We start from the raw sequence: 243,793 nt of genomic DNA, 5'->3' as shown, positions 1-243,793 counted from the left end.
TTCATCCCTAACTTCGAATGGAGTCTGAATTGAAATGAAAATGACTTCCTGATGTATAATAATAAAATAGCGAAAGACAAACACTCCTAAAAAATTTTACGATTGATTTCTATGGTTCTGTGAGTGGACAAATCAAAAAATTAGGTGGACAAAAGTGGACTCTAACGTTGGACAAAAGATATTTACCATCGTTTTCGCAATTTGAGTGACCTGCTCAGAAAATGCACTGAAATAACTTATTTTTCCATATCTCTCAAACGTTGCTTGGACAAATGAAAAAAAAGGTGGACAAACATGGACCTTCCATGGACAAACGATCCTTAAATTTTGGTTTAAAAATTTTCATTTGGTGGTGCCAGTTTCACATAACTGAAAAATTGATATATACTTTTTATATACGCGCTTCTAAAGCCTTGTTCAGACTAGTCTAGTAATTTAGTCGAGTACCGAGTAATTTAATCTCTAAAACAGCCGCTACTGTCCTACTCGACTAAATTCTTGGTGCTCACAATCTAAATTACTCGCTACTCGATTATACTACTAGCTTAGTTTGAACAAGGGTTAACGAAGTCTGTGAATTAAGCCCTTATAGTTTCGACAAGTCCTGTCCTGCTGGTTTCGTCTCACTCCTGCGTCAAAGCGTCTACTGATATGTTTGTATAAAGAATTGCAGGCAATTTCGCCACGGTTTGCCTGAAGGACCCTTCACCAAACTTCCTCTATTAGAAGCACTCATCCAAACAATACCACTCTGCATTCCTGCTGACTACATCTTTTTCTCATTCCCAAGTCTGTCGTTTACTTCGTAGACAGTGAAATGTCGAGTGAAGACGAAAAAATAGTAGAGCACTATTTCGCAAATAGAAACTTTCCATATCATGAAATTCTCCATCAACGTTTCATGTGTTTAAGAAATATGGGAATATGAACATTTCAATCACAAAATGTAAAGTCTCCTTAAAAACTTTTCGGTTGAAACAATACGCTTTTCTTTTCCATTTCATTTTTTGAAATATATCTGAAAGCCTCCTCCATTGAGAAGGAGATATCTTTCATTGGATGTTGCATTTCAGTGAAGAAAGGCTTTTTCTAATTTTTGGGAATATTTTTGAAATTATCAGTAGTAGGTATAGGAAAGAAAAGAATGGGAGACCGATTTTAGGTTTCAGGTAAAATGAAAAGTCATTTATTTTCATTACTAATAGAAGGTTTCCTAAAACTTTCATTGCGCGATCAACGATTTGACAGTAACTCGATTTCCAAAATGAAATCTCTCAAACCTTTTAATTTCTGAATATATTAAAGAAGTCGCAATTGAGAATCATTGAATGAATGTAGAATGTATATGGATCATAATTTGATGCTATAATGCTATTCTGATTGCTCATGACTGAATTATCGATTGAAAACAAATTGACGTTTATCCTTGAATCAAGCGTTGATTCCCCAATCAAGCTTTATGAAACCCGGGGTTAATGTGACAATTTTTGAATGTCAACATAATTTTTATGGAATATAAAAATATGTTGCATGTTATTGCAACATATTTCGGGAATCTTTTTCGCTAAATATACAAAAATATGTTTCAATGACATAAATGTTCCATTCAAATTTCAAGGTTGAAAAGAATTTATATTTTTTCAGCCGGTGTTTCATTCGAAAAATAATTCCTCTAGTTTCGTTCGACATCGATCTTCATTTTGTCAGATCGTTCATGGGAAATCAGAGTATTTCAGCTCGCTTTCCCTTTCAAAATTATCACTGCGAGGGTCTCACAGTTGCTGGAAGAATTTTTCAATGGATCAAATCAGGGAGCGTGCTCCAGTTTAGACTGACTCCACTAGATGAAAGGAAAGAGGTGGATCGGTATAGGAGTTGACTTCTAACAGAAGGAAATCATTGTTTTAGTCTTGTTTCTACATCCGTTCGGATCACGTGCCATTTGACGGAATAATTGCGGCTCAACAATTGGAATAACGCATTCACGCTGCAGGAGACCCCTAATGGTCCTACGCATTGTTAGTATAATGCACCCTAACAGAGAGAATTCCCCCAAACTTGTAATCAAGTAAACTAAACCAATTAAGTGGGAACCTCATTATGGTCGATATCATTATTGGCTGTGATTTTTTCGGTGTTGTGCTTTCCGATGCAAGAGCGGCACTTTGACTTTGTGAATTGTAGTTAAAAGCATTCTGGAACAATTCACACCAAAGGAATTATTGAAAATTTAATGAAAACTTTACTGTTATAGTTTCCAGAGGATCTCTTATCTTCCAGGGTTATTTTAATGAGTTACGTCTCGGCTGATGCGGCTTATATGGATATAAACAAATGTTACGATATGAATCGAACTAGCCAATTCGTTATCGTCAGGACCCAAAGAAGAGTATATCATGACCATGCTTTCGGTCTCGTTTAACTTCCTCAAAGCAACATCACTCCTTCAACGATGGGAAACGCTTGGAATTGATGGACCCTAATTAAATACTAGTAGTAGCTTCTGAGTATTATTAAGGACTCGAGCGCCATCTAGTATGCAACGATATCCGCGTTCGGGTTCACGGCATAATATCTGAATAAATTCTTATTATTGTATCCATTGCCGATTAAGGCATTACCTTTCCGTTAATGATAATATAATTCAATAAGTTCGGGTCTTACCAATTTTTGCAGCGAAACTCTCTGTCGGCTTTCAATAAATTATATATATATATATATAATATGAATGATATATGGCATATATGGGCCTATTCTGTACTTGTTGGAAAAAACCGCCTGATATGAAGCAAAAGGTTCATTTCCTACTTCAGTGGCCTGAAACTGTTTCCATAATAGTTGTAGGAGAAGGCTCATGCATAAATGAAAGATAGTATGGTAACAAAAATTTTTATTAATTTCTTTTTTCTTATTCAAAATTAATTTTCTCAAGTATGACATTTTTATACATATCAATATATTTACATTTTCCTATATTCACAGTCTTATATTATTGTCCGATCTATATAAAAATTCACACATTTGTATTCAAAATATGACTATTTACAATCTATGCAATCAAAAGTCTTCGTCTCACAAAAACTCTTGGGGAACTATATATTTCAATAATTATTTACAAAATCTTCAACTGGGTCACTGCACAAACAGCACACCTTCCCTTTTTTGAAATATAAATGATGAAAAAATATACAATATAACTGAAAAATATATACAACCTCATTCATGAAGATATACAATACATACATGTATGGAAAAGCCATCTATCGACAGTGGAATTAAAATTTAAATGGTGATGTAATTAAAAACGTTAAATAGAATTTAATGACTGATTCGTCTAGCGAAAAAAATCACCTCAGCAAGTGATGTCAAGTTTTCAATTTCGTGAAAAATATGCTTATCCTAATGTGTTCGATGTAGCGATTTTTTTTAACTACTAGTTTTTTCTGTTCCGCATATTAAAGATAATATTTTATGAGGTTGTTTCTTTCAATTCAAGTTTTCTAACTGCGGTATGACAATACAAAATTTTGCTATATGATTTTTTCACAATGATCCGGTGATGTCGTAGAAAAGGCTTTGAGGCAACAATCCTTGATTTCAGAATAATAATCATTTGGACAACTAATGTTACAGAATCAAATGATTCGTACCAGAAGCCAGTCATGTTCTGGTACTTTTTAAATACATAAAATTAATGTACATATTCGTTCGTCATTTGGTACTGCTGATTATCCACAATAACACTAGTATAACCAGCAGGACCTGAAGGATGATGGGTGCTCAGTTGTCCATAGCTCGGTGTAGGCATCTGGTTGTTGTTGAAGCAGTTCAAGTTGAAGTGACTCATGTGCTGAGTCTCTGTACTGCAGTAAGGGTTACTCAAGTTTTGAATGGTCAAATGTTCACTTTCTGAAGAACTACAACTCGAGGACGAGGCACTGAAAGGTCTTTGTTGCTGAGGAATGTGTGGAGATGAGGAACTGTATATCCTTTGGTGTGCCATGGGCGCACTCAAGAACGGATGTTGACTAGTTTCCGGGTCGGAGTATTGATGGCAGAATAATTCTTGCGGCTGATGGTAGTAGCTCGATTCATCACCTGTGTAGTTTGGCACAAAAAGGGGATACTCGGATGGAATATACGCGGGATTGGCGTTTGCTCCATTAGAATCGCTGAATTCCTCATCTGGTATCGAAGTGTGGGGGGAAATTATTGTTGATGTTATGGCCGGCGTTCTTGGGAACTTCTGAGGTGACGGTAGGGCCCTCGGTGGGGCCTGGAGAGGTGAATGAGGTTGGTGTGGCGAGGTCGATATTTCCTCTCGAGGAGGTCCTTGAGCTATATTGAGTATGAGATCCTTTGCTTCGAGCTCACTGAAAAAAAAAATAATTTTCAACATCTTGTACCTATTCTACCCATGTGCTGCAGATCTAAATCACGTGTATAATATTCTGTGTGTGGACAACTATATAGCTCGTAATCATTACGTATATTGTGGCGCAGTTGGCTGAGAACGCTGTAAACCGATTCGTTGTTCAATACGATGGTAAATTTACTTATCGTCGACTTATTTGAGTTACATAATACTTCATCTCTTCGCCTAAAAGTTAAATATACGGTGTTTTATAGAAGATTTGTCGGCGCCTGCGTTGTATGTTGTGAGTTCCGTTTATAAACGATTTGACCTGCCCATTAAGAGCGCAAGACAAGATTAGGTTTATTCGTAAAGTGGTTTGCAACGTTTGTGAACTGTACAGAGCAAGCGCAATTCCATTTTAGGGTAGCGAAATCCATTTGCGCTTGCTCTGTACAGTTCACAACAATCACAACCGTTGTGAACCACTCTACGAAGTACGAACAAGCCTATTATGAAGATTACAGCATCATGATCGTGAAGAGCTATGAGTAAACAAACGAAAATGAATCGAAAAGAACTAAAACAAAACAAATGTAACGAGTGAATACGTAGTGCATGCATCGGCAACACAAGCTGTGATGGTGAATCCAGACAGACACACGCACCGTACCAACACTGCACCCTATATAGTAAACCTGTGTTGTTCAATGTTTTTATGGCTGTAGTAATGATATTCTCAAAGAGCTGACACGGTACGTTGACAAGGTGTTGGTGTTGGTGTACATACGTTTGGATCCGGCTCAAGAAATGTTGGTTCTTCACAAATTTTTGCCACGGTACTCTGTCATCTGATACACAAGGCGAGTCTTTGACTCGAACAAATATTTTATCAGTGGCCTCTTGAGGTCAAAATAATAACTTTTTTCCTTGACCAATTTTTTCGAATCGGCATTGTTTAAAAGATACAGGCTGTTGAAAAACCATAAAAAATATAATTTTCAGTTCTACCTCACAAACTCTTTTATCGCATAAAATGAATTTCGGAATATTTTTCATTTATTTGATGCATCTTTTTCGAAAACAAGATATCACCCACGTCTTCCAATTTTCTCATTATGACCATTACGTACCATGAAGATACCAAAAATTTAAAGAATCCAACTTTTGAAACGAAGTTGGACGCTATCTAATGAATATTTGAACGTTTTGTAAATTAAAAGTATTCTTTATATTTTCTCGAATAATGCGCCGTTTTCGAGTAATTTGATGTTCACAAATTAAAAAGTATCTGTGAAATTTGAAAAATTGGGTACTTTGGCTGAATACAACTCTATTTAAAAGATCTACAGATGTGAAGTGTCACAGAATAAGCTAGTTACTCTGAAGACAATTTCAATTTTTCCAGGGGTGGCTCAGCTCATTAAGAAAATTTAAAATGGCTATATCTTTTTATCAGGGCCGAATCAGAAAAAATGGTATAGAAAAAAAGTGTTTCTTTGGACCTCAAGAATCTACTGTTGAAATATTGTACAAGTCAAAGACTCGCCCTGTGTATGTCATGCATCTGCCTATACTTTACCTACTTGTTGGAAAAAACCGCCTTCATATATGAAGCGGAATTTCTCCTAGATTAAATGTATTTTCCACCTACCTAAGTACGTAGTTCACTGAAACGATGCAATGAGGCCTTGAAGATCTGGTATTGTGGACAATAGTAGCGTAGCTTTGCATCCACACCCATCCTCCACCCTTACTCAAGAATCTGTAGTATTTGGTTGTCACCTGTCCTTTGAATAACACTGGAATGAAAAATTTCGTATAAATTCATCAGGAAATTTCATTTGCTAAAAATGCATAATGCATTGGTTTCTGCATGGTATGAGTGTGATAAAGATGTGAATGCCTCCAGCCGGAGTGGATGTGAAATCCATGACCAAAGTCGTAAAAGGAACAGTTTTAGCAGCGGTAGCAATAAACGGAAAACCGGTATCATGCAGCAATCAATCAAGCGACTTCAGCCATAGGGAGTGGCCGTAAAACCAGGCGAAAAGAGGCGTAACAGTGGCTGTGCAGCAACGATGCGCCCGTTTTGTTATCCGTGTTTGTTCAGTCGTGTCCATGTTGACTCTATTCAATCTGAGCCACCGTACCTGCATCAGGAATTGATTCATCTGTATGGCGAAGAAGTCACCATTACCTCTTCGCTGCCTACCGAGACTCTCGAAGAAATATTTTCTAGATTATTCGCGACAGAAATCAATTTTACAAACTGATTAAAATTATGATTTTTATGTGGGCACTTTATTTCCAATATGCGTGAAATGTTGTGCTTGACATTACCCTTGATGCCCTGATAAGCACAAAGGGGCAAAAGAACATTAACAATATAAAAATGAATAGTCTACGAGCTAGCAGTATTTACGAGGAAGAATTTTAGGAAGACTTATGCTCAATATATGATTCCCTGTGTCTGTGGCCGGCTCATTCGAACAGAAAACGATACCTCTGCCAGCTGGCACACGTTGCGTTCTCTAGTGCACAGCGCTCCTTTATGGGTAAAAAGATTAAATTGCAGTCAATTGAGAAAATGAATTTTTTGGGCAGATGTTTTGGTCATTGCTGAATTCCTGGCAGACGCCATTTTTTATGAAGAAGAAGAAGGCAGACGCCCTTCAAGATTCAAAAACTACGTTATCGGACAGGGCACAGCGAAAACCAATTCGGTTATTAAAAGGTGGCAGATGCCCTCAAAGTTTCAAAATACTACGTTAATGGTAAGGGTACTTGAGAAATGAATGATCGCAAAACAAACGAGAAACCATTCTCATGTTCTAATCTCATGGTAGACTGTCGAATATCTAAATATTAAAATAGCAAAATTTCAGCCTTCACGAAATGATCTCTTGCTTGACTCTTTTGCGATTATTCACTTAGAAAGTGCCCTGTCCGATAACGTAATATTTTGAATCTTGGAGGGCGTCTGCCTTCTTATTCTTCGTCAAAAATGGCGTCTGCCAGGAATTCAGCAAAGACCAAAACGTCTGCCCAAAATATTCATTGTCTCAATTGTGTTCCGAAATAGATTCAACAAAAATAAATCTTCCTAAAATTAATGCAATTTCATCTTCTTTACCTTATAAAAGAGCGCTGCGCACTAGAGAACGTCTCTTAGCTGGCAGAGGTTTCGTTTTCAGTTGGAGCGAGTCTAAGGAATCATATATGTATTAAAAAATCAGCCTTCTTGTTCTTTCGACGTTGCCAGCTCTAGTATTTACTAGAAATATTCGTAAGCATATTGAATGAAATCAGGAAGATTTCTGCATATTGGACTAATTTTCAAAATTAAATGATATATATATATATAATAGATAAACGATTTCTGACCATTTCTTTCGAATAGGGAATACTCCATACTCCTTCTGGCAAGAATAATGTCTTTTTCATGAAATATCTTTGAAACGTCATATTTTGAAATAACCATTTCAACAGTTTCCCAGAAAAATTATTTTAAGTAATTAAAAATGAAAAATAAAAATAGGTATTTGAAATTTAAAGCGTTTCGTTTGTATTGCACGAGTTGGCAACATCGACTGAAATATGCGTTGATAATAAAGGACAACAAATACACTATCTTGATGAGATAGACAAAGATGGCTGTCTATGAAGTCTGCGACAAACGAGGAAGGTCGTGAAATTTTATGGGATTTTTATAGCCGGTTGCTGTTGAGGCTGACCAGTGAGTACGCGCCTTATGATGACTGCAAGTCAACAGTTGTTATTTTATAAACAAGCCATTGTTCTTTTTAGTTTCTAGTAGGCGCTGTTGTCAAATCGTAAACTAGCAACGAAGCGATTTGAATTTTAAAACCTCATATTTGAAGAAAGATTTTGAATAGTTTCCGCGGTGCATTTGAAAAATTCATGAATGGAACTCATAATTATTCAGATTAAACTTGCATATGCTGTGATAACCCAAATTGAGGAGAATTCTACATTTTAACTCGAAAAGGACGAACTTGTATTTTAGTGCTACTAAGAATTAAAAAAAAATTGTACTCACGTTGGTGATGTGCGTATTTCATGGCTAAAATATCACTCCCATGAATATAATGATATAAAGTCTTTTCGATGAGGTCCTGTGGTTCATAGCCTGTCAATTGAGCAACTCTGAAACAAACGAAATTCCAATTTAGAGGAGAAAGCGAAATCTTTCATAACGAAGGGTGGCTTCCTCTTTCTTCTTCCATCATTCCACCATATTGAAAAAGTAGCAAGTCAAATGACACTTTTCTGATCAACATTCGTAGGCAATTGTGAATTTTATTTATTATGAAATTAAATTATTATTTATTGAACGATTAATACAAAGAGCTGGCGTTTGATATATGGTTTATAATTTATAGTTTTGTGAGGGGGTCACATTTCACTGCAACCTTAAGGTCTATTGTCACCCCCATCAAAGCTGCTCTCACAACTGCGGCATCTACAGCTCACCCTCCAGCTCCAAAGCTCCCATAAACTCCAGAAGGTATCTGAGAGGGCTTCAAGAATGCTCATTCCACCTATGATAGGTAGACGATGATAGGTAGGTTCGAAAAAAATACAATCAGTTTTTTGGGTGATTGACATTGAAAGTTATTGGATTCACAGAATGACGTCAAAAGTTGCAAGGGAATAACTATATTGCACTTATCTTTATTTGTAAAAAATACCTCCTCCACTAAAAAACTATGGGGTCGACGTGGAAATCCAAATAGCAATCTTATGAACTTTTGTTAAATTTTTTTCAACAATAATTTTTAGGAAGAAGCACTTCAGCTTCATCGTACAACACCTAATCAATAGTAACAGATTCGGGCCTGCTCTCGCTTGTATATTAAGTCAGGTGTTTACTCTCATTATCATCCCATACCGCAACCCGACACTAACAGCCTATTGTTTTTTAGTAACACGAGAAGCGATACTGAACAAACGCGGGCAACTGCTCCTTCTTAGAAAATGAATACGCTCTGCACCCGTTGTTTCTCAGCAATATAAAGCAATGTTAACGGACAATAAATTTTTTGCCCTCTAATTCATTTAGGAGAACCTGTTTGCATTATATTTCACCTCTCTGAAGAGAGTACAGATGACCAAAATGCGAATGTGTAAGGTAATTTTCCTGTAGGAAAATCCACTTAATTCGATGTGCTTCAGCTATAGTTTTTTCTTCGAGTCGAGAAAAACTTTCCAGTAGTCCATATACCTAATGAATTCAATTAAGGTAATCCAGGAACTGATGTAACTCGTCCATCAATGTCTTTTATACAAGTAATACAATAAACCGTCGTCAAATATAGATAAAATGTTACTTACCTGGCATCTAAGAATATCAGTTTCAAATCCAAACTTGCCCTGAACATAAACATATTTGTGTGGAGCTTTATCTCAGTCATTGGACTTGGAAGAAGGGAATGTCCTACTGCAACCAATCCCATATTTTGGTAGCAAGCTTCGTAAGGTGATGATGATGATGTGTTGAACTGTTTCACTTTCAAATAACCCGAGCAGTGGATAACCTGAAACAAAGAGAATAAGTTTGAATTGAAATATATTTCGACAGCACAATCATCAAATCAAACCACTCATGTTCAAAATTATTGGTTATATTAGACAACTCTTACCCACAACAACAATAAATCTATTACAATTTACACACATTACAGTTATATACTAGATTATTCTCTTCGAAAATATTTCTGTCGATGGCTTTGAACAATTTGGCAGCATATATTTTGTCCACCGATGAATTCACCTTCACAAGAAAGTAAATAATTTTCATTTTACCAGATTATCCCTACAATCATTGTCAACCAAACAAACAAAACAATATGCAATCTGCATCATTGATACCATATACATATACTATATATACAGACTGTCTGAAAGAAATGGGAGATGATTACTCGATGAAAATAAGCAGGAGTAGTTCCTAAAAATTTTTTTCGAAATCGACCTTCCTTCCAAGATACAGCCTTTGAAAGGCGATGACGGGTTGACAGTTTTTAATATTTTTACGGGTTCTAAAAAAAAATTGTTTTCGTAGAATATTTTCGAAAAATAAAATTTTCTGATGGTTTCATTTCAATTCTGGAGAAAAAACTTTCAGGTATGTAGTTCTGATCACTGTTCATTCCATTTCATCGTATAAGTGTTCCATAGAAAGACTATCACCCGCTAAAATAAATGCATCAACACTCTGCCTTGTAGACCTCTCTGCCTTGAAGTCCTTCGTATACTGCTTGTAAATTTTTATTTATTCCGAAAAAAATATCGACTATATCGAAGTTTTGCAAGAGACTTTTTTTTCCAGAATTGAATGCGAAACCATAGGGAAGAATTTTATTTTTCGGAAATCTATCATACGAAAACAATTTTTGAAAGAAAATCACAAGGGGTTGTTATTTTCTACGCCTAATAATAAAGTTATGACATCTAAAAAAATTGTGTGAGTAACATCTACTTAGTGCTTCATATTATGTATATATAGTTGTATAACTCACTGTTTGTTAGAACCTGTAATAAAATTTAAATACTGTCAACTCGTCATCGCCTTCCAAAGGCTGTATCTTGGAAGGGAGGTCGATTCCGAAAAAAATTTGTAGGAACTACCCCTGCTTATTTTCATCGAGGAATCATCTCCCTCAGTCCTTCGCATTTGTTTACAGACCCTGTATATCTCATTTTAGCGTCGGGCAAGATAGTGCAGACAACAAACTAGTGAGTGACAAGAATTTTTGTGGAATTTATCATCAATTCTCATTTTCAGTTAAAAATCGAACAGGTTAATATTTTAACGGTAATTTGTGATGTAGTGGTGATTTAATTCTCAACTGAATATTTCTTTTGGTTTCACGATTTTGTCGTGGCTCTTCAATAATGCAGATCGCACAAGATCTAGGGTCGTATCAAAGTCGTAGGCAAGCAGACATGTAGGTAGAATATGTAGAATTATCGGTGCCCCTTACAACAGATTCTGAAACCGACGAAATTGTCCATCAATCAAGCATAAAACGAAGTGGGCTTCCCAAGACCTCCTTAAAAAAAAACTAGCTACGCCAGTTGGTGATAGTTGGTGATACTTTTCATTTGGCCCAGTCTCAGGCACCTTCTGTAGAGAAGAATACTAATTAAGCCACCTTTATACTGACCAAGCTACTTAATTTCTTTATTCTTAATCAGTGTTATAATTTCGCTTTCGGTCATTAAGTGGAAGCATAATGATACTACCGCTATTTTCCTGGAACATTTTCCTCACCAATACAAATTGTAAATTTCTAACAAAATGCCAGTTGCTAGAAAAATGCCGCTCTTAAACAATAAATGAAACCGTAATAAATCAAAAGTTTTGTCCGTATAGTATTATCACTACCGGTTGCAATATTCCCTAATCCGTTAAATGTATGCCAGCGAGCGAACAGAAAGATCGTGACCGAACAAACGACTCCATACGTCATATCAGGACCTAGACCAATATCTCATGTTAACAGAAGTTTCAACAGGCCTGAATTCGCTGAATTGCCGATAAGGCCTTTCACCGAGTAGCGGCACATATAATCAACTCAGCTGTTATGTGTCCAGAATACAAGATTAGATCTCCATCCATACTCAGTGTTTCACACTGAAAACTGAAAGAGTAATTTCTCTATCTTGTTTTTTGGCATTGTGGCAGAGTTATATGAGGAATGAATCGATAACTTTTGAAGGAATTTTCATAATAATGTATAACCAAAAAAAGAAGAATAACTCGTTTGGCCGTTGGTGACTACTCCTGGCGATGATGTCTTCTTGTAGCACTTCCTTCCAACTGCCTTGAGCCTTGGACTTCATTGGTCAATTACATCAGTATGTAGAGGATGAATGTGGAGTTTCATCCTCTTTATATCCCACTATCGTTTGAAGCAACTCAAATCCGGATATTAGCTGGGGCATGCCAAAATATTAATGCCAGTTTCTTGGAGAAAGTCCATAGTTTGATCAACAATATTAGGGCGTGCTTTGCTTTGCTTGAAAAGGGCGTCTAGACGGACATCTACGATCTACATAAGTCAGTAATGTGGTTAGGTCATCAATATAAAGCACAATGGTAATCAGGTACCTCTAACCTTCAAACCATTACTACAATAGTTCTGTGTACTAGTGTGTACATACTTCACAACAGCATATCCAATATAAAGTTGCTCTCCACGGCACTGGCATATTTGGCGTACGCCTATTGGAAGTCTAAGGGTCAGTTCACGCAGCGTTACTTAGAACTAATAGCTAAAAAACGGAATATGCCAATTGGCAGATGGCGCCATCTGCCCAATCTAATTTCTGGTCCCTTTCTAAGCTATTAATTCTGAGTAACTCTGCATGAACTGTCCCTTGGACCCTCACTTCTTCTGCAAACCGTTGTTTAGCGATTTGCAGCGTAGTAGCATAACGTTCTTGTACAGCTAGTTGTCAGAAGGCGCTTGAGACGTAAATGCGTGTGTATCGTATGTGCCAAATCAACAACTTCAAGAGCCATATATAATTCGCTATCTATACCCTACATATTATACGGTGAATAATTCCACAACAAGGATTTTGTGGGGAAGTGTAGACACTAATTTGCTTACATTCCCAACGCTTGAGGAGAAAGACCGACAATTACATCAATTGATCATGATTTTGTTGATACTCTACTATAATACTATTCATCTCAAGGAAGTCACATTTTGGTTATGATGACGGCAAAACTGATTTTCCGTTATTTTTTTTCGGAACGACCTAAGATTTGATAATTGTCAACTTTAAACTGTATCCACATCAAAATCCTTGACCACTGAACATCTTATTGTAAGAGAGCGACTACCATCCAATATACAGCATACATCGGTCGCCAAGTAGTAACTACAGTTTGATTTTTCAATATTTCTAGTATAATAAAAGCATTTTTTTGCCGACAATATTGCGTTCCTATATACTAATTTCCTACTTAACGTCCGCATACACATTTCGTCCTCAAACTCTTTTCGTCACATAAGCCCGTTTGCAACAGCCGAGAATTCTCTAGAGAGTTTACTCGAAAATTCATGCGCCGTGAATTATTCACCGTTACATACGCACTTTCGGTAGAATTCTCTGTCCAGTTGCATACAAAATAATCTCTGCCGTTTTCTTGCGAGAATTTTGTAGAGAATTCTCCAGATAATTCTCGGCTGTTGCAAACGGGCTTAAAACACAAATAATAGAAAGAGAGCAGCTTGAATCAATTTTGTGAATCCAGAATTTGATAAAAACATATGTGCCCCTGAAATTAACTGTCACTTGTTGTCAAATTAATTCTTCACAAAATTTGCTAGATTTTACGAGTGAATTAGGTACGTGGTTTGAATGTTAGTGTCCATTATAATCAAGAATGGATAGTGATAGCGATATGGATATCAGTAACAGTACTCCAGAGCTGAAGGAATTTGAAACTACGACCACCTAGATGAGGCCCATCAACCGGATAACTATTCACTTTCATAAAGGTATGAGAGGTCGACAAAAAAATGTATGTGCACCTCGGCAAAAAGCTGTCTATATTGCCTCGCCTGCTTGCTAGCCTCGGCTGCGCCTCGTTCATCATTTCACAGGTTCGACTATAATACAGTTTTTCGTCCTTGGTACATAAATAACTATTCAAGCTCTTTTGGAAAATGTGCAATGTCAAAATCCCAGTTCTTCATGACAAAAAAAAAACAACTCACTTTGTATCCACCATTGGTGAGACCCGCATTCCTTTTTGCTAGAACGCACTTCATCCGCAAAAAAAACACGCGATCAGTTTCGTAATCCTGCAGGGGCGGCGTACCAGGGGGCGGCATACTTGGCGTTAAAACAGCTGTCATTTCATCGTGATCGGCTGGATGAAGGTATTCGTATATGCTGTTGCCTGTTAGTTCTACCTGAAAGAAATAACATTTTGAATTCGAATCATTTCATGTTCTACCCAGAGTAAATGAATGAATTTTATATCTGTAATATCGAATATAGATATTGGATTGTTTGAATTTGCTTTAAAAATTTTCCAGCAAAATCTCGTAAAGAAAAAAGATGAGATTTCTGATTATTGCGTTCAAGCATTCGAAATTCTGGACTGATTCTTACCTGTGAAAGTCCTAAATGACCGGATGCAGTCTCTGATATATACATAATTTTTCCATCTGGAGCTACTACGAAAATGAACCCATCTAACGTGTGCAGAAGATAGTAAGCGAGTTCTTTGATCAGTGAATCTCGTGGATTCGGTACCGCTGGTGTTGCTCCCCAAGCATCGCCAAGACCTGCAACAAAATTAATCCAAATAAATTAAGCTGCAACGTCTTTATCACCTATCAAGAATAAAAAAACAGAGCATTTATGAGCAGAAACAAATTTCACTATTTCTGTAGCCCTATCAATCAATACCTTTACCTTGGGTAGGTTTTGAACAAATTACGATGTTACAATTGTTTATGAAGACCCTGTACCATATCAAAACCTATTGATTTTATTGATTGATTTGAGTTGTTACAGATATTCAGTGTCATCTATTTTTTTTTTATGTTAGCACCGATACTTCGAAGTAATTTAACAGGGCAAATATTCTTTGGAAACTATTGGGTTAAGTTTCTTGAATTGATTACTTGTCAAGAAATAGTGTGGGTCTTTCAAATGAAGGTTTTTTTAAGCAGCCCTGCTCCGATACAGATTTTTTCTTAGAAACCAGAAAAATGGAAGAAATAGAACTCAGCCTACATTCTATGGAAGCTAGAAGGCAATCAAAAAAATGTTGGTGGTTTTTCCCAAGGGGTAGAAAAAGCCACCCCTAAAAATTGTTCCCATTATGGCATTGAAAAATTAATTTTTGATATCTTGATTTCTTTTCATCAAATAAGGTTTTATTCAATGTTTTACTGAAAGTAACGGAATTTTGATGAAAAAACTATAATAAAAAATAAATAATTTTAAAAATTAGATATAATATATTGTGTTTATGGTTTCTGATCACCAGAAAATCAAATAGGTATGCAGTGCAATATCTTTTCATTCATGAGTCCCCCAGGACAGATATAATGCAGCTCAGTTGTATAAATTTGGATTAAAAGATACAGATAACTCCTGAACGTGACTAAACATGAATTTTGATCAATCCTCTAGGTAATCTCCGAGATATGTCCCACGAAGTTGTACATGAGCTCATAAATGTTTCAATAAATAAAACAGATGTTTATTCACTTTTTTTAATGATAATTTTGTGAGTTCGAACATACTTTAGGTTTAATATGACAATATGACAAGATAGCAGTATGGGTTCTTTTCCCTGAAAGAAATGATTGTATGGTTTTCGTCCATAATAAGGGAATATTATCCTATTCTTATAGTTATAGATAAGGAGAGAAGAGAGAATTAGTGCAGTTTGTTCAGGATTTACATTTTTTTAAATACAATTTCTTGATAAAGTACTTAATCTTCAAATAATATTCTCTGTGTAGCGCAGTATATCACAAATGATTTAACTTGTCTTCTATGAAACTAAGGGAGAAAAACTTTCAAACCTTTTCTATCAAACTTTTTCTATTTAATGGTAATATCTAATTTCCATTGCTGACTGTTAGTTGTTACACCGTTCTTCATCAGGTGGTATTTGACCGCACAAATGCATCAAATTCTTTCGTGAATTTTGAACAACCCTCTATCCATATCTCATATATTTTGAAATGTGCCCAACTTTTCTAAGTACTAATACACTTAATGAAAATGAATGGGTATCAGGAAAAAGTTTCGCTTTAAAACCCTTATTAATAAGTGAGAAAATCCCCTATATCAAATTATACGAAACAAATCTATTTTATGTTCAACATATAAAAGATGCTACAAAGAAAAAGTCTTCCTTTGATCAGATCTCAAATAATACCTTCGGTTATCAATAATTACACAGTCGTAATAAAAAACAATAGCATAATAGAATTTCAATGGCCATAATTCAACGGATAAATTTGAAAAAATGAGACACGTACGTGTTCGAAAATAATAACCAAATATATTATTTGTTAATATGCATCATCGCGACACGTATTGATATGTAAATGAGTGTACTGATAAAATCGTGATTTATTCAAAACCCAATACGTTTCATAGATTTCTTTCGACAGCGGTATTGTGCGAAAATTTTTGTCGATTCTTATCGGTACAATCTGAAGATTGCCAACATCCCAATGTATATGTCTTCGACAATTAGTTTTGTCATTGTAGGAAGTGATTTGGGGTAGATCTTGTTGATATAATTTGAGTTTCTTTCTTGCTGAAAGACCTCATGATAACATCTCTTCTTAGGAATATAGAGATGAAGAATACTGAATATTCATACCTTTGTTATTTATCAAAGACATTTTGTTCGCGCATAAATATACTCGAACACCTGATATTACATTATTTTCGGTCCAGGACTCAAATCTGATTCCAATTAGTATCTTTAATCATCCAACCATCGCCCTATCGAAGCAAAATTCCCTTCTGTGTGTTATTATGATGAAAAGCACTGTGAGGCAAATGGCTTCCATGGTATTATGCTCCTTTTATGAAAGATCGATATACGTAGAAGCTAGAAGCTTATACGCTTCTCAAAATTCTCAGTAGATTAAATGAAATAACTTTTTAATTTTTTCAAATTGAATTCAGGAAAATGTAGAGGTATACAATCAATTTTTTGAATAAATAACTCAGCTTGTTCTTGCTCAAAAAAACCTAGTTTAGGAAATCGGGAAAAATCAACGAAAAATTAGTTAACTTTTACTCACCATCGGGAAAAACTTGTCTCATTTTCAGATAAGATGTCGTAAGTCGTATAACTGAAGCTTTATCTAACTGTGACGTAATGGCAGCTGGGAGTGGCAAAAGTTTCCCTAGTTCTAAGAATTCGGCATTTTCTTTTTCCCTTCTTGATCTGGCAGCGTTTTTGCTCTTCTCCTTCATGGCACCACGCGCCAAGGTAGTTTTGGCTGAAAAAAAAATTCTTACTTAGTATCGCATATTCAATTTCATCATTGGAAATTTGTTGTTCGAACTGTGAGCTATTGAGGTGTATAGGACCAGCATAAACGAATCTGAATCTATCCATTGATTGACATTTTCGAAAGAATTCTTTCATCTGCAGTGCAACTGGACAATAATTTTTCAGAAATAATTCTTGAAAACTGTGTAATAAATAGTATATATAATTATTATTTCTTATTTGTCTTGAAACTTTGATTGCCCAATCAACCATTTGACAGTCGATTTCCAAAACGAAACCACTGAAACTTTTTTATTCCTGAATATATTCAAGAAGTAGCAATTGACAATCATTGGACGTATAGATCATAATTTGATGCGAGAATGATATTCTGAATGCTCATGATCGAATAAAGGATTGAAAACGAATTGATGTTTATCTATCAATCAACAGTTGATTCCAAGCTCAAGCTTTGTGTAACCGGGGGTAAATCTTCTTTTTTGAAGAATCCTCAACATCTAAATATGGTGACCATCTGACTGAGGGTGCCGTTTTATAACTCTAATCCACCGTAGAAAAGGTTGAAAAGTACATGATGTACAGATGTTATCACCAAGGACATGAAGAATTTAAAAAAATGAGCTTCGGTAGTTGACTTCATGACTTCAGTGAATTCACCTCATTCAGGATGATTTTGTTCTGACTGATTTTTCCTTTCTCAAATGTAATGTAAAATGTGATTCATTTCATTTTCCGAAGTTGCACTTGTGTGTTGAATATAATTTTCTTAGTTCGAAATGGATGTTACCTCATATGAAAGATGGAACCTATCAGGTAAACATTTCTTAGTATTTAGGTTTCGTATAGATTTAGTTATTAAGAGTATTGCATTAAGACACAAGAGATAGATTCAATCGAAAATGAAAACAAAATTCCAATAACACTTGAACAGACAAACATTTACCTAATTCATCTTTCATCAACTTTTATTTCATGCACTCTTTATTTTCATGCACTCTTATATTGAAAAAAATGCTCTGTCTAAATATAAACAGCATTATCCAATTATAACCTAGTTGCAGGAAAGTCCGTTAAAATTTGATAGTCCATCAAAATGTTAATCCTACATTTTCCCCCTCAAAAATAACAGTTTTAAATCTTGATGGGGCATCACATCTTAATAGATTAATAATTAATATTAGAAATTTTCATTATTTTACTTCAGAAGAAAAATATTCCTCAACTTCGAACTCTTTCATCGCCCAAGTTGTTATAAAAAAAAACATACAGTATTATTGAAACTTCTTGTGAACGAATTAATGGCATTTGCGAACCAGTTGGACCCTCCAATTTAATTGATGTATTTCCATTTTGTGGAGAAATGTTCGTATAATGATTATATTCCGAATTCAAGTGCGTCAAATCGCCGACGAGGACTCTCGAAATATTCATGGATGTCATTTCATCGCTCTTTCGAAGCGTATTCAAATTAGAAACAACTACTCGAAAAACAGAGCAATGCGACTGCTAATGAACCTCGACAACCTGGCTGCCATTTTCATTAGAGGGAATTTCGAGTGATACTGAAAGAAGTATTATTTTATACAGGGAAAATATTTGGCTTTCCAACAATATACCGTTCTGTAGCTGAAATAAAAGTATTTTAGCTATGTAACTTATACCATAAGCCACTGTTCCTGTTCTTTCTTTGATTTTTATTTATATCTTCTGTTCCATTCAGAAGAAAAATTAGCTCTTTCTTTTTTTGTAGGGTACGTTATTTTCAAGAAAAAGAAATTGAATATTCATTACGTTATATGATTATACAATCAAAATTTCAATTTTATTTTGAGCAGGATTTAAAAGCCCTATGCCCTATGAAATTTTCAACTTGGGGCTGTCGGCAAATAGTCAGAAATCACTATAAAAATGTTGATGGGACAGAAATATTGCCTAGACACAGGTGTACACCTCATGGTTGCAAAATTTGACGTCTGGAATTCCCAAGTACTCGGTTGACAGTTTTGGATTTGCCAGCATGCAGTTTAGGTGAGTGCTCTTGGTCACAAAATTCTGATTTATTAACATTTTGCGGATTTCATCATTATGCCCATAGATTCTCGTGAGTCATTCACTAATTAATTTTCATGATTCACGCAAATTATAATGAAACAATAATTGTAGATTTCATTTTTATTTCTTCTTATAAAAATTGTTTGCAAGCAAACTCTCATCGTTTACATTTGAAAATTCGTATTTTCTGAAAAACGAATTGATTATTTCCTCGAGAACCGATTGTACAGGGTGGACAAAATTCGATGGGATTTAATGGCAGCTCTGTAACCATAAGAGCTAGGGAAAAATGGATAGCATCTTCTTTTGTTGTCAACTTATCAGTGAAAACTCATTTTTCGTACAGATATAACATTCTAAACACACTTTGTCATCTGGAATGCATTGGCGTAGTCAAAGATTCTTTTCAGTCTGCCACTTTTTTTTCAATTTTTCAAATATAAACCCTATGTTTTTTAAAAATATTTTAGTCCCATATTTTTTTGATTCAGAATATATAATATACGTCTTGTCCCTGATTGTGTTTTCAATAAATAAAACTCAAAAACTAGTTCGGTCAAGTTGGCAGGTTATTTTAATTGATATAATGAACGAACTTTATGCTTTTATGTTGTGTCAGGTTATGAGAGACTTTCCATTCCGGATATTTGAGAACATGTTATGAAAATGGGGAAATAACGAGAATTTGCATGACTATTTCATATATACTAGTACAAGCGCAACAATCTTTATGTATAAAGGTGTTTACAAAGGCTGGGATACAAGCATATAGATTATCTACTAGTTACTAGTTGAAACTAAAGATATTACATGGTGTAATATCTTTGGTTCAAAAAGTTTCCAAACATATTCATTTGAATTCAGAGTTACAAAATTTCCTGAATGTGATTAATTCCATATTGGAAAATTTTTCATCCTTTGAAATATGTATCTGCAAAGTCTCTCATGAATGGACACCATACATTAAAGCACAAAGTTCTATACGCATTAAGTATATACCATATTATCAATGCCAATAACTTGACCGAACAAGTTTTTGATTTTTTTTATTGGAAGAACAATAAGAAACACGACGTAAATTATAAATTCTGAATCAGGAAGAAATATTGGACTGAAATCTGTAAAAAACACTTAGGATTTATATGTAGAAAAATTAAAGTTACTACTGAGGTGACGGACTGAACGAAATCTATGACTACGCCACTGCATTCCACATAAAAATGTGTCTGTAGAATGTTGCATTTTTTTCCGATATTACCATTGAGTTTAATACTCAATGATATTACTGAAACTTTACGGAATAGAAGCACCAATTCAAAGGTCCGAAAAATTAATTTTCACTGTTTTCACTTAAAAACAAAAGAAGAGGGATGCGGTTTTTGCCATCACCCATCTTTCGAAATTCGAGATCGGAAACGTGCCATCCATATTTCTCTAGCTCTCATGGTTAAAGAACTGCCATTCAATCACATGGACCTTTGCCCACCTGTACTTATTTGTGAAAAAAAAATCGAGTAGGTACCATCTGAGAGCGATTGTCTCAGTCTCAACCCGGCGTGGATTTTAGATACTTATCACCTGGATGTGTATAATTATTTAAAATTAATGAATTATCGCTATTCGATTCACCTGGGAAGAAAAAACTAAGAAATTAAGAGGATTAAAAAACACACATTCTTCTTAATAACTATTTCATATATACACTTTCACATAATTTTTATAAACTCATCCTCACATTTTTTTTTTTACTTCAACCGATTTTGAGGCAGAAAATAACGAAAGAAAATGGAAATAAATGGCTAGATACAACCAAGTTATATTTCTTTTAGGCATAGCTTGTTGTTATTGTTATAAATTAAATTTATTGAAACTAACAGACTTTCATTCGAATCAAGTCATGTTCGGAGAAACTGGAATATACTGAATTACTTCCCCGTTTTGAATTTTGACTAACTCATACTTAAATACAATTTTTGTAACGATTAAAAATATTTTCTTCACTAAAATATTTATTGCTCTCGTAGACCTCATACCTACTCATTTTTCAGTATTATTTTACAATTTTATGTTTTGTGCCTACAACATAAAAGTTGTCTATAAATTTAAATCATTCAGTCTATTCGTTTATATAAACAAATTATTGAGTTAAAAGCATTATAATTTATAAGTTTAGATTTCGACGATTTCGTGCAATTTTGATAATAGAACTGAACGTCTCTACACGGTCACTAGTATTCGCCAATTTTTATTGTGGTTTATGGGGAATTCTGACTATGTTTATAAAGGTATGAAGAAAATTAAAAATATTTTTAACTTGGTATAGTACAGAACGGGTAGAGCAAATGAATTCGGGAGATTGTTTTAAAAGGAAATCAGATGACTATGAATTTTGAGTATTATCAATTATAGCTACAAATATTGCAATACATCAAATTATGAACTTTGGTTTACTGATATCTGTGAAACGTTGTGAATTTGATCGTTACCTATGTTACGTATATCGCGTTAATTTTTGTATGGCCAAATTTGACATCCTCGCAAATCTCCGGCTGAGTTGAAAAATTTATCCTAAACTATATCACAGGCTCTATATATGTATCTTCGTTTTATCAGTGATAACACCTACCTAATTTATTCCACAGCACGGGTTTTTCGGGTTGCGCAAAAAACTTCATTTTTCTCAATTCGTGCACAACACAATTATAACACGTCCACTGAAATGACACGTCCGACACGTTTTGGCAGCCATACTGCATCCAGGTGAAAATAAGTAGTGCAACACCCCCGTACATCCTCAGGTAAGGGAAACAAAAAAAACCGAAGGGGATAATAGAAAGATCGGTTAGTCAGGTTTTGGTAAAACCAAGATGCTGGAGTGTTCCCTACAACAGGTGTTGGTAAAACCAAGCCTTATTGGCTCACTTCCAGAATAAAAGAATGACACCGCCCCTATATTATTTTGGAATTCTCAACAATCCAGCGTAGTTTACACTTGTTGCCCTTAACAGTGGAGAGCTAATAAAGTATTGACGGAGCAAAGAAGATCTGCTGTCAAGTCAGGAAGTCATAAATGACTTCTACCAGCAATTGCCGCTTGGAAGTTTGCATAATTTGGGATATTCCTAGACTGTTCGGCAGCAAAAAGGTTTTTCTTTCATACTTTGAATTTTTAGATATTTTTCAGTGGTTTGTTCAAAGTAGAATTTTGGACAAATTAATTTTAGTAGATCACAGTCAATTCAATTGTAATCGAAATTGAACATCATCTATTATTGCAATATCATCAATGTTCTTTTATGAGGTAAATCTTGTACAATATTTGAAACTGGTGATAAACCAGTTTAGACTGTTCCAAATAGATATGAGAAGTTCATCTCACTAAAAATTTTTCTGTTTATGCTATTATTCCCGGATTTCATGGAGCTTGATCGGGGAATCAACGCTTGATGGACGAATAAACTTCAACTGATTTTCAATCGATGATTCAGTGAAGATTATTCAGAATATCATTCACACATCAAATTATGATGTTCATTCCACCATTGAATTATTCTTGATTGCTACTTCTTCAATATATTCAGAAATGAAAAGGTTTCAGTGATTTCGTTTTAGAGAGCGAGTGACTGGACTGTCAAATCGTTGATCGGACAATCAAAGTTTTATGAAACCCGCTGTAAGAGTATTATGCCCACAAATTAATAATAATTCCAATATCTGCTGAAGGTTACACATGAAATTTATAAAAATTTTCGAGAAATTGTTGTAGAATGTCAAATTTGATTGCCACCAATTTCAAGTTAACAACTTCGATATTAATGTCTGTGGAAACTATAAACATATGAGGATGGAAATGCATCAAAAAGAAATAAGCATCTACTCCAGACTCTAAAACATTATACATGCTGCTCTAAAAAAGTCAAGGAAGTTCAGAAATTGTGTAACTTTTTTGATTCACCAATTTTTTTAATAAGAGATATCCAAATGTTTCATCACTTATCTTACTTAATAAGTCTCACAGTATTTGTTGTATAAAATCAGTTCGCTCAAAAAATTGAAGAAATCAAGTTAATTAAAAAGTTTGGACTCCTCGAAGATCAGCCACAGCCTGAGAACGCATTTGGATATATTCGATCAGGTTGTTGAAGTAGCCTTGAACAATTTCTCTCCAGAGTTGTGGTAAAAGTGGAGTGAAGTGAAGTGTATGTGGAGGTGATTGATGTGAACCCAAAACTCTTTGTAAGCGTGTTCAATGGCGACCGAGTAGGAAGGGTTGAATGTGGAATATCATTAATTTTCAGAGCTCCATCGACATAATTTGACCCAATAGTAGCATGAAATAAGAATAATATTGTCAATGACTTGCTCTACGTAAATCTGCTCATTTCATAATTTCATTTCATTTCATCAAAAGCATACACGAGGAATGCTCAACTGCAGTATATCTGGTGGCAGGACTATGTCATTATTCATATCCATGATATACCAAAGAATTTACAATATGCTTGCATTATACGAAGATGAATAGCAATCTGACATAAAAGATATTTAGAAGATTAAAAGAAGCTGCCGATTAAATAAACAGCAGGACTAGCAGGAGATAACCAACATTAACTCTTCTCAAGTAACTTCATATTAATAATAATAATAACTGTTCTTTGAGTCTTTAATCACCATCGACCGAAGTCCTGTAGCCTCTGCATATTATGCGGCAATAATTTGATTTTCTTCCGTAGGAAAAATACTTGTACAGGGTGTATTTGTAGGTAGAACTGGTCAAAATGAAGAGTTTCACCACAAATCACCTATGTATACAAAACTTTCAAAATAACAAATTTGAAAACAAAATTGAAAATGATTACTGAAATGATTTTATGAAATGGCTCATTTAGATACCAATTGACAGAAGAGACTTAGGACACAAGTGTAAAAAATAGATTAATACTTCAAAATCTCACCAATAAAATTCGTCTAAATTATTCACGAATTTTTTCACAATGGGCATCACAATCTTCTTGTTCGGACATTTCAACAATCGCCGTAAGAATGGGATGAAATGGGGAAACATCATAGCTCTTTTTCAACATTACTAACAGAATCACTTTCGAGAAACTGCCTCGATTTTCTACATTTTTTTTCAAACTAAATTGAACGATTCAACAATTATGATTCTCTCAAAAGTGTCCTGATGCATCTAATCCGATGAACTTGGTACTGAACTATTCATTCTCCAGCCACATGTTTATGTTTTGTGTTTCGTTTTTGCGATGCCGGAGTCACGTTTCAATGAAATTTTGTGGAAATTCTAGGGGTTGTGTCTCAGCCATCTTGGATATTTTAAATAGACAATTTTTGGTTAAACGGCTTATCTTGATGAGTTCTACCTTCTGGCAAAAAAAGGCTCACCTTTGAAAACACCTGTAGGTATTTAAAAACTGATCTCTTGTCCTTTCCATGCAAATCTCTGGATTAGGAATCAGTTCAATCAGTTTTGTATAAACGTTAACTATGCTCATCACAGATGAATTAATATATTTTCGGAAGTAAATTAACATTGTGAGAAATACGTAATTACTGAGAATTTTACGTGAAACGTACAACATTTTGTTACATAATTTCTAATTTGTAAATGAGGGTCATAGGTGTTTACCCTCCCCTCTTCTCTTTTGTATAATAATAATAATAATAATAATAATAACAATAACATAACGCTGATTTAAAACCAGAAAATGTTTTGACAAGTGTCATAACACTCATAACCTCACATTTTCATATTAAACAGTGTGGCATTGGCCAAATTTCCATGGCCAACCGAGCGTTTTTATAAAAGTGAATGGAGTAGGTGAACGGCAGTTTGAGTCAAGTTGGCACCGATCATAGAGCGGGGTGTTTTACACCGATCGGACCATAGAATATGGTTTTCGGCATCGGTATTTATGAATTTCATTTTATTATGACTGTTAGGTGAGTCGGCCAGTAAGGGTGGATCTACATCCAGTCTCCAAGGTGATCTTCTGATGCTCAGTACAAAGTTAACCGGACACCCTGTATATCGAGTTTTTTTTAACGATGTTCGCATCCCTAATTCCGCGCCGTTCTGAGCAGCCTTCGGCGGAGAACACCCACGTGTTCGTCAAAAGCTCGACAGAGGAGTTAACGTTATCGACATTGTATTCGACGGCGTTCGTAATTTCTTTTACTGCAATGTTGAATTTAGCGAAACAAAATGCCATCTACCCGTCGTCGTGCGGATTCCGAGAAACACGTCGCGGCTGGAAATATGAACTCGAGGCGAAAACGAAAAAACGCCCGTCTCGACTTATCCAGGTCTGAATAAATTGCCGATCACAAAAGGCTTTACGAGCTGTCGCGAATCGTTGAAGTAGAAGGATGCCGGGACAAAAGTCCGATTTACCGATTCTAATTGCTCGGGTAATGTCTCTCTCCATATTTCACTAATTTCTGTTCGGTCATTATGGCTTGGCCGGCTTTCTGTAGCGAGTTTCAACGTGGGTCGAAAGTGTGTTATGTCAAGAACGTACCCGGAATTTATCATTACAAAGTCCGCTCTAACGAATTCTAGAAATTTTTCTTGTCGCAAGTGATAATAATATTTATTTATTTATTTATTTATTTATTTATTTATTCAAAAGAAGAATACTCCATTCACTTTTATTTTAGCAATCGGTTGACCATAAAATAACTTTCTCAAGTTTTTGTAACTAGAACGGATTAAGGTTGGCACTCATGAAATGTCATTAATGTCATAACGCCGTTGCCACAACTAATAACAATTAGTAACTAATAACAATATTACAAAAATGCCGAAAGTGATTGAAAACGAGAAAAGACAGTGCTACTTAGAATTCAGGTCCGCTCATTCAAATTGTAGGTAACCCTGATATCCTAATATCTACAATATATGTTTAAGAATGTATATAATGTTTCATCTGAATTTAAACGACTTATATTTTAGCTGAATGTTTCCACAATCAGAAAGATTGTGAATGAAGAGGATGACAAAGAATTTCCTTCTATTGGGAGACCCAAAAAAGTGGTGGCGTTTGAGAATTTTATTTTGGGGTGAACGAATGCGAAAAGGTACTACAGGATTTTCGATTAATGTTATCGAAGAATAAGTTTCATCAAATTAATTTTTCTATTTTTCATTTGACTTGTACTACTTATACATTGTAAATGTCGTAAGGGATCAATAAATATATAATTACTATTATTATATCAAAGTACTAAAAATAAACAGCCATAAATACGAGAAAGTTGAGCTGTCAATTGTTAATTCATGTGAAATTTTTGTCTAAAGGTTGAGTTTCTCTTGCCTTAGAACTCGCTTTAATTATTTTGACTTCTATTGTTGCGAGATGATTTTTGTTGAAGAATGTAACATTCTTGTAATTATTCGCCAATTCCTTAGAGGGATACCCACTCCCTACCACTGCATCAGATGCATTTCATCTTCGGGTTGATTTTTTTGAAATCTAGAACTGATGTAACGTCGTCAGCTTTTAGCCAGAGAAGATAACAAACATTAACTCTCCTCAAGCTTCTGCATATTATGTGTCAATAATTCAAGTTTCTTCCATAGCAAAAATAAATATATTTAAAAATTGATTTATTGTATTTTTCATGCAAATAACTAGATTTGATATGCCCTCAATCAGTTTGTATAAACGTCAATTATGTTCGTCACATATTTTCGACTTCATATTTCCCGAAGTGATTCGACATTTTCATAAAATACGTAATTACTGAGACTTTATTGTAGAACGGACAACATAGCGCTGATTTAAAACCCAAAAATGTTTTGACAAGCGTTATAACCCCACATATTCGTACTATTCAGAGTGGAATGTGTCAAATTTCCATGGCCAACCGAGTGCTAAAATAAAAGTGAATGGAGTATACACTCACCGGAAATTTGTTATTCATCATTTAGTTTGTTTAAAATACTCGTTTTGGTCAATTAATTCTTCTCGGTTGTTTATCATCGAAACAAATTTTTTGATAGTAACCTGGATGAAGATAAACTTCAAATTGAATCAAATCCATCAAGTTATTACATCACACAATTTAAATGATACTATGATGAAACGTGGACATTTTTCGTTCATGTCGGTCAGAAATGCATATCTTAATGATTTTCTCCCCAGTCTGTATTTTGTCTTAGATAAGATCAAACATTTTCAAACAAATTAATAATAATGCGATGACAATGCCCTTGGGAAGTGGCCAATGCATTAAAATATTAAATGAATATCGAAATTTCATACACCTCGGTATAACCATTTGTCTTGAGAAATTTTTAAGTGACCACTTTTTTTTTAGGATTTTTTAGAGGTCGAATTTCGACATACTTATTTGCCAGAAGAATCATCTTAGATCTCAATGTGATACATATTCTGAAAGAACAGCTCTTTTAGTAATAAATCTCGAAATTTCATCGACCTAGTGCAACCGTTTGGTCTTGGCAAATATTGATTGATTGATTGATCCCATCTTTTTCGGAATTTTTCGAAGGTCAACTTTTGACACGCGTATCTTCCAGAAAAAGTCTAGACAGTCAATTTGAAGTTGAGACAAAAATTATTATTGAGAAAATCGTGGAAAATAATTAAAAAAGCACAACGGATTCTACAAATTTATGATTATTTCTGTCATTCGCAATTCCTGTAGGTATTAATGTTTACTCCGAATACGTTTTGAAGGGGGTTAAGTGAAAGCTGACATTAATATACATTTTTAATTTCATTCAGAATTTTTTGTAGAAACTGTTTTTTAACCGATTTATTTAAATCCGTCTTGAAAGGTCTTTTTCCGCATTGTTTTGTGAAGATTATTTTTATACAAAATGTTACATCTAAATTCTAAAACCTATTGTTATGAAATTCATGTGAAAATAAAGTGAAGAATTCTTTTGATACAATGGTGTAAACACTGTAAACTATTGTTACACGCCTTCGTTGAGTAAAATAAAAATTGTGATAGGGGTAAAAAAAGGGTTGTTTTCATCATCAATAACCAGAAGCCAGAAGGATTTCAATCCGAACTAATAATTCAGTGTTGAAAGCTGTCAAAACTGATTTTGTTATTTTGAGTGGCAGACTTTGAATCATATTCTCTTTCGCAATGGAAAGAAATTGTATAAAATCTTTCTACCCTGAGCTATCATATAATCGAAAGTTGATCTACTCAAAATGAAGAATACAATACAAAACAATTCTTTTGGTAATTTCAAAGTGTTTCTCAAAAGAAATAAACAAGAATGCGACTTTGAAACCCTGGAAATTCCAAAGTTTTTACCAACAATTTCAATTCCAGAAATTTTACCTCCGCACATCTGGAAGAGATTGCAGCAAGTGTCAACCCTCCTACCTCATTTGAATTTTATCATTTGGGAAACTTCTTGAAGCTAAGTTCTCACACCTTTACGACTCTTTTCAATTGTTCAACTGAACCGAATCATTACAATATTGCCGTAAGTGAAGTAAACAGCAGGTACTCTTTTCAACATTTTACAAGTTAACAACGTTGACAACGATGAAGGGTCCCACCTTAATCCCTCACGAAGTAGGCATTTCCGATGTTGATGGATTGCGGATCGGAAGTGGAAGTGGAAGATGGAATACAAAAAATTAAATTTGATCTTCTACAAGCACAATAATTATTCCTTATTCAATTGGAACAAGAAAATCTATATTAATAAAAGAGGATCTATGGTTTACTTCAAAATGCTTTATTGTTCAAACGATCGCACCAAATTGGACAATTCTTTTTTTGTTGTGTTTATTATTGTTAGGGCAAGGTTCATATAACAAAATATTCCCAAAAAAAATTGTACAGAACAGAAAAAAAGGTATTCCTTTTTCTTACGACCAATCGAGCAATAACGATGAGTTAGTTATTATTTACCCTAGAAATAATTTAAATGGCAAAACTAGGTTTGCCGGGTCAGCTTGTCATGAATAAACCATAATTATTATATTGTGAAAAAAACAAATGTAATGTATATAATAGTAAAAAAAATCAAAGTTTGGTGGTGGTATGCCTTCAAATTTCGATAAATTATTCCATAAAATTACCGAAAGTGTTGAATCACCTACGTTTTCTTTCGAAATAATTCAGGAAATACGCTTTAATCATATCCAAGTGATAAGGGGAGTAATAATCTGAGAAACTGACTGTTGAGAATCGTAAATCGAATAGTCTACGACCTTTCCGACCCGTTAAAATAAACTAGTCTATAAAATTATGCTCAGAAAGCACGTTTAGCAGATTACAATCCGTTAAATCACCATCAGCTGTTAACAGTTCTAAATAAATTATTTTTGTCTACCTTTTATGTACATTGTTTCTTGTGTTTATGATCACTTAAATACACATGACGAATGTTGTTCACTATCGTGAAACATCTGAGCTTTCTAGCCAGGATCAGGTCTTGCTGCTTTTAATTAGATGAAAGCAAATAATCAACATAACCAATAATTTATTATGAATTAGAAAATAATTGTAATCATATATAGAATTTTCAAGTTTTTTTATACGAATTTTTTTCTGAGCAGACCTTGCTGAGATATAGCCTCATAAAGATGGCACCTGAAAAGCAATTTTTAATAATTTCCTCAGAAACCATTATTTTTAGCAAGAAACTACAACATACATTATTTGTTTAAAATAGATGAAGTTATCAAAAATAAATTTTTCAATACTCTGATATGAATAAGGAAAAATGTTTCTTGCGATACAAATTTTAGGGGTGGATTTTTCCATCCCTTGCACTTATGACATTTCTGTCAGTTTTCTGGTTCTTAAAAAAACAGCAGGGGCTTTTGGAATTTTTTTTGTGAAAGACCCATTTTTTTTCGGAATCACCTGCTTCAATTTTTTGGCAACTACATATTCATTTACACCCCGTATAGGGTTCAATTGTTTTTTTGGAAATCTTGAATAGTGGATTTATTTCAAATTGAGAATAGTCTGCAAAAAATCCGGATAAATAAAATAATTATCTGAATTTCATTATTTATTTCAAATTATGTTCTAAAGAAGAGTTAAAATATTCATATATTATTATAAAAAAAGAAACGAGCCTCTTTATTCTGCCAGAGGACGCCTTGTGACAGAAAAAACTTTCTTCACGATGACTAAGGCCAACTTTTTTATTTATAATCAATAAGTTTCATCTCCAGTGAAAGCGTCAAAGAACAAGTTATCGAAATAAAACAAAGTGACCACCCAATAACAAAGTGCAGTTTCCCACGGTCGGTGTACTGAGTGACCAAATAAAATTCGCATTTTTTCCCACGCAACTAGGTTTATTACCGTGTAATATAGTCCTTACAGGTGCCAAGGCCTACCTAGACAATTCGGACGGTGTCACTTACAAACACTGAATGTAATGCCCAAGGGGTAAAAAGGAATGTTTGTTATTCCTTGTGATGTCACGTAAAAGTAATAGCTGAACGACATGCGTATTGCGGGTGCGTGAAAGAAGACGGAAGCTGAGTTTTTTTTTTGCTTTTCTAGTCGGAACGTGAGGAAATGAATGGAGAGGAAAGGATACACTACGTGTGTGTCGAGGCAAAACTTCCAAGGATTAAACCGATTGGGGTGTTTATTAAAACGAATGTCGACTTGGGGTAATTTATCATTCGATATTGGCAAAGAAATGTAACTTGAATGGATTCCTGATTTCTCAATGGTTTCTTGTGTAAAATACTTTTTTCCACAAATTTTAGAAGACTCTGATTCTTCACAAAGAAATGAATGAATTTAGCTTTATTTCTACCACTTTAGGCATGACCGGATGACTACCAAGGCATATAGAAGGGCCACGAACTTATTTCATTTCAAATCTAGACTTCAATAGGTTCATTTATTGATGTTTTTTTTTGAAGATGGAAAGAAGTCTCCAGTATTCCAGGAATAGAATTTCTAACCCACAATGTCGGAAAAAAGGAGCATATTATGAATATGGAAGTATTGATCATTAAAAATTCATAAATCAAAGTAGCTACAGAAATTTTCCGCCAAAGAGGCCGTTCTAACGAATTATCATAGATACAATTTAAATATGGTGGCCAGAATTAGGTAAAATGTATATTCCATTCACATTTATTTTAGCAGTCGGTTGGACATGCCACAACTAATGTCAATTAATATTACAAAAATGCCGAAAGTGATTGAAAAAGGGAAAAGACAGGGTTTCAGGAAGGGCTATATATTCAGGTCAGCTCATTCAAATAGTAGGTAATCCTGATATTCTAATAGCTGCAATATATATCAGACGGTAGCGAACATATTCAATGTAAGTGAATTTAAATAATGTTTTATCTGAATATAAACGACTTATATTCTAGCTGAATGTTTCCACAATCAGAAAGATTGTGAATGAAGAGGATGCCATGTGGTGGCATTTGAGAATTTTACTTAAGGGTGAACGAATGCAAAAAACTACTACAGGATTTTCGATTAATGCCATCGTAGAATAAGTTCCAGAAAATTAATTTTTCTCTATTTCATTTGGCTTGTCCTATACATTGTAAATGTCTTAAGGGATCAATGAATATATAATTATTATTATTATATCAAAGTTTTAGAAATAAACAGCCATAAATACGAGCCAGTTGTCCTGTTGATTGTTAATTCATGTGAAATTTTTGTTTGTGAAAATCCTCTTGCCTTGAAACTTCTTTCAATTATTCTGACTTCCATTGATGCAAGATGATTGTTGTTGAAGAATTTAACATTCTTGTAATTATCCGTTAACTCCTTCGAGAGATAACCATTCTCAACCACAGCACCATATGCATTTCATCTTGGGGTTGATTTTTTTGAAATTTACAACTTCAACCTTCAGCCGAAGAAGATATCTAACATTAACTCTCCTCAAAAGCTATTGCATATTATGTGTCAATAGTTCAATTTTCTTCCATAGCAAAAATAAATATATTCAAAAACTGATCTCTTGTATTTTCCATACAAATAACTAAATTTAGCATGCCTTTAATCAGTTCGTTTACACGCCAATTATGTTCGTCACATATTTTCGACTTCATATTTTCCGAAGTGATTCGACAATGTGATAAAATACGTAATTACTGAGACTTTTACCTACAACGGACAACATAGCGCTGATTTAAAATACAAAAATGTTTTTACAATCGGCATAACCCCACATTTTCGTTCTATACAGAGTGGAATGTGTCAAATTTCAATGGCCAACCGAGTGCTAAACTAAAAGTGAATGGACTATAGATACGAGCTTTCAAAGATTTGAAGGAATGAATATGCGATTTAGACCGTTGTGAAGTATTATTTTGTCTACTAATTAAGTACCTACCTAACATCAGTATTACTTGAGTTTTTTTTTAATTCGTCTTAGTATTGTTGACAGCGGTATCAGTTCCACTGTCTACTTGATGTATATAAAAATCTAATTAGTGTTCCACAAAAATTAAGGAATAATAACTTTTTCAGTTTCAGGCTAGTTGTTGTCGTTTGAGTTTCTAAGAATTCTAGATTATTGGTTGTTTCACGTTCTACCAATCAATTTTGATTCGAAATCTGAAAATTTGTTTTGCAATGATGTCTCTACTTAAACTCGGTGCGAATAAAGCCCATAGAGTATATGATCGAAGCGTGACTAAATCTGAGAGATGTTGCGAATTTCTCTCAAGTTAGTGAAAGCATAGTTTCCGGGCTCGTGCATGGATGTCGATAAACTGGAAACCTGACCGAAAGACCTAGAAGTGGACGCCCAACAATTCACAAGATCGGTTTCTGACTATATCTACCCATAGCTAGGCTTTGAGTACTTTCGAATCATTCAACGTTTCAACAGCAGCTTTTGAACTCTTCTGGTGTTTAGATTTCGATTGAAACAGCTCGCTAAAGACTTCCAGACATTAATCTACATTCTCGACGACTTTTGAGAATGAAAGAATCATATGCGACGGCTATTGGAATGGGCAATGTGCACTTTGAATTGGAGCGATCTGTATTGTTCACAGAAGAGTCGATATACATATGTATACGGATGGTTTTCGGATAGTTAGCGTTGTCGGATATGGGCCCATCATCTTCTGGTGTCCAGAAATCGCAAATCGGTTCAAAAGATTCCGAAAAAAAAAATATGGAAGACGATTCTTCATCAAATATTTATTCGGCAATTATTTACTACTTATTCATTATGTAGGGGAGAGTTCCTTTGAATCGGACGGCCCATGAACCGGACGCTACAGTTTTCTACTACACTCGATGGTAATTTAGCACCCTTTACATAAATCCCATTTTTGCAACAAGGCGCGAGCCACAGGGTTGGCCATTTTCCAAGAGATATCGATCGATGTTGCAAAAATAAGATTTACGTAAAGGATGCTAAATTACTATCGAGTGTAGTAGAAAACTGTAGCGTCCGGTTCATGGGCCGTCCGATTCAAAGGAACTCTCCCCTACAAACAAACGAAGTGAGCTTCTAGAATAAAACCGACGCTAGTGTAACAGAAGTGTTCGAAATGTCCTCCTTCCAAGCAGGGGTGACACCTTTGTCACACACTGCCTCGAATTTGTTGTCATTTTTTGTTAGTTCTTTCGCTGCAGCTATTCGAAGCTATTAGGAGGAGTAGGTACCAGAGATTAATGTTCTCAATAATTATTATATCCTCGAAAAAATAATTCTAGAGGGTATAAATCATGCGATCTTAAGGTAAGACAGGTATGCCTTTTCCTACTCATTTTCGTGAAACATTTAGGTATAAATTCTCTGATGAAAGAATAAGCAAAAAGGGAAATAAAGAAAGGCTAGAGAAAAGAAATAAAATTCCGCATTTCGAAAACAATGCTTTGCGAATCAATGTTTATAAAGACTTATTTGTTTATTTTATTCAATATTATTAGGTCTAAATGTTTCATTTTATTACGCTCTTTTTTCAATCCCCTTTGTGTATTAGAATCTCCCCACTTCATTCTTCAATTCTCCTCTCAGCGCTTATTTCCCTTCATCGATTTTTTAGTTTATCTGCGTTTTCAATTGATTATTTTTTATGTAAATTGTATTTATTGTTCTTCTTGCAAGTTATTGTAACTATTTTTTTTTGAAGATTGAATGCTTTCCGACTATTTCTTTCAGTTCGTGACTTCAATCGTCTGAAATTGCAAGAAATCAAAGAAAATATATCTATTTTCGGATACTCTGTATTTTCAAATGCCATTGATAGTATTGTTGTATGAATCAAAATGAAAGTACGTCATTCTCTTTAGTGCCAGTTTTGTTGGAGAAAATTATGTGAATCTCAATATAGTGCACTTTATGCTAGTTTGAATGTTATGATTCCGAAATAGTCGATTGTCGAATTTTGATTGGGAATCAATTCTTAAGAATAAGTTGGCTTTCGAAAGATCAATAAAATAGATGTACGTCTACCTTCAAGCCTCTGTTTGATCTGAATCCTCACGCGCTTCATCGTTACTTCTTCGGCAAGAACTGATCGCCAAAATCAACAGAGAACTACGGAAAAACCGTCCAAATGTTCACGAAAAACATGCACTCAAAATTTTCGATATAACACTCGCACAACTTAGCCTACTCTGGCGAAATGTAAACTTTTACTACATCAAGAATACGAATAATGTTGAAGAAGTTCTCATGGCTACCAAAACTGCTGACTCTACTGTTTTGCAGAAGGCCTTGCCTTTGTTTTAACATTGTGGACAGTGTTTATAAAATAATTAGCTAGACAGGCGTGCTGTACAACTCGTATGACTAATGAAGAATATTATGTTTTTGTTTTGGGATCGATGTTTTGGTACTGAGGGTTTAAGATCTCTCCAACATGGCCCTGGAGTTTTAGCTTCTATGGGGAGAGGAATTCCATATGTAAATATTCGAGAATCTATCGTTAACATTATAAGAAGAAAGGATTCCAAAAAAGATCATGTTTGCCATATATTTTCCAAATTGTGAGAGGAAATCATTTTCAGGAATGCTCGACAGAGAGTAATGATGAAATGTCTTGAAAATGCTAGATCTTATAAAGGATTTTTGATGTTTATCATCATAACGAATGTCGATAGAAAATTCAATTTGGCACATCTTTATATGAAAGTTATCTGTCCAGAGATATTAGGGATTTGAGATTTTCACATATTGTTTTAGAGTTATTTATTATTCGATATTTGAAATCTTGTTATTATATATCATATTATATATTGTATTTTGGCAGGAGAATAGATAATGACATATACCAGAAATTTAAATTTCGAATGAAAAGTCTACAAACTAAAAGAAGGTTAACCATGTCAAAATATTCAGAAGTATTCTAAAAACAAATAGGAATTAAAATAAGAAAAATGTTTTCCTCGGAGAGCTCAGATCAGCTTTTTCCCAATCTTCAACACTGAGAAAAGAAATAAAATTTCAACAGAAAATATTTAAGGGATGATTTCTTGACAAAAAAAATGAAAATATATAATATTAAGGACCTACGCCATTTTTTGACAAAGAAAGACCCTTAAATTTTTTTGCAACTAATAATTGACACCCAGTATACACATTATCTGAATTTCACTTGCTACATAACTAGTTCATAACTGCAATACTCAGTAAAAAGCAGTGGGTATTTCAAATATCCAATGTATGATTATGGCAATACATTGTGTCTTCAATATTTTTTTAATATTTTTTGCAATTTCATTACATTCTCTAATATCTAATCCTTCTTATATTGTTCATTCAACATTGATAAGGGAATGGAGTTTTTTTTTCTGGTGGGAAAAAATAAAATTCTCGGGAATCGATAGTTCTTCATTACTCAAAATAAAAACTTTGTTTGATTTGGATATTTTGAAGTACTTCGATGGCAATTCTATTTTTTCTACTTTTTTTTGCTACAGTCAATCCAAACAAAAGCTTTGAAATACCTAAATGGATCATTATACCATAGCATTCAAATTTTATAAGTCGAAATTTTTAATCGAAACGAAAAAAATTGCATCTTCGATAAAAGCGGAAATGATTGTCTTCGAACGAAAGATTTAGTCATCATTTATATGAGTCATGACCTAGATTCTCATCTTCAGTCTAATGTGGCTTGTTATATGTATATGCATCTGATATAAGCACATTGTAAGCGAAAAGTTCAATACTATCACCGTGGGAATCATACATAGTCGTTACGTTAGACAGGTTGACTTAATGAAACTGCTGAATATTGAAAATAGACTGCAGGTCATTAACTCAGTTTGTGCGTATAGATCAAACTTGTAAACAGGGAGTTGTGTTCATTTTCAGTCACAGCAAACACAAAATACAAATATCTAAGTAAAAATATCAGACTTCGTTCGGATTACTTAAAAATAAATTAGCAATTCAGTATATTTCTGATTTTTGGCAAATAATGAACAACAAGTTGAATTATTGAAAATATTAGTTATTAATCTGATCTATTAAAATATTTTTTTAGAATTTAGAGCAGAGTTTTTATGGTGTTCCATGAATATTTTTATTTTCTTGATGAAAACTTAGTATTTTTAAGCCAATTTCCAAATGAATGAAACGATGTTTGAAAAAATAATCATGTGAGTGTTATCAGAATCAGAAATATAAAAATAATTCAAAATAAAAAAAATGCTTATGAATAAAAGTTCCACTAGGGAAAGCAAAATGCTCTCTTAAAATGAAATTTAGGGTAAAACCACTTTTGATACTATACTATACATTATATTTACATATTAAATTTCTTATTAACGCTGTTTCTTCTTCCGCTAATCTTCGCTTGATACTATGCTACTCTCTTTACTTGAATTTGTTTAATTTTTTTGTTTGACAAAAAATGATAACTTAACAAATAACTTGTGAGTTTGAGTGTTTAAGCTGCAAGAATTATTTCAATAAATTCAGATTGTCTAATTATTTGATGCTTGTTAAATATCTTTTGAATGACAAGAAATAAAGCTTTAGTTAACTTGATATAGGTACCCCTCAAGAATAGTCATAAAAAATTACGATCCCCATTCGAAAAAAATTTCGATGACGTCATAACTCAAACTTGGGACACGCAGAACACAAAATTCTAATATATGTAGGTACTTCGAGAATAACCTGTTCCACCCCAAAACATTACTTACTACCTTATGTTACTATTTGGATAGTTTTCAGTCTATATGAGTGTCGACAGTATTAGTATATTGGGTCGGGAAAACAAAATTAATGATTTTGTGTGTGATATATTGGAGAAGAATCCGAATTAACGTTAACCAAACACGGGGTTCTACATCTGAATTTCGCCGTAAGTGTCATAAATCCAAAGCAAACAGCTGCGACTGTGCCAATATGGACGCCCATTCAGAACATGCCAAATCACAATGAAAGCAATAATTATGAGTGGATTTCGTGCGTGCGCCAGTCACCAGATGTACGCGGGCAAAATAAGAAAGAACAACTAACTTAATCTGCTCGAAATGCCATAGAAGCGAAGGGGATGATTCTCAGGTTGACAAAATTCGAATTCATCTTCGAGGTATTGCTTTGTAGGAGAACATTTCAGAATTTTTCAGGTCCTTCCAACAGGCTTAGAAATACCTATTATATATCTGACTTAGAACTTCGAGCCATTTTTTTCAAAGAGTGAATTAATTATCGTCTTCTTTATAAATTTTGTTTCTCCTCAATTTTTCTTTCATTTCAGATATAGATAGGGAATAGAATAAAAATATATTTCAGGCTATTACTGCTAGGGATGCAAACGATATTTCAGAAAAATCTATGATCCGCTTTCATAATTGATGTTTTTTCTAAACCATGTTTTTAGTTTCTATACCGGAGTTCCAAGGTTTAGAAATTCTGAGGGTATCATATAAAAGGGTCAGTAAAATCATAGCCCTAGTGAGCTGTCTCTATGAACTTCTGAACAAAGCTGTTCTAAAAGAATTTCCCGGCCAGGGAGTGGAATTATTAGAGTTATTTCGTTGAATATTGAAGGAATCTCTAAAGACAAAAGTGATTATAATCGTTCAGATAAAATACAGGTGTACCCTTACATAACTCAGAAACGAAGATTTTTCGAAGATTCCTAAAACAAAGGTTAACAGGGTAAACTTCTTTTTTGAGGGAGAATCATGAGTTTCTTCCGACAAAACACCTTCATGATGGTGGCATCAACACCTAACATTTTTTGAATAGGGAAGAGAAGTCGAATGTTGGTTAGTTTGAAAGTTAGGTATTTATTTTATGTACACTACAACTACCCAGTTGAAATTTTCAAAATCTGTTCTTTTTTCACCAATTTAAAAAATTAAAAGGTTAAATTATTATATAATAGTTCTTTTTATACCAGAAAAAACATTGCTGTTACCACGCATCTATATTTTTCAGACTAGACGATGTTTTTATACATCCTTGCTTTTTTTGTGTACCAATGTATCAACATCGACAAAATAGATTTTCCTCTTCATCCTCCAAATTGAAGAGTGAAATTTTTAGTGAAGGCGAAACATGGTTTATCTCTTTGTGACTATTTTAAAACCCCGGTTTTAATGGTGATATTCTGTTCTGTATACCATGTGAAACTGTTCAGAGTTGTATTCAATTTTCTATTCTTTCCTATCGATCAAGAAAGCTGATTTGAAAAATGTGAGAACTAGACATTGGAATGTCTTTTTGATGGCCCTTGTGGTTGGAAACCTCATAAGTATTTTTATTTGTTTAACTAATTTTCCTACACTATTTTCCACTGGAAAGAAAATTCAGTCAAAATCTAACGATTTGTGCTTCTGCCTGACAGCTTTTATAAAAAAATGTAAACAACATCTTAGAAATGTTATAGATTCTCCGACGATTGTTGATTACCAGCGCATTCGGCAGTTTGCATAATTGATAACTAAATTTCACTTTGAACTTTGGAATACCCTGAAAAATTCAATGAAATTTCATTAATAATAATGCATTTTCTCAGGAAATTGAATCTGTTCATCAGAACTTCATCGAGTAATTTGTAATGCTGATAGTTCTACTCCGTTAAAGCTGTAACAGGATCACTTAGAAACCGTCGAACACTGCAGAAATCATCATGCAGAAACTGATTGGCTAACCTTTGCATGGAAGACATCTGAACGAGGTCAAACATGATAACGTCGACAATTGGCGAATCCAAAAATCTAGACGCCCTCTGCCGACTGAATTACGAAACTACTTTGTCAGTACTGCAAAGTCAAAACAAGTTTAGTTCCTTATGTTTTTTCTTATCTCACGTTGTCCAACAAAGTATTATAATTATTATTTGGAGAAGTTATATCGGGATTATTGTCTGGGTTTCTGAATAGAAATATTGATTCCGAAAAAAAATTGGAAAAGGTATTTATACCAGTCCTTTCAACTGGCAGGAGTTAGGTTAAACGATTTTTCTTTCCGAGAGTTTTCTGCTAAAAGTGCTAAATTCAATTGATGATTTAGAAATACAATTTCATAATTTTCATACTTCCAAATGAATGCTTTTTCTCATCTGTAGAACTTGTTCCATGAGCTGAATCATATTTATGTCTCTTGAGATTTCAGTATGAGAAATACCTATATCATAACATGGAATTAAAATACTTTAAATAGAAACTTCACAAACTCAGAATATGCTGCCTCAACATTATTAGCTAGGTTTAATTCAAGAGAGAATCTGTGAAATAATAGGATTTTCCAGGTACAGTGGATCACCAATATCATCGCTCGATTTTATTCCACAATTCATCCTTTTCAAATGAAATATTTCCAAAGAATGTTGATCTTTCTTTACGAAACTAAATCAATCAATTCGCTTCCGATAATTCCGATAAATATCTTGATTTTCTAGAAAAACTCTGTTAGTCCGTACAAATCTCGAAAAGAGTACTGACAAACGTCAAAGTTTGTTTTCATTTCGCAGCGCCCTCAACGGTAATTGGATTCGCGAATATGCGCACATGCTAAGAAGGGGACACATTCTTGCCAAGCACCTATAGAGCCTTCAGTTACTTTGGTCTGCTTGTCTATGAGTCTGCTGCTGTGCCATGGTTATGACGACGAGGAGATTTTTAAAAATTCTTAGCCTACTATAGAACCAAACAAAATTTCAATGTCAAAATATTTTATTTCTCCACATATTCTCCTCTTAATTGGATACATTTATTACAGCGAACCTGCAACGTCTCTAGACCTCTTCTTGCTCTGCAAACCAGACCTCCACAGCTTTTATTACCTGCTCATTGGAAGAAGAAGAAGAATTTACGACCTCTTAAACTTTTTTTCAGTTGAGGAAAGAGATGATAGTCGGATGGAGCCAAATCTGGTGAATAAGGGGAGTTCTCTAGTAATTCAAACCCTAAATCATGAAATTTTTGCATGGCCACATGAGATTTGTGTGCAGGGGCATTGTCCTGCAAAAACAAAACACCTTTGTATAGGTTTCCGCGTCTTTTCTTTTCTTCACTTGCACGCTTCTGGTCAACATTCAAACATTTGGGGATCCATTTTGCAGAAATTTTTTTCTCATGTCCAAATTGACGTGAACTATATGATGAACACGTCTAATAAAATCATGTCATGAATCGCATCGATATTTTCGGGGAGTGACACAGAAACTGGCCGATCGGTCATCATCTTCAATGGAAAATTTACCTCTTTTGAAGCTTGCAGTTCAATTTTTCATGATCTCATACGAAGGACATTGATCACCATGGGTATTGAGCATATCTTCGTAAATCTGTTTACCTCTTAACCTTTCTAAATACAGGTAGGTACTTGATGATGGCTCGATACTCCAATTTTTCGATTTTCACAATTTCGGTGGACATCTTTTTTCTTTTAATTTATTCCGTTACTCTGGTTTACTTTTTTGACCTCAAACTTCACACTGACACTTCTAATGAGTTATTGTTCGTTGCTATGGTAACGCAATATTTTTATGCATGGAACTGGTCTAGGCTAACGAGATATCAATACATCCTCGTATAGGTAAAGTATACTACATATTCCCATGTTGAATGGCTTGGAAAAGCTTTGAATAATGACGATCAGACCTAAGACTTAATAATCTATCAATTATGAAGAATCACACTTCAAACAAACGCACTGTCCCCTCCTCCTAATTCCTCCATGAGAATAATTCATATTAAAGTCCCCTTCACACGAGAAATCTGAACGACAAAGCGGCTACCAGGGAAGAAATAAAAGCTGGCGGAAGTTGAGATTAGCTAATCCGCACACTCCACTCTTGTTTTACCGAACGATGCTCCCCTATGTTTTTCTTAAACGTCCGCCAATGTAGTTTTAAGGCGTGCTTAATGAGAAATCCGTCCATATAGTTAGCTTCACCGCGTGTGATCCTGGAACGATCACCGCTTGTTTTTCAACAAGACCTTTGTCGCAAGAAAAATACTTGTAGTTCATTTGGGATGTAGTTCGAATTTTGACCAAAAAAGCACTGAAAACAAGGCGGATCTGAAATTCCAGGAACGTTTATTGATTATGTGGCGAAATTTCCAAGATTCAGTTACTGATTTCATACTTGAAAGAGCTGGAACTACCTAGGTCTAATCCTGGGACACCGTGTATAGAAGGAAAATATTTAGACAGGCAATTGGTAACTAAACTTTATAATTATGCTGGTGATTGGCATCAAAATATCGAATGGTGCAGAACCAGTTTCCTCTGCGTCCGTTAAATATGTAGACAAAACATAACAATAATTCAGGTTTCTTGAAGTCATTACTGTATAATATGCCCTGAGGTTATTTGACAATGAAGTCATAAATTCGGAGTCAAACCATATAGGTAAACATACTCACATACTACCAAGGAAATCCTTGCCGATCAGTTTTCATGCTAATAGTGAATAATTTGTTATCAATCCACCTATAGTATATCCATTCATAATGGTAGATCAAACAGAGTTTTTCTTTATAGTACTCTACTTCTTCTGAATACTGACGATCATGTCATTTTAATTCTCTTTAGTGATCATTTTTTTGAAATAAACAAAACATTCGTTATTCTGAAAAGAAGTTCTTCATTTATTATGGCTTAAAGAAAATTATTTTGTCGTCATTATTCCAGTACCATACATTACTAACGAACATGATAGTATAACACCAAATTTTGAAAAAGTGATGATACTAGAGCTCAATCAAGGATAAATTAATCGGGTCCCATTTCGTAAAAAACGTGGGAAAAATTTTAATTCTTCATTCATTCTGTTAATTTTTTGTTCTGCAGTGTAAAGATACCTATACTAATGCACGAGTATTCATGATGTCCCATGTTATGTTTAGTTCGGAAGATATATTTTATATTGTTTGGAATATTTAAGTTTTTGCATGTTAAATTTTCTCAAAAAGATTTTTTTTCTTTTTATATTGATTTGGAGCTTGACGTTTTTTGTATAATGTTTTTACTTTATATATACATATAAGCATGTTAGTTTGTATTATCGGCCTTCAAATTATTATTATAATTTTTTATTACTGTTGGTTGCATTGTTCTTCAGTATTATCACATTTTTTCCTTTTTTTTTGTTGAACTGTATGTAAGTAGATTTTATATGGTTTGTAGATGCAATTTATGGTCACTTTCGTAAAGGTTTACCATTGTTGAATTGCGATCATATTTTTTGGGTATGTGATTACCTGTTTGTGCTCAAACTGAATAAATAAATACAGAAATTTCTTCTGATAGGGAAACTCTAGATTTTCTCAATGAATGATTTCATTTTAATAACCCTTATAGGATATAGTTGGTACCAGATTATTTATGTCGATCCTAAAAAACTGGCAATAAAAATGGGATGTAGGTGAAAATTTCTAAGGTTGATGAAAATAAAGACAAAAAATGGACTAAACTGATTTATTTTTTAAAATAAGTGTAATTATCTCAAATTTCCATTTTTAATTTCAAATCAATCTATAAATCACAACTTTCTCAATTGCCTTCAAAATTTTGAAATGATTCAAAATATCGATTAATATTTTGTCGCCAATATAGTTTGATTCTTTGATCATGTTGATGGCAATGTTAAAAAAATCAGCCAGGGCCTCTCTGACCAAGTTTTCCCATCAGCGAATCATAGTCACAGTCACAGAAAACATTCACTACTATGCTTAATAGAAAAGAAGATTTGAAACCCCCTAAAATATCTTCCAAGAAAACACCATTAAATATGTATCATAATGACACCCATTAATATTATAATAAAACAGAAACTTGATCGTCAATAAAGTAAAGATATCGGAAACTGCGGCTAGACTGCCAGACATACATAATTCATTATCAAGCTCTTGAGCAAACGACGGTAATGTCGACAGCTGTCACGAACTGCCCTCTAATTCTTTCGACAAATCAAACAGTAACTTCTGCAATTATTGTTGTTCCTATAAATAGCATATCCTTTCAGTGGAAAGAAGGATACAATGTCGCTTTGAAATATCTCAGTTACAATGTAATAAAGGACTGACCTCACAGCAACGATAGTAGGAAATGAACTGAACTCGGCTTGGGTACCTTTTGGAACATTCAGACCTAGGTACGAATTAATAGGAACAATTCAATAATTGCATTTTTGTAGGATAAACAAATCAATTAATATAATGAAGAAATAATTAAAAGAATCTCAAAATTCTGATTGATTTTTTGTTGAATATTCTCTTTCTAATCATTGTTTTTCGTTTTTTTCTATTTGTAGTTTTAGGTACCTTTGAATATTTCCCCAGGAGACCATTTTATTTCATTGTATTTTTTTAGTTCCCTACAGGAAAATGAGTACTTATATGTTTATGTTAGTTTACCTGTCACACTATTCCTTAAAAATTGTCAACTCCCCTACTAACTATATATTTTTTGATCAATAAAGAAATAGAATAAAATTGTGTTTTGATGTCATAAAACAACTTCAAGCAACCCTTGACATAGTTGAAACTGATTGGTTAGAGACAAATTAATCCTACCCCTAACATTAGAAGAGTGATGAATAATTCATTTTGTGAATGTTTCAGTGCAAGTGGTGAAAAAAAATTGAAATTTTATCACTTCCCATATTTTTTTCTTTTAAATTAATTGTGTGTTATAATGGACGTTTCATGAAATCCACCGCTTAACTACTAGATATTTTTGAATTTCGTGATGCTTCCATCATTTCACTAGATGACTGTAGGGTTCATCAACCGAAAAAAATAAATATATGAATTACGAAGTATCCAAAAAAAAAAGGATCATCCATATACAAGTTCCAACAACACACAATTCTCAGAATGATCATCCCCATCAAACAAGAAGGGGTTTCTAGTGTTAATGATGCAAGGGGTGCATAATAGGTGAGCGTGAAAGAATGCAGGAGTTTCGAAAAATAAAACCAAATGAGCTGACAGAGCAAGCGAACAAGATGGATCGTCAGTTCCCTACTCAAATATTTATTCAGATATCCAGTCTGTTGACTCGAAAATGGAGTGTCTTGAAATGAAGAATAATTATGAACGATTCATAGATTACCGTTGAGCGTAAGTTCAATTCATTGATTGAATTTTTAGGTTTATTTTCATCTCCTAGAACTTATCCATAATAAACCTTGTTTCATTTTTCCAAATATTTTCTCAAAATTGAGTTATTCGTGAGGAGAAAATATAAATATTGTTATACCATCTGTTTTATATCAAATAGTCGATCTCATCCAATAAATGTATATAGGTTTTATTACTATAGTATTCTTTTGATCACCTTGTATAATTCATTTTGAATCTTTATATTGTCCCTTGAACTATGTTTTCTTGAGTAACTGCCTCAAAATTATGTCAGATCTCAAAAAAAGTGTGAACTGGTTTCATAATTTCTCCAGTAATATACACTTGATATTCTTCTGTAGATGGTTTCTCCACAAACAACTGACAGATGAAATCTGTTTGCGCCAAAAAAACCAGAGGTTAAAGTAGATGATTCAAAATTATTTGAATAGGTATATCTATTCATGTTGTTTGCCAGAAACAGAAGTTGAACAAATTCCACTAAAAACATATCTCAAAAAACGATGCTTTCGATTCAGTTTATTATAATTGGATTAAACGATTAAACCCAATTATACCTACAACTACATTTATGTAGATATATAATTCACACATAGGTATACAATAAGCTTTGTTATGCGTGGAAAATCAGTATTTTTAAACTTATGACATTTTTCATGTGATAGACCAGAATGATAAATTACAAATGAAATAGTAGTAAACTAACTGAAGAAGTTTGTACATACGAATTTTATTAAATAAGTTTTGAGTATTGAACACTGCTCCAATCAGTATAAATAGGTAAGTGTTTTAGGATTTCTGGAACCTCGTACTCATAAATACCTACAATCGTTTTGAAAGTTATAACTTCATTCAAAAACAGCCTATAAAACTCTAAGAATAAGATTTTCGATCATTATCAAGAGAAATATTCAGAAAATAGCGAAATTCATGCAAATGTTGATTAAATATTCGAGAAGGATTAAAATCTGGACACTTTCATATATTCTAAAATAAGTGATATTCCGAAAATAAGTATGAAAATAGATCTTTTTGGTCATTTGGTAAGTTTTCTCGAATTTTTTATTGTTGGTTTGAGCTGAATTGAATGTTTGTCTAATTTCTCGAATTAATAGTAATAAATTGATTTAAAAATAGCCTATAAAACTCTAAGAATAAGATTTTTGATGATTATCAAGAAAAATATTTAGAAAATAGTGAAAATTTTGTTGTTGATTGAATATTCGAGAAGGATTAAAAAAGGACACTTTCATATATTCTAAAATAGGTATGTGATATTCCAAAAATATGAAAATATCATCTTTTTGGTGATTTGGTTAGTTTACTCGAATTTTTTATTTTTGGTTTGAGCTGCCTACTATGTATTTTGATTGAAAAATATTGATAAGTCTACTATGATTCCATTGAATGGTATGAATAATATCTTAGATATATTTATGTTTTTTAATGAAATTTCAACGATGCCGAATCTGATAAAAATAATTAATGTCTATGGTTTTCCTTGATTCTGTTACAGTTACCTATTGTTGAAATGTATGAACAATATTTAGACTAATAATAGGAGGTTGTCAAAAAAAAACATCCAGAGCTGCAAATAATATAATAATGACTTCAAATAAATATGTGTTGTATATTAAAATACCAATATTGACCCAGCAACACCAAATAACAAGTGTCAAGTTTCGAAAAAAAGACTGGTTCGACTAGACGTTCTAGCGACATCATAAAATCCACAACTTTAATTGGCGTTAAAGAGTTCTATCTCGAAATACAAATACGGTCTCGGTCGTACTGGAATCGATTTAGTGACGGTCGATGCTCGACATCAAAGTCTGAGATTCGGATAACAATTTGCGACGTCTTTGTGTGTTAACGGCCGGCAAGTTTCAAAAGAACGGACACAGGAACGCATCTAGAAGAAAGTTGGTCCTGTTGACTATTATTAGCAGCATAGGGGATTTACTTGTTTTCATTTTTCACTTACATGAGTTTCAGTCGAGAACTACTTTTCCAACAATGACAACAGCTTCTTCTACGCTTCGATGAAAATCTAGGGGTATAAGCCATGAAGAGTAAGTATTATACCATCAGGAACCGTGGTAAATACAAGCACAAAATATTTTCACAGAAATCGTTATTTTAAAAAAGAGATTGTCTAAGAGAAATATTCTCTTCATTTTATTCAGAGCGCCTACAATAGCTTTCGTTCAAGTATTTCAGGTGTTTTGGGATATCCTGTATGTTTCTTGTCCCATTGATTCGAAATGTTTGTTGACTTTTTCTGAGGCTTCTACTTTCTTGATTATATAGGAATATGTCGTTCAATTCAAAGAATTATTAATATTAATTGTAGTAAAATCAAACTAATAAGGTGTTATTAATTTATTATTTTATTTTTATTATACACTAGCTCATAGCCATACGTTCCCGCTTCGCAGGACGATTTCTTTTTAGAGAAATTCATCCTTGAACACTAAAGAGAATACATACTTCCTAATAAGTCTAAATATGTAAAGCGTCCCTCTAAATAATCCAAGGACTCAAGGACCTATTGCATTGCTACTTCGTTGTGTTATTTGCAATAATTCAATTTGAAATATTATTTAGGACTATTGATCACAATATGTATGTGTTAAAAAGGGGTACGCTTAATAAATCAATCAAATTAACAGTATTAGAATAATTTGAGTTTGTTCCTCTTTCAAGAGCACCTACAACAAACAGTAAAGTGAAGTGTGAACAAAAAATCTTGAACAGAATCAGAGATACCTACTGGTCGATAATTTGGTTGACCATACTGATTATATTCCCTCAAATGACGAACGGAACTCAACCAAAATACTTAACCAATTCCAGTTATAATTCAGAAATGATCATTTGAAATTCAGGTTAGTCAAGTTTATTTCAGAAATGGTCATTTGAAATTAAGTTTCGCCACATGTATTATATTTCAGAAAACATCAAATGTAATTCAGGTAAGTCAATTTAATTTCAGGAAACACATTTATTTCAGAAAACGGTCAATTGTAATTCAGATCAGTCTGATTCATTTCATAAACCGTCAATTGAAATTCAGATTAGTCAAATTTATTTCAGAAATGGTAATTTGAAATTCAGTTTAGTCACGTGTATTTCAGAAAACATCAAATGTAATTCAGGTTAGTCAATTTAGTTTCAGAAATGATCATTTGAAATTCATTTTAGTCACATTTATTTCACAAATCGTCAGTTGTAATTTAGATCAGTCAGAATCATTTCATAAACCGTCAATTGTATTTCAGATTAGTCAATTCAATTTGAGAAATGGTCATTTGATGTTCAGTTTAGTTACATTTATTTCAGAAAACATCAAATGTAATTCAGACTTAATATCAGAAACCATCAATTGTAAATCAGATTAATCATTTAATTCAGAAAGTACGAAAGATATTCAAGGTTATGTAGGTGTTTCATACAAAAGTTTTATGAGTCATATTTATGTAAAATATTGCAGAAAGCCTGGTCGTGATCCTATTGCCTTATTTTTCATCCAATTTTCTCATACCCCTGAAAACTCTGAAACTTTTTATCCTCAGTAGTATCTGTTAACGCCTACTTAATTCAATTTATTTCTTTCTGTTTCTGAAGTACCATTGATATATTCTGAATTTAAAATGATCTTTTCCGAAATACAATTGACGATTTCTGAAATGAATCTGACTGATCTGAATTACATTGACGATTCCTGAAATAAATGTGACTAAACTGAATTTCAAATGACCATTTCTGAAATTGAATTGACTAATCTGTATTAAATTTGGTGTTTTCTGAAATAAATTTGACTAACCTGAAACACAGGTGATGTTTTCTGGATTTCAATTGATTATTTCTGGATTACAACTGAAATCGGTGTAGAAAATTGCTTTTATTTTCCATTCTGGAAGATTTTAGGAAAACCCGATTACCGTAGGCTCAGTAAAACTGCACCCAATTCAAGATTCTGAGGTAATTTTGTTAGAGTTGTAGTACTCTTAATGAGTGGTTTCAGACATGAGCTCATTAGACAAAGAGCGCTTATCTGTGGGTGTCCTATCACTCCTAAAAATATTGCACGAGATTTACGATTTACCTTGTATAAAATACTTAAATGACGTTTTCGAAAAATAGAAAAAGTGCCTTGAAATTTTCTAGATTTCTCAACACTTTTCTCTCAAATAACTCGGTTAGGTATTTTCTCATGCATAATTCCATTCGAAGGTGGATCACCATCATCATCTCAAAATCGAAGATACTTAAATATCTTGTTAAATATTGTATTCGAAGCTCTTTAAGCTCCTGTTCCTCCCATCCCCAAGATAATGTATATCCAGCACGTTCGGATACTTCGTTTAGCCCGTAGGATGGTCTTGATCCAGAAGGGAACAATCATCCGGTGGGTTGTTTCAACACCGGTGGTCCCTCTTATGTCTTTCCAGCCGCTGCAACATGATATCCATGCGGGATTAAGTTATTAGAGTGAAAAGGACACCCGGACATCTATAGATTATCCCACTGAAGTTCGTCAACACTAGAAATCTTTTGAATCGAAGGAAATGAGAGAGATGATGACCTAGAGGGATGTATCTAGTAGAGTTTTTTAAATGGCAATCTTAACATTTTGTGACAGCAATAGAAATACCTTTTTTTATCGAAGATTATTAATGGGGCATCTTGACATACACTTAAGGAGTAATTGAGGAGGAAGAAAGAAGGTATCTATAACATGTTTCCGATAACACTTCGAAAAAAATCCACTACTCCCAAAACATATGTCATTGACCACGAAATATCTACATAAAGAAAGTAAAAATTCGAATTCAGTAAGTTTCACCATTCCTATATATGAAGAAAAGGTTGATAAAAAATCCTCCACAGCAACAAAATGTCTATTTATTTATGGCACAAAAATTTAGTGTTACTAATTGAGAAACTTCAACGACCAGCCATGACAAACTCCCCAATTATATACATGAAAAGTTGCTCAATTCGAAGTAACACTGGAATATCTCGAGCATTTTTCTACAAGAAATAACTATTTTGGCTTCTATATATTTTCCCTCACGCTGTATCATTATGTGAATGAATAATAAAATAATTAGGTATTTCAATATGGAAAAATATGTTCATTCACATGCTTGAGGTTCACAAATCCTGTCTTTAGTCTGTCAATATTTTAAGTAAAAATGGGGTACCTTCAGCTTCAAAGAGTCCCAAAAAGCTGTCTTATATTTATTCATATAGGTATACATACCTATATTCATATAGGTATACATACCTATATTCATATAGATATGTCAAATCTGTTGCAATAACTCAACCAAATATTAGGATAAAATCAAACACATAAACGAATAATGCCCAGTTTATCAAAGATTGATAGAAGAATCAACGCTTGATTGACAGATCCATATGGATTTATTTTTAATCGATAATTCAGCTATGAGCATGGCCCTTCCATAATTCTTTCACTAAATGTAAAAATATGTGAATAAGTAACTCTCTTCTTATAAAACGAACTACCTGGACGTATAAACAATTTTCATACCATATTCGGCCATATTTTAGTACCTGTATGCCTATGTACTTCAATGACAATAAATGTGAAAAACAGGAACGAGAAGAAAAACTGAAAACCATTAACAGCTCACGATTTTTGAAAATTGTTTGAATAAGTGCTGCTGTTTTCGTGTTCCCGCATTATTTCCAGATACGCTGGCTACACATCTGCTGTATTACGTATTCCGAAAAAATTTAATTGTGCGTTCCCAAGCAAGAATAGGCGAATTTTCATCTAAGAAAAAAATTTAAGACAGATAAGTTATGAGAACCTATAACAAAAATGGTATGGGAAAGATCTAATAGATATAAGCATCCAATTGTCTCATTTGAATAAATTATATTTAACCCTCATCTCTAAGTTATTTCTTTCGAATTATACATATAGATTAGCAAAACAGCTCATTTTATATGCACGATCAAAATCATATCATTGTGCAACATCATTACCTACTATATATCTACTATTGAATCTAGGTAAGATTTATAATATCAAATCGGCGGTCGATTAAAATAGAATGAAATATTATTCAGTTTAATTTAACACATTCCTACTTATAAAACTGTCAAATAAATAAAGGAGAAAATAATGAAATCCAAGATTTCTGAGGCGATTGAAAACATTTTTGATAAAAATTTTAACTAAAGTTCAACACATTAATACTTCTCAGACATGAATTTTGAATGAATCAATTGTGTAGAATGGCTTCACTTATTTCAAATTTCAATACCTAATATGAATAAATTACAGTAAAAATCTGAGTATGTTTAATTTGCTACAAATATTGAATTTCCGATGGCCAATTACTTGATGAAAATCCATAATTGAACTAGATGCTGAAAACGTCAACCTCTCTGATGTAAACACTTCAAACATCGTCTTCTGTCATATTCAATAATGGCATTTAAAATGAAAGGATCATTGTTGATTTGATGAAATTTTTCAATTACTCTAAATCAGAAGGTGTGAGATCACACGATCTTGAGGGAAATTCATTTTAGGTATTGCGGCCAATGAGCCTAGAGAACCTACGGTTTCTGGAGACATGTGTGCCTGACTACTCTTTGTTGGAAATAAATAATATGGATCGTAATTTCATTCAAAGCCAAAATTATTTCTTCTTTATTATGTTCTGCTGTCCTAGTTCCGACAAGGAAAATAGTTCCCACAAAACCCAATTTTCATGGGAGATACTCTTCGAGTTGCTTTCGAAAAATTCCCAAAACGATGTCAGTTAAAAATCCTCAAGAACGAACGGTTGCACCAAGCTCGATGAATTTCGAGGTTTATTACTGAAATAGATTTTCTTCTAGAATATGATGTATCACATTCAGATCTACGATGATTTTTTCTGGGAGTTACGAGTGTCGAAAGTTGAAAAAATCGTCAAGACCAAACATTTGCACCAAGATCGATGAAATTTCGAGATTAACGTCGTTTCATAATCAAATTTAAAGTCACTTTAAGCTGGAAGCTTCCTAGTACGGTTAAAGGAAGCTTTAAAATTAAAGCGACTTTAGGTTTGGTTATGAAACCGGCCGTTATTACTAGAAGAATTGCTTTTTCAGAATATGTATCACATTTATATCTATATATGGGGATATTTCTGGATGATGTCGAAAGTTGACCTTCAAAAAATTCCCAAAAGGTGGGGTCAGTTAAAAATCGTCAACAACGAACATTTGCACCGAGATAAATGAAATTTCGATATTTATTAGTAGAAGAATTGCTTTTTTAGAATCTGTATCACATTTAGATCTATAGATACGGAAATATTTCTGGGAGATACACGTGTCGAAAGTTAACCTTAAAATTCGAAATATTCCAAAAAAGATGCTTGAAAATTCTCCAAGATTTATCTCTAGAAGAGTTGCTTTCGAGAACTTGAGAGAAAAATTCAAAGTAAGTTTTCTTTGAAACATATAGCATAAGTTTTAAAAAGATATACTCCAAAATCACACCTGGAAATAATATTATATACCGGGTGACCCATCCCAGACGCGGCGCTCATTTTGAGGGAGTAAATAAAGATATTGTATTTTATATTTTTGTTGTGTATGTAGATCACAATTTAAAATTATTGTCATATATACAGGGTCAAAATATAGACCAAAGTAACACTTTTTTAAATATAACTCTCTGTATTTGAACTCAAAAATGGAATGGCAAGCTCAAATTAAGATGATTTTCTTCAAATCACTTTATACCTTAGAAGGACCATTTACGAGATAATGGCGAAAATGGTTTACTAGTTTTGAATTAAAAATCGAAAATTGCTCAGAAACTATCAGGTTTAGATGTAGGAAAATTTTATGAAGATAGTTTCGAAATTAATTTTTACGTTCAACGAGATATAGAAATACCGGGTGTGCCATTTGAAATAAGAAAGTTTTCGACTATTATTTGTAGTTGATGTTTGAGAATTAATTATGATCACTCTGTATATTCCAGAGTTGAAATTGTCTTTTATATGTAGGAGTAGCCAACTTATTTACGCGAAAAAATTCTGTCTGTATCGCTGGGGTAACTAGTTTCTTCATTAATTGCTATTTAAAAAAACGGCGTATTTTCGATTTTTCGCCATTATCTCGTAAAGGGTGCTTGTAAGGTATAAAGTGATCTGAAGAAACTCATCACTCAAACTCAACTTGAGCTTGCCATTGCATTTTTGGGGTCAAATATAGGGTGTTAAATTCAAAAAAGTGTATAACTTTGGTCTATATCTTTGTTTTCGTATATATATGACAATCATTTTAGATTGTGCTTTGGGACATCCTACACACACCACAAGAAAAGATTTTCAAAATATCTTTACTCCCTCAAAATGAGCGCCGCGACTGGGGTGGGCCACCCCATATAAAAGTTGCCTGATTTTCTCCTAAACCGTTTTTATATCATTTTCTCCTGTGGTGGATTATGGAGAAAAAAGTAATGAATCACTTAGGCTTTGGAGCCAAAGCGATATGCAGATGATTTTCAAAATGGCAAATTTCCACCCAATTGTCAAACTGGAAAACGGGTCAAATTATCCGCATGGCTATATACTGATCACCAACTGGGCTTTGGGCGTTCACTTCAGTAAACCGGCATATGGCATGAATTCTTTTTCGAATGGTTTGAGAATCACTCACAATCCAAACTTCATTACTTAACCCGCATCATCTATCCAAGACCCTCGATTTCCCGGATACCCGGAAAAACAGACCGAACCTCGCGACAGGCCATCGGGCTTCCAAGCCTCGCCGAAGCTTAGAACAAACTACATCAGATTCCAAAGGACCTAGAGCTCACAACGGCCAGAACGTGATCGTGCCAAATCACACATATTTAACGAAGTCCCAAGCGTGCAAACGGGCATAAGGCCGGAAAACGCTGACTTACCTCAGACTGGCCAAGACGGCAGGAAGGATAAGTAGCCCAATTAGGCGAAACTCACGCGAACACAGAAAAAGCGCGGCACCACAGAGAGCGCGATCGGCGGGGCAAGGATAATAACCGAACGTGTCTAGGAATCCGGTAATGGGACTTGGCGACCGATGGACAGGCACTGGGACGTTTTCAGGAGATCGCGCGAAAAGCTCGCCGGATGTGAACAACGGTGACGCGGGATGCGTGATAGAGAGGCGGTCCTTTCGCTTCCTCCTGCATCCACCGTGAAATGTTAAAGTCGACCCCTATTCGTTTCATTCGTGCGTTATTCGGGCACCCTGCCTGTTTACTTTCTACGGTTGGATTACGTAACTAATGGAGCTGCTAATGAGTCGGGGTCTTCAACTTCGAATATCTCAATATTCATCGCTCTACTTGGATGGCAGTTCGGTCCAATGTTTGTCGTGTTGGGCAAGTGCTTATTCTTTCATTCATGGTGCACAAGATAGCATAGGTTTTTTGACATTTCGAAAGGAATTGATTGAAGGCGAATCGTGAGGGCCGTAAGCCCGAGCTACAATCGAAATGCGAATCGCGAGGGCCGTAGGCCCGAACTAAGGAGTAAAGACGAAAGGCGAATCAGTCCGTTAAGAATTTATTACAAATTTATTACAACTATTATCAATTGAAATACCAATTTTGATATTTTTAAGCACGTCCCACCCTCGATTTCAAATATTCTGACATCGTGTTTTTCAAGACGTACCATTATCCTAGGCCATTATTTTATTACAACATGCACAGATCACAATGGTCACAGCACTATGAATTATGTAATATTTGTGATGACAAAATAGATTCGGTTGAAAGACAAATGTGAAATTTTGACCGGACGGGGTGCCTTTTAAATCGATCGGACTCTTAGAATAACGTTTTTGGCCTAAATATTTTATATTTATAAAAGGGCGAATCATGAGGGCCGAAGGCCCGAGCTATAGATTGAAGGTGAATCGTGAGGGCCGTAGGCCCGAGCTCAGGACGAAAGTCGAATCAGCCCGTTAAGAATTTATCACAAATTTATTACAACTATTATCAGTTCAAATACCAATTGTGATATTTCTAAGCACGTCCCACCCTCGATATTCTGAAATCGCGTTTTCCAAAAGATAGCATTATCCTTGGGAAATATTTTATTACAACATGCACAGATCACAATGGTCACAACACCATTTATTATGTCATATTTGTGATGACAATCGATTCGGTTGAAAGAAAGATGTGAAATTTTGACCAAACAGGGTGCCTTGAATCGATCGGACTCTTAAAACAACATTTTTGGTCTAGATATTTAATGTTTATTAAAGGGCAAATCGCGAGGGCCGAAGGGCCGAGCTACTTATTAAAGGCTAATCGTGAGGGCCGTAAGCCCGAGCTACGGACGAAAGGCGAATTACGAGAGCCATAGGCCCGAACTAAGGACGAAAGGAGAATCAGCTCGTTAAGAATTTATTACAAATTTATTACAACTATTAACAATTCACCCTCGATCTCACGCGAATCAGCCCGTTGGGAATTTATTACAAATTTATTACAACTATTATCAAATCAAATACCACTTGCGATATTTCTAAGCACGTCCCACCCTTCATATCAAAAATTGTGAAATCGTGTTTTCCAGAATGTTTCATTATCCTAGGGAAATATTTTATTACAACATCAATGTTCACAGCACCATGAATTATGTAACATTTGTGACGACCTTCGATTCGGTTGAAGGAAAAATGTGAAATTTTGACCGAACGAGGTGCCTTGAATCGATCGGACTCTTAAAACAACGTTTTTGCTTAGTTATTTAATATTTATAAAAGGGCGAATTGCGAAGGCCCGAGCTACGGATTGAAGGCGAATCGTGAGGGCCGTAAGCCGGAGTTACGGACGAAAGGCATATAGCGAGGGCCTACGGCTAAGAACGAAATGCGAATGAGCCCGTTAAGAATTTATTACAAATTTATCACAACCATTATCAATTCAAATATGTACCAATTTTGATATTCCTAAGCACGTCCCACCCTCGATATCAAATATTCTGAAATCGCGTTTTCCCAAAGGTACTATTATCCTAGGGAAATATTTCATTAGAACATGCACAGGTCACAATATAGTCACAGCACTATGAATTATGTAATATTTGTGATGACAATCGATTCGGTCGAAAGAAAAATGTGAAATTTTGACCTAACCTTAAATCAATCGGACTCTTAAAATAACGTTTTGGGCCTAAATATTTTATATTTATAAAAGGTCAAATCGTGAGGGCCGAAGGCCCGAGCTACGGATTGAAGACGAATCGTGAGGGCCGTAAGCACGAGCTTAGGACGAAAGTCGAATCAGCCCGTTAAGAATTTATTACAAATTTATTACAACTATTATCAATTAAAATACCAATTGCGATATTTCTAAGCACGTCCCACCCTCGATATTCCGAAATCGCGTTTTCCAAAAGATACCATTATCCTTGAGAAATATTTTATTACAACATGCACATATCACAATGGTTACAACACCATTTATTATGTGATATTTGTGATGACAATCGATTCGGTTAAAAGAAAAATGTGGAATTTTGACCTTAAATCGATCGAACTCTTAAAATAATGCTTTTGGCCTAAATATTTTATATTTATAAAAGGGCAAATCATGAGGGCCGAAGGCCCGAGCTACAGCTACAGATTGTAGAGGAATCGTGAAGGCCGTAAAAGCACGAGCTACGGATTGAAGGTGAATCGTGAGGGCCGTAGGCCCGAGCTCAGGACGAAAGTCGAATCAGCCCGTTAAGAATTTATTACAAATTTATTACAACTTACAACTATTATCAATTCAAAGACCAATTTTGATATTTCTAAGCACGTCCCACCATCGATATCAAATAGTCTGACCGTGTTTTCCAAGAGGTACCATCATCCTATAGGGAAATATTTTGATACAACATGCACAGATCACAATGGTCACATCACCATTTATTATGTGATATTTGTGATGACAATCGATTCGGTTGAAAGAAAAATGTGAAATTTTGGCCGAACGGGGTGCCTTAAATCGATCGGACTCTTAAAACAACGTTTTTTGCCTAGATATTTTATATTTATAAAAGGGCAAATCATGAGGGCCGAAGGCCCGAGCTACAGATTGAAGACGAATCGTGAGGGCCGTAAGCACGAGCTACGGATTGAAGGTGAATCGTGAGGGCCGTAGGCCCGAGCTAAGGACGAAAGTCGAATCAGCCGGTTAAGAATTTGTTACAAAATTACAACTATATACTATCAATTCAAATACCAATATTTCCAAGCACGTCCCACCCTCGATATCAAATATTCTGAAATCGCGTTTTCCAAAAGGTACTATTATCCTAGGGAAATATTTCATTAGAACATGAACATGCACAGGTCACAATATAGTCACAGCACTATGAATTATGTAATATTTGTGATGACAATCGATTCGGTTGAAAGAAAAATGTGAAATTTTGACCGAATGGACCTTAAATCGATCGGACTCTTAAAACAACCTTTTTTGCCTAGATATTTAATATTTATAAAAGGGGGAAGCGCGAGGGCCGAAGTCCCGAGCTACGGATTGAAGGTGAATCGTGAGGGCCGTAGGCCCGAGCTAAGGACGAAAGTCGAATCAGCCCTTTAAGAACTTACAACTAATATCAATTCAAATATTCTCCAGCAAAAATATTCAGAAAAGTGTGACCTCCCCAGCTATCTAACGGTGCAGAGACATATTGAGTGTGCCATTTGAAATAAGAAAGTGGAAGGCTGTTTCCGGTACATTCAAAAGCGGCAGAGGTCTATAAATATTTTAGGCAAAAAGCTCACAGTCAGAAATCTCTACACGCAAATATTCAGCACAAGGTTGTAGGTGATAAGTTCTCTATAAACGTCTAATAGGCAATCCGCAACGTGGGAGAACCTATATATTTTACCTTTGAAGAGGGATAGAAGGATTGTAATTTTTGAAACGGAAGCGGAAATTATTCAAACAAATGACGTTTAGCTAGGCAAATAGAGGACACTATCTGTAGCAAGACACAAGCCTGCGAAGGTTTGGAACATTCCGATAACAGAAGCTTACGCTAACCCTACTTGCAGCATTTGGATCACATTCCAAACAAAGAGAACGATCCTTGAAATGGTGGGGGCTACTATTGCCCGGAAATAGAGAGAGAGGGATCAAATTTTTAGGTAGGGACGCAGAATAGGTGATAGGTTCATTCGGCGCGGCGTTGCCAAAACCAATTGGATTTCCGTTACAATGGACCGTGTTTCGCGCCAATCCTGAGAGAAATTCCGGATTCATGGGCGGAGTTGAGGATGAGGGGTGACATACAGCTGACAGATATGGGCAACGAACGGTGGGTGTTTTGTGGAGTGGAAAAAGGGGTGACAGAAATAACTGTTGCTGATCATAGCAGAAAAATATGCATAGATATAATTTTTTTATTATCCGGATAACCCTTCACCACAATTCAGCTGTATGATACGCCCAGCTACACAGTTAACAGTTTGAGTTTGTAAGGAAATCTCAAAATTCTAGGATCTTTATTCTGGTACATATGCTCCATTCACTTTTATAAAAGCACTCGGTTGGCCATGAAATAAATCAGTTAAATTTTTGTAACTAGAACGGGGTAAGGTTGGCACTCATGAAATGTCGTTAATGTCAACAGGATATTGCCACAGCTAATAAATTGATACCTATAACAAAAATGCCGAGTAATTGAAAAAGAGAGATATTGTTTAGAATTGAGGGCTGCTCATTCACGTATAGTAGGTAACCCTAATATTCTAAATACCAAAATATATCGACGTTATCGAACATGAAGGTATATTCAATGTACCTACAGTGTGGGCAAAATTCGTTGTCCATTGAGGGGATCTCGAGAGCTATAAGAGCTAGAACAAAACACAGATGACACATTTCCGAGCTCTTTTTCAGAGAAACAAAGAATGGTGAAAAGCGTAGCCTCCTAGGATCATTCATTTTTGAGTTATTAGCAGAAAATGAGTAGGTATTTGACGATTTCGAAAAGTTCTCATAACTTTTTTGTCTTTGAAATTTACAGATCTGAAACTTGAACCTACAGGCACTTTTTTTCTTAGAATCCACTGACGAGCTCGAAATATTTTTTCATTTCGAATCATTAGGAAACTGGTTTTTTAAAATGCAAACTTTAATGAATTAATTATTTCTGAATTGAAAAAAAATCTTTTGTCAGTAGATTCTACGTTTAAATGGGCCTAAGAAGATTCAAGTTTCAGATATGTGACTTCAAAAACAAAAAAGTTATAAGAACTTTTCGAAATTGTCAAAATCTCATTTTTTGCTAATAACTCAAAATCGAAGAATCATAGGAGGCTACGGTTTTCGCCATTCTTTGTTTCTCTGAAAAAGAGCTCGGAAATGTGTCATCCGCTTTCTTTCTAGCTTTTTCTTAGTGCTAGCGCCCACCAAAGTAGCGTAGCACTGACATGGCACATACATGACAAAGGCGATACATAATTTTCAGATTTGAACTGAGAATGAAATATTTCAGGAACTGACACTTCACTCAGATGTGCGATATCTGAAAATTATGCATCGCCTTTGTCATGTTTGTGCCATGTCAGTGCTACGCTACTTTGGTGGGCGCCCTTTCTCGAGATACCATCAGTGGACAACCTGATGTATATATAGGTAAGTAAGTCAATTTATATTGTGGTTCATCCTTAATCTGAAAGACTTATATTTTAGCTGAATGTTTCCCCAATAAGATGGATCGTGAGGATAACAAAGAATTTCCTTTCATTGGAATATACCCAAAAATGTGACTTTACTTTCAGAAGAGATCTGCAACGGCAAATTTTTAAAATTGGTACTTTAGTATTGACTTACCTCTTACCTACTACGTAGGGGAAGTCCGGGAGACTTGGTCAGGTTGGAGACTTGAACCACCTCAAATATTTTAATTCAAATTTCGCGCTACCGGTATCGTAAATAGCTTTCAACATACTCGTAACAAGGCACAACTAGTGGCTGCTCCATTTTGGCCGCCATCAGAACAGTTCGGGAGTGAGAGGGTTGAACGTGATTTTGTTGTTAGGAAGTAAGAAATTGAATTGTTTTTGTTTGTTACACTGTCTGAAAATTTTAATAGGTGCGTGGTGTTATTTAGTTGTATTGCTTTCATCGATTAATATTTGTTTTATAAACGATGAGCTTTTTTGATAATAGTTGTGAATTTTCAAGAAAACATCTGTTGAATTTGAATAAACTGAAAGGGAGTGCTTTAGACTTGACCCATGCTATGGTAAGGCGACATAATCATAGAGGTCCAATTTTCCCGCACTGAGCTTAGATAATAGTTTTCTTCAAAAAAAAAAATTGAATACCTAATAGAAATAAATTAACAAAAATATACAAAGGTTCAAAAAAGTTGAAAACATCTCGGAAATAAGTGAGAGTGACTCTGAAATGCAAAATATGTATTTTATACGCTGATACATCTGATGATGAAAACTTTGTCATAGACAACCGTTGGTCATTGGAAATTGTTTCCTTTCAATGTTTTTCCTGATGAATAAACTTGATCAAGTCTCTCTCGTTCAACTCTCCCATGGTTTAGGGAGACATGAGCCTATTGCTGCATTTTTTTATACGTCTTTTACTTTTAGCTTCAGAGAGATGCCACACACAGTGGCAAGTTCTGAAAATCCCCCCTGTGTGAGAGTGTGTGCATTTGTCAGAAGCGGTTTTTTAAAACATGCAATTTCGAATTATGACGGTACCTACCTAATATTGAAACTATATGAAATGATGAAAGAACATAACTATTTGTTTGAGAAAATATTTTTTAGCCAATTCACTCAGTTCCATTAAGTTAAGAAAATCAATAGGTTCCAATTAATCAAATTCAAAAATATTTTATCAGTCGAGAACCCTCTAGAATGGAAATAGGGTTTAGGGCTAATCCAGATCTCAAATTCAAAGAATTTTTTCAATGAAAATCGTCGATTCGTTTTGTCTCACATATCTACTCATTTGATATAAATAAAAAATAATCAGAGATTTAACACACCAGGACTTGTCTATCACAGCATTTGAATTTGCTTGGGATCAGGTAAATCAATAAAGAATTTTTAATTGGGTAACACTACTTGCGTTGTGATAAACCTCAGATATATAGTCCTTATTTCTTGAATAACTTTCAACTCTGAGAAGCTTGTAGTAGTGCTGGCCCCTCAGGGCCCTTATTCTGCAGCGAAACCCAAAGGAAGATTTAAAAAAATAATAAGGAAACGAAACGTATTTTACGGTAACAGAAAAATAAAAAATTAAAGTAAGATACACTAATATTTCATAAAGCATAGTAAAAAATTAGTAACTCTATAAAAAATATATAATTAAGATTGATCTCTAAGTAAGTATACGGGTGTTTTCAAAGGTGAGGCGTTTTTTGACAGAAGGTAGAAGTCATTAAAATAAGTTATTTCAACAAAATTGTCTATATAAAATATTCAAGATGGCTGAGCCCCTAGAAGTTCGACAAAATTTCATTAAATTTCAAGTACGGGATAGTGGAAGGTGAGTCCGTCATCGGAGAAACGAAACAAATGGAAATTAAAATTAAAATTCAGTACTTCCGAGTCTATCTGATTAGTTGCATGTTGCATCAGGTCACTTGAAAAATTTTTTGTATCGTGTGATTTAGGGCGAAAAAAGTGTAGAAAATGGACACAATTTATTGAAAGTGCCATTATTGGTACACTATTTCATTCCATTTTTACAGCGATTTTTGAACGGTTCGAACAAGAAGAAGATTGTGTCATCACGAGAGATAAGTTTTTTCCATTGCTTTGGGACAATTCAGATAACAAAGTATCATGGTCATATTTTGATCATTTTCAATTTTTTTGGTTCAACTTTGTCCTTTCGAAAGTTTTGTACTTATTACCTAAGTTGGTGATTTTTGGTGAAACGCTTTATTTTGACCAGTTCTTATAGCTATTGATTTTCGAGGTTAATTTTGATTATTTACGAAACGCCAAAAAGCCCTTTTATCATAGGAGTGGGGATAGCCAAAATAAAGAAACTGGGGAGAAATGGAGCATCAAATCAGGAGAATTCAATCAAATAAATCAACCGATTCGAACTCCAGCGATCAATTGTCAGATTGTGCTAGGCCTTTTTATTATTTTTTCATATTCAGAAACAATAAATTGCATGGAATTTGGAAAAAGATTTGAATATTTCTCGTTAATAGGTAAGGTATAAATAGGTAGATACCTACCTACATAAAAACGAACCTATGAAGGAAAATGAATCCAAGGACGCCTCGCATTTTTTTTAACTCAATGGATTGGATTTACCTACCTAAACCTAAGTATATCTTCTATTAAGAAATTAGGATACTTGAAAACTTGAAATTCTAATAGGACACATGATATTGATATATAAGAACATATATTATTCTTATATCATGATAGGACAGAAAATAGCGCTTTAAAAAAATCATGAATGATTTCAAGCGCTTTTCGGTTGTTAAAACTTTTTCTGTAAAATGACCAAAAATGAGCAAAAATATTAAAGATAAAGATATGAAGTTTTTTTTATAAATTATTTCTTTTTAGAGATCTTCGCGATATTAACGAATAACTCAAAATCTTTCATCAGAAAATTTATAAAAAGGTGCGGCCGGTGAGTCTTTGACTTGTACATATATGTATTTCAACAAAAGATTCCAGATGTAAAAAAACCCTTCACCATTTTTTCGGCTTAATTGCAAAGATATAGGCTGTTGAAAATGCATAAAAAATGTTGCGCAGTGCCGTAGATTGAGCTTGTTATTCTGAAGGGAATGATGTTTATCCAGGGGTTGCATAGCATACGTTGAACTCTAAAAGAACTTCTTTTAGAGTTCAATGATAGCTTAGCTCATTATGAAATCTCAAAAACTCAAAATGGCTATACTTAGGATCCTTTTATCTAGGCCGAATCGGAAAAAATGGTAAGAGAAAAAAGTGTTTCTTTTGACCACAAGAAACTACTGTTGGCATCACTACCGGAAATTAGTTTACTCAGCCAACTTCGATTTGAATAGAAAAGTCGTTATTTAGCGAACGCCAGCGCATCCATTGGCAAAAACATGAACTGGTATATATTTATTATTTTAGGACGAATTGTCTGTGGTTCTCAAGCAGCGATCTTCTCTACTCTCGACAGATAGTGTTCCGTGGTCGACAGCTTTTGGCCAAAGATTCCTCTTTGCTGTGGCCAAAGATAACAGAATAGATAAAATCTATCTATGGCTTTGGCTGACAGTCTTTTCTGTGGTCGTGGATGACAGCAAATATTTTGCTGGTTATGTATAATTTATGAATTTTAGAAAGTAAGCAAGATTGTATTTCGAAAATAAAATCTAAATCATAAGCAATGTCTTTGAGAAGCTTCTTCAAAGGTGGTTTTGCAATTGCTAAAAATATTTCAAGTGTTACGAATTTCAGACTACGTGCTTTGAATGAATCAACCAATTTATATTTTTCAACTGAAGAAAAACTATCTCCAAAACCGTGTGAGAAATTGTAAGCAGAAAGAATTCTGGACTCTGTTCTCTCATCTGTTTACGATTGTATTTTCACATTTTAGGGTCAATATTACTTTTGTGAAAGCAAATGGTGAAAAAATTAAAGTTAAAGGCAAAATCGGCGATTCACTCTTGGATGTTGTAGTCAATAATAGTGTAGATTTAGATGGTTTTGGGGCATGTGAAGGAACACTTACATGCTCAACTTGTCATCTCATCTTCAAAGAGAAAGACTACAATGAATTACCTGAAAAACCATCGGATGAAGAATTGGACATGTTAGATTTAGCCTATGACTTAACAGAGACTTCACGATTAGGTTGCCAGATATTTCTAAGTGAAAAACATGAAGGTTTAGAAGTGATGGTGCCTGCAACAATCAATGACGCAAGAGAATGATGATGAATTTTTTTATATATTTATAAATATTTCGTTGTCTTTGCTTTAGTGATTTTTTGAGAATATTACTTATTCTATCAGAATATAAAACGCTTTCTTCTGTAGAAAGTTTCCATTTGGAAAACAAGGTCAGTGACTTATTTATAACTTCAATCGCTGTGATGCTTAACAGACATCTCTTCAGTTCAAGTTCAAGAAATTAATTATTGTACTCTTCCTATGTTCATATCACGTAGGAGTATTACCTCCAGTCCATTAAACCTTCTCAAAGTGATATTTTACCATATGTTGAATATATGACAAATATACATTTTCATTAAAGTAATTTGTTTACTATAATAATAATTATATGGATATATACAATGCTGAAGACAAATGATGTTAATGTGAAGAATGTGAATTGTAGAAAAATTATTTTTTCACAACAATATAGAGAATAAATTTCATTGCTGTTATTTAAATTACCTGATTGTAAGTACGCATTGGGAATTTATACTGAGGTGATATTATTCGAAATTTAGGTAATCTAAGATTGCCTTTTCAATCACTCCTTGCTTGATTCCAGGAATGAAGTCCTGAAAGCTATAAGTAATAGGGTAATCAAAGTTTGAAAATAATTGGCAATCAATTTCGTTGAAAAAAGCTAATTGTGTACTCAAAATTATTCAATATATATAAAATGTGAAATAAAAAAGACCGCTGCGGACAGGATTCGAACCTGTGCGGGTAGAACCCAATGGATTTCAAGTCCATCTCCTTAACCACTCGGACACCGCAGCTTGTAGCAGTGATCTCTACAACATTATTTTCCGTAACAGCTTTTTCAAATATGTAAGAATAATATATACATAGATGAAACAAAGAGGAAAAACGAATCGACCTGTTATGTTGTTATTATACATAGAATAATTATTCAGTTAACAAATTGAACTGTTATGTTGTTCCTAACCATAAATTAACCCATTAAGTCCCAGAACTATTTTTTATCGAATTTTTTTGTGAAACTTCGCTGATTTCATGTTTTCGGTGACATTGGACTGAGAAAAATATTTAAAAAAATCCTAGCCACTCCTCCGCGTTGATATTGAAGGTTTTATAAACGTGCCATATAGCATCACGGGTACTAAGAGAGTACCGGGTTTCGAGAAGGTGGGAATGAAATGAAACTCGCCAGAAACACAAAGTAGAATTTATTATCACATGAGAAATATATTTATTGAATGGGTTTGTTAAAAAAAAATCATATTTCAGACATATCACTGGGTGTGGTAATTCGCAAAACAGTCTAAACCCAGTCCCACACCACATTTTTGGCATCCCATGCGTGTTTGAGATGTGCACCTTTCCAAAGCACATCTCAGTCTCTTATTATTTTCATTTCTTGTTGCGTTTTTCAATTATCAAGTGAGGTTGAACCTTTCAAGAACGTGTTCGAACGTGAACAAATACAATAGACCGCGAAGGTTGCGTTCACAAACTTACTCAGAGCAAGCTCTGAGTAAGCTCTGATTACCCGAAGCGTTCACAAACGTACTTTAGTTCCTCAGAGTATGCTCTCTGAGCATGACCATACTCATACTCTACTCTCGGAGTAAGTTTATGAACACACCCGAATCATGGCACACAGAAATAAATAAACGGACTACAGATTGTTGTGCCGTATGGCATCACGGGTACATAATGGGTTAATTATCAGCCTATATTACTTACTATTATTAATTTATTACTAACATTATTTTGTATTTATTTGTTTATATTTTGAACTAGGCAACATTTCTGTTCTTGAAAGAAGTTATAGGCACAGATCGATCTCTTTGTTATAGGTATATATATCGATTCTCTTGAAATTTAGGTTTTTTTTACTTGAGTAAAAAATCTCTTCAACTTTTTATCTGGAAAAAATAAATAGGAACGGACTACTTAATCTCTCATGAAAGCAATAAAGAGGAAGTTAATCATCGCCCGATAGCATTCAAAATAAGGCCAAGTTGAGTAATTATTGAATATTTTTTGGCTCTGGTTTTGAACCAGACTTTAAGCAGCATTTTAGAACTATATGTTTTTCTTTTTGATTCAAGCTAGGTGTTAAAAATTCAATGATGAGAATTGTACTTCAGTGGGAAAAAATTAAAGTTGTACAAAATATTTATTTAATATCAGTAATAATAACAGATATCATCTATATAAACAAAAGCACTACTGAAATAAATAACAAAACATTCTTCCTCTAAATTAACTAAATTTCATCCAGTTTCATGAATCAAATCTAAAAGTAGGCTAAATAAAAAACATATTGCAGTCCTAATAGTAGGTATATTAGACTTTTTATCAAAAATAATGATTTATTAGTCTTAGTCAACAGCAAATCCTGATGATTGCATCAGAAATTGGATAATGTTTTCGAAAGAATATCTCATCAAAATGTAATATCACAGTATAAGAGAAATACTTATTTCTCACCAAATATCTTCACTATGAAATTTTGAGTTTCTAGGAAAACCTGTGTTTCGAAGTTGAAGGCATCCTTACATCTTCGTAATATAGAACATAAGAAGGATAATATTCATGATCGAAGTATTTTACATATGTTTCTCCATCTGGTGAAATAACTGTATCGAATCCGATGTCAGGAAGATATTCTCCATTTCTTGCTGTTTGAACATTTCCCACCAAAACATCGAACAAAAACATTGCTCTATGAGGACCCAGCTTTATATTAGACCGTCTTTGTGCTCTGAATGAAGATGTTGAGAAGTATACTCCTGGTCCATATCTTTGTCTGGACATATAAAGCTTTAATCAATCATAAAGCATCAATAAGACTTGATGATATATAGTACATATTTGAATTCACTCCCTTTATTAGTGATATAATTCGAATTTTGGTCTTATATTCCAGCACTACTACATAAAAAAGGGGCACTTTCAAAACTGCAATGAGTGCTGGACCGTGGGTGAAAACGCACAGGAGTAGAAAAAAAAGGTTTAAATACAGTGAAAAGGAAAGTATTGATTAAACTTTTTGGAATAATTATGGAATAATGTGGAAAATAAAAAGGACTAAATATAATGCAAGAACTATAAGTTATCTCCTCAGATTGGTTTTTTCAAGGAATCATTCCTTTATACCGGGTGTCCCAAAGCTTTTAGGCCAGCAGATATCTCAGTTACCTGCGGAAAAAAAAAATTGAAAAAAATACTTGTCGTAGGAGACCATACGCTCTTTCATGCAGCATAGCAAAATCCACCCCCTGACAAACAACCCCTAACTTTTGTTTTTCAAATGGCACCCCCATGTTTGTTTGGCTTCAACTGACAGCTCTTTTTAATTCTCGTTTATTCTTTCGGCATTCACCAAAAATTAACAGCATATCAACGTATTCGTTGGGAGTGAAGGTAAAAGGCATTTTGATATACAACAACAATATCACGACTGATACCAATTTGTCATCCAGATACCGTAGGAATAAAACAAAGCACAAAAAGTTCTAACATTTTATTGACTCTTTTTTTTCAACATCCACTTTTTCTTGTCTCTACAATGTGGACTAATTCGATCAGTCCAATTAACAGTACCCACTAACGAATTCAATTTTATCGAGTGACTATCTTTACAACTACATATTATGATATATCATTGATTGAGAATTAAAAAGAGCTGTCAGTTGAAGCCAAACAAACATGGGGGTGCCATTTGAAAAACAAAAGTTAGGGGTTGTTTCTCAGGGGTTGCTTGTCAGGGGGTGGATTTTGCTATGCTGCATGAAAGAGCGTATGGTCTCCTACGACAAGTATTTTTTTCAATTTTTTTTTTCCGCAGGTAACTGAGATATCTGCTGGCCTAAAAGCTCTGGGACACCCGGTATAGCAAATGGTACGATATTTTGAGATAACCTTATTAAACATAATACTAAAATTAGTTACATTATGATCTTACCTCTCCCCATATCTCCAATCAATGTTATAAGTAACAATAGATTCTACATTAGACTGAACTGTGTCATGAAAAAGAGTTAATGTAGTATGGTAACCACGAGTCGCATACTCGGCTTTCTTCAAATTAAATTTTGTAAACAGTTGTGGATTTTGTATCCGATACAAGGGACCTATACCAAACTGGGCTTGGAATTCCAACGAAACATATTGATACTCTCGTGAAGATACAGGAATTTCTATCATTTCATATTCTCGAAGGGAATCCATTGGACTCCAGTTTTCTGGTAAGTATCTCAAGATTTCTTCATAAAGCATTCTGAATAAAAATTAAAAATTTGTCAGAATTTCACAATAGGATTAATTCTATTCGGAAAACGTAAATTATGAAAAAAACAAGAACTCGATGAATAATAAATAATTCAAGGAGAAATGTTCTGAATGTCTTTATATATAGGTACATACATATATGATTTAAAATGAATAATTTGGGATGTATTCACATGAATATGGAAGAACTTATTTATTATGCTAAATACTTAGTAATGAGATACCATTAATTCCTATGCACTCTAGATGCTTTTACCTGACATAAAAATTCTAGTAGATGATGAAGACGTTCAGACTTAGAGCTTGTGACTTGAGACACGAAATTAATACTTGAATATGTCCACTTTGCATCTAGAATTATTTCGAATCTGTATTCGATAAGTAGTGTAAGTTAATAGTATATTTTATTTAAAATATTAAGTTACAAGGAATTGTATTCAAACCAAAGATCATAATCTTTGATTTAAACAAGGCATACCACAGACCAGAGACAACCTGGTTGAAACCAAAGAGTATTGACTATTCTTGAGCTTATTTGTTTACATTTGTGAGGTTGTGCCCTTGGTGAACTTTATTGAGTTCAATCAGAGACCTAATTCTATAATCTTTGATTGAACAAAGATCAACTCTCAACTCTTTGCCATTGAGCTCAATGAAGTGAGTCAGAGCAAAGAGGTTCCTCTGTGGTCAGAGTGAGTCAGAACCTCCATGGTCAGAACACTAAATGTATTCTGTGATTTAGAGAACAGTTCTTATAATCAGTTCACCTATTTTCATAACAAAATTGCAAGTCGGGGGTGATATTTATATATATATAGTCGGAATATAGTATAAATCATTATGGAAAGGCTAATTAAATTGGTGGAAGGACGTCCTCTCCTTTACGATTGTAAACACGCCGATTTCCAGAACCGTGTGAAGAAAATGGAGGAATGGAATGCCATTGCTGAAATAATGGGTTCTGAAACTGGTGAGGAACATTACAATCCTGTCTCTGATTACAATGAGAGATGAAAGGATTACCCTAATTTTTGAGACTGGGAGCTCAGTGAATAATCACGATAATTTGCGAAATTTCAATAGAAAATATTACCAAAGAGTTGTTACTCTTTGATATTACTATTAAATATTTCACATTCATTCAAAATGTATGACACCTATATTATATTTATTTAGAGGTTTCGTTTTAGTAGTTGAATCAACCTACTAATAACATTTTGAGCATAACAACTGACGAAGTAATCATGTAATATTCGTTTTATAAGGCTCAAATTTCCTTTAGGAAACAAACTTTTTTCTGAAATTAGACCCTTGTTTAATTGATTGTGAAGATGATGGGGGCCCAGAACTAAATTAAATTAGTCTTTCATAAACCAAATTATGGGAATTATAACAAAAAACTTTTTTCAGGGAATTATTGGAGGTTCAAGTGGAGTCGTTTGAAAGAGAATTATTCCAAATATAAGAAAGTTAGTCAAAATCCCTCTAATCACATTTATAAAAAATATAGAAAATGGCCCTGGGCTAAATATATGAGGTTTACAGATGATTTTCCCAATAAAAGAGCATCGATTAAAACTAAAGGTGCAAATGAAGATTGTCCAGAAAGCGTTAGTGAAGAAATTTTGATTGAAAATGATTCTGGAAATAACTTATCTGTTAGAGCTAAATGTGAAGTACAACCTGAATTTTCAGAGGAATTATCAGAATTCCTTGATGTGACTAAGAGTAATGGTAATTTGATACAAAATCAAATATATTTGGTGGAGCAGGAATCTAGTGAAGAAAATTTAGATCTACCTATTGAAGATATCAAAGTAATTATTCAAAAAAATGATCATACTAATCCAAAAAGAAGGAAAACAAAATCCAATCCTGCAGAAAATGTATCTAATTACTTCAAAAACAAGAATAATATGAAAAATGAGTTTGATGAAGTGGAACATTTTTTTATCAGTTATGCACAAACATTCAAAAGGCTACCATCTAGGCTGCAGCGTGTTCTTAAACTTGAAATGGTGACTCTGTTTGCTCGTTATGAACTACAAGCAGAAAGTCTTGACACAGGTGTAACACAACAAAATATGAATAGGGTTTGATGTTGCATAATGTGATGAATAATAAGTGGTGAAAGAAAGTTTATATTTGTGATTTTCAAGTGTAGGTTCAGGAGTTGACAGCTGTTTTAAGAACGGAAGATTTATATTGATTGATTTCAAATGTTGATTAATTGTAATTTATTATAATCTAGCGTTCTACTATGCATATTATTTTAGTCTGTATACATACATATACATTTATATTTGGAGATAAATTTTTTCACTTCCTACACTACAAATCATTCAACTAGGTTGAAACTACCCAACGATTGTAGACACAGTGACTCTGATATTGGAGACTACCTACATCTACCAAATAATGTTTTGAGACCGTTAAGTCCTTAAAACTGACAACGAAATTTGATCCTAAATAAATTTTTAAAAATCTTCGGGGAATCGCAAGAATTACGAAATGAACTACCGTCACTGCAAGTCAGTACATATTTCCTTAACCTCACTTTTTTTGAGATTTCTGGCTAAGGGTTATCAAATTTTGGAAACATTCATTTAATAAATAAAATATCCTTCGAAATGTTCAAGAAAGTATTTGGTGTCACCTCTACAAGTTATTCTATAAGTAATATCTGTTGCAAATTTTGATGTGTTTATAAACTGATAATAATTTTAGATTTCACTAAGATATTGAAATGCTCTTCCTACTCCAGAGAATCTATCGAAGTTCATTCAACAACAAAAAAATGTATTGGGCAACCTACCCATTATACTCACCCTCAACTATTGAAAGCTAATGAAATTACCCCTATGATAACAGTGAAAGAGTATCAAAGTAGGAGAGCAAAATTACTGGAAAACATCAGTCAGTTCTGCAGCAGAAAGAAGCAAGTCCAAGACTTTATGGTATGTGGGCTTGCATCTAAGAGACAAACATTAAATCATCTACATTAAATTTTGGAGTAGAAAGATTTTCAAGATATGTGGAATTAATAATAATCTCAATGTATATTATCGATGCGTTCATTTTGTGGAAAGTCATACATACAACGAAATAGTTGAGTATTTTAAAAATTTTGATATAGTTATATTTCAGGTGATAATACCTTCTGCTTCAAAAAAGTATATGTCAGATAAGATTCCATATGTATTTAGGCAGAATACTGAATTTTTGTATCTAACAGGTTGTCAAGAACCTGATAGTTGTCTCGTTTTGATTAAAAGTGGATATGATCAATTTACATCGGTACTCTTTGTACAAGGTAAAGATGCGCATTCTGAACTTTGGGATGGTCCAAGGGTATGTCCATCCACAGTTAATGAATATTTTGGAGTTGATCAAGGTTTGCCTATGAAGGAACTAGAGAATTACCTACAATTAAACTGTAAAACCAAGAAAGATTTACATTTATGGTGAGACAATCATTTCTTCAATTATGAACTGAATTATAAAAATGCAGCTAATCAATATAATAATCATGATAACAATCAAAACGCATTAAATTCATTTAAGAAGTTTTCAAAAGGATTATGCAATAATGCTTTTCTTTTCATAATGGTTACTATATTGATATTTGCACATAGGTTTTCAGATACATATATTTAGAATTTCTGAAATTCCCTCATTTTTATGAAATGTCCAAGAAAGTCCCGTTCAAAGTTTCACTGAAAGAGTTATCAGATGAAACCTCCATGGATACTTCTATATTACACTTAAAAGGTCCATTTCTGTTTCAAAACCCATATTGAAACATGAAGAATTTTTTTATTGCATTTCCACAAGTTACCACTGTTATATTGATAACACTGCTGGTTGGGGGATGCCCTGTGGATGGTGGGATGCTCTGCCATTCATAAGTAATGTCAATGTACTTCCAAATTAACATATTGGAATGTAGCCTATGAGCAAAGCTATCTCTGAATTGATCAGTTACATTCAGAGCTCGGTGAAATGCATACTTCACTTCAATTAAAATAAAAAATATTATCTCAAATGTATATAAAATACGAAAAGACATAATATTTTGGACTCGTTCATTTGAAATACAAAAAATTAAGTAGCCTAATTTCCTTTCATGAACACTAGATTTTTAAAATTACTATGGCATCTACTCTGCTATCTGTGTATCAGACAAAATCAGTGAATTTCATCATTCATCGTGATATACGTACTGGTTCTACTAATAAACTCACAAAAAGTTTGTAAATAATAAACATATAAGCAAAGATTATAGATATAATAATCTTTGCATATAAGCATAGAACATCAAACCTTTTCGGGCCTACGACCCTCTTGGTTCGGCTCAGCCACGGTTCGGGCCTGCGGTCCTATTGGTTCGCCTCAGCCATGTCTCTGCCATGGCAGAGACATGGTCTCTGGTCATGGCTCGGGCATGCGGCCCTAGTGGTTCGCCTCAACCGTCGCTCGGGCCTGCGGCCCTCCTGGTTCGATTCGGACCAAAGATATCTTTGATTCGAACGTGACTGGGGCCATCCTCAGATCAATAAAAAGCATGTTTTTTATTGATCTGAGGGGGCCATCTCATCGTTAGCGTTCGGTGCATAGAGACATGACACAATTTCATTCACTCTTGAGAAAGTGACTCGTTGCTACTTGAAAAGCGTGCGGCAAAAGGATTGAACGCGCACGCTTGTAGAAAAATAAGTGTTTTCGGCATTGAAATGTTACGCTTGTCAATAATGAGATAGAGCCAGTAATCACTGTTTTAAATAGTGGAATTAGAAATTTTTCATCTTGAATATTCGCACAAATACTATTTACCTACTTTCATTTATTACATTTATTGTTTGACAATTGATGATTATTAAAATCAATGCAGATGCATAATATTTGTTGATTTAAATATAAACAATGATATGATCTGAATCGAACTATCCATTTTATACCATCATTTTTTGAGACATCCCTATTTTATTATCCATGATAATTATATTATTTTGATATAAAAACGTTTTAGGTATGATCTTTTATCACCTGTACAACTAAATGTGCATAATGCTATGCAAAATATGTTGAAACACAATAAGAATTTTCTGGATTCACCTAAGGTATTTATTGATCAATTGAGATTGATAAAGAGCTCTGCAGAAATCGAATTGATGAGAAAATCATGTCTAATAGCTTCGGAAGCAATCACCACTACAATCGAAAATTCATTTCCAGGTATTTTATGCATATTTACTGTGTCATTTGGTCATTGTGTCTTTTATCTGTTACTCGTACAAATATTGTTTTATAAGTCCATACAGATAACTAAATCAATATCCGTCATACGCCCTGATTTGAATTGGAACTTTCCTGTTTTTTCTTTAAATCATAACATTCTTGTTTTTATCTGAAGAAATGAATAACTCATCTGCATCATAAATGGGCAACTCCATATGCAATATTAACATGCATATTATCAAAATTAAGTTTAATTAATTAATTATTTGGTTAAAATCAATGCCAAAGCTCCGTTTTGAAAGTCTAGACATGTTTATTTAATAGTTCCTCAAAAAATTCTGGAATTCATAACAAATCTTTCCAGGTATAAATGAGCATGAAATTAACGCAAAGGTAGATTATGAATGTCGCATGAGGGGGGCTCAATACCTTGCTTACCCCCCAGTTGTGGCCGGCGGGAGCAGAGCAAATATTATACATTATATCACAAATAATCAGGTAGTTGGTGAAAATGAAATGGTTTTGATGGATGCAGGTAGGTAACTGGATGATAATCTATTAACAAAATGGGTTAGAAGATATATCAGAAAATAGATATGAGTAAAATACTGGGTGTGTCCCAGATGATTGACAAGCGCCATTAAATTTCACGAAAATTTCGTCATAAAACATCGCGAAATTATTATTAATAATATAATTATTAATAATATAATTATTAATAATATAATTATTATTATTAAAAACTTATACGTGTTTCGACTTTGAAGAAGTGTTAAAAAAACGAGTACACATATATAATAAAAAATTAATAACAATAATAGGTACCCGGTCTATGTAAAAAGCCAAGCACTCTGATTAAGGACTTGACGCGACGCCGAATATCTATGTAACCCACCTCGTCCTTTAATCCTGAGTATGTCTTCTCGACTATACTCAGAAATTGAAGTGGATAGTTTGCGTGCAAGCGGAGACAAGATTGTCTCTGCGAGCAAGTAATAATATAAAATGATACAAATTTGTGGAAGTACATCAAATGTATTAAATTAAGTCTCTACTATGGAGGGTGAAGACTCCACCCTCCATAGTCTCTACATACTGTTAATAACCTGCCTGAAATGACAACAGTAAGCAAGACTGCTTTAGAACAACAACATAGTCTTATTCGTAGTGCTCTTATCCTGTTCAGCATTTTGTCAATGAGGTTATGATCAATGCACGTTTGGGGCAAAGATTATAGAGTTAACTCTATAATCATTATATATTATAGAGAGATATTATAGAGTTAACTCTATAATCTTTGGTTTGAGGAATGTTTTGCCGAATATTCGTCAAACATTGGCGAGCTGTTGTAATGTTAGATAAGCCAATTCATTTGGTTTATGCCATGCATTTCTATTCAGTCGTTGACAATTCTTGCCTGGTGTGGACTAGCATTATCATAGATTATAAAATTGTCAATTTCTGAGCAGTGTATATAAAATACAATAAAGGCGGAAACATACTATTAACACGCAACTCGAGCTGACGCGAAAATTGTACGCGCGTGGCGTCGCGTCGGGTGTTCATAGTATGATTCTGGTCTATAGAAAGCAATACATTTGATTCGACTCAACACGCATCACGTTTCGTCAGCTCGCGTCGCGTGTTAATAATGTGTTTCCGCCTTTAATATATAGACAAAAGCAAGTAAGACAAAGAACAAAGAAGTAGTAAGACATGAATATAAAAGGGTTTCTGACATTTTTGTTCAGAAGGAAGCTCAAGGTTTGAATAGTATCAAATACATCCTCCAATATTTTCAATAATTTTTCATTCACATATTATCACCTTAGACGCATTCTGATACCTTCATTTCACAATAACCCTTTAATTTTAATTAAAAGTGACAGGTTTTAAGGTTGCGAGTATCATGGTTACTCAAGTGACATAACAAGAACATGGCCAATAGAAGGTAGATTCACTAAAGAACAGGAAGAACTGTATGAAGTGGTTCTACAAACGCAGAAAGAGGTCATAGGATTATGCACGAATTTACCTCCACTAGATTCACTGTTTGATTCAATGTGCAAAATTCTGGGTAAAAAATTGCAGGAGTTGGGCCTTATTCCAAAATCCCTTTCCGGTACATCACTTCTCAAGGTTTGTCGCTAAAACATTATCAATATTCTACCATATAAATACATTGATTTTATTTTATTAGGCTTCCTACAGGTTTTGTCCCCATCATGTTTCTCATTATTTAGGAATGGATGTTCACGATACACCGTCAATTACGAGAAATATACCAACACGACCAGGGATGATAGTTACTGTTGAACCAGGTTGGTGTAAATCTTGTATTTTACACGGTTTTGTGCATGCATTTTTTTAAAATCATTTTAGGGATATATGTTCAGGATAATAATGAAATGGTTCCGAAAGAATATCGTGGAATCGGTATTCGAATTGAGGACGATATTTTGATAACTGCAAATGGACCTGAAGTTCTGACAAGCTCGTGTCCCAAAGAAATAACGGATATATTGGAAATTTCGTCGAAAAAAAATTAGATGGTGAATGTAATGCGTATCCTGGTAATTAAAATCTGAAAAGTAATTGCAGTTGTATCATTACCAACAACTTCATTACTGTTTATCATTTATTCATGTTATTATCCTACAACGTCTTTTATTTCCAAATGAACATGTGCTCACATGAGACAAATAAATATACACAACATAGTTTCTTAATTATGTTTAAATGTTATAAATTAAGTCACTCATTCCAATAAATCTATTACCAGTCTAATAAATTAGGAACACCTCCGGGATATTCACCTGTGAGACAGGCAGTACAGTGCCCAATTTTCACCTCACCATTCTTTGTTTTGATGTCTGATCTAACTGCTTTGAGAAGTCCCTCAACACTCAAGTAAGCCAAACTGTCAGCACCTGTTAAATTAATTAAGTATTTTACATTGAATTCTTTAATCATCATTTGACTTTATTATAAAATTATGTAACTTTGGGAAATTTTTATTTTATGTTCTGAATTCTCAAATACGAAACTGTTCCAATTGTTTTTCTGTTCTGTGGTTAAAACGTTTCTAAATTCCGTCGTGCGAACTGCGAGGGCCGTAGGCCCGAGCTCTGTCGAAGGCTGAACCACGAGGGCCGCATTCCCGAGCAGGTCGAAAAGCGAATGAGCCCTAAAGGTCAACCAAAAAGGTAAAACTATGGACTTATTAGTTGTAAAACTAATTTGACATTGACCTCCGGCTGAATAAGCTACCGATGCCGCATAATAGTAAACGAGCAGTTGATTATAAACTCAAGGATTAACTTACCAACGTGTTTAGCTAATTCTTCGGCATTCATTTTATTAGCTATAAGTTCTTCTCTTGTTGGTATATTGATTCCCATATAACAGGGATAAAGTAATGGAGGACTAGCAATCCTTACGTGTACTTCTTTGGCTCCGGCATTCTTCAGCAACTTTATTATAGGACCAATTGTATTTCCACGAACAATGGAATCATCAATAAGGATGAGTCGTTTTCCTTTCACATTGTCGCCCAAAGCTCCAAATTTCTTTGCGACACTCAATTGCCTAAGACGATTACTTGGTTGAATGAACGATCTGCCTACGTATCGATTTTTGCAGAGTACTTCGGCAAATCTTATGCCACACTAGAATTGATTAATTGATATTTAAGTTTGTGATAAGAGTAAAAAGTAAGCTTTCCTTTTTTATTGTTCATGTGTAATGAGTAGAAAGAGGTTAAATCTCACCTGTCTAGAGAATCCATGTGCTGCTGCATTTCCTGACTCTGGTACAGAACTGACAATATCAGCTTCCACTGGATGCTCAATGGCTAATTGTCTGCCACACTGCATCCTTACTGCGAATACCATTTGGCCTTCGAAAATACTGTCTCCTCTTGCGAAATACACATATTCAAAAATGCAGAATGCTAAAGATCTTAATCCTTCTATCTTAATTATGTCGATAGTTTTTATGCCTTCCCTTGTCATTTCTATTATTTCACCAGGGTAAACCTCTCGGACATATTGTGCCCCAATAGATAAGAAACCACAGGATTCAGACGAAACCACCCAACCAAGAGCTTCTCGGCTCTCATCGCAATCGCCATCGAGCGCTGAAAACATGTAGATACTTTTATTATTATATTTATTTATTTGTTATTCTATCACAAAATTTTTTTTGAGCGCATCATTACACGACATGCCTCAGTTTATCGCAACATTTGAAGATCATTGAATCTTTGTCTTATATTCTGAGAAACGTCGCTTTTGCATATTGATTGGAAACTATGTAAACAATGGTACCTACTTTGAAGAAATCAGTTGATGGACTTACGTTCATTGGAGGGCAAGATTTTTCCTAAACACAAAGGTCTGTTGCCGAATGTATCTCTCACGGCGTATATTTTATCTTTCAGCATTACTACTAGTGAATAACTCAAAGGCGCTAAAGCCATCAAGTGTTTAATTCTCGCTGGCCAATCTGGTCCATCTGATTCCCCTTCAGGTGGATTCAAGCATAGTGCTTGTGTAATTAATTCACTATCTGAATGTGTTGATAAGCCTACCCCTCTTTCTAATACCTGGAAAGCAATAAAAATGACATTATTCTTCTTTATTTATTATATTTAGTTATTAATTATTATGGTCTCGAAGGATAACAGAAACTATGTTAAAAAAAGTATAGACTGATTATTTGTTGTGTATAGGTACTAACTGAACAATTGCATCCAATATGGTTTAATCTACAATATGAGTTTTGTCGTATATACGACCCTTGTTTATAAATCTATGGGGGTTATATAAACAAGGATACGACAAAACATAAGTGAAATTAGGTAAGGGGAGAGATCAAATTATTCAATGCTATATTGATGATGTCTACGATTAGGCGTAGGTATGAGTTGAAGTGGGTTTCTTTTAACTCAATACAAAGTTAAGAAAAAACTACAGAAAGAATGAAAAGAAGCAATGAAAATGGCCATAAACCGTATAAAATAAAAATGGAGTCGAAAATTTAGTCTTAGCATAGGTGCACTATATGGTCCTTGGGCAGCAAACGAAGATTAAGTCAGTAGGATTAGTCCGGAAACGAATTGCATGAAGAAGATTAGACTTGATAGAAGAAAAGACAAGACTTCACTTTCACAAAAAGTGCACCATGGCTAGAACTGATGCTTCATTTCTATATATTTCTATATATAGATTTTTCACATATTTACCATTCTCCTTAAACTATCACAATTCACTAATTCACCATTGTGTGCTACTGCCAGAGCTCCATGTTGTGTGTGCACTACGAAGGGTTGACAGTTAACTTCTTCGCTGGCCGCTGAGGTAGAATACCTGGTATGTCCAATTCCAATACTACCTTTCAATTTTCTTATTGCTTCATCATTGAATATGTTACTTATCATTCCCATTCCTTTGACGATGTTGAAGGATTTTGCACATTGACCTTCACTTGTAACTATTCCAGCGGATTCTTGACCTCTGAAAAAATGTGGATTGAAATAAAGTATATTCGAATAGTGCATATAGTAATTTATATTTGAAGGTGCATCTATTGATTTTCTTTATTTGAGGTAGGCTAACATAATGTTCTGAGGTATAAAATGTTCTATTATTACATAACATAGACCTAATAAAATGTATTATTAGGTCTATGTTACATAATGAATGAATGACAATATAGAAACGCGCAAAATTTTCGATTGATTTTTTTAATTCTACACGGTACAACTAAGTTGTTTCTTGAGTTGAGATATTTTCGGTAATAAAGTAAAAAGTATCTGTTTCAAGAACAAAAATGAGGCGATGGTTTACCTGTGTTGTAGTGCAACAAGCCCCCAACATATAATTTGCGATATTTCTAAAGATGTAGGCCATTCTCCTGTTCCAATGCAGCCAAAAACTCCACATTCGTGGGTCAACCCTGAATTAACTTCACCTCTACCTTTTCTTTTATCCAAAGACATCTGCTCGGCCACATTTTCACACTTTCTTCCACAGTCGCAACCTGATGCTGTTGCACTTGCTACCTCACCCTCTGACATTACTCAAAATCAATAGAACTCAATTTGACGAAAACTAAAATATCACTAATAAAGTATTAAGTATCATCCAGCTACAGTGGAATATTTCACCACAAATTTCTATTGATATAGGTTCTGTAAACACTGTAATTTCCAAATAATGAACTTTGTGATAACCCTAAGAATAAGAAAGATTTTGTACGGTCAGTTTTAAAAATATTACGAAATAGGCCGATCTCGTTTCATCATTTGAATGGCGTAAATGAATATCGAAACACATAACTATTAGTTATATTTGGTCCTCATTAATAATGGAAGACGGAATGGAAATATTTTTCTCTTGTTAGTTCATAACCAGGGTAAATAGAGATTAAATTCTGAATTGTTTGCGGCGAAATATTTCGATAAAAATTATATTGTCCTAGTTTACATCAATATCGATGTATATAGTGTATATGACCATAGCATTTACGGAACTTGATGGGTGCACTTTCTGTTCATTTCTTGGAGTTTTGAAACTATTTTCGGTTGATTTGATTTGAATCTTGAGTCAATTTTATATTGTGTAGCTATAACACTATATATAATACTGGGTTTGCAATAAGTCATCTCCAAATTTCACTAAGCGATTTTACACAGGCAATTTGCAAAAAAATTCTATGTATCTAGATGGTCTAATTATCTTCTGTTGCAAAGTTAGGTATTTGAAATTTTGAGATTTTGTAACGTTTTAAAATTTTTTCATTCAAGACGAGGCCCATAATGAAAACTATAATCTTAATAGGAAATCTTATCTTTGGTGTACAATAAAGTTTGATTAAGATGATAGTTTTCATGTAATGTTGTAGGTATATAGGAACTGTTTTGTTGAAAATTATCTGTAGAATCACTCTATGAAATTTGATATACCTATCGTGTATATGAAGTACACTTAGTACACACGAACAAACATCAAAATTTTACTCATAAATTCAACCAATAACCGAATACATAAATAAAGAGAAAAATTTATAGAAAACTAGCTGACCCGGCAAACGTTGTTTTGCCATATAAATAATTTCCATGTTGTATCATAAAAAAATAGAAATTAAAAATTTTGTCTAAAAAATAAAAAAAAAATTTAGGGGTGGACTACCCCTAACATTTAGGGGGATGAAAAATAGATGTTGGCCGATTCTCATAGATAGCTGACCCGGCAAACGTTGTTTTGCCATATAAATAATTTCCTAATGATTAAATTACTAAAATGGCTATTAAAAAATAAGGGTTGATCGTAGAAGGGTGAAAATTGAGGATTGTATGTATTTTTGTATGTTGTATCATAAAAAAATAGAAATTAAAAATTTTGTCTAAAAAATACAAAAAAAAATTTAGGGGTGGACTACCCCTAACATTTAGGGGGATGAAAAATAGATGTTGGCCGATTCTCATAGTTAGCTGACCCGGCAAACGTTGTTTTGCCATATAAATAATTTCCTAATGATTAAATTACTAAAATGTCTATTAAAAAATAAGGGTTGATCGTAGAAGGGTGAAAATTGAGGATTGTATGTATTTTTGTATGTTGTATCATAAAAAAATAGAAATTAAAAATTTTGTCTAAAAAATACAAAAAAAAATTAGGGGTGGACTACCCCTAACATTTAGGGGGATGAAAAATAGATGTTGGCCGATTCTCATAGATACCGGATAAGCACAAAAAATTTCATCAAAATCGGTCAAGCCGTTTCGGAGGAGTATGGTAACGAAAACTATGACACGAGAATTTTATATATTAGATTTTGTGCTTGATTGTCAACTTTTTGTTACACTATTGAAAAAAAAGTTGCGAGAATCAGGTACAACATCTAATAACTAAAGAATCGAAAATAAATGATAAATATATATTATTCATAGGTTCAACGTCAAATCAAATATCAAAATAAATACAGAAATACTTATCCAAATTTAATAATTTCTTACAGTTAATTAAGATTTGATATTATACTGTACAGAAAAATTCATTACAAAGTTGGCTCCAATTCTGTCTCAGAGGCAGAATAATATGATCCTCATTCTCTAAAAGAATTATTCAAATGTTAAATGAAACAGATACGCATGGAATATTAGTTTCAACAATGGAAAAATCATTTCGAATCAATCGATTCGAAGTTATGTATGTCAATATGTACACGCACATTATCATCTAATAATATAACTTTGTGAGATTGGTAAAATTCCGTTCCTCAACGACCTTTTCTTTGAAGACCAGGATCTTATATTTTTTGACATATAAAATTATTGTTATCGTTTCTCATAAAGCAATAGGAATTCCATAATCCGAAAGCTGCGATTTGTAAACCGCTCTTAAGAAAATAAAAAGCGACGCCGATGTTCCTGAAAATATTTCTTAACATTGGAAGTTGATGGGTCCACCATCTTTAATTGTATTTGTATTATCAAGAAAAGGGTTTTATTTTATTTTCAAACATATTAAGGTATAACCGGTCACAATACCTTTGAAGGTTTTGAAAACGTAATTTTTTTGGCATCCACAGAAAAAATACGTAAATTATTCAGCAAAATCAATAATTTAAAGCTCAATGCTGCGGTGAGTGTAAAATGATAGGAGGATTGTTTTTATTATAAGAAATATTTTCGTTGCGAAAAATGCGACTGGAGTGGGCGGTTTTTCAAAATTTCTTCACGAAAATCTGTATATTTATAGGTAATTTTCACTATTCATCCGCTAGATACAAAATTGGTTACTCGCATTAGTAACATTCAAATATTATTCAGAATCAAAGACGTTGTCGAATATATGTAAAGATATATCCATGTGAATTTCAAAATTAAAATCAAATTATGTTGAAATAAACATCATTTATTCTTTATCAGCGCAAGCGTCACAGATATAAACTTCATGGAACCGGCTCTGTTGAATACTCTGATTTTGTTGCTTCTTCGTCTTCCCATAGCGTTGTTACTTAAGTCATCCAAATCAATTTATATTTAAAGTGTCAAAAAAATTTGGGCAATGGCTACTAAAGAAGGTGAGCTCTAATTTGAGGATTATTATTCCCGGTGTTCGAATTAATTATACGCATTAGGTCGAATTTTTGCGCCTCCATACATTGAGGTTATCCATAGTAGGTATACCCAAATTAAGGAACATAGGCGTAGACATAGTTTATTGGATAAGGGGTATTGGACCCATGATTTAAGGTAAGCGTCCACAGTTCTGCATCGTACGCAACGCACGGATCGCATCGAAAGTATTTTAGAATGCTTTGTATAAAAACTCCTATAAGTGCGTCCACTGATACGTATCGTACTGCCTGGATGCATCGCTTGATTATTTTAATGCGATCCGTGCGTTGCGTACGATGCGGAACTGTGGACGCTTACCTTTAAACAACATTTTGATATGCCATGATGACAATCACACAAATCACGAAATTCATATGTTTTATTATTTTGTAGAAAATTCTCAGTCCAATTTATATTTTAAATTGCGCTACTTAATAAACTAAAACTGAGTATTTCACGTTTAGGTGTAGGTAATTGATGTTTTTGTTTGTTATCTCAAACATATGTTTTTTTCGTAATTGATGAATTATGTGAAATCACAAAAATACAATATAATTATGTTTCAATAACTCACTGATTTTACGTATATAGGTTCACTTCATATTTTCAAAAAAATCGAATTTAAGTAAATCATCAAAATGATAAAGTTGAATATACCCAGATATATATGTGTTTCCTAATTCTCGATCATGGCGATTGTTTAAGTAGATTGGATATATATCATCGCTATTTCTATTCAATTTTCAGTTGGAGGCTACAAGTTGGGAAAAATTATCATAGAAGGCAAAACCAAACAAGTATATGAAATCGCTTCCAAACCTGAAGAATGCATACTTTTATCTAAAGATAGAATCACTGCTGGCGATGGAGTTAAAGCTCATGATCTTGAAGGAAAAGCAGCGATTTCTACAAAAACATGTGCCAAAGTGTTCGATCTATTGAACAAAGTTGGTGAGTAGATTTTGTATTTAATGGATACCTGAAAATTTATCCTTGGCAGTACTATAATTTGTCTGTTGGCATGTTTTTTAATATTATATCTTTTTATCCATTATTATGTCTATTTTTGGATTCTAATCGTATTAAAAAATTTCATTCAATCTCATATAACTTTTTCAAAACGTGTTCAATGAGAATCCAGCTAAAATTACAAGACCTACTGAATAAAAGCTACAATATCTTATATTCATATTCATGAGGATAATGAAATAGTATGCAAATAAACATTGTATCATTTTCAAGTCCTAATTATATATTTATATTTCAGGAATCAAAACTGCGTTTATAAAACAAGCGTCCGACAGGGGCCTGCTGTCGAAAAAATGTGAAATGATACCAATCGAATGGGTGACACGTCGTTTGGCAACTGGATCCTTCCTGAAGAGACAGCCCGGTGTTCCAGAAGGTTATCGTTTCTATCCACCGAAGCATGAGACTTTCTTCAAGGATGACGCAAACCACGACCCCCAATGGTCAGTCGAGCAAATTATATCAGCTAAATTCAAGTACAACGGAGTTCTTATCGGTAAGTTGAACTTTGGGATTGGAATGATGACCCCCAATGGTTGCTTATTATGAAATTCTCTATCTGCGCGATGCTGCCATAACAGATGATGTTTTTCTGAATTTCTACAATTTTTCAGTATAAATATCTATTTCGTAACAGATATTTTATTGTGTATTAATAACTGGAACATATTTTCGAAACGGGAGTATTCACAACATACTCACAAATGACACAAATAAATTAAATGCTCACTGATAATCACTCCATTTACACATATTGAATGTTAATTAGGTAGATAACAGATGATCAATGAGGTGAATATGTAATAGTAAAATTTTAAATGTGAGGGTGAACGTGGAGAAATGATTAAGCCCAAAAATGATATTGAGAATGATTTATCATGGGTGCAAAGCAATTCATTTTTGACGAATTAATATATATTAATTCGTCAAAAATGAATTAAACTATATAGTTTTAAATTTCAAGGAAAATTGTTAAACAATTTTGTACTAACAATACTTCGAGAGGCAAATGTTCGATTACATAAATTTTCATTAGGTACATACTAGTCAACATACACTTGCGCGCAAAATTCAAATTTCGTTTAGTTATCTTGATTTTCCTAGTAACTTTTTCAATTTTTTTTTCCATAAGAACCTTGTAGTATGAGGAAGGTTTAAGGAAAAAATGAATAAAAGCGGTTCTGTCGTTTTTACGTGATGCGATGACAACGCAAAACAGAGTTCCATTTGTATTTGTTATAAAGATTACACTTCTGCATAATATCGATCGTACATCATTCATGCGTAAAGATAAACAACTCTCCGGGTCTTGATTGAGCATCTAATCAACTCTTATTTATTGAAGAGGAGAGAGTTTGTGATGATATTAGGATTGCCGAATCGTCGAGGGGTAACTTAAAAGCAGTCAAAGAAAGTCGGCGACAGCATTTCAGGCAGAAATCTTCGCCATTGATTTATGCGCCAGCCATTTGCTTAACATTGGTCGCATTCAGCGGACGAAACAGTTGCGCAACTGTTACCAAACGCTAGCGTAAACGTTCGGTGACATATGCGCTACATTCTCAACACGTTCTGGAGCGGACGCCACTTTTGGGAGCGGATTTGATTTGTGCTAGGTAGCGGTAGCGGAAAGGAGCGAAAGTTGGACTTGAACTGACTAGGTAGTTGTTATTTAGTGTGGAAGATGCACGAGCTTGAGTGTCCAGAACGTGTTGAGAATGTAGCGCATATGTCACCGAACGTTTACGCTAGCGTTTGGTAACAGTTGCGCAACTGTTTCGTCCGCTGAATGCGACCATTGGTCGCATTCAGCGGACGGAGCGCAAAACGCTTCTGCTACCCATCGGTAGCGGTAGCGGTCGGGAACATGTTGAACGTTCGCTGGCAAGCCGAGATAGGATAAGGCAGTCCAACGAGCTGTCACTATCAGCTGATTAGTTGACAAGTCTGTAGGAAAGACGTAAACAAACGGATTTTTTAAGTTTCGTTAACCTTGTGCTGGTTAAGTCAGTTTTTTTTTTGTGAAAAACATAACCTAGAATTCTGACGAATTACTTTGTTGCTCTAGTATATTTCCTATAACTTATTTAACATCCTTCTTTATTACCTTCCATAAATTTTCATTTCATTTTCCTCAACAAACTCAAGCTCGTGCATCTTCCACACTAAATAACAACTACCTACTCAGTTCAAGTCCAACTTTCGCTCCTTTCCGCTACCGCTACCTAGCACAAATCAAATCCGCTCCCAAAAGTGGCGTCCGCTCCAGAACGTGTTGAGAATGTAGCGCATATGTCACCGAACGTTTACGCTAGCGTTTGGTAACAGTTGCGCAACTGTTTCGTCCGCTGAATGCGACCATTGGCTGGGCGGGTAGGTCAATAAAAATCCTATCGGATAGTCAAGCTGCTATTAAATCTCTAGCAGCAGACAAATGCAACTTGGCACAGGTATTTGAATGCAGATCTAAACTCTCCAAATTGGGAAGTTTAGACAGACTGCAACTGATTTGGGTACCTGGACACTCTGGCTTCAGAGGCAACGAAGTATCGAATGCTCTAGCCAGAGAAAGCGCAACATCAGCGCTTATTGGCCAGGAACCAAGTATAGGAATTTCCAATTTCTTAATCAGGGAACGGAACAATAGCTGGATAAGGCAAAAGGTCCTGGAGTACTGGCGCAACCGTCCTGGACTGCGTCACTCGCACAGGGCTATTTCAGTGCCTCCCAGCCCATACACCAGTCGTTGGCTAGGATTTTCTAGTGCTTGGTGGCAGTGGCAGGTTTGGCTTATCCGTCCAACACACCCAGCAATCAGTAGCCCAATAGTTATGAATCATCCTGTATACATATATAGTGCTAATCGAAAATTCATTCCTTATATTTGATGTAATCCTTTGACAATATAATTTTTTCACAGGCCCAACAGAGGTTGAGATAATGACGAGGACATCCATTCTCGTATTTGAAGTTTTAGAAAAATTCTGGGCTACCAAAAATTGCGTTCTAGTAGATATGAAGATTGAATTTGGTATTGATGCTGACGGTAAGATAATTTCATGTGATCTTCATCTTGAATAAGAGTTTGAATAACTCTGCAAGTTATTCATACGAAAAATGGAATTCAAACAAATTTGTTAATTCTGTTCTACCTTTTACCATTACTATATTCATATAATATTTACACTCAAACTTTTTTAGGGCAAATTTTAGTAGCAGATGTGATCGATTCAGATAGTTGGAGACTGTGGCCGTCAGGAGACAAAAGATTGATGGTTGACAAACAAGTATACAGAAACCTTACCACTGTAACGAATTCTGATCTAGATACGGTGAGAAGAAACTTCGAATGGGTCGCAAATCAATTAGATTTCTCCGATTTTTTGGTACCCAATCATCTGGTTGTTATCTTGATGGGAAGCCCGTCGGACAAAGAACTCTGTGAGAAAATTGAAAAACATTGTCAATCCTACGGTCTACAAACGGCAATGAGAGTGACATCAGCACACAAGGGGACTGAAGAAACACTGAATATGGTCAGATATTACGAATCCCTAGGAATTAAAATAGTCTTTGTGGCTGTAGCTGGAAGATCTAATGGTTTAGGTCCTGTGGTTTCTGCGAATTCTGCCTATCCTGTTATAAACTGCCCCCCAGTTAATGCTGATAATATAGATAAAGACATTTGGTCTAGTCTGAATGTCCCATCCGGTCTTGGTTGTGCAACAGTTGTATATCCTGAAACTGCTGCAATACATGCAGCTCAAATTCTTGGTTTGGAGAATTTCATCATCTGGAGTAAAATCCGAACAAAGCAGTTGGATAATTATGTAGCACTGACCAAAAGTGATAAGGAATTGGCAGGACAAAAGGCTTTAATTTGAAGATTAAAAATATTTTTGTTGGGTTAACACATGCATCAATAATTATCTCAAAAAAATATTTTGTACCTATATCCGTTTTTTGTAAATAAATATTTTGATTATGTAATGTACATACCTGGAATTCTTCTAAGGATAAAAATTGGAGTTATTTATATGGTATAACAAAATTCGCAAAAACTATACGGCAAGAACACTCTCAACAGAATGTTTTCAAACAGGGCGTTTTTAAAGGTGAGGTTTTTTTTTATAAAAAGGTAGAACTCATCAAAATAGGTCGTTTAACCAGAAATTGTCTAAATAAAGTATCCAAGATGGCTGAGATACAACCCCTAGAAGTTCGACAAAATTTCACTGAATTTCAAGTACGGGACTGTGGAAGGTGACTCCGGCATCGTAAAAACGAAACAAAGCATAAACATATGGCTGGACAATGAATGGTTCAGAACCAAGTTCATCGGATTAGATGCATCAGGTCACTTTTGAGAGAATCATAATTGTTGTATCGTGCAATTTAGTTCTTCCTGATGTTGATACCCCGAGTGTTGGTGTTTGGCTAGTTCGACTTAGGTATTTGTTGATTTTGATATCAATTGATGTCATGTAATATATCCAAATTAATTGCCATTATTTCTGTACGCCCTAATATATATTCATTCACTTTTTTAATTAAATATGAATCAACTGAAATGAAACCAAGCTCTCGTAATCCTATGCTTCGGAACTTAGCCTTATTCTTCGAAATTTTAGCCGTAGCCTTCTCTATAGTATCTATAGCTTTCGTAGCGGCTCTCAATTAGCTGCAGGTGTTTTTGTCGTAGCTACATACAGGTATCTGTAGTCTTCGTAGTCGTTGGTCTAGCCTTAGCAATGATAGGTTGTCTTACTCGACCTGAGTCCCTCACCTGCCATATTAGTATTAACTGCGTTCTGTGCCTCCTATATTCGTAGCTATATTCAAAACCGGAGAAATTGTTGTATTTGTTTTCGTAGCCAAAGCCTTGGCCTTCAAAACTCGTAGCCTATCTTTGCGTAAGCCATGAGAGCTATAGATAACTATAGTACTGTAGCGTAGTAGCCGCATCAAGGAACGTGGAATAAGTTCATAGCATTAGAGAACGAAGTAGCTTCTCGTCGAATAGTACTGATTCTCTAACGCTACGAGAGTAACGCAAAAATTTGTGTAGAAGGAAAAATACATAAAAGGATTTTTTTCATAGAAATTATATTTTTTGAATATATTTTACACAATATAGCAACGTAAAATATGAAAAAATTAACCATATAAAAAAGATAAAGATAGAGAAGTAACACAAATATTCGTTAAATAATATAAAATATTCAGTTATCATAACGAAAATATTTACAATAGGGTTTGAAATGAAGGTTACATGAAGCAAAGAGCAAATAAAGTAAAACTCAACAGCACTTGCAGTATTCACAAAAAGTTTTGGCAGTTCAGATAATATAATAGTCCGTCTTGTTTTTTATCAAAAAATTAATACTTAAAAATTGAATTCCGTAATGTAGACTCTTTGGTGTAAAAAAGTTCATCCCACACAAAAATTAAAACTTTTTGAAAACAAAATTTTTTTGAGGAAAATCAAATTAATTCTCAATTAGAAGTTACGTTATTTGTTACTTTGCTTAGTTCAAAATAAATACTTAAGCAGGAGAAACAGAAGTCCTCAAAACTCTGCATTGCTGTTCTTTCTGATAATTCAGAACACCATTCTCTAATTGTTCCTTATATGACAGTAATTCTCTAATTCTATGGTAAACTGGATCCTGAGTTCGCATGCTAGGATTCCACCTGCAATAATATGCTTTCCACAATTTAATGTGCCTAATACTAGCGATTGGAATGAGGATGTTCTGGTGGTTGTTCGCCCAATACAAAGGATTTTTGTATAAGTCAAGCTGACTATTAATGTATGACCAAAGAGATACAGTATGCTCTTTCAATCTCTCCTGAACTCTTTCTCTTTCACTATTGCATAAGAAAGTTCCAAATCTACAAGAATAAAGGTGATCTAAAATAGTGATAAGGAAGTAATCATTGAATTGAAAAGCGTTAGGAAATTGCTGTGTTATCTGCCAAACACAATCGATGAATTGAAGAAACACTGGTGAGCGATCAGCATCTGAGTGATGATCATCTCCGTGTCCAATTCTTTGTTGGAATTTGTGTCCAAAGGAAAGCCACTCTTTTTCAATCAGTACCTCAAATCCTTTCAACGTCCTGAAAAAAAAAGAAAATGCTCACATTCAAAAACAAAAGCAAAAAAAAGTAGATCTAATTTAGAAGTTGACCAGAAGAACAGTAGATCAATGGCTCTTATTTGACAAATATTAAATTAAATTAATGGCATAGTTGCATACCTATAATAAGGATCCAGCATAAGCATAGCCAAGGCAGTAAGCTGGGCTGTCCTATCCCAGCCATCTGAACAATGGACCAGAACTGAAGTTTTTAAATTTTCCACTTTATCAGCAATTCGAACTGCACCTGCTAAAATGCATTTAATGTGCTTCAACCAGTAGGTAGATTCAATACCAGATAGCCATTTGGATTCATCGATATTTGGATAACAGAGTTCTTTGAGTTTACGCAAGGATTCCCTCATGACATGTATATTGTGAATGTCTAGGAAAACCAGTTCTGCATTCTGAAAGAAGAATTATAGAATCTAATACACTCTCTTACAGCAGATTCAAGGAATAAATAAGAAAATAAACCAAATCAGATCACTCACTGTTGTCTTTTATGCATGTTTGATTTTAGCTATTTTATAATTTGGTCACTCTCATGATGATGTCGAAAAACTTTTAGATTGAGGCTAGAGTCTTAATCATGACCTATACAAACTTTGAGTTCGATAGATGAGTTGGACATGCATTATTTTCAAAAATTTTTCTCGAACAGCTGGGACGATATTGATGAAATTTTGTTTGTAGGTTGGGGGGAAACGCCGGATTGTTTGGATTCAAAATTGAGCCCGGAAAGTGGCTTTCAAGGTGAGCTATAGAATTGTATCTCAAAAGCCTGGTACAATTTTAATGAAATGATATATTTTGTAAAGAAACGCATTTGTCTTTGCAAGTGAAAGATTTCTTCGTGTAGTGGAGGTTACGGACTTAATATTTCAAATCAGTTTTTTGGTTTCTGTTTGTAAAAAGATTCAGGAGATTCATTTTCTGAAGTCAAATGATATAAGGTTTCTCAGATACGGCCGTTCGCCACCCTCAATATATCAAACTATATAATAGATACCTGATAAGCATCTTCAGATTCATAACCACCACCCTTGGCTTTATTGGCTATTGCATTTGCACTAGGTCTGGCATCCATTATGAATATTTTGTGGGATTGAGCATTTGCATCCATTATAAGCTGTATATATCTTTCATCTTCCCTACATCTTTTACCACTCACACCTGAAGAAAACAAGAGAAGATATTTTTTTCCATTTTTATTATATGGCTTGAAAGGAGATAGGGAAGAGAAAAATGAAGTTCCTTACCAACTAAAGGTTGTGAACATCTAGTTATAGTAGCCTGAGATTCAGGATGGATCCAACTCAATACAGGAACACGGCCTCGACTCCTGAAACAAGCTGAAGCTTTCAGATCATCATCGATTGCTTGTGTAGGTACTGCCCAAACTGCAGGATAACTATCGCAAACCTCATAATGTTCATTGATCTTAGTGATTTTCCACATATCATTATTCACACCCATTCTCTTCAACTCTGCTATTGGTTCATACACTGTCCATCCATTTTCACTGAACTTTTCATTGTGATCAAATGCAAATAATTTCAATTTATGAGATATTGGAAAAGCATATTGCTGTAATTTCTCAAATATATCTCTTCTAGAATGATTTTCTTGTTTGTGTGCGAAGCGTAAGTTCCTCATATCTTTACAGAAAATTTCGATACCATAAGCATTCTCTCCTCTTGAAGAGGCTCCTCCCACTTTCTCAATCCTAGAGACAACACCTAAAGGTACATCAACACTTGGAGATTTATCAACAGAGCAAAAAGTCAATTTGTAATTTGTAACTGTAAGAATTCCTCTAGCAGGTCCATAATATGGGCAAAGGTAAGTCACATCTCTCGATTGCCCAATAATTTTTTCCCCAGCTAGTAATTGAGGTTCATCGGGTCGATTTAGTACAGTTACGTTAGAAGTCGTTGCTTTATCTCTCTCCAAAGTGGAAACCACATTCTCGGTAGATGTAGAGCTTGATGAACAATAACTTTTACTAGGGGATACTTTGCCCCAATTATTTATTGATTCTTGTTTAGAACTGAAACCACCGGATTTATTTTCGGTTCGGAATAATTCGATATTGTTGAAGTCATTTTTATGATCCATTTTGACACCAAGGAGTTGGAAATTTTTAAATTTTTGCAATTTTCTCAAAAATTCCTCTGAGATTTTATTTTTGATGTATGATGAGTATTATATTCTGCTATTTGGGTCTATTCTTATGATGAGTAAATCCACGAACTACATTTAATTCAAATCAAACCTTCTTATTCATTTTCTCCTTGCTTGAAAGATTATATGATATATATATAAATGGAAAGAAAAATTGTTGAAATTTTAAATTCTCAGGATCTTGATCTTGACAACTTAACCTAAAATCAAGACACAGAAACGAATCTGACCATAGAGTAGAGACACTGACAGGTACTGTCAGGACAGTACTGACAGGAAGTAAACAAACCACAGGTTAGGTTAGGTTGAAAGTGTTGAAAATGTAATTTATCTGTTGGCTTTCAGAAAAAAAGGAAAATTAATAATGTGAATATCAATAACTGAACAAGTTTCCGGTAAATCAGTGCCATGGACGTTGTGTGGGGCTTTGAATAACAGCCAGCAATGAAGCTTTCTTTCTTATTATTTAGAGCCTCCTATAATATAAATCTTGCTGTATATAAGACTTTTTTCATTACATTGTTTATAATTCTTGTCATATCAACATTTTCTGCATTCTCAATTTATTATACTGGACTGTCAAAAGATGAGAAAACTCATTTTACCAAAATAGATTTAAATTTCCGTAATGCACCGAGGGTTGAATTACCTTCGACAATTAATACAAAGAAAAGGAATACGAACTGTACTCATTGGGATTGTTTCAATATATATAAATGTGGCCATACAGGTCATGATAGAATCACTGTCTATGTGTATCCATTTAAAAAGTATTTTAGTCAAGATGGAGTGCCCGCGGTTTCCTCCATTTCGAAAGAATATTTCGAGTTGATTAAAACAGTTGTGGATTCCAATTATTATACAGTAAATCCACATGAAGCCTGTATTTTTTTAACTACAATAGATACTCTCAATCAGGAGAGAATAAATATTAATGTCACCTCTACTGCACTTCATACATTACCATAGTAAGTATCTGAATAAGGCTATAATGAAGCCTTTACTTTTGTAGCATCACTTAACAGTAGATATCATCTTTTTTTACATATTATTGAATAAGAAGATATTCAATGATATTTGAATGTATACAATGGGCACTCTGAAACAATATGTACTTTGCAGAATTCATTATTGCATGAGTGATTATTTTCTCTTAATGACACTCTGAAAATTTTATCACAATGTTCAAAATCAATATTTTGGTTACCGAGTTGATTTTTATGACAAAACAGAAAAATTACCTATTTTGATAATTAAGTATTGTACTATCGATTGTTTCAGTTGGAATAATGGGGAGAATCACATAATCTTTAATATGTTACCTGGTAGTCCACCTGATATGTCTACTGTGATTGATTTAGATATAGGAAATGCCATAGTAGCAGGAGCAGGTTTTGATACATATTCATTCCGTACAAATTTTGATATTTCTCTGCCCCTTTACAGTCCTCTGGCAAAACTGGCAGAAATAAATAATATTTCAAGGAAAAGGTATTTTCTCATTAATTTTTATAGACTTATTTACAATAAAAAGGTATCAATAATAGTTTTCATAATAATATTTTATAAGTGTATATCCTTCACATAATTTTCTTGTTTTTAGGAATTGGTACATCACTTCTTCCCAGCTGGGTATTGATCCATATTATTTAGATGAACTTCAGAAGCTGGCATATCAGCAGGAAACTTTATTTTTAATGTTAGACGCCTGCCATAATCACAATTATACTAGTCGATGTGAGATTAACTCTGGAAAACTATATTCATATCCAGAAATTTTAAAGCATAGTACCTTCTGCCTTGTATTTCGAGGAGAAAGAATGGCCCAATTCACGCTGTTAGAAGCTATGGCTGCTAATTGTATACCCGTTGTTGTAATGAATAGTGTTGTCATGCCATTTAATTCTGTGATAGATTGGAAACGCGCTGCTGTTTTCATTATGGAAGATTACTTAAATACTCTTGTTAAGGTTTTAAATAAGGTTTGTAAATACAAATCCAGAGTTTTCCAATCAGTATGAATAATTGTTATTATGTCTATTTTTTTCCAGATATCAGAAAAACGCATCATTGAAATGCGTCAAAATATAAAATTTTTGTATAAAGCATATTTTTCAAGTATGGAGAAAATTACACTCACAACTCTTGATATCCTTCAGGATAGAGTATATCCCCACTGGTGCAAGATGTATGATGACTGGAATATCCCTCACTCTAAGGTGAAATAATTTGAATGTCTTCTGTGTCCCTTTGCTGAACCACTTTTTCAATTATTCATGATAATATTTTCTGAATTATAGTTCATAGATATTTTACAGTTGTAATTTTTGATGAATTAATTTTCAGAGGAACAAGAACCCTCTTTTCATGCCTCATACTGCTCCCAAGTCACACGGTTTTACTGCTGTTATTTTAACGTATGATAGGGTAGAGAGCTTATTCACTCTCATCAGAAGATTATCAAAAGTTCCTAGTCTCATGAAAATACTTGTAGTGTGGAATAATCAGAAAAAATATCCACCACCTTGTGAGTATAAGTGTTTTTCAATTTACTGTAAGCATTAATTGAATGAAACATTGGTAGTTGAATTAGGTATTGTTATCTTAACCTTGGTATTGCATATTTTTAAGGACAGTGACAGTAGAAAAAGCCGTAAAATTATATTTTGTTTCACAAGTTTTTTTTTCAATTAGTTTCAGAGTTTCCCAAGGTACAGAAACCAGTCAAAGTCATAAGAACACGTGCCAATAAATTATCAAATAGGTTTATACCTTATAGAGAAATAGAAACAGAAGCAATTTTACATATTGATGATGATATTGTCATGTTGACAGCAGATGAGTTGGAATTTGGATATGAGGTTTGGAGGGAGTTCCCCGATAGAATTGTCGGTGAGTCCTTGATATGGAATTTGTTTGTCTAGGCCAGTTTAGTGAATTGCTTATACTGTGTTTTCGAAAAAGTTCCTAGTCAAGTAGGCTATGGAGTTTTGAAGGTTCATACTCTGTGTCTAAACATAGAGCTTAGCTTGTACCACCACATTATTCTCAGAGTGAAAAAATGTTATTATTTCAATGACGTTAGCTTGTGGCATAAGTTTTGATATGATTTTTATAAGGATGGGTAATTCTAGCTTGATTGTTTCATCAAATTTACTAGATAGTAGAAACTAAGTGTAAGAATAAAACATCAACCTTCAAAATTCCATAGCCTACTTGACGATGGATTTTATGAATGTACGTTTGTCTAAAAGGGTGCGTAATTGTTTTAACTTCATCAAAGGTTTTCCTTCACGCACACATATTTGGAATAATGTAACTGGAACCTGGAAATATGAATCTGAATGGACAAATGAAATATCAATGGTTCTAACTGGGGCAGCTTTTCTACATAAGTACTGGAGCTACATGTATACAAAAAAACTTACATCTGAAATAAGAGATTGGGTAGATGAAAATATGAATTGCGAGGATATTGCAATGAATTTCTTGGTAGCTAATGTCACTAACCAACCTCCAATTAAGGTGAATATTGTGTTAATATTTCGTTTATGTATTTGTCTTCTATTCATGTCAAAGAACAACCCAATACTTAAAAGTGTATCAAAAACCTGCAGATTCGGATTAGGGCACCCTAACGAGTTGTCAAAATTGGCTACCGTAGGGCAGGCAAAGCCTTCCTTTGAACTGGTGTGTGTTTGCCTGCCCTACAGTAACCGCAGGCAATCATAATTTTGACAATTCAAGTACCCTATTAGTTATATAGTTCACTTGTCCCCAAAAGCAGATTGAGAGAGTTGAGATTTGGCCAAAGCTTCTTTTTAAAATATTCAAATTGTAATTTTTCAGGTTACACCTAGGAAAAAATTCAAATGTCCAGAATGTACCAATAATGAGATGCTGTCCGCTGACATTGGACATATGGTTGAGAGGTCTCAATGTGTTGACAGATTTGCCAAAATATTTGGCAGAATGCCTTTACAATCAGTTGAATTTCGAGCAGATCCAGTACTTTTCAAAGATCCATTCCCAGAGAAACTCAAAAGATTTAATGATATTGGTAGTTTATAAATATAAATCGTTAAACCCATTCCTGTAAATATAACATTAAATATATTCCATAATTTTTATGTTTTTTTTACCACTACATTAAATTTCCCCGATGAATTTTAACTCCAATATTTGGCATCCCTTATTTGAAATTCCTTGCATACCAATATTTCGAAATAGTGAAAAGTCCTCGAAAGTAGCGGGAACATCACGGGAAATGTACAGGTAAGTTGAATTAAATGAAATTAAGCATGTAAAAGAATAACATTTATTACTTAACCTATATATACATATATTGTTTCAATGATCTACTATAATCAGCTCATCGATTGCCCAATCTTCATACGAATTATCTGGTAGGTACCTCCTTATGATGATAGGAATTTTTCGTTCTTTCAATTCTTTCATTGCAATTTGTAGTGGATCGGTTTCGCCATCTAATTCAACCATGACTGGAGCACACATCGATATCTGGAGTGCTCTTGTACCTAGAACTCTGGCTCTTTCATACTTTGTCATGTATTTAGACGTGATTCGTTTTTCTTTCGGAACTGCTCCTCCAGCTTGACCTGGAGCCAGTACTTCAACGTTGTCGCCTTCTTCTTCGGCTTGTTCCATTTCCTCATCATCTTCAACCTCATCTTCGAAATCGTCTGCTACATCGTTATCATCAAATTCTTCGTCTGCCATGTTTTAATTTGATAGAGGACACTAAATCAATACACTATTCAAAAACTGTGAATGAAAATAAATTCAGCTACAAACACTCCAAGGAATGAACCGCTTCTTGTTGCTTGTTTCTCTTGACAACCAACCATAGACTTAATAAAAATTATTATGTCTATGCAACCAACGCTCAACTTAACCTATAAAAATTTGTAACCTCAAACAAATAACAGAAGCATAGATTTTGATCTTTTTTTCCTTTTAGGGTGGAGGGCCATAATATTTATTGCAGCCCATTGAACTCTATGGGAACCATAGAGTTCAATGTTGCAGCCAGAGATATCTCCATAGAGAAAGGGATGTCTCTGGATATCTCTGTTTGCAGCGCTAGCGTGGCGACTTTGTGAACTATTTAGTGTTAGTAGTGAGAAATATAAATCCTCATCTTTTATTTTCATTTAAATGATATGAAGGAATAAAATGCAATATAACAACTGTGTTTTGATGAGAACAAGCAAAAATATTTTGGTAAAGAAGTGAGATTAGAGGAAATTTGAATCTACCCCATGATCAAATCATATTATAAAAACAATCAAAATATGTTTCCTGATGTTTCCATAGGGAAATATTTTTGTCCCAGATCAATAATTAATTTCATTCTTATGTGCAAATGTAATGGTCTCAGGAACGTATTACATATTACAATATTAAATTGTCTCCACTTGAATCTGAGGCATAGCAGTAATATCAAATATCAGCAACAACTTTTGTTGGTGATGATTGTTGCAATGATAATATGTGCTCATAATTGAAATATTTATTATTGTTTCACTTTCGAAGGTAATAATATAAGTCCATCCACCGAATAATTTGATGATTGACTGTTGCATAAAATAGCAATAACAGTGACTGAAAAACTATCATGTAGATCTACTATCGGGATATCTTCTCTGGAATGTATTGCCATAAATCAAGACAGGAATTCTTAACAACTGCCAATTATTATTTGTCTCATACATCTACGGTTGCGATAAGCCGATCTGGTGATTGAGATATAACTAAATTTAATAATTAATATGGAATGGTTTGAGATAAGATCGTCGGGCCATGTGGGACAATTGCGCTGGCGGTTGGTCTACCTAGATCCAATATGGCCTGCTTCCGGCATTAAGTTTCCTAAATCGGAATGCACGTCCATTGAATCCAAAGAAGCCGACATTTTTAAACGCAGCTTCTGATGCCTCGCTGAAGTTCTAATACGTGTATCTATTTATATTTATAGAAAATATGATATCAAATATGTTGAGACATTGGTATTATTGAACTTTTGGAGCTTTCGGATTTAACTTCGTAATGAAGATAAAGTTGTTTAGTTGTTGGTTAATGGCAAGTGATATATCACGTAATGATCCATCTCATTTTCAGTTTATAACTCACTAAGTAGTAGTAGTAAGTAGTAGCCAATCAGCGAACTTGCTGTTACTAAGGTACTTTCTTCTTTTTCACTAAAAGTTCCATTAAAATTTGAATCCTTCATTAAGCGGCGTATATACCCCGTTTAATAGAGGATTAAAATTTTAATGGACCATTAAATTTTGATTGACGTTTCCTAAACTAGCCATATCCCTAAATGATTATTATATTCGAGTCAGTTTCTCGCAAGGAGTGCTTATCATGGATGAATGAGATTCTCAAAATTTTGAAAAACTTTCATAGATTCACAGACGTACGAAGAATTTAATCAGAAGAGAAGACTTCATGTCTGGGAACTTGATGGTCAATGTTCTATTATCATATAAAATTAGTATTACGAAATTATTTAATACTGCGATCAACATTATTTAACTAACAATATGAATAATCACTTTTACCATTATTGGAAGCTGAAATGATTTATTTTTCTTTTTGACTGATTGAACCGAATCCATAAGTTAACAAAAATTGCAGAAAATAATGAACTCGGACATTAAAATAATGAATCATATTCGAAATATTGCAATGTATAAATTAGTATGGTAACTGTTTATTCATAACTGTACCTCTTGTCCCTGACCTGAGTTATTGTTGATTTTTCTCGGAATAATAGAAATACAATCAGTATAATCTGAAAAATTACAAACACAATCAGGGATGTTCACTTTTCTGAATAGTAATTCTCATACCAACAAATTAATACATAATCAACTTTTGAATATTCCAAGCGGCTCTGAGGAGACAAACAACAGCAAAAACACCCAATCGCTAGACAATTGATGCATAAGATTGATCATTATCGACCTCTTAATGTTTAATTTGTGGGGAATATACGCTCCTCCCTCTATTATACGCAAAATATAATGTATCGTATAATCGGGTAGATGAAGAGGAATGCGTAAATGTTCGCTTAAAAAAAATATTCAGCGTTTCCTCACGTAAAAGTTGTTCCTTGTGAAAATTTCTTGGTAGCGTACGTTTTGGGTACGTGAATTTGATGAAAACTTTGATTCATTATGGAGTGATCTTGATTTACGAGCATCAAATAATTATTTGTTAGAAAAGGCTAATTAGCCTATTCTTACTCGCATTCGTATATGACTCGATAATTCAGAATTTTCGAGCCTGCCAATTCTTCAGATTAATATGCTCAGAAATCTACACAAAGAAGAATATCTGCAATTAGAGTTAACGGAATTCGAGATAATATATCATATATTTTCTAAAACTATAGAAACTGATCACTATAACTCGATTCAATCTTTTAAAATTTGACAAAGTAATATTTGATATAAATGCTTCAACAGTCACCTTCGTAGCCTTAGCCAATTTTGTAGGCGTAGCTATTTTCGTAGTCGTAACCTTGGAAGCTTTAGCCACTTTCATAGCCATCTTTTTAGCCGTAGTCGCCTTATTACTCATTGTCACCTTCATAGCCATCGTTATTTTCATAGCTGTAGCCACCTTTATAGCCACCTTCTCAGCCGTAGCCACTTTCGTAGTCATAGTCATCTTCGCACACATAGCAACAGAGTCGTAACCTTAGCTACCTTAGCAGTCATAACTATCTTCGTAGCCTCGGTCACTTTCGTAAGTCACCTTCGTACTTACTCACTTTCGTATCTATCTTCTCACCATCATACCCGTAGCCACCTTCGTAGCTGTAGCCATTTTCGTAGCTGTAGCCACTTTCGTCACTGTAGCCACTTTCGTAGCTGTAGTCACTTTCGTAGCTGTAGCCACTTTCGTAGCCATAGCTATCTTCGTAGCCATAGCAAAAAATATGATGTAATCCATGGAAAACCATTTGTTCGGAGATAAAGTGAGCTGAATCTTATATAATATATAAAACTATCTCTCGAGAACAGCTGCATGCTGTACCGATTTACATGATTTTGGATCTGTCTTTGACGTGAACAGCAGAATAACTATTGAAGTAAACGAAAAAATGAACTTTCTTGAAATTTCGCATGGAATGGCTTTTTCTGAGATTCGGAATATACACTAATGTTCTGAAAAGCCGAAGAGGAATTAATTTTTTGTTTGTATCTAATGAAATGAACTGTCAAACTACTGAAATGAATTTAGAAATGCCTCTTTCACCATTAGAAATCACCATTAATCTGAAGTGACATACTTACTTCATCTGAATGAAGATTTTAAGATTCCACACTGAAATATTTTCCAAACTTTCAATGTACCTATAACTCTTTTAGATCTAGCAACATCCATGTTAGAATATAGAGCTTCATCGATGTCTAAAAGATGTCAAAAGAATATCAGTTGTAACCCGTAAGAATCGTATAAATTTGTTCAGGACAATGCTGTATTTGTTTAGGTATTTCCACTGAGATTTTATATTTTATCTACAAATATGAAAATTAATTTCATAGTTAACTTCAATATTCAATTCTAATTTGAAATGCTCTTTGCAGCAGTAATTTCAAATCAATATATTCCAATTTTACGAAATTGTACTTATACCTATATCGTCACTGTTAGAATTGAGATATGCATTATCCTTTCACAGGAGGAACTACATCATTTGAAGGAAAAGGTTTTTCTTCAGGAGGGACCTTCAGGTCCATGGGTAAAGTTTTTGTAAAGAAAAATTTGTCCTGCGCTGAAGGTGGTTACAGCTAGTTATTAATATTTTATCTAGTCAACCGGCACCTTCACCATTTTGCAAATATTTCTCTTCGCTATGGAAACTATATAATAACAGTTGTGAACATACAATTCTTAACATTTACGTTCTGGCTTGATTGAGAGCTAAACTGAAAACCTGTGGTACTCAATCGCATGTTAAGATACAGTGATAGCTGAATTTCTTTATCAATTTTTTTTCCATTAATCATTGATAAAAATCCACATTTATAATCCAAAACCTCTATTGTATAAATGCGAGAAAAAAAGATTTGTGTACTGTTATAATGTAGGTACCAATTTCACTACACTAAATTTCTTTTCAGTGGACAAAAATTCTGTATTCCTTGTGAAGTAGGTAGCTATTTGATGTTAATGTTGAATAATTTTCATTTCCCACGTTGTGACTTCCGATAAAGGTATTCAGTTGTTTTGCAATAAATTTTTTAATCTAAATTCAATAATTAGGGAATATAATATTTTTTGCTTTTTCTCTTTCTTGAGTGGATTATTTATAGCTGAAATAGCAGAACTGAAAAATAAAACTGTTAACTTTATGTCTCAGTTTCAAGCTTTGGATTATCCATATCGAGGGGTTGAATACTCAGGGGTGTGGGAATTAATCTTTTCGTTTTTCATTCAATATTGATCAGCTTTCATATATTCATGCAATTCAATATATTTTTATTTCTTTTTTTTGTTTGTTTATTGCTGTGAGCGTTCTATCTTGAGGCATTTCACACTACCTATAGACGATACACACAGTATAATCTGGTGATTTATTCTTATAATTATGCTTCTACAATCTGTAGATATACATTTTAAACTTCCCGAACTAATTCGTTACTAATACGTTACCCAAGTTGAAAATATAGATGAAATTTATAGCCACTATTTGAGCATCCAACACCCATAGGGCTTGAATAAGGAATGGCGAGAACAAGACTTCCGTGGAGAATATCAAAGAACAACCGAAAAAAATTGGACATTGGCACATGTGACACTGACCGAGCGGCTAAAGCGTACAAGATAAGATTCCAGATCTGCGGGAGTCTTGACTTCGGCTTTCACGTTAATTTGCACAGCCGCCTGAGGAGATGGCGAATACCTCTACCAGGACTAGAAAGTGCTAAAACTAGTAGGATGTGATATACTACCATGGATAAATGCATATTTGTAATAGTTCCTCGCGCTATCTTTGCGTGTACACTGATAGACTAGGCAGTGGTGGAGTTGATTGCACACTGATATACAAGTACCACGTGAGGGGTTCTTAATGAGCTTGAAGCCGAACGATTTGTTCAGCCTCAGACAAATTATGCACTATACCGCTTGTGAGCTTCATTTTAGTTCCGAACCCAGATCATTAATTTTGATATGAAATGAAAATTTAATGGTGATCTAACAAGAGAAAGCCAAAGGGGTTAATCGAAGAGGAAAAATATGATGATTTTGACAAACCTTTAACGGGGGTTGCTAAAGACACAAGAGAGCTTTCGTTAATGCGTTTTTACTTTTATAATTTCCCACATGGGAGAGAGTGAAACTTTGTTACCCCAATAAAAATGTTCACAATTCACATAAGTACAGAAAAAATCGCATTGCTGTAGAATTCCTGTAGGACTCCAAAGATCAGTTCATCAAAGCATACAATTCTAGTGGAAATTGAACAACCCAACCCATTCCAGTTATACATACTTTTTCAACGGAAATCACATAGGATAACAAAATTCGTTATTAGGAATGAAATGGTGAATTTTATTGAAATCGAATTTTTACTTCTTTTATGTATTTTAAGGTCAATGACTATACACTTTGAGAATGATTGGATGTTTTTGAGGTGTTATCGAAAATCTGCCTTTTTCGTAGTGTATTAGTTGGTAATAATCGATCTGAAACGAAGATCATAATTATAAAAAAAATGAATGAACATGTAATTGATACTTTATTTCATCTTCCATCATAACTACTAAATAGGTACCCAATACCCTATTAAAAAGAAATATTTCAGATTTCAAAAACATCAATCACTTCATGAGTGACCTTAGAATACACAAAGAGAGTAAAATCGGAATTCAATAAGCACAATAAAATGAATAAGTATTAGTGAAAACCCCATTTGTGGCCAAATCAGAATCAGCAACATTCAGTTTTTGGAATAAAAAGTCAGTGTTAAATGGCCATTCACGGTGTACCCTTGAATGTTACCAATAAAAAAACTCAACTACAATTCACCCCTGGCAGGGGATGTATGACAAACTCAATTATAAAATTTGAAATAAAAATAGACCTGTTCGAGCATTTTGGTACGGAATACTAAACACCTAAGATATGAATTTTGCGCTTAACATTATAGGTACTCACTCGTTGAACATGCCATCCCTACTCTCTTCAGTATTCATCCTGCAAGGTGTGCGATTCGTGGTCAGTAGATAACAATCCCCTTTAAAATCTAGAATACAGCGAATAGCCGGAAAATGCTCATAGCAAAAATTTGCTATCTCTTACATTACTTTTTATTTCAAATCCCTTTGTTATCGCTACCAGCTTAGACATCCCTGAACACCGTCTTTGTCTAGCATTAAGTATTAATGGTTGAATACTCAAAGCCAGTTGTCACTTAAATTGTTGGGTTAATCAGCTATTTTTTCCAACAGAGAGAAAATCTGACGTACTAAGTAATCCTCATAGAATATGAGGATTAATTTTATGATAATGATGAGAATAACCCCGTATATGCACTGATTATTCAGTTTGAATGAGTTGAAAATTGATTATGAATATACTTCATAGTCCATAGTCCAGCTTTTTGAAAGGTTTTCGTCAGAAATATAATGCAAGTTTAAAATTTTCATGAAAATCTATACATCTCTCCTGTCCATCGACTTGAATTTTGATACTATTTAGGTTTTTTAAATTATTCTTCTAATCACTATTCATGAAGTTCGTTTCAGCATGAAGTCCTACTCTGTCTGTTAAAATATCAAACGTAGGCATTCTAGATTCATGCTCGCTTAGTCAACGGTGAACAGAAATAACATATTTACCACTTCGCATGTGTGTTTAGGTGATGTTTATAAATTAGAATTTAAGAAAGCACATAAGCTTGCGAATTACTAGCGTCCATTTGTACTTTTCTTGTATAATGTACGATCCTACAGGGAATTCCAGAAACGTTGGGGCTTTTACCCTCTGAGGAATCCTCAGTTTATTCTGTTTCTTTCTCTTCGTTCTTGCGAATCACATATACATAGTGAGGGACTGGGTATTCCATCTACCACTTGAGCTAAAATAATGGCATCCTACGAAAGTGTATTGATGGCACCATTGGATATCATTGAGTTTAATACTCAATGATACCATGAAACATCTTGATGGAGAATTCGTTGTCAAAGTCAATTATTTATCTTGAGTTCACAAAAATTCATCTTCAAGTAGGCTATGGAATTCTGAAGATCAGTATTCTGTGTCTAAACGTAATCGTTAGCTTTTGGACCATTTATCTGTTAAGCTAGCGTTCTGGATTGTTTTTGTATTGAAACAGCGACTTCAGTATCCCAACGTTACTCTACGTTGTCAATCTTTCCGAAGTACTGCTACTAGTTGTTCGTGAAACAGGCAGTGTTCAACGAAAAAAAGGAAGTCGTCGACCAATGAAGAGGTCCCCAGATCCCAGATTCCCCAGAGTTAATCAACAATGTTGAAAATGTGATGACAGCTCCACGAAATTCTGTTCGGTTTTCATCTCAACTGGCTGGAGTTGTCTTACGCTTTTGAAAGACGATATCAATTTGTTCCATTCAGATTGGACGTGTTATCAGAAAATCGAAGATGTTGATTATGGTGTCTCAACCAATAAATTGATAACCAGAATCATTCTTTTTTCTGATGGAATCTGGTTTCGTCTTTCTAAATATATTAACCCTCACAATGTAAGGATGTGTAGCAGCCAAAAACTAGGAAACTCTTTCATTGAGACACTATATACCTACTGCATTCTCAAAAAAAATCGCCAGAGGGGAATGTGGGACATATTTTCTTTGATGGAACTTTAAATGCAGAACGATATAAAGAAGAAATTATCATTGCTTTTATAGCCGAATTGAATTTTGACGAATGGTCCAATAGTTATTTTCAACAAGATGGTGCCAGAGTACACACAGCTACAGAAACCTTAGCTATAGGTACTTTAAGGAATGTTTCTTTCAAGAACGGCTCATTATTAGCATCAATACCGAACATGAATTTCCTCATTTTCCTCTAAGATCAATTCCAGCAACCACTTATTGTAGAGAACTCTGAAACCTGAAACTCATTCTGATGCAAATCTTCCTATATAAGGAATTTAACGTCCAAGACTTTTGTCTTGGACGTATGAAAATTATGGAATTGTTCCAACCGCCTCAGATTTTGTTCGAATACTTGTAACTCAAAGAAAGAAATGCTTTTCGCACATTGAAAGAAATAATTATTGAAGATGCTAGTAACTTTTTCTGAAAAAGTGCGCTTCCATACCAAATCTTCCTGAGTTACCTACATAATGTCTGGATATTATACATAATTGTTGGATCGTTCACTCTAGCTGTGATAAACGAGGATGTATTGAATTGATAGCCTAGACCAGTTCCATGCATGAAAAAAATATTGCGTTACCATGGCAACGAACAATAACTCATTAAAAGTGCCAGTTTGAAGATTGAGGTAAAAAAAGTAGACCAAAGTAACGCAATAAATTAAAAGAAAGAAGCTGTCCACCGAAATTGTGAAAATCGAAAAATTGGAGTATCGAGCCATCATCAAGTACCTGTAGGTATTTAAAAGGGTTAAGAGGTAGGCAGATTTACGAAGATATGCTTAATACCCTTGGTGAACAATGTCCTTCGTATGTGACCGTGAAAAATTGGACTGCAAGCTTCAAAAGAGGTAAATTTTCCATTGAAGATGATGACCGATCGGGAAGGCCAGTTTCTGTGTCAGTCCCCGAAAATATCGATGCAGTTCATGACATGATTTTATCAGACCGTCGAATTGGGCTAAAACGGATATCTGAAGCACTGAAATATTTTATACGAACGCATTCATCATAAAGTTAACGTCAATTTGGACATGAGAAAAATTGCTGCAAGATGGATCCCCAAATGTTTGAATGTTGACCAAAAGCGTGCGAGGGTAGAAGCATCGTGTTCGGTCTGTGCTCGATTTGAAAACGATATAGACTTCTTAAACCGAATTGTTACTATGGATGAGACTTGGGTACATTTCTACGAACCAGAAACAAAGAAACAATCGATGGAATGGCGACACTCTGGTTCTCCAACACCTAAGAAGTTTCCTCTCCAAAAATCTGCTGGATAAGTAGTTGCTTCAGTTTTTTGGGATTGCCATTGAGTAATCATGATTGATTTTTTGGATAAGGGTAGAACGACAACCGGAGATTACTAGTCGACATTACTGACCACTCTACGGGAAAAAATTAAAGAGAAAAGACGCGGAAAGCTATCCAAAGGTGTTTTGTTTTTGCAGGACAAAGCCAAAAGCTGCACACGAATCTCATGTTGCCATGCAAAAAATTCGTGATTTAGGGTTTGAATTACTAGAACACCAGATTTGGCTCCATCCGACTATCATCTCTTTCCTCAACTGAAAAAAAGTTTAAAAGGTCGTAAATTTCCTTCCAACGAGGAGGTAATAAAAGCTGTGGAGGTCTGGTTTGCAGATCAAGAAGAACATTTTTTTGAAAGGTGTAATAAATGTATCTAATTAAGAGGAGAATATGTCGAGTAATAAAATATTTTGACATTGAAACTTTGTTTGGTTCTATAGTAGGCTACGAATTTTTCAATGCATCCTCGTATACATCAGGGTTTTGTCCCTGTAGTGTAGCGTATTGTATCTACACATACGTTTCCAGTTTATTTGAAGGCACAAATTGTACCCACATATTTGAATGGGTTCGAAAAAAGAGTGTATTGTGAAATTTCACGATCAACTACCACCACCAGATGGCGAAGTGCCTATTAGCCGAATCGTTCCCAAAAAAACGGAGTCACACCAACCATACAAAATAGTCCGAATTCCCCACAAGCCGAAGAAGAGATTCCAAGAGGACCGCGATGTGCAAGACGAAGCCACCTCATGAATGGAGATCACCTGATTGCTCACAATTAAAGAATTTTATTGTCGCTGTGGCCTCAATGAAAATCACGTCCAACAATTAGTTTTAGGAGTTTCATTATTGTGCGACTGCGTCAATTAAAATAGCTTCGGAAAAGTTATCGCAAACAACAAATAATGAATCACATCTAAATGGTAATAAGAGCTGAATATTAAGAACTATTTAAGGTTATTTGACATTCAAAGGGACACGCTCGAGGAGCTAATCATCAAGACGCACCCTGACTGAAGATTTCCATCATGACACAATTATTATACCGGGAATGTGACGTACATAAACATATCAACTTCCGTTTTCGATCAGCTTTAAATTCTGGTCATTTCGCACAAAGGAAATAACGAAAATGAATATGAGAAACACTTCGGAAATATGTATTCATATATTGTATTTATGACTTGATATATCGTTTTGAATGGATAATTATTTTTGAACTCCATACGATTCGAAATTTTCGGTTATTATTAGCTCATGAATTGAAGGAACCAGGAAGTGAATGCAAACAGTTTTTGAATAGCGAACCACTAGGTTTCTTATAAGGTAGATCAAAGAATCGGTAGACCCTTCTGAGTATTATTCTTCCCGAAGGATATATCCATGTATCTTCTTTTTTGGCGTATCTATAACTGGTTGCCTCTTTGAACACTAAATTGAATTGGTAGCTTTGATACTTCGGTGTTTTATGAGAATTAAGTATCATTCAATTTGTAGGTACTTGATCAGTTATTAATTAGATCCAACTTTTTTTTTCAGGCGTTTTTGTACAGTACTTAGATCTAAGTGGGAAAAGATTTTGAATGTTTTGTCAGTTGATTTGCTTATTTGGTACATCAAGAATCGTTTAAGATCCGCTTTTATTAACAAGATTGGGTGAATCTTTTTGGTGAATTGTCTAATGGTTTCCTATTTTGTTTTTAGCATATTATTGAATCGATAGATTTGCTATTTCGATGATGAAGGGTGTTGTTGAAATTCAATAAAATAATTTTAGAGGTATTCTCTCAGTAATTTTTTATGCAAAAATATAGAATATCTATATAAATATAGATTCACAGACGCTTAGTTACGGAGCTACAAATTGTTGAAAAAAAAATTGAATAGATGGTTGCATCGCAGAAGGAGGAGGGCATTTCCAGCAGATTTTCAGAAGAAATCAAAGTTAAAATACGTTTATTGAATTAAAAATGGAAGTTATTAGAAACAAAATAAATTAGTAACGTACCGGTAGATTCGGTTGACTTGGGACAGTCCTGTAACTTGGGACAATTACCCCCTTGCAGATTTCTTTGTTTTTTACCATTTATGAGTGAAGGGACAAACTTATAAGATTGTGTAACCTCTTTTCGGTTAGTTTAACACTTAATTCCTGTTGAGTTTGCCGTGAACAGAGCGTTTGAAATGACAGGAAAAATTAACGAATTCAGGAGAGTAAAAGCGCGTTTTTTTATAGCCCTTATACTTTCTAGTGTCCTGTACATGTGTTTCAATTTGTGCATGTGTAATTTTTTTTCTGGATACGTGGGATATTGGATATGTCAAGAAACAAGGTTGTTTATTTACGTTATTTCCACAAAAAAATCACCAAAGAATGAAAGAAATCAAAGTTCCCTTGTTTTGTTTGGTTTTTTTACATTTGAGATGCAATATATTTACTTCCGCTGTAATAGGGGTTTATCATTTAATTTCCTTACCGAATTTCAACTATATAATCACAAATTCTAATTTTTCAAAACTATACACCGTCCCAAATTACCTATTTCATTTGAGAGTTGAGAAATCAATAGATTTCAACTAGTGTCCCAAGCCTCTCAAATCGGTGGGTGACTTGGGAAAAGTATATTTCATTTTTTTCAAAATGTATATCCGAATTCTGAAGCATGGTATATATCCTAATCAATAGTCTGAGTCATTAAGCATATTCGAACCTCTTTTTCAGATAAAAATAGATCACTGTTTTGAAAATATGACAAGTTGAATTCAACAATCGTCCCAAGTCACCCGAATCTACGGTACCTTTTTCTTATTTTGTTGATAGCATTTTGTCCAGCAGAGATTTTCTTGAAATTGGTTAGGAAAACGAAAAAATCATAAGGGGTTCAAAATGTTTTCAAATGAAACGAGAAATTCTTTTTTATTTTGGAATATTAGAAGAAGATCATGTCAAAAAGATCCAGGGAGATAAGAGGGGAAAATAACACCATGTAGATTTTCATTATTTCTCACCATGTCCGATTATGGAAAATCTTCAATCAATCAATGAGCAATTCATGTTGCGAATTTGAGCCGAGTATGTCAAAAATGTGCAGGAGATATAAAGAAAAAACTAAAAAAATTAAACATTCAACACCCTCTAATAGCTCAGTAAATAAGCGTATGCCAATCTTTATTTATATGAAGTTTTTGCCATGGGATATACCCTTGAAATTATTATATCGCAACATCCTGTATAATACAACAAAATTTTTTTTGATTGCTCTCTCACTCCCATCATCTGAAATACCCATACCATTTTTTGACAATTCAACAAAAAATCACTAGTTAATTTCTCTCTAAACAATGCATTTACATCCTGCATATTATGGAAAGTAATTTATTCAGTTTTTTTCCCAAAATGTTCATTACTGATTTGATTTTGGTATTTCGGCGATTATCATAAATCCCTTGGAGAAATTAAGGGTTAGCCACTTATTTTCCTTCTAACGCATTTTCCTCATTCTTCTGCTATGAGTCTAAATAGATCGAGGTAAACTCCTAGACCTTTCCTCAGATCTCTCGACAATGGAACTCTTCTCTAGCTCAGATTATCTAGGCTTGGTATGCAAGAAAAACGCAGAAAATAACTTGTTGCCTCCTCGCCTTGTATTTATTGGCTTTAATAGGAACTATTATTCGGTCGATTTAGAAACGATTTCAATGACATCCCCATAAACAATCGAATAACACCTGTGTGACATTGATATCGACCAAGAAGTAACATTAACTTTAACGATTTCACTGCTATTTTCCGCGTACTTAATAGTAACTGTTGATCGCTTTGTAAATCAGCAGCTGATTAAATTTTATGTCCCAGTTTTTATGTCAAATTGTTTAGTATAATATTATGTCCAATAGGGGTTATTATGTGACTTTATGATCTGCTCGACGCTTTGTTGGGAATTGCTTTGTACAGGTCTCTGAAATATTGGTTACAATTAATCTTATCATTGACTGAATTAATGATCAAACCAGCAGTATTGTAGGCGAATATAGTTTTTTGTTTCTACCTATTCTCAAAAAATCACAAGACAATAATATTGCCATGAAATTATTATGTAATGAAAACAGAAAATTAATCAAATTTGTGAAAATTCTGGTCTATCCTAGCCTAATAACTTGTAAGTGGGACAAATCATTACGTTTTGTATTCGACTGAAATGAAGAAAGACTAAATGAAATTGTACCAATAAAGCTGCTCAATCTTCCCTAGAAAGTTACAATATTTGGGACACATAATGCGAGGCGAGAAGTACAATATCTTACGATTAATAATGCAGGGGAAAATAGAAGGCAAAAGAGGCGTAGGAAGAAGACGAATCTCATGGCTGAGAAATCTGAGAGAGTGGTTTGGATGCAGCTCAAAACATCTCTTTAGAGCCGCTGTCTCCAAAGTCAAGATAGCTATGATGGTTGCCGACATCCGCCTCGGATATGGCACTTGAAGAAGAAGAAGAATCTTCCCTAATATAGGCAAATATTTAATCCATTTTTCTATGTATATTGGGACACTTGTAAAGATATCTGAACATAGAAAAAATCCTAATACTATATTATAACGTGCGTTCAACAAAATTCGTCGTCAATTAGGCTATGAAATTTTGAAGGCTGATGTTCGGTGTCTGAATGTATGTCTTTCCTTGAATTACTTCATCTTCCCAAAATGTAAACATTGATGACATTAACCTATATATCGTAATTTTGTACGGAAAGGCACTTTTCAGAAAAAGTTACCTATAAATTTCACCCACCGTTCAAAAAGCATTTCTTTCATTGAGTAAGATGACAAGAATCCAAACTGAGGCGGTTAGAAAAATTCTTCGTAAAAATTTTAACCGTCCACTATTTTCATACGTAAGAGACATGAATCTTGAATTAATGGTGGTATTATGTTTTTTTTTGTAAGAAGGTTCTAGCTTCTTCAGTCATATGCAACATAGGCTTCTATGAAGTCGCCGGAACAGAATATTTCCATTCTCCTTCAATTTTCTTCCCAATTTTGAAGTAGGATTCAATAGTGAAAGCCTTTCACACATCCGTAAAAACCATCTTTATAATTTGCTGATAATTTTAATTCAACAACAATCCAAAATGCTCAAATGACAGTTCACCTGGAAAATAGTATAGCACGAGCTAAGAATTACGTTTAGACACGAAATATCAACGTTCAAAATTCCATAGCCTACTTGACGACGATTTTTTTTAACGCACGTTATTAGAAGATCAATGAATTTTTACGTCAATTCCACGCAGACAATGTCATTTCCCGTCCGTGAAAATAAATCAAATAAAATGGAGTAACAAATAATAAGGGGAGAGAAAATGAAAATTCCTAGAAATTGAAATAAAACTCAATAATAATAAAAGACGAATAAAGTTTTTTTTCTATTATACAAATCAAGAGAGTATAAGTTTTGACTCAAAGAAAATGAGAATAAATAGAAGTGAATATCTTACTCAATGAATATACTATAAAATATCTTAAGAGATGTAGGTAGCAGCTCCTATTTCCTTTACTCACCCATTGAAACATCTTATCTAACAGCTACTTCAAAGAGAATTTAAGGACCTTAGGATGACAACTTTGTCGTTGAAGAAGATTAACTTCAACATTCGGTTTCTTCTTTCTTGAAAGATTTTCTTTCTACAGATCTCATCAACAATGTCGGAATCGTAGGAGTATTAAATCGTTAAGACGGAACACATTCGTCTAAAACGAGGATAAATAACTTGGAAGAGCAGCAATTAGAGCTATTTTTACTCTGACCGAAATAGAAGAACATAGTTTCTGTTATATTTACTTATGTTTGGAAATAGATTGAGCTGGCACCGGCGAACTATTTCCTTTTAAAATAAATGATGTTCTGTTGTTGAAAAACTGAATTCAAAATGCGAGAGAATGTGCATATCGTTTGTGACAAAAGACACAGATTTTCCCTCGTTATAAAAAACATTTAATCTTAAATCAAAATATTACTCCCTTTCAATTTATTAAAAATAAATAAATTGAGGCAATTGTACATAAGAATTGAGCACTATCAGAAAAAATCTTTCCAACTTTTGGTTTGCATTGATCCAATCTGAAAATTGGCTATTCAAAGATGAAAATTCATATTTCCAAGCTATGAAGCTGTACTGTGGTAGTCATGAACTATAGGAATCTTCAATTGATGTATAAAATGAAATATTTCATCGAACACGAAAGATAGGAATCAATTATAATTATTCATTATAAACAGTTTGAAATCATTTAATTGAAAATATTTACTGGACCTGAGGTGTTGATTTCTTGAGTATTATATGTGAGAAAACTAATGTGGGAAACGAATACAACAGTGCAATCTAATGTGCACCTTCAATGTTCTTCGTTGCAAAAACCAACCAACTAGTTTTTGTCCACCATAATACGCTCAAGAGAAATCGAGACATATCAATAAAATTCGCAGAATCCCATAGAGTCGTGTGACAATTAGAGAAAGATATCCCTCGTTGAAAATATCTCATACAAGGCAAAAACTTCCCAATATGTTACACTGTTTCTCGATCTCGAAGCTCGTCCAAAGGTGCCAACACCAAGTTAGGTAATAATTATCACATTTCTACCTTTATTAATGCGGTTTTACTCATATGACGATTTCCAATTCTATATAGACTCATTAAATTATAAACTCTAATCATTCTTCGATCTATATCAATTGTTTCGAGCTATATGTCTTTATAAAAGACATGCAGTTTATTCGAATAAGTGATTAGATTGCGGACAAGAACAGTTTTCATCGGATGAAAGACAATATCTGCCCATATTATATTCTGCGTAATTGAAATGACATGTACTGCTTGCTTGAACGTATGCCCTAAACCGAACTTTATTATTGGCATTGGGTGGGTAAGCAATATTAATGCCTTGTTAACCATACTAGGATCTGAAAAACCGAATAATGGTTCTGAAATCGTATATGCCGTTGAACATTATTCACAAGAGAAATGGTTTTTTTCGAAAACCAGGAGCTGCTTTTGTTGTAATGTAGTTATTCATTTCCTGTATAGGCATTTAAGGAGAACAGACGACAGTGAATGATTAAATTGGATTTCACCACACAGAAAAGGACCTTATTCCCAAGACCATATGCAAGAAAGCTATACGGTCACATTAGGTTAGGGGTAAAAATGTATCAATTAATTCAAAAAACATACGCAGAGTACACTGTGAAGAAATATACTGAATTGAAAAAAAACTTTCAGTTTTTGAAAAGATTTAGGTATAAGATGAATATTTCCTGTGCACATGTTCTGATAATCCAAAATAATCATTGTCATTTTCAAATGAATGAAACAGTGAATTGAATAAAAAGCAACAACAACAAGCAACAAATAAGAACAGAACACAAGATTAGTAGATTAGAAAAGGAATCAAAATGTACGTTTGCAGCACATCAAATGAAAAATCAGGCAGATAAATGCCATCATCTAAATTTGTCATCAAAGCTCAGCTTGATGTAACAGGTGACAGGCTAGTTTTACTTACGAATTTGTTTTGACGCTCATCAAATATGAATGAACAATGAAGCGATTCCTTGAAGATTTAATTCATTTGTCAAATTTGAGTGCATGTGGATTTTCAATCTTCACTCGAATATTTTGAAGTCACATTTTCATTTTGTACCATTATACATATATGAAAAGTTGAAATGAAATTACTCACCTATCATATCCTCTTTTCGTTTGAATGGATCACCAACTTTCTGGGTGCAGGATGGATAATAAAACGCGAAAATAATTTTTATTTTTTATTGCAAAATTGGAGAATATCAAAACGATATACATAACGAATTTCGCACAAAGAAGGCACTTTACACTATATTTCCTAGGATTAACAAACCAAATAGTTCGTTTGCAATATTGCATGATATGGATTTTATAGGTATGGTTTGCTTAAATCGTCATGAAAAATGAAGTGAAAATAAAGAGATTCGGAAGGAATGAAAACAAAACAACCGGAAAAAACTAGGTACATTCTTATATGAACTAAAAACCATTTAAATTAATCACATCGAATTGCCGCTAATTTAGAGTAACAAATTTGTGATAGGAAAATAGTCAGAATTTTAGATGTAACACACTAAACAAAAATTTATTAAAATCTACACATTTGACTAGCTAATAAAAACAAAGCTAATGGTTATTTACCATCACACACTCTTCACTTACTCTTGTATCCGTTTGAATAGAATTTTTCAGATTGAAATTGACCAAATTTATCGATTTTTCTATAAGGAATTTCAACTATACAATATTATAATTATATATGTCATAATAAAGGAATCTAAATGACTAGTGAAGCACTTGCAGGGCAGTCAAAAATTGTTTTACCCAAACACCATTCATAGAATGGTTAGTAAGTACCTATAAAGTATAAGAATTTATAACTCGCTTATTGTCGTTGATGAAACAAGGTAAAAATTATTTATATACACTTGTAATACGAAATATTCATATCTGTTAAATTCTCAGACATATGCAGAATCTAAGTACATATACCTAATAACGAATAAAACTCGAAAATATAGTTGATGAAAGTTCATAAAGATCTGATTTGAAATCCTTCAATGCAAAATTTTAAAGCTCCATTGAAAAAGAATGAAACTTAAGTTTTTCAATCAGTTGATAAATAGAGATATGTAACTCAATTTCTGTTGTTGATAAGCAGTCTTCGCGAATCTTCAAATACTTATACATATACTTATGAGTATATGGCATAGTATATCTTATACAATGACTAAACCATTCTACCCATAACCTTTTCAAGACACAATTGACTGAAAAATAATATCTTCAATCAGCTCATCCAAGATAGGCGTTGTCTAGAAACATTTTTGTTGAATATTTTCCGTATGCTCTTATTGAATGATCTCTTCCGTTTCAGTATATTTAGCCCAATGATGAAACACGGTAGTTCTAAAAATGGACGTTACTAGTGGTTGGCAAACGTTAACACATGCGATATTTTCTCCAAACATTGAACATTGTAGTCAAGTTAGGTTTATTTACAGACTATCTAAGCCTACAACAGAAGTTTGATGTTATTTTTCGAACTTTGGCAAAATCTCAACGAAGTTTATTAGATTCTTTTATGTGAATTCAGCGGTTCCTCATCTGGAAATATTTCAAATACAGCATAAAATTGAAATAACATTATTTCAGACGATTCGTGCTCAGTTTTCTGTCAATGAGATCTATAATGCAGGAATTCTACTGCAGGGAGGATGTTTCACTCGCACAGCAAATAACACCGATACTTGGTCGGCGTATTCTTTTGAAATTTAAGGTATTTCGATAGAACTACCACTTCAAAATAAGTTAACTCCATTTTTCAATGACCTACTGTCATTGCACTGGGCATTTTGATTGCAGTTTCATCCTGGTATTTTGGATTTTATTTCTGGACTCAATTCTGCGCTAATTTATGACTCTAGTGCTTTTCAATTGTTGCAGAAATATCGGGTTCTGTTAGTTCAACGTAAAGCTAGCATAACTGCCAGAACCAAACGTCTTGATAGAATATTTATCAACCATTATAGGCTTATTTCGAGTTCTTGTTTGAACCCACTGCCAATTAGCTTAATGTCAAGCTAACAGATACGAACAGCTAATTTAATAATTATATAAGGTTTAAGGAATATTATTCCTTTTTACCATTTCCAGTTTTTTTTAAAACCTGGATTTTGCTGGCTTAACTCTAAGTTAGCAGAATCCATCGTTTCTCTAACCATTGAAGAGGAAAAAACTCTTTAACTAGGGTTATATATTCCCTTAACTCATTGCTAGAAAAAACTTCAAAATGTCAAGTTGTTTCTGTTAACTACTACGTACTAAGTATGTAGTTTATTTATTTGAATAGGTTGTTAAACCAATGCCGAGTAAATTATACTGATGGTTTAAGATTCTCTACGATTATAAGTAGGTATAAACATTCATTAATTTTCTGAGTAATTCACTCAATCCAAAGATAATTCAACTTTTACTGAATCCTTTTCCTTTTTCACCTACATATACTCGCCAATTTCTTGATTCTAATCTGAAGTGAAGCATTAGTCCATGAAATAGGTACCTTATGTATATCTGCAATTCGAACATATAGACAAGTGGAAAGTCAAGTCTCTTTACATTGCAATGAAACGGTATATGATTCCTTCATGAACCTTGGGGGTTCAGGCAGTATGAATCTATTTCACTATTTCCTAGCATAAACGAAATTGGAAGACACAGCCTGTAGATGTATCGAATTCATCCAAATGGAAAGCTCCTTACAAATGAAGCAGTTTGATTACTGAATTTGAAATCATCAACACTAACATAACTTTTTTTATCGGTTGTTCAAAACGAAGTTACAAATGATGTAATTTAAATCTTAGTTTGAGGATTTTTGTTGTTATTTTGTTCGGAGCTCATCCAAAATTCAACGAATTCTGTCGCAATTGTGCATCGTCTGAGAATAAAACGGAGTAAAATATACTACTAACTTATGTCATTAGAATCATCTTTGGTAGGATTGCGCGTTTTCCTCTTGGATAGGTCAAGCTCCCCTTGACCATTGGCAGTTACCATAGACAATGGTATGGTGATAAATTGTGGTTGATTGGAACTGGGATCTGCATGAGCTAAGCTGAATAGAACTCCGTTTCCATTAGGTTGTGCATACATCATACCTTGTGGGGTTTGATAAACTAAGGGGGAAATAAGAGGTGGGGGGTTGGTATTGGAGGAAGCAGAGGAAGACGTGGGTTTGGTGCTCGTGGATGTGACGTTGTTTGCAGAAGAGTAGGATGTGCTGGTGGATGATGACTCAGACGACATCCTCGAAGTTTTGGCTGGTGGGTGAGATGAGTCTGGGGAACTGCTGGTTGCCTTGATTGATATTTCTGGGGGGATGTAAAGTTGGAGGGGGTTATCCGCATCTCCATTTTCTCCATCACTGGAATCGCCACTGGAATCACCACCTGACATATTCTCATCCTGGAAAAAAAAGGATAATTCAATAAAATTTACTAAGCTCGAATTGATATTCGAATACAACGAAGGAAATGAACTTTTGGCATTTTTTCATTGATAGTTAAACCTTTCTAAATGATAATCGATATAATGCTTCCAGTTCCACATCTCAAACTGGTGTTGAAATATTCATGTAAGAACAATCATAAGATGGTTAATATGGTTATACTGAGATATCTGTGAGGGTTCGCCAAATTGGCTAGCAACAAAACATAGGTATATGTTCGAAAAAATTAGATATGCTTTGCTCATCTAGATATACATGCTTTGGTTCTTCCAGTTGTTTTCTTATATTATTACTCGTCCAGATAACGATCAATTGAAAACATTGAAAAAATATTTGTTGACTCTTTGAAAGTAAATACAAAGCTTGAAACAATGGACCCTTGAAGTATTTCTTAACCACAATAGATAAAATATGTTTGTACTTGAATGGTTATTTCCTATCACTGCACTGATTTACTTTATATATAAAACGACGCAACAAATACATTTCTTCCATTGATATTACACGTTTTCAGAATAACGCTGGTAAAAATACGAGTAAGTATGGAAAACTCCAAATAATCCTTAAAAAAAGCATTCAAATAAAGTATTATTTAAATTATTATTATTTTCATATTAAATGCTATGTCTTCAGATCTTTCTTCAGTGCCATGAGGAAGTTTTATATTTGCTGCTTGCTACTCAGCATATTTTTTATCATGGTGCCTTCAACGTTTGCTTTTCCTGATGTGGCTATTCAGGATTCAGAAAGGAATTGCGAATGCATTTTTCGACATGCATGCCAAGGAGAGATCAATTCTGAGTATGTTTTTTATTATTGACAGTGTCACTTTTAATTTTTGAAACGAATAAAATTTGTCTGTACTTATACGCATACATAATATCTACAGTCCCTGGCCAGTTTATTAGACGCACTGAGGATTTTTTTTATATTTACTGGTATTGCCCGACGAAAAAGCAGAATATTTGAATTTCATTTCCACAGAATGTCAGTTTTATCTACGACTCTCATTAAATTGTTCTATTTGGCATTTATTTTTGATGTTGTAGTATTAGTACTTAACTATGAATCAGTACTATGTCTTCCAGTGGACGTCTTGCATTCTGCAGGTTCGGACGTTATTTCGATAATCCACATATGAAATCATTATCTTCGAATGCAGCAAACCGAACAATTCTGCATTGATAGTATGAAGCTCTCATAGCTACACAGGGTGGCTCAGCAAAATATTAGAATTTCATGTTCAATCATCAATAAATCAATATTTTTTATTGAATATGATATATTATATGTGAAAACCATTTACAGATGAAGTATATGTAACATATACATTCAATTTAATAATTCAATATTGAAATTTTGCATCGAATCAATGCGTCTAATAATATGGCCAGGGACTGTATGTTCAATTGAAAATAATATTCGAATTGAATTTTGCAATTATCTCTTAGGAAAAAATTGGAGAAAAGGACAAAGCTATATCTCTAACACATCTTTATTATTATAGAAACATTTGTAAAGACTTCATTAGATTCAATTTGTTGTTTTAGTTGAAGAAAGGAATATTAAATCGGAAACTGTTGAGACTGAAAACATTGATAAAATTTAGGAAAATTTAAATTGAAATGAAAAGCAATCACTCATTAATGAATAAAAAAATATTCCGCATTTATATTTTAGTCATTATAGAATTTATTTTCAGCATCTACTGTCCTGGGAGTTATATTTTCGCATGCTGCATTCAATGATGGAGTACAAAAGAAGAAAATAAAAAAGAGAATCGATGACAATGCTTTTATTGCTATGATGAAATAATCTCCTATTTCATTTTCTGAATAATATTGATTGCTTGAGTAGGTATAAACGACTCCTTATTTTTGAAAGCTTTTATTAAACTCATGCATGTTTGTATATTTGTATTGATGTATGTTAGTTTGAGTCAAATATTAAAACTGAATGTTGATCAATTTCTAATCATCTAATTAAATACGAATTTGTCAGATGTTTTTAATTCCGATGGCAATGGTTATAGATTTTTTGTTAGAGAAACACAAAATGGCGGGTTCAAGATGGCGGAAGTATTGATGTACGTAGGTTTGAGCCAAATATTATAACTGTATATTGATCAACTTCAAGTCGTCCAATTAAATTGAAATTTGTTGAATGTTTTCAATTCCGATGACAATGTTTATAGAGTTTTTCTTAGGGAAAAAACCTTAGACTAAAGAAAGTCTAAGGAAAAAACGCAACAGCTGATCCAAAATGGCGGAATAATACGAAGACGATTCGATTTAATGAATTTATATGTGGGAAATTATGAATTTTTGGTCATTTGGTGAGAAAGGAAGGGTTAACAGCGATATAAATAAGACAGTGAAAGTGATTTGTAGAACATAAACGACATAACGCGCAGACGTCAAAATGCCTAAAATATAGAGAAAAGGTAGAAGGTTGAATTGACATAAAAAACAAAGCGATAACGACGTTCTTCTTAATAGGTACCAGAATATTCTAAGAGGACCTCTTTTGGGCAAACTTTGATACGTGGGTCTTGGAAGACTATAAAAGAGCTTCTCCTAACCTTAGTGTTTATCTCTTAGCTTCAAAGTCGGTTTTCTGCATCAGGTTTTCAGTCAGCATGCTTTTTGCGATTTTTATTCTAGTCGATACAGGTACGAGCCACCATTCACTGTTGTGTCAAAATTAACAGTTCTTTGCCAAAGGTGGCGTAAGGACACTGTACCCACAGCCGTCTATACAGACGGCTGTGCTGTTACAAAGCCTACACAGAACAAAACGAGTGCGAACTCGTACAAGCTCACAGAGCTTCTGAGGGGTACTTCGGTACCTACGGAGAATCAGGATAATATAGGTATATAATGATAATAATATACAAATAAGACTTATGGTCAGTTTCTGTTGACACTTCTTTCAGGGTGTGTGTGAACTAATGGAATTCTGAATTCGAATACCCTAAAGTGACGTGATCCTTTTTTGTGAAAGCTGTCCTTCGTTGTCTATGTTGGTGTATAAACCTGCGGTTAGCCGATAGGGATTCCTGGTCAGTTTTTATTCACTTTTTTTCCATGGCGTGTGGACCTATGGAATTGTGAAAGAAACCCGAAGTGCTGAACTGCTGTTTTCGACTTAGCCTATTTACTGTTAATTTCATCTTATTATTATTACCCTTCTGAATTCCATCATTTACTTGCTGATGAGTGCATTTATAAATAAATAGATAAATGAATGAATGAATGAATACGAGGATATATTAAAGAATTCTTAGCCTACTATAGAACCAAACAAAATTTCAATGTCAAAATATTTTATTACTCAACATATTCTCCTCTTAATTGGATACATTCATTACTGCGAACCTGCAAGGTTTCTAGACCTTTCAAAAAAAATGTTTCTTCTTGCTCTGCAAACCAGACCTCCACAGCTTTTATTACCTCCTCGTTGGAAGAAAATTTACCTTCTTTTAAACTTTTTTTGAGGAAAGAGATGATAGTCGGATGGAGCCAAATCTGGTGAATAAGGGGGGTGTTCTAGTAAGCAGAATTTTTTGCATGGCAACATGAGATTTGTGTGCAGTGGCGTTGTCCTGCAAAAACAAAACACCTTTGGATAGCTTACCGCGTCTTTTCTCTTTAATTTTTTCCTGTAGAGTGGTACTATTCATATCGAATAGTAATCTTCAGTTATTGTTCTACCCCTATCCAAAAAATCAATCATGATTACTGGCAATCCCAAAAAACTGAAGCAAGAACTTTTCCAGCAGAATTTTGGACACGTCTTGTAGAACCAGAGTGTCGCCATTTGTTGCTTTGTTTCTGGGTCGTAGAAATGTACCCAAGTCTCTTCCATAGTAACAATTCGGTTTAAGAAGTCTACATCGTTTTCAAATCGAGCATAGATCGAACACGATGCTTCTACCCTTGCACGCTTTTGGTCAACATTCAAACATTTGGGGATCCATTTTGCAGCAATTTTTTTCATGTCCAAATTGACGTGAACTATACGATGAACGCGTTCGTATGAAATATTCAGTGTTTGAGATATCCGTTTTAGCCCAATTCGACGGTCTGATAAAATCATGTCATGAACTGCATCGATATTTTCGGTGACTGACACAGAAACTGGCCTTCCCGATCGGTCATCATCTTCAATGGAAAATTTACCTCTTTTGAAGCTTGCAGTCCAATTTTTCACGGTCGCATACGAAGGGCATTGATCACCAAGAGTATTAAGCATATCTTCGTAAATCTGCTTACCTCTTAACCCTTTTAAATACAGGAACTTGATGATGGCTCGATACTCCAATTTTTCGATTTTCACAATTTCGGTGGACATCTTCTTTCTTTTGATTTATTGCGTAACTCTGGTTTACTTTATTGACCTCAAACTTCACACTTCTAATGAGTCAAACATTTTATATGCATGGAAATGGTCTAGCTAGGCTAGCTAGATATCAATACATCCTCGTATATAAATAAAGAAATCAATGAATGAATGAATGAATGAATGAATAAATAAATAAATAAATAAATAAGGAAATATATATATCAGTCCTGAGAAAATTCACCACGACTAGATGAGATGAACTTATTGCGAATATTCAGTCCAATGTGAGACCGTAGTGGACAAGCTATTTAACTATCCACGAAATGCGGGTGTGAGCAGTTTCACGAATGAAATTTTTCGCATATTCCGGAATATCAGACGACCAACGGACCTAACTGTATAACGGCGTCGTGGCCGTTCACGTACGTCCGTAATTTCAAAGAGTGATGGCGGCGTACGGATTTTTGCGAAGTAGTGACCCGGGTCGACCTCGACCTGCCCCGCAGTAAACTGCTCGAATACAGATGGGTGGAGTGCGCTTTGCACGTAACTAAATTCGAAATTTATTGATGAACTTTATCGCCGGTCGGCGGCGGATGCTGATGCTGGTGTTTATTTAAAGAAGTGATAGGGAACCTGATTGGAATTGAATTTTAATGAATAAATCTTCTCGGCGGCGCTGCATTTCATGCTTGGTGAAAAATGAGCTGGATTGGGCAGCTTTCATCTATAAGTTCAGCCATCATGCTTGGTTAGGCACGTTTGATAGAGATAACGACGATTTTGAGGACATTTTTAGCCGATTTCCAACTGAAAATTACTTTTCCTTCCATATTGATAATCAGAGAAAGATTTAATTCAGGGATTACCAACCTTTTCTTGGCCAGGGACCTCTTTAATATTATTCTTGTTAGCAGGCACCACCTGTAATAAACCGGTAATAAATCTGAAAATTTTATGGATCTCGATGCAGCCGCTCGGTCTTGACGATTATTTAATTGATTCCATCTTTTCGTAAATATTTCGATAGTCACCTTTCGTGTGGATTATCTCTCGATAACAATCACCGTAGATGGAAATGTGAAACATATTCTGAAAGAGCAACTCTTCTAGTAATGAATCTGAAAATGTTATGGAGCTCGATGCAACCGTTCGGTCTTGACGATCATTTAATTGATTCCATCTTTTTTTGCGACGTTCTCAAATTTTTCAGCAAGTTTGTATTGACTGTACTACTGATTCTATTCACCAACGCCATCTGTTAAACAGTTTGGTCTGAGAGCAGAGATTAATTCTTAAATAAAAAATTGTAAGTGAATCATTCGCGGACTTCGAATATTTTGGCTTCTGCTGACCACTGGTGGTCCAAGGACCACTAGTTGGGAACCACTGATTTAATTGACGAAGCAGACCCATGTGAATAATCAGAATCAGACTGCGATTAAAAATAGTCTTTCAGCTGGTATTCTTGGTTAAATTTCGTGGCCCTCTGGCCCTGCTATTTTACTATTTTCTTGCTGCAGTCTATACCGAGTAGTTAACGCTCATAGATTATATTCCTTGCTCTTTACTCGAGGGGTAACCACAACCACCACTCAGTACTCTCAACTTTAACTCACCCCGTCCTGGCAAGTGCAAGCTGGAGCGAAAGCCTGTGACCCACTGAAAGCAAGAAAGGAGAGACATACTGTTCTGACCGAGCTCTGTCCCTGCTGTGAGTACGATTCTTGGCTGGTGCGAAAGCTCGTTGAGAGTAGAAAACAGAGCGGAGAAGCGCTTCCTACCGCCGTGCCTTGTTCATTGACCTTCAAACCCGTAACTTTCGAGGCTGAGTTCCGATCCTTATATGCGCTAAGTGAAAGTCTTGATTCTGGCATAGGCGGAAATTAACATTTTTTGTGGGGGGGCACCCCTTAGGAAGGTCTGAGGTAATCGCACCCGAGGTAAAGATGTTGGGTGGAGAAGAAGTCCGAAAATTCCAGAATTGCTGTTTTTTACCGCTATTTTCTAATTTCTCTTTTTTTCTGGGGAGGGCACCGTGGACATCTGGGGGGGGGCACGGCCCCCCCTGGACCCCCCCTATTTCCGCCTATGGAATCCTGGCGAATGAATCGGTAATGAACGGAAGTCCGTTCGAGATCTAATCCCCTGTTCTTTTTAGAAGCCACAAGGGTAGGTTTGCTATTTCCCCTCTAAAGAACTAGAAACTGAATCACATGATTTTCGGCAAGGATTGTTTCCAAGCCCAACAAGTGTTTCGCTTCCATAATAGCATCTTCAGGCGGATATTGGTTATACCGTTTCTCGTATCCTGTTACACTGTTACATATCTCTCTAACCACCTCCAGGTTTGGCAGAGTGTGTAGTAAATAAAGCGTGGAATCGCTATCGTATTAGTGGAAATGCTGCATATACTCAAGGGGGTGGAAGAGCAAGAGCTACGACAGTCGCAAAAGATTGGCTAATACCTATTTTAGCCAGCGACCACCACCAGGTAGTTAATTTCTTTACCATGTTGTCTCCTTAAAAGGAGTTTATAGTGCGGAACTTTTTCGCCATCCGTATAAGGCGTAAAGAGGGGAAAGACTACCAGAATAAGGGGGTGTTGCCGGAACACTTGAACGATAAATAAAAGTTACGGATATTATAGTAGTTTCTACTTTCGTAGAAAAGATGGCAGCACTTAACGAACGTCTTTTTTCAATTTCACCAGGATACGGATTGTAGCCAATGGCGGGACTTCACCAGAAATTTCTTCATGTGGAAATCCAAAGAAGAGATAATTGCACCTCGGAAAGTTAATAACATGAATGAATATTTGTTTTTTAGTGAAATTTTTTTTTTATTTTTTTTCCGTTTGACGAATAAAAAAATTTGTGAATTTTCGAGGTGACTATCTGCTTGAATTGAATTATAATGTAAACCCCATATACAAGGTGGGCTTTTTAAAACGGAACTGACGAGATAACGGGCGGAATAAATTTATTTCGAAAAAATGCTCGGACACGTCGACTTTTGTTTCCAGGGGGACAACGGTTGTACAATACTTCCATTCGACCTATGCTTCACAATGCTATTTATTTCCATCGTAATTCAAAAACGGATCGATGAATTCATCTGATTTTCAACATATACAATCAGAAGGAAGGAACAAAGAGACTCTCGTTTCGTTTTTGAAAAAAAAATGAATATTTTTCTGTTAAACTCAGTTTGAAAATGGTGGTATTTATATATGAGTATAAATTCAAATGCATAAGTGATGGTTCGAAATGATCAACGAGAGTATTTTCTTAAAGAGACCTTCTTCATGATAACAAAAAAAAAATTTTCCTTGATTTTTGAAGGAAATAAGATTAATTCACCCGCCTCTCATCAAACTCCACCCTCCTATTTCTGAGTAGCCAATTACAATTTACTTTGCTCTTGCATTGAGATTTATGGCCAAACAGTCGACCAGCTTTTATGAGGGTTAATTTTATAATAACAAAAGGACGGGTGGTACTCGACTCTTGCAGAAAATTCAAAACAGACAAGATTTATAACATCCTCATAAATTTTACGTGAAAATAACGTTTTGGTGTCCGACTATATGTACCATTCTATGTACCATCATGTGAATTCTAAAAGAACTTTTAGAGTTCAATGATATGCACCTATATAAAACATATAATATTCGAAAATTCGTTATTTTTACGAGTCATCGAAAGTTTCGGCTGATATTGTAGGTAAGAGGGTGAATTTTAGTCCGTTTCATAGACAGTTCGAGCTTACGGAGCAGCCCTTTCCCATGCTGCTGGGTCCTGCCTGGCACCTACACACTTGCAGAGGTCCTTCAAGGCTGAACAATGAAAAAACATTCGTTAGGAGGAGGGAAATTCATGAAAGGAGAAGAGAGAAATTATTGACCTTTTCAAGAAAGAGAAAAGAAAACTCTCTCCAATGGCCCGGATTTCAATTACGGACCAGATGCTGCCCAACCTGACATCACTGAGGAAGAAATGTCCTCCAAGAAGTCATTTTCAGATATTTTCAGATATTCTCAGAAATAGAAAATCTGACTCGTCAAAGTTTTGGAATAAATAACTCGTGGGCAGCATGACAATGCACTTTGGAGGCAATGCAGGCAGGACTATCTAACATTTTCAAACTTTGGTTCAGTGGTGAAAAAAAATCAACCACTCCTTGCCAAAGTAAGGCGATAACACTGTAAGAACATTAAAAAAAATATAGGGGTAACCCGGTGCGGATAATTTATTGACCCTGAGTATCCATTCCTGGGAGCCTCTCCTTATGAATTGGTTGGGGACGATGGTTTGATAGAGGTCAAATGTCTCCAATCAATCAAAGGAAAGCTAAGGGACTACAAGAAACCGCACTGCTTCACCATCGAGGATGGTAGAATGAGGTAATTCTAAGCTAATTCGTTATCTTCGAAGAAATATCATTTTCTTTCATTTTTAGGCTGAAAAAAATTCATAATTATTTTTACCAAATGCAAGGACAATTGAATATCTGTAAACAAATTTTTTGCGATTTCGTTCTATATTCAGATGATGATTTTCAAATAGAAAGAATAGAATGTGACGAGGCACTATGGAAAAATATCATCTTGCCAAAGCTGGAGAAGTTCTATATGAATTGCATTCTTCCTGAATTAATAGATGGGAGAATACCAAGAGGAATGCGGGCACGGGATAAAAATGAAACACGGCGATAATTTTCAAAATAAAATATTTCGAATTTCAAACAGTTGTTTTTTCCCAGATCATCAGTTTCTAAATGATTATACCTATTCACTATCATCACAGCTATAATCATTAATTCAAGGCCTGTTAATTTGTATACTGCAAGATATTTCAGTTCTTTCTCGATCCTAAAGCATCATTAGCTGATGCAATGAAATGTCTACATATTTTTGTGCTCGTTTCAGGTTCTTTCATACCAAAGCTCGATTGAGAATTTTTCGATTTTCAACAATATTTATTTTCGCGTCTTTGTTACTACCATCGCGTTGAAACTCTTATAAGTGGAAGTGATTCGAAATAAACCAAATCTTTAGTAGACCCTTTTATTAGGGATAATACACATAAACTCAACTATCTCTGTCCCCTCAGGCAAAAGGTCTTGTAGCGAAAAAAGTGGGTGGAGCTATTGTCTCGGTGGGACGAAAATATGTTCAGTTAAAGAAATTTTCATATAGAGCCATCTAGCGGAATTCACGTTTCGGGAGAACGGGTATAACACCCTTAAGGTCAAATTCACAACTATATCGCTTCAACCCTTGGTGTTCTAACACCAAGGGTTGAAGCGGTTGAAGTTGGTGTTCTAACACCAACCCCTAAATTTTGAATAGAAAAGATCAATTATTTGACTAATTCATTCTGTTGTTACGATAGTAACAGTTAATTATCAACATTAGACAACGAAATAATCATTATTGGTAATTACTTTCCTCAACAATTAAGGTGGTTGTTTCGTTTGTTTCGTTTTAAAAAGCCCACCCTGTATATTAATGGTTTCTGACGTAAGATATTCATTTTTCCTTTTTGAATTGACCACTATAACAGGGGTCTACCCTCTTAAAGCCATTTCAGGCAGGTTAACCTTATGTAGACGTCAACCTTAATAAATCAGTACATATACAAAATCCTTTTTCATTTCATTTTAAATGTACGCAAATTCTCCAATTCCACACTATCCAATGTTTGAGGAGTGTATCTGAGATTTCTGGCACCGTTCACTGCTCGAGCTACTTTCAAAAAACAAACAAAAAGGCCCTTTTAACCATTCACGATTCCAAGAAGGTGAAATAAAGTACTTATCGAGTTTCATGCAATTCGATTATTAATCGCTGTCTGTAAATAATCGGTATCTGGTATCTTCGCACCGTCGATGACAGCCGAATATCTCATACGTCAATAATTTTCTCACCTCATACCCAATTATTGAATTTCGAGTTTCGAATGAACGAATCATTCCGCATAAAGTATCGTCTTTATCGGATGCTGTATTTATGCGAGAGCTCTTTGGGCCCAACTGAAACCGCCCAGTAACATCAATTACAATGCGATCGGGGAATAATTTCATTTACATCGGACACAAAACGACGGGTGATTTCAGAGTCGGATTAACCTAGTTAAGTCGGACGTGCATTGTGGTTGAAAATGTAACGGAATTATTTTATCAATTTCATATTTGTGATGAATACAGAGGCGTTATCCAAAAAGTTATTATTTTTTTTGTTGTTGAGAGGTGATCTTGTTTTAAAAGTTGAGTACTGTGACCACTTAGACCTCTTTCAGTTATACAGTTTGTTCTCAATTGACTTCCATTGAAACATTCTCGACCTCTTCTTCATACGTTTGCTGTAGTTGATTTTTTGGAGCCCTATGCAGCCGTTCGGTCTTGACGATTTATTTAATTGATTCCATTTTTTTGGAAATTTTTCGATAGTCACCTTTCGACTCGATTATCTCTCAAAACAATAACCCTAGATGGAATTGTGCTACAAATTCTGAAAAAGCAACTCTTCTAGTAATAAATCTGAGAATTTTATGGAGCTCGATCCACCGGTTCGGTCTTGACAATTATTGAATTGATTCCATTTTTTTGGAAATTTTTCGATAGTCACCTTTCGGGTGGATTATCTCTCAATAACAATAAGCGTAGATGAAATTGTGCTACAAATTCTGAAAGAGCAACTAACTCTTCTAGTAAAAAATCTGGAAATTTTATGGAGCTCTATGCAGCCGCTCGGTCTTGACGGTTATTTAATTGATTCAATCTTTTTAAAAATTTTTCGATAATCACCTTTCGAGTTGATTATCTTTCAATAACAATAACCGTAGATGGAAATTGTGATCTGAAAGAGCAACTCTTCTAGTAATAAATCTGAAAATTTAATGGAGCTGGATGCAGCAGTTCGGTCTTGACAATTATTTAATTGATTTCAACTTTTTGGAAATTTTTACGTATAGTCCATTCAAGAATGACTGACATCGCACTAGGCCTTGAAAGTCCAGACGCAGCTTAATATCTGGTCACAGAAGATATTCAGTAATTTCTGTAGTTTCAATGACAGAACTGGAATAACAAATATAACCTAGAAAAGTATTTGAAAACAAGAAATATTCAAATTCAGAGCATATTAATCGGCATTCAAAATTGATACAATTATGTTTTCAATTTGTGAAATTACATTAAGAACATAAACAGCAGTAAAAATTCAAATTATCAGCTGTCAGTGCACATATTCACATATAAAAGGTCTATAGATCACTTTTCATATTACCAACCTGAATTTCGCAACAGAAAATCTTTACTTATGGGCTATTACCAACCTAAATTCGATTTTCCATACCCACCCGAGATGTCAATCATTCTTGAATGGACTATATAATCACAATTGAAGTTCGCAAATAAAAGCTCGATGGTAATCATCAAAAATGAATATATTTGCGACGTTCTCAAATTTTGTATTGACTGTACTACTGATTCTATTCACTAACGCCATCTATTAAACAGTTTGTTCTGAGAGCAGCGGTTAAATTTTAAATAAAAAACTGTGAAACATCATTCGCGGACTTCGAAGTTCCATGTTCTAAGTTCGCGGACCATATTTTGGCTTCTGTGGACCACTAGTTGGAAACCACTGGAATAGAGAGTGGTGGTCTGTCGATTTCTATTGCTACGAAGTTTATCGATGCATTTTTGAAATATGCCACCCCTAAGCAAATCTGATTTCACAGGATTTTGCACCGAATTTCCTGGATATCATTCACCCCGATATTTTGTAACGTAAAATACGCCTCTGTAAGCGGTGGATTCTTTCGAACGGTTGTCAGATGTTTTGGCGCCGGATCTTTGATCACCACGTGGTATTGACCCCTGGGAGCTTCCATAGCAGAGCCGCGGTTATAACGAAACAAGACCATCTGGAAGTCCATCTAGGGCTAATTTACGAATTAGCTACCAAAATACTTTCAGAGAGATAATGTATTCATCGTAGATGACGAAAAGTAATGAGAAAGACGGGTAATTTTCCCTGTGCTTCCAGGAAAATGAGTTATTGCGTACATACGGAAGAACTTCAATACATATTTTTTCGATTTGTTCAGAGGCGATTGTTGAGTTTTTACTGTCACGTCCTCTCTTTTTAATTCGGGCATCTAGAAGGTAAGAGTGGAATATTCGGTCATAGATAGGATCACTCTGATGAATTTGTCGAAAATAACGCAGGATTTTCAACAGATTTAAGCCTGCAGTCTTTGGAATAGGAAAAACATTTTTGATAATTTGCAAAACTGACAACATTTTAGATGAAAGCAACAAAAAACTGACACATTGCTCATTATGCATTCATGCCTCACTTTTTCATTGTTGAAAACATTCTTCATTTAATATTATCAGAATCATTTAGATGAAACAAAGACGAATAAAGTTTGTCATGAAATGCCACAACCAAGGGGTAACTTCATTCTGAAGATGATGATCCACAGGGACTATAATTCAGTTTTTTCTGAATTCAAACTTTACAAGTTACAAGTTGTAATAAACTATATTGATAAAATATAGGAAACAATAGACACATTCGTCAAGAATAGTGATCTACATGAAAATATCGGATATCCAGCGAAGTAAAAGGTTTATCATAACCTGAAAAGAAAACCACCAAAAATTGATTGAGATGGAAATTGATATTCGTAACACATAAAGGAAGGAAATTTCATCAGTTAACACCGATAAATTTCATACATATGAGTTTCAAAACACCTAAAAATGAAAGAGATTAATTATTTCGAAAAAGAATTCACAAGAATCCTAGTAACTCAGAAACTGTTGACTTTTTATTGAAGGTGTAGGTGTGGCATACTGTTGAAATTTCCATTAAATAAGGTATTTAATAAAAGGCTGTTTACGCTAAAATAAAATATTTTTTGTAGAGAGTTCGTAGTCGAAAATCCCAACATTTAAATTTTTAGCACAAAATTGTTTTCTATGAATGATTAATTTGTCACTCACTGTGGGAGAATTTGTTTAAATACATTTCCAACTACGAATAGGGAAAGTGCAGGACTAATTTTTTTTCCGAAATTCCTACTTTTTCGGCAAATGAGCATGATTTTCTTGGAATCGCACAAAGCAGCAGAAACCTAGCACAAGAAAAGAAAATATTCGAAAATCAACAAGTGCTGAGCCAACCTCACATACCTCACAGTATAATTCTTTCATTGAAACTGTTGTAATCAATGAATTGTTTTTCTTTTAAAATATTTCTTTCTTTTTGTGAATGTTTTTTAAATTAGGGTATTTTCGATTTTTAATCAATATGAAAATGTTTCTTATCTCTATAACTTGCGGTGTCACCGCTTTACGTACAAACGGCTGAGCCGATTTCATTCATTTTATTGTTGAAACCTTTCTCATACTTTGTAGAAGGTTATAACGAATCACAAATCAAGAAAAGTTGCCAGGCACTGGAAAAATCAATGAAAATGAACTAAATTTTAATTTCGGCCGGAATTGTATGTTGGTTACTGGCTTTGAGTATTCATACTCGAGGATTAAGTATTAATACTCAAGGGTACTGGGTAGTCTACTCTATACGGACAGATGGCGGTTGACAGTTGGCAAATGAACAATTGATCTGAATTGATTTAACATCCTCAGAGTTCAGCTTATTGGTTAATCAATTATTGTAAGTTTGTAAATTGTACTGAATGAATAAATAGATCGCGATTGCACTTTTCATTTTACTTACTACAGGTAGATTCGGGTGACTTGCAGATTTCTTTGTTTTTACCATTTATGAGTGAAGGGACAAACTTATAACATTGTGTAGCGTCTTTTCTTTTAGTTTAACAATTAATTCCTGTTGAGTTTGCCGTGACCAGAGCGTTTGAATTGACAGGAAAAAATGGAAAAATTAACGAATTAACGAGAGTAAAAGCATTTTTTTATGGCCCTTATACTTTCTAGTGTCCATTTTTTTTCTGGATAAGTGGGTTATTGGGATATAAGACATGTCATGAAACAAGATGTTTACAAATTAACGGCAACACTGATCTCATTAATTTATTTTGTTGTTTCATAGGGTGACTTGGGACAATGCCGAATATATACAAGCGGCGCATTGGCAGCAGGAAAGATGCCGATTTTTCGAAGGACATTATTATTTACGTTATTTCCACAAAGTTTTGTTTAGTGTTTTTACATTTGAGTTGCAATATATTTACTTCCGCTGTAATAAGGGTTTATAATTTAATTTCCTTACCGAATTTCAACTATATAATCACAAATTCAAAATTTTCAAAACTATACAACGTCCAAAATCACCTATTTCATTTGAGAGTTGAGAAATCAATAGATTTTAACTTGTCACCCACCGAGTTGGGAGCCTTGGGACAAGTATATTTAATTTTTTTAAAATTTATATCGGAATTCTGAAGCATGGTATATATCCTAATCAATAGTCTGGGTCATTAAGCATACTTGTACCTCTTTCTCACATGAAAATAGGTCACCGTTTTCGAAATATGACAAGTTGAATTTTAAAATCGTCCCAAGTCACCCGAATCTACGGTACTTCAAATTTCGGTGGAAGAAAAAAATTTTTTAGAAAAGGGCACTGCAAGTTAAATAAAAAAAGTACATAATATTGTATGCTTAAATATTTATGTTACTTTTTTATATGAAGAGTTTGATACAAATACAATTCTTACTATTTTCACTCGATTTGTCTCTGTTTATACTAAGGGCGGGTTCATACAGCCTTACTGAAAACTTCTACCCAAGAATGGGACCGATCTAATTGGCAGATGGCGTTCGCGTGTTTGTCATCTGCTCATTAGATTGGTACATTTTTTGAGTCTTTGTTCTTAGGAAGAACCCACCATAAATATTCCTTCACTATAGCAGGACAATGTGTGCCGGGTCAGCTAGTTCCTACTAAAGCTCTTTTTTTTGTTTTGAATGTATTTTACTCATATTCTTCAAGTTCCGTTGGAAAATTCTTGAAAAGACCTGAAACGAATTATCTTCTTCGGGCGATGAAACCGACCGCGGGCAAAACCACGGAAGAGATTGTCGACTCGAGGAGTTCGTTAATTGAAGACCCGGTTAAAGCACCTCTACGAAAAATGGTAAACCGATGTACGTCCGAATTTCGAACAATCACGACAAGTACTCACTAAGTATATGCCGACACCCAACGACCGCAACCGCAACTCGTTAAATCATAATTATCTTATTCCCGATTATTGAACTCACGAGCGTAATTTATCGTGTAGTGAACCAATGGACCGCGAGATGGTGAATCTCCGTCCCGTAATCTTCATTCATCGGATTCTGTTTCAAATTAGAAGGTTGTGATGATATTTTAAACTGCGAAATGGATTCCCGGTGCCAATCAAATCAAAATTCTTCGGAAATCTGCGACCGGAAAAAAGGTAATCGCGCGATATTTTAACAGTAACCGCGTGCAGTGTGCGGCGAAAAATGGCGGTGCTTCGCTGCCACAATCGGGATATTTTCGAAATCCGCACAAAAACGGACAGGCTCCATACGATCATTCTTGAAATATGTATTCAATTATGACGCAGGACAGGATTATGGGTTCGAAGTAGGTCTTCGGATAGTGTTCGAATACTTTGAATTACCTATATGTAGGTTACGTAGATTCGGGTGACTTGGGACGATTGTTGGATTTGACTCGTTATATTTTCAAAACGGTGACCTATTTTCATCTGAGAAAGAGGTTCGAATATGCTTAATGACTTAGACTATTGATTAGGATATATACCATGCTTCAGAATTCGGATATAAATTTTGAAAAAATAAAATATACTTGTCCCAAGTCACCCACCGATTTGGGAGGCTTGGGACACAAGTTAAAATCTATTGATTTCTCAACTCTTCAATGAAATAGGTGACTGGGATGGTGTATAGTTTTGAAAAATTTGAATTTGTGATTATATAGTTGAAATTCGGTAAGGAAATTAAATGATAAACCCCTATTATAACGAAAGTAAATATATTGCAACTCAAATGTAAAACTAAACAAAACAAGGGAACTTTGATCTCTTTCATTCTTTGGTGATTTTTTTGTGGAAATAACGTAAATAATAATATCCTGCGAAAAATCGGCATATTTCCTACTGCCAATGTGCCGCTTGTATCTGTTCGGCATTGTCCCAAGTCACCCTATGAAACAACGAAATAAATGAATGAGATCAGTGTAGCCGTTTGATTTGTCAACAACCTTGTTTCATGACATATCTAATATCCCACGTATCCAGAAAAAAAATTACACATGCACAAAGTGAAACACATGTACAGGACACTAGAAAGTATAAGGGCCATAAAAAACGCGCTTTTACTCTCCTGAATTCGTTTATTTTTCCTGTCAATTCAAACGCTCTGGTCACGGCAAACTCAACAGGAAATAATTGTTAAACCAACCGAAAAGACGCTACACAATCTTATAAGTTTGTCCCTTCACTCATAAATGGGGAAAAACCAAGAAATCTGCAAGGGGGTAATTGTCCCAAGTTACAGAACTGTCCCAAGTCACCCGGATCTACCAGTAGGTATTTGAAATCAATTGCAGATAACTATTTTTATTTAACATCTTGAATATTTTTTCCGAAATGCTGATATTTCTTATACGTAGTAAACCCGTAGATCTACCTTTATTGGTAGATTAGTAGAACGTAGAACCTCGCGGTTCGCCCTCAGAACGGGCTCGGGCCTTCGGCCCCCATGGTTCGCAACCGAAGTAACTTGGGCCTACGGCCCTCGCGGTTAGCCCTTAGATCGGGCTCGGTACATAGGCCCTCGTGGTTCGTCAGAACGGGCTCGGGCCTTCGGCCTCTTGTATTTGCTCCCACGTAACTTGGGCCTACGGCCCTCTCGGTTGGCCCTTAGACCGAGATCGGTTCTTAGGCCCTCGTGGTTCGTCAGACCGGGCTCGGGTATTCGGCCCCTTGTGCTTGCTCCCACGTAACTTGGACCTGCAGACCTCTCGGTCGGCCCTTAGACCGAGATCGGTTCTTAGGCCCTCGTGGTTCGTCAGACCGGGCTCGGGTATTCGGCCCCTTGTGCTTGCTCCCACGTAACTTGGACCTGCAGACCTCTCGGTCAGCCCTTAGACCGGTCTCGGTACTTAGGCCCTCGTGGTTCGTCAGACCGGGCTCAGGCCTTCGACCCCTCGTGCTTGCCCCAACATAGCTTGGGCTTGCGGCCCTCGCGGTTCGCCTTCGAAAATTGTTATTTTTGGGCTTCATAGATCCACAGCCAGTCTCCTGCCGGAGATACATACATATTTTATGTTATTATCTTTGTGCGTTGTTATAAATATTTCTTCCGAAATGTTGATATTTCATATACTTCATTTGGAAAAACCTGAGCGATTATGGGTGGATATTGAACCTTCATTTTCATTTTCAACTTTCTATACCTCTTATTCTTTTAGTATTATTCAATTAACTAGTAAACTAGTAGATCTATCTCCATTGGTAGATCTATCTTTTAGGTAGATTCATTCTTTTTGGCTGATTCGCCTCGGATGTGGCTAGTGCCTTTGGCACTCGCGGTTCGCCCTGAGACCGGGCTCGGGCCTTCGGCCCTCATGGTCCGTCTTCAAAAATTGTTTTTTTTTTGGGCTTTATAGATCCAGAGTCAGTCTCCTGTTACGTGATACATTCCTCAGACCTGAAGTAAAGTACAAATTAATAGGAATGTGGAGAATGTGCAGTATCGACGGTATCGACCAACATACATCATAAAATTAAAATTTCCGCTTCGCGAATCTGATGAATCGACCGTTCGTTTTCCGCTGTCATAAGTGGCCTCAGCTACGCTCTTAATACACGCTATAACTCAAGGAAACTTGATATTTTCGCGTCAGAAAATAACACGGTACATCATGTATGGTATCGAAAATGAAATATTCATCTTCACCCACCCATCAGCCAGTTCGGCCGATTCGGCACTGTCGCGGCAAAAAATCGAGATCCATCATAACTGGACGATCGTAAATTATAACAGAATGACATCGCTCGCGAAGATTGCGGTTAAGCAGTCACTCTCCGAAACTTCCCATCGCATAAGTAATGTTTGTTTGTTCTTAAAGGGCATGTTTTTGCGGCGTCTCCGGCCCATCGAAATTAATTTATTATACGCGGCGCGCACATGCTCCGGGGGCCTTAAGGAGCCATTGTTTCTCGCCGGACAAGAACGGCTACTTTATTTTATTCGGGTCGTAAAACGCCGCGACAAGTACCCCGCTACTCGCGGACATATGATATTTCATATGGATGAGATGGGTATTGGCTTTGATGGGACTCGCGGTCAACTGCTGGGAATCCGTCGGAAATTGCGGAATTTGTGGAAATATCGACTCGTTCTCGAGCTGGGATTGATTCACAGGGCGTTTTTCGCATCGTGATAAAAAAATTCTGAAAGGAGGATTCGTGTATATTTTATAACATAGGTTTTGATCCCACAATGAAGAGGAAAATGTGAAAAGAAGCTTGTCCGTTGAGGAAAGGGAAAACTTCAATAGCGGTCCTTTGAGGGGGGCCAGGCCGGGCGACCACCCAGTCGGCTTTGATAGTTTATAGTTATAGTTTGACAAGGAGGTTACATATCACTCCGACCTCAAGGTCTATTGTGCCTCCCATCAGAGCTATCACCCTCTACAGGTCTACAGCTCGCCCTCCAGCTCCAGATGAGTTCCAATGAACTTCAGTATCTGAGAGGGCTTCAACGAGGCTAAGTCCTCCTTCCTCTTAGCGTGAGGCCTGAGTGCATACTGCAGTGTAGCGTTTGGCGTGGCGGAGCGTCGAGAGAAAGCGTCAAACATGTATTGAAGAATGGAAGTGTCCTGAGTACGGTTCTTGTTTGCGTTCCGCGGAACGTGGAATCTAAGTTCAAGTCAGTTTGTGTATCACCAGCGTTGTGTTATGGGAGCACGATGTCGTTTGAAGAAATGATGCTGCACTCGTCGCAAAACGCTGTAGTGAATCAGGCCGCAAAATGCCCGCTCTAAAACGCAGTATCCTGAGCGTTATGCCGCCCACAGACTTCGTTCTTTTCCATCCGTTCGAATCGCCGCGATACGAACCGTCGTTCCAAAAACGCCAAAAACCGATGTGTGTGGTGAAAAACCGACGATTCGGAACGACGGTTTTTCACCACACACATCGGTTTTTGGCGTTTTTGGAACGACGGTTCGTATCGCGGCGATTCGAACGGATGGAAAAGAACGAAGTCTGTGGGCGGCATTACACGCCACGCTGAACGCTAATCCACTCAGGCCTCACCCTTATAATTTACTCGTCCAAGGCATTCCTTATGCAGGCTTCCAATGGGGAGGCATTCACCAGGTGAACAGAAGTTTCCTCCTGCTCCCCACACAATCTACACTCGTCAGTTTCTGATAACCATATTTTCATCATATGCTTTCTAAGGCGATAATGTCCTCTAAGGAAGCCGGTGAGGAGGCGTATTCTTGGTCAGATCCAAATACTTCTTGGACCTTGCGGTCCTAAAATTCCAGAGGAATTTCTTGGAGTGATCCTATCCTGGAAGATGCCTTTAGAGTGTTTCTTTTTGGATTCTTCCTTCTCCAGGAACTCTTTCCAATAGGTGCATTTTCCCGTACCACAGAATGGCTTTAGGCCAGTAAGTGGCGTTTGTGCTCCCTTCCTGGAGAGTGTGTTGGCTTCCTCTTTTCCTTTGGTTCCAGAGTGACCTGGAACCCAGACTAAGGAGACCTTGTTGTTCTTGCCTGTTTCAATAAGTTTCCTTCGGCACTCCCATGTCAGCTTTGAGTCGATGATATAGGAGTTCAGTGCTTTGATAGCGTCTTGACTATCAGGATGGATCACTACTATGTCACAGCCTTGATAATCTGTTTCCAGGTTTATGTCCATACATCTTTCGATTGCAAGTATTTCTGCCTGCAGGAGCCGTTACGTTAGTGATCATTTGGTGCTTGGCCGGTAAATTCGAGAGTCAGCCCCTGTCTTGGTTTTTGAACCATCAGTATACCATTTAATGGTATTAACTTTGAAATGCTTTTATACTCTTCCGGCTGATATTAATCGGGGCCGACCTAGGCGCTCCAAACTTTCTGTCTGAAATTCAAGGGCCTAGTAGTGGATTTGATGAGCTGCCCCAGAAGCTTACGGAGTTCGGCTACGAATGTATAGGCTAACGAAATAGTTCTAATGATAAGAGGGAAATTCGAGAGCACTTTATGCAAATTACTGCAAAAGGGCGTCAGAATCATTGATCTATTGTCAGTTGGGCTAAACATTAACCCAATGAAGACCACAGTTATCCCTTTTACCCGAAAAAAGGTGACTTCCAGCTATGAAATCCATCAAATGGAGGCATCACAGAGTGGAAGTCTCAAATTGATCATTTGGGTTATGAGAACGCACTTGAGATCATTATACATCTCACACCTCTTCATCTGGTGATAGATAGATATCCAAAGAATATCAGAGGAAGGAATGGGTGATAAGAGAATTGGGAATCAGAGAGCCTGGGTCTCTCATATCGGTAAATATTCCTAGTGACGAGACGATATTTTTATCGTCGAGAAAACATTCACTAAGATGCTAAGTAGGAAGAAAGATCGGTCAGGGAAACCCACCTCCAAAAATCTTTAAAAGAAATAGAAGGTGAATTCGGTTTCAATTTAAGTTCAAGAATGGTTCTAGAACTGCGCAGAACTCATGAGCTCTAGCTTCGAATTTGTCTCCTCTTTATCCTAAAACATCTTTCGAGGAAGGTAATGAATTCGGATAGTCCGAGGACAGTTCCAGAATTAATCTAAAAAAAAAACCCGAACAACTGAGAAAATGGGTTCTAGAATAGTACAGCAAAACCAGAATACGATCGATTCTACTGCACCAACAAAACAGATAATATGGTCGTTATGATTCAAACAATTTTTTGAAATGCTATTTTTTTCTTTTACAGAATAAGTGGGAACAAACTTTTTGTCGCATGCACTCTCCTCAGTGACAATTGCGAAAAAACAAAAAAAGCGAAAATTCCGAGAAATCTTGGTCCCCAAAATTTAAGTCTGTCAGAAAATTGGTAGAACTATTGTTCTACCCTTATCCAAAAAATCAATTATGGTAACTCCATGGCAATCCAAACTGAAGCAAGAACTTTTCCAGCACATTTTTATGGACACGAAACTTCTTAGGTCTTGGAAAACCAGAGTGTGTCCATTCCATCGATTGTTGCTTTGTTTCTGGATCGTAGAAATGTACCCAAGTCTCATCCATAGTAACAATTCTGTTTAAGAAGTCTACATCGTTTTCAAGTCGTGCACAGGTCGAACGCGATGCTTCTACCCTTACACGATTTGGTCAACATTCAAACATTTGGGGATCCATTTTGCAGCAATTTTTCTCATGTCCAAATTGACGTGAACTATATGATGAGCGCATTCGTATGAAATATTCAGTGCTTCAGATATCCGTTTTAGCCCAATTCGACGGTCTGATAAAAACATGTCATGAACTGCCAACTGCATCGATATTTTCGTGGACTGACACAGAAACTGGCCTTCCCGATCGGTCATTATCTTCAATGGAAAATTTACCTGTTTTGAAGCTTGCAGTCCAATTTTTCACGGTCGCATACGAAGGACATTGATCACCAAGGGTATTAAGCATATATTCGTAAATCTCGTTACCCCATTAAATACAGGTACTTGATGATGGCTCGATACTCCAATTTTTCGATTTTCACAATTTCGGTGGACATCTTCTTTCTTTTAATTTATTGCGTAACTCTGGTTCACACTGACACTTCTTATGAGTTATTGTTCGTTGCTATGGTAACGCAATATTTTTTATGCATGGAACTGGTCTAGGCTTACTAGATATCAATACATCCTCGTATTTTTATTGTTGTATAAAAGATGGATAATCTTCAAACCTACTTGAGTATAGCTAAGAAGGCGAAGAAAAAACTTGAATTTCACTTTGTGTATTGATTATGGTTGAATATTCCAATGGCATGGATACTGTTTATTTGTGCAAAATGTCGCATTTCTGAAGGGAGAACAGAAAAAGAAGGTACCTAGTGAAAAAATACTTATTTCATTAGCCAGAGTTTTAGAGGTGTTATTATGGCGTGAGGCAATATTATGGTTCTCGACGAAGCGTATAATAATTAAGTGCATGAGCTTACAAATTGCCATTTCACTTTTCGATCCAACACGTGCGGCAAGACCCAGCCAAGCGTTATGACACGCTGCCGTAATTGAATGATAAATCAATTTTTTTTACATTCGCATTTCGTCGCGGAACTTCCTCATTATGCGCGACTATGCCGAACACAAATATGTAAACATGTAAAACACGATGTTGCCCATCGGGAGTATGGAGAAGAGGAAGAAATTTCATCTCGATGAACGCGGTCACAACGACCGACATGGCGACTATCTTCTTATTAATGTCCGCATTTCTCGAGCCCGTGCGGAATTTCAGTATTACGACTTTGGTTGGGTCTTTTTTATCCTGTTTTGTCGTGTTTGATTTATTCCCGATTTCATAGCTGAATTATGTGGAGAATCGGCCGTAAATGACCGCGGGCGTGATACGAAACGATATTTCTGTATATCGCGAAAATGAAAAACAACAAACAAATTTCACACGCTGATAGATTATAGACGATTTCACGCTCTTGGGTTATTTCTTTAAATCATTATTATATGTACTTATTTTATTGATGACTGTGGCACGGGGCTCCTAAAATCAAAAATGGGCAAAAGGAAAGAAGCTATAAGAAAAATTGGGCAGAATTTCAACTTCAATTTAAATAAAAATAAGAAAAAAGAAAATACATATGTAATGAGTTTTCACAATAGCTTCTTCAGGTTGGTGAATACAATATCAAGTTACTTAGACTAACCACAGATAGACAGGGTGAGTCTTTGTTTTGAACATATATTTCAACAATAAATTCTAGGGGAGATAAAAAGCTATTTTAAATTTTCATAAAAAGTCTTTGACTTGTCGTACGGGGCGAGTCTTTGACTTGTAATAATATTTTAACAGTAGATTCTTGAGGTGAACAGAAACTTTTTTTTCCTATACCATTTTTCCCGATTCGGCCCTGATAAGAAGATATAGCCATTTTAAGTTTTCATTATGAGCTGTGCCACCCCTGAAAAAACAAATTTTACCTTCAGAATAACTAGCTAAATCTCTGACACAACACATTTTTTAAACAGAGTTGTTTTCAACCAAAGTCCCAATTTTTCAAATTTCAAAGATACTTTTTAATGTCTTAACATCAAATTACTATAAAACGGCGCATTATACGATAAAATATGAACAATACTTTAATTTTTCTAAACGTTCGAATATTTATTAGATAGCGTCCAACTTATTTTTAAGACTTGGCTTCTTTGAATTTTTGGTATTTTTAGGGTATAATGGTCCTAATGAGAAAACTGGAAGACGTAGGTGATATCTTGTGTTCGAAAAAGATTCATCAAATAAATGAAAAACTATATTCCGAAATTCATTTCATTCGATGAAACTGTTTGTGAAATACAACTAAAAATTAAAAAAAATTACGGTTTTTTAAAAGCCTGTGTGTTATAAATCGGATTCGGAAAAAATGGCAAAGGAAAAAAGTGTTTCTTTCGACCTCAAAATTCTACTGTTGAAATCTATGTACGAGTCAAAGACTAATATTAAATAAGTAAGTAGATGAATTTGCAAATAGGCTGCCTAGCAGGTTCTCTTCAATAATTTGAATAATTAATTTTAAGGATAATGCTGCCCTTGTTTTGCTTTTACTTGAATCTCCCATTGTTTTTTGAGAGAAGAATGTTGTTCCTGCATAAATATGTATTCAGAATTTCTTAAGAAGAATAAAGGTATTCCAGGAACTGAAAAAACATACGGAAGAACATGATTCACACTACAATTTTTTGAATCACTAGTTACCTATTAGTCGCGTTTCGCTATCACAGTAGCATCCTCAGGAGGGTGAAAATTCAATGAAGTTTCTTCTATTTGTCGCTTCTAACAATAAAATTAACTTCGATTTCACTGGATCGTTTTTCGAAACGAAAAAATCAAAAAATTTCCCGAACATTTGCCGCATCCTCTCCCAAATATTTCCTGAATACGAAATAGGACGAACTTGTACGGAAGACAATTTTCGACCATCTGGCTCGCCGGCAATTTTCGATAATTGCCGCCGTCACTTAATTGATTTGTATTCATGAACGAATTTCACGAGGGTCCGATGAAAACCCCTCTGGGAGATGGAGGCAGTAAAAAACGGGAACACGTAAAGGACCAAAGGTGTTATTATGAATTTCAAGGAGATGTTTTGGCAGCCGCTACCCGCTGTCCGGCCGCTAGGGAATATACGGTTGTGGATGTATCGAAAGAAGCATGTAAAATTCGATTTTATCAGGCCTGACGTTTTGCATCAAACAGAGTATCACATAATTTCTTTTTTGTGTGCGAAGACTAACAGCTTTGTCAATGATAGAGTATTTTGATATATTCATAATTTAATGGATTGGAGGTCTCCGGTTCGATTGGATTGGAAATTTGAAAAATTTGGTTCATGATGACTACGACAGAAGAATTGAGTGACGATGAATTGAAAAACTAAAAGCCTAAAATCTGGACCTCTCAGAAAATTTCGGAATTAAGAAATCTAAGACATTACTAGGATGATCTCAACAACTCCCCATTTTGTGAATTAGAATATTTGTTTCTCTAGTGATTGTACTTTTGTTTTATTTTCGCACAAAAAAAAAATAAAATTCTATGAATTGGAAATGAAAATTATAATCATGAGAATAAAAAAGAGATATCTTCGCTCTTTAAAGATTCACAGATGCGGAGGATTGTCATAGATTCAACTAGTTATTCTGAAGATAATTTCTGAAGATAGTTTTGTTATTTTCCAGTTACAGCTCATTATGAAAACTAAGAATAACTATATCTTTTTGCCAGGGCGAAGAAGTGGATATTCGAGAGAAACCTCACTTTTGCAAATTTTCACTATTGCTGTACCGAGTGCTGTACATACTATGTGGAAAGACGTATATGTTGGAGTAAGTATTACACACACGCACACACAAAAATGGTCCTCATGAGACTTTACGACTAAAATTAGAAAAAATCACAGGAAACTCATTGGAGTCGACCAGTAAGAGTGCTGCATATACTGATGGGGATGGAAGAGCAACCGTCGCACAAGATCGGCTAATACGATTTATTGCACGACGAAATCCCTTCTTCACAGCATCCCGAATGAGTAGCTCATTCCGTCAAGCGTTTAGTAGGATAGGTTTTGGCCAAATAATCCCGAATAGGTTGCATAGCTTTAATTTGAGGGCAAAGGGCAAGAAGATCCGCTAGCCACCCGCGATTGAGAAGGGAGCAGAGGCGTGTGAGATAAAGTTAGGCTTTCGAACATGAAAACATGTTGGTGTGGCGAGAACAGGGTCAACGGTATAATGAACATTTCATGACACCAACAACTCTTTCTTGTGGTAACTCAGCGTGCATTTGTTGCAATAGGCGCCAAGATCTTATAAATCCCATTAATGAATCCATGACAGCGGTTAGGTGTCAGGATTTCATTGCAGACACCATTGGCGACAATTTGTGTAAATCGACGATGATGCTCGCCCATAATAGAACCAGAATTGTCAACGACCACGTAGAAATGCATGGTATTAAACGAATAGATAAGCTAGCTGTCTCTCCAGACCAAAATTGTATTGAACATAGGTCTGCAATGTCATAGCAAATACACCGCTTTCTGACCCACCACAGACATGACAACATCTTGTAAATGCCTTAACGGACATTTGGCAAAACATTCCTTAAACTCTCATTGACACAATGCCGAATACACTGAATACAGTAAGAAGATTTTTAACCTTGATGTCAGGATGTTTGTAACAAAAAAGAACCTTGTTTGATCTTGCAGACTCCACAAGGCAGAATTAATTCTATTTATTTTGTAATTACTCTACTATGTTGTTGCTCTGAAGCATATACTGTTGTCATGTCAGGCTCTTCATATATTATTTCATACAGGGTGAGTCTTTCACTCGTACAAATATTTCAACATTAGATTTTTGAGGTCAAAAGAAACATTTTTTTCCTATACCTACCATTTTTTCCTATTTGGCCCTGATAAAAAGATATAGCCAGAAAATTATCTTCATAAGAACTAGCTAAATATGCGACACTACATATCTGTGGATCTTTAAAACAGAGTTGTATTCAGCCAGAATACCAAATTTTTCAAATTTCACAAATACTTTTTAATCTTTGAACATCAAATTACTTCAAAACTGCGCATTATACGAGAAAATTTGAAGAATACTTTTATTTTACAAAATGATCAAATAATCATCAGATAGCGTCCAAATTAGTTTCAAGAGTTGGGTTTTTTGAATTGGTATTTTTATGGTACGTAATGGTCGTCATAAGAAAAGTGAAAGACGTAGGTGATATCTTGTGTTCGAAAAAGGTTCATCAAATAAATGAAAAACTGTATTTCGAAATTAATTTCATTCGATAAAACCGTTCGCGAGATAAAACTGCAAATAACGTTTTTTATGATTTTTCAACAGCCTGTATCTTTTAAACCGAGCCGATTAGGAAAAAATGGTAAGGGAAAAAAAAGTTTCTTTTGACCTCAAAAATCTACTGTTAAAATATTTGTACGAATCGCAATTAAATTTTTGATCAGTGTATTTTCTAAAGCCTGATTTTAGCCCATTAAAAAGTAGCTTTAGATATAAGTTGTAAAGTTCAACAAAAAATGCCGTCTGAAAAGTTTTTCAAAGAATCAATGTGTGATTATTCATAAACGATGGCAAATTTTGCTTAGAATACTCCGTATAGAGAAGAACTTATGGCATATGGCCGAAAGGGGACATCTAGGCTCACACGCCACTGTTCCCATGCAGCATTTTCTGCACTCAGAACGTGATCTTCAATATGTCATCAATAAAATTCTCCGAGGCAAATCGACAGGCAGAAATTCCACCCGAAAGAAAGAGATAAAGCTAAGAGAACACGACAATGAGGCAGGCAAATAACAATTAATTCTCGTAATTAGTAATCTTCCCGCAACGTCCAGTTTAGATTTACGCGTGTGCCGACGATGGAGTCCATACCAAATTTGACAAAGACGGGTTTTACAATTCCAATGGAAAATCGCAGACAGCGTGGCTTTGCTTGCCTATTATAGTGTTATTGGCCGACCAGCCAGTCAGCAGCACCAAATGGGGAAGCCGATTGAAAAACTGAGTTATATCATGAAAATTTCAATTCGAGATGCTCTCTTGTCGATTTCTCTTGTTTTTTGTTGTCTAATCTATGATCATGCACGTATAGCGTCCCTGAGGAAGAATTCCTGGGCGACAACGAATGGATATATCCTCGGACATCTATTGTCCCATAAATTCTTTTCTTCCTCCTCATTAGCGCTCCTCAACATTCACCGGCTCTTCGGCTATTACATATTTACATGGATGACACGTATCTTCCTTGGCAACTGACTTAATCGAAAAAGGGTGAACGGTGAAAAATCATGGGGAAATTGTAATTTCTCTCGTGTTCGTTACGATGAGAAGTCTCGTCCAGAAAAACATCAATGATGACGTATACCTTGCTTTAATATGTATTCCATTTTTTCTTACAGAAAAAGGTTTAAGGATAGTTGGTGTTAAGGCATGTCATCCGCTGATATGAACTAGCCAACTTGCCATCATCCGGATCTCGACAGAAAGAACGTCCCATCGAATAAGAGTAGAGGCTGACCGTGGTTTCGGTCTCATTTGACTTCGTCAGAGCAACACAACTCCCCCGATGGAACACAGTTAAAATTGACGAGTTTAAATGAGAACGAAACCATGGTCAGCATCCACTCTTCTTCGATGGAATGGGTCGTTCTTCCTCTCAAGGTCCGAGCGATATCAAGTTGGCTAGTTCTGTTTAGACCGTAACACTTGTTGATATTATATTTATATCAGTGGGTGACAGGCATCTGCATTAATTCCTATTAATCCAAAGAATTTTCATTTTTTGATCTGAGGGAGCTCTAGCTAGGGAGCAATTTTTATAAAAATGCCATTGAACGATGAAAATCTCTACGCAATCAATTCTACGTGACCAAACTTTTGGACCTCTGACTGTGTTCTCAGGAAAATTGAATTTTTCTACTTTTCATTTCTTAGTTCGCTCAAAACGCTATTTTTAGTACAATTGAACATGGAATCATCAACTCTATGGTTTTTTTGGAATCCACAAAACATTTTTTATACACCTCATATTCTAGGATGATAAAATAACCTTTTTATTCCTAGAAACGAGAGCAATAATTGAATTTTAGGGTCAACACTCCATTTTCGATGCAGAATTAGGAATTTTCGATTTTATGTTTTAATATTGAAGCCACAACGTTAATAATCATGAAACCGGAAGTCGCATTTCGATTCCACAAATATAAGAGAAAATACCTCAGATGAAATAAAACTTTATGCTACGACCAATAACTCATTAGAAATGTCAGTGTGAAGTTTGAGGGCAAAAAAATCAACCAGAGTTGCGCAATAAATTAAAAGAAAGAATATGTCCACTGCAATTGTGAAAAATCGAAAAATTGGAGTTTCGAGCCATCATCAAGTACCTGTATTTAAAAGGGTTAAAAGGTAAGCAGATTTACGAAGATATGCTTAATACCCTTGGTGATCAATGTTCTTCGTATGCGACCGTGAAAAATTGGACTGCAAGCTTCAAAAGAGGTGAAGTTTCCATTGAAGATGATTACCGATCGGGAAGGCCAGTTTCTGTGTCAGTTCCCGAAAATATCGATACAGCTCATGACATGATTTTATCAGACCGTCGAATTGGGCTAAAACCATAGATTAATCTATGGCTAAAACGGATATCTGAAGTACTGAATATTTCATACGAACGCGTTCATCATATAGTTCACGTCAATTTGGACATGAGAAAAATTGCTGCAAAATGGATCCCCCAATGTTTGAATGTTGACTAAAAGCGTGCAAGAGTAGAAGCATCGCGCTCGATCTGTGCTCAATTTGAAAACGATCTAGACTTCTTAAACCTAATTGTTACTCTGTATGAGTCAATCGATGGAATGGCGACACTCTGGTTCTCCAAGACCTAAGAAGTGTCGTGTCCAAAAATCTGCTGGAAAAGTACATGCTTATTCACCAGATTGGACTCCATCCGACTATTATCTCTTTCCTCAACTGAAAAAAAGTTTAAAAGGTCGTAAATTTTCTTCCAACGAGGAGTTAATAAAAGCTGTGGTCTGGTTTGCAGAGCAAGAAGAAACATTTTTTTTGAGTTCTAGAGACGTTGCAGGTTTGCTGTAATAAATGTATCCAATTAAGAGGAGAATATGTTGAGTAAAAAAATATTTTGACATTGAAATTTTGTTTGGTTCTATAGTAGGCTAAGAATTTTTCAATATATCCTCGTACGCTACCGACCATGTGCAATTCCATTCTAGTCAAATGATCACCCATTAGGTCTAACTAAAGGGTTTGTTAACAAACCGCGAGCTCACAGAAATCTCAGCGATATTCGTATAACATTAACTGTAACTGGATTTCATACCTCTCGGAATGAAAAATGCTCTTAATTAGCAGCTAAGTAAAATAATTACAGACCGGAATGTGTAGGGTAAAAGGCATCACTTTAAAGTGCAGAAGATGTATAAATCATTCTGGAAATGCGCTTGATACCTGATAGAATTAAGTGTTTCTCTACGTATAATGAGCTAATTAACACGTTTGGCTCTTCCAGCCTCAGGTTAAACGATTTTTCATCTTTTTAAATGATATATGTCCATTTTGTGGATTTGGAGGTGAGCAAACAATATTTCTTATTTTCTTTCTTGGATGATATAGCTTTGTAAATGGAAATAGGAAATAATACTACGAGGATGTATTGATATCTAGTTAGCCTAGACCAGTTCCATAGCAACGAACAGTAACTCATTAGAAGTGTGAGTGTGAAGTTTGAGGTCAAAAAAGTAAACCAGAGTTACGCAATAAATTGAAAGAAAGAAGATGTCCACCGAAATTGTGAAAATCGAAAAATTAGAGTATCGAGCCATCATCAAGTACCTGTATTTAAAAGGGTTGAGAGGTAAGCAGATTTACGAAGATATGCTTAATATCCTTGGTGATCAATGTCCTTTGTATGCGAACTTGAAAAATTGGACTGCAAGCTTCAAAAGAGGTGAATTTTCCATTGAAGATAATGACCGATCGGGAAGGCCAGTTCATGTCATGATTTTATCAGACCGTCGAATTGGGCTAAAACGGATATCTGAAGCACTGAATATTTTATACGAAGGCGTTCATCATATAAAGTCATTCGGGGCAACTGTGCGCACTTTTGCCTTTCAAACCATACCCTGTTTCAAATGTTGAAGCTAGGAAAATTTAAACATATTCATAAGATAGAGAATTTTCTAATCTATAAAAAAACATCAAAAAGCAAACAAACAAAAACGTTTTCTTTACGCAAAAAAGAATTTAATAGAGAAAGTCGGAGTGCGTTCACATGCCCCGTATTGCGGGTAAGTGTGCGCACCCTCATGGGGTAAGTGAACGCATTGCTTAGTGAACCACACAATCAAAACAAATTACAAAATAGTGTCATCAAAATGTTACAATATTAGAGAAATGCTGTTTATTGTCAATACAGAAGCGCCTTTTTACAAGCAGTGCATTATTGTTCGTGCCACAATTCTTGGTGAACACAACACTTGATGCATTCCGCTGTTGGTGGCTCTTCATATTTTTCTCAACAATTAGGACAATATTGATCGAGTCTTAACCAAGAAAATCAACAATGTCATAATTTATTCCTCACTGAACTAATGCCCATATAATGAATCTATGCGCACACTTACCCGCGCACACTTTCCCCAGTAAGCCAAAATTTGAATAGACGTTCTTATAGAGTTGAGCAGCTAAGAGAACATAAAATTTTTCATTATATTAAATTAATATGCCCATGATCGAATACAATGCAAAATGGATCCCTAAATGTTTCAATATTGACCAAAAGCGTGCAAGGGTGGAAGCATCGTGTTCGATCTGTGCTCGATTTGAAAACGACTTCTCAAACCGCATTGTTCCTATGGATGAGACTTATGTACATTTCTACGATCCAGAAACAAAGCAACAATCGATGGAATGGCGACACTCTGGTTCTCCAAGACCTTAGAAGTTTCGTGTCCAAAAATCTGCTGGAAAAGTTCTTGCTTCAGTTTTTTGAGATTGCCACAGAATAATCATGATTGATTTTTTGGATAAAGGTGGAACAATAACCAGAGATTATTATTCTACATTACCACTCTACGGAAAAAAATTAAAGAGAAAAGACGCGGAAAGCTATCCAACGGTGTTTAGTTTTTGTAGAACAACTCCCCTGCATACAAATCTCATGTTGTCATGCAAAAAATTCGTGATTTGGGGTTTGAAATTCTAGAACTCCCCCCTCATTCACCAGATTAGACCCCAGCCGTCTATCATCTCTTTCCTCAATTGAAAAAAAGTTTAAAAGGTCCTAAATTTTCTTCCAACGAGGAGGTTATAAAAGCTGTGGAGGTCTGGTTTACAGAGCAAGAGAAACATTTTTTTGAAACGTTTGAGACGTTGCAGGTTCGCTGTAATAAATGTATCGAATTAAGGGAGAATATGTTGGGTAATAAAATATTTTGACATTGAAGTTTTATTTGGTTCTATAGTAGGCTAAGAATTTTTCAATATATCCTCGTAAGAACTCAATCGATTATTTTGGGCTTGAATAAGCACCATAAATAGCTATAACTGAAATAATCTCTTGTGCATAACTTCCAAGTATAAAACAACGGTTTATCAATAAGGTTCAATGGAATTTTTATTGATACTTTTCCGAAACGATCAATTTATTCGAAGGTTTGCATTGTCATTCAATTCAGGGAGGCATTATCCACATTTTCGCAAAAAATAAAAGAGGAAGCCGATAATTCATTTGAACGTCGACACAAAAAAAACTCGTGTTGGCCTCTCACATCCCAACTATAAATATTTGGTTATTTCCAATTGAACGATCATCAGAGAAACGTTGTGGAATCAATTCACGGACCGAAAAGGAACTCCTTCTACAATTTGCATGAACATAAAAAAACCTCATCGAGATGTTAATAGCTGGCAAATAATCCGAACTATCCGCTGGCCAGTTTTCGAATTGCAAAACTGCATTTCGTCCGTCCGCAGCTTCCAAGTTGCGATTGTTCGAGAATAATGATTGTACCCGTAATTAGTACTTTGGAATCTTCATTAACAAGCGGGACACGAAGGAAAAAAAATACGAATGGTGGTTTCTCGAAATCGAGGTTAGAGTTTATGGCAGCATTTTCTTCATTCTATGTTCGATAAGAACTATCAAGATTTCTTTAATTAACACAATACGGAGTGCGTGGATACGTGCGATACATGAAGATATGTGCACATTCAATAGCTGGAAATTTCATCGACTCCTGCAAAATTTTTCATTGTTAGTTTATTCAAAAAATATTTATTAAATTGGAACAAATTCGAACCAATTAATTTATTCGAAAAAAGATTGAGCGATTATAATTTGATTGAATTGAATCGGAGAGCGCTATGGAAAATCATGGCACGTCTTGGAGTACCCGAAAAATTCCTAGCAGTGTGTAAAAGCCTTCATACCAACAACACCGCTAGAATACAGCATAATGGCTCTACAACCGACCATTTCTCAACCAACTCTGGAATAAAACAAGGCTGCGTATTAGCGCCTTTACTGTTCAATATTTTCGCCATAGCTGTATCGATAATTGCTGACATGAGCATGCCCGTAAGAGGTGTTGGGATAAGATTCAGATTTGATGGAGGCCTGTTTAACCTGAAGCGCCTCAGAGCAAAGACCCGTACCAAGTTTATCACGGAACTTCAATATGCGGACGACTGTTCACTCATCGCTGGCAGCTCAGAGGATCTACAGATAATGATGGACACCTATAAACATGTATACGAGGCTTTGGGCCTTAGACTCAATGTTGACAAGACCAAAATCCTGGTAACTCCGCCAGAAAGCCTTCAAACAGATATCAGCCTGGACAATGAAACTCTAGAACAGGTCGAGCAGTTCAAATACTTGGGAAGCTTCATAAATACTAGGGCTAACCTTGACACGGAAATACACAACCGTATCAATTCGGCATCACGGGCATTCTGGAAGCTGAAAGACAGAGTGTTCCAAAATCACGACCTCAATCTGAAGACCAAGACAGCTGTTTGCAGAGCAGTGGTCCTCCCAACGCTTCTTTACGGAAGCGAAAGCTGGACTCCCCACAGGCGACATATTGGACAGCTTGAACAGACGCAGCAACGTCATCTAAGACAGATAATGCACATCAGATGGTTCCACAAAGTTTCGAATGCAGAAGTCTTGCAGCGCGCGAGTTGTACAACAATTGAGACTCAAGTAACGAGGGCCCGACTCAGATGGAGCGGCCACATTCTGAGGATGCAGGACACAAGACTCCCCAAGGTAGCTCTATACGGCGAAATCACTGAGGGAGCCCGGAAGCCAGGAGGCCAGTATGGGCGGTTTAGGGATACACTACATCAATCCCTAAAATCAGTTAATGCTAATCATAACTGGGAACAACTAGCGTTAGACAGGTCACAGTGGAGGTCTTTGGTCCACAGTTATAGTGGAGAATCGAGAAGGATACAGCGGCGACCAGATCTGGTTGGAGACTATCCATGCCCTGAGTGTGGAAGGATCTGCAGGTCACGGTTGGGTCTCTTTAGTCACAGGAGGGCACACAGTCGCAACTAGCACTGAGAAGTTACAAGTCTGTTCAAATTTATTTATTTTTTTTTTTCTTCTTTTTGTAGATTTATTCCCGGTAACGGGATACAGCAATGAATGATTGAATTGGAAATACGTATCCTTATAAGGATAGAATATACAGGGTGAGTATTTGACTCAAACAAATATTTCAACAGTAAATTCTTGAGGTCAAAAGAAAAACTTTTTTCTCTAATTTTTTTTCCGAATCGGCTCGGTTTGAAAGATACAGGGTGTTGAAAAACCATAAAAAAATGTTATTTTTAGAACTATCTCACAAACGGTTCTGACGAAAGAATTGAATTCGGGAATATAGTTGTTCATTCATCTGATGAATCATTTTCGAACACAAGATATCATCCACGTCTTCAAGTTTTCTAATTGTGACCATAACGTACCATAAAAATACCAAAAATTCAAAGAACCCAACGCTTGAAACTTAGTTGGATCTAATGAATATTTGAACGTTTTGTGAAATAAAAGTATTCCTAATTTTTTTTTCGTATAATGCGCCGTTTTCGAGTAATTTGATCTTCAAAAATAAAAGAATATCAGTGAAATTCTAAAAATTGGGTGCTTTGATAGAGTTAGCTATACTCCATTTACTTTTATTTTAGCAGTCGGTTGGCCATGGAAATTTGATACATTTCACTCTGTATAGTACGAAAATGTGGGGTTATGACGCTTGTCAAAACATTTTTGGGTTTTAAATCACTAATCAGCGCTATGTTGTCCGTTCTACGTAAAAGACTCAGTAATTACTTATTACATCACAATGTCAAATCATGAAGAAATCGCCAAAATTTAATATGGTAGGTACATAATAATAATAAGACTATTTTTGCTATCTCAAATTTTGGCAATTTCTTCATACATGAGAATGTGTTTTATTTTTTTTAACCGGAAACGGTGCCTCGTACAGCAAAAAGTCAAGAGACCGAATTTGCTCCACATCAAATAAGGATTTGAATAGTTTTTTTTTTCGTCGAAAAATCCAGTGTCGTATCATTCTTTTATCTGAAAATATTCAGTCTCGCTGCATTACGGACGCCACTGGTAGAATAGAAAAGAAATGATATAATGCTAAAAGTGCTCCTTGACGCTTAAAACCTATGTGTCAAATTTCATGAAAATATTTCAAGCAGTGTGGAAGTTATCAATAAAAAACATTTTTTTTTCTATAATTTTAACACTACGTATCTCGGAGAGGAAACATTTCTCGACATATGTTTATATGACAAACTGGGCCTTATTTTTAATGTAGAATTCGTGGTTAAAATTTCTTGGTTACGATCTGGACCAAACTGTATAAATTACTGTATACTTACGTTAATAAAACTCTCTTACATTGAAAATGTTCGCTACCGTCTGACGTATTGTGGATTTCTTAATATCAGGGTAACTATTTGAATGAGGGGACCTGAATTCTAAATATCATTCCCTGTAACCCTGTCTTCTCTTTTTGTCAATCACTTTCGTCATTTTCGTAATAAAAATTGATATTAGTTGTGGCAACGGCGTTATGATATTAATGACATTTCATGAGTGCCAACCTTATTCCGTTCTAGTAACAAAAACTTGAGGAAAATTATTTCATGGCCAACCGAGTGCTAAAATAAATGTGAATGGAGTATAGTTATTCTGAAGGTGATTTTGTTTTTTCAGGAGTGGCACAGCCCATAATGAAAACTTAAAATGGCTATATTATTTAATCAGGGTCGAATTGGAAGATATGGTATAGGAAAGAAGTGTTTCTTTTGACCTCAAAATCTACTGTTGTACCAGTCAAAGACTCGCCCTGTATGTATACCTGTAGGAATACATAACTCCTAAGCATAAATTATTCATTATTCATCAATCTGTTGAAATACTTTGTTTATTTAAAGTGGATGGTTCATAAACTTTTTTAAATCGTTTTTCATTTGCTCTTTAGCAAACTTCTTGAACTCCATCAGTAGCTTATATCAAAATTTGTTTGAGATCAATCTTAGTTATTTTTTGCCCTTGAGTTGCACTGCACATTATCCATTCTTGTAACTTGTAAAACAACTGTCATAGGCCTTCTACAACAATAGAAATTGATTCCTCGCATCTTAAAATTGGTGCACAACTCATACCCAATTGTTATGGTATCCTTTGGACTTGAGAGGATTTATTTCCTTATTGAGTCTAGTACCATACTTAATCTTTTGATTGATCAGTAAACCAATAAATCGTACAAGTTTATTCAAAAAATAACAGTCACATTGCATTTCATTTGTCCGTATGGGTATTTGCCAATTCATGCGTATCACATAATGAATTTGTAGCAATTTCTGAGGCATCTTAACCAGGTTGAGGTGGTTAGAATTTTCGAAATGTTAATCTGCTTGTCATGAACAAATTATGGTCATTGCGATCCAGAAGAAATGACATGATGTAAATGTAAGGCCATTAAAAGAGAGGCCGTGATGAAGAGCCTAAAATTGTCAAGATACCGCTAATTTCTTCAATATTGAATTATTATTTCACCTGCGACATCGCATAATGAGGGGGATAATGGTTGAAAGTAATCATCGTTTGCACTTTTCTGTCAGGAGTTAAGTGCGCTAATTATAATAAAAGTGCAATTTCATAAACAACAGCTTCACAGACAGGAAACGCCGGTATGCAAATGAATTTGGGTCTGAGATATTGCTGGAATCGGATAATTAAAGATTATGGAAACCTGGTTGCGATTAATTTGCCTATACCTTATCGTGGTGAAGTAGGTGGTTTGCTCTGTATGGAATCGATTTTCGGTAATCTGAATAGTGACAGAATTCCTCGCTGATGATTGCCTTATTCATAACTCAGAATAATAACTATATTTCATCCCCCATATAGTGTATGACTTTATAGGTCCTTTCGTTTGCATAAAAAAAGTAGCACTTTTCTACTATCGATTTTAGTATTCATTTGCTGATTGAATTTACACCAGTGTAGAGGGAGTGTAGTTTATCTACATCTCCTTTTGACTATGTGTAGATAAACTACACTTCCTCTACACTGGTGTAAATCAAATCGAGTGTAGAAAAGTGCTTCACCTTTTATGCAAACGAAAGGACCTAATGAGTATTGACTAATGATTCTGCTCCTTATAGGGATATAAAATATAACTTTCAATTGATCAGAATCCTGAATCATTGAAATTTCAATGAGAAAGTCAAGAAATGGCATCTTAAGTTCATATTTGTAGAGAACTCAAAACAACCCATTAAAAAAAAAAACCAAAAAAACTAAAAGTAAATAACTTTTCATGAATAAAACGTATATAGTAAAATTATTCAAATTGAGTTCCTGCCACGTATTCAAGTATGATTCAGTGCTCAAAGTTCATGTTGGCAATGGTAAAATGAATTTTCTCCTCTCCTACTCAATCATTTCAAAATCTCATCCATTTATCCATTGTGAGGAAACCCAACTGATGGATTAGTCGAAAAGAGGCTAAGAACAGTATGGTAAGTTAGATTTTCAGAATTTAACCTTTGGCAGTTATACAATTCCAGGAGCCAATTCAATTGGTGCGCAACAAAGAAGGATATTAAAAAATTCTGAGTAAAATAGAAAAAGTTCACATGAAACATGTTGGTCACTCAGCTTCTTTATCTCAAAGGAAAGTACACAATCTCTGTACTAACATGTTTTTCGTTAGATTGACATAAAGTCAAAATATCCCTGGAGCCAATTCAACTGGTGAAACAAAGAAACATATTCAAAATTTCTGGGTAACATAGAAAAAGTTGACATGAAACATGTTTGTCACTTACATTCAACTTCTTAACCTCATTAGTTGGGGAGCCGACGATGCTAAATCGGGATTTACTGGAGAGTCGTGGAGACCTAGTGGATTTTGCATATCGTCAGGTGTACATACTTGAGCGTGTCATTATCTGACAGTTTGCGTGGTTGGGCTGGCCGTACGGAAGAGTTGAAAATGGTAAAAAAAATTGTTTTCGAGCATGGCAGATTTTTTGAGTATATGTTAATTGTACCCAAAGGAAGCTACTTTTTAAAGGACTGACAATTCGGACATGACGCAAGGTCACAGCGGTCCTTTGAAAATGCAAGAAAAAATCTTTACTTGTACACACTCGAGCGTGTCAGAATTTCATACAGATGGTTAATCCCGGTGTTGCAGAAGTGTTGACCCATTAATCTGACACTAATCAGGGGGAGTTTTCTTAATCTGACAGTTTGAAGATGATAACAAGGCATTTTTTTTTAAATATCTCCCTTCCTGTACCTCTAATTGTTTCTGTATTCATAATGAAAGTCGTAGATAATAAAATTCCACACAACTTTTGTCTGAAACAATTTTACCCTACTTTTAACCGTTTTCGAGTTAAAGGGCGATAAGGACGAGGAGCTTAGCCACACATGCGAAAGGTCTAGGTCAATGTAGAAACCCAGTCTAAGGTACATTCATCGCCATATATGTCGAAAACGTTCAAACGTAAAAAAAATTGATTCGGACAAAATTTGTAGAAAATGTTAGGCCCTACAACTTTTTTAATGAATGCGAAAACAATTTGAAGCCTAGAAGAGGAGATAATTAATAAAAACTGATGTTTGTGACTTTTATGGCCAATTCTTATTGTTTCGGCTTGCTGATACAGTCAGATTATATTTTTTCCGTTATTCAATATAAGAAAAAAACCACCGCGCTCAAGAATGTATGCGTGATGTTTTTTTTGCAAGTTTGGCGCCCTCCCACACATTTTCGTCACTCTTAAATTGTCAGATTAAGAGAATATATACTTTTCAACATGTGATTAACCACATATATCTTAATCTGATACGCTCAAGTATCTAAAATGATTGTTTTTTTACTATTACTGTCCTTACTACTGTAGAGGTACTCTAGGGTCCAAGGTATCTCCCCTTATATTAATCTAAAACGCTCGAGTAAATCCCAAATTTCTCTCTTGGGCTCCCCAACTACAAGGGAAAGTACACAATTTCTGTATACTAATATGTATTCTGTTAGATTGACATAATGCAAAAATATTCAGAACAGTTTATATGGTTCCTATTCTGGAGGAGGTTCCATATTGTTTATGTTTGGGGTGACATTTGTTTGAATCGTCGCATACAGTTGGTTGTAATCATTCCGCTTGCGGCAGCTATTGGTGAAAATTGGCCAGCTCGCTCTCCAGACTCTAATTTCATCGAATATGTCTGGGCAGAGATGTCTAGACAACTGTCCTCATTAGAACAACCGATTAACAATCTGGAGCACCTTCCCGAACAGGACAGTTGGACTAATGTGTCCCTAAATTCCATAAATTTTCTAATCGAAAGTATGGCTTGATCAATTATTGAGCAGTTTATTTTGGTGTCAGGCCACCTGGCGCTTAGAATCGGTAGTTTTTCTATAATGGTATTGTCACGTGATTTTACTGAGTTTTATTTCTGTTATTCCAAATTTTTTCTGTTATCAATAATGATGACTCAAAAATTGAGGAGTGAAAATTGCTGATACTAAAATTTATTATAAGTAAAGCAATTATTTTTCGAGAGAAGTTATTACAATTATCATTGTTCTTTGTTCCAACTATGAATTCTCAGATCACCACCTTATTTTCCCAATTAGCATACCATCCGATGGTTTTATTCATTCGGTCATAAATGTTGAGACATCCTCGTCTTCCGACAATGTACCCCTTAAATTCCGTTGTCACATCTTCCGAATCAAGACGAAACCTACGCACAATCGGCCGGCACACGTACAAGAGTTCAATTATGTTCAATAAATGGCCGATAAGATCTGCGGTGGGACTTTTTTAAAATCCGAGTATATTAGCTGGATATATCATGGGGATATCTGGATCTGGTCGGTATAGATGGTAATCTGGCGCTTCATCGGCTCTTTTTCTCGGTGCCCGAAGCCGCCTAAGTAATGGCCTCCTATTCCACAATTACACGAACAATGGCCATTATATTGTTATCAGGGTACTGTGCAGCAAAAATATTGACTTATTATATTCAAGTATTATATCTATTGCACCGGTTGGTCGGTGCCATAGTACCGGACTCGTGAAGCCTCTCCGCTAGTACTGGCGTTTTTTCCAGACGTCAATGAAGATTTAGAGCAGGTGCAGCAACTTTTGCGTTCACTTCTGAGTTGCATTTTCCGCACGACTGGAGATAAGTATACCAAAATGTAAAAAACATTTTTTTCAAGTATGTGTTTTGATTTTCCTAACAATATTATAACCGTTGTAATCCCATAGGTTTCAGCTGTATGAAACCTGAGATTATGCTTGGTCCTTCGAAACATGGAATAATCCTTGAAAATATAAAATATAAACTTCCCCAGACGAAGCGCGCGATTAAAGAAGAAAGGATTGAAAGGAAAAAGTTGTTCCTTCACAATAAATATATAAGTTTGGAAAAGAAAAAGAGATAGGAACCGAAAAAGGCAGGTTATTATACAGTATTATTATTTTATTATTATTTGCACCGGAGTCGTTGTGGCTCTGTTAGCCTTTCGGGATCTTTTGTGCTCTACCCTACTCATTCATAGGAACCCAAGGAGGTCGTCAATGGTGTTGATGAAAATGATAACGTCCTTAGGGGCCTTAGCCGTTACCTCATGAGTATCCAGGACCGGTTTCCCCATATGAGATGTTCTTAGGTCCACCAGCACTGGACACTTGCATACTATGTGTTCAGCTGTTTCCGTTTCTGATCCACAGAGCCTACAAATCTCATCTGCTGACTTACCCATACGGTGCAAATGATATTTGTACCGACAGTGCCTGGTCAGCAGTCCCACCAACACCCGAAGCTCAGCTCGTGACAGCTTTAGCAGTCTGGTGTAGGTGGGTGAAATCATCACGAATTTCTTCGACTGAGAAAGTCCAGGAGTTTTTCTCCAGAGAGTTAATCTGTTGTTCAACACCCATTGTTGGACCGATGCCTTGTATTAGTATTTTCCAAGCTCTCAGAAAGGCTCAGGTCCAGCAGGTATTAACCTTGATGTTTTTTTTGCAAGTTGATCGGTTTTCTCGTTCCTTCAATACCACAGTGCCCTGGTACCCATAGTAGAGTCACTTTGTTGTATTCGGCCAGTTGCTTTATGGTATTACGGCACTCCCATGTCAGCAGAGATCTCTGACAGCTTGATTCCAGGGACCTCAGCTTGCCCTGGCTGTCCAAGGTGATATCTTAGAACATAGAATATCAGGAAGGAGCTTTTTCGAATAAATGTGACGGGAATTGTGCGACGGAAACGGCCATATTGGTCTTCCAAATTTTAATTTTAAAAGTGGCAGACTTGGAAGTCAAATGATTCTGCTGTCTGTGGCCAAATGAACAAAGTGATGTTTCAACTTAATTTTGGTAATTTGGATTCTTGAAATTTGCTGGAAATAAAGATTTTAGATATTTTAGCGTGAATAATTCATAGGTAGGTGATTTTTCAAGCTGAATATTATTATTAATTATGAGTTTCTGAATTTCTTGACATAACAAGGTTATCCCATGACAATAACACTCCGTGGGCGTAGGTAATGTTGAGTCATAGACCTTAATACCATTATGTATATAGCCAAGCAGTGTTAAGCGGGGTGAATTTCCGCTTTGATTATCAATTTGAACGAGCGTGAAAAAGCTTCTGACTTAACGTCAGTGCTTTCCTAATTTTTTTTATTAATCAGAATCAACTGACTATTGAAGTTAGTTTTTTGGAAACTTCATTGTCCTACGCCTCTGTTGAAACGGAAATATATGTCGGCCATATTTCTCCTCTATTCCGGTCAACTTGAAATGAGCAATATGCTCGTTCCTGTTATTCTATATTCTAAGGGAGATATAGATATGCGCACCTTTGAGGATCATTTTAAGACACTCCTGAGCGCATACGTAAACAGCCAGTGTCTCGGTCTGTGAAATAGAGGGTTCACTTCCCAGGGCTTTAGAGATCCTCAGTTTAGGCCCATATACGCCAATGCCGGTGCCCCTTTCTGATTTTGATCCATCAGTAAACCACGTGGATGACTTTGTGTCCAAACGATTTACGAAACTTATTGCACTAGAACGGTCAGCTATGACCGTTTCAAAGGGCCGGGCGTTTTCGAGGGATTGACAGTTAGCCCCCCCTCCTCGCACCACTTTTCAATAATCCCGAAAGCGGTTTGCATTAGGCTGCTCACTGGCTCACTGGCCTTCATGCTTGCCTTTCACAGTCACAACTATGTCTTCGGCTTATGCCTGGACTTTAAAGCCACCTGCCGTTAGCCTCTCCAGAAGACCGTCCATGACCAGACTCCACAGCAGGGGTAATAGTACCCCTCCTTGAAAGCATCTCCTGCACGTCAGCACGGTCAATTAAGTTTCCCCCAGGTAGGCTGTGACGGTTCGCCCTTTCAACATAGCTGATATCCTCTTAATAGTGGAGTGTTCTATCCCTTTCCGCTCAGCTGCATTGCATATGGAAAAAATTAGGCTATTATCAAACGCCTCTCCCAATGTCTCCGAACATTGTGAGCTGAATCTCCCTTGGAGCAATATTGGATTAAACAGTATCTTCTAGGTCGAATGAAAGTTAAAGAAAAATAGAAGAACTTAAGGCGAATTTGATAGCAAATTTGCCATTTGAATTATCATTTATCCACACTTAATCATCACATCAATTGGTGGATATCGTCACATTTATCTGTATGAAAAGATTAAACTTTATGGGTTAAGAGTATGTATAATGAACGTTTAATAGTAGATCAATAAGTCAACGAACATAATAGAACATTTTTAACGACTTTTAATATCTGATGTTACTCGATTACATCAAGATGAACCAACCTCATCAACGCCATAAATTATTGCCGAGAGTTAAATTTAAAATTGTGAGACACAAACACACATAAATACAAAAGCTGCCAGAGCAACTCATCACATGAGAGTTTTTCTAATGATCTGTAGTGTGTTGAATATCCATTTTTCTGGCGATACTGGTTACGTTGCTTTGATGAATGGAAATATGTACATTCTACATGAAAACTTGTTGTGCGGTATCATTTCTCGTTTCATTTTACGATCCTTGTATGTGATAAAACTCGAACAACGCGACGTGTGAATTCAACTGCATACATGGAACGATATTATGATAACTATATTCCAATTGATATACTGATAGGGCGCTTTATTCACGAGCCTTTCGGACCGCACAAGGGATAAGTCTGAATTCTTCGTTTTTTGTTCAATGGGAATGGTGGATTAGGAAAAAAAATTGAAATTGTACTAAAACCTAAAAGTAAAATGGAAAAGTCAAAGTTCAAAGTTGGAACATTATTAATGACTGACATAAAAGAGAAAAATCTTCCAAAAATCCGCAAGTAACAGAATATAAGGAAATAATGAAAACGCCTTAACAGGGAGGCAATTTATACAATAATAAGAATTAATTGTGATGCATACCACCCACACCCACAGATATGAATACCAGCAAGTGCTACTATCCGAGTGAACTAGCCAATTTGCCATCGTCAGGACCACTAAATGGAGAACGTTCCACCGAAGAAGAGCAGATGCTGACAATGGTTTCGGTCTCATATGACTCAGCTCCTTTTTCGTTGGAAAGCGCTTGGTATTATCGGACCCTAATTAAATACTAGTAGTAGCTTCTGAGTATTATCGAGTAGTACTCGAGCGCCTTCTAGTATTGGATGACTAGTTTAGTTCGGATCGTAGCACTTGTTGATAGTCATATCAGCGGGAGGTATGCATCTGAAAAAATTCGTATTATTCATTGCCTCTCTGTTAAGGCGTTATCATTATTCAATTTTACCACTGGCATCAATTCTGCCGTGAACTGAACGTGCTCCCATTATCTCGATTCATACACGCATTTTGATTTTTATCGAGTTCTACTCGATAATACTCAGAAGCTACTACCACTTTTTAATTGGGGTTCGATAATTCTAAGCGTTTTCCATTGAAGAAGGAGCTGTGGTACTCTGAAGAGTTCAAATCAAACCGAAACCATGGCCAGCATCTGCTCTTCTTCGGTGTAACGTTCTCCATTTAGTTGTCCCGACGATGGCAAATTGGCTAGTACAATATTCAGATCGTAACACTTGTTGATATTCATATCCTGTTCATATCGGCAAGTGGTATGCCTCTGAATTTCTTCTTATTAACAGAAGAAGGTTGCTAATTATTTTGAGCACACAGGGTGGACCAGTTCCAGAGTTTATATAACAGATACCGTTTCAGTTACTCCGTTGCTTGTTTTATACATGGGTGAACAAAAGAATGAAAAGCAAGCTATTATTCAGAACACCTGTGGAGTGAATCATTGACAGACAAGAATGTTTATATACAAACACCCACATGATGCCTCATCTTTTCTCTTTTCATTCATTGTGATATCTATATTTTGAGAAAATTTGAAGCGCATGATTTCCGATCATGAGGTATACATGATTACATTTTATCGGTATTGGAAATATACCAATTTAGATTTAGCTAGTCCGTTACAATAGACATCAGACCGTCCCATCATTTTGTCTGAAGGGACGGGCATTGATTCCAGCAACGATGGGGTCCGGTCTGTTGACGATTCCAAGAACAATGTCGAAAAAATTGGAGACACAATCGCTCGTCCAAAAGACTCGAACACATTCCTTGTCGCGTCTAGTGGTTATTGTCTGCAATGAGTTATCGATTCGAAGGGTTCATCATTTTTCGGGACAAGAAGTTTCTTCTGGTCTCGGTAATGGAGGTATTTTTCGAGGAAACGGTTTGCTTCAACTTAAATCTTCTTCTTAGAAGGATTTTACTCGTGATTTCATAAGCGAATATTATTAAATGTTACTTTCATGACTCTTATTTTCGACACGCAATACTGAGAGGTTTATGAAACTAAACTTTCCGATCAAAAATGAATTATTATTTCAAGACAATTCACATGACAATATTATCATCTTTTTGCATTGTTTCTTCCTTCATTCCATAATATTTCATTGAAGCACTCTACCAACTAATTTCTAATTTAAAGTTGATGAAGAATAGTCACACTTGATGCATAAAGGACTTCTTACTCCAAATTTATCTTCGCTTTCTTATTTCTGTTTACGGAAATATTAATATTTGTTAAGAAATAATTCAACAAATACAACAAGTACCTTAAATGAAACACCACTATAGGACATTCATTTAAGACAAATGAGATGAGGAAATTGGAAATGCTGTCCTCACCAATAATTTGAGGTCCTTTCGTAAAAAATCATGTTAATTCTTACGAAAATTCGACTCCATCATGTGCGCTGCCTTGGAATCAGTTGTGGTGATCTCGAAATGAACTTACCTGAAAAAAAAAACATGAAATTAGAATCCATGGATTTTACTGATATTTATTTATTTAATGAAATAAACGGGATATACCCTTTTATACAATAATAACAAACACGAATTACTTTGACAAACACAATGAAATGGACGAGATTTACAAATTTCAGTTAAGCAAAATGATGGCGAAAAGCATTTCATAACAGTAAACAACACATGTTATACAAAATTGAAATTCAAACTGAGGCGAAACTCCAAAGGCAGAACAAAAGGAAAGAACAATAAAAGAGTCTCAAAACATTAAAAATAAAGATGATATATGATAAAACTTAAAATAAATGAAGAAGATTGATCTTATTAGTGGTATGACATCGATTGAATTCAAATCTATTCAGTCATATTTTTTTCAACAAGAAGAGGGGCAAAACATAATATATACATATTGAAAGAACAAGAGAAAAATGAAAAAAAAAATGGATTCGATATTATCTCATCGGTCAAGGAATCCTTATTGATATGACATATGTACTAAGATGTAATAAAATGTATTATTTCTGCAAGCAAAAATCTCAATTGGAACAGTCTATTTTATGAAGATCCGATATAACATAAATATACCATTTCAGCGGTGTGATGCCATGAATGATATTTCAGATATCTGCTCTTCATTCTCATTTATATGTTAACATATACTCAGTAAGGAGTAAGGAAACATTGATTCATAAAATGTTCGTAATGAAAATTATGTTGATCAATATATATTTTCTCAAAACAATCCGAAAATGAAATTTTGAGGGGGGGCATAATTTTATTTTTGAAATTCTGTGAGGGTGTTTTTTGATATAAAATAGGTATATCTTCATAATTGCTATATAATCTATAATATGTTTGAAAGAAAACTACTTTCAAACTTCTTATTTGAAGAGGGGAAATAAAATTATTTTTCGATATTCGAATAAATATTCCTCTCAAGTTCTCGAAGGGGGGTATGGTTCCCATGCCCCCCTCACTGGAACCGCCCTTGAAATAAACTCATTATTATTGAATACCTAATAGTATATTATGTGCTATGCAACGAATTAAGTTCATTCTCCACGGTTCTGCCATTTTTCAACAAACCTTAGTGTAATTAATGTAAATGAACACTCCATGCTATTAGAACATTGAGCTTTTTTTACATTGATTATATGAGATATGTACTTGAAATTTTAATTTTCATTGCTTATCATGAATTTTGAATTCAATTGTTTTCAACCAAAATCGACGATCTGCTGAAATTGTCGAGAATTTCGAAATTAAACAATTTCTTCTCTACGCTAAAAACTTTGGTCAACATGTTTCAGTCGATATGACCATTATAAAGCGTGTAACTAAAAATTGGTGGTGAAAAAATACTCAGTATGTTCTCTGAAATGTTTCAACTTATGATGGAAATTGAAGGGGACTCAGATTCAGAGCAGGTTTCATAAAACTTTGATTGTCCGATCAACGATTGACGGTCACTTGATTTCTAAAATGAAATCACTGAAACCTTTTCTGAATATATATTGAAGAAGTAGAAATTGAGAATAATAGAATGGACGTATGAACATCATAATTTGATGTGAGAATGATATTCTGAATGATCATGACTGAATTATCGATTGATAACAAATTGACGTCTATTCGTCAATCAAGCGTTGATTCCCCGATCAAGCTTTATGGAATCCTTTTCTTTTGGTAACCACCTTTCTAATTCCAATTGTATTTTTGACTGTGATTTGTTTTTCCTTGCTCGTATATCAGAAAACGGATTAGAAGACTACATAATATAAAAACTGAAGAGCTAACAGAGTTTCACTGAAGCTATTAACATCAAAAACTGTCTCTCCTCCAATTTCCATTATGACATTTCAGGCAACTTACTGAATGATATCGATTGAAATTCTGGGAGGATTCTGCATTTCCTGAAACTTTTTAGGGTTTTCACTTCTAAGCTCTGAAACAAAATCAATTAAAAAATGAAATAAACGATATGCTCGTGTGTAAATTCTTGCGCTAATTTGTCAGGAGCAAATCGTCTATTTAAGTTTTTAATTGATTTTGTTTCAGAGATTGGGAGTGAAAAGCCTAAAAAGTTTCTGGAAACTTACTGAATCTTCGTTCACTATCAATTTTCAGTTTCATAATTGATAAAGGTCATATCGGCCTAAACATGTGGACCAAAGTTTCATTAGAATGTTGAGGAAAAAAATAGCTTGAAGATGACAATATCGAACATCTGGATAAAATACAGGATAAGAAAGAATAGAGGACAACAACAAAATCAAATTTGAAAGAAAGGAATGACTCGATCGAAAAAATTCGCGAGCCGAGGAACCATCCGAGAATATTATCGATAAAAAGCGGTTCGCAATCAGGAAAGAGTCGACGGAATGGCTCAGTAGCCGAATTCCCCTGGCCATCGTCCGATGCCTGGCATTCCTCCAAATAAATTTCAACTCGACCACGCACCCCATAAAAACCAAAACCCACGGGTAAGGTCATCGGAATCGGCCGAAGAGAGACAAGAGAGCACGTGCCCGCCTCTTTTGTATTTTTTACACAGGTACCAAGCCGCAAAGTGTCCCAAGCCCGGTAGCTATGACGTTAGGCAACACAATGCCTCGGAACCTTATATGGCTGGGTCCCCATGTAAGGCCAAACTCTATGGGTACCATGCCTCCACGTTCGGTCCCTCTCGACCACCGCAACTGACTCACCGCGAATAGGAGGATTGGTCCTTTGCCCAGTTGTTCGAAGGCGTCCGCGCGCTCAAGTGATCGACCAGGCTTTTCAAGAAGTGGGTGCCGTCGGACGTTCGAAATGGTGAGTTTTTTAAAAGTTTTGGGTATTTTTTCACGCACTGCGCATGAATTTCGGGTCGAAGTTGATGTTCACATCCGATAGCGATCTGCCGAAATCGATCTCGTTGACGATTCCGCAATTTGTGATACCATCTGTTCGATCGTAATTTTTTTTTCGCGAAAATCGACCGAGAAAATCGAAATTTTCTATGTGGTATCATTATTTGGTTCGTGAAATATCTTTAGGTTAAAGCTTGGCTTTGGTACCATTTCCATTCGTTTGATTCACGCTCTAGACAAAACAGTTGTTCGAAGGTACGATCACGGTTCGGAATATTGACCATTACGTCTATTGATTTACTTTTTTTCAGTGCACACTTAATGAAAAAACTGTGAAATGTCATATTCCAATAGATTTTTTTTGAATATATGCCCTATTAAACCTGAGTAACTTTATTCATAATCTCGATAACTTTCGAGTAAATTTTTGGTGACCATAGGTGAAAATTTCGATAAATTCAAGAAAAATCTCTATTTAAACGATTTGAAGAAATTGGGATATTTCAATTTCAGTATATAGTCAAAACATAACACCGCAAACCATAATACATAATATATTCTACTAGATACTAGAAAAAATAATAGAATATAAGTACAACACATTATATTTAATTCGACAAAATCCATAGAAACATGAAATCACAGAGATAAAAAGATTGAATATTAACAAAACAGTGAAAATGGTATTGCCCTTTCTCAATATTCTCCTTGGAAATATGGTGAAAACAATTAAGGCTACCAGCAAGTGATACTCCTTCAATTCATATTCCATCAATATTCGGTAGTAACGCAAAAATCGTATAAAATAATATTTTTGATTTAGGATTTTTTTTTAATTTTGATCGAATATTCGGACTATGCAAAGAAATGTTTCGAAAAAAATTAAAATTATACTTGTTGGTGGATGAACTTACACATATGCATTATCGTGAGGAAGTATTATTCATTATATGTATATGGGGAGTACCCTCGGGAGTACCTAACTGACAAAATTAAATAATATTTTGGTGAGCTGGAAAAACTATCGAACATAGATATGGGAAATAATACTTAACGGAAAACGTTTTTTCTTGCAGATTTCAATGCTTTCAAAATTGAATCAAATTCTTACCATTTTTCCCCTTATTTTAACTTCTGGTATTCCGGAAATGGCAAAATTTTTCTTGCACATACTTAAAAACATTTTTTCTCATTTAATAAATGCTCAAAGAATTCTCAATTCTTATAAATAAAAAGTAATTTATATTTCTTTCAATCTATTTTATTCAAAATTATCTTGGAAAAATAAAATTAATCTTTAAAAAATATCTATATCCACTTTGTCGATGGTTCCATAAATACTTGATGTCAAATAATGAAAGCATCCATTTTATCACATTTGACATCGAATTTTTATTGAACCTGGATATATTTTCCGCATTCTGTTTTTGAATCTACTCAGAATAATTTCGAATGAAATTGCTTGAAGTGAATTTTAAAGTACAATATCCATATATTGGAATTGAGAATTTTTTGAGTATTCAGAACGAAATATTTCAAAATATTTTGTAAAAAAAAATTTCGCCGTTTTCGGACAAACCGGAAGTTGAAATGAAAAAATAAATAGTCAGAAATCATTCCTACACAATTTGAATATTCAAACGAGTTGAATAGGCAAAAAAAAATGTGTGAAAAATGATTTTTCCATAATAATTCCTCTCACCTATGTTCGAAAGTTTTTTCAACAGCACAATTGTACTTGAAAAATACTTTCATACTGATGGTTCACTTTTTAATTTTGTCTAATGAATAAGTCATAAGATCTAGTGTCCCGTTTACGTAAAATACAATAAAAAAGTAAAGCTGTGTTATGCAAAATCAAATTTATAACTCCATTGAACATTTGAAGCTTGACTTATTAAACTCAGAACATACATTATTGTGAGAATAAAAAAAGTACTACAAAATGAAACTTGCTCAACTTTGGTGCAGAACAATGACATGATTAGTTTTTGGCATGCTCGTTCGACCATACAACATTACTCTTTATAATAGATCATTTAATGACCTCTGGTATGTATCTGGGTATGTACCCAGATGAATTACATCAATTTTTTCTTGTGTTATGCATATGTATATAAAATTGTGGAAACTGTTTTGGGTTTAATCCCCGTGAAAAGAAATAAAATAAAATGAATACACCACCCAATTTATTATTCAATTAGTTGATCACAAAATAACAAACTCATAATGGACAAATAATCGTGACTTCACTGTTCGAAAAAACAACACAGAACAAAAATAGATCTTACATGATTTCATATTTTTTTCTACAAACTAGATTACATTAAGAGTTTTATGATCTGGGCGCCTTGGATAGGATATGTCTTCAAGAACACACTTAATATTGAATCTTCTATTACCCGAAATCTAATCGAATGATGTGAAACATTGTGGAATTATATATTCAAAAAATATATTCAATAATATTATAATTATATTTAATCATAGGTAATATTCGATTTTTATGCTTATATATGAATTTCAGTAATTTATCTTGAGTATCTATTTTTTTTTGTAAATTTCTTTCCAATGTTTCGTCTGAACATCAGAACATGAAAAATTTAAGAGGGCAATAATAATACACCTATAACAGGTGCTGTAAGAATAGCCTCTAAAATAATTCTAAATTTTTCGATCGAAATTTGGTAATGAAAAAAAAATATATTGAAAATTGTGTGAAAGTTTGAATTTCGAAGTAAATTAAGATATTTTTCGATGATACAACGAACAAGAAACGATATATTCTTTGTGGCTGGAATAAACATCGCTTTAAATTTTTAAACATAAGCTCAAAACTTCCACAAGCTCCTCTAACTTACATTTCATTCATTATACTTTTTACTATTTCGAAAGAAACAAATTGTAAGCATCAAGACCTCGTACATTTATCGATTAATGACCTATTTACTCCAATAGTTACGCAATTTTATGTATGTATTTTGTCAATTTTTAATCTTTTTAAATAATTGATAAATTATTCGTTTATACCTTCTTTGTTGAAAATGCTCGTAATTACTTTAGTGAGTATCCAAAATTGAAAATTAGTACATGAACGTCTGGTGTATTTAGGCCTGGTTAACAAGCAAAGCTTATCAAAGAATCCAGCGTTCAATTGACATATCAATACACATTTGTTCTCAAAACTTGAGCCAGATACTCAGAGTATTATTTCTGAATCAAATTTTTATCTGTAAACGTCGATCTTATGATTTTTAAATCCTTTATTTGAGTATATTCATTATCATATGTCACTGATCTAATTCTGGGAACTAAATCATTGATTGAGCACTCAAAGTTTAGCTTCACTAAATAAAAAAGAATATATGGCTGTAATTATTATTCATTTTTTAAATTTTCCCTCGATAATACTTTTCTAACTCAATACCAAAGGTTACAAAACAAAAAGAGAAATAACTAAAATTATGAATGAATTTGTACGTGAAGTATTTTGCCGCGCCTCTACTAGCAGACGGTGCAGGCTCTTCGTGAAACCAGAAAACATCACGATCATCTATCTCGCCGGACTCTCAACATGTGTGATTCACTGTTTCAGATTCGAACGTCCGGCAGCTCCGACCACCTGTCCACTAAACCCTCGCCCAATCCATCAAATTCCACTATTATGGGGTCAAATCTCGGCACGGACCACAATCTACCCGGATGAACGGCAAGGGGGCGCTTCGAGACCGATAGGGTGCAAGAACACCCCTTGAGGGTGAGCCGAAGCAACAGGTGCGTAGTGTCTGTGACCCCACTTCGGGTACCAGCGCGGCCAACTTGATCTCTCCCAAGTCGGTCAGAGCCAGCGCCAACGTTGATGTCGAAATCACGACGGACGGAATCAAAGGTATCGGCATGTCATTTTGATATTTACGATAATGATTAGGTCTGGTACTTTTCTTTATGTACAGGATGGTCGAACAACGATGAGAACGAAATTATTCCCGGTTATTTAGACTTTTTCTCTTTGTAAAAGAGGAAGAATATTTTATTCCAATTTTCTGAAATATTTATTAGGTACTTGGCTTTCAATTTCAATGAATTTTACGATTTTGAGCAAATAATCTCGTATGATATTTTTTTTTTATTTTTGCCACTATACGTTTGATTTTGATACAATTTTTAGGAAAGACAAAATTGACAAAAACAAATATCAGGCAATAAAGCGATTGGAACTTAGTTGATAATAATACAATTTGTTAAATAAGTCATTTTTGAGTAGACAATGTAGACATCAACATCACGCACATTTAAGAATTTCGTTTTCGAAGTAGTATATGAATTATTTCGTGATTTTCATTCAATCAATATTGATATACATGGTGAGTCTTTGATTCTTTCGAATATTTCAGCGGTAGATTTTTGAGGTCAAAAGAAGCACTATCTTCCCTTACCATTTTTTCCGAATCGGCTCGGTTTAAAAGATACAGGATGTTGAAAAACCATAAAAAAAATTATACGTTTTGTAAAATGAAAGTATTCTTCATATTTTCTCGTATAATGCGCCTGTTTCGAGTAATTCGATGTTCAAAAATTAAAAAGTACTTGGGAAATTTGAAAAATTGGGTACTTTGACTGAATACAACTCTGTTAAAAATATCGACAGATTTGTAGTGTCACAGATATAGCTAGTTATTCTGAAGGTAATTTTGTTTTTCCAGGGTTGCACAGCTCATTATGAAAACTCAAAATGGCTATATCTTTTTATTAGGGCCGCAAAGGAAAAAATGGTATGGAAAAAAATGTGTTTCTTTCTATCTCAAGAATCTACCTTTAAAATATTTGTACCAGTCAAAGACTCACCCAGTATAGGTATCGTTTGTGAGAAAAATAATTGTCCAATTTATTTTAAACACGGGATTTCTTCTTTATTTGTATTTAATCTGAGTTCTTCGATTCGTATTTATTCATTGATTTTTTTTTGGTGTGCTTCTTTTCCATATAAACCAAATTATATGATATATGTAAAAATTCGTTATTTTATCCTAATAATCTAATTTTTGCTTTTTATCGCAGTTTTGGAAATTAACAGTGCAAGTTAGCAGAAAACATTTTCAATATTTATTGATTTGAAAGAATCGGTCTGGAAAAAAGGTCCACTTTACACTTCACTTTACAGATTTTTCATGATATCTTGCTTCTTCAGACCAATTCATACAGATTCAGGAATTCAAACCTCTCGTGATGATGATTGAAAGTGAAATATTAAATTCAAATTTTTTATTAACACCTTAGATTATACATTTCACATTACTAATATTTATTGACTATTTTTATATTTTTTCATCTTTTATTTTGAGGATATATATTCTTTTAATATAAGAAGTGAATTTTTCCCCACAATATTCCACAGTTCCACGTCAAAACTTATGGGAATGAGGAAATATAGTCTTTATTTTCTTTCACTCTCGTGATAATCAGTACAAGAAAAAATTCTTTTAAAACAACAAAATAAATACTCTAAATAAAATGGAATTGAAGACTAGGATAAGATTGGAGATCCGTGAGCTGTTGGGTAGGGTTGTAGTTAAAGGTTTAGCGAAAAATATTCAATTTTATTTCCAGAGAATATCTAAGTAAAATCGGAACTCAATTAACGTGATACTCCGTCCTAAATTTTTTACGTTTTCGGTTGAGAAACTGTTAATTTTTTTTCAAGAGACATTTGTTTTTGATAACCACAAAATGAATAAATTTTGTTTCAGCATTTTAATTTTGAGTCATTTGTTGAAGAAATATCATTTTTATTCCTACTTATGCCCCATTCTGTGAAACTTTTTTTTGTTTTTTTTTGTAATAAATCGTACTTTTCAATAAAAAGTAATGTGTTAGATGTCACCGAAGTGATTTTTATTATTCAATGCTTGATTTGATTATAGTTGGAGATCCGTTAATTAATAAGACAAAATATTTACAAAATTACAATATGGGTATGTTGTAAAATGTTTTGGGTGCTCAATAATTTTTTTGTCCCAAGTGAAATCAGAAAATGAGCTTGCACCTGATATTAGTCCAGCTGTATATGATGAACGCAGGGGTGGTAGTGTGCAAGTGCATTTCCTGACTTACTACTCATTGGTCTTTCGCCTGTTCGAACAACATTTACATTCGTTGATGAACCAGATCGGATATTTAGCGAATTGCAAACCGGTATCTATCGGAGGTACTGAAACGGGTTTTAAACCGAGACATTTCGATTCATAATTACAAATTATAATCGCTGTACGCTTTGAGTGTCTCTAGTGATTAGTTGGATGAAAATGAATTTTTCGGTCGTTAACTTAAACGAGCCACATGAGAAGCCAACATGAAGTACATGTAGTTTTTTATGGCAGTAGAGTGTAGGAAATCCTTTTTTCCCCAAAAACAGAAATTCAACTTCGGAATGTTTTACTGAGAATTATTGCCAACAAAAGTTAGGAATTATGTATTCTCATTTTCCAAATGCATTCAAATTTTTCAACTTTAACTTTCACAATCTGAATCTAGACCTTGTTCATAGTGAAACTTGACTACCCTTCAATGATCAGTTCATAGTCAGGGCCAATAGAGATCTTCACCATAAAAACTGTTTGCAAAGTTGTAAAATTGTTATATGACCGATCGCGAATTTCAAAATTTCATTGCCTGAAGACTGGTTGAGCTAGATTCATTCATGGAATGTTGAGTATAATTTTATCAATACTCAATTCAAATTTCAAGAGTCTAACATCTGGGACATCCACAGTTTCGAAAATAGGTCTCACTCATCAAAATAAATCATCATCAAAGTTTCCATTACCTACTCAGAAATCAATCGAGCTAAAATTTAGTTCGCTAAATCATGCGTTGAAAGAAATTTCATATTCAGTTATACAGGGGGTCTTTGACTCGTACAAATATATTAGTAGTAGATTCTTGAGGTCAAAAGAAACACTTTTTTCCCATACCATTTTTTCGATTCGGCCCTGATAAAAAGATATAGCCATTTTAAGTTTTCATAATGAGCTGTGCCATCCCTGGAAAAACAAAATTACCTTCAGAATAACTAGCTAAATCTGTGACAGTACACATCTGTGGATCTTTTAAAAAGAGTTGTATTCAGCCAATGTACCCAATTTTTCGAATTTCACAGATACTTTTTGTATCTGAACATCAAATTACTCGACAACGGCGCATTATACGAAAAAAGATGAAGATTACTTTTACGTTACAAAACCTTCAAACATTCATTAGATAGCGTCCAACTTAGTTTCAAGAGTTGGGTTCTTTAGATTTTTACTATTTTTATGGTACGTTACGGTCATAATAATAAAACTGGAAGACGTGTGATCTTCTGTTTGAAAAAGATTTATCAAATGAATGAATAACTATAGTCCGAAATTCATTTCATTCAATAAAACCTTTTGTGAGATAGAACTAAAAATGATTTTTTTAAGGTTTTTCAACAGCCTGTGTCTTTCAAACCCAGCCGATTCGGAAAAAATTGTTAGGGAAGAAAGTGTTTTTTTTTGACCTCACGAATCTACTGTTAAAATATTTGTACGAGTCGAAGACTCACCCTATATACGATCAGGGAATCGAGAAAATATTCACTACGGTGCTAAAGAGTAAGGAAGATTAGGAAAGGAAACCCACCCCTCATATCCTAAAAAGAAATACCACTAAATGGCATACAGATGGTTCGAAAATCACCACAGGGTCTAGCACAAAAGTGCTTAGGACTGGCACTAGATACTCATTATTTCTGAGCTGCTCTCCAAGCGTCTTTCAGGCAGAAATATATGCCATCGAAGATGCGTTGACATGAACCTAGAAATAAACAATCAGATATGCGACAAAGCGATTCATCTGACAGTTAGGCTGTGATAAATGCACCGAGCTTTATTTATCTAAGATGGTATAGGAGTGCCGATGGAAAATCAACGAAACAGGAAAGAATCAGAAGGTCTGTTTGATCTGGTCCAAAAGAAAAGGGACACAAACTCCGTTTGTAAGCCCGGAAAACTTTTGAGGTATTGGAAAACATACCTAGAAAGAAGAGTTTCAGGAGAAGGAAAAAACTGAAGGAGAAACACTCTGGGGAATCTTCTGAGGATGGATCATTACAAAGAGCTCCTTGGAAACTTTGATACTGCGAGATCTAAAGAGTATGTGGATCTCAACAAGAATTTCAACTTTCTTACAGGGCATTGTCGCCTCAGAAAGCACCTAAATTGGTCTAACAGAAACTGATGAGTAGCCAGTCTGTAGGGAGGAAGAAGAACATACATCAGATCAGATTCCCAATTATAACAATGCTTTTTTCATCCACCTAACCTAGTTAATGAGGCAATCTCAATAAAGCCCAATATTGCCATTATCGCAAATACCGACCAATCTGAGATGGTACAGTTGAATCTTCACATCTCGCAGACACAGCAAATGCAAATTTTATCAGATCCGATGCTTCTTTAGACATTTCTTCTCGAGAACCACTAAGATCAGGACAATGTCTGTCAAGTGGCGTCGAAGTTAAGATTGCTTAAACATGATAATATACACGGGCGACAACGTGACTTGAAAACTTCCAGGAAACATTGCTCATTGAAATGCCCATTCGATGTACGTATGTAAGAGGTGTCTGTACTGATTCATTATAATGGCATTGTAATAACTTTGCTATGATGCTTTCTATTAATGAAGCACTTCTATATTCAATATTGTTTACCTCACATTCTGTTTGAAATATATCAACAATCTATGAAATGGACATAATAATTATGTTTGTATGAAATGTTATTTGAGGTTTGTTCCACGAATTTTCTCCACGATTTTTGGGAATATGGTGGAATCTTCTGAGTTTTTACCGATTTCCCACATTTTTATATCATTAAGTTATGTGTTATTTATTCACAGGATTTGTTTATTGATTATTTCATTGCTCTCGTACAAGAAAATCAGAGGGAGGTATTTCAGAGAGGTCGGTCGTTTCTGTAACAAGTCTTGGTAAAAATGTGTTTATTTGTTATTTCTTGTTTGTGGTCCCTCCTTGCCGATTTTCCTTTGTTTTTAAGCTCACAATTATTGTTTTTGCAACCGATTGCAACATTTGAATTTCGAAATGATGCAGATATACAGGGTGTATTTGAAGGTGAGGCTTTTTTCAACAACAAGGTAGAGCTGGTCAAAATGAAGCGTTTCACCAAAAACCACCTATAGAAAATTTTCAAAATGACTAAATTGAAAAAAAAAAATTGATAATGATTACTGAAATAGATCCTAATACGACCCTAAACTGTTAGCTGAATTATCGCAAAGCAGTGGGAAAAAACTTCTGCCCTGATTCGACCATATGGTTTCGTTTAAGATATTTTGGCTCGTTCGATTTTTACGTGGTAATGAAAATGGAAACTTAGGATTGCCGAATTGTTCTCATCATTTTTCAGTAACTTACACGATCTTATGAAATGGCTCATTTCGATACCAACTGACAGAAGAGACTTAGGACACAGTGTAAAAAATAGAATAATACTTCAAAATTTGTCTGAATTATTCACGAATTTTTTCACAATGGGCGTCACAATCTTCTTGTTCGAACATTCCAACAATCGTCGTGAAAATGGGATGAAATGGGGAAACATCATAGAACATTTTCAACATAACTAACATAAGCACTTTCAAGAAACTGCCTCGATTTCCTACATTTTTTTCACCCTAAATTGCACGATACAACATTTTCCTTCTCTCAAAAGTGACCTGATGCATCTAATCCGATAAACTTGGTACTGAACCATTAATTGTCCAGCCATATGTTTATGTTTCGTTTTTGCGATGCCGGAGTCACCTTCCACAGTCCCGTATTTGAAATTCAATGGAATTTTGTTGAACTTCTAGGGGTTGTGTCTCAGCCATCTTGGATAATTTATACAGAAAATTTTTGGTTAAACGACTTATTTTGATGAGTTCTACCTTCTGTCAAAAAAAGCCTCACCTTGTATTGAACATAGACTGTATTATTACTGTATCCAGGGTTTGGACGATAAACATAAAGTAAATCGATTTTTCTACCGAATTAATGCGCATCGAATTTTCCTTTATACATCAAGTGTCGATTCTATGCTTCATTAGTGGATATCCCGATTTAATATATGCATTCACCTGCAGTTCGGAACTGGTCCAAAAGTAGGTTCTCAACACGCAAAGATAACCTCCCAATTATTTCATGATAAAACGTTTTTTTCGGAATAATTCGACCCCTCATTAAATTCGCGAATTTAGAGGAATCATTATTTTCCGACATACCTGTCCTGGTGCTTTTCAGAGGCGGTAATTGCTATTAACGAGAAAAAGTTAATCTTCGATTTAATTACATCGGTGTGAACATTCATGACAGCAAGAAGGTCCATTTCCGTTCTGGATGTCGTCTTATTGATTTAGGACGAATATGATAATTTGAATGTTCTCGATTTCGAATAATTTTGCGTCAATTGTTACAGAGTGTAAATGAGGAGTTGCGAGAAAATTTGAGGAGTAATTTTTTTTTGAGCACCTAAAATTTTTTTTAATTTCCCCTTCTAAACAAGAAAACTGACACAAATAAATTTGAGGAAACATTCTATGAGAGTCAGAAGAGAATAAAATAAAAATTTGGCGGTGATTATCTTAGAAAAAGCCACAGCTAAAATTTGTTTCGTAAGAATCTATTTTCTGCATTCACATAATTACCATTGAATAATTAATTCTCCATAACTCCCTAAAAGTAACGGTTTTTAAGAAAAAAGATGGATAGAAATGGCTGATTACAACCTGCAGGAATAACCAGTGAACGATCATTTTGTAGTTTTCTTGAAACTTGTCTCTCACTCTTTTTGTCGTTATAATATTATGGCTATTCAAGGTACTGACTTATACTCTTCATGTTCTCTTTCATGAAACTTCGCAAAGATAGGAATCCGGATATTGCAATTGATCACACGTGCCATTTTGTGATGCATAAATTCGCAGAACGATATACAGATAAAATACGTGATATATTCAGGATTCCGCAAATCCATAAAGTCGGACACTTTACGTGAGAAACCTGACAAGTCTAACCAGGAAGAGTACGTAACATTTGATATTAATTTGTCACGTTGTCTGCATTGTTAGATATGGATGACTCGTTCATGAAAAGGGAGAAATATCTGAAACATGTTGAGATATTCAGATTGGTTCTTCAGAGGCGTAGAAGACAAGAAAGAGGTATATAGCGTTCATGTTTCGAAAAGAGTATTCTGGAAATTAAGAATCTGTGGATGAGATTTTATTTGCAGCTAAATGAATGACATCTTTGATAATACAGATTTTACAATAGAAGCTTATTTTATTCAACATTCGAAATTTGAAATATTCGAATATAAACATAATTAAATATAAGTAGTGATATTTTTGGAATCTCGACTTTCTACTGAAATTGGTAAAACTTGCATCGACTGATCATTTTCACGACTTCAATAGTTCTGGCATTTCAAATTAATGACCAATTTGAATTGTTGAATATTTAAATTAGGATGGTGTTCAATTATACTGTGAGCATTCAAGAGAATTGAAGATATTTTATGTCAATTATTTTTTTTTAACGATTTATGATCCATAATTCTGTTTCTTTGCTTCTTCAATATCACAATTTTTTTAACTTCATTGGTAAAAATATCCTCGACGGTAGAAAAAATCAATATTGCTCAGTTATACGTCTTATTTCCCTTCGCATTCGTCTAACTGGTTATCACAGTAGACACGCCACTGACTACCGGCTAACACAAATCTCAAAGATGACTTATTTCCATGTAATTCAGTAATTAATAACTCGTAGTGTCTGCACAAGGTGTAATCAACGCTTCTGTTTCTGAACTAGTTATTAAAGTTGATCCATAATCGCTGTTGCAGCCTACCAATCAGCATTGCAAACTAAGCGATTAAGTTTAGTTGTACTGAATTATTTCTTTGTAAGTTGAAGCAAGTTGGCATCCTTGCATAAAGCAACTTTTTTTAGCTTTCTCGATTTTTTTTTCTGAATCTACAATGTTCAAAAAATCATTTTGATTTCATGGAAAAACTGTCGCTTAATCGGCATATACAGGGTGTATTCAAATTTGAGGCTTATTTCGAACGAAGGTAGACGTCGTCAAAATAAGTAATTTCAACAGAAGTGCAAGGCGAGACACGAAAGGTGAATCTACCTACAAGGTGGATCTCCTGGCTTGCTAGTTCAAGGTACTAAATAATCAGAAAAATTCGGCAATCCTAAGTTTCCATTTTCATTCTCACGTTAAAGTCGAATAGGCCAATATCAAAAAAACAAGAAGTATCTTAACCCTACCATAAAATTAATCTCTAAGCGAGTAGAAATTGAGTGCATAAGTTTTTGGGATCGAATTCAAGAAAATCTCCACATTGACATTCAGTTAAATTTTCAAATCTTTAATTTATTTCATCAAATTTGATTCATATTTATATGTAGGTGGTATTATTCTTCAGATATCATTAACTTTCACTAAGCAGTAATTACTGAATATTGAAGAAGAAGAAGAAAACATGAATTTTGAATATGATTCATTGTGACTGCAAACAGCACAAAAGCTGAAAATTACTAAGAAACTTCTACCATGTACGATTCACATCATAACATTGTAATTGCCGAATGGACCATCTAAATGAAATTTTTTATCCAATGCTTCAAGTCATTAAATGAAGTTTGTCAGTTATATTAAAGCAATAAATTTCTTATTCGAATATCGAAGCTTTATTTTATTACCGATTTTCACACATTTCGACAAGGTGGCTTTTATGATCCTACCCAGCCTTTTTTTTTCAACACCTACTCTTGACATAAATGATCTCATATAAGTCGAACATTATTGCTCACAGATAGGGTTTATTATTTTACGCATTAAATAAATCTTTTTTCACATTATCCTTAATTATTAATTATCGAACACGGATACATAAATATATGTATGGCCTATGGCCATAATAGAGGCTGTTCTTATTTCTTAACTGATTATCACAGAATATTGACTTTTGTAGATTGTTTTTGATTTTATTAGGTGACTAATGAAGTTTTATATAAAAAATACGAGACATTATAATTAATACAAGATTAAGGAGGACCAATATGATGGCTAGTGAACATTTATATTTTGTGTGACTCCCGTAGAAGAGAATAGATTTTCAAAAGGATGAAATATTATTTTCCCTAGTTATGTGTTGGAAATAACTTCTGTTGCCTCATTCCAGTTTATTTCTCATTTATCTGGAAATCGAACTAGATATTCACTAAAAATATGTTCTTTCGAGAAACTAATATTCAAAAGATTAATTTTCTTGAAAATTAACTTGCATCAACAAAATGACTCTTCAACTTAACGAACGACCAAATATTTTTTGTGTTTATTTATCAATTATTATTTGACTTATATAGTTTAATCTTTTTCAGAATTACCGTCTCTTTTGTCTGCAATGAAAGGAAAGCAGTGCTTGGAATAGATCTGAATAGTTAGTAGTTATAACATTGTATACGTAAATTTGTATGATTATTTTTTAGAAGTTTACCAATATTTTTGATGGGAGTTTGTAAATTTTCTCCTCTTGTAGTGTATTTATTAGTTATAATTCATCAATTTCTTTATCTAAGCAAAAGTTTCATTTCAAAAGGAGCAAAAAGTTAGAAGAAGGTGAGAAAAGTAAGTATGGAGAAACATTGTTTCGACGTTAGAATTTCTCTGTCGATTAAAAGTGAAAAATAATTACGAAGTTATAGTTTTTTTTATTATTTTTTGTTTCGAAAAGTGATTTCTAGTCAGGAGGAAAAGTCTAGTCAAAGTATTAGTTTGATTTCTATACATAAGTTTGGAACTAACAAAGTTAATGTTAAAAGCAGAATCTTCAAACAGATATGAAAAAATTAAATACATATATGTATTCCGATAGCGAGACAACAATAGATACCAAATAATTTTGAGTTGAAGGAGCTATTGAAATTAATAGGTAAATACTAATGAAATTTATGCAAAACAGAATTATAAAATTGCACATCACATTTTAGACGGGCACAAAAATATTTGTGTAGAGTTGATTTTAAATTGTCTGACAGGCGTGCTCTGGCATTGAAGTACCATATTTTTTATTATGTAGGGAAGTGATCTAATATAACATTATTTTTTCCTCAAAAAGAAAATTAAATATTCTCATTTGGTGTTTAACAAAAAAATTTTTGAATAATCTTCATCTTCAATAAAAATTTACAAGAAGAAGCATAGCTAAATCCTTCATAACAGCTTCGTCTAAAAATTAGATTGTTTTGTTTCGATTCCAATTATGCATATCTAATAAGCAGTAGGATTCAACTTAAAATATGAGTTTTAATTTTATAGATATCATTAATTTCTAACGTGCCATATATAACTTTTTATATTATGAGATATTTATGCTTTATTTTCGATGTGCTGTTTCAAATTTGAATGACTCAAAATTTCACGTTTTTCATTTTCAGGGTTGAGAAATAGCTTTCCGTTGCTCTTAAATTTTTGGTAAATTCATAAACATACAAATCTTCAATTCAAATTTGAATCGAGCATTTTTCCTGAATAATAATAATTATTAGCGAATCTTAATGTTATTCTACGTTAACACTCTCATAGTTCAATAATCTCTTCAGAAGTTTTTGACCGTCCGTAACGACTAGGCAGAAGTATAAATCAATATCTGTTATTATAATTTTGATGAAATGATAAAGGAATAACATTTCATGGAGCATTTTGATTGCCCCATATGATTGACAGATACAGATAGTTGAATTCTGGTTTTTCCTAATTCCTATATTACAAAGTCAAATGATGGATTTTTTCCTATCTCAGAAGTTGTATATTAACATAATGATATGTTGCATTCGTATTCTTCATCCAAACAGCTGCATAAGGCTTTAACTTATAATTTAAGTGAAAACGATAAGAGTGTACATATTTGTACTGAAATGCATCGGAGGAACCAAATTACCGAAAGGTAAATTGGTTGTTGTTATACTAATTAACTTTATTGTATATATTCGGGTTTTTTATGTTTAATTATTTACCTATAGCTTGATAAGATTCAATTGGTAGACTCATGTATCCATATTATTAGTGTGTAAAATATACTTTATTTACTCTTGTTAGTTTGATATTGCTTAAAAATATATTTGAATAAACGAATTTTAAATTGAAGTTTTGTATTTCATTACCCTGAACCTTAAAATTTCCTAATTGAAAAAGAAAAAGAATTAAAAAAGCCAAGTGCTTATTTCCTATCGAATTGTTGACATATCTTCGTCATATTCATTGAGAGGAAAATATTTCTGTTTATTCTTCGTATTTTCACACAAAAGATTTCTCACTCCACAACACCTACTTCAAATTCAAATTTTCTGATAAAAGTGGAATAAAACCTTTAAATTGAAGAAATTGAGAGAAGAAAAACAAATTCAAACAATGCTTGGTTGGACCTAAATCCGAAATAAATTAAAAATCGAAGAAATATTACTCGAAGGTCAATCTACCTATAAGTAGCTATAAGCTACTTTATCAGCCTGTACCTATGGTTTTAAGGTATTATGCTTTCATAAACTAATGTTATCATTGAATAATTTCAATCACAGCATAAAGCAAATGATTTCTGAAATCGTTATTTTCACTTAGAGAAAATATTGTAATTGAGCTATAATTTCATGATGTTCACTACAAGATGTCCAATAAATCACTTCTTGTTTTACATAGTAACATCTTCAACTCCACCATCATGAAGATGATGATTGTAATAGCGAAACACGTATAGTGATTTGTAGTACTGATTGTGTTGAATATCATGTAATTTTTTCTTTTTCATTCAACTTTTATCTGCCGTCGCAGTTTTTCTCTTCATTTTATTATTATGCTAAAAAAAGCTTCATAACTTTTTTGTCAATCTTGGAGGGTCAAAGGTAGGTAGTAGTATCACTATTCTTCAATTTCACCGCACTGCACTTTTCACCGTTTAAAATTTTACCGACGATTCGCAATTTGCAACAAATTACTTCATTCCATTTGTCAATCTTCGATGTTTGCAATTACATGCGAATTGTAAATAATGTATTGCCGATTCATCTCGTTTATTCAAATCAATCCAGTTATTCCTATTCTAATTGCCGTGAGAATTGATTGACATTTCTTGTTAAATGCATCGTCGATAATTAATTCTGTCGAACGACATTTTCCTCAAGAAAGGAGTTCACATACGTAATGGTTACTTCCATATTGTTGCGTTTGTTAATGGGCAGAGCAATGTTATCATAAAAGGGGACGAAATACATTAAAAACATGTTTATTATCACATTTACGGAACAAGATCGATGAAAAAATCGACACTGGCTTAATACAGTCAGATTTGTCAAATATAAATACGATGTAGGTATATATTACTACTTTCATGTCAGATGTTGAATGTAAAAATGCCCCAGTTGCTTTGTCGACATGACATTCGATTCAACTCGTGAATAATTGAGTTATTCGCTAACTGCAAATCTCGAAAGACATGCGGAGAATGCAACTGGCATTTTATCATGCATGGTCCGCGAACCAAAAAGTACTGCAAATTAACAACATAAAAACTAAAATAAATAACAACCAATATCGTTCGAAAACATGCTTTCAATAAAAAAAATTAAATACAATAAGTTTCAATCGTAGGCGCACAGAAGAAATTCACCTATGTATCGTACAAATCACAGGTTTTGTTACGTATGTATTAGATTGAGATGAGGCTGCCGACTTAGGTATATCACTTTGAACACGAATAACAGACCTATGTTAAATGGACTAGAAAATCACAAATTATATTCTAGTAGACTAACTTTGTTGTGCACTTCTAGAGATACAGACTATAGTCTGTATGTTGAATAAAACATGTTCAAATTGAAAATATTCAACCTTTCAATAGGACATACTGTTCAATTATTTTGAAACATGCTTTTTTCAACATGAATTCATATCTAATGCAATTGAAAGTATCTAAAGTGACTTCTTTTGGAAAGAGTGTAAAATTATTAATCGACTGTCAACCCCTTTCAAAAGAGTGAACCAGACTTCGTCCTTCGATCTCATTTTCACGACATGATTGGCAATCAATTCATTGTTTTCAATTATTGAAATGAATAGCGGTAGATTCGGGTGGCTTGGGACAGTCCTGTAACTTGGGACAATTATCCCCCTTGCATATTTCTTGGTTTCTTTCCATTTATGAGTGAAGGGACAATCTTATAAGATTGTGTAGCGTCTTTTCAGTTAGATTAACAAATAATTCCTGTTGAGTTTGCCGTGACCAGAGCGTTTGAATTGACAGGAAAAATTAACGAATTTAGGAGAGTAAAAGCGCGTTTCTTTATGGCTCTTATACTTTCTAGTGTCCTGTACATGTGTTTCACTTTGTGCATGTGTAATTTTTTTCTGGATACGTGTGATATTGGGATATTAAATATGTCATGAAACAAGGTTGTTTACAAATCAAACGGCAACACGGATCTCATTAATTTATTTTGTTGTTTCATAGGGTGACTTGGGACAATGCCGAAAAGATACAAGTGGCGCATTGGCAGCAGAAAATATGCCGATTTATCGCAGGATATTATTATTTACGTTATTTCCACAAAGAAATCACCAAAGAATGAAAAAATTCAAAGTTCCCTTGTTTTGTTTATTTTTTTTACATTTGAATTGCAATATATTTACTTTCGCTGTAATAGGCGTTTATCGTTTTACCGAATTTCAACTATAGAATCACAAATTCTAATTTTTCAAAACTAAACACCGTTCCAAGTCACCTATTTCATTCGAGAATTGAGAAATCAATAGATTTCAACTAATGTCCCAAGCCTCCCAAATTGTTGGGTAACTTGGGACAAGTATATTTAATTTTTTTCAAAATTTATATCCGAATTCCGAAGCATGGTATATATCCTAATCAAAAGTCTGAGTTATTAAGCATATTCGAACATTGTTTTGAGATTAAAATAGGTCACCGTTTTGAAAATATGATAAGTTGAATTCACCAATCGTCCCAAGTCACCCGAATCTACGGTAGCCCAAATGAAAGAGAATTTTTTTATTTGGTAAGTGTGTTTCATGAGACCATGTCACTGAATTATAAAACTTATTTATTGTGCAAATGGACTGAAGAAACCTTTTATATGATAGTATTTTTCATCGGATGTAATTCAACAAATATTAAAGTTTGAAGTTTTATCCATATTAACATCAAGAGTTTATTGAAGATCATGAAGATCACATTGACTGATCAAGCACGAAAATTAAGAAACATTTTTTCAAGTAAAATTTGGAAGAATTATTATGCTGTTTCAGAGACAAGCAAAAGTTGGAATGAGAAAAAAAAGTTGAGCAATTTTATTTATACCATTCTATTTCGAAAACCAATCAAATCTGCAGAATTTTGTTATAAAAGAACGATTTTTTTGAAATAATTTAACATGCCTGTGTGACTATCATATTGACGATTCTCTTTTAAATTTTGTTTTGAGTGAAACACACTGTACATTCAAGACGAATGTGGATACATCTTCTGAATACTGAATTAATTCATCCAATAGATCTCAAACATTGAATTAACGCTCAACAAATTTATATATCGTTGAAAGATGAAACTGATCGAATTCCATGATAATCTCTTGAATGAAAGAGACCCTAACTGTGACCTCGCATTTCTCACATCCACATGCAATTTATTGCAATGCAATTAAAATAACGTTAACAAGAATGATATCGTAAGTCAGTCGCCTCTGTAAAAATTCAAAATGCCTACATCTGTGCGCCTATCTTCAAACCATATAATTATGGATTGTTTAATTATTCTTTACATATAAAATTTCCTTTGTACAAAATTAATTAATTTACATATGTTTATAGAAAGTTACACTCGTAATGAGCTGGGTATGTACAAACAAATGATGTTGAATTACGGAAGCCTAAACGGAATGCAATTGGCGACGTCTTTCTTTTAATTACAACACTGAAAAATTATTCATTATGAACTCAAAAGATTCCGAGGGTCATTGCCATCAACAATAATAACTGTTTATGAGATTTCTCGATCGAATTTGTTGAAAAAAAAATGTTTTTGGGTGTATAAAACCGTAAAATAACGCCAACGATATTATTGGCGGTCAGATCCTCAACCTACATGAGGATCCAGCAGTAAATGAATCAGAAATCACCTTCTGAGTGGGTTCAAGAACAAGATTCCAGTACGAGTTGTAATTAACAGAAGATCGACGCAGAAAAATGGGCTTCCTTTTCAACATCACGATACACTAACATGATCTGAATACTGGCGTTCAACTTTCTTCTTTTTCCATCCGATTTCATCTCAGGAATTCTCCAGAGGAGGATTTTTTCAGTGGATCTTCCATGATGACTGGTGACGAGTTGTTTTCCACTTTCGCGGTGATTTGTTGCAAAAAGCGATTGTTTGATTTTTCATCTTCCAATGTTTCAGATTGTATCAGAACAGATTGTGTTCTCAACAAGAATTATTCTTGAAGTTAAATTCAAAACTTTGCTGATTATTTTGAAAGATATTTCGAACACAAAGACTTCATCTTTGAGTAATTGAATCAATATTCTCTTCTTTCACTCTTGATTTAACTTTTCCACAATTTCATACATAATTTTGTGGTTCTGGATGGATATTCATTGGGTGAGATGAAACCATCACACAATCGCCTTTTTAAATGGAAGCAAATATCGAAAGTCACAAAAAATAATAGCATGCAATAAAATAAATACAAAGACTAAATACACTCATCGGATCACCACCCGCGCATGCGCATCTGTCGGCAATCATAAATACAAAGGTCACGTTTCGTCCAGAAACCTTAATTAACCAATAAAACCACCGTAAGCGTAGTCGATCGTGATTGGGTATACGTGAATATTATGAACAACTTTATGGATGTTGGTGAAAAATATTTCAGGCGGCAATTTGCCGATCACGATTCATATTTCCGTATCCGGAGGGTCACCGGAAATCACGAACGGGCGCAATCGTATAGGAACCGGAAAGACACGGATGGCTTACAGTTAGGAGGTCTTCGAATTCACAAGAATAACGTCTTTTCTGATTCTGTATTCAGGAGGAGACGTCGAAGGTTCAGTACTTCCGACATCCGAATTATTCGGTGTAGAATAAACTATCGAAAGTTCACGAAAATTCATCGCCCAGTAGGCTATGGAACTTTGAAAGTAGCGCTCTATGAATTTATGATAAGGATCAAGGATATCAAGTGTGAACTTGAAGGAACCATTATTTAAGACTTCAGAAAGTTGTCTCAAAAGTTTCATGAAACCTCTCGTCCGCGTCTCAAGATATTCAAGGTCAAATGTCACCAAAATAGTTTTTTCGTCGACCTGAACAATAAATGACATTTTACAAACTAATTTCCGAACGAAAAGTAGACTGCTTTTGAAGGCGAGTACTTTTCGTCCTGATTCACTTTTCGTCCGGCTTATCGTCACTAAGCAATATCAGATCCCGGGGGCGATTGAATCAATTTTGTGAATACAGAATTTGATGTAAACATAAGTGCCTGAGACAATAACTGTCATGTCATATTGTCAAATTAATTCTTTACAAAATCGGCTAGATTTTACCAGTGAATTAGGTACACGTAGTTTGAATGTTAGTGTTCAGTATAATAAAGAATGGATAGTGGTAGAGATATGGATAACACTTGACCAGAGCTCACCCAGATTAGGCCATAAAACGGGTAACTTATTTACTTTCATAAAAATCATGGAGTTATGTGAGGTCGACGAAAAAATGTAATAGGCACCTCGGCAAAAACTATCTACCTCGCCTTCTTGCTATCCTCGGCTGCGCCTCGGCTATCAATTTGCAGGCTCGACTGTAGTAGACAGTTTTTCGACCTTGGTATATAAACAACTGTTTTGGCCAATTTTTCGTTTGCACAAATTCGTAGAAAATAGTATCCTGAACAACTTTCTTTTATTTACCTGACAGTTTTTGAGGTAGAGGGCGCAGAGGAAAGCGCTCTTTCCAAATACGGAAAAATATTTTTCAAATTTCCAAAGCCTTCTTCAAGATGAATATCTTCAAAGATCGTTTGAATTAATGTGTTAATGGTTGTCTTATTTCTCTTTTAAAAGGGAAACATGAAATTTATACGACAAGACTTCTTGACGAACAATTCAGTACAAACAGTAGTATTGCATCTTGTATCAGTCAATATTTTGTATATTCAGGTGAGAAAAAGAAGAACTGTCACTGTCAAAACATATTCGAAAATGCGCATTATGCATTTCCCATAGACTCTATGTCTATGGCATTTCCGAAAATCGTTGAGTAAGACGAAAATATGAGAGTTGGCCATCTTTGGTTCTTATTTCTTGTATGAATGCTGTCATCATATGTTTTGATTTCTGATTTTGTTTCATTTTATACCTTATCTTAATTTTTTTGCTCTACTTATAATGTCATCATGACTCCTAGTCTGAGTTTCAATGCCCGGATGTTTAATAATTCACTGAAACGCTGTTCCAAATGACTTCTATTCTGATGGACAATCCATATTTAAAGATCAATATTTCATTGTTGATTCAAGTGTTCCTCGGTCATCACTCCAAGATTAATGATCAATTGCTGGAATAATCAATCATGGAAGTTCTTCGTTTTTAAGAATGATAAATATAATAAAAATGAGAACATAATGCAATTCAATATATTTAAGATTTCTCAGAGGTGTGAATAATCGATTGTTATCAGGGATAGCTGAATTCAAAGTAGGTCCCTAATGATGAATTATACACCCCATTAGCATCAGAATATGATCATTCATTCCTTCACGTCTACCGATCTAAATTGGTCCATTCCTAGTGCCCAACCCTTTTAGGTAGATTACAACCATGAGCCAATTCAAATGGCAATGGGAGTACCATAATTAATTAACCACATATGTCTCTAGCACGACCGACAATTTCATTTAGAAATATCGCCGTTGATAGTTACAATTTCACAATGAAACTGGGAGTGTCCCATTATTTTAGAAAAGAAAAGAATATCAACAGAAATTATCCTTTTGTTATGGGATAATACAACTTCCGTTCCATGGCACTCAATCGACACCTTTTGGAATATATTATTTCCAATTATAGCCTGTAACATTGGGCATAACTTTTGTAATATGCTGATGATTTTACAATATTATTGGCACACTCAAAGACCTGGCGCCAGGATCACGCTGATTAACTATGAATACCTAATAGATGGGCGAATTTTAGTTTAGGAGCTTCTATCCAAAAGTGAATAAAGGAATATTATTCATACAACAAAGATTTCTAATGAATTTGAATTCTCATTTTTTCGGGGATGTTTTGAGGCATTCACGAAAAAACTGGCAAGGGTGGATATAGTTTTTTCGTGGGAGAGGGGTCATCATCTCAGATAAATTTTGAAAAAAAGTGCATGTGACTACAGATCGTATGGGGTTTATAACCCCCTCCCCCCATAAATCCGCCCTTGAACAATGGAAAAATGGAATGAAACATCTGTGGGGCAACTCAACAACTACTTTCCAGCTTCTAATCCTGCTCTCTCAACTGAGCAGCGTGCATTGTTGATTCTTTGAAGTAACCGACATACGAACTGGCCACGGTAATCTTTTATTTAACGGTCGACTTAATGAGAATGATGAATGAAGTACCAAATTGGTAAAGTCACTTCGATTGGTCAGTTCATTGTTCATGAACTGAATAAATGAAGTAGCTCATTGGATGGAAGAAGTGGAAGCTGCCAGCATTCCCGATAATTGACCAAATGAAAGTGAACGTCCATTCTCTGGTGACGCCCATATTAATAAATTAAAAGTTTTGTCGCAATTGGATGTGGAATAATGAGAGTTGTTAGGCCACGTTTGTCATTTATGGTACATCGCAGAAGCCATGGACAACTCTCAGTGGAATACAAATTGAACTGAAATAAATTCGAAAAATTCAATGTTGGATTCGAAAAAAAATTGCAATGAATTTAATTCTATGAATTATTTTATTTTTCTCAAAAAATTTATTATTATTTATTTATTTATATTTATAGTCATGCGTTTTTTATAGATTTTTTTCAATAAAAGATACAGAAGCCTGAATTTATTCTTTGGTATCTTGAAAATAGGCAATGTAATGGTTTAAATTCGAAAATTCGATTATTTTTGACATGAAAAGCCATCGCAAGTTATAATTCCAGTTAAAATTCGACTACATTTACAAGATTATCAATAAATCCACCTGGTCATCAAAAACAATAAATCAGAACAAATTCATCTAATAAGAGTACAAAACCGCAATAATGAAGCAAAATGAAATATCCGAAAATAATAGCAGATCATCCATCATTCGAATAAACTTGTACTATAAACCACAGGGAAAAAAGCTGAAGGATGTGAGTACGATGGTAAACAATTTGATTATTGCTCTTATGATTTGTTTGCCAATTCATTTAACACCTTAGGGAGAGAATGTTGTTCCCACGACCAGAAGGCTGTCCCTCCAGGGGTCATCGAATGTTAGATGATTTGTTGGTGTCTACCAAAAAGTTTAAGCATAAGAAAGTTGGGCATCAGAGGAACATATGGCAATATTTTGTCCAAACAGTATAAAATTTCGAATGTATGAACGAAATTTCTATCGATACAAAACATTTCTATACAGAAAAGTGTACAAAATGCAAGAGGATGTAATTTAATTGAATTTGAATCTATCAGAGCCCTAGGTTATGAGAAGATTGATATAACGTAGATTCTGCAACAGAGGTGAAAAAAAATTAAAATAATTTACTTTTGATTTTTTCTTCCATTTCTGACGAGCTTTAGGGGATACACATATTTTAACAGTATAGATTCTTGAGGTCGAAAGACGTTTTCTTTACCATTTTTTTCCAATTCGGCCTAGATAAAAAGATATAGCCTTTTTGAGTTTTCATAATGAGCCATACCCTGGAAAAAAATTGCCTTCGGAAAAAAAAGCTAAATCTATTATATATGACACTACACATCTTTGGATCTCTGAAACAGAGTTGCATAGCCAAAGTACCCAATTTTTCGAATTTCTCAGATATGTATTATTTTTGCTTATCAAATTATTCGAAAACGGTGCATTTTACGAGGTAATATAAAGAATACTTTTATTTTCCAAAATTGTTTAGTTGGTGTTTTGTTGGGTAGTAAAACCTGTTTTTACCTTACAGTAATAAGTAATAACATGCCTTTATGAATTTCAAACAGCTTGAATTTTGTCAACCAAGCCGAATAGTAAAAATGGCAAAGAGAAAAAGTGTTTCTTTTACACCGGGAATCTTCTGTTAAAATAAACCTTTGTACAAGTAAAATACACACCCGCAGAGTGTATCATAGGCGAAGGCGAGAAAAGAAATTAATTCAACATATTCTTCGAGTGTTTGTCATTATTGACGTGAAATAATTGATGATTTGTATTGGGATTTTTTTAGCTATTTTCATTATTTTGGCTGTCATTACTTTTTCAGTCCCTGAAGAAACTACAGGAAAGGATACAAAGGGCTCGAAATTGATAGGAGAATTAATCCATTCAGCATATTTCAGACGAGGCACATAAAGAAATATTTTACAATTATAATGTTTCCAGCAGGAGATAGTTGAAGTTGAGGTACCAGAAAAAGTTGACTTTATCGTTGGAATTTATAAGAGACTGCACAGGTGAAATGAGAACTTATATGAGAAAATGAAGTGATTATGGAATATTTCCGTGTTCTTCCGTTCCGAATCTCGTTCGAATCTAGTTTTTTTCGGCGACCGCAAATAAAGTAAAAGGAATCGGAAGGACTAAAAGGAAGATGCCCGAGCGTTAGTGGACTGAGATGCGTGAGGTCTTAGAGGCACGGGATGAATTATTCAAGCGAAGAAGGCATCTCCGTGAGCTTCGTTGTAACAATAAGCATTTAATTCAGAATTGCTATCATATTTTCTAATGAGTCCGAGATTTCTATGAGCCAGTTTTTAGATACGAACGGTGCGGACTCCAGGATTCCATCTTCTGATGGAAAATTCATCAATATTTCCTTAGAGGATAAAACGAAGGAGACCCACAAACATTTTTGTTTTTTAAATGAAAAAACTCCGTGATTATCAATTCTGAAAGAGATGGTATGATGTATTTTCTGTCTGAAAGCATTGTTGAAGAATTTTCAAAGAAAAAACCAATAAATTACTACTTATGAAAAGACATCTTCGGTACAAATCAGTAGATATTTCGAAATTATAGAAAGTTTCTCATGTAACAGAGGGTAAATCTACATATTAGAAAAAATAGAATCTTGGGCGCTTTCTCCATATTACTCTTGATCTAGTAGCAGAAAAAGATGAGCAATGAAAACAAGAATTATGTAGAAGGATTTGGGAAGAAATACGAATGCGCTATTTCCTGTAGTTCACTTAGTCAAAAAAAGATTCAATTAAAGATAGAACAACAGCACAACTTGTCAATAGTTTGATCAACTCAAGAAATAAACAAGTGATATTATTTGGAAAAAAAAAGGACATAGAGAACAGTGGAAAAAATCACAGGACCTATACAACAGACATTAATGGAACTCAAAAAACAACAATTAAGAAATTTCCTGCATGCTCAGGACACCGAGTTTTTTTTTGGATTCACCAGTGTATGATAATTGAACAAACTGACACGCGATTAATCCAATATAGGTTATCGCGATATTTTATTTATTTTTCATAATAAAAATATTTATTTCATGGATGATGAGAAGTTTTTTCGACAGTTTCTTTATAGATAAATAGAACTACTTGGATACAGCTATGTTGAATTTTGAATATATTGGGATTTCTTTCAAGATGAATGTTGAATCAATGGTATATTTTTTCAATGTCTTTGGCGAAGTATTATTCTGGATTCCGATATTGTAAGTACTTGAAATGTACAGGAAAAAACATAAAAATTCGAAATTTAGATCAGGATATTGCGAAATAATTTTGAAGAAGAGAAAAGATAGAAGCTTTTGGAAATACAAAATGAAAAAGTTGGGAAAGAACAAATTGAACAATTTTGTAGAATGAAGAAATTTTGGAAGAAAATACAAAATTACACTTATTATTCATGATTAATAATGGGAATTGCACTAACCTAAAGATCTGTACCATTTTCAACCAAGATATTGTCATTTAAACGGCACCGGTGGATAACTGTGAAATTATATTGTAATAACCACACTTTTACACCATATTGGAACCCGTTGGTGCAAACATACGAAACAGATGAAAGTTTGCGTAAAAGGAAATGTCATGGAAAAGGTACAACTTATCTAGAGACTACTAATATTTATGATAAGCTCAAACCTGTTGGAATATGTATTGGATGTACAAATTAATTCGGACAGTTTAAAAAAACTCATTAATGCTCCATACGAGGGGATGATTTTGGTGGTTTCAGTTGGATTTAATGAAAAAAACCTTGTTTTTCTTTGTGTTGAACCTATTATATGTGGATGTGGCCTTTCGAGACAAATTGAGTGCTCGAAAAAATGGCGATAATACAAGAACTATTTGAAATTGTTGAACGCGATGGTTGTCCCCAACTTATTTGTGGATTTTGTTACCGAAAACTGTAAAGCTGACTCAAGTCAGAAAATGTATCTCAGAATAGTGGATTCTATCTCAGAATTCCTACTTTTAATTCAGAATTTTTACTTATATCTCAGAATTTTGCCATGTGTTTCAGATTTGAGACCTGTGTCTCAGAACTCTGACTTGTATCTCAGAATTCTGACTTGTGTCTCAGAATTCTGACTTATATCTTAGAATTCTAATTATTATTTCAGAATTTTGCTTTATATCTCAGAATTCTGACTTGTGCCTTAGAATTCCGACTTGTATCTTAGAATTCTCATTAGCATTTAAGAATATTGCTTTACATCTCAGAATTCTGACTTGTGTCTCAGAATTCTGACATGTATCTTAGAATTCTGATTAGCATTTTAGAATTTTGCTTTATATGTTAGAATTCTGTCTTGTATCTTATAATTATTCTGATTATCATTTCAGAATTTTGCTTTATATCTCAGAATTCCGAACTGTGCTCTTAGAGTTTTGACTTGTATCTCAGGATTCTCAGTTGTGTCTCAGAGTTTTGACTTGTATCTCAGTAGTCTGACTTGAATCTCAGAATTCGGACTTGTGATTTGGATTTATATGCTCAAGAACTATTTGTATGTGGCACTTCGAAGGTTTTTGTTGAGTGGGGACGAAAATTAAAGAACTGATCTCTCCAAATCATCCCGACTGGCTTCAGTTGATTGACTCGTAAAGAATGTCGCGTCCCCCATCTCGAAACCGTCGACAAAAACCCTCAAGGATCCTCAGCTTCGCAGATGATAATGCCGCGTCCGATGATACCGTCTCGCCTATCCATATTCAACAGATTCTCTAGTGGCAGATTTGTGTAACAGAAAAAAACGTCAACAACGTCCCGCTTCGTCGGGAGAGATATCTGCGTTTACGAGACGGTGCCCCATCGGCATACGTGGCCCCATAGCAAACCGGCGGCCGTTGTTTTAATGTTTTCCCTTAACAATTGTAAATTTAGCCGGTTTCGGACCGACCTGGCACATCAGAGAGATCTTGCGGGACGATATGCTGACCGACGACACTTGCCGTGTCGGCGAAAGAACTTGCACCTCATATAAAGCTCACAATGACGATCGGCCCGGTTGAATAATTCATCTCGGAACATTCGGAGACCTCACACGGCATATTTGAGAGGAGATTGATTTCGGACTAGGCTGCGATCGGTCTCGATCTGCGCCTGTTTTTATGGATCGCATTTCTAGTTCGTTAAAATAACCACCGAGGGACCGAACAAATTGGAGGGGAAACGGGGCGGTTGGGAGATCGTGTGTGGTAGATTTCTTTATTTATGCGAGTCCCGATCTGAAGGACAGAAGACCGATGGGGGAGTTAGGCCTCGGGTACACTAGGAGCGTCAAGCGTAGAGCGGTAATGCGTCCTCTCTTATTTAGGCATTGCATCCTTTGATTACTAGATCTTCCATGACATGAACCGGTAAAGTCAGCCAGTTTTGCACCAGCGTTGAAAGGTACAGGAGTTTATGACCTCAAGAGAGATCTAACGGAATTGGTCTTTGAGATCCCTTCGCTTGGTATCACTATAATGTGGGAAAACTGTTAAGCTTCTCTTATGGGCAATTGGTGAACAGACCATCTGCCAATAATAGTAGGTTTACACAACGTTAATAAGAAATAAAGGTAGTGTTACACATCTGACTAAAACAGCATCGAATGAACATGCCTAAAAATAAGATGATCCTTCACTGTATACACTTGCTCGAATGCCGCATGTCCATTGTACTCAAACTAAAAATGATATCCCGTGCTACACAATAAGCGAGATTGTCTAACTTTAACGTTTCCACTCCTATCTCAAGTAGCATGCGTCAAATCGAAGGAAACGTGCTATTTAGTAGTAAAGCACGGATACACATGCTACTAGGTAGCAAGTGTGCTTGTGTAACAGTACCTTAAGACCTAAGGAATAAGAAAGAACCTAATCTAATTGATAATATTATAAGAAAATAAGGAAAATGTGTGACAACTGCCACATGTCTCTGAAATGTTATAATTTTAATTGTTTTTTTCGTTGTTAGATATGGTTTTTATAGTTTGAATCATCTAATTCTTCTCTTCGAGTTTCTTTCCAATAGCAAGAGTATAAGGAACATTGGATGTTTGAACTATCACATGGATGAATTACTAATTACTAACGAATTTTGGAGATGGCCAAGCCCTTCTAACGTAGGTTGGTACTCGAAAAAGCTAATAAAATAACAACCTATTAATGAGTAATTCGAACTCATTGACTCTTTTCTAGTTAAAGTTACTTTGCATTCAATATTTATATCTTCCTCTTCATATTCGAGTCCTCAGGGCTCTACCGTATATGGACAGGTTGAAAAGCCTTATAAAATAAATAATAAAATCTACCAAACAATGCATACAAGATACAACAATGGATTTGATAAGCCAAGTGTTGTAGTTTTTAAGCTGAATGAGAGAGAGGGTTCTGAACTGATTGATGAGTCGGCTCTCAACTAGTTGACATTTCGGTTCTGAACCAGTTGCAAAGTCGGTTCTGAACTGGTTACGACATCTGTTCCGAATTCGTTCAGAATTAGATTAATCAGAAATTGTGGAATAAAAGTAGAAAAGCTGGGCTTCTACCACCAATAAAAGATGATTCCCAAAATTGAGACCTTGTGAATTGAATCAGCCAAACTCATTCAATAAATAAACAACCCCATCTTCCTACGAAAGTCACTCCAATATTTTTTGACGGTGAACATGACATCACCTGTTTTTTACTCAAGGTTATTCAGATATCCACAAGACCATTCACACCTAATGGCATGATGAAAAAGCTTGTGGAAGACAACAAAGTGGGATGCAAATCCCCAGAGGTGCAATACTTCTTCTGGTGCAAATTTAATGATCGCAACGAACCGTAAAATGCGTAACGTCCATTTCGACCTGTTATTTATGACAGAAAATTTGCGGCGGCTCAAATTGCTCAACACCCCGAGGGCCGTAAGTAATGAAAACGTTAACAAACGGAACAGAAGAAGTTACGGGTGTGAAAACCACTTGAGAAGTATCATTTTCAACCTTGAATCATTGATGGTTGTTGTCAGTGCTGGGAGAGAAGATTATATATATAGATAATATCAACAATTTCTCTTCAGCTTTCAAATCGTTTTCTGAAATTACCGTTTGGAAACTTGAAAGAAACCGACAAGGTCAACAAAAATAGAGAAATTTAAGCGAGTGAATTATTGGACTATTAGAATTTCGAATAATGAAAAATTATAGAATAAGATAAAGGACACAAGACAAAGACATAAACAAAAATTGCAAGTGGAAGAAATCCTATAAGAAGTTATGGCATTTTTGATTTGATTGACTGAATGGAAAAACTGATGGATGTAATGAAATAACAATTGCATGCAATTTGAATAATGGTCAAATGGTAAAGAAATATGAGGAGTAAGAATAAGAATTGAAGAAAATGGTGCCGTGGAACAAAAAAAAACATGAAGAGAAGAATAAGTGTTATTGAGATCAGTTCATTTCATTTTCATTTAAGGTTTCCTTATTTTATTTATTTTCCAATTTGTATCATCTGAAAAAATCAATATCGTTGTTTTAAACCTGGAATAATGCAATATACTGTTTGTACTGACTTGGTGTTATGATTATAAAATTTCCATTTATGAATATGAACTATATTTTTCTTGGTTCCCAATCATTTTCTTACTATAATGTTTTTTCTCCACCCTCAGCGGAATTCTTGTGGAAATAAAAATCAATAGCTAAGAGGGTGTGGGAGTAAGCGACTGTTCAGCTGTTCTGACAAGTTCTTTGTGAATTCGATGACATCACACATGCCACTGGCATAGGATCCACTATATGCTCTTGGAAAAATTCGAATCTTTTTCACAAACATCTGCATAATTCCTCAGAAGTATTACTGAGACGCCTCGAATGGATATCATATAACCGACGATCACGGTGCATCATTCATAATAACAACAAACAAATCCTAGAACAAACATGATGACTAAATCTCACCCCAATATGGGGCATTCCGATAACCTATCGCTGGGAATGCGAATGGGCTAAATGCGAGTGCGAATGGGGGTGCTGGGGATGCCCATAGCCCTGATGGGGCGGCGGTAAAGGGCTCGGACAAGCTTGCGAATAACCGTGTTGCGGGGAACCCCCCAAGCCCAAGTGCGTCTGTTCCAGGTGCGAATAGTGACCTTGCGACAGAGAATGCGCGTGAGCATGCGTGTGAGGTGACCCGTAAACCATTTGTCTTACTTTGGAGTCCTCGTCGCTGATGTTGTACGTCAGTTCCGTCTCCTCGAATCCAGTTGCTGACATTCTTTGGTCCCCGGAAGATGAGCCGGCTGGCGGATCCGGGGAATTGAGGCACGTCTGGATTAGAGCCTTGCCTGCTTCGCTGGTGATCATAGGCTGAAGCTTGCGGGTGGCAAAGGTGTAGACGTGTCCCGTTTCTGATGCGACCAGCAGCATCACTTGGGTGCCGGTTAGGGTTGAAAGCTCATAGGCCTGAAACAAAAATTAACGAATGATCGTTAGAAAATTCTGATGCTAAGCAGATGGTGATTCATTAATGGTTATGAGTTCGTGGCATTGGTGGACTACTGACGGTACACTGTCTATACAAATATCTTTTCACCACATGCGGAAGTCAGCAGATTTGAAATGCAGGCTGCTTGAATAGTAAAAGAAACAGCTGAATACATAGTGTGCAAGAGTCCAGAATTTGCTGACCTACGGACCATACATATGGGGAAGCCAATTCTGGAACCCAAGGAGTTGACAGCCTAGACTTCCAAGAACATTTGTCAATACCATTGACATTGGTCTTTTTAGGGTTGAATAAGTAGGGTAAAGGGGCAAAATATCCAAGTGGACCTTTTCCGAAAGGACGAGCTAAGTCGAAACGATCCCACCAATAATATGTATTTGTGTAATGCACAATGCACTGCTCAAAATCGTAGTGGATGTGGTATAGTGATCGTGCGTGTTCAATGATGAGTCCAGATTTTGTCTGTATGAGTATAAGTGACGAATTCGTGTGGTGAAAACGGGCTATAATGATCATGACTCTTTTCGGTGGTGGCTCAGTGTGCGTACGACAGGGCATTTGGTTTAATGGCACAGATCTTATTATCCTCATTAACGAAATCATAATAGCGGAAGGTATCGTGGTCGTAGAACCTATTACTCTTCCCTTTCTGGCAGCCTTCGGCGACAATTTTGTGTTAATCGATGATCTTTGTTCACAATGGCCAGAATTGTCAACGAACGTATAGGAATCATGGCAGTAACCAAATAGATGGTCCCGCTGCCTTCCAGACCAAAATCTCATTGAACATTTCTGGTCTGCAATGCCACAGCAATTACGCACTTCATCTGACCTACCGCGGACATTACAACAGCTAGCCAATGCTCTGACGGATTTTGACAAAACAATGCACCTTCAAATAGTGGTGTTAGCATTTCTTCATCATTAATAATTAAAATGATAATGTTTAAAAAGCAGGAAGCGTTATTCTATCGTGTAACAATCTATATTTACAAACTCATACATAAGCTTTCACGCCAGAAGTGTTCTTGGATACCAAACTATCATTTCGCCGTACATCAAATGAACCTAATGTGTATGAATGAATTTATGAATTGAGGTATATTTTTTCAAAAAACTCTATCAAACTGCAAGGACTTTCCCCATTTTGAAGAGCTAATAGAATACAGTTTTTCTATTTCTGCCTTTCTTGTCAAGCTTTTACTGACTTCCAACAGTCTAGAATTATGAAAAGTGAGCTGTGAGGAGTTCAAAAATTATAAACTGGTTTTATAGTTGAAAATTTTCAATAGCTGATTATTTAAGGTCCTTTTGTTTGCATAAAAAGTGTAGCACTTTTCTACACTCGATTTGATTTACAACAGTGTAGAGGAAGTGTAGTTTTTCTACACATGGTCAAAAGGAGATGTAGATACACTACACCTCTTCTACACGGGTGTAAATTCAATCAGCAAACGAATACTAAAATCGAGTGTAGAAAATTGCTACACTTTTCATGCAAACGAAAGGACCTTTTGTCACCTGAAAATTTACTTCAAAAATCATCCCATAAATTTCGACAGATTGGATAAATTTTTTCGTAGAGATGATAGTTCCACATTTGTCACGTTTGTTATACCTTATTATAAATAGGGAAGTTGAAATCTTATTAATAACGGTAAAATTGCAACTGGTTTATATTTCTATCTGCAAGAAATGCTTCACCTACGGTAGTACATGAGTCCTTGGTATCTGTTGTTCATATTTAAATAATTAATTGAATAAAAATGAATCATTCTCATAATTGAACATGACAATTCCCCATTGAAATAACATTCGAGACAATCATTTCTAAATATTTCGCACATTGAAAGTGCGTACATGACTGGAATAAAAGCAAATGACTCAACAATTGGAGAAGAGCTTAGACATCAGCAAAACCTATCTACCATTATATTATAAGCATTGACAAATCGAATGAAAAATGAGCACCAGTTGCTAGAAATAGGAAATTTAACACTAAAAGGCTTTAGGTTACCTCAGTAACTTAGCGTTTATGGATATTTTCCAATTACAAACTCAAATTAATGGCAACTTCATTTCCTGAGCATTTGTTGGAAACCTAAGTGCATGATGTGTCCGAAGCCAGTGGAAAAGAGCTAATTAAGACGAGCAGTATTTGTGATATGCATTGTTTAAAGCTTCCCTTTGTTTTTCTATGATATTATTTTCAATCAAGTTTTCAATTCAACATGAAAATTTCTCTGAATCCTACACTGATCAGGGTAGAATAAAAGTCTGGAGAATAAATAGCGTATAATGCACAATGTTTCAATTAATAGTTTTGCTTTCAGTAACACAATAAGTTATGTTTCGACGCAGACGTTGTAATAAATTATTTCACACTATAAACTATATTGCATATAACTCACGATCGGCGTTAAGCTTCACCTCAAATGCCCTCAGGACAATATAAGATCGTTCGATTATGAGCTCTTTCTGGTAAAGTGGAGGAATTTTAGTTTGTTATATTATGTAAGTATTTTGTCTGCACTTGAAGGTAAATTGTATGTCGTACAAAGTCGTCTGTACTCCTAGACTAGTGCTCATAAATAGGCACCATTACACGCAAATTAACATAAATAGAAGCAACAGTATTTCGAAATATTGGATCGCTTAACCAAACTCACTTTCACAGTAGAAAAACCATTTAAAAAAAGGTAACTTTGTATTGACACTCTGTATACGAAAGAGTTAGTGGTATTGTATTAATGAATTTTCGAAGAATGATTCATTCAGAACAAATTTTGCTTGAAAATGTTTTCGGTAACTTCTATAGTTTCGCATATAAGATCTAGGATCATTTTCTGGCGGACACCCTGTACATATAAATGCCCAATTTTGATACGATTGGTTTTAGAGTTTCAATCTTGCTATTTTCTAATAGAAATACAAAATTAGGTTTCTTCTGGCTGGGAAACAGTGAGCGCTGAAGAATAAAAAACTATTAATTTATATTCACAGGAAATAACTCGTGTGGCGAATATTATATTGAATAGATTTATTGTTTCGTATAACGTAGTATAGCAGAGACGACATGAGGCACAGTGGCCGATGGATAAATTTATAGGTCTTCGAAAACCATTATGAAAGTCGAGGTTGTAAAGAAACATGGCTGTCGGTTTTAATCGTTAGAAAATTTGTGCCGTTCGCAGAATACCAGATCTCGAATACACAAAAACGATACAGAAGAAGTGAAATATGTGGTAGTGCGGCGGCAGAACTAGTATCGGAGTCTTGTGTAGTACATGCGTCTCAAAAATAGGAAAACATGTTTACAAATCCCAGTCATAATTTACGGGAAATGAAATAAGAAACGAAAACAGCATTTATTCACACGTTCTATTAAAGTGTACATTGACATAAATTTTATGCGAGACTTATTGCAGGTTCCTGTTTCGTTTTATTTATAACCTGTCATTCATCAATTATTGGTGGCAATTAGATCAACATATTGGATTCGAAAAATCATTGTTGCCATTTGATTAACGGTGAGGACTTCATCAGCTCTGGCTGCAGCATGGACGTTCACCTTGGTGAATAACACATCACTACTAATTTATATAGCATATATTCTAATTATGAATTACCTATACTTGTATAGATATTTGTGAGCTTCTAAGTTTGTATGCAAATCATACATCTCTAGAACTGTTCGAGATATGAGAAAAATTCTTTCACCCATAGAAGGGTACCTACACTACTTTTCAGGAAATGTTGAATACTGCTACTTATGCATTGAATTACAAAAGGGCTCTGCTTTTCTGTTTTATTGATATGAGTTTGAAAATGTTCAGAACTAAACGTAAACTCAAATATAACGTTAAAAAAAATTCGTCATCAAGTTGTTTATGGAATTTTGAAGGTTGATGTTGTGATGTTTTCTTTCATGTTACCGAAAAAAAAGGGAAATATGTATGTAAACATCAATGACATCAACTTATGTATATTTTGTACAGAAAGGCACTTTGTCAGATAAAGTTACTAGCAGATTCAATAACGATATCTTACAACCTGAGAAAAGCATTTCTTTCATTGAGTAAGAATCCAAACAATTTGAGGCGCTTGGAATAATTCTTGAAATAATTTTAACCGAAATTTATACTACTCATACGTCACACGTCACGTATGACGTATTGTGGTATGTTTCTTGAACTCTCAATTATGAAAAAGGTTATCTTTATCTCAGTAATATGGATAAATCACAGATAAAAATCTCCATATGTTCAATTCTCTAAAATATATATTCTTCTGCTGCTATCAATTTCATCAAAATGATGGCACAAAATTTTCCTTCAAGAAACATCTAAGAAGTTAACATCTTAGATTGGAACACGCACTTAGTGGAGAAACTCATCGAATTCTTTTCGAAGTCTTTTATATTGATTTTCCCATCCAAAATGCAAATCTATCAACTTCCAAGAAGTGAATAAGTTTAATACTGAGGTTTACTGGAAAAATCTTTTGGGCTGTACATTCTGTACCTGATGTGAATGTCGCACCTACTGCTCCTATTTTATAACTATCAGACAGAAAAAAGCAAGCCAATTCAATATATCGAGGCCATGTGAAATATTTGAAAACTATCATATTCGTGGAAAATAAATGGTTGATTCATAAAATGAGGTGATAACAGCCTTCGGTAATTCCTCTAACCGGCGACAATGATTTCGCCATAGCGTTATGTTTATCAATGAGATCCAGTCTGTAAAACGAGACAAAAAGTGATCTATAAGAGGTATAATAATTCATGAATGGTTATTTTAATGGAGAACTCGTGAAATGACCAATCATGGTCAATTACAACGTATGGCATGCCTGAATACTAGAGCCTCTTATGAATGAAGGAGTGAGAATTGATAATTTACTGGTGGTTCATAAAGATAACAGGAGATTATTGTCCAGTATTATTCTGCTCCTTATATACGTTACCATTTGAGGTAATCTGAATGGAATTAAATGAATGGCTGGTCTCAGTACACCAACGCTCTTGGTTGTGAATAACGATCAAGGAAAACGTTAATAGTTGGCAATAAGATTGTACGATTTTATTCCATTTGATGCAACATTGATGAATTAAGATTTTTTGCAAACAGCAATTGATTCCTTGATCAGGATAATGAAAAATAAAATTCATAAATTAATAATAACATGGAACCAAGTCCCTTTCCTACGAGAAAGCGTATGATTTGCTTTTTACTAGAAAATAAGCATTTAGTGAGAATAAACACAATATAAGAATAATGCAGACAAAACGACATATGCAAATATAATGATGTACAGGGTGAGACTTTGACTCGTACAGAAATTTCAACAGTAGATGCTTGAGGTCAAAAGAAACACTTTTTTCCTATACCATTTTATTCGATTCGGCCCTGATAAAAAAATATAGGTAGCCATTTTAAGTTTTCATAATGGGCAGTGCTACCCCTTGAAAAACAGGATAATTAGCTAAATCTGTGACACATCTGTGGATCTTTTAAAAAGAGTGGCATTCGGTCAAAGTATCCAATTTTTCGAATTTCACAGATATTTTTTATTTTTGAATATCAAATTACTCGAAAACGGCGCATTAAAAGAGAAAATATGAAGAATACTATTCTTTTACAAAACGTTCAAATATTCCTTAGGTAGCGTCTTAATTAGTTTCAAGAGTTGGACTCTCTGAATTTTTGGTATTTATATATGGTACGTAACAGTCATAATAAGAATACTGGAAGACGTAGGATATATTTTGTGTTCGAAAAAGATTAGCCAAATGAAAAACTATATTCCGACATTCATTTCAATGAAGCCGCTTATGAGATAGAACTAATAATAAATTGTTTTATGGTTTTTAACAGCCTGTATCTTTTAAACCGAGCCAATTCGGAAAAAATGGTAAGGGAAGAAAGTGTTTCTTTTGAACACATTAATCTACTGTTGAAATATTTGTACGAGTCAAAGACTCACCCTGTATAGGTTTTTTTTTCCATAATTGGCGCCGGGTAGCGCTGAGTTTCACAGTGCTTCATGTTCATCATATCAATTGGTTCCACTGGTGGTATAGCTACAAATGTGTTATTGTCGGTTAAAAGTTTTTTGTTCATTTGGATTCTTAATTGATTCTTGTGTTCTTTATGATGTTATTCATTGTTAATTGAATATACTTTTGTGTTCAGAGTAATTGCATATTAACCTGCATAAGTTTTGAGTTGGATATTATTTTTGTTTCGAAATTCTAATTGAAAAGTATGAATCGGACAAAACGACATATAAGTACTAACCTTATGGACAAAACGACAAAATCATTTGGTCTGATGAAATTGGAGAATTCAATAGACTAGTTGATTACAAATTTTTACGTCGACGTTATTCAACGGAAATTAAGGATATCTTCCCACAAAGACGTTAAGGGACAAGGCATAAGAAAGCTAAAAATGCTACAAAAAATTCTATCTAAGAAAAAGTTACAACAAGTTATCCGAACATTAAGCAACGGTTGAAAAAATTACGATGAATTGATTAATTTGAAACGAAAATGATTGAAAATGGTGAAACAAAACTAATTCCTACGTTATTTGAGCTGCACTCTATATAGAAACATAATCTGAACAAAGAGCTAACGCGCTCTAATATAGAAGATATCCCAATGACACTCTACCACATTAACCTTTCTCAAAAAAACCTTCTGAAGTGTCGAAAGCAAATCCTATTCAATTTCTGGAGACACTGGAGATATTTCGAATGACTCAGGAAGGCATATACATAAAATCTAAGGCAATCCAAAAGAATATGCTTCTCGTTCAATACACCCAACTGTTTCATGAATGAAACAGACACGTCAAAACATTAAATACGAAGTTGCCCTACACTTTTAAAATTTCTTCTTGCAGTCCAGACGAAACTGATGATGTTTTCGTGCGTATTTTAATTTATTGCCGCGGTGTAGCACCCACACGAAGGATTTGATTATGTATATTTTTTTTCGAAATTCATATAACTGCCATGGTACAAGTTCGTTCGAGAAGTAACTCCCGAGAAATTGGGCGTATAATGTTCTCGTTTGTGAATTGAGTAACTCGCGTCATAACAACTCATCGAGATACGGGACTACCTACGAGACACCTACGTCGAGATTCAATGTTTCGGTGTTGATAAAAATCAGAAGATTTACCGAAGAGTCTCGTTTATGAGAGCACGAATGAGAGGCATTAGAAAGCCTAGTTTTGCTCTTTTTCCGTTAGGCGTTTATAAAGGTCTTCGATATGACGCAACGTTAGAGCTATTCAAATGTCGCAGTTCGACCAGTTCCAATATGAACAAACTTTCGCAAAAACCAAAGTTCTAATTACGAATATCATTCTAATGAAAATCATATTATTATGTTTTCACCAAATTTTGAATTTACCAGCTTAATTTTCCAATTAAATTTACATCCAAAATCTAGAATAACATGCTTTTAATGCACAAAAAACATGTAAATTTAAAAATTGAAGTGAAAACATAATATGAATAACAATTTTATCAACTGCATGCAATTGAACTATAGAAAACAAAATGATTTGAAATGTTAATTGAACCAAAGTAAGATTTGTAATGATTTTTCATTGTGTTAATCGAATTTCATTGGATCTAAGTTATTTCAGTTTTTGAAATTTTTTTTAATACTGAATTGATGAAAATCCAGAATTGAACTTGAAACAGAAATTTTTTATTTATCCGCATAGTGGTAACTCGAAAATGGATCAATTTTTCAAACTGCCCCAACTTACACGGTAACTCTGTGAAAGTGTGAAAACTAGACTGTTCTCTTTCATATGAATTGAGGATTGTTCATATTTGTAATTGAAGAGGCCTAGACCCCAAAATCGAAAACTTTTTTTATGCGACTGCATTCAAAGCTCGATTCAAAGTATGACAAAAAAATAAAATCCAGTTAATATAGAGAGTACCTACAAATTAATGGGACCCGTTTTTCAGTAGTCCAAAATGCTTTTATTTCAGAACAAAATAAATGCAACCGATCATTCAATAGCTTTTCAAGTGAACTGATACGAAAATGCCTAATTTTGTGTAACTCCATTCATTCCGCAAAAGCTCACAAATAACACAAAATTGCATTTCTTAACTTATTACATACGATACTTTCTCTTATTTCCAATAAAGTAATAGTAAATATGAGTGATTCAATTTCTGAAGAGTTGCCAAGCGATTTCGAAGAGCAGTTAAAATGCTCTTTCCTTTGACTTTCTAAGTCTAAGGCAATTTACGATTTGGAAAAGAAAAATTTATAACTTGGTGGGACGAGAAGAAGATAAAACATATTAATGAGAAAGCCGACTTGCATATTTTGAAGGTAAGAGTATACACATTCTGGACATTTCACTCAATTTAAGAGCGGTAAAATATAAGCAAGAATACACACAAAAAAACACAAATTTGATAGCGTATATAAAAAGGCCATCGGACTGCGACAGTGATAAGAAATCATCAGTTTTCACCAAAGAAGATTCTGCCAAATTTTTGTTAGAAGCTGATGATAAAGAATACTCAATGCCTAAGGTTCTGATGATTATTAGAATGGCAGAAGCTTGCAGAAAGTCGGGGTTAACATTTCTTCCATTTGAAATGTTATAGATGAAGGAAGCCATTTTCGTGTTGATATCCCTCCGTCAAAAACAAAAGTTATACGGTAGTTTGCCATTACCTACTACTGGTGACATTGGAAACCTGAATTTTGTTGAAATAAAAAAAAAAATTTATTACGTTGCTGCGTCAAAATCAAACAAATCAGAAGGAGCAATATCTGGAGAATCCAGTGTGTGTGTGTTTCAAGTTGGGCATTTCCAAATATTTTTTCACGACTTTTGCAATTGAGGCCTTTCAACATCTTACTGTTGGGTTCAAGGAGCACTCAATTGCTTTGATTTTGAATGATTCCCATTGATTTCAAATTGCTTGTTCAGTCAGCCCATGTAATTATTATACTAGCGTCCTTTGGGTTTATTATGCATTTACTAATGTTACCAGTTGTTGTTCGAGTTTTTCTGGATGTCCAGAGAGCACTATTTGACTATTCTTGATGTAGCTTCTAGACAACTTCTGGACCAAAGATTAGGGAGTTAGGTTAGGTTAGGTCTAAGAGGTCTAACTGTCTGATCTTTGTTCTGAACAAGTGAGAAGGACAAACTCAGGACTATTTAGAATTCTGGTTTCTCCTCGCTGACTTATTGTGGAAGAGAATTCATTTCGGGTTAAACAAGAGCCACATAACAAAAGGACTGCTTTCGGAAAAAGTTGGAATTATTCAAGATAATCGATTTTCTATTGCTACTCAACGGTGTTCACCCCATGAATGTTAAAAGGAAAAAAAAACGGCTAATCTCAGGTTAAGTGGGATCAGCGACCAGCGACGAAAAATGGTCCTTCTACATCTACAATATTCCTCTTGAGAGAACATCGTTCTTTAATGCCAAAATCATAAATTTTACGTTGTTTTTTTTTTGGATATATAGAAAGCAGTTCTTTGTTTTGATTGGTTTCAGATGATCGAAAACTTGAGTTTCCAATTATTCAACTGGAGACAGATCTATAAGGTTTCCCGCTGTGGGTGGCCTATTAGATGTTTAAGGAGAACGAATCATAGGATTGTTCTGAATTTGAATCTCAATATTCCAAAAAAGGGAAAATAGATAGGCATAGGTATACTTAGAAATTGATCTTGATTTTCAACGAATAAACTATAGTTCACTACAATATCGAAATTCAACCACTGAATAAAAAAAGCATATGGCTGAAATGTAATGAACTATTATGGTCTATTCGAATTAGGTACTGATGAGCAATTCGAATCAATAATTCACGAAATACGATAAACACTAAGGTTTTAACATAAAGAAATCCACTACGATGTAACTATTCACTCTAACCAATAAATCACGAATGTGTATCAATTCCGATAAATACCACGCAGCGTTAATTTTCGCCAGATATTTAAAAGTTATCCGATTAATCTGCCACGGTGCCGGACTGAATGAAGTCATATAACATTTCGTGACGCGCCAAAGTGGCACAATTAATTCATTTCTACCTTATAATGGCACTGCATCCGGCAAACGGTGGATCAACCTGTCGACTTGATTCAGATAAACGTCTTATTATGCCGGTTCTGCATCTCTTTGTGGGTGTCGTTCTTATGAAAGATCGCTTGGGACGTCGTTCCCTCTTGACTAATTCAATTTCATAACGTATAATGACATCGGGTCGGTTACCTGTGGGTGGAGGTAATGATTTCGATGCCAGATTTTATGCCGGCGACTGACGAGGACCCGTGCTGTGAATGCGTCCGGAAGACCTTGAAATCAATAACTCTTCCTACCAGGTATTCCGAGGATGTTTGCAAACACTGCAGGATCTTTCCTAAGCACTTGTTTGCTTACATCGAAGGTTGGTTTTCTATTGAAGTGCGCGTTATTTCGATATTGGCAGATTGCCCACTGCTTGATCCATTGACAGATGTGTCAGTCTTCCCTTGAATTAAATGGATCATTTTTATATCGAACAACCATGTTCATGTTCAGCTTTTTTCTTCAAAGATGGCGACGGGACGTTGGTTAGTTGGGGAGTAAAACGTAGTCTAAAGCCTTTATTGGGATTGGACAGTCCTCTTTGCAACTGTCACAGTCCCGTGCAAATCGGTTGGGCAAATCCGAATAACACTCCGAACAAACAGATAGACAGACAGACAAGAATGAGATTATGTTTAGATAACTTGGAAATAAATCAAAAAACCCTAAAAGGTCAGATATTCGAAAATGACAGACATATACATAGTACAATTTTATTTATTACTTCAGATATACAGGGTGAGTCGGGCGGAACGGAAGAAACTCCAGATGTGTATTATACAGATAAAAATAATTTCAAAAATCCCATATGTTCTTATAGGATTCTCATTCGTTTTCAAGATACGGCATAATTAAAATGTTTTTAAATATTTGGACGAAGAGTTTCCAGGAGTACTGATTGATCGCGGTGGTCCAATTAGTTGGCCTCCAAGATCTCCAGACCTCAAACAACTGGACTATTGTTTGTGGGGCTGGCTTAAAAATGAAGTGTACAAAGTGAAAGTCGACACCCGACAGGCAGTGCTTGTCGAATAAAGACATTAATCACTTATAAAAGCAACAAGAGACCTTTGCAGACGAAATAGAATGTGTTTAGAGGTTAATAGCGGTATTTTGAACATTTGTTGAAACAGCGCTATGATTGAAATCATGTTAATGTAGGAAATTTTGTTTGTTTGTAATGACGCTTTATTTTGAAAACAAATGAGAATCGTATAAGAACATAAGGGTTTTTTGAAATTATTTTTAAGTGTATAATACACACCTGGAGTTTGGTCCGTTCCTCCCGACTCACCCTGCATTTCAAAAAAAAATTTGAATTGAATTTGTTGTTGTAACGGGTGTGCTTATAAATAAGCGTCTTCTATAGGGTGTCCTGGTACTACGCGACTCTTACTCAGGTGTGAATAAAAAAAACTTAACTAACCTATTGAAGTTGGTTATCAAAGAAACGGTTTTGAGTTCTCCTCAACTTTCCAAGCACCTTAACCTAACCTAACATTAACTTAATGAAATAGAAATGAGTAAAAAGGTCTCTTTAGTCAATTCAAATTGATGGGGAAAAGAATCGGTTTCGTTTCGAGTTGCTGTCCTGAACTTTTCCAGAACCAAACTGATCCTAACCTTAACTAACCCATAGGGGTTAGTGCATAAAAGGAAATGGTTTTTAACTGAACACGTGATGAAGTGGAAATAGTGGAATAGCTGAAAATTTTGACTATAAGCATAACTTCATAACTTTGATCACTTTGATGATGTTTGATTTTGACTCTGAGATTCGAAGCCTTATCCTTCGCCTATATGCCACTGACACAGATTAGTTTTCTTTCGATATCTTCTTGTTGTATAGAGTTTATATATATGTACATAAAGTAACCAAAAATTTTCGTTTTCTGATTAAGAATTTCGGAATACTAGGTCTTTAAAAATTTTTATTTGGTGCTGGATGGATTGTTAGCTCAACAAGCTCTTCTTGTTGTACGGGATGAGTATATATATAAGAAAGCGAAAAATTCACATCCTTTTGGCCGAGAATTTAGTAACAGTTGCTCTGTCTTTTTCTTTTCTCGTCTTTTTTTGAGAAACAATAGCCGAGATTGAGGCTATACTGCATCAAGGAATACTTTGTAAGGAAATTGTTCCAAAGCAGTGGCGTCCTATGAGTTAGTATGAGTTTAGTAAAAATAGCAGTTTCTCTTAATTTCTATAAAATTTCACCTGACGTTTCTTCAGGAGAAACTTCAACTTTATTACAATGGAGTCTATTTCACTACGATCAAAAGATTTTGCTTTTGACATTATTCGTGTACTAATGATGCTCGATGAAGCCATGCATTATCGCCAACAAAATCAAAATACGTACTTCATGTCACCTTCAAAGCTGTAGTTCTGAGAAAAGTGTGAAAAATGTTAAATTAAATTTAACTTTTTTTTTATCATAGGTCCCTCCATGCACGTCAATTAAGTTAGTCATTTTAAATAGATATAAGATATCCCTGATGCAATTCAAACGATATCGGCTATTGTAATATGAAAAAAGGCGAAATTCTCCAGTAAAATGCATTTCACAAAATATCGATATTTCCATATCAACGAAATGTATCGAGAAAATGATGAAAATATCGCAGGGTGATGACCTAACAATCCACAAAACATTACGAATATCTTTATAAGGCACCCAATATTTCTGAATTCCTAGCAGAAAAACCCTGTACAACAAGAGGTGCTTAAAAAAAATCCTGCGCCAGTTACCTAAATATTAAGAATGGTACTTCCGAGGGTAATTCTCACGGGCGAAAAATACATCATCGGCGAAGAAATGTCGAAGTTATATCTAAAATCTCGTGAAAAAAAGATTTATTGAATGGCGATATTCTGATAGCAACGCATTGTATCCGAAAAGTGGCAAAGATGTGCCAAGATGCCGATCTAACAATCCATATAGCAACTTTAAACTCTTCGCCAAAAAGAGTTTTGCCTTTTCACACCATGTATAACAAGAAGACATTGAAGAAAATAAACTCTGACCAGTAGCATAAAGGAGGAGGATACGGCTTTTCATCTCAGGGTGTAAATCCGACAACATCAAGGTAATGTTATAGCTTTAGGTGTCCCACTTCATTTGTTGCTCAGTTTAGTTGTTCAATTATAGTTACATTTGATGTGAGCGCGTTTTTGATTATTGTAAATCGACTGAAAATGCGTGAATATCATCAGATTTCTCCAAATATCCCCGTACACATTGCAGGGACGTCATACCATGTAATTTGTGGCAAGTGGTAAATACGCACTTCCAAAAAAAATCACTTCTTGCGCACCATCCTAAATGTAGTAAAATTAGTTTCTGCACGTGCTCGCTAATATAAATCGGTAAAATTATTCGTTCTTTAGACTTCTCACGCAAGCTTTACAGATAACTAGCACAAGCCATGTCGGATCCTTCAGTACGCCATATGCGCCTTCATAATTCCCCCAATCAGCCGAACATAATTCGACTCTAATTTCCCTTAACGCCATTCAACATCGACGACTCATCCTCCGGTCTCATCTAATCGAGAACCACTCCAACAGGTTGTTAACTCTCTAATCAATACTCTTCGATATTCTCTAATACTTTTTCTATCGCGAGCAATCCCTCGTATCATCACGAAAATTGAGCGGAAAAAACGACGCCTCGTCTCGTTAGAAGCCGTAAACAAAAAGGGACCGCATCCAATCGTTGGAGATGCTGCCGGCTAAATCAATTTGAATGGATGATAGTACAGGCGCCTAATAACTGTAATTTGATGAAATTAATGATATTCGTTCATACCAGCGCTGAATCAACAAGTCATTAAGAGCGTTGTGGAGCGCTGATGAATAGCTGGTGCTTCGAGAAGTGGAGGAATGTAATGTTCAAACCGATTTTTGGACGTTTGGTCCCATCAAGATCAAATTCAGATTTAGATGTTAACTCTTTGTCTACTGAAGCGTATAGATGCTCTGAAGCTTCAAACAGTACTCATCAATTGATATACCATTTAGCAACCAAATCAGGTACAAAGGGAAAGGGTGGTTTGTTGCTCGCAGACACCTTATCCTGAAAGACCCATTTGTATGATGGTATGTGAGGAGATCTATGATCTGAACTAGATTAATGACTTTTCTCATTGAGTCTCGGTTAGGGTTATATTCCCTTCTGATTATGTCATTATGTGTGGGTTGTTTTGCCTCCATCGGAATAGGACATCTCTCAAGAAGATCATATGTCCTTATTACATATTCTGCAAGACAATTCACCCTCCAATACCCTCATCGTGTGCAAGTGTTTTCTGAGATTACAGTTACCAGCTATTGGTCCAGTACCAGTAAGTGATCTAACTTTCTGTCTGCTCAGCTCGAAAAGGTTTTTAGCTAGAAAGTCTTTATTATTTCTCAGCACAAACTCACCAACTGTGTCTCGAACGTGAGGTTTGATTCTAAAAACAATTACCGTAGATTCGGGTGACTTGGACGTTTTTGAAATTCAACTTGTCATATTTCAAAAACGGTGACCTATTTTCATGTGAGAAAGAGGTTCAAATATGCTAAATGACTCAGACTACTGATTAGGATATATACCATGCTTCAGAATTCGGATATAAATTGTGTAAAAAAATAAAATATACTTGTCTCAAGTCACCCACCGAGTTGGGAGGCTTGGGACACATTGATTTCTCAACTCTCAAATGGAATAGGTGACTTGGGACGGTGTATAGTATTGAAAAATTAGAATTTGTGATTATATAGTTGAAATTCGGTAAGGAAATTAAATGATAAACCCCTGTTACAGCAAAAGTAAATATATTGCAACTCAAATGTAGAAAAAACTAAACAAAACAAGGAAACTTTGATTTCTTTCATTCTTTAGTGATTTCTTTGTGGAAATAACATAAATAATAATATCCTGCGAAAAATCGCCATATTTCCTGCTGCCAATGCGCCGCTTGTATCTATTCGGCATTGTCTCAAGTGACCCTATGAAACAACAAAATAAATAAATGAGATACGAGTTGCCGTTTGATTTATAAACAACCTTGTTTCATGACATATCTAATATCCCACGAATCCAGAAAAAAACATTACACATGCACAAAGTGAAACACATGTATGTACAGGACACTAGAAAGTATAAGGGCCATAAAAAAACGCGCTTTTACTCTCCTGAATTCGTTAATTTTTCCTGTCAATTCAAACGCTTTGGTCACGGCAAACTCAACAGGAATTAATTGTTAAACTAACCGAAAAGACGCTACACAATCTCATTAGTTTGTCCCTTCACTCATAAATGGTAAGAAACAAAGAAATCTGCAAGGGGGGTAATTGTCCCAAGTTATAGGACTGTCCGAAGTCACCCGAATCTACCGTATGATGTAGTTTTCTAACCACTCTACTACTTCACCCCTAGCTGTAGGTTAGGTTATTCCTCGGGTTATTCCAACTACCGGTTTTAGACCACTGAACGAGGTTTGTGAGCCTTCTTTGGCAAGGTGATCTGCCCTACCGTTCATCAGGATGTCCCTGTGTCCTGGCACCCACACGAGTGTTAATCTACTGATACGTTTTCTCGATATTCCCAGATTTGCTTAGATCTGTGTTCCTTGCTCTAAAGATTTTTAAGGGCTACATCGAGAAAGAAAACTTCTTAGAAGGTTTCATCCAAAAATTGATTTTTTCAAAGGAATCTATATAATTACTGGCAACCCTATCTCTATAATCAATTCAATTCTATTCCAAGAAATATTTAGACTTGTGGTTAGCCTCTTTTACTTCTTCCGAAACGAGATCGCGTTCTTTTCATTTATCAATTTTTTTTTATTGTTGAATAGTGTAAATAACAGGTGCTCAAAATACTAGAAGAATACTACGTTTTTTTTTTTCTCAGAATAGTCTAACGAATTTCTGATTTTTGCTAATGTAGACCAGAATAAGTAATCTATATCTCATATGAGTTTTTTGGGAGAACTAATAAATTTATTAAAATATTTGGTTGCTCCGAAGCAGATAAAAGATATAAATATCTTTTTACGGAATCTAGTCTAGACAGACATATAAGATTAATTATGTACGACATGACATGCATATGTTTATGGTTTGTTTAATCATAGACTCATATTTTGTCACATCTATGCTACATTTTTGAGTTCAGGCTACTTCATATTTTTAAATCAGAGAATTGTAAATTAGTTTATATAAAATGAATTTTGTGATAAATGAAATTAATTGAATGTCTAGAAACAATTTTTAATCTTCGAGTAGCAACACACATTCTTAGCTCCCAAGTTTCCGGAATATGCATTTTAAAAAGTTTTTATGACGTGAAACATGATTTATTCCTAACATTCGATACACATCATTAAATTCAAGTAGAACAAGTTGTCGAATTGTTTTAAAACGCAGTTTTCATTCAATACTTAGGTTCTCACGAATTATCAAATCACATCCATGAGAACCAACAAAATGTTTCGAATGTGAAAAAACGTTTTCCTTATATAGCATGAATTATTGATGAAAAACAATATTGTGATTACAGCCTTGATTAGTAAATGACGGATTGTTAATTAGAGTTCCAATAACCAATCAATTGAAATTCGGTTTGTCGTAGTCCAGTTCATTAGTTATTCGATGAATATTTCAATTAAACCTTCATACATAATCATTTTGAAGCAAGTTCGTCTGCTCCCTTTACAATATGGATACGAGTAGAAGGAAAAATTCGAAAGAATAAATAACGCAAGAGATTATATTTTAGATAGCAATAATTGATTTTATCGAGGAATGTTTTATAATGATGTATTCGTTAGATTGGACAGTTTATTAACTAACTTCATGCGAATCATCAGTTTTGTTATAAATGAAAAAACTTCCTACCCAAATCATATCCAATACAATTCAACTTGGTCATCAGACAACCACTGATGTGATTGATTCGATTTTACCGGTGTGTCAGACCAAATTACACACACTGGTAGGCGAGAGATCATTAACTATATTTCTTCCATAACACCCAAGTCACTTATTTGAAGAAGCTATCTGTGATGAGCCTCCGATTATTATCACTTTATTATCAGGTCTAATTATTGACGTTACACATAACGCTGTACATACACTCTCATCCAAGCTTTAATTTATTCAAACTATTCCAAATAGATTGACTAGATGATATTAATTTCTTGGAGTTGATTAGATTTCTTAAAGAAAAAAGTGACCCGGGTTATTAGGCTGTGATTGCAATCAGGACATTGTGATCAAATCAAAAATTTGGACCTATTAATCATACGATGGATTTATTGACAACCAATACAGAACATGTAATTCGTAGAGCATTTCTACCTACTCTAAACTGATGAGCTACTGTCTAACTTAAGATATTTTTATAATATGTAGGAGGCCATAACAATCTTGTTTACTTTATATTTTGATTTATTTGTCAAACACATCTGCAGTGAACAACCCGAATTTATATAAACAGAATACAAATATGTAGTGGAATGAGTGTCAAAACCGTCAAAAGCATTGAACTATTTTAACTCATTCAAAATTGTAACCCCGGATTTCATAAAGCTTGATCGGGAAATCAACGCTTGATTGACGAATAACCGTCAATTGGTTTTCAATCGATGATTCAGTCAAGATCATTCAGAATATCATTTTCACATCAAATCATGATGTTCATTCCACCATTAAATTAATCTTAATTGCTACTTCTTCAATATATTCCGAAATGAAAAGGTTTCAGTGATTTCGAGTGACTGTCAAATCGTTGATCGGACAATCAAAGTTTTATGAAACCCGCTGTATGTGATTCTTTTAATTCCTTTTCGGAAAGCTTCAAAAATTATAAGGAAAATATGTCGACATTTTTTATCGTTGTGTCACAGACCAGATATTTTATTGAGTGGAGAATCTTTTCCCAAATATTTAATAAGTCTTGTTACTATTTCACACTGAACCATTTTCAATGTTATTGGCACATACATAATGTGGCCTCTGCTTGTATGACAATTTGCCAAAAATTCTAAATATGACCAGCAAATTTTTCTTATTTTTTCAACTTACCGATTGATGCAATAGTGAAATATTTGTATTTGGCTCACCTGAAATCAAATATTCATTGTTAGTAAAAATATGAAATAAACTTATATATTGAAAAACTCATTAACAGCAAGAAATTGACAGAGCCTTATTTGTTTACAAATTCACTTTTTATGGTGTACGGTGTACGGAATATTCTGTGGAAAGATCTTAATGTAGCTCGAATGCTATTGTTGTGCATTTGAAATCTGTTTATTGAAATAGCATGTTATTTTATTGAAATAAGGGTAAAATTTTGATATTGATCACGAGGTGTTAATGAATTACTTCTATTTGTCTACACTGAAAAATCAGTATAAAGACACTGAATTCTTCAACCTAGCTTTAGCACAATGATACTTTCTTTCCTATAATAAGAAAAATATCATATGCAGCCTGAAGATTCTTATCTTAATCCTATTTTCACTATCAGGTTTGATGTATTAATAACTTTCATTTCATGAATTTCATTACCTGTGTTTATTATTATTCAAAAGGGGCTAAACTCCAAATATTCCACATGAATGATATTCCTGTCTGTGAAGAATTGTTTGAGCGATATAATTGCGATAATAAGAAATAATTTAGATGCATACCACCCGCCGATATGAATATCAACAAATGTTACGATCTGAATTGAACTAACCAAATTGCCATCGTCGGGAGAACTAAATGGAGACCGATCCACCGAAGAGGAGCAGATGCTGACCTCAACAAGCGTTTCACAATTTTTTCGCTCAAAACAATGCATATCTTGAAAACTATAATCCTAATCGGAAATCTCTCCTATGGAGTGCAATGAATTTGCATTAGAATGATAGATTTTGAGAGAAAGATTGTGGAACGTTACAAAATTTGAAAATTTTCAACACTGACCATACTGTGTACAGGAACTTTTTGTTGTTGTTTGTCAGGTAGACGGATCAGTTCGTATTACATAATATAAAAGCATGAAATACTCTTCAAACTCCTAGTGATTGGCAATTGAAATAATTATTCTCTTGAAAGAATGAAGCAAGGCATTAGTTTCGCGCCTTCATGTTTAATACATCCAGCCATTTCGATCGGTCTCCAGTACAACTACCTCTCTAATGTCTTCACGAAGCAAAAGTACCATTTCGATTTTTTTTCGAATCTCTGGTATCTTGGTTATTGTATCATTAAGGCCGTTTATACCGGGTATATTGCTAATTAGAAAATGTACGGCAACCAATTAAGTAATCATAAATTACGAAACGGTATCCTCTTTTAATTGGCTTTTGAAATTCGCATTCATTGAGCAATACTTACTGCCCTCCTCGTTTCTGAGAAACGAGTTCGTGCCGTTTGAAAAAAGTAGAAGATGGGTCTGCTCGATCAACCTCGATGCGTTGGAGAAATTGCAGATGGTTTCTACCAAAGATAAATTTTTTCCGCATTACTGAAGATTCAATAAAATGTAAATTCTTAGATTCTCTGAACGGAAGTCAATGTCCACTCGAAACTGTTAACAAAATAAATTAATAATCATTGATGGCGTTAATTCAATAGATAGAATGCTAGATACAAAAAGTTTATATCTAGTGAAAGATAACAGTCACATAGAATTTATAATTGGTTGACAAAATTGAGTAGGCTGTGTTTTTCCTCGTGGTAGTTTTTTCGAGCATTCACCAGATGATTGTCGCCATTTGTATTTTGTTGTGATTAGTTTCAACATTCTCTATCGATTATTGTCATTCTGACACTCTTTAAATGTTTTACATAAGAAAATCTCTGAAAAATTCAAAATCAAATACAATTTTCGAAACTTTAAATAGCATAAATGAGGGGTGGTGGTGATCTTAATGGTATAAGGTGAATACGAGGGTGAATACATCTCAATGAAAACTTTTTTTGGCGAAAAGAAACGAATAATTCCATATTGCATGCGGTCAGATCGTACTTTCAGCAGCCAATGATCTCATTAAGTTTTCAGTAGCTGTCGGTCGAATTTAATATCGTGAGTAATTATAAATCGAACTAGATCATAAAGAAGAAGTTCATTAAAAGTTTTCAGTGAGACGCATAAATATACAACTTACGCAGAGGCTTCCAACGAATGAATTGTAATGATACTCGTAACAACATCCTCTACATTGTAGATAAATAATCAACTTTATAATACAAGAACTGTTGCACCGATTAAAATGAGTGAAATTATTAATCGAAAACGATAAAACGAGATACAGCATAATCTAATAATAATTTATGCGAATGGCCTCAAACTTGTTCGTGGGTTATCATTGCAAAATGTAGTAGTGGGTAATAATTACGAGGGTTTTTTTTTGTTTAACGCTTGGTCAGTGATAAATAACAACGAATGGACTTGTCATGGGATATTCTTGTGTTTACCGCCCGCTTCTTATGATGACGGTGCTAGGTTAACATGAAATCCCGAGAGCATTAGCTCTGTTACACAACGATATGATTCAATATAAACATTGCCATGTTACTTGTCGTAGCTTGAGGCAACAGGTGCATCATACAGGGTGCCTGATTCTTGACAGTGGTAGCTCGGGTAGTGAGGTATGGTTTCGATAATGCGTCGGATGCATGCAGTGGCTGCAGAATGTGACTGCTGCGCTTGTCGAATCGACTGCGCAACTACCAAGCCGCTTATAAATTCTGTAGCACTGCAGAAGTGCTACAGTGCTACAGAATGTGCCTGCTGCCTGGTAGTTGCAGCCACTACATGCATTCAACGCACTGCCTCAACATCCAGTTGAAGAAAGGTCAATTATAATATAATGGTCCATTAAATTTTGCGGACGAAAAGTACTTGCCTTCAAAAATATTCGACTTTTCGTTCGGAAATAGGTGTGATTTTCTGTTGAGGTCGACGAAAAGCGTTACCATAGCAACGAACAATAACTCATTAGTGTCAGTGTGAAGTTTGAGATCAAAATAGTAAACCAGAGTTACGCAATAAATTAATGCCCGTTTGTACAAATACCCCTCAAAAGGAGTACTTAACTAAGTGTCGTTTAAAGTTAATGGACGCTTAACTTTATTCTCAATTGCACGACTGTGGCTTAACAGAATCTTAAGGAAGGGGCCCTTAAGTTTTTATATCTCGTGATATTCCTTTTTTTTATTTTGGTCATCTTAGTCCAATAAAGCTATTTCATTGGTTGGCCGGTTGCCGATCATCGTTGTCATTTCATTAACCTAACTCAATTGTCCTGTCAGTCAGTTTCAAGTAAATTATTATATTATTATCGAAGAGTAACAACTTTTTGTTGTTGAATTAGCATTATTATTGATAATGTCAGTTTATATAAGTACAAAACTTTCTTTGTAAGGTCTCGTGTGAATTTGTTTTATTAATGTTGAAGAGGAACGTGAAGAAAATGTCCTTATTGTCCAGATTGTCCTTGTTAGTACGAATACTATGAATGATTGCCAAGCAAGTGGTGGTAATCTACAAAGGGCACTCAACTTCTCAACAGAAGAAAAGAGTTTGTTGCTAACTATAGTATGATTTGTGACACAAAATTGAAAATTGAAAGACTGATGGTATAACAATAAAGGCAAAAAAAAGGCTTGATATTCAATAATGAATTCATTCAATTTTCAAAATCCATCAAAAATGTGAAGTTCTGTAGCCAGTTCAACAAATTATTCTAGGTTAGAATCCCGCTCTCAAATATTTAAGTGGTCATTACAGGAGCGCTTAAATTTAAGGTTAGCTTTAGCCATTAAAATGAGCAATGTAATTTAAGTTAAGAGTTCATTTTAAGGGACACTTAACACTAAGTATGTTTGGTGCAAACGGGTCTAAAAGAAAGAAGATGTCCAACGAAATTGTGAAAATCGAAAAACTGGAGTATCGAGCCATCATCAAGTACCTGTATTCAAAAGGGTTAAGAGGTAAGCAGATTTACGAAGATATGCTTGATCTCGTGCTTGATACCCTTGGTGATCAATGTCCTTCGTATGCGACCGTAAAAAATTAGACTGCAAGCTTCAAAAGAGGTAGATTTTATATTGAAGATGATGACCGATCGGAAAGGCCAGTTTCTGTGTCAGTCCCCGAAAATATCGATGCAGTGCATGACATGATTTTATCAGACCGTCGAATTGGGCTAAAACGGATATATGAAGCACTGAATATTTTATACGAACCTTAGAACATAGAATATCAGGAAGGAGCTTTTTCGAATAAATGTGACGGGAATTGTGCGACGGAAACGGCCATATTGGTCTTCCAAGTTTTGATTTGAAAGGTGGCAGACTTGGAAGTCAAATGATTCTGTTATCTGTGGCCAAATGAACAAAGTGATGTTTTAACTTAATTTTGGTAATTTGGATTATTGAAATTTGCTGGAAATGAAGATTTTGGATATTGTAGCGTGAATAATTCATAGGTAGGTGATTTTTTAAGCTGAATATCAGGTATTAATTATGAGTTTCTGAATTTCATGACATATAACAACAAGGTTATCCCATGACAATAACAATCCATGGGCGTAGGTGATGTGGTGTCATATATCTTAATACCATTAAGTATCTAGTCAAGCAGTGTTAGGCGGGGTGAATTTCCGCTTTGATTATCAATTTGAACGAGCTTGAAAAAGCTTCTGACTTTACGTCAGTGCTTTCCTAATTTTTTTTATTAGTCAGAATCAACTGATAATGAGTTAGTTTTTTGGAAACTTTATTGTCCTACGTCACTGTTGAAACGGAAATATATGTCGGCCATATTTCTCCTCCATTCCGGTCAAATTGAAATGAGCAATATGCTCCTTCCTGTTATTCTATATTCTAAGATACGAACGCATCACATAGTTCACGTCAATTTGGACATGAGAAGAATTGCTGCAAAATGGATCCCCAAATGTTTGAATGCTGACCAAAAGCGTGCAAGGGTAGAAGTATCGCTTTCGATCTGTGCTCGATTTGAAAACAACGTAGACTTCTTAAACCCATTTGTTACTATGGATGAGACTTGAGTGCATTTCTACGATCCAGAAACGAAGCAGCAATCGATGGAAAGGCGACACTCTGGTTCTCCAAGACCTAAGACGTTTCGCGTCCAAAAATTAAAGAGAAAAGACGCGGAAAGCTATCCAAAAGTGTTTGGTTTTTGCAGGACAAAGCCCCTGCACGCAAATCTTATGTTGCCATGCAAAAAATTCGTGATTTAGGGTTTGAATTACTAGAACACGACCTTTATTCAATAGATTTGGCTCTATCCGACTATCATCTCTTTCCTCAACTGAAAAAAGTTTGAAAAGTCGTAAATTTTCTTCCAATGAGGAGGTTATAAAAGCTGTGGAGGTCTGGTTTGCAGAGCAAGAAAAAACATTTTTTTTTTTGAAAGGTCTAGAGACGTTGCAGGTTCGCTGTAATAAATGTATCCAATTAAGAGGAGAATATGTTGAGTAATAAAATATTTTGACATCGAAATTTTGTTTGGTTCTAAAGCGGGCTAAGAATTTTTCAATATATTCTGGTACTTTCGGTATTCACTGTTCAGATACATACAAAATAATCTCTGCCGCTTTCTAGCCAAAATTTTGTTGAGAAATCTCGGCTGTTGCAAACGGGCTTTAGACTATTACGTTTTAGCCGCAATTTTATGTAGAATCCCTCCCTTGATCTGTTTGACAACCGCCTGTCACTCATCTTGTATACCGGGTATTTTTTCGAAGGAAATCAAGCATGCCGCTGCAAATCGGGGCACACCCCGAGGCCTAGCTCAGATTCTAATCGCCGAGATAATTGGACACTAATCATAACTCTATTTGCTTTTGAAACTGCCACCGTGGAATTAATGAATCCTAATTGAAAACACGGCGAGCGTTCTCGCAAACATCCCCCCTCGCCAAGCCGCCGTAAAAAGTGCAGATTTCAACGGTAAAATTACACATACCGAGCAAATTATACGGCGGGCTCGTTATACGGGCCCAAGAAACGCTGATTACGGCACAGTAGCGGCCGTAGCGCGGCCAGTGAAGATGCCAAATAGAGAAGGTCGATATCACCATCGGGAGAAATGAGATTTAACGATCGGCCGGTCTGTAGTAGGTGTAAATAAATGCCGGCGAAAAAAAAGGCCGTTCGAGAGTGCCCGTCCATTTACGATGGCGTTCGCAATCCGGTCACTGGGACGATTTTACGGTGCCTTACCGGAAATGAAAATCTTGGAGATTAGCGCGGAATGGTTTCGTTTGAGCCTCAGACGACTGTCGCAGTTTATCTTGCGGTATTGAGGATAGGCTTTTTTATTGCTCAAGGCCTATCGCGTGCCGAGAAAAATATTGCACATAGATAAAGTCAATAAAACGCAACGGCCAATGTCTTTTCTAGGTCTATATCTGTAAATGTGTCGATTTTTGTTATATATCCGTGTGTGAATTTGAGTTATATACAGGGTGAGTCTGTGACTCGTACAATATTTCAACAGTAGATTCTTTAGGTCAAAAGAAACGCTTTTTTCCTTTACCATTTTTTTCGAATCGGCTCGGTTTAAAAGATACAGGCTGTTGAAAAACCACAAAAAAATGTTTTTTTTTTTGTTGTGACAAACGGTTCTGTCGAACGAAATGAATTTTCCTGTTATCTCATCATGACCATTACGTACCGTAAAAATACCAAAAATTCATAGAACCCAACTCTTGAAACTAAGTTGGACGCTATCTTATGAAAATTTGAACGTTTTGTAAAATAAAAGTATTCTTCATATTTTCTCGTATATCTAATGCGCCGATTTCGAGAAATTCGTTCAAGAATAAAAATAGATCAATTCGAAAAAATGGGTACTTTGACCGAATGCAAATCTTTTAAAAAGTTCCACAGATGTGTTGGGTCACAGATTATGCTAGTTATACTGAAGGTAATTTCGTTTTTTCAGGGGTGGCACATCTCATTATGAAAACTTAAAATGGCTATATCTTTTTATCAATGGTATAGAAAAAAAGTGTTTCTTTTGGCCTCATTAATCTCCTGTAAAATTATTTGTATGAGTCAAAGACTCTTCCTTTTGAATGCAAGCAACACATTTTTGGTTATCAACCAATATAGCATAGGTATGAGTTTTAGCAGAAGTTAGTGTAAAGGGGTGCTATACAATTCGGCGTATTATACAAGAGCTTAGGGAAAAACCTCAGTTAAGAAACCTTGTCTCCTCGTGAGTAGTGTAGTGATAACAAATTTGTTTACAGAATAAGCTTTTAATACTGAAGAACTTCTTTTCAATTGACATAAAACATTCTTTATCCTCCCTCCATCTCGAAATTATGTCTGAAACAAAAACCAGAGCAGATGACGAGACAGACTTGATGATAACTAAGGAAAAAATAATTAATCATAGGTACAAAACTTGTTCTCCAATTAGAGGCATTCGGGGTAACAGCGCAGAGCGCATATCTCGACTATGCAATGTATGAAAGAGGATTTCATTTGGGTGAAGCAAAGACGCAGAATCGCCAAATTAGTTTTTTCATAAGACTGCGCCGTGCGACATTTCGTTATCTTTTTATTTGCAATCAATCAAATTTACTAGTTTTCTTGTTAAATTTTAGCATCTCTGCAAATTCCGAGTCCGATTGCGTTAAACAATATTTTATTCGATCATGAAAAATGTTTAGGTTTAGGTTCTGTTAGCTGCTCAACTCTATAACAACGTCAATTCACATTTTGGCTTACTGGGGAAAGTGTGCGCGGGTAAGTGTGCGCATAGTGTGCGCATTAGTTTAGTGAGGAATAAATGACGACATTCTTTATTTTCTTGGTTGAAACTTGATCAGTATCGTCCTATTTGTTCAGAAAAATATGAAGAGCTACCAACAGAGGAATGTATCAAGTTTTGTGTTCATCAGGAATGGCGGCACGAACAATAATGCACTGCTTGTAAAAAGACGCTTATTGACAATAAACAGCATTTCTTTAATATTGTAATATTTTGTGACATTATTTTGTAATTTGTTTTGCTTGTGTGGTTCACTAAGCACTGGGCACGCTTACCCGCACTACGGGGCATGTGAACGCATTCAGACTTTCACTATTAAATTTTTTTTTAAGATCAAAAAACGTTTTTGTTTGTTTGCTTTTTGATGTTTTTTTTAGATTAGAAAATGCTCCATATTATGAATATGCTTTAATTTTCCTAGCTTCAACAATTGAGACGGGGTATGGTTTGAAAGGCAAAGGTGCGCACAGTTGCCCCGAATGACTCTACACTGTGAAGAACATAATCTCTGCGTCTAAAATTCACTGCTTATTTTGGTGAAAGATCACGCTCGTTGTCAGAAATTGCTTCAGTATTGAAATTAATAATATTCCGAATCTTGCTTTTGACCGGAAGGGCCTTTCTACTAGGTTCGGTCTTTCAAATGATAATTCTTCTGTTCTTCAGTTGTTCGAGGAACCCTACAGGACCCTTTTGTTGGTCACCCAATGTTCTTGGCTCTCAGGATACAAATATTGCACCAATAATCTTTATTGAGCGATTTTAATGTTCTTGGATTGATGTGTTAAAAAAATAACCGACTCGGTCTAATTATTTTTTCGATAATTCCAGGACTAAAGACATAAGCAAAATTTTCAGTATACTGCTAAAAAGTTTAAGTGGATATTCGGGATAAAACCCGTATACATACAGTAAACATACCATGTGGATTGGCGTAAGTATGCGTAAAACACTCACACAAAATATGGTCCTCATACACTTAATGGCTTAATTCCAAAAAATTACAACAAACTTATTTCTTCCATTCTCCACCACTTTGTATGTGACCCAGTATCGAGCCCAGTATATTTGAGTATATTTTGAAATAATCGACTGTTATTGTAATTTTCCTAACTCTGTATATTTCACTTAGGAATTGCCATTTAAACTGTATTCACTGTGGAGAGGGTTCTTAATGTTTTAAGCCTTAAATGTTTTCCGAACTATTCAGCCAACATAATGATGTCACTGTTACATCAACTGCCTCAAGAATAAGTCGATGTCACTTTGAAGCTCAAACAGCGGGAAACTGTCTTTGAAAATCGATCTACCCTTGCTAATCGAGATTATAATATCCAACTATTAAAGACAAAATGTATATTATCCTGCTTCATTAGGAAGCAGGATCTTCAACGATATCGAATTATCAATTTACCAAAATGTCTAGCAAGCAATTAAGGATGAAGCATAAACCACTACAAAGTGTTATACGGAGATTGAATTCAATTTCTAAAATGGACTCGAGAGCTCCGACCAGCACAACTGACGGATCCTTTCAAAATAAGGCAATATAATTTTAAGAGCCAGCTCTATTTCAAGCCTAGCTTCAAAGAGTTAACTGCCAAGCGGCAATCGTGTAATGGGCCTAAAATAGCCAAGAAAATAGCATAGTGCTGCCCGCAGTCCAAACATCTACGCCATCACTATTTCAACGTTTTATACCAAATTTAGAACACATACTCGGATTTCGTGTATACGACTACCATTGAGTGGATATTTATGTGTTCACATTGAATATGAAACATCCTAGTATATGTAAAGCTATTCGATATGACGTCTTTAGACAAGAAGAACGAAGATAGAGCAAGTGATAGTAGACATATAATTTGAAGAAGGTTGTGAACTGAATATTTCATATGAAAATCTTTTTTTCTATCATTTATAAAAATATTTTTTCTGAATGGATAATCAAACAGTTTGATGCAATTTATACAGGGTGAAAATGAATAGTTTCGAAAATATATAAATTGTTTTTTTGAGGGAGAAAGCAATCAGAAGAAAATTTTGCTGCTGTTCCCCTATAACGTCAACATGATATTCATATATCTACTCTAGATGAATTTAAGTTCGAAGATAATTCCAGCCTATCACAATTACATGGGACTTTTTCTCTCAAAAATTATTACTTTCAGAAAAAAACTACACGAGATCTTATTTGTTCAAAATGAATCAAGCTATCAAAACTAATTATTTAATTGTATAATATAAATAAGTAAAAAGATTTCTTGCGACACAAATTTCAGATGTGGCTTTTTCAATTATAGGGGAATACCACCAAAATCTTTCGTGGTTGCCATCTTGCTCCTATAAAAAATATATGCTAAATTTCTTTTTTATTTGTTCCCTGGTTTTTAAACAAAAATTGCTTTTCAGTTGCCATATTTAGGGAGGTTAATCTAAGCATGGTCAGCACCAAATTAATAAATTTATACTCGAGTTTATATAAAAGACCCAAACTCTAGCCAAACTATGTTCTGACAAAGAATCAACCTTCAAATTCCTGCACAACCATTCTTTTACATTTATTTTTTTTTTCAAGAAATCTTATTTCATTCATTTTCGATTAGTTCATTTATATTTCTCATTTCATTAGGGTTATACGTATTAACTGTTCACTATGTATTTTTCTGGCTTTAGTGGTTATTTCATTTACTGTATTATTGTACTTTTCCTCATTCTTGCACTGGTAATATCCAAAGATAACAGGACCCATATTGTCAACGAATGTAGACAAGAAAAAACAAAGGACCAAAAAAAAAAGCTTAAAAATATTTCCTGAGTATTTGATCTGCAAAAAAATACATTGCTTACGAATAAATTAACTTTTTCATCAATTCATTATTTGAGGAAAGTTAGTCTCAGGCATATTTCATTCAGAAAGTGCATCATGAAATTTCCTATCTCTGAAAGAACAGTACCTATCAACTAGGTATCTTGGTTAGATTCTAGGACTAAAACCTATATTATTTTGTGTTTCTTTGAATACCTATATCTACTTTCATTTTCATTGGAAAAAAATATTCGAAAGTTGTTTTACCCAAGTTCCAGTAGAAATTCAATCTCATAGGAATGACACGAATGATAGATATTATCAATATTTTAATGCAATCATGTAAAACCGAGTGTAAAACTAAGAAAAAAAATAGTAGTAGGAATGAATAAATTTGGATATTTTAACGTTTTTCTCTGGGTACCCCAAAACATTCTTAATATTCAGTAAACCTATATTTCTTGGCTTCCAGAGATCCTTAAATGAGTAAGTTGAATCAAGCCTAGCTGGCTGAAAATGACCCATCAAGAAGAGCGCAAATACCAATCAACTAACCGAGAAAAATCGTTTCAACACAAACAATCCAAAACAAATTGCGTCAAAAGAATTCGAGCAATTCACCCGGCATTTATCGCACTGAAAAACTCGCTAGACATAATCAATTATAGGAATTATGTCCTTATTATGTAAACTGCAACATACGAATTACCTCCAATGATTTAATCTCCGTTAAATCACTCGGCGGCAATCAAGAGATGGATGAGAACTTGAATGAAAACCATAAAGTGGTACGGACGACGTTCGGAATACCAAAATTTATTCCTGCGTCTCCTTGCGAGTAGAGGCTGAGGAAAAAAGGATCGAGAAGAGTCTCGAACACAATATAACGATAAATAAAATACCGAAAGCAGCCACTTCATGGGACTAAGCACTGGTCTATATTCTCAAAAACGCATTATCGCTACTGGATAGGACATTGTAAGCTAATTCGCACTCTGTCTTGATGGCATTCATCCACACATTTATTGCGGGGCTGCGCAAAAAATGGGTTTATTTGTATAAACGGAGTTGAGGATGTACGAGAGGGCTCTTCTTGGTGGACGGTGGAGTTATAAGTATGCGCCAAAGGATGGAAAGAAAAAAGAAGTTAATAATTTACCTACTGTATGATTATTTGATTTCTTTAGTGAAAACATATTTTTGTATAGTAAGGATTCGAACAAGAAAATGCGGTCAGATAGCAGGTTTCGTGTTTTGTTGGTGGTAATAGTAGTAATTTCAAAACTTTGAATAATGATCTTCCACAAGGATCAGTTTTAGCACATCTTCTTTCCAATTTATATCTTTGTGATATCCCTACTACCTACTACTTCTTCTGTAAAATTTATAGATGATATTTCCCTCGCATTCCGTCATTCTGATTTAAGATGCATAGACTATGTATGCATAGATATCTATGTACAGATTTAGAAATTTCGGGGAATGGGGAATCCTCCTCAATTTGGGATATCACAGCATATGCAAGTTTAAACTGAATAATTATGAGTTTCATTTATGAATTTTTCAAATGCAACGCGGAAACTATTCAAAATCCTTCTTCAAATATGATTAAGATTTAAATCGCTTCGTTTATAGTTTACGATTTGGCAACATCGCCTACTTGAAAATAAAAAGAACAATGGCTTGTTTAAAAATGCCAGTTGTTGATTGACAGCCATCATATGGCGCGTACTCACTGGAGGGCCTCAATAGCAACAGGCCATAAAAATCCCATACAATTTTACGACCTTCCTAGTTCGTCGCAGACTTCATAGAAATCTTTGTCTATCTAATCAAGATAGTGTGTTTGTTGTCCTTTATTATCAACGCATATTTCATTCGATGTTGCCAACTTGTGCAATAGAAACGAAACGCTTTAAAATTTCAAATACCCATTTCTATTTGTCATTTTTAAGTACTTAACATGATTTTTTTTGGGAAACGGTTTAAATGGTTATTTCAAAATGTGACGTTTCATTTTCGTTAGAAGGAGTTTTCCCTATTTCTTTTCAGAGTCCTCTCCCGACTTATTCCAATTCTGTCATAGGACAGAATTGGAATATAGATTCCACAGAATACGATTCTTAGACAGAAGTCGCGTAAATCCCTATGGTCCTCTTTCCTTAATTCGAATGTGAAGGACAAGAACATTTGGAAATCTGAATGGAAATAATTGGTTAGTGTTCTCTCGAATAGAATTCCTGATTTTGATCTTCCTAGGAATATATTGGTGTATTCTGAATCGTATAAGAACAGGTCACGGAAGTTGCTTTTCCGGTGAAATTCAGTTGAAAGCCCTAGGTATATCGCCAATAGAAGAAAAATTGCCCTTTATAAGATGTTAGCGGAACAAGCTAAGTTTCGAATTTTTTATCAACTTTCTTTTAACTTCAAGTGCGTTAAACTCTCGGTTAAACTATTGTATTAGACACGACATGATTGATCCACCTAAAATACGAAAACTCCCTGTTTAGAATTCATTTGTTTTAGAGATTAGAGTTATATTGGGAATTTAACAGCTTAATCCTTCTGAAAAATATTAAGTGCGTGCGTTTTAAAAATTTGAGTGTTCGCTGGAGATTTCGAAGCACTTCTCAAGAGTGCTTAGTAAGGCACTCATTTGTATTATTTAGGTTAATTCTTATACTGCAAGCCTCGCTGCAAGCGTAACACACCTACAAAATGAACCAGGTGTTCAGTGTCAAATCTGCTATGTTTACTTGGGGTATCTAATAAGGAACTTTTGTGAAGTACATGTTATGTTTGTGTAATCATTCCGTGTCTGACACGATATTTGGGATATGCCCAGATTATCTACAAATTTCCTGAATACTTTATTCATGCTCTACGATATCCACTCAACATATTTGGAAATTTGTTCTATATTTTTGTGATGTATCATTTTGAGCTTATGGAGGGAACAAAAGACTAGAAGTGTTCGTAACTACCATTGAGGGCGCTTCGAAACGTAAACAAAAATTTCGGATTGAGGGAAATGAGGTTGACAAAACAGTGAAAATGTATTTAGTTTTGGTTAGTTTTTTCAGTTATAGAAATTGTTCGGTCTAATAGAGAACTACTTATATTATAACAAGCTGTAGTCACTTTGCTATAAGTACTTGGATTTTTCCTTGGATTTTTCTGTGTAACAGTAAACTATCGGAAACGAAGTGCTATGTACCTACAGGCTGGACAAAATTCGTTGTCTTCTGAGGGGATATCAACCCTGTACATTGAACTCTTTTCTCTTTTTATATTGGTTCTTTTGAATTTTCATTCACAATATATAAAAACCCTGTTTTCGTTTTTCCTTGAAGGGCAGTTATAAAGAACTGCAATTGTTAGCATAATACAATGCGTTTTTCTGTTTTGTTCCCCACATTTTTCTTCTTTAAATTTTTGATCAGAACATTTTGAATATATATGTATATTCACTGCTTCAGATACGTCGCCGAACTGATTTGAGATGTATGTATTTTTCCTCCAATTATTGATGAAAGTACACCCTTTGATATTAAACAGATGATATAACATTTGTTTTTGTAACAGTTTGTTCATAAAACCCTCAATGGAACCTTATTCAATTTTATTAATCAAAGGTCTCAGGGAAGGAACCAATATGGAACAAATCTACATGATTGAAAATTTTGAAATGTTAATAATTTCTTTATAAATGAGATGTATTCCTTCTTTGAGGCGGACATAGGAACGTAGCTGCTCCATATTTGTGATCTTCATGTTACATTTATGTGACAAAGCAACATTTACGGGATAATCTTCTGTTTTGTAAGGTGCCCTCTGATATAGTCACCAGGAAAGGACCATTTTGTGATCGTTTTCGTAAAATAATATTTCCCACGGTCGGAAAAGTGGCTTTATCGAAAATCCTTCCTTGCTCAGAACCCATCATCATCATGAGACGCCGTCGGAAATCCCACGATAACGGAAAGCTCGTCCAATTTCGAAATCCGACAAATTATCATATCTGAAACGACGTTATCCGCAAGACATCTAAAGAGCTCAAGATCAAGCGGAGGCGGTGGCGCCGCCGTCAAAAATTTCACCGCATTACGAAACCGTGCCGCACATCGCGGTGCGACGTGCTGCAATTATCGACAGGGATCTCCCCTGAGACCTGTCAGACCGAACATATGTTCGTAATTTGAATGCCGCACTCGCCGAGATCCCGGTGTCTTAACAATGTAACAGTACCACAATGTCTCTACCTATATAATTATCTGCGGTCACGTGTTATCATATGGCGATTTTGCGGCTAAATCGGGACGATATTCGCCGGGCGCCCTGGACGCCCCGCGTCGTTTTGCCGTTCATCAGGCGTCGAACCCGGTTTGATCGGTCTTGCTTAGATAATGAGGCGGTAATTCCACTAATTGTCCGCAGATGCATATCACCGACGTTATTTTTTAGAGGATGGTCGAGGAGCTAGAGACGGAGCGTAACACGAGCTCCCCGAAGATCTACAGACGGAGTTAGCAAAACTGTCGATCAAAAACCATGACAGATTGTATAGTCCACAACTTATTCTTCAAGTTTTCTGTCTTTTTTCTGCACTTTTCTTCATCTGTTTCATTTTGTACTCAATTGCTTCCAACCAATAAGATCCACTTGTTGGTCGCTTCTTCTCACAGAAGAAAAAATCAATTTCGAAAGTAAAGATTTATTTTTAAGTATGTACAATAACCAAAAAAATAAATTTCTGGAACTCTTCTAAATTCACATTCTTCGGAGTTCATAAACCATGAAACAGTTTCAGCTTTGCTCCGCAATACCTAATATAAGTATCTTCAATCAGATTTCACAACTGATTTCGAGTTAAATAGTTTTTCTACTCAGTTCTTCGGTGGTTTTCTTGATTTTCTTTTTTCGATTAACAACTGGAAGGAAGGAAAGGGATGCTGGGTTTCGTCAATCTTTGCAAGGAGCCTAGTTGCACTCTGTTAATGAGACTGCTGTCAACACTGACGTTTATAACGTGCGTGCGCAACGTTTCACGTGCATGCGCTACCAGTCGAAAACATATCACGTAGTAAGGTTATCTCACCTTTTTCATAATCCCAGTCTTCCTCTTTGAAAACGTCGTATACCGACGTAATTTATTCTCGATGTATTCCATTTTGATCTTGACTCTACCCTTCGTCTTCTTGCCGTTGCTCGGCGGCGATTTCTTCGACTGCAGGGAGTTGTAAGTGTCTTCGTTCATGTCGTTGACACAGGATTCCAGGCCCATTCCCTGGGAAGACATACCCCTGTCGTCGTAACAAACGTCGTTTTTCATGCCTCCACGACCGCCACATGCACTAGAAACCATCGTATGACGCGGCGACAACTGTTGCAAACTTGTAGACGGTCGACCGAGGTTAGGATTTCCATATATCTCTGGTGGCGTTTCGCCGCTCAACAAGTTCATGCTATAACTCATGTTGAAACGGGAATCCCTCCCGCCTGGCGGTTCCATCTCGCACCACAGTTTGAAAACTAAATAACGACAGACGACGCGTAACACTATGTGCACCTTTGACAGCACACACGAACACAGCTGAGCGCACAATACGATACTACGGATCCTCGGCAAACTCTGCGCCGCCCAGCGCTCTCACGCGGCCAATACTCACACTAGCGATGTGCGCAGCCGCATGATAAAGACACACTTTCAGCACTCCGTTTCCTTCTAACACATAACCTAAATATGTCGAAATTGGTGGCGGAGTGATCGAGTTAGACGTGAGTAATTTGACCTAAGACTGAAATTTTACTTGAGAACATAGGAATACCCGACAATTTCGAGTGTTTATTTAGATTGATATGGGTGGAAAGTTTCCTGGTCCTTTTAAAACCTGCAGGAGTCAACCGCCCTCATTGAAGGAAGCATGATAGTATTCGGGGAGCTGGCAAAAAGTTTCCCGAGTGGGACGTAAACATTGACGGTAAGGACAGCCCCGTACCTTATTTAGAAACGTTCGTTACCATATATGGATAACTTGTCCTTAGATGGAAAACTGAAATCCCTCCTTCTAGAGATAGTCGCAGTGACCAGAAGTTACTGGATGCGTACTTGAAGAGCTCATTAATATGGTCGTGAAGGAAGATGTTTGTTTATATACTTCCATTAATGAATATTAATGAAGGAGCAATAAAACTGCAATCAAAATTTTGGGTTCAAAAGAAGTTCCTATACCTACCATATACCTGATGCTTCATCTTCAAAAGATTTTTTGTTTACAGATTATTTGGTGTTTCCAGCCCATTTTGTTTTGTATTGATACCTGGTTAGCCTAGGCTGATATCCTGGATGACCAAATTGTTGCGATAGCATTACAGCCAACAATAACCCACTTCTCAGTAGAAGTGTCAGTATGAGCATTCACGTTGAAAAATTCAACAGTAAGTGTGGAGGTGTTAAAGATAACCAGATTTATGAAGGTATTTGAACTTTGCGACCAATATCCTCAGATTGCAAGCTTGAAAACGAATAAATATAGATGAAGGTCATCACATGCTCTCCCAAAGTGTCTGAATGTTGGCCAGAAGGGTGCAAGGATAAAAGCTTATAAGAAGAAGCTTGTTGGTGGTATTGATGAAACTGGGAACATTTCCATGATCCAGTAACAGAGCAATCCATGAAATGGAGATTACCTGGTTCTCCAAAACCCAAGAAGTTTCGTGTTCAAAAATCTGCCAGAACAGTTATTGTTTCTTGGGATTGCCATGGAGTATCCATGGTTAATTATCTGGATAAGGGTTGAGAAATGAGTGGAAATCACTATTCAACCTTACACCGCTACTAAACTTAATGGAGAAGAGAAGAATGTTTTCCGAAAGTGTTTTATTTTTGCAGGACAATGCCCTTGCTACCAATTGCATGCTACAATGTAAACAATTCTTGGTTAAGCATTCGAACTATTATCCGCCCTTCCAAGTATCATCTAACACTTTCCTCAAGCGAAAAAATGTTCATCCAAGGAAGAGTGAAGAGTTGTGTGAGCTTTGTTGGAAGGAGAAGCATTGGAGAAATTAATTGTTATAAATGTACTCAATTGAAAAGAGAGTACCTTGAAAAATAAAATATTTTGCCTTATTTTATTTTTTATTTTCATATTAGGATAATAATTTTTCTGTACATACTTCTGAGCTCGTTGAGAGTAGTGTAGTCAACGCTTAAAGAATATCACCTACACCACTTTTTTAAAGGGGGTTGCGAATGGAACAACTGATACTTCAAATTATGCTGATGATACGGAAACCATACAAAGAAGCAGGCTATCCCTAACAAGTATGAAATAAACAAAATATGTATTGAGATCCTTCTTAGAGCAACAAAATTATAAATATAAGCCACAAATGAGTAATATTTCTGAAAACTTGTCAGAAACGAACTCGTTTGAACCTAACTTTTCTGGGGCCATAACCTTTTTCGAACAATACATTTAGTAGGTCAGGCGTCAGAATTTGTATCGAAAAAAAATCTCACTGCTCTAAGAAAATCTACATTCAATATAATATTTAGCCACAACGAGTCGATATGTTGACTGGGTATACGATTAGCATAAAATTATGGTTTCAAAGAAAATATAGTACTCAGGTCACAGGTTGATCATCCATAGGAGTCGACATCAAGCCAATAATTGCATGATAATAAATTGGGTGTTATGAACTGACGATCATAAGATATGATAGGAAAAATAAATCTTCGAAACATCCAAAAGCTAATTTTCACGAAGACTCAATGAAGAACAACTATGAAAAAGTTGGGGTTCAACACTAATAATCAACACACCAGAAAAACAAACTGAAGAAATGGGATCTGAGGCTTGACCAACGAAATTTGAAGAAGGCGAATATAAAAGTAACCTGATCCTAAAAGAAGTGAAGATTATGTGAAATCGCAGCACATATACAAAGCTACAGGTTTATCCGGTAAAAAAGATGAGGAAGAATCAAACTTCAAACTTATGTAGTCAAATCTTTCACAAGACATATGGAAAAGGAAAAGCATCAAAAATCCAAAATTTCAGAGCAACTTGATCCATTTCCATTAGAACACATGATTTATGCACAATATTCGCTATTTGTATCTTATTAATAAGGTCTTACGTTATTTTTGATGGTTGTACTGTTATTTTCATCAAATGATTTATTCCTAATATTTGAGTACGGTGCATTGCTGAATAGTAGAAGTTTCAGTTAATATCTACATCCGTGTGAAGAATAAAGTTTTATTTTTCGAGATGAACAGTACCAAAAGGGTCATTTCAAACTCTTATCGTTCCACGTGTTGTTAAATACCCAGACAGTGTACTACGTACTATGATTCCCAGAAAAGATAGAGCACACCCATTTTACATTGCATATATTCCCATGTATCATATGAATTATTATACACTGAAGAAAATGGTCTATAAATAATTCGGCGCACACAATTTATAAAACGGAAAGCAGGTGCACACAAAGTGAGTTAACAGCAGATAATCAAAAGCTGAATTAAAGATACAACATCTAATAGCGATAGTGCCCACGGTGTCTTTCAATAGAACATTTGTTATCCTCTAAGTGTCTACGTATTTTGCCTAGCCAGAAAGCGATTATTTTCAGAGTGTTTTCACTTTCTTTTTATAATTTATATTTTCCACGATTCACAGTCTATAAAAAGGGTTAAATGATTTCAGTATGAATTCGGATCGTTGTATGTACTCCCATTATAGTATCAAAGTGTTAAACTAGTTCCATATCGAATTGTCCGAACTAGGGTCACTAGTGTTGGGAAAATCTTAGTGAGTCCAGGGAAAATCTTGTAGAGTCCGAATGTCGATATTTTCACTTTTTCGGACAGACGATAAACAGGAGATTTATTGTGATGTTCATTGATTGCTGATCGATATTTTATTGTGCAAATTAAGTGTTTGTATCATTATTGATGTTTCGAAAAATCAAACCACGATATTTTCCTTATAGAATCGGTTAAAGTTGTTTTAACATCAAAAGATCGAAAACATTCAGGCAAATTGTTGAAACTAATGTCCTTTGTATTTGTTCATTTATACCTCATATTTGTTTGTTGTAGTTGCGCTGTTTGTGGTACCTACATATACTCGTATTGGAAACTTAGCAAATTTTCTGCAGAGTTGAATGTTTCGAAATATATTTCTAAGATTCTTTTCACTTATTATCTTTATTATATATGGACAAAACTTTTCTTTCTTTATCTGAATTTGAGGGTTTTAGGTGGCTGGCAAAGAGGTAAATGAGAATGATAATCATTTAGCCATCTACATGTGGTTTTTACTATACTATATATTTCCATTAAAAACACATTCATATCCTGTTAAGTATATATGTATATAATAAAAGTTTTTAGGGTAAGAGCATAAATGGTCGATATGTATTAAAGTGATGGGTTGAAACCTCACAATGCAAACGTTAGTTTCTGAAAATATATTGAACAATTTCATTTCGAATTGGTATATCTGTACAGTGTGATTAAAAATTAATGCACATCATTCAAATCTTCAGTATTAACGAAAAAGACAATTCTCATTTCGAATTATGCAAGCTTCTATGTATAATTTTCAGTTTGTCATATGCATAACAAAGTCGTGGTGCTACGAGATGTGGTAGACAGTTAAATTTTTCAAATTGCAACCCTCTGTGCCAGAAATTAATAGACTATCAAAGCTTTTTTTATGGAGACAGAACAATTGAACTTATTGAATTCGAATTCTTACTTCTTTATGTATTTTGATATGATGACATAAACTTAAGGAGTGCGACCATTAGGGTTTGATACTCGAATATGTAACTGAAGTTTACCCAGGATTGGCCGAATACTATTCGAACAGTTAAACAACTTCTAACAATTCAGATGTGCCACATTATTCAACATTGCAAAAGTTCAATATATGGAGTATCGTTTTATATGCAATATTTAAAATCGAAAAGTGAAAAGTGAATTAAAAAATCGAGAATTCCTAATTTCAGTCTGCATCTAAAACTAGTCCTACCATGCAATTTGCCATTGCATTGGTTTAGAAATATTATAAACATCTACTTTTATATCAACACCATTACGTTCACCAAACAGTTTCACATTCACAATTAACAAATATCTCCTACTTTACTTGGTAATAAGAGAAGAAGATCATTCCTTCCTTAGACTCACACTACCTGTGTTTTCTTCCCAAAAACTGTTACTTTTAAGAAGAAGTAAAAAAAAAATCTTCATTCGATATCCGTAAGTTTCTTTTAAGGTTTAATAAAAATACGGACTGATGCGAAACAAACTTTAGAAGTGGCTTTTTCTACCCTTTGCAATTACAGGGTTCTAGCTCCAATGGAGAGTCTTCTCATTCCCATCTCTGTCAGTTTTCTGGTTCCTAAGAAAAAAATTGTAAATTGCTTCTCAGATACCTACCATTTTTAGTTGACCGTAGGTAACCAATCAGGGACTACTTAGGAAAAAATTTATATTGAATTTAATAAATTATCTTTTGACAAGGAATATGCTCATTTACATACTGTAGGTATATACGACGAACGTAGATATCTGTTTTTTTCTCATTATTGATAATGACACCTCAAAAGGGTTTGATATATGGAAAAGTCTTGAAAATCAATTTAAGAGTAACCCTTTTCGTAAAACTTTTACACGTCAAAACAATCGGCAATTTTCATTGTCTTCCATCGCGGAAGACTGGTCTGTAATCGCTCAATCTCCTACAAGCCTACACATTCAGGTTCTCGGATATCCAACAATTATATAATCTCCATATTTAAAGATTAATAATATCCTACTAAATCGACGGTACGCCTAGCCATTAAAGGACATTCACTGAGTTCCTCATGTTCTGACCAAATGGGGACTTGAAGTCCTGACGGCTCGACATCTATTGACAGGTCGGATAACATCGGCCTTATTGCCATTTCGATCAAATTTTTGCGATCGGACAAATTATTGGATCGAAGGCAATCTATATCTTCGATGTATTCTGTCTGACGACTGAAGTGACATTCGGAATTTGCAATGGAACATTCGAAAAAGTGGCGAGAGCTGATGATAAAATTGAATTTCTACTTTTATGTGCACTATACAGGTTGTCACACGATGGGTGACCTATCGGACGTTTACGAAAAGTGGATCATGGACTTGTTCTGACAATTTGGGTACTACGATTTACGCTTCTGATTTATCTGACTAAAAATATTTTTTTCCCTTCATCCCATCCCCTATTTCTGATAATTTCGGAGATATTGAGGATTTTCCACAATGAATTGACCAAAACATGGATTCATAGAAAAAACATTTAATATCTTAGAAATTTTGAAATGTTGCATATATGTAGGTCACTGAGATCCTGAGGATGGATTTGATGTAGAAAAAACTCGGTTTGTGATATACAGGGTATTTAAAAATTCTTGGTCTCTTGATTTGATACAAAACAGCAAAAATTTTCAGAGAAAATCTTGTCATTTTTGAAAGATTTCTCACCTTATTTCATTTTTCGTAAATTTTTTCTACATTGACCAAATTTGATTATAATTTTGGATTATCTTCATAAGAAAATGATATGAAAAAAGCAAAATTATGCTGTAATAAATGTTGAAAATGAATAAGTAAATCCACAATTTATGTATAACAAACAAATTATTTTAAAAATTTGCAAAATTTTTTCTTCATTCCCTAAAAAGGTTCTCACTAGAATTAGGCAAGTTTTCAAAATAATTTTGTCCTACATAAATTGTGGAATTCGAAAGTTGTAGGCAAATTGATATCAGAAATAGACCATTGTTTTCGAATCATACCTATTTATTCATTTACCTACCTACTTATTACAGCATACTTTTGCTCTTTTCATACGTATCATCTCCTCTTTTGATGAAAATAATCCAATATTTGGTTAACACAGAAAAAAATTAAGTAAGGTGAGAAATTTCTGAAAAAAAAACCAAAACTCATTTTCTGTTATTAATAATTATGGCTCAAACGACAGCAAATGGATGATACTAAGAACTCCTCCACCTCATTCACGTCTAATTTGGAAACTCCCTATATAAATAAAATAATAATTCATCATCTTAAGAATAATCAGACTTACTAAATTCGAATATTTCAGTTTTGCTGAACCAGTGAAAAACTTATACAGACTATCTCCCCGTTTGCCAGTTCTCTCATTATATACTTTTGTATCTGGTACAGGAATTGGTTTTTGTTTATAAAAGTTACGTTATCTCATCCATTTTTAAATTTACGAAACTTTGAATCTCACAGAACATCAATTGGTTCAATGATTCCAATATTAATTTCATTTCACTCATTCAAAGAGGAGATAGAACTACATATCATGGCGGTAACCTTACTCAAGAGTAAGGTTACGTGGTAAACTTTCTGTGACGTCATTGTTTCGTCGTAGGGGGAGCGCCCACCGAAGTAGCGTAGCGGTAGCACTGACACGGCACATACATGACAAAGGCGATAATAGGCATAATTTTCAGATATCGCACATCTGATTAAAGTGTCAGTTCCGTGAAATATGTCATTCTCAGTTCAAATCTGAAAATTATGCATCGCCTTTGTCATGTTTGTGCCATGTCAGTGCTACGCTACTTTGGCGGGCGCTTCCACATAGTTTCAAGGTTATCAACGCCAAAATGTGGTTACCCAAGTAAGCTCAAATAAACCACAGTTAAAACTAGTGTCGAAATTCGCCTAAGGTCTGTTTAGCTTGGTCATTCGGGAATCAAAGAAAATGGAAAGGCCAGGAAAGGAGCACAAACTCTTTTAAAAATGTAGTAGAGACAAGAAAAACACTCCAAAAAGTTCCGTGGGAACTTTGACACTGCGACTACTGCGAGATCTGAGGAATAGGTCTCTGGATATTAGCAAGAATATGCTACACCCCCTTACAGAGCAGTGCAGCCTCAGGAAGCTCCTGTTACGAATGGGTCAAGCAGAAACTGACCAGGGCAGATTCTGTGGGGAGAATAAGAATCCAGATCGCCTGATGATAGAATGTCCTCCCATTGCTAGCTAACAAATGCTTTGGACGAGAAATTTGTAGGGGCGAAGAGGTAAATCTACTTATTTGAAGCCTGGCGGAGAACTGTAGAAGACATAGCGGCGAAAACAGCTCTGATAAGAGGCACAATACATCTTAAGAGTAGGTTATACCACGGGACTTTCTCGCCATCCGTATAAGAGGGGGAAAGACTACCAGAATGTGGGGTGTTGCTGCCAGAATATTATAACGATAAGTAGAAGTTACGACTTTCGTCGAGAAGTCTCTTTTCAAATTCACCAGGATACGAATTGTAGCCAATGGTGAAATTTTTCGATAAATTTTTTCATGTGGAAATTCAAAGAAGAGATCATTTCACCTCGGAAAGTCAATGACATGAATGAATATTCATTCTACAATGGAAAAAAATTTTAATTTTTTTTTCGAATAAACGATTTTCTGACTTTCCGAGATGACCAACTGATTGAATTGAATTATAATGAAAACTCCATATAAATTAGTGGTTTCTGGCGTAAGATATTCATTTTCCATTTTTGAACTGACCACTAAAACGGTGTAGACCTCTTTTTGAGACCGCAGTGCAACGCTCGTTTAGCTATCTTATTATACTTATGCAAGGGCTTAATATTTCTTTCAAATTCAACTAGAGATGCCTGCCAGATTGGACACATTTTACGGATGGTTGATTCAAGAGAAGAAAGGCCATGGTGAAACACGTCAAATCATAATTCGTGGACCTTTTCTGTTTGAACATCTTCCAGAAATGGCAATTGAGAATAGCTTGATCGAATTTTGAAATATCGATTCGATTAAAGCTGTGGGATCATCCTTGACGCAATAGGAATTGCGTGAAGTCATACCCGCGACACAAATCGGTCAGAAAATGGCAAAAACGAACGGGCAAAATGACAGATGTTAGTTTTATTTATATCTATCAAGCTCTTCAGCAGCAGAAATCGATCGGATAAAAAATCGATCAGAGAACGATCGAGTAGTGAGTCATATAACAGGTTGCAATTATTTATGCGACAAATAAAAGTAAACAATAGTAGTGAGTACTGGTCGTATCGAGTCCTTTGACCGCGCGGGACATTGTTTTGCCGGTACGTCGACGTTTCCCGCGAAAAAAGTAGTCTTCACCACCCGGTCGGTAGTACCTCGGTTTATCTCTCGCTTACGATGTAGCATACGCAGCAGAAAAACCACCTTATCTTGCACATTACGAACAACTAATTGGATATTTTAAAGATTTTTTTCATTTACGAATAAATACGCCCTACGTGTTTGAAATGTTGAGCGGGAGGACGGGCTGGCCAAGAGGCCTTAGAGCTGGAATGTTTTCAACAATGTGCAAGAAAATGACGATCGAACGACCTTAAAGCTTATCCCTCGTAAAATGCTCAATGCTATCGGGGACTAAAAATACATTGTTGCGTTCGAGGAATACTCGATTCCAGGATTCCTACACACGCAACCGATTGTCTTGTACGAGCCTTGTCTACAGGACAACAATTGATTCCGTGCCTCCTGGACCACACATGGTTTTCGTTTTGAGGAAAAACGATATAACAACGATCATTATCATTATCGATCGATATGTTTCCCTTTTTGCGATGGAAAAGAGCTTGTCGCCAGTTTCGTTAGTCGAGGCAAAAAATCTAATATCGATGTTTCGTTTTACTATTAACGCTGCGGTATAAAATAAATCCTCCAATAATAAATGTTTTCCGAATTGCTTCGAGCGTTGAGCTTCACCATTAATGAAGGCGCAGCCTCAGCCCAATATGGCGGAATGATAGTGTAGAAGAGGCCGAGGAAGGAAATGACCAGGGCAGTACGATTTCAAATTATTTAATGGCTTATGTGATCCAGTACTTAAATGATCTCAAAAGCATGAGAAAAATAAGAAGGAAACGATTCATTTCAATTTCCCATAGCTTACATCCATTGTCCCATGGTTCATTGAGGGTGATGAGCATCTCCATACATTCTTACTATATTTTAAAGAATCATTGAGAGGCATTTTGGCTATACAGGAGGGTGTCTGTAAACAAATGCGAAGGACTCAGGGAGATGATTTTTCGCTGAAAATAAGCAGGAGTAGTTCCTATAAATGTTTTTCGAAATCGACATCCCTTCCAAGATACAGCCTTTGAAAGGCCAGGACGAGTTGACAGTTTTTGATTTTTATCACGGGTTCTGAAAAACGCTGAGTCATAAAAATATAAAAATTCACAACCTAATTGAAAAAAGATTCGGAAACTGCATGTATAGCCCTGAAACCAGATGATTTATGGTTTCTTTTGATGGTTCCCCGCATTCACAACTAAGGCCCTTGACCTGTTCTTATACAATTCAGAATACACCTTTTTCTGCTGGAAAAATCAAAACCAGGAACTCTATTCGAGGGATCACTAACTAGTTTTTGGTTGAAAATAGTGCACGTATTTCATTCAGACTGCAAAATGTCCTTGTCCCTTACATTCGAATTAAGGAAAGGGTTTTCGCAACTTCAGTCTTGGAATCGTATTTTGTAGAATATAGGACAGAATTGGAAAGGAGTCGGGAAAGGGGTGACTATCCATGCTCGGAGTGTGGAAGGATCTGTAGGTCACGGTTGGGTCTCTTCAGTCACAGGAGGGCACATAGTCACCATTAGCCACAAGAAATTATAAAGGTCAGTTCATATTATCCGTCCGTCTCGGTTCAGTTCAGCTCAGCCAAAATATCTTTCAATGTGTTTTATATGGACTAATTCATACTATCCGTCTCCGACCCTTCAGCACCTATCGGCACGCTTACGGCCGTCCGACGGTATTCTTCCAGAGAATATTTTGCGGATGGCCTGAAGGGCGTGGTTGGACTGAACGAGACTGAACGTATAATATGAATAAGCAACCGCTCAGTTCAGCTCAGTCAATCGAGGGTTTTCCTTTGTCGTGAAAGCTTCTTTGAACATATTTGCGACATTTTTCACAGTATACAGGATGATTCATAACTATTGGGACATAGGCTAAGGGCAGATTGTTTGGACCAAAATATGGCGATAGGACCAATTATACCTCAATAAAATATTGCTGTGCAAAAAAGATAGACGGCGTTAAAGTTTTTTTTCGTTTTTTGCTAATAATTTCACTGTATATTTTTTCATCCGTTTTTAAGAAAAACTCAATTGAACAGTTCAGAGCCGATGCTTCCGATGAAGGGGATTTGAAGTAACGACTTATTTATTTAATTTATTTATTTCGACGATAAAGCATAATTAAAAACAATGTAACATAAAATGAATAAACTTAAATTAAGTGTTCTACGTGTCCTCCCCCTACTTCTATGCCTTTTCTAATTCTTTCAATAAAAGACTTTAAAACTTTGAAGAAAATATTATTCTCTCCCCTTATAAAAAATTCAACTTTAACGCCCTCTATCTTTTTCCACAGCAATATTTTATTGAGGTATATTTGGTCCTATCGCCATATTTTGGTCCAAACAACCTGCCCTTAGCCTATGTCCCAATATGAATCACCCTGTATAATCGAAATGATTTCCTGTTCATTCTAAAATAGCCATGATGGGTGGACCAATTTTTTTTATAATGTCCAATATTCACCTTCAACTTTTCTCTTTTCAAATATTGGTTAGACACCCAATCCTTTTACCGACTTTTTGTTCCTCTTCATCTTCGTCTAACAATAATGCAAAAGCGCAACATTCATTCAGGCGTAATTGCAGCAAAAGTTTACGTCCTATGAGATAGGGCACGAAAGAGACACAACGAAAATAATAATACTGATTATTTAACAATATTTTTTAGGGTCCTTGTTGTACTGTTTTGATCGAAATGAAAGGCTTCATGTGTCAAGTGCTGGTCAATTCGAATGCAACCGAAGATTCACGACACACGAAGCGGAAGGTGACTGAGACGATCGTGACTGATAATATGAACGCAACCTCCGTCAACGGCTAATGATCCTTCCGCCGGCCTGAACTGAGCGGAACGTATAATATGAATCGACCTTTAGTCTGTTCTTTTTTATGTCTTTTTGTAGATTAATTCCCGGTAACGGGATACAGCAATGAATTAAGGAATTCACATATCCCTGAGTGTGAAACGCTCTTCTGGTGGCTGCGTGAGATACATGGGGATATCGAATCAACTGGGTTCAAATCTCATGACTAAACCTTTGAATTTTATTCCAATCTTGCAAGGCTGCAGATTTCGTGCATCAACTTGAGAACAAATCATCCAGAAAATGAATCGAAATTAGAAAAGGGTACTAGTTTATTGATACCCATAATGATCCCAGACTTTGATTATTCAGGCCCTCACATCATGAACCCACTGCTCTGCAGGAACATATGACGGTCAACGGACAGGTCATGCTGGGAGCCCTGTAACCTGAAAGTTGAGGTGACCTACTGCCTTTGAAGCCTTCTCAGATACATTACGTTCATGTTCATGTTCTTTGGAACTCTGGAGTTATAGGGCGAGCTGTAGAGGGCTCAGTTGTAAGAACAGCTCTGATGGAAGGCACAATATAGACCTTAAGGTTCCAGTGAAATGAAACCCCCTACCAAACTATAAACTATGTTTATAGCCCTGGAAATGTGTAATACCATAGAGAATGACTCGATCGTCCCTGATGATCCTAATTGTCGGAAAGAGATAGATAAACGATTTCACCTTCGGCGCAATTTTTTTTTCAATTCATTTTAGATTTTAGATATTTCAGTGATTTGATTTGATAAGCCCTATAATGAACATATTGTTGAATCGAATTGAATTGTTGTTTTATCCTGATTCTCCGTAGGTACCGAAGTATCCCTCAGAAGCTCTGTGAGCTTGTTGTTTTCTGTGTAGGCTGTGTTACTGTGTCCTTACGCCACCTTAGGCACAGCACTGTTAATTTTAACCCAAC

The 243,793-nt window shown here is 34.9% G+C and overlaps 12 protein-coding genes, 2 long non-coding RNA genes and 1 other non-coding gene across 18 annotated transcripts; 8 read left to right on the top strand and 7 right to left on the bottom strand.

Moving 5' to 3' along the window:
* Positions 1-2,875: 2,875 nt before the first annotated feature.
* Positions 2,876-54,142, bottom strand: LOC123315663 (single-minded homolog 1). 2 transcript variants are annotated; one of them, XM_044901459.1, is made up of 8 exons: positions 53,953-54,142; positions 17,188-17,388; positions 14,516-14,691; positions 14,116-14,313; positions 9,713-9,915; positions 8,418-8,524; positions 6,009-6,156; positions 2,876-4,373 (listed from the first exon to the last, which is right to left on the bottom strand). In XM_044901459.1, the coding sequence occupies exons 2-8, from the start codon at positions 17,360-17,362 to the stop codon at positions 3,692-3,694; spliced, it is 1,689 nt and encodes a 562-aa protein (XP_044757394.1). In that variant the 5' UTR covers positions 17,363-17,388; positions 53,953-54,142; the 3' UTR covers positions 2,876-3,691. The 2 variants fall into 2 exon arrangements, with proteins under 2 accessions (XP_044757394.1, XP_044757393.1); XM_044901458.1 differs by lacking the exon at positions 53,953-54,142 and adding an exon at positions 34,891-35,189.
* Positions 54,143-63,322: 9,180 nt separating this feature from the next.
* LOC123315135 (adrenodoxin-like protein 2, mitochondrial) lies at positions 63,323-64,285 on the top strand. Its single transcript, XM_044900711.1, has 2 exons — positions 63,323-63,563; positions 63,628-64,285. The coding sequence occupies exons 1-2, from the start codon at positions 63,415-63,417 to the stop codon at positions 63,962-63,964; spliced, it is 486 nt and encodes a 161-aa protein (XP_044756646.1). The 5' UTR covers positions 63,323-63,414; the 3' UTR covers positions 63,965-64,285.
* Positions 64,286-64,661: 376 nt separating this feature from the next.
* Trnas-uga lies at positions 64,662-64,743 on the bottom strand. The gene has a single exon. It is a non-coding gene; the product is annotated as a tRNA-Ser (tRNA).
* Positions 64,744-66,097: 1,354 nt separating this feature from the next.
* LOC123314765 lies at positions 66,098-70,658 on the bottom strand. Of its 3 annotated transcripts, none has more exons than XM_044900102.1 (3): positions 70,517-70,658; positions 67,902-68,216; positions 66,098-66,743 (listed from the first exon to the last, which is right to left on the bottom strand). In XM_044900102.1, exons 1-3 carry the CDS (start codon positions 70,522-70,524, stop codon positions 66,455-66,457), a joined length of 612 nt encoding a protein of 203 aa, XP_044756037.1. In that variant the 5' UTR covers positions 70,525-70,658; the 3' UTR covers positions 66,098-66,454. The 3 variants fall into 3 exon arrangements, with proteins under 3 accessions (XP_044756037.1, XP_044756038.1, XP_044756039.1); XM_044900103.1 differs by lacking the exon at positions 70,517-70,658 and adding an exon at positions 68,484-68,712; XM_044900104.1 differs by lacking the exon at positions 70,517-70,658 and adding an exon at positions 68,363-68,488.
* LOC123314764 lies at positions 68,930-70,556 on the top strand. Its single transcript, XM_044900101.1, has 2 exons — positions 68,930-69,197; positions 69,638-70,556. The coding sequence occupies exons 1-2, from the start codon at positions 69,068-69,070 to the stop codon at positions 70,324-70,326; spliced, it is 819 nt and encodes a 272-aa protein (XP_044756036.1). The 5' UTR covers positions 68,930-69,067; the 3' UTR covers positions 70,327-70,556.
* Positions 70,659-70,696: 38 nt separating the features above from the next.
* Positions 70,697-76,060, top strand: LOC123314763 (xaa-Pro aminopeptidase 3). The gene is made up of 8 exons (XM_044900100.1): positions 70,697-70,903; positions 70,955-71,184; positions 71,375-71,691; positions 73,257-73,462; positions 73,830-74,000; positions 75,363-75,604; positions 75,666-75,786; positions 75,848-76,060. The coding sequence occupies exons 1-8, from the start codon at positions 70,858-70,860 to the stop codon at positions 76,012-76,014; spliced, it is 1,500 nt and encodes a 499-aa protein (XP_044756035.1). The 5' UTR covers positions 70,697-70,857; the 3' UTR covers positions 76,015-76,060.
* A 29-nt stretch (positions 76,061-76,089) lies between these two features.
* On the bottom strand, positions 76,090-79,630 carry LOC123314762 (amidophosphoribosyltransferase-like). The gene is made up of 6 exons (XM_044900099.1): positions 79,315-79,630; positions 78,711-78,981; positions 77,825-78,071; positions 77,236-77,603; positions 76,791-77,133; positions 76,090-76,395 (listed from the first exon to the last, which is right to left on the bottom strand). Exons 1-6 carry the CDS (start codon positions 79,542-79,544, stop codon positions 76,241-76,243), a joined length of 1,614 nt encoding a protein of 537 aa, XP_044756034.1. The 5' UTR covers positions 79,545-79,630; the 3' UTR covers positions 76,090-76,240.
* A 2,769-nt stretch (positions 79,631-82,399) lies between these two features.
* LOC123316162 (multifunctional protein ADE2) lies at positions 82,400-87,615 on the top strand. The gene is made up of 5 exons (XM_044902155.1): positions 82,400-82,555; positions 83,340-83,543; positions 83,860-84,117; positions 86,542-86,667; positions 86,823-87,615. The coding sequence occupies exons 1-5, from the start codon at positions 82,540-82,542 to the stop codon at positions 87,503-87,505; spliced, it is 1,287 nt and encodes a 428-aa protein (XP_044758090.1). The 5' UTR covers positions 82,400-82,539; the 3' UTR covers positions 87,506-87,615.
* A 1,108-nt stretch (positions 87,616-88,723) lies between these two features.
* LOC123316161 (myotubularin-related protein 2) lies at positions 88,724-92,176 on the bottom strand. The gene is made up of 4 exons (XM_044902154.1): positions 91,027-92,176; positions 90,777-90,940; positions 89,885-90,171; positions 88,724-89,744 (listed from the first exon to the last, which is right to left on the bottom strand). Exons 1-4 carry the CDS (start codon positions 91,883-91,885, stop codon positions 89,168-89,170), a joined length of 1,887 nt encoding a protein of 628 aa, XP_044758089.1. The 5' UTR covers positions 91,886-92,176; the 3' UTR covers positions 88,724-89,167.
* Positions 92,177-92,219: 43 nt separating this feature from the next.
* LOC123316160 (exostosin-2) lies at positions 92,220-96,076 on the top strand. Its single transcript, XM_044902153.1, has 8 exons — positions 92,220-92,919; positions 93,233-93,442; positions 93,555-93,933; positions 94,003-94,170; positions 94,298-94,478; positions 94,646-94,843; positions 95,235-95,476; positions 95,801-96,076. The coding sequence occupies exons 1-8, from the start codon at positions 92,396-92,398 to the stop codon at positions 96,020-96,022; spliced, it is 2,124 nt and encodes a 707-aa protein (XP_044758088.1). The 5' UTR covers positions 92,220-92,395; the 3' UTR covers positions 96,023-96,076.
* A 179-nt stretch (positions 96,077-96,255) lies between these two features.
* On the bottom strand, positions 96,256-96,816 carry LOC123316163 (DNA-directed RNA polymerases I, II, and III subunit RPABC2). The gene has a single exon (XM_044902156.1). It carries the CDS (start codon positions 96,689-96,691, stop codon positions 96,302-96,304), a length of 390 nt encoding a protein of 129 aa, XP_044758091.1. The 5' UTR covers positions 96,692-96,816; the 3' UTR covers positions 96,256-96,301.
* An 18,278-nt stretch (positions 96,817-115,094) lies between these two features.
* Positions 115,095-231,442, bottom strand: LOC123314697 (serum response factor homolog). Its single transcript, XM_044900001.1, has 3 exons — positions 230,912-231,442; positions 196,754-197,005; positions 115,095-117,224 (listed from the first exon to the last, which is right to left on the bottom strand). The coding sequence occupies exons 1-3, from the start codon at positions 231,323-231,325 to the stop codon at positions 116,727-116,729; spliced, it is 1,164 nt and encodes a 387-aa protein (XP_044755936.1). The 5' UTR covers positions 231,326-231,442; the 3' UTR covers positions 115,095-116,726.
* On the top strand, positions 117,622-119,241 carry LOC123314700. Its single transcript, XR_006537861.1, has 3 exons — positions 117,622-117,803; positions 117,901-118,068; positions 118,970-119,241. It is a non-coding gene; the product is annotated as an uncharacterized LOC123314700 (long non-coding RNA).
* LOC123314698 lies at positions 124,941-126,596 on the top strand. Its single transcript, XM_044900002.1, has 3 exons — positions 124,941-125,545; positions 125,961-126,016; positions 126,073-126,596. Exons 1-3 carry the CDS (start codon positions 125,399-125,401, stop codon positions 126,326-126,328), a joined length of 459 nt encoding a protein of 152 aa, XP_044755937.1. The 5' UTR covers positions 124,941-125,398; the 3' UTR covers positions 126,329-126,596.
* LOC123314699 lies at positions 165,555-179,521 on the top strand. The gene is made up of 3 exons (XR_006537860.1): positions 165,555-165,707; positions 169,341-169,634; positions 179,223-179,521. It is a non-coding gene; the product is annotated as an uncharacterized LOC123314699 (long non-coding RNA).
* Positions 231,443-243,793: the final 12,351 nt, after the last annotated feature.

Source organism: Coccinella septempunctata, chromosome 6 (assembly GCF_907165205.1).
Source record: "Coccinella septempunctata chromosome 6, icCocSept1.1, whole genome shotgun sequence".
Taxonomy (NCBI): Eukaryota; Metazoa; Arthropoda; class Insecta; order Coleoptera; family Coccinellidae; genus Coccinella; species Coccinella septempunctata.
The sequence above is the reverse complement of the archived record's forward strand: the minus strand, read 5'-3'. Positions and strand labels throughout refer to the sequence as shown.

Excerpts from the sequence above, each read along its gene's own strand:
- LOC123314765 (XM_044900102.1), bottom strand. Across the intron at positions 66,744-67,901 it reads GATTGGAGATATGGGGAGAG|ACAAAGATATGGACCAGGAG; the intron begins GTAAGATCATAA and ends TTATATGTCCAG.
- LOC123316163 (XM_044902156.1), bottom strand. The coding sequence starts at position 96,691 with ATGGCAGACGAAGAATTTGATGATAACGATGTAGCAGACGATTTCGAA.
- LOC123314698 (XM_044900002.1), top strand. The coding sequence starts at position 125,399 with ATGCTGCTGGGTCCTGCCTGGCACCTACACACTTGCAGAGGTCCTTCA. Across the intron at positions 125,546-125,960 it reads GAAAGAGAAAAGAAAACTCT|AAGCTAAGGGACTACAAGAA; the intron begins CTCCAATGGCCC and ends TCAATCAAAGGA. Across the intron at positions 126,017-126,072 it reads ATCGAGGATGGTAGAATGAG|GCTGAAAAAAATTCATAATT; the intron begins GTAATTCTAAGC and ends TTTCATTTTTAG.
- LOC123316162 (XM_044902155.1), top strand. Across the intron at positions 83,544-83,859 it reads CGATCTATTGAACAAAGTTG|GAATCAAAACTGCGTTTATA; the intron begins GTGAGTAGATTT and ends TTTATATTTCAG. Across the intron at positions 84,118-86,541 it reads GTACAACGGAGTTCTTATCG|GCCCAACAGAGGTTGAGATA; the intron begins GTAAGTTGAACT and ends ATTTTTTCACAG.
- LOC123315663 (XM_044901458.1), bottom strand. The coding sequence starts at position 34,930 with ATGAAGCGCGTGAGGATTCAGATCAAACAGAGGCTTGAAG. Across the intron at positions 14,692-17,187 it reads GAGACAAGTTTTTCCCGATG|GTCTTGGCGATGCTTGGGGA; the intron begins GTGAGTAAAAGT and ends ATTTTGTTGCAG. Across the intron at positions 8,525-9,712 it reads CTGATATTCTTAGATGCCAG|AGTTGCTCAATTGACAGGCT; the intron begins GTAAGTAACATT and ends CGTTTGTTTCAG.
- LOC123315135 (XM_044900711.1), top strand. The coding sequence starts at position 63,415 with ATGTCTTTGAGAAGCTTCTTCAAAGGTGGTTTTGCAATTGCTAAAAAT. Across the intron at positions 63,564-63,627 it reads CCAAAACCGTGTGAGAAATT|GGTCAATATTACTTTTGTGA; the intron begins GTAAGCAGAAAG and ends TTCACATTTTAG.
- LOC123314697 (XM_044900001.1), bottom strand. The coding sequence starts at position 231,325 with ATGGAACCGCCAGGCGGGAGGGATTCCCGTTTCAACATGAGTTATAGC. Across the intron at positions 197,006-230,911 it reads AGACTGGGATTATGAAAAAG|GCCTATGAGCTTTCAACCCT; the intron begins GTGAGATAACCT and ends TTTTTGTTTCAG. Across the intron at positions 117,225-196,753 it reads TCAGCGACGAGGACTCCAAA|GATGAGAATATGTCAGGTGG; the intron begins GTAAGACAAATG and ends TTTTTTTTCCAG.
- LOC123316161 (XM_044902154.1), bottom strand. The coding sequence starts at position 91,885 with ATGGATCATAAAAATGACTTCAACAATATCGAATTATTCCGAACCGAA. Across the intron at positions 90,941-91,026 it reads ATGTTCACAACCTTTAGTTG|GTGTGAGTGGTAAAAGATGT; the intron begins GTAAGGAACTTC and ends TGTTTTCTTCAG. Across the intron at positions 89,745-89,884 it reads ATGCTGGATCCTTATTATAG|GACGTTGAAAGGATTTGAGG; the intron begins GTATGCAACTAT and ends TTTTTTTTTCAG.
- LOC123316160 (XM_044902153.1), top strand. The coding sequence starts at position 92,396 with ATGAAGCTTTCTTTCTTATTATTTAGAGCCTCCTATAATATAAATCTT. Across the intron at positions 92,920-93,232 it reads GCACTTCATACATTACCATA|TTGGAATAATGGGGAGAATC; the intron begins GTAAGTATCTGA and ends CGATTGTTTCAG. Across the intron at positions 94,171-94,297 it reads GGAATATCCCTCACTCTAAG|AGGAACAAGAACCCTCTTTT; the intron begins GTGAAATAATTT and ends ATTAATTTTCAG.
- LOC123314764 (XM_044900101.1), top strand. The coding sequence starts at position 69,068 with ATGGAAAGGCTAATTAAATTGGTGGAAGGACGTCCTCTCCTTTACGAT. Across the intron at positions 69,198-69,637 it reads AATAATGGGTTCTGAAACTG|GGAATTATTGGAGGTTCAAG; the intron begins GTGAGGAACATT and ends AACTTTTTTCAG.
- LOC123314763 (XM_044900100.1), top strand. The coding sequence starts at position 70,858 with ATGTTCAAGAAAGTATTTGGTGTCACCTCTACAAGTTATTCTATAA. Across the intron at positions 75,605-75,665 it reads CCGGTACATCACTTCTCAAG|GCTTCCTACAGGTTTTGTCC; the intron begins GTTTGTCGCTAA and ends TTATTTTATTAG. Across the intron at positions 75,787-75,847 it reads GATAGTTACTGTTGAACCAG|GGATATATGTTCAGGATAAT; the intron begins GTTGGTGTAAAT and ends AAATCATTTTAG.
- LOC123314762 (XM_044900099.1), bottom strand. The coding sequence starts at position 79,544 with ATGTCAGAGGGTGAGGTAGCAAGTGCAACAGCATCAGGTTGCGACTGT. Across the intron at positions 78,982-79,314 it reads CTTGTTGCACTACAACACAG|AGGTCAAGAATCCGCTGGAA; the intron begins GTAAACCATCGC and ends ACATTTTTTCAG. Across the intron at positions 77,134-77,235 it reads CACATGGATTCTCTAGACAG|TGTGGCATAAGATTTGCCGA; the intron begins GTGAGATTTAAC and ends AATCAATTCTAG.